General features: G+C 42.8%; 4 protein-coding genes across 13 annotated transcripts; 2 read left to right on the top strand and 2 right to left on the bottom strand.

Annotated features, from left to right (window-relative positions):
* Nucleotides 1-18,345: 18,345 nt before the first annotated feature.
* DCUN1D4 (defective in cullin neddylation 1 domain containing 4) lies at nucleotides 18,346-88,564 on the top strand. Of its 6 annotated transcripts, none has more exons than XM_070396804.1 (11): nucleotides 18,346-18,437; nucleotides 43,408-43,478; nucleotides 43,652-43,691; nucleotides 51,520-51,634; nucleotides 54,703-54,794; nucleotides 60,303-60,373; nucleotides 63,591-63,682; nucleotides 70,124-70,232; nucleotides 82,847-82,951; nucleotides 85,016-85,118; nucleotides 85,210-88,564. In XM_070396804.1, exons 4-11 carry the CDS (start codon nucleotides 51,564-51,566, stop codon nucleotides 85,263-85,265), a joined length of 699 nt encoding a protein of 232 aa, XP_070252905.1. In that variant the 5' UTR covers nucleotides 18,346-18,437; nucleotides 43,408-43,478; nucleotides 43,652-43,691; nucleotides 51,520-51,563; the 3' UTR covers nucleotides 85,266-88,564. The 6 variants fall into 6 exon arrangements, with proteins under 6 accessions (XP_070252905.1, XP_070252887.1, XP_070252912.1 ...); XM_070396786.1 differs by having other exon boundaries at nucleotides 18,346-18,441; XM_070396811.1 differs by lacking the exon at nucleotides 18,346-18,437 and adding an exon at nucleotides 18,738-18,789.
* Nucleotides 88,565-112,869: 24,305 nt separating this feature from the next.
* On the bottom strand, nucleotides 112,870-133,761 carry LRRC66 (leucine rich repeat containing 66). 3 transcript variants are annotated; one of them, XM_070396764.1, is made up of 6 exons: nucleotides 133,722-133,736; nucleotides 130,040-130,126; nucleotides 129,262-129,762; nucleotides 120,835-121,004; nucleotides 117,613-117,802; nucleotides 112,870-115,550 (listed from the first exon to the last, which is right to left on the bottom strand). In XM_070396764.1, exons 3-6 carry the CDS (start codon nucleotides 129,755-129,757, stop codon nucleotides 113,299-113,301), a joined length of 3,108 nt encoding a protein of 1,035 aa, XP_070252865.1. In that variant the 5' UTR covers nucleotides 129,758-129,762; nucleotides 130,040-130,126; nucleotides 133,722-133,736; the 3' UTR covers nucleotides 112,870-113,298. The 3 variants fall into 3 exon arrangements, with proteins under 3 accessions (XP_070252865.1, XP_070252859.1, XP_070252874.1); XM_070396758.1 differs by having other exon boundaries at nucleotides 130,040-130,129; nucleotides 133,722-133,734; XM_070396773.1 differs by lacking the exon at nucleotides 130,040-130,126 and having other exon boundaries at nucleotides 133,722-133,761.
* Nucleotides 133,762-134,109: 348 nt separating this feature from the next.
* Nucleotides 134,110-154,427, bottom strand: SGCB (sarcoglycan beta). Its single transcript, XM_070396746.1, has 6 exons — nucleotides 154,373-154,427; nucleotides 148,014-148,223; nucleotides 143,275-143,460; nucleotides 141,167-141,358; nucleotides 140,455-140,586; nucleotides 134,110-137,178 (listed from the first exon to the last, which is right to left on the bottom strand). The coding sequence occupies exons 1-6, from the start codon at nucleotides 154,403-154,405 to the stop codon at nucleotides 136,975-136,977; spliced, it is 957 nt and encodes a 318-aa protein (XP_070252847.1). The 5' UTR covers nucleotides 154,406-154,427; the 3' UTR covers nucleotides 134,110-136,974.
* An 11,839-nt stretch (nucleotides 154,428-166,266) lies between these two features.
* On the top strand, nucleotides 166,267-199,363 carry SPATA18 (spermatogenesis associated 18). 3 transcript variants are annotated; one of them, XM_070396724.1, is made up of 13 exons: nucleotides 166,269-166,686; nucleotides 172,518-172,623; nucleotides 172,736-172,851; nucleotides 174,243-174,349; nucleotides 179,007-179,102; nucleotides 180,723-181,049; nucleotides 182,589-182,994; nucleotides 184,609-184,767; nucleotides 186,117-186,292; nucleotides 191,532-191,655; nucleotides 193,648-193,731; nucleotides 196,382-196,427; nucleotides 196,997-199,363. In XM_070396724.1, the coding sequence occupies exons 1-13, from the start codon at nucleotides 166,600-166,602 to the stop codon at nucleotides 197,002-197,004; spliced, it is 1,842 nt and encodes a 613-aa protein (XP_070252825.1). In that variant the 5' UTR covers nucleotides 166,269-166,599; the 3' UTR covers nucleotides 197,005-199,363. The 3 variants fall into 3 exon arrangements, 2 of the variants coding, with proteins under 2 accessions (XP_070252837.1, XP_070252825.1); XR_011468697.1 differs by lacking the exon at nucleotides 196,997-199,363 and having other exon boundaries at nucleotides 166,267-166,686; nucleotides 191,532-191,705; nucleotides 196,382-196,426; XM_070396736.1 differs by lacking the exon at nucleotides 179,007-179,102 and having other exon boundaries at nucleotides 166,268-166,686.
* The last annotated feature ends 54,993 nt before the right edge of the window (nucleotides 199,364-254,356 follow it).

Here is a 254,356-nt window from a genome sequence, read left to right as displayed (position 1 = left end):
TACAGTTTTTCTTTTCTCTCTTTCTTTTTCCACATTCCTTTTAAATTTAAGAGGAGTTGTTTGTTGAGCATGCTCAGGGGGACAGGTATGATGGACTGAGTCTGTGTACCTCCTCAAAGCCATATGTTGAAATCTTAACAAGTAATGTAGGAGCAGATGGAGCCTTTGAGAGGGGTGATCAGGTCACGAGGATGGGGCTGCCATGAACAGGATTAGCGGCCTCATAAGAAGAGATGCAAGAACTTTCTCTCTGTTTCTGCTCTCCATCACGTGCAGATACAAGGAAGACAGCCATCTGCAAACCAGACACTGGATCTCTTGGCACCTTGATGTTGCACGCCCAGTCTCCAGAACTGTGAGAACGGTCTGTTGGGTAAGCCCCCGTCTATGGTGATTTGTTATAGCAGCCCGACTGACTAAGTGAACTGGGTTACTAAGATAACCCAGTGACTCCAAACTTGGTGGGTGGGGTGGTCTGTGAATTGGGGAAGACAGAGTCCTGGGGGTAAATGGAAACATCCAAATCTCTCCCCCTGCTTTACAGTGGACAAACTCTTAGCAGAGAGTATTATTTCAAAATACTCTAAGGTGAATATGGTCATAGGGGGAAAAAAAGAAACCATGGCTCCAAATTCCTTAAGGAAATAAAGGCCGATGGCATATTCTTTTCTCAGCTGTTGTTTGTGCTGTATCCCTGACTCACAAAGCGCTGGCTCTCATCAAAGGCCAGGAAGTCATTTGTATTTCTTTTCATCTCCACTGTTGTCACCTGATGGCAATTGACTTTGCTTCCCTAAACAGGAATAGCAAATATCACAAAAGTTAATAATTGTAAACTGTGGTCAGAGCCTATATTCCTTCCTTTATATAACATGGCCAAAACATGCTGCTTTGTAGTCTACAAATTATTTTCCACCTATAATTTCTTTTTGATTCTCACAATTACTTTTTATCTAATGTTCTGATGATCTATTATCTATCCTATAAATTAAGAGAGGGATATGCTAATTAGCCACACCTGGATATGCTAATCAGTCATCACTAGTATACAAATTGACCATCACTCCAACGCACAAGATGGCCGCCCCCATGTGGCCACAAGATGGCAGGAGATGGTAGTTGGGAGGGACCAGGCCTGCAGGTGAGGGTAGTTAGGGGTGACTGGGCTGGAAGAGGAGGGCAGTTTGGGGGGGACCAGGCCTGCAAGGGAGGGCAGTTTGGGGGCAACCAGGCTGGCAGGGGAGGGCAGTTGGGGGCGACTGGACCGGCAGGAGAGGGCCGTTGGGGGAAATTAGACTGGCAGGGGAGCAGTTAGGCGTCGATCTGTCTGAGAGGGGAGCGGTTAGGGGGTGATCAGGCTGGCAGGCAGAAGCGGTTAGGGGAAATCAGGTAGGCAGGCAGGCAAGCGGTTGGGAGACAGCAGTCCTGGATTGTGAGATGCTCGAGGGGTCCCAGATTGGAGAGGGTGCAGGCTGGGCTGAGGAACACCCCCCTCCCCCCCAGTGAACGAATTTTGTGCACCAGGCCTCTAGTCTATACTAATAAAAGGGTAATATGCAAAGTGTCTGGCCATCCAACCAGTAGCTATGACACACACTGACCACCAGGGGGCAGATGCTGAACACAGGAGCTGCTAAGCTGCAGTGACTTGGCAGCAGTGGTTCTCGGGTGATGCACCCCGAAACCAGAGAGGAAGGAGCCTGATTCCTCGTGGGGCCATGTGATTCCATCTTCAGCCATGGGTTATGTTGTTGCTGGGGCACTGTCACACCGAATTTGGTTTACTGCACACTTGCATTTACGTTCCATGCCCTGTATGACAGCAATTTTGCAGAGTGCCCTCTTGCACTCTGGGGCCCCTCGGGGGATGTTGGAGAGCCGTTTTTGGCCCGATCCCCAAAGGCCAGGCCGAGGGATCCCACCTGCTGGAGGGACCCTGCTCCGAGCCATGGTGCTACCCAGGTGTGGCCGACTGGGGAAGGACCACAGGAGGTTGGCTCCAGGGCGTGTCCAGCCATCTCGCCCAGTCCCACCCCACTGGCCACCTTCTAATTAATTTCCTTTCGATGTGCACGAATCCATGCACCGGGTCACTAGAAGTGTAATAAACAATGTATTAGGGTTAGAAGTTTGGGCAGAGCTTGGCTGGGCATCCTTCTGTCCCAAGTGGCATTGACTGGGGTCATTTGCTGGGATGTGGATGGTGGCTGAACTGGACCAGAGAGTCCAAACTGGCTTTACTCTCGTGACAATGTCAAAAAGTATATGGCCATCTTTAATCTGCCACAGCTAGATTTCAGGAGGTGTTATTTGCATTGTCTAGATGAGGAAAGGAATACTCAGACTAGTAGGGGGCTTGCCCAGAGTAGCACATCTAGTAAGCAGGGAAGGCGGGCACTGCCCAGGGCTCTTATTCTAAGGTGCTGGACACCTTGTTGGACTCAAATATTTTCTGAAGAACAATATGCTAATGCTGTTTCTTTTTTGCTCCTTCTCTCTCTCTTTTTAATTTTAGGTTAACTCTTATTTTCTTATTCATTTTTATTTATTTTTTTAAAGATTTTTCTATTGATTTCAGAGAGGAAGGGAGAGGGTGAGATAGAAACATTAATGATGAGAGAGAATCATTGATTGGCTGTCTCCTGCACTTGCTGCCCCTGGAACCTGGACACGTGCCCTTGACCAGAATTGAACCCGGGGCCCTTCAGTCCACAGGCCAATGCTCTATCCACTGAGCCAAACCAGCGAGGGCGCTCCTCCTCTTTTAAAAGTTACTGGGAGAGACAAGGACATTTGAGGGCCCAGATGGGCCCTTTACTGTCTGTGTTTCTGATCGTACATGGTTCCAGCGCCTGTCTTTTCCCATTTGACCCATTTCCTCCCCTAAGCAGATATGAGGTTGGGGGTGAGCAGGAAAGGGTGGAAGTCTTTCTCTAAGAATTGGGGGTCAGGATGACTGTAGTGGCACCAGCTCCCCGCTTAGTGGATGCTGCTGGGTTAACATTGAGTTCTGAGCAAGCAAAGGGCTGAACCCATGGAAGAAGCACATTTATTTGAGATTCATGGGGATGGGAAACTAGTCAGGAAATAAATAGCTATGGGCTGAAGCAATAAGTCCAAGCCATTCGTTGACCAATATGAATCAGCCCTTTGGAATCTGGTTTTAAGCCGAGGCATCACTCAACAAAAGCCAGAGCGTGTTTCGAAGCCGTTGTTCTGTACAGCACAAATGGCTTTTTGAAAAGCACCTCCCAGGACACGACCTTTGCTCTATTGCTCAGATTTGGTCACAGGAAATCCTGGGGTTATGTCTGACACTTGGTCTTTACCAATAAACTATGCTTCCACTTTCCTTTATCTCAAAATTTCAGAAGATGCCTCTTTTCTAGCGAAGCAATGGCTATACTAAACCTTTCCTTTTTTTTTTATTATGGTGGAGCCTATTGCTACATTATATAATATCATTTTATATTATAACTAGAGGCCTGATGCACAAAATTTATGCAAGGGGCTCCGCCCTCACAGCTGCGTTGGCTGCCTCAGCCCTCACAGTCCCGGTTTCGTTGGGAAGGTCATCCGGAAGGACATCTGGTCTAATTAGAATATTATGCTTTTATTATTATAGATTATTAATGATAGATTATGTTATTTATGTTATTATTGTATTGCCATAATGGCCTGTTGCTATAGTATCCTTTAGATTTAAATTTATGTGCCAAGTCTTTGCAAACACTTTGTCTCTGCCCTTTCCAAATTCCGGGATTGGTTTTATTTACTGCATTTAAATCTGCCTCATGTTTCACCAAATAGCAAAAGCACCTTGGAAATCGACATCATATGTGAGCAGGGAAAATCCCCTTCCAGGTGCTTCTGAATGTCACCGTGCTGCATGGCACATCCCTTACCCCAAGTCGGGACTTCAAAGTCACAGCAGAATTGAAGTTCAATCAAAGCGTCGTTCACTCGGAACATTTTTGCTTTGCAGATATCAAGTAGCACGTGTACTTGCAGTGGCTAGGATTTCCACAAAAGGAACAACAGGAGTGCTCGATTGCAATACCTACCAGTGATGAGAGCTGTTATCACCAGGGGAAAGAAATGAAAGCAGAGGAAAGATGTTAGGAACAGAGTTAGCCGCAAATGAAAGGCCAAAGTGCTTGAGCACTATGGGGGAAGATTAGCGGACCGTGAGCGGTGCCCATCAGATGTGTCCCTTTATCATCTCCTTTATTCGCAATGTTGAAAGCTCGGGAAATTTCTGTGATTTGTGAAGTGCCTGCCACCGAGCTTGCCTCTCCAGCAGAGAAAGCCAGTGTGGCTCAGGGTAGTGCAGTGGTTCCCAAAATGGGGTCTTGGACTCCTGAAGCTGCTCAAGACCATTATCTGGGGTCCAGGAAAAGTATTAATTAGGATTACTATTTTACTCCACATTATGTCCTTGTTGTAAATTGTTGTTTTGGGGTTACGTGTACATAGCAATGAAAGTGATGAAAGTGAGTTCCATCCCAGGCGGCATTGGGATCACCTGGGAACTGATTAGCAGTGCACATTCTTGGGGCCCATCTCAAACCTAATGAATCTCTGATGCTCTAGGGGTGGGCCCAATAGCCTGTGCCTGGGCAAGCTCTCCGGGTGATTCTGATACCCAGTAAGATTTGAAGAGCAAACCGGTTTCTAATGTATATCATATGCTTATAAATAAATTCACACATGTGGGCAATGCACTCAGAAGTCTTTACTGATGAGATGCTCAAACAAAAGCTGATGCTGTGGTGGAAACTTGCTGACTCAAGCAGCACATATTTCTTCTTCCCTTTTTGTCTATTTTGCTAACTAACTCTGGGGTGGGGCAGTCATTTAGCCTCTTCTTCTTTCTGGGTGCGAGTAAGCAAGTCCCTTAATCACTCTGGAAAATGAGAATAAAGTGAGATGTTACTATCTTACAGGACTGTGATGAGAGTTAAATGAGCTCACGTATACCAGCAGCACGTAGTGAGCTCTGAGCCAAAATAGATGTTCTTTTCCCCTTGCAGCTTTAGACCCCACAGCATCAGCAGGTGAAGTAAGTTCCACCTGCTAGGCCAGATCCGTTGGTCCTCAAACACATCAGTATGTTGCATGTATGAAAGCCCCCAAAATCTCTTCTAGTCTACAGGCTGTACCCTGGTCTATTACACTTTGTGAAGCCTTGACAATAATGACAGATGGAGAGGGCAGTGAATGGGTTTATTCAACATCGTTTCCCTTTCCATGAGTTGCATGTAATTTTTCATTGAAATTCCAGGCTGCAAAGAACAGCAGAGCCCGTGATGCTGTAGATTGGAGCAGTTCAGTATCACAGTGTCGGGAGGAACAGCTCGGAAAAGCGATGTCTGCTTGTCCTGACAGAGCAAGTAGCCTCTGATTCCAGCTGAGTTAGCTCATGGGAGCCGGCGGAAAGTGTTGGCCAACGCTCTCCCCTAAGAGCCCTGGGAAGCACTCCCAGTTAGTGTTCATAGAACTCTCTGGAGAGCGTGTGAAATGGGCACATTTCTGGGCCCAGTGGCACTCAGCATTGCGAGACAGAATAGAAGCCACTGACTCTCCCTTATGATATCAACCCCACTAGCTCTCCACAGCCTAATTCTAGACGCATCCAGCCATCTATTAACATAAGGATAAGCTGGAGACTGCGTCTGTGCAAGACCAGTAGAAACCTAGATGAACTTGGAGGGTGAGGGAAGTGCAGGAAAGCCCCTTTGTCCTCTGATACTTCACTTCTTTTAGTCGTGGTGGATGAAAAGCAGAGAATTAATCAACTCTCGATGCATGAAAGGTGAATTGAGCTTGGGTTATGTGCTAGATCATCAAAGACAGAGCTCTTGCTCTGAAGGTTTCTAACAGGGAAGGATGCGGCCTGGCAGAGTGGGGAGGCCCACTGGATGCAGGACAAGAAGAGCTGTACCGCCCTAGATGGTTTGGCTCAGTGGATAGAGCGTTGGCCCTTGGACTGAAGTGCCAGGTTCAATTCCTGTCAAGGGCACCTACCTTGGTTGCAGGTGCCCAGACCCTGGTTGGGGTGGGTGCAGGAGGCAACCAATCAATGTGTCTCTCTCACATCGATGTTTCTCTCTGTCTCTCCCTCTCCTTTCCATTCTCTCTAAAAAAATCAAAGGGAAAATATCCTGGGGGTGAGGATTAACAAAAACACAAAAACAAAAAAAGAGCTGCACCCAACCTTGCTTTATGAGCTAGGACTCTCCTGGTTGCAAGTGACTGAAATGTAATATGAATTACAAAGAGGAAATGTATTGTCATGAAACCAATCCCCTGGAAAGGGAGGGGATCAGCGAGGCCACAGAGTCACTGGAACCAAGGACTAGATAGCCATCAAGACAAGGTCACTGCCCGGGCTGTTCCTTGGGTCTGGAAAGTTTTTCCCTTCCTCTTATTATACCTACTACTCATTATTCATGGGCCTCCAGTCACCTTCTCTGGGGGCGGGGGGCTCCTCTCCCCCAATCCTCTGCCTGACTGTATGACACAGAGTCCTGGCTGAACTGTTCAAGACTTTGGGGCCAATTGGAAAAAAGGTGACCCTTTTGGGTAGACAGCACCAGCGTGTGAAGAAAAAGGGGCCCTTCCCCTGGGCCCGGGGCCTGGTGAGAGGGCGGGGAGTGGGATTTCCGCTCACTTGCCCTCTCGGCTCTGCTTGTTTGTGCAGAGCACACACTGTTCAGCTGTCCAGGTAGCTGAGTCAGATCCCCTGTTGTATGCTCTCGGAAGATTATATACCTGTTCTCCTTACTATTTGTCAAAATAGCAGTTTTATTTTGCTTGCATGATTGTTTAAGGAATGTCTCCTCTGCAAGCTTTTAAGTCCCACGAGGGCAGCAATTGGTTTTGTTTTTGCTCAACATGTTATTCCTAGAGCCCAGCAGTATCTGGCACAGGGAAGGCCCTTGACAAATAATGTTTCATGAATAAATGAATGAGCAAGCAAATGAGTGCTTGTTTCTTTATTTCCCTTGGACTGGCTTTTTCTCTGAGGTGGGAGCCACCGTTGCTTGCAGCGTATGAGTTCACAGACAGATTTTAATTCTGATTTTGAAAATGCCAGGCAAGGATGCTAATTGGCCCAGCTGGAACCTATGCTTACTGGGAGTGCGAGGCACCCTGATTGGCACCCCATATCAAAGCTCTGTTTAATAAATGGTGGGGTGAGCAGTTCTTTTAAAGAAGAGAGGGCTCTTCCTAGCGAAAGAGGGGAGGGCTGGGCAGAAACAACTCCAGATGTCCCCACACTGCCATTGACCTGCCATGGGGGAATGTGCTGAGCTCACCTCTGAGATCATCCAGCCCAATGTTCTGTTCCCCTTTGTTCTGGTTCTGTTCTTCCTGCCAGATTCTGTTCTAGTGCTGCCGGGGTCAGTGGAAAAAGACATGACTGTGGGCAGCCTCAGTCTAGGGAGTCTTCATGGAGGTGAGCTTTAAGATGAGTTGGAAAGGCTGACGCGTTGTTGGATAGAGAGAGAGGAAGAAGGAGAGAGACTTTTCAGGGGGAGGGGCTGGCTGGGGCAAGTATGCTAGGTGTTGGCGTGCCATTTGTTTGTTGGGATTTTTTGAATGCAAATATCTTTGTAAGGGGTGCCCTGCTAACTCATCTGCATTTCCCCCTGAACTAGCTTATCCCAGAACAGCAAGCTGGTCATCCACAAGGATCTGAGGGAATGAGACATTGGACAGGTAACTTTTGATCATCAAAATAGGTCCTGAGTACAAGCATCTCTAGGGTGTACCCTTCAGTGGATCAGCCTGGCGTCTATGTACATTTTGCATGTGTGCTGGGGAAAGAGGGGAGGTAAGGAGGAGAGAGATTTGCTCCAATGCAGGAGAGTGGCTCAGGGAGGCATGGAAGAAAGAAGGGTCCCTCATCCCTTACACCACTGGCCCTAAACCCTCCCCATGGTTGTTAAGTATTATAACCTCTCGGTACCTGCCCCCTTTCCAGTTCTTCAGGTGACCCCTTTGTGGCTTACCTCAGGATGTTTTTTAAGCTCGGTTCAATACTCTTCAGTCTTGTTCCTACTGGGGAACAGTGAGGTTTGCCTTCATGTGCCAAGGAAGGGCCTCATCCTGAAAAGGGAAGTGGTCTGTCCAGGAGGGCTACCCACCAGGCACTGCTTCGGTAGCCTGGGCACCTGGAAGGGGAGCTGGAAGAGGGAGAGAAGGCTCACCAAGGGGAAGTGGGAGCAGGGGGCCAGTGGTACAGCTTAGACCACCTGCAATGGCTATCCTTAAAGCTCAATTGCCTGCAACCGCACTCTGCTACTGTGGGGCCTAGCGTACATATCCCAACATGTACTCCTATTGCTGGATCCTTGAATCTGTTTAACAAGGAAGAGAATAGAGCTCCATATTCTGGAACTGGGGAAACTGTGCTTCATGCTGCTGTAATGGTGGGCAGAGAGAACGCTGGGCATTTGCCCTGGGCCTTAGAACTATGCTCGGGGTGACTGCCCGCGGGTGCTAGGACAATCAATGCGTGCAGTCTCCGCAGTGATGGGCTTGGAGTGTGTACTGGGGGAATGTTTGAGCACGCAGCCCTCTGTAAAATGCCAAACAACACAGCACTATAGCACAGTGATAAAAAAAGACCGATCCGAAGCTAGTCGGCTTGGCTTTAATTCTCCCGGTGCTGCCACTTACTCGCTGTGTGACTTCAGGCAGGTTACTTTACCCACTTGTGCCTCAGTCTCCTCACCTGTAAAATGAGTTTAACAACAATTCCTACCTCTTGGGACTGTTGGGAGGGTTAAATGAATCAATTTGAGCACTAGAGCGGTATCTGGTGCCAAGTGATGGGACTTAAGTGTTTGCCAATATTTATATTCCCCAATGTATTGTTTGTGGATTTGAAATGTTTCCCAAAGCTAAAGTTATAGAAAATTTGCACAGAGGCTTAGAACAGACTAAGGTTGTAGTGAGAGAACTTCAAAGCCAGAAAAAGCAATTGTCAGATGGAGGCATGAAAGATAAAATGGGAGCAGTTGTAGGGACTTAAGGTTGGACTTTCAAATTGACCAGTCCCTGGGGGTAGGGGCAGGATGGCTGGGGAGCGGGGAGGGGGAGACTAGAGTGCAGTGGGGCTTGGGGTCAGGGGATGAGGGGATGAAACAATAAGATGAGAGAGAAAGCAAAGGGCAACTGTGGGCAGAGTAGGACCGAGAGTCAGGGTGTGGGAGACTGCAGAAAAAGCAGTTAGACTGTAACTCAGTTTGGAATGAAAGATGAGCAAAATGTGGAAAGAGATGAAGTTTAAATTTGGCATCTCTTCTCCAGAGAGCACTTCTCTCTTGCTCTATATCCAATACTTCCATTCTGCCTTCAAAATGCTACTCCCAGAGCCAAGCCTTGCTCCTCTGCCACTCACTGTCCACAGCCTGAAACGGTCCCCCTACCCCCTCAGTGCCCTAACAAAATTCCCATTATTTGAGTGCAGGCTCAGATGTTAGCCTGACTTGGGAGCAAAACTAACAGAGTGGAACTCATCTGTCACTAACCAAATTACCGATAGCCACGGACTAGTCCCTAAAGTGCCTGGATTATAAAAAGAATTTACTTGTGAAGGCAAATGAATATCTAATTTAGGAATTATTAATTTATGGGGTGGGAATAGGCAGGTTTCAGGCCTTTGACAGAGTCATCATTTTCAATGCTTTATAAAGGGCCTGTAACTCAGAATTTTAAGGGCACTTGCTTAAATCTATTTTGGCTAAGGCAGTGTAACAAAGTAAGTTGTAGGCATTTAGCATAGTTGGAAGAAAATACTTTTCGATTCTGTTAGTGATTTGTGTATGTGTTTGTGCGGGTCCAAATTCTTTTCTTTTTTTTTATTTTGGAACCACAGATTTTTTTTCTCAGATGCTTGGATCCATTGTTTTTCTCCCACCCACATGGCTCCTGTGGTTGCTTCAATTAGGAGTTTAGGTGTGAGTGTCAGGAGGCATGGGGCAGCTGAGGCAGGTAAAGGTTTACTTGTAGAATCTGCTTAGTGACATCCTACATCCTCTTCCTTCTAAAACAGGAAGTTCTTAGTTCCATAATATGGTGTCATCACTAAGGAAGTGAGCATATATTTTCCCCAGCTCCCATCCGCTACCCTCCCCCATTTCCAATTGCTGTCTGCGGCTCCATCCACTCTCCCAGAATGCTTCACTTTGCCATAATGAGATGCTCAGCCGCTGTGCAGCACCAATGTCTGGAGATGGATGGGGCCTCCTGTACTGCCCTGAGAGGGATGTCAAAAGACATTGTATTCATGGATGCAGCCTAGAAAAGGCAAGGAGGAATGAAAAGCCTGACAACACACAGAAGCCATTGTCCAAGTAAAATGGTTATTCTTTTTGTCCATTCCCTGCTAGATGGAGTAACTGGAGAGATGCTATGCTCCTGAAAGTCACTATAAAGGTCATGCATTGTTTAGATTCAATTGGAAAATTATACCTTCTGAGATCGATTTAATGCGACACCGTTAGGACTTGATTAGCTCAGTGCGAATAAGGTGAAAATACCCAATGCAAGGAAGAACATGTGGTAATGAATAAATACATTTTTGTTTGAATACGCTGTTAAATCTGTAGGCAGGTGTGATTCTTGTAAAATAAAAAAGCCCTGGGGGAAAAAAATAAATGTCAGTTCAAGTATTCTACAGTTGGGCTGGAGAAAAAGATTAGCAAAAAGAAAAAAAGGCTTATTAATGCTGCCCTAATAGTCGCGTGTCAAGAAATGTTGGAAGTTAGAAATAGTTTTAAAAATAAATTAAATTTTCTCTATATCTAGGGGAGGCAAAAATTCATTGCTAAATGAAATGGAAGCACTCATATAAAATAACAGTGGAATGGACAATTCTTAGTTTTTCTGAGAGATCCTTAAAATGGCTGCTTTAGAAAGAAAAAAAACAAGATTTTCTAGATATTTTAAAATACAGATTCCTTTTTATTGAAATAGTCCCAAGCATAAAAATTAGACAACTGCACTGCACAAGATACCATTAGGTTCACAAAGAAATATGTGCATCACATAATTGGTGCTCATGCATTCATTCCTGCTTCCCTCTCTTACTTTTATAAATGCTTTTACATATTTTATCTACTTAATCTTTATTTATTCCTTGAAGGTAGAGCTCACATTTTTATAGATGAAGGAACTGAAGCTCCAGACAAGTTTAATGCCTGCTCAGGGGTTTAAGTGGTAGGGTTTTGAGTCTTAATTCAGCCTGGTGCAAGGTATTATTTAAAGACATTTTGCCTTTGCCTCTGGTATAGTAGGTTAAAAATCTTTATACCAGTAACTGTGGCTCTCAGGGAAGGGTAACATTATTTCAAAGTACCAAGAAGAGAAATTATTCATTCTGGGAGCACAGTATTTGTCTCTATTCATGTAGAATCTCCTGCAATTTATTACAATCTGTTTACTTGTTTAGGATGCCATCTTTCTATAGCCACAGGAACTTCCTATATCCATTTGAACTTCTAGTACAAATAAATCCTTATTCAGTTCATTTTCAAAGAGTTTGAACGACACAGCATTGATAGTGGTTACTCATTTTTTCCTTTATGTGTAAAGTCTCACATTTCAATTCCAAACCAGGCTAATTTCCCATTGGTGGCATGTCCTGGGGAAGGATGCTTTCGTAAGCTTCAGAGAAAGTGGCAAAAGGACACCCAGGGCTAAAATGCCCAGTGTGAATTGGTTCTGGAAGGTTCCATCTGTTGAATTTTTTTTATATTGGGGGACATGCCATAGCCCCAAAGGAGGAGGATGAAAAAATGGAAGTCTCTTGAATGTGCCCACATGACAGGAATATAACAATTCTACGAAGTAACTTGTAGTGATTATAGTAAAGAGGTTGCTGTGTTTGTCAGGGTCTGACCTCTGGTGTAAGATAGGTAGGGGAAAAGGAAGCTGATAAAAGAGAAAGTGTAGTAAAGCAAGATGGCAGGCAAATGATGCCATCTTTACAGGTTGTCAATCACTACCAGTTTTGAGGAGAGGCTGTCCTCACTGGTGACATGGAGGTAAATGCCTACTTCTGTGCTTTTCCCGTTAATCTGATAGTTAAGACCTGATTGTATGCAGGTATTGAAAAATTAAACCAACATTTTTATAACCCTAGTAGCATCTGGCAAGTGGCTATTAGCAGAACTGTTCTATGTATGTATGTGAAAAGCAACATATGTTACAGTGACAGCCATATGTAATTGAAAGCTTGAGAGCTGAAACTGGTTCCCATTGACACGGGCCTCAGTGGTTAAGAGGTGAATTCCAGTAGGCTGAAGAGGCTGTCCCCTCTCTCTGATTTTTTTCAGAGTACTTATTTGAGTATTTTTCAGAGTATTCAGCAGAACCCTATTAGAGACTCTGGATAAATAATCTTATTCATAATATACCATGAAGTAGATAGTTACTGTTGAAACAAGGTCAAAAGGATAAAATAGACAAGAACGATATAGTAACCTGGAAATAATCTGACTGATATTTTTCCTAATATATGTCTACAAAGACAGCCTGAGTGGTTAGATATTCAACTCAAGAAAGAGGTCAGATGTCACTATCTTTTAAAAGCAGGTTTGCAGGGACATATATAATACTTTCAACAAAAAAGATTAAGAACAATAAAAGCAGATTCACATCCATATTATTGTAAATCAATCTCTCAGGGCATCTCTACTAATAAAAGGACAATATGCTAATTGGACAGGGTCAATCCCACATCTTCCGGACGTGCGACTTGCTCCTGGACAAAGCCATGGTGGCAGGGGCTGAGGCAGAGGCGGTTAGGGGTGATCAGGCTAGCAGGGGAGCAAGAAGTTAGGGGTGATCAGGCCAGAGGGGGAGCAAGCAGTTAGGGGGCGATCAGGCTGTCAGGGGAGGGCAGTTAGGGGCACGATCAGGCTGGTGCGGGGGAGCAAGCAGTTAGGGGCGAGATCAGGCTGGCAGGGGAGGGCAGTTGGGGACAATTAGATCGGCAAAAAGAGGTGGTTAGGGGCGATCAGGCCGTCAGAAAGAGGTGGTTAGGGGCGATCAGGCAGGCAGGCAAGTGGTTAGGAGCCAGTGGTCCTGGATTGGGAGAGGGATGTCCGACTGACAGTTTAGGCAGTCAGACATCCCCCGAGGGGTCCCGGATTGGAGAGGGTGCAGGCTGGGCTAAGGGACACCGCCCCCCCCCTCCCCCACCGTGCACAAATTTCGTGTACCAGGGGCCTCTAGTATATTAATAAAAAGAGAGGGAACTGAAGCCCAGCATGGGAACATTATAACATAGGGAGTTTGGCTACTTAGGGACACTGTTACCTATTAGCTGAGTGACAATTTGCTGAAGCTCCCTAAGCCTGTTAACTTACTTATAAATTGGAGATAATATTAGTACCCCATTGGAGTGGTAGAGTAATTTACAATCAAAGCACTATAAGGGTAGTGCCCGTAACCTTGGAAACATTAAAAAAAGTTATCATTATTTGGGTTGGCAAACTGTCAGTTGGTTATGAGTTTGGAGAAGTAAACTATGCTGACTTCTATGGATATACAGTTGATCCTCGAACAACACAGATTTTGAACTGTATGGGTCCACTTATACATGGACTTTTTTTTCAATAAATACTGTAAATGTGTTTTCCTTATGACTTTCTTAATATTTTCTTTTCTCTAGTTTTATTGTAGTTTAATCCTATCTAATAAAGAGGTAATATGCAAACTTACCATCACTACAACACACAAGATGGCTGCCCCCATGTGGTCAAAGATGGCCACCGCAAGATGGGCAGCAGGGGAGGGCAGTTGGGGGCGACCAGGCCAGCAGGAGAGGGCAGTTGGGGGGCAACCAGGCCTGCAGGGGAGGGCAGTTGGGGGCAATCGGGCCGGCAGGTGAGCAGTTAGGCGTTGATCAGGCTGGCAGGGGAGTGGTTAGGGGGTGATCAGGCTGGCAGGGGAGAGGTTAGGGAGTGATCAGGCTGGCAGGCAGAAGCGGTTAGGGGCAATCAGGCAGGCAGGCAGGTGAGTGGTTTGGAGCCAGCAGTCCTGGATTGTGACCACCGGGATCGGGTCTAAAAGGGCAGTCAGACATCCCTCGAGGGGTCCCAGATTGGAGAGGGTGCAGGCTGGGCTGAGGGACACAAACCTCCCCCCTCCCCACCAGTACACGAATTTCATAATATATATAATGTACAAAATATGTATTGTCTGTTTATGTTATCGCTAAGGCTATTAATAGTTCAGTTTTTGGAGAATCAAAAGTTATATGTGAATTTTCGATTGTGAGTGGGGTCAGCACCCCTCAATCCTGTGTTGTTCAAGGGTCAACTGTATTTACTTCCTCCTTGGCTTATGTTCTTTCTCAGTCTCTTCAAATCTTACCAGGGGCACATTTACTTATTTGTCTGAGCAGGCCCAACGTTATTTCAATCTTGAGGACTATGCCATTCTTCATTCTATATCTCCACGCCTAACACCTGCAGGAAAACCATGCTATTGTGGAATTTGTAGAATTTGGGGAAAAGTTTTAAAATTTTATTTAGACTTCTTTTGTTCTTTATCTCACTAGACGTTTCCATATACAAATTTAATTTAGGCTTAGGGTATTTAAAAATATACTAGTATCTGATTAAAATTAATATTGTACAACAAATAAAATAGAAAAATCCAATTAAATTGTGTATCAGTTGACACAGGGTAACTTGGTTAAAATTACCTTAAAGCAGGTGAAGCAAAATGGCAGAGAGACTGCATCCCCAAATATCTCTACTCATCACAGTCCCAAGACAATTATTAATTTTTTTCTCCAAGGATTTGAATATAAACACACAGAAGTGGAACTCTTATTTTGGTAAACATCCCTACAGGGATCAATTTATTTGGGAATGCTACCAATGAGGAAAAAAATGGAAATATATTATATATTGAAAAAAATTCTTACTGAAATTTCTAGCTCTGAAAATTTGTATTAGATTGATATAACTTTCAAATGGGAAGGGAGAGTAATTTACCCATCTTTGGAATTTGAAGCTTTGCTACTGATTGGACAGTGTGGTGCAGGGGAAAAATGAACTTAATTAATGCTTCATTATTAACTAGCTGAGTGGCTTGGATTAAACATTTAACTCTTTTGGACCTCAAGTCTCATACAGTGGGGCCTTGACTTAACCAGTTTAATTCGTTCCGAGACCGAGCTCGTTAAGGAGCTCGTTGACTCAAATTACTCTATCAACTCAATGCAAAAAATCCGCGAGAGACAGCTGGTATCTCAAAAAACTCGTTAGTCAGGACACTCGTAAGTCAAGGCCCGACTGTAGTTTCCAAGGTTCCTTCCAGATCTAAAATTTCACAGTAGTCAACATTCAGTTCACTTTAAGGAACAGTTAACTAGTACCTACTATTTGAAAGCACTGTACTAGGTACTAGGGATATAAAACTAAATGTAATAACTTTTCTGCCCTCAAAGGTTTATAATCTTATGGATTATTAAAATGATGGGATAATATTTACAGGATATTATGTAGTCATTTATATCTGCTTTATTATTAAAAAACATGGGGTCAGAGAGGTTTAGCTGACCAATAATGAGCTTTGCCACTCAATCTTGAGGCTACAGTCGACCCACTACAAAGATCTGTGTAAATTACTATCTGTTTTTTTTTTTTATTTGAAAATAATCATAAGGATTTAACTGAAAAAAACAACAACACAAAACCAAAAACCAGAGGCTGTGCATTCTATCCTTTCTTAGGGACACTCTGTGCCAGAAGAGTGCTGGATGTTAGGGGCCAAGTAGCAGGCAGGTCCCTCATGTAGCTTAATTGTTGTCTACATACATTATCAAAAAGTTTGCTGCAAATAAATCCGTATAGCAAATGGCTACCTAAGACAAATTAATTGTGGGCTTATTTGAATTTTCGCAAAATAACATGTGTCTCAGCCCTTGAAGTATGATGATGATGAGTAAAATACCATACAAATATTACATATACAAAATATTATGAACTTGTATAAATTATATCTAATTTATTATTTCCTAGATGTAGAACAGGTTGAAAACATAAATGGGATAAAGAATGCAGGAGCAGCTTTTCTGCTGAGAGTAAGGACAGAGACTTTGCAATTAATCTGTGGGACCAGGATGGCCTATCTCAGAGTCCAGAGGTACCTACCTGTCTCTGTAGGGCCCAGCTGACGCTCTGTCAGGTTAAAGGTCACCAAGAAGGATGATATTCGTGTGTTGAGAAGGAACCTGAGGTGGATAAGTTCAGGTTTAATTATGAGGTTCTATGATTAGATGTTCTTAGATTTTTAAGTGTTTGAATGATAGAAATACCATAGATTATCCTATATAATAAAGCGGTAATATGCTAATTGACCATCACTCCAACACACAAGATGGCCACACCCATGTGGTCAAAGAGACTCGCAGAGGAGAGCAGTTGTGGGTAACCAGGCCTGCAGGGGAGGGAAGTTGTGGGGAAGGCCAGGCCTGCAGGTGAGGGCAGTTAGGGGGACAAGACCTGCAGGGGAGGCACTTAGGGGCAATCGGGCCAGCAGGAGAGCAGTTAGGCGTCAATCAGGCTGGCAGGGGAGTGGTTAGGGGGTGATCAGGCTGGCAGGTAGAAGGAGTTAGGGTCAATCAGGCAGGCAGGCAGGCAGGCGAGTGGTTGGGAGCCAGCAGTCCCGGATTGTGAGAAGGATCCTAGATTGGAGAGGGTGCAGGCTGGGCTGAGGGACACACACATGCCCACGCACCTGCATGAATTTTGTGCACTGGGCCTCTAGTATTTTATAAATTACTAGAGGCCCAATGCACGGAATTCATACAAGGGGTTTCGCCCGAAAGGTCGTCTGGAAGGTCATTCGGCTGTCTGGTCTAATTAGCATATTACCTTTTTATTATTATAGATAAGGCTGTAATTTATTGAGACATTAGGGTATTATGAAGCCAGTGGTGTGGAACAGGGGAACTGGTTGGATTCCGTTCTTCAAATATCTTGTGTTTGGTGTAACATGACGCCCTGATTTGAAACCTAAATTTCAGAACTCCCGAAACTCTGAAGGCTTGGCTGTAGAAACCTCGCAACTAAACGACTTTTGTTCTGTTGGGGCAGGATCAGTAGGACGCTCCGGTGCCAGCTGGGGGGGCAGGGCCTCGGGGAACCGGGAGGCGGTGTACAGTGTGCAGTGATTCCGGGAGGAGATCACTGAATCCTCCATGAATACCTCAAAACAACATTTCTCACGACAATAGTGTGAGTGCGGTGAGCTGGTTTGAAAGCACTGGAAAAACTGGTCGGCACTCACGAAGGTGGTGCAAATTCTTGACTTTAGAAAACTCACTGGTGAGAAGTCACCTCCATGTAACGTCTCGCTCTGCCAAGGAGCAGCCAGCCTGCCTTCGCCCGGCGCAGTGACTCCGGCTGTCTCAGCGGACGCGACCTGCCGAGGGCGGCCGGTGTTCTGCATTTCCTCCACGGCTGTGCGGTCTGGAGCCTGCAGCTGGGTGTGTGGATGGCGGACGATGCCCGCAACCCCGAAGCCTTCGGAACAGCCCGCCAGGGACGCAGGGGGAAGAAGTGCGTTAACTCCGGAAAAGCAGTGCACTCGGAAGGAAACGGCGAGAGGCTGCCGTGCAAGAAATGGGAATGTGTTCCTCACCGGAGCGTTTGCCGGAAAGGAAGACGCGGCAATGCTTTATCCAGTGTCCAGCTGCAGGAAACAGCCAGCAAGAGAAGTGCAAGTTCGGCGCGGACTGGGCTCCTGCAGAGGAGCCGCTCCGAGGCGTGCGTGGCAGGCGGGAGACCCGGACGCGACGCGCCCGGCACGAAGGACGGGCTGCCTCCCCTACTTCGGGCAGCGAGACCCAAACTGCCCAGACTGCGCCTGCCCTTCTAGGCTTTTCTGGGAACACTTCGCGTGCTTTGTTTCAGACGCCGACCCATCTTTCTTGGTTGGTCTGCAGCTCCACCAATCCCGCCCGCGACGAGGCGGAGCTTCACAGGGTCAAGGTGGACCCAGGCCCCAGCCTCGCCCCTCCACGCGCTTTCAGACCCCCGGGGTTGAGTGACAGCAGCCAAGACCAACCTGATTCTCCAGAGCGTGGTCTCCGCCAGGGGCGTTACGGGGACGAGGCGCCCGGACCAATCGCATTGGACTCCAGGGGGCGGGGCCTCTTGGACCGCTCCAGAACGGCGCGCTCTACACGCCTTTCGTCAAATGAGAGACGCGGAGGGGCGGTTCCTCAGCCGAGATTCATCCAATGGAGGAGGCGAGGTGGGCGGGGCCCGAGTGCCTGGCGGCGGGTCCTCAGCTCCCAGCCGAGGTGCGGCGAGCCGGTGGGGATACCGCGAGGCGAGCGCGGGATCCGGGGCGGCCAGCGGGGTGTGAGCTGTCCGAAAATGCACTCGGATGCTGCCGCTGTCAGTGAGTAACAGCGTGGGAGCGAGCGGGTCGGGGCCGGGGGGCTGCCCACACTCTCCACTCGGGTCTTGCAGTGCCTGCGCCTCCTGTCCTGAAGCGCGCGGGGAGCCCCTGCCCGAGAGCCACCCCTACCCCTCCCGGGGCCGGGCGGGCGGTGCCGCCTTGGGCAGCGCGGGGCGGGGGCGGGCGTGGGGGGGAAGGGGCCGGCCTGCTAGGGGAGGGCGGAGGTGAGGGGGGTGGGGACTGGCTCTATTTCAGTGTTGGGGGAAGGGGGGGCGGGACGTGAGATGAAGGGCCGGGACCCGAGTGTCTGGGGTGAATGGAGCTGGAAGCGGTGGCGGGCGCTAGCAGGCAGGCCTGGGGGTGGCACGGGAGGGGGAGTGAGGGAGCGAGCGAGCGGGGCGCCGGGGTGAGGGTTTCCTCGGGGCTGAGCCGAGCGGTGCGGGCGGTTCGGGGAGAAAGGCGGGTGAGTGCTCGGGGGAGCGCGGGGGCGGGGACAATGGGAAGAAGGGCTGCTTGGCGGGGGTGGGGGGGAACAATGGGGTGGGGGAATGGGGGCAGCGGCCCAGCGGGGCCGGAGGGCGGGCGCCGAGATGAGGGCTGATGTAACGGGAGAGCGAGATGGTGGGAGGGATTGGGGCGTGATGGGATAGTTGGGGAGTCCGGCGGGCGGAGGGGCATTGGAAGACTGGCGGGGTAACTGGGAGTGGCACCTGGGGGTAATAGGATGGAGCAGGTGCTGGGAAGGCAGAGGCATTGTGAGTAAGAGGAGAGGACAGAGCGGAGGGTTTGGGGTACAGGATGGGGGCCGGGGTAAAAGAGGTGCGGTGTGGGTGAAGAGCTAGTGGGGAGGCCATGGGGGTGGGGAGGGGCAGGAGGTGGGCTGTCATGTCTAGATTCCGTCGGTGCAGAGCTTGGGGGTGGGGGGGTGGGTCAGGTGAGTTTTGGGGAGATGTTTCCCCCTTCCCCCATCAAGGGTCTCTGGAGTGAGCTTCGGGGGGTGGAGAGCGAAGGGGGCGGGGTGAGGAGGAGGGGGCGGGGGAAGTGCCCCGAGGTTGGCGCTGGCCGCGATTCCTCCGGAGCGGCGGGTAGCGAGGTCAGCGCTGGCGCGGGCTCCGGCTGTCGGACTGGGAGGTGGGGTAGGGGCGCGGGGGGGAGCCGGCGAGGTCGGGCCCTGGAGGCCCGGTGGAGGGTGGTCTGCGCAGGGGAGGTGTCGAGGTCCCCGGCAGTCCCTGGATTTGGCAGGCTGTGACGCAGTTTTCTAATATTTGGTCGCCAGGTGCCTCGGGACCCGCGTCCTGCAAGGGAGCTCAGAGTCTGAGACCCCGCGTAGCGCCTGGAGGCCGGACCTTCCCCTGTGCGTTAGGGGTTTCCTTTAGGGTCTGGCTCCGGTTGCCGGGTGTGAAGGGGAAAGGCGGTCCTATGGAATTCTGGGACTTGTAGTCCTAGTCGCGGTTGGATTGGGTGCACGTGGGTAACTGTGGAAACGAGTCCCAGAATGCAGCGCGCCCCTCGGAGCCTCCCTTCTCTGCTAACTCGTGCTTGATTCCCCGCGGACCCCAGGGTGCTCTGCGGAGGCTCTTCTGTCCCCCGGGATTAGACAAGGTTCACTAGACCGTCTCCCTTTGTCAGTGGGAGGGGTAGACCCAAGCAAGTGAAGTGCTTTCACACTTGGGTTCTTGATCCCGGACACTTGGTTATTTTCCCCCTGCATGTGGTGGCCTTATTTGTAGAGTAAATGCTTAGTCTTGAACCATCCCACATAGGTTGTGGGAAAAACATTCCAGAAACACCGAAATATAAAGCAGCATTTAGGATGGTTTTGTGTAAACACTAGGTTAAAAGGTATAAAAGGTATGCCTTCTATAAATGTGGGGATGCAGTGGAGACAAGTGTGACCCTTGTGATGGTTATATATATTATGTGTTTGTGTTTCTTGGGTTGTTTTGATTGTCCACGGATGAAGAGGCTTTTTGAAAAAAGATGAACTTGAATTGAGTGATGGAGGTGGCTTAATGGAATTGAGTGGTCCCATTCATAAAGCCAACATGAAAATATGAAGATAAATAAAGGCAATATGTCTTCACTTTTCAAAGAAGCTGAAGCAAATAGACTAGTAGAGGAAGGTAAACTCAGTGGAGGACCTTTAGAGGTTTTCATGGTGTTTGATTTTTGTTGTTTTTTTGCTGTGGCCTGTAATTTCTTTTACCTGCCTTTATAATATGAGACCATATTAGTCTGTAGATGCCCCAGACATTACATCCTTTGCAGGTTCCATTTACCATTTATATGCAATGACTTAAAAAATCTGTAATATAGAGGCCCATCAGATTAGCTCAGAGATGATAGATCATTTTTATGTGATGTATCTTTTTGGTTAATCCTCACCCGAGGATATTTTTTCCATTGATTTCTTTTTAGAGATTGTGGGAGGGAGGGAGGGGGAGAGAGAGAGAAACGCGTGAGAAGGACACATTGATTGGTAGCCTCCCCGACACATCTGGACCTGAACCCAGTATGTGTCCTTGACCAGGAATCCATCCCATGAGCCTAAAAAACGGTCCATGGGGCTAAACTCTAACCATTGAGCCACACTGACTAGGGCTTATGTGATATTTTTGAAACTATTGGTAACATAGTCACTAGAAGAATATTATAATGACCCTAATGATAAAAATTTTACCAAAAAGTCCCAAGATTTGGAAACCTTTTAGCATGGTTACAAATACACGGGACTTGAGTACTTGATTTAATGATGGATCTTTTCATAATGGCTGAAAAATTGGTCAATGTGTGTTTTTTTGGGAGAAATGATTTGTGTCTTTGTGGTAAAATATCCAGGAAATCCTTTGTGATATGTAAATATGTAATATGGATATGTTTTTTAAAATGTACATTTAATCCTGGAAATAGCTCTCATAAAGGGTAAAGTATAAGAGGTTGAAAATAATAGTTGTAATTGTCTTCAAGATGATGTTTTTTAAAGAAAATATTAGGTTAGTCATTTCCTTCCTCTTTTCTTTTTCTATTACATTCCAAAGGGCACAGGTATCCTTTACACACATACAACCCACCCCCTACCCTAGCCCTCCAAACTCTAGGTTTCTGTACATTAGCAGTTTACACTTTCTGCTCTGGTTTTTAGGTTCCTTGATTTTTGGCCATTTGAGAGGTCCTTTATTTTCTTGTGAACTTAGCTATGCATTTAAACAGATGTTTCTTACACTTTACCCAGACTTTTTGGACTCTCATATTGGGAAGGATTTTTGGGTTACCTTGTCTATAACATTGCCAAAAAGGAAGTCTCCCTAATTTTCTCCACCTTAGAGTACTTCTGTACAGTTATGCTTTTCTTCCTCTGTTCCTGCCTCTAAGAAGTGCCCTTACTAACATGTGATGACATTTTTAAAGTGTTATTAATAATTTTCTGTTTTTATCTTTAACTGCTCCCAGAAGCTTTTATTAGCTTATTGCTTTCTTCTTGACCATACTAGTAGTATGTTTGGGTTATTCTCATCTCAATAATAATAATATTGTTAACTCAGCAGTTAAAAATCAACCTGTCAGAAATTGTCCTTGTGATAACCTCTTTTTCAATTAGGATGCCTTTGGCAAGTAACACAACTCAATTTAAAATGGCTTAAATAATAGAGCTTATTTTCCAGTAGCAAGAAGTCTAGCAATAGACTTCTTGTCTAGATTCTAAGGCTGGTGCAGCATCTTAATGATAACTTAAGAATCTATACTCTTTGCATCCTTTTCTTCTTCTATATTTAGTATTTTGGCTTATCAAAAGTCCCAGGCTCATTGCCTCATGTTTGCAAAGTGGTTGCTGCAGCACCAGACAGCATGCCTATATAAGATAGGTAGGGAAGGAGTTTATTTACTTACAACTTCATCTAAACAGAGAGGAGTCCTCTCCAGAAGGTCACCTTGGAGACTTCTTCAGTTTCATTAATTAGAACGGATTTCATGCCACTGCTACTTGTGAGGGAGGTTGAGAAAGTGAAATCTGGCATTTTCAGCTTCTGTCATGGGATATGGCCTTTGGTAGGGTGGAAAAGAAGGGTGAGGAGAATGCCCTGGGTTGGCAGCCTGAAGGTTATATCCCTGAACCAGCTACTTTGTCTAACTGTCCGTGGCTTGGTCTCAGTCTTTTTATCTGTTAATTTATTTTCTGCCTCATTCTAAAATAATTAGACGTGACCTATGAAATACAGATTAAAATCCTGTTAAAAGAAAATAAACTGTAGATTTACAGGCTGCACATGAATGCTTGCCATATATTAGAAATAGGCCATGTATTTGGCTTTGAGCTTCTTAGTAGGCAAAACAGAGGAAAACAAAGCCAATTAATTTTATTCATTTGGGTAATGTAACCACAATTCATTTAATAACAAAGCTAGAAGCTTAGACATTTCTCATTCTCTTTCCCTGGTCAGTATTGGAAAGGAGGTTGCATATCTTCCCATGCCTGTTCCCTCTGGTATCTATCTTGTCATCACCTTAGATCTGATCCATCTTTTCTTATATTATAACTAGAGGCCTGGTGCATGAAATTCATGCATGTGGGTTGGGGGGAGTCCCTCAGCCCGGCCTGTGCCCTCTCAGTCTGGGAGCCCTTGAGGGATGTCTGCTTGACAGCTTAGGCCCGGTCAATTGGACATCCTTAGTGCTGCGGAGGCGGGAGAGGCTCCCACCACTGCCACTGCACTTGCCAGCTGTGAGCCTAGCTTCTGGCTGAGTGGCGCTTCCCCTGTGGGAGCATACTGACCATCAGGGGGCAGCTCCTGCATTGAGCGTCTGCCCCTTGGTGGTTAGTGTGCTTCATATTGACTGGTCAGTCAATTTGCATATTAGCCCTTTATTATATAGGATATAGGATAACCAGTAATCCTTTTCCCTTGCTCAGCTCCTGTAAATTTATCTTTTCTATCAGCAGTTGAATCATTGTCCTTTCCATTCCCCTACCTAGAAAACTTGAGGGCTTCCAGTTGCTTACTGAAATACATACTCATCAGAACCTGGGTTTGAACCAGTTTCTGTAGTTTAAGCTATTTCTTCCCCCTGGATTTCTGCTGCCTACTGTCCTCAGTGCTACTTTTTATGGAACTTTTCTTTATTGTATTTCTTGTTCCCTTATCTAGTAAGACTCTCTCCCTCCACTGAATCTCCAGAGTACTGTTTACTTCTCTTCTCCACTTTATCTTACATAACAATAGCTGCTTGTTTACTTTTTGTTCCCCTCCCCAATTAGATTATTACCCCCTTGAAATCTGGGACTATGTCTTACTTAGTAACCACTTTATTGTCCAGCGTGATGTCTTCCTTGGGTCATTATATATATATGTATATATGTATTGAATGAATTTAGCTGGTTAACTCTTGAATAGTTTGTGAATTATCTGGAAAATTGTAATTCTTCCTTCTGTTATCCAGTCTGCTTCTAGTTGTCTTTCATTATCTTCAGATTTTTTTCTTCAGGGAATGCTAACTTTCATTTATCTGTGCCTTTTTTGACAAAGTCAGCCATATGCAAACCGGTTTAAATGATACTTCTTTTAAAATGCATGCATATATCAGTTTTGAGGAATGTCAATGGCATGGAGAAATTCTTAAAGAGAGAATAAAATGCTAATGTACTGAGGAACTAGGAGTCTGCATGGGGAAAGTACATGTGTGCATTTCAGATCTGGCATCGAACGGTCCTGTGTGGAGGAGGCTCAGGCAGGCTTAACAGGGCTGATATTAGGGGCCTAGAGTGTTTCTGAATTTTCCCTCTTTTTGTTTTAAGGTTTTATTTCTGGTCTTAAGGTTTTATTTCTGAATATTAACAATACATTCAGTCAGTGAAAGGCTTTCTTCATTTAGAAAGTAAACTTTCTTAGTTGGAAGTGAATTTTCTGAGAATCTGACATTAATGCTGATGTCTTTTTATAGTTGATCAGCTTGAATTAGTGTTAATAGCTTTTCATAGCTTGTTCTTTTTTCTTATTCTGAGATTCAGGTTAGAAGTACCTCTTGAGAATTAGTCTTTTAAGCAAAACATTTAAAAATATTTGTGGCTATAAAAGAGGTTATAATTTGTGGCTTATGTTTTAAGTAGAAGGTATCAAAACACTACATTTTGTTTACTTATTTTTACTTTATTTTTAATCCTCACCTGAGGATATTTTGTTTTTTAGAGAGAGTGGACGGGAAGGAGGCGGAGGAAGAGAGAGAGAGAGAGAAAGAAAATCAATGTAAAAGAGACACATCGATGGGTTGCCTCCCAGCAAGTACCCCAACTGGGGCCAGGAACAAGCCTGCAACCCAGGTACATGCCCTTGACTGGAATTGAACCATTGACCCTTCGGTCTGAGGCCCAGTGCTCTAACCACTGAGCACCGGCCAGGGCTTATTGTTGAGACTATTACAGATGTCCCCATTCTTCCCCTCCCCCCACCTCTATCCAGTCCCACCCCCCTTCCCTCTCTAGTAGAAGGTGTTGAAATACTACATTTTAAATAGGATCATGTATTTTAGCAATTATTGCATGACTATTTCAGCTCTAAGGATATTTTTCATATCATTTCAGTATTTAAACAAACTATCTGCTACTTCAGGTTTGAATTTTTTCTTTTAATTAGAAAACGTTAATGAGTTATATTCAAACTAGAAGGTAAGCTTGTAGTTTTTGAGACTAATTACTATACTGAGTAAAACACTAAATAGTATGAAAAAGACCCCACCCTTCCCAAATAGCATTACCTCTGGGTATGATTCTTATTAGTTCTGTCTTTGAGTATTTTTTTTCTTGTGAATATTTTTTTTTTTGGAGAACCGTTCATTACTGATCTATATCAGCAGTTTTCAGAGAGATGGTGTGTCATCCATTTGTGTCTGTGGTGGGCCCTGGACCTGGCTCTTCCTCTGATTGGGGAATTTTTACCTTTTCCAGCAGAGCTGTACAGACACACCCACCCCAGAGTGTGACTCTGAAGCTGGAGGCTCGTGATAGGAAGAAGCAGGGAGTACCTACAGGCCATTTGGAGAGGATGATGGACAGTGGTGGCAGCTGTGCTACTGCTATTTCTATTTCTAGAGTCTTTGGAGACTGTGGTCCCAGGGGCCAGGCTGGCCCTGGCTGGGTAGATGGTGCACTCTGCTGTGTGCCCTTAGGCATTGTTTTGGTTGTGTAGCTGATGCAGTTGGTTGTCTGGATTTCCTCAGAAATTCTGTGAACTGTCCAATAACCTTTGAAAAACAAATCACTTTTCAGTTTAAATTAGCTAATTGATTTCTTTTTTTTTTTTATTGCTTAAAGCATTACAAAGGGTATTACATATGTGTCCTTTTTTTTTTTTTTCCCCCCCGCCCTTGACAATACCCAGGCTTCCCCTACCCCCCAGTGTCTTATGTCCATTGGTTATGCTCATATGCATGCATACAAAGCCTTCAGTTGATCTCTTAACCCACTCCCTCCTGCCCCCCAACCCTCCCCGGCCTTCCCGCTGCAGTTTGACAATCTGTGTGAGGCAAAAATTAGCTAATTGATTTCTGATGCTCACAACTGAGACTTCTGACAAATTCAACATCCAGACCTGTCATGGGTCAATTCTGGGTAGAGGCCCTTGTGGAGAGCAGTGATCTGCCTGGTTGGTTCACTGTAAGCGTCCTGGCCCCAGGTGACTTAGGACTGAAGGAGCACAAAGCGATGTCACTTGTGGGGCTGCCTTTGCTGGTGGTGATCAGGCAGGACTCAGAGACACACATCAGTGTCCCCACTGGATGTCATCATATGGAACTCTTTATTGCTGTCTTTCCCTAATCACCTCTTTGTCTGATCCTCCTCCCTCCCCTGTCCCCCCCCCCCCCCCCCCCCCCCGGCAAAAAAAAAGAGATGTTGTGTTGCATTACTTCTTGTGCATCTTTTCGGATCTGACTTGAGAATATTAGCTGTGGGAATAACATTTGTGGCTATTTTTGGAGAAATATTTGTTTAGCCAAAATTCCTATCTGATAGTTCTAGTAGCTTTTTAATCAACTTTATCGAGCATAGTTTACATGTTATAAAATTGGATGTATATTAAATATACAGTTTGATAAATTTTGAAAATCTGTACTGGTGTTGTCGTTTTAATAGCATGGTCAGGGAAGGCCTGACTGAAGGTTTTAAGATAAGACCTGAATTATTGCATGACTATTTCAGCTCATTTTAGTATTTAAACAAACTATCTGCTACTTCAGGTTTGAATTTTTTCTTTTAATTAGAAAACGTGGCTTATGTTTTGACCTCTCTCCTAAACGTGCCCCTCAGGTGAGGGGCATTCCAGGCAGAGGGAACACACATGCTGAGGCTCTAAGAGGGGAGCAGGCCTGTACGGAGGAACAGCAAAGCAGCTGGTGTGCTGAGAGTGGAGTTGGGGTTGGACTGAGGAGAAAGGAGGAGGAGGAAAGATCAAAAGTGATCTGAAGGCTTAAAGGAGGTAAAACTCAAAAGTGTTTAGAGAAGTGCTTGGCACTTTTCTGTTTTTGTTGCTAATGATCCCTGGGTAATGACAGTCTCCTTTTAGGCTTTAAAAGGAGAGCCTGGAGAGGAAAAGAGATGTTAGAACCACCAAGTGAGTGAGGCATTTCCTCACTCAGCTATTCACCAAACATTGAGGTTTTTCTTGTTGCCAGGCACTGCTGTAACAAACATGACTGAGTTGGGTGGTCCCTGTGTTTAAGGAGCTTCCTTCTAGGAGGTTAAGTGGTAGAGGCAGAGAAGTAATGGACCGTGGAAGTATGGGGCGATGGCTGCTGGGTTAGATGAGTGCCAGGGTGCACTGGGAATAAATATGGCGTCATTAAAATCAGACTTCAGAGAAGGGTTAGCAGCTGTCATGTGGGTATAGTTTTTGAAGTTTTATTATATGAAGAAAAGGATCTGTGTGCAGCTGGGGGGTGAGGTGGGAGGGTTGCTCTCCAAGTAGAGGGAGCAACATGGGTGAGAGTACCTAGGATTGTGGCTGCGGGATGGGAGTTTGGGAGGCTGAGTGAAGGGGAGAGGAGATGGAAGGGTGGGCTGGAGCTAAATGGGAGAGGGTTGAAAAGGCACCAGGAAGTGAGAGAAGGGAAGAGAGAGGTCAGAAGGTGGGTGTAGGGAGAGAGGAGGAACAAAGGGGAATGGGCACTGGTGATTATTCTTGGGCTGGCTCAACTGCTTTGCAGCAACCCTCTGAAGTCAGTTGTGTACCATTATTATCCCCATTTTACAGATGAGGAAGCTGAGGTGCAGAAAGGTTAATTAACCTTCTCAGGTTAACTCTTTACAGTTTGTAAATGGTGGGTTGAGATTCTTACTCAGGCATTCCGACTCCAGGGTCTAGATGTCCCACCACTTCCAGTGAAGTAATACTCAGCATTTTATTTGTGCTTTTGGTGTAATCCTTGTGGTAAACCTGCAGGTATATTGGAATTCCATATTTTCTCACTGGCCTGTGAATGATGACAGCAAAGCCAGTTGATATGATTATCTACATTTGGCTTTTGGATCTGTTCTTCTTGGAATGGGTCCCAACAGGATCAGGGTCTAGGATGAATTCCTTCTTCCCCCCCCTCTTCATTTTCTCATTCCAGGCATCTTACTTGCCATGACAATAGGCATTTAAAAGTGGATTCTAATTGTGGAAAAAATATTTCCATACTTTTTCTTTTTTTAAAAAAAATACAGTTTTTTATTGATTTCAGAGAAGAAGGGAGAGGGAGATTGAAACATTAATGATGAGAGAGAATCATTGATTGGCTGCCTCCTGTATGCCCCAAACTGGGGATCGAGCCACAACCTGGGCATGTGTCCTTGACTGGAATCGAACCCAGGACCCTTCAGTCCGTAGGCCGACACTTTATCCACTGAGCCAAACTCTATCCACTGAGCCAGGCTAGGGCTTCATACTTTTTCTTAACTCACTTGTAGCCTTAGATTTATTTTAGAGATATTGAACAATATTTCAGAGAAACCAGAAAATGTAAAACTTACCTTTTAGTAGAGCTACTAATGTAGTTTTTGTGTAACATTTTTGACATTTTTTTCTTTTTCTGTTGAGGGTGAATTTAAATCTTTTTTCCCTTTAAGATTTTCTACAGCCCTGACTGGTTTGGCTCAGTAGATAGAGCGTCGGCTTGCGGACTGAGGGGTCTCAGGTTCGATTCCAGTCAAGGGCATGTACCTTGGTTGCGGGCACATCCCCAGTGGGAGGTGTGCAGGAGGCAGCTGATCGATATTTCTCTTTCATCGATGTTTCTAGCTCTCTATCCCTCTCTCTTCCTCTCAGTAAAAAATCAATAAAATATTTAAAAAAAAAAGATTTTCTACAAATGCCATTCCCAAAATTAGATTATTTGTTCTTCATTAAACAGAAAGCTGAGGATAGTTGTATATTCAAGTCCCGGCTATTGAAGTCAGTGGTTTTAAGACCAGTGTTTTTAAGGCCTTATTACCTTATCTCTTCTGCCCTGTCTTTACTTCCTTTCTTTTTTTTTTTTAAATAGATTTCAGAGAGGAAGGGAGAGGGAGAGAGATAGAAACATCAATGATGAGAGAGAATCATCAATTGGCTGCCTCCTGCCTGCCCCCTACTGGGGATTAAGCCTGCAACCTGGGCATGTGCCCTTGACTGGAATCGAACCCGGGACCCTTCAGTCTGCAGGCTAACACTCTATCCACTGAGCCAAACCAGCTAGGGCACTTTTTTTTTTTTTTAAGAGAGAGAGTGGGAGGGAGGGAGGGAAGAGAGAAAACATCAATGTGAGAGAGACATTGATTGTTTGCCTTCTGCATGTGCACCGACCAAGATTGAACATATAATCCAGGCAGGTGTCCTTGACCAGGAATTGAACCTGAGACTCTTTGGTGTGTGGAGGAACGCTCTAACCACTGCGCACACCAGCCACTGTCTTTACTTTTTGATCTTCTAGATTCAGTCTGTTTTAGGCTCTTTCACGTTCCAATAATAATAGGGATTAAAATAATGAACCTTTATATTTGCCTAGGAATGGACCAGTACTGTGCTAAATGCTTGGCATGCATGGTCTAATTTAATCCTCACAATAGCCTTGTGAAGAGGGTCCTGTTATTTCAGCTGAACAGATGAGCACACTGAGACACAGTGAGGTTGGGTAGGAGAAGGGTCACTCAACTGGGATGCCCCAGAACTGGGACTCTAACCCAGGGCTTTCTGATGCCAAAGCTGCACTCTTTAACCTAAATCTGGGCTCTTGTAACATTAGTGAGGTTAAAGGATGATTTTTTTACTCTGAACTATGGAGTGGATCTGTGTTCTTCAGTGGGAGAGTGGGGCGAAGGGAATGAATCTAGGGCCTTTTGTGCCTTGTCACATTTGGAGTGCAGCCAGACTGGGTGTCCTGAAGTGGCCGACTCCTTGGAGATGGCGGCTGCAGGCACAGGCTGTGAGGTGGGAGATAGGGTGCGATGGTTTCTCCTCCCAGCGTGTTTTATGGGTCCTGTGAGAGAGTTAGGAAAAAGCCAGCAGTGGTGTGCTTGGATGGCTTTAACTTTGGATCTTGTGTTCAGGGAAAATGCTGAGTCACCTAAGATGACCTGCTTCCCACTCTAGTGATTTTCCCCTTTCCAGTACCTTTTTGGCTTTGTGCCTTGTAAATAGCAAATATTTATTGATGACAATGAGGTGATGTTAACACCTTCATCACTGCTACTTTGTTACTTTTCATTTTTGCCTGGCTTTTCAGCTTTGTAATCTTTCCCTAAGTCTTGATCTCTCACCCTCCCCCCCCCCCCCAACACACACACACACACACACACACATACTCGTGAATGAGTTGGATTCCTGTCTGCTTTGTGCTGAGGTTGTTCCAGGAATAGATTGGCTGCCAGCAGTTTGTGGATTGAGTCAAGGGTGGGAACAGAACTCAACTCTCTGGTTGCACATTAGAATTACTTGGGCTGCTTGAGAAAAGATCAGTGTGTGTGTCCCTCCTCCCCCTCCCCACCCCATTTTTATTTTATTGATCTGGATTAGGGCCCTGGCACTGGCATTTTTTTCTAGCTCCCAGGGTGATTCTGATGTGCAGTCACTGGATTGGTCTTAAGTAGCTTAATTAGTAAGTTGGGTTTGGTTTAAACTGGGGAGAGGGCTCAAAGCTTCAGCAGCTCTTCCTGGGCCCTGCACTGGGCGGGGAGTGCAGACCATTCCTGTTCACCATGTGACATCATAGCCAGCACACAGGTAGCTCTCACCTGGTGCCAGGCACTGTTCTAAGCACATTGCAGCACATTTAACCCTTATGAGGATGGCAATATTATCATCCATTTTATAAAGAGACTAGAGGCCTGGTGCACGAAATTTGTGCACTGGGGGGTGGCTGTCCCTCAGCCCAGCCTGCAACCTCTCCAATCTGGGACCCTTTGGGGGATGTCTGACTGCCCATTTAGGCCCGACAATCCAGGACTGCTGGCTCCCAACCACTCGCCTGCCTTCCTGCCTGATTGCCCCAAACTGCTTCTGCAGTTTGATCACTAATTGCCAGCTTGATCACCCCCTAACCACTCCCCTGCCAGCCTGATCAACGCCTAACTGCTCCCCTGCCAGTCCGATTGCCCCCAACTGCCCTCTGCTGCAGGCCTGGTCGCCCCCAACTGCCCTCTGCTGCAGGCCTGGTCGCCCCCAACTGCCCTCCCCTGCAGGCGTGGTCGCCCCCAACTGCCCTGCCCTGCTGGCCTGATCACCCACAACTGCCCTCCCCTGCCGGCCATCTTGTGACCACATGGGGGCAGCCATCTTGTGTGAGGGTGTGGTGGTCAATTTGCATATCACCACTTTATTATATAGGATTCCCACATTCAAGGGTTGAGTGAAGCTGACCCACAAACTTAGCTTTTGGGTTTTCCTATTTTTGCAATATGGAAAACATTTCACAGCTTTGTAATTTAATAATTTGTTCTCAAATAGGAATACATTTGTTTCTACAAATGAGATGTATACCTGTTCCATCTTATATAGCTAAATGACTATCAATCAGTATGCAAAGATGTAAATTGGTATTGTGGATCATTTAAAACACTACTTTTTATAGTGTCAAAAAATAAAACACTAGGCTTCACTTTATGGTAGATTTTATATTCCAAGTCATTTTGAGGTAGAACTCAATTTTAATGATCTTTATTACTTGAAATTGTATTTTGTGCTTTTCTTTTAAAATCACACGTTTGAGCTCATATGCAGATCTGGACTGACTTGTGATCTGATCTGCTTTTTACACTCTGGCTTCCAGGATACTGAGCAACTTCCAGAAGGTTGCAAATCTAATACCAGCATTTTAAACATGTTCTAGTCTCTACGTCATAAAACCCAAATCTGCACTCTCTCCCATGTGCATTTCTAGTTTTCCTTTCACAGTAACACTTCTGGAATAGGATTTTTATGTTTCACGTATTCTCCCCCCCCCCCCCCCCCCCCCACTAAATCCTCAGCCCACTTCATTCTGGCCTCAGTTCTGGTTTCAAAATCTTCACCAAGATTACAGAGTAACTTCCACTTGCTAAGTCCAGTGACTGAATACTTTTAAAGCATTCATCCCCCTGCTTATTGGTACCTGTCATGTGCTAGGCTTTTGCTGTTCTATGTATTGGGATACAGTAGAGAACAAAGCAAAAGAAAGCCCCTGTCCTCATGGAGCTTGAGCTCTAGGGAGAATGACAAAGCTTAAATATATAAATACTAGAGGCCTGGTGCACGAAATTTGTGCACGGGGTGGGGGTTGTCCTTCAGCCCGGCCTGCACCCTCTCCAATCCAGGAACCCTCGGACATCCCTCTCGCAATTCAGGACCACTGGCTCCTAATCACTCACCTGTCTGCCTACCTAATGCCCCCAACTGCCCTCCCCTGCAGGCCTGTTCTCCCCCCAACCGCCCTCCCCTGCTGGCCTGGTCACCCCCAACTTCCCTCCCCTGCTGGCCTCATCACCCCTAACTCCCTGCCAGCCTGATCTCGCCCCTAACTGCCTCTGCCTCAGCCCCCACCTCCATGGCTTTGGAAGGAAGTCAGACATCTGGAAGATGGCTGGTCTAATTAGCATATTACCTTTTTATTAGTATAGATACATAAAACAATAATGTCAAGGTCACAGAAGACCTCAAACTGTATGATTCCATTGATATAGAATGTCCAGAATAGGCAGATCTATAGAGACAGAAAGTGGATTCATGGTGGCCTAGGGCTCAAGGAGTGGAGAGGAGAAATAGGGAGTGGCTACTAATGGGGTGATAAAAATGTTTTAAAATTAGATTGTGGTGACGGTTGCACAACTCTGAATACACTGAAAACTTGACTTAAGTACTTTAAAAAAAGAGTGAGTTGTGTGGTTTGTGAACTATCTATAATAATAAAAGTGTAATGTGTTAATTAGACTTTAGGTCCTTCCGGATGTCCTTCCAGATGAAGCCCGGGCTGCGAGGGAAGTCTGGGTCCCAGGTGCCATAGGGAAGCTGGTGTGGGCAGCCGGGGGAAGGAAGGCCTACTCTTGAACAAAGTTTGTACATCAGGCCTCTAGTATCTCAATAAAACTGTTAAAAAGCATCAGAAAGTGGTGAGTGCTATGTAATAATCTAAATCTGGTGGAGGGTGGAGGTGCTGGTTTGGATAGGGAGGTCAGAGGAGACCTCTCTGACCAGGTGATATTTGAGTAGATATTTCAACCAAGTAACCTGTCAGGTCTGGTGAGCATCAGAGGTTTTGGAGAGAGAAGGCACTTTAAATGCAAAGGCCCTGAGGTAGGAATTCACTTGAGTATTCAAGGAGGAGTGTGGCTGGAATGGAGTGAGAGTGGAGTGAGATGACTTAGGTCAGATAATGTAGGTTATGTGGGGCTTTGTAAGGGCTTGCTGAAGACTTGGGTTCTTTTTCTTTTATTATGCAGCAACAAATCCAAAATCTCTGACTGAAATCAAAGGTCCTTTGCATGTGGGCGGGGTTCTCCACTTGACATCACTGACATTCTCATCCTCTGTTTATCTGAAGCCCATAGGAAAGAAGGCTACTGTTCTCTGGAAGGAAGGAGATAGAGCAAACCTAAACAGTGGCTCTCAACTGCACTACACCCTTGGCTTTAACAACAAAATTATTTTCCTTTTTTGTATCGCTGAGTAAAATTGCATTTCAGGAGGATGGGCCATGTCACCCAGGGCTTAGAGAATCCCTAAGCATTCCATATTAAATCCCATCCAGTAAGAGAGCCCTACTACACTAGATCATGTCTTGTTCTGTTTCAAAAACATTTAGAATTGGGTACTGATTTTGATCATCTTTAATTTTGTCCAGTTCTATTTCACTTTTTTGGCAATAATGTGGTCATTATTCTGTCATTATCTCAGTGTCCAGGGGCTTCCTCACCCCAAGCCTTTACTGATTTGATCATTTTTATTGTCATCAAAAAGCAGTTATTAAGTACATATCTGTGCATATTGCTTCATTAAAAACTTTTATACCTGAGAGCATTGCTTACTGATTGGTCAACTGGAGTTTAGCTAATAATAAAATACTTTCATCAATCTTTAGAGACCAGAAGAAAGAAGTGCACTTTGAATAGAAATAACATTGGTGTTACTGATGATATCTCTTTTTTTTTAAAAAAAAAAAGATGGTAGGTTGTTTTTAGATTTTGCCTGTTGTAACTTAAAAAAATATATTACCCTAAGTTTGTGTGCTTGTTTATTAACATCTTTGGGTGGGAAATGCTGTTGCTTTTTTTCCTTTATGGAGCATGAAAACAGATCAATGTTTGCTCTGATTAGAAATAAGCTAGCGTGGAGGAGTGGACTTTGGATTGGCAATTAGAAGATGTGACTTACTCCCAGCTTGGCCATACCTAGCTGTTTGACCTACTTGAGCTAATAAAATGAGAAGTGGACAAAAGGATATGCAACACAGCTCCTCTCTCTCATCTCCTGAATGCAGTCTTAGTGGTTCCCTTACAGTGCAATCACATTTTGCATTCAAGTTAGTTGTAAAGCCTGTATGTCAGGTGAAAATCACCCGTATTAGAAATATCCCTGGAAATACTTTCAGAAGGAGCCCCGTTGGAGGTTGTCTCGGATAAACCCAGCAGTCAGTTCTTTCCTCCAGCATTGGAATAGATTGCTGGCTCTTCAGTGGAGCACCAGTTGAAGCAGCTGGTTTGTGTTTAGGGACCACATTTTATGAAAAATACATCTTTAGGTACTAAACTCATATAATGTGAGATGCACAAAATGTGATTGGCACATGGAAACCCAGCAGCTATGGGATTCATGTTGTCTGTCTCTCTCCCTCCTTTTTGTTGCCAAGTGAACAAAGTTGAATTTGTATGAGTTAAATGTAGATATTCTGTAGTTTCACTGTACTTAGGATTTCTCCTCTCCACTTTTACTGCCACTGTCTAACTTAAGGCCCTAATTATTTCCCACCTCAATCACTTCCAGTAGTATTCATGAAAGGTCATTCTAAATCCAGGCCAACTATCATTTATGCCACACATTTGTCATAAAATGATCTTCCTAAAATGCTCTTGATTTAAACAATATGCAAGGCACTCAGACCTAGAGCAGTGCTTCTCAAACTTCTTCACCAGCCTTCTGCTATGGCAGAGGTTCTGTGGATTAAGTACCCTCAGGGTCCTGGGAGGCTAGCTCAATGTGGTGAAATTTCTTCAAAGTCTTGTGCCATAATTAATTCTGTTTTCGTATTTACGGAAAACTCTTGTAGATGAATTACCATTGAGTAGAATTGCTGCTTTTTGAATGTGACATGTTTATCTGTTACATTTGCATATCCTGTGGTGGTCTGTAGGAGATTAAATCTAATCTCTGAAGCAGGATTCAGTGTCTTTTTTTCCCCTTACCTTCGCCTTCCTTTTGAGTCTCTATCACCATGCTGCTTCTCACATTTGAAGTTCTAATGGTGTGGATGCACTGAAATGTTATAAACATACTGAATTTAGGTCTTGGTGTCTTTGTGTCTGCATTCAGTTATTCATTGAGTATTCCTTGAGCACCTAATATGTGCCAAGTATTGTTCTAGGTACTAGGGATACAGTAGTCCTTCATGAAGCTTGCATTCTATTGGTAGAGGAAGATGACAGATCTATGACATAATATATGAGTTGGTACTAATGCCATAAAGAGAAGTAAAGCATGGTAAAGTGATAAAGAGTGAAGGAGGATTCCTGTTTGTTGGGTGTGACAATAATTTGTAAGAAGGTGCTATTTAAATGGCAGTCTGATGAAGTAGGAGAACAAGCCCTATTATTATTAGAGGGAACAGGGCTCAAGGCAAAGAGAACAGCATGTTCAAGCTCCTGAGGGAGGAGTATGCTTGGAGTGTTCACAGCAGCAGGAAGCTCACTGTGACTGAGAGGAGAGAGCCAGGGGAAAAGAGTAGGAGTTGAGATTGGATAGATGGGGTAGAGGCAGAGTGTGTAGAGCCCTGAGTCCATGATAAGGACTTTTCTTTTGCCTTGAATGCCTTCCCCTTCCATCAGTAACTTTTGGGTGAAATTGGAATTAACTTTAATTTGTTCACATGCTAGCTAGTTGCCCCTGTATTTACTGACTAATTATCTCTTCCCCATTGATTTCAAATGCAATTTTATCATATATTGATTGTGTGCTTCTACATACATACATACATGTTTACCAACACTCTTCCATTGGTTTATCTTCTTGCACACATACCATACATTTTAGTTACTATACAGCAGTGATGGCGAACCTTTTGAGCTCGGCGTGTCAGCATTTTGAAAAAACGCTAACTTAACACTTGGAGTGGGGGAAACGAGTTAAGTCGGCTCGCGTGAATTGCGCGTACTCCGCGGGAGCCGTCTTAACTCGGTTCATATAGATTTGCGGTGGAGTGCGGGAAACGTGTAAACTCGGGCCGATTGTAACTGCGTATTACCAAATATTTGTTTGTTTGCCGTTCACAAAGATACCTACCTGCGTATGCGAACCGTTTCATACCCATTGGGGTAATAGGTATCATAAAAATCCCTGATTTTGCGCGGGAAACCTAAATAATTGCCCGCGCCATCTTATATTTTGGCGGGAAATTCACCCCACACCGGAGTGTTAACTCTGGTGCCGTGTCACATATAGAAAATTTTTGACATTTGCAACCATAGTAAAACAAAGATTTATATTTTTGATATTTATTTTATGTATTTAAATGCCATTTAACAGAAAAATCAACCAAAAAAATGAGTTAGCGTGTCACTTCTGACACACGTGTCATAGGTTCGCCATCACTGCTACAGTATTCCCCTGTTATCCATGGGGGATAATTTCCAAGACCCTCAGTGGATGCCTGAAACTGCAGATAATACCGAACCCTATAAAGGCTATGTTTTATCTTAGGCATACATGCCCTTACAGCTCCTCTTTGGCATATCTGAATTTCTAGCATCACTGATCTTGAGCTTTGGGGCCATTATTAAGTAAAATAAGTATTACTTAAACACTAGTACTGTGATACAGGACAGTTGATCTGATAACCAAGATGGTGGCTATTACGTGACTAACGGGTCATGAGCTTATACAGTGTGAATACACACTAGACAAAGGAATGGTTCACATCCTAGGCAGCCATGAGATTTCATCACACTACTACTTGGAATGGCACACAACTTAAAACTTATAAGTTGTTTTATTTTTGGAGTTTTCCATTTAATATTTTTGGACTGTGGTTGACTGGTCAACTGAAACCACAGAAAGCAAAACCATGGTTAAGGGGGGACTACTGTGCCTTTATATCAGGCAGTGGCAAACTACAGCCCTTGGGCCAAATCTGGCTCACCACCTAGTTTTTTGATTTTTTAAAAATATATTTTATTGGTTTTTTTACAGAGAGGAAGGGAGAGGCATAGAGAGTTAGAAACATCGATGACAGAGAAACATCAATGAGCTGCCTCCTGCACACCCCCTATTGGGGATGTGCCTGCAACCAAGTTACATGCCCTTGACCGGAATTGAACTTGGGACCCTTCAGTCCGCAGGCTGACGCTCTATCCACTGAGCCAAACTGGTTAGGGCGTCCATCTAGTTTTTTTATAAAGTTTTATTGGAAAACAGCCATACTCATTTGTTTGTGTATTGTTTATGGTTGCTTTTGATCTACAATGGCAAAGTAGTTGCAACCGAGAGCATATAGCCCAGAAAGTCCAAAATATTAATGATCTGACCCTCTATAGAGGGTTTACCAACCTCTGCTTTACCCTATATATTGATATCTGATAGGGCAAGTTCTTCCTCATTCTTTTTCAACAATTTCTTGGCAAGTCTAGCATGATTGTTCTTTCAGATGAACTTTAGAACCAATCTGCCAAGCTTGTCTGACTCCCTCCCTTTTCCCACCTCTTTCTTGGGGTGAGGAACTGGGAGGCACAAAGCATAGGAATTTGATTGCATTTAATGTGTAGTTTAGTAAAGGGAGATATGTTTGATTTACAATACTGGGTCATTCCATTTCAAGAATATAATATCGCTACATTTATGTATTTTAGTAAACTTCCATTGTTTCTTCATTTGACTTTATATATTTAAGTTTATTCCTACGTGTATTATTGCTTTTTGTTGCTGTTATAATTGAGATCACCTCCCAGCTGTATCTTACAAGTGACTATGGTATAAAGGAAAGGTTTTGTTTTTTTTAAAATATGTTTTATTGATTTCCTACAGAGAGGAAGGGAGAGGGATAGAGAGCTAGAAACATCAATGAGAGAGAAACACTGATCAGCTGCCTCCTGCACACTCCCCACTGGGGATGTGCCCGCAGCCAAGGCACATGCCCTCGACCGGAATCGAACCTGGGACCCTTAAGTCCGCAGGCTGATGCTCTATCCATTGAGCCAAACTGGCCAGGGCTAACGGAAAGGTTTTGATTTTATATGCATTCAAATTGTTTCTGACCCTCTTATGGAAGTAAACTTCTATTAGGAGTGTTAATTTTTAAATTTGATGTTTTTTTGGTTGACAGTCATTGTCTGAACTTATCCATAATTGGTTCATTTTGAATATATCTCCGTCTATATTGTGGGTAGTGTGGGGGAATGGACTTTGACCTCTCAGTGGCATTCATTTTTTTCTTTTATATTATACTAGTGGCCCAGTGCACAAATTCGTGTACTTTGAAAGAAAAATAATTAGAAGAAATATTTTAATATTGCTGTTCACCCTTTCTCTATAATAGAAGTATCAACAAAATTCACTATTGACAATGACAGATGGAAACACATGTGTGCGATTGGTGCCAGCAAGAGCTTTATATGTATCGCACATGCGCGAGTCAACTTAGCCTTTTATAGATATAGAATAAACTTGCTTAATTAGATCTGCTTTCTGATTTAGCTAAATTTTTTTCCAGCCCAGTGAAGCACCCCAGCTTCTCGTACAGGTAATTGTCAGCAACACAGCAGTAAATATCAATATGAAGCAGTTTATTATTATAGATCATGCAGGGAGAATAAAGGATAAAATATTTAACTGCAGCAGTGTTTGACTATATTCTGTGCAGTGAGAAAAACCTGAAGTCATTTTCAAGGTCCACCATTTCTTCTTTTCAGTTGGGTCAATTTTCTAAGCTTTCTAAATCTCCATTTTCCAGCTAATAATAATAAAAAAAGGATTCCACTGAGTCTCCTATCTACCTACTCCAGGACTTCTGAGAGGATCAAATGAGATGAGGCACTGGAAAATGCTTCACAGACATTTGGTTAAAGTGTAATTGTTTCCACCTGGCTATAAAGCAAGCCGGGTTCCTGGGCTGAAGAAACTGCAAGGAGGCTAGTTGCTAGGGAGAGGAAGCCGGGCGTTGCTATGTGATGTCATTATCCGGCACCCACAGCGACCGTTTCTGGGCTGGGCTGTGGGCTGCGTTTTGCACCATGGGGTCTCGGCAGTGTCGGCTGCGATTTGGTGGGCTGTCACTCCAGGGTGGTGGCAGGGCCTGTGTCCCACTTGGGGCAAGCCAAGTGTTGTTTTGTGGGTGCCAGCTCCGCAGTGCCGTTTCTCTGTGCGCATCTTGGCAGCTCCTGCATTGAGCGTCTGCCCCCTGTTGGTCATTGTGTGTCATAGCGACTGGCTGGAAGGTGGGAAGGACACTTAGCATATTAGCCTTTTATATAGCTAGACTAGAGGCCTGGTGCATGAATTTGTGCAACAGTGGGGTCCCTCGGCCTTGCCTGTGGGATCGGGCCGAAACCGGCTCTCCGACATCCCCTGAGGGGTCCCAGATTGCGAGAGGGTGCAGGCTAGGCTGAGGGACCCCACTGGTGCATGTTCGGGGCCTGGGAGGGACACAGGAGGTTGGCCAGCCGGGGAGAGACCGTGGGAGGGCTCCAGGGTGTGTCCGGCGGGTCTCTCTCAGTCCTGATCGGCCGGACCCCAGCAGCAAGCTAAGGCCTACCGGTTGGAGTGTCTGCCCCCTGGTGGTTAGTGCACATCATAGCGACTGGTCGACTGTTTGCCCACTGGTGGTCAGTGCACATCATAGCGAGCAGTTGAGGGGCCTTAGCATATCATTAGCATATTATGATTTGATTGGTTGAATGGCTGACCAGACGCTTAGCATATTAGGCTTTTATTATATAGGATAGATCACAGCAAACGGTAATAAAAATAAGCTAACAAACAAGCACTAGAAACTTTATGCCCAGTCAGCCTTTGTTGGATATTTAAAAAATACCCAGAAAATAATTTAGGCAAGCTATTTATCAAGCAGACTGTGCCTTTTTACAGAGTCATTTGTTGCTTTTAATACAGAATATAGAGTTTGCTTATCACACAGGAGAGTCAAGCCCAGTCGCTGCTTTCCTGTGGAGAGCCATTTGATCATGGAATAAAGTTGGCTTAGCCTAGCATTATCTTTCGGAATAGAAATATGAGCCAGAGATTTTTATGAATCAGTTAGTGCTTTCCTAAGTATGTTCTCTGTAAAGCATTTGCTCTTTACCTTTAACATCTATTCTTTGAGGATGTGAAATCTGTTTTAGATTTTAAGGTCTATTTACTTGCCCTGAGCACTGAACAGATGACCCATAAATTTGATATGTGTTAACTTTTGTGGATTTATTTTTTAAGACCATTTTTGTCTTTTTTCCTTGAATTTGTGTCTCCTCCTACTTCATGAAACTAAAGGAAATTTTTTTATGTTGCTAGTTCCTTTTGTGTGTGTGTGTGTGTGTGAAGTGATGACGAGATGTTGATGGTAGTTGACATCTGATAGGGAAGTGGAGAATTGCTGAAATATATTTTGTGATTTGTGAAATGAACCTTGTTTCTCTCCTTGCCTGTAAAGTGAAACTTCATGTACAGAACCTGGCCTTAAACGCTCCTGTATATTTTGTTGTGGAAATTATCATTATGAACATCATGGTATATGAATATGGCTATGCCACCAGAGGCCCTGGAGATGTACGAGGCCATGTGCAGAGGAGAGAGTGCCAACTTTGAGTTTCTGAGATTGGGCTTTATTGGACCTATGGAAATTAGACCATTTTAGATAGATAGCTGTGTGGTGTGGAAAATGGTATAAACAAATATAGCGGTAATTGATATCTTTTATTGAGCACTTAGTATGGTCCAGGCATTGTAATGAATGTCTGTCACACCTAAGCTTTGTAACCTCATTTTACAGACGAGGACGTCAAAATTTAGGTTAAATAACTGGTAGACCTAAGATTCAAATGAGTTGTCAGAGTCCAAAGAGAGGTACTAAAGCACAGTAGTATTTGGGTAGGAACTGTGTGTGTGTGTGTGTGTGTGTGTGTTTACATGGATGTGTGTGTATGTGTAGAAGGATTTAGCGATTTTGTTTAGATTCTCTTATGTGAATTTTGACAGTTGAGTTAACATCAGTGGCGAAAAAATTATAGCATGGAGCGGGGCAGGGCCTGGAAGCCACATTGCTCTATGATCTTTGGCAAGCCCCTTTCTCTTCCCTCCTGTGAGGCCTCAGTTAAAAAAAAGAATTCAGATCCTTGAGTTTTCTGTCTTTGTTTTTGTTCTTTTTTTGGGGGGCGGGGGGCAAGAATTTAACTCAGGATTTAAGTTCAAGATGATAATAGAATGTATCATTTGTCTTCCTGTCTTTAAATTGGGAGTATAAAAAGGGGAGTTTGGCTCAGTAGTAGATGCAGGGGGAGGAGTTGGTGTATGATTAAGCTCCCCATTGCCTCTTGCAGGCCAGGAGAGAGATGTTGCTTCTAGCTTTAGAGATCTCTATCCATGCTTATTAAATGTAAACATAAGTAAGTGAATACCCACATGTACATATACATACACCCACACACCCCTAATACTTTAAAACTTCTCTGTGCAATGCACTAATTAAGATGGAGAAGGTTCTCTGCCACATTATGTCACCATTTACTTTAAATATGGCGAAGCTATTTAGATGCCAAACAATTAACACTTGTCTATATTGAGACCCATTTAGAGCCTGGGGCCCTACTCTGCTTGTCTCTCAGCCAAAAACACTCATGGAGCATTCTCATTGGCTGTGACTGTGCTGTTAGGTGTTTGACTGTGGCCAGGTGGGCCAGAGCAGTACATGTGTAGCATCCATGTATGGCCGGCTGCTCCTGACAATGGAGTGTGAATGTCAGGGCTCTGCTGCCTGTTGGCCCCTCTGCCCTGTTAGGCCAGCCAAGACCTGGATTCCTGCCATGATTTAGAAAAGAAAGTAAAGCTTTCTAAATACTGGCAGGAAAATCAGCTTGCTTTCCAGATTCAAAGCAGCTGCCCAGAGTCCAGTCCCCCTGCACAGACAACTTGTATTGTAGTCTTCTCTTGGGTTTGTTCTTGGCATCCGATACATGTCCCAAGTAAAATCTGGTTGATAAAAAATTTAGGTTACAAATATTAAGGGTGATATTTTTTTCTTTTTTATCAGAATGGCATAATTTGGAGAGTTGCAGTATTTTTTCAAGGTTACTTTCAAGACTAACCTTTATGATAGTAAAGACAAGCAACTAATGTAAATCTTGATATTTTGTAAAAATACATCTGTTGATGCTGATGAAATTATTTATAGACTTGTAACTCACTTTTACATAGCTTAATATGTATGCAAGCATAATTTATAAAAGTCATTTGACATTAGAAATTCAAAAGCCTAACGGTTTAACTGAAAGTTTTATATTGTGCAGGATTCTAAGATGGAGCAACTTAATTCTTCTCGTATGTCTGACTTAGAGTGTAATTTTGCAACTGTAGGAGATGATTCAATAGCTGATGCATTCTTTGCTTTGGCTATGTTTCTCTGAGTGTGATTTCTGCTTCTGTGTTTCTGTCTCTGTGGCACAAGTAAGCATAGATTCCATCACAGGGCTCAGCCTACCACACTCAGAGTTTGCAGGATAATTCTTTGGTTTGTCTGTGTTTCACTAAGAGGGGGAGGGGCTTAGATTCCTTTTTTTTTTTTTTTGCTTTCTCTGTTGTATTAGAGCCAAATAAATAAATATACTGTAAGAACTCTTGAATAGTTGAGATGCTTTTCTATTATTTTCTTGTTGGGAGCTTGATGTTTTGCTAGTAACTCTGGGAAGAGAAAAGGAAAGAGAAAGCTGACACGTTTCATTTGAGATCTGTCTTCTATTTCTATAACTTGTTTAATTTGCTAACATTGTTGATATTTTTCTATTAAGTTTAGGTTCATTGCTGGTAGGATTTTATCACTATTGAAGTATTTTGTTTTACCTTACAATTCACATGAAAATTTCATGAACATTTGGTTGGGAACTTAACTTTATTGTCAGACTATTTCTAGGAGATAGGTCAGTAGTTGCATGTTGTATTTTACTTAATAAGTATCAAGTTAATGGAGATTCAGTTGTATCAAAACATTTATTTATCATTACATCTGAGCTTTCTTCTTTTTATAGTCTTTGCAGTTTGGGAAATAAATGACACTGAATTTTCCTCTTTTTCTTTTTTAAAGACTTTCAGCTGAATTCTCATCTCTCAACACTGGCAAATATTCATAAGATCTACCACACCCTTAATAAGCTAGTAAGTCAATCTTTCAATGACAAAACTACCAGCTGTTTAAATAGTTGTTTTAAATGTAGTTGATAAAAAAAATTAGGTTACGGATATTAAGATATCAGCTATTTATGAAAATATTGAATTTTAAAACTTGTGATGGTGTGATTTCTTGGTAATAGTGAACATATTTCTTGCAGAATCTAACCGAAGACGTTGGTCAAGACGATCACCAAACAGGTATTTGTAAATGCTAATACTACTTAATTTTAAATAACCTTCCTAATTTAAAGTTACAAAGGAGAAATACTAGCTGGGAATGCTCAACATGGTAATACATTCCATTAACAAGTTGCTACTTGGTTGAGGATTTTTCCAGTTGTGTGAGGCAGCCATTTACGGTTCCTTCTCAGTGGGAAATCTGTTCTGGGACTTGGCTATGACAGACTACTTCCAGCCCTTTAAAGGGGACGAGGGCCGAAGCCGGTTTGGCTCAGTGGATAGAGCGTCGGCCTGCGGACTCAAGGGTCCCAGGTTCGATTCCGGTCAAGGGCATGTACCTGGGTTGCGGGCGCATCCCCAGTGCGAGATGTGCAGGAGGCAGCTGATCGATGTTTCTCTCTCATCGATGTTTCTAACTCTCTATCTCTCTCCCTTCCTCTCTGTAAAAAATCAATAAAATATATTAAAAAAAAAAAAAAAAAAGGGACGAGGCTTCTCCCTAGTGGTTTCAAGTTGTCATTTCTCTACTGAAGTATTTTAGTTCATACTAAAAAGTCACTACAGTAATACAGTTTGAAAGGTATTCCATAAATGTTTGTTGAATTGAGATAAAATGATTTGATAGCTAGGTAGGGAGTATGTGTGTGTTGTATAGGTCCTGAGGATTTATGAATGGGAAAATTGAAACTTGACTATTATAAATGATTCTCTAGCCCTGTTAGCATTCTAATCACTCGGGGTGGGCTTGTTAAAACAGATTGCTGGGTTCCACCCCTACTGTTTCTAATCCTGTAGATTGAGGTGGGGCCTCAGTTTGCATATCCGACAGGCTCCCAGAGATGCTGATGCAGGAGAACACACTTTAAAAACCACTTCTCTAAACTGTTGATAATCATAAAGTTTAGAACTTGCACTTGATCTAAAACTTCCAGCACAAATGTAAGTATATTTAAAATTGTTTGAGAATTACCACAATAATATATGACTATATGCTTGTTGGTGAATTTTGAATAGCCTAAAAGTAAATTTAGAAGTAAAAAGTGACAGTCTTCTCACATCTCCCAATCCAACCTTCCCCCAGTTTAATGTTTGTTCTTTCAGACATTTTTATACATGCATATATTTTTATAGTAGTGGTTTTTTTTATTTGGCATCAATGAGGTCATACTGTACATACTATACAGTACAGTATCATTCTTTTTTCATTTAATAGTGTATCTTGGATGTTGTTGGGATTTAGAACTCCCCATCCTCCCCTCCAAATTGGTTCAGAATTAATTGAAAATGAGGTGCAAGATGGAGATTGAAGTAACAAGTTTGTTGGAAAACACAGCTTAGTTGTGCAGCAAAAATGCAGAGGCTTTTCAGTATTTATATACCTGAATTACTATACTAGTCTTACATCAATCACTGCCACAATGAGATAAGCACAGGCCAGCATTCCCTCTGTTTCCTCTCTAAACCCCACTGTGACAGTGGAAGGAAGGGGCTGGACTTCTGTTGGGAAGCCCATCTGAAAGGGGCTCAGAAGGGCTGGGCCCCTCTGGTCAGTTCCTCATCCCTGGACCACCAGTGAGATCACAAACTCCTCCTTCCCGGGAAGGAGTGAGACAAAGGGCAGAGACTGCCAGGAGTGTTCTAGAAGGCAGGCCAGAGTGTCCCTTTATTTCAATAAATACAAGTCAATTCAAAGACAGTCAAAAGCAGTTTTCTTAATAATTGAAAAGCAATGTATGCACATGGTTTTAAAAAAAATGTCGAAAAGATATAAAACAAAAAAATGAAGGTTTCTGTCCCATTTCATTACCCCATTTCCCATCCCCACTATTACTACACACTTTACTCTCTAGAGGTAACTTTTACATTCTTATATTTGTTTCCTAGATGGTGATGATGATGATGATGATGATATTGATATTTTTTACCCCAAATAACAAGTGTATATCTGCATGTGCCTCTTGTTTTTTGTCACTCAGTATATCTTGGAGATATACTGTAGCGCATTTATAGAGTTTTTGCTTTATTTTTTAATAAATGCATAGTTTTCTAATTCATGGATATATCATGATATGTTTCTATTGATACACATTTAATTGTGTTCAACTTTTAGCTAGGACCAGTAATGCTGAAATAAAATTTTCAGGGCCAGTTTTAATACTTAAGAGAAAAAGCACACTTCTCTCCTATTTTGGGTCAGTAGATTGGTAGGCTTTGGGGATATTGTTAAACTTAAGAGTTAGTGTAGTTTTGATTTTTAAAACTGAATTTTGTCTTTGTAAAGCCTTTAGGTTGTCCCCCCTTTGCTAAGGTAATAAAACCTCTAAATTCTGAATCTTGTACATTATTTAGTTAACTTTGAACTTTGGATTAAAGTGAGTGAGGTTACTATAGTAATTTCACATTTACATATTTAATTTGAATATGACAGTTTAATAACAGTAAGTTAAAATTAAGGAAAATGAAAGTGGACAATGTATTTAGCCGCATGCCTCCTCTCTTGCCCAGTGGGCATAGTGGATATGTCTGATGTTTGCTGTATGACATGCTGTTGCAGTGCCTGGTACCTCATAAGTGCCTGTCAATGTCAGTTAGTGTTAGTAATTTCTTAGAGTTGCCAATTTCATTAACATTTCTCCATCTGGTTATAGCATCACTTGTGATTACCATACCTATAATGACTGTACTTTAAAAAAGAAACAACATAAAATCTATACTGTTTGGAAATCTGAGAAAGTTAATTACTGTAATGTCTGTTTGAATCTCTTGGCCCAACAATAGTCTGAGCAGTAGCTATAACAACTGTACGTGGAAGAGCCAAACTCTAAGTGCAAAAGAGGCTACCATCTTCCTGCTCTGTCTCCTCTATCACTTTTCCTTGGTGCTTTCAATCTTCCTCCCATCAAAGAAATAAAAGTCAGACAGACAGACAGACAGACAGAGTTAATGTTGGAGAAGTAGCCCAAAATACTGGGAATGAGGAAAAAAACCAGAGAGGACAAAAAATGATGAAGGGAGAGGATACCTGTCAGAATCAATATTATTTAGAGAGAAAGGGATTTTTTTGCCTTAAATAGTGGGATAAAAATTGCTCACTTAGACACTAATAGTTTTAAGCAAGCAAGTAGTTCAACGATCTGTTCAAGAAAATGAAATAAAATATTAGGTACTGGTAAGGTGTCTAAAAATGCAATCTGTTTATCAACTCAAATTACTATATCTGTGACATTGTTAAGTCAAAAGTGAGGTTGAAATAGCTATCTAAAAAGTATTGAAGTGGCACAATGAGCCATGTAAAATGTTATTATGTGAAAAAGGCTGTATGATACAACAAAGTCACTAAAATGAAAAATTAAACAGTAAGATTTTTATATGGAAACATGAATTTATACAGTTTGGGAAATTCAGAAAAATTGTCTAATTTTATAGACCTTTTATTTGGAGATGACTAGAAATTGGGCACATAATTTTATGTGTTTTACTGGCAATGAATTCTAAACAGGACTTTTTTTTATTTGAGGCCCACAAGTGAAAAGATTTTTTTAAAAAAGAGAGACAGTGGAGTAACTACTTAGCATTTATTGAGAATAGCATGTTTAGTTAAACCATTATCATAACAACAAGCTTGGTAGTAGACACTAAAGGGCCTTAGGTTTGAGGCAGGTAAACTCAAGTAGCTCTTTAAAATTATTTTCTGGGACCAAATATTAGGATAGATCTGTTGGAAAAAATTGGCAGTATTTCTAATTGTTTAATGTGGAAAGAATGGCTATATTCATTCAGTTCCTGATATATTTGAAATAAAGTTGGTTGATAGAAGAATTTATTTGTTCTCTTTGAACACTGAACCAAAACGAAATAAACTTGAACTCAAATTATAACCTTTGGGTGAAAAATATAAACAATTTATATTGCCTTCCTAAGGATCATATAAATAGGAAAGCATGAAGAAAGAGCTTCTAATGATGGGAGAGTTGGGAGGGTTTTCACTCTTCATCTAATATAGAAATAGTTAGACCAGAATATCAATCAAGATAGTAATATTAAGGGGCCTGAATCATAGTTTGGGATTAGTAGTTGGGATTATTCTTCTCATCTTCCTCGTTCTTTATTATTACAAAAAGGTTTTCTTCTTTCATATGTTTCTGCCAAACATTTCTTACCAGCTTTAAGGTAGCTCCCTAAAATCTTTTTATTACTGCGTTTCCTTAGTGATTGTCAGAGAATGAAAATTTGTAGCTCTGATAATTTCAAATGAATTTCTGGGTTTCTTAAAGTTTGTTAGTAAATTGCTTTTATTTGAAATGTCAGCCTTAATATTTTGCCTCTGCCTGTAATGTCAGATTGTTTGTACTCAAGTAGATACTTTAAAGGGTTAAAATAGCTCATTCTGTAAAGAAGATAAGCATTCCATAGCATTCTTTATTTGTTTACTAAACTTTTTAAAGTTTAAAGACAGTTTAATTGAAGTAGATTGTGATGCAAGTTCTGATACAATAAAGTCTAAATTTAACTATAAAAATAAATACAAATTTGTAAAACATTTACTTAGATTTAAGTATTTTTATTATAAAAAGACATCACAGAGTTATTTTAAGATGCAAACATTCTAGAATATATGTTTTAAAACATCCTACCTGCCAAGAAACTTAAAGTCAAGTGCTTGTTTTGATGAGAAATGGAAAAAAATCTGAAATTATGGTGTATAATCTATTCATAAGTGTTTTATTTCTCTGGAAATGTACTGTGTTTTTTGTTTGTTTTTAGCAGAATTTGATTTACACATGTTTTAGGAATATTCAACAAACACTGAGAGTTTGCTGTAGGACTCTCAGTACATGTATCTCATTATTACTACAGTAAGATACTTATCAGCTGCTGTGTGTGCACCGGTGACCCAAACCGGGACCCTGCAAACCAAGGTGTACCTTTGTACACGCAAGCAAGATCCTTACATATATGTGTTGCCCAGTACCTGGCACTGGGCAGGCACCCCATTCAGGCTGGAGTCTTGTTTTATAACGGAGTAGTGCTTTTGGCTGGTATTTTCTTGAAGCATATTATCCGGGTAACTTCGCACAATTGTGGAAGCCCAAGTATAAACTGGGATTTAGGTTCTAGTCCTGACCACAGGGTTGTGACTGTTAGTTACTGACATGCTCTCCCTGCCTTTCGAGTAGCTTTCTAGAAAGAGTTGTCCACATTCAGTAAGTTTACTCCCTCACCTCACATCCTTCCCCAGCCCACTGCAATTTAGCCTCCACCATCACCAACCCATTACTACTGGACTTCATTGCTGAGTGCAGTGGGTGCCTTCACTGCTTCCTGAGCTGACTTCGGTGTGCAGTTCACCACTCTCTTTTCCTATGGCTTCTAGACATTATCCTCTCCTAGGTTTTTCTCTGCTTAGGTTTTTACTTTCTTTCCCACCCCTTGGCTTTCCATACTCCCCAGGGCTCTGTCCTTGGTTCTCTCTGCCTCTCAGCCTCTGTTCTTCAGGTTAGTGGAGGTGGTCGCAAGTGGTGGCGGAGAACCCTGGGCTTCGCTGCTGAGAGATGGGGTTTGACCTCTGACTTCACCTGCTGCTTTCCGTCTGTCATCTGATCTCTGTGGTTCGGGTTCTTCATTGTAAAAATGGGCATGCTAACAAATTCCTACATTGTAGGGTTATGAGGATCCACTGAGCACTGAGGTCCAGCCTGAGGCCACGGGCATACCTCCATTATGTCACTTGGAACATGTTTCTTTATATCCCTACCATCTGTCTACACACAATGTTTGAAACCTATTGAATGGATGTGTACCACAGTTCTCATTCTTTTTTATATATGTGTGTGTGTGTGTGTGTGTGTATGTGTGTTGATTTCAGAAAGAAAGGGAGAGAGAGAGAGAGAAACATCCACAATGAGAGAGAATCTTGGGTCGGCTGTCTCCTACACGCCCCATACTGGGGATGGAGCCTGCAACTCGGGCATGTGCCCTTGACCAGAATCGAAACTGGAACCCTTCAGTCCACAGGCTGATGCTCTATCCACTGGGCCAAACCAACTAGGGCCACAGTTCTCATTCTTCAAATGAGACCCAGAGACCCAGACTCGGTCAATGATTGACTGAGCCACATAGGTAGGTGAAGAGTGGGAGCTCATTCATTAACTGTGAATCATTCAAACCAGCACCTTTTGGCTCTTGTCCTCTTGGGTCACTGAGAGCCCAGGGCCTCTACCAGTGGGCCAGTGGAATGAGTAAGATTTGTGGTCCAGAATTGACACGTAGCACTTCTGAGACCGTGACAAGTACTTGGATGCCTGAGTCTTAGTTTTTCCATCTGTAAAGTAGAGATAATTACCTCTGCCCTGCTGTCATTCAGTGTTATTGACATAGTATATCTGCTAGTACTTGTGCCAAGATGGAGTATTTTAATTTATATATATAAAAGCCTAAGTCAGTGGTCAGCAAACTCATTAGTCAACAGAGCCAAATATCAACAGTACAACGATTGAAATTTCTTTTTGAGAGCCAAATTTTTTCAACTTAAACTATATAGGTAGGTACATTGTTATTAACTTAATTAGGGTACTCCTAAGGCTTAGGAAGAGCCACACTCAAGGGGCCAAAGAGCCGCATGTGGCTCGCGAGCCACAGTTTGCCGACCCATGGGCCTAAGCGACCAACCAACCAAATGACTTGTTGACCAGTCACTATGATGTGCACTGACCACCAGGGGGCAGACGCTCAACACAGGAGCTGCCCCCTGGTGGTTAGTGCACTCCCACAGCAAACCTCCCGTGTTCCCTCCCCCTGTTCGGCCAACCTCTTGCGGTCCCGCCCCCCAGGCCAGCTGAACCTCCCGCAGCCCCTACCCCCTGCCGGCCAACCTCCTGTGGCCCCTCCTCCCAGCCAACCTCCCCCAGCCCCATTGGGCCCTGGTCGCCAGCCAGGCCAAGGGACCCCACCCGTGCACGAATTTGTGTACTGGGCCTCTAGTTATCTTATAATTGTCTCATAATTTTTAATGTTTAAGACAGTCTGAAACGAGACTGTCAGGGTTTGAATCCCACCTAACTCTCTCTGCCTTCATTTTCTCATCTGCATTGGCAATATTGATGGTTCTTTTTTTATATGCTTGTTATGAGGTTAAGAGTTTGAGTTAATACATGTAAGTGTTAACAGTAGGACCTGGCTCACAGTAAGGTCTTTATAAGTGTTCCATGTTGTTATTGTCTGTTATTACATTTAAATATGTTTTACAGAGTGAAGGGTATGCTTCTGAAAACCCTGAGTGAAAGGGCAAATTCTTTTTTAGGTGGCAGAAACGAACTAAACATTAATATGGAAATTTTTGCTCAAGATTATGTCAGGCTTCTTCCCCAAAAATCCAAATCCTGTTTTTTTAAAGCCCCAAACCCAGATGCCTCTTGAAGCTTAAGAATGTCGGGACTGCTACCCCTGTGTGTGTTTTGAATCAAGGTGACTGGCTGGCCTGGCCTTGCCGAGTGAAGTGCTTGCAAGAGATAGCAGTGCAGTTCCTTTCGAAAGAACACTGACATGCAGGAGGAGCTGAAAGCCTAGATGATTTATATTATTAGTGCTTTGGGGGAGTAAATTGAAGTTGTGATAACTTCTATTTCTGGTGTGGTTGGGGGGGAAATATTAACTTATTTGTGTGACTATAACATTTTCTCAAAGAGAAACTAAAAACGTTTGTTTTTTTTCTATCTCATAGCATTTACAAATAACATTTAAACCATTTACAATACCAGCCATGAAAACTTCTAGTTCGGGGGTATTATTTTGGAAGTGTTGGGCTGTGGCATACCTTAATCTCGTGCCCTTTGACTCTGTTTTGTAGGAAGCCTGCGGTCTTGTAGTTCTTCGGACTGCTTCAGTAAAGTGATGCCGCCAAGGAAAAAGAGAAGACCTGCCTCTGGAGATGATTTATCTGCCAAGAAAAGTAGACATGACAGGTATGGCACAGACAGTAGGTCAGAATTGATGACACTGGTGTCATAGAAGCAAGATGCTGCCTCATCCATGTGGGTCTCTAAATGGACAAATGCCAGCTGGAACATTGTTTTGGTTCTGCATGGCAAACTTTCAAGGTGTAGTTATTTCATGTCACTTACTTTATGCCTGGGTTTATTAAAAAAAAACCACATTAGGTAATTTGACTTATTAGAAATTACAGTTTGATCTTAATCCACTGATCCACCAAAACTGGTGTTGACTTCCTTTCCTTTTACGGGCTTGCTGTGTGTGCCTGCAGAGGACCTCAGCATTGGTATGTTTCACTAAACACCACCCCAGGAATCCCGTAATTGCCTTTGCAGGGGACCGGGGCCGAGTGGCCGGAAAGCGGCCTGCACTGACCGCTCTGAGCCTGCCGGGAGTATTGGCTGTCCTGAGGTTTATTCTCAGAAGAGTGAGGATTTGTTAGAAACAGATTTGGTAGATAATTTTTTTCAACCACTTCTCTTTCAAACAAGTGAACTGTTAATTTTGGTAACTCCAAAGGTCTGTTAGACTTGTTTATTTTAGGCATCATTTTTCTCCTCTTTTTTTAAAACGGTGAACAAACATCAGTTTTAATCCTTTCTGCCTTTTTTCAGCTTCCTTTATTCTAGCTCTGTAGGTCATTTCACCAAAGGGCCTGAATTCACATCTATAAATCAAGGAGATTTGATGAGACTTTTCTGTTTCTTTTTTGCTGTGATACTTAATATGCTATACCTCAGTTGGAGGGATAGGGAGATGGACTCTGAAAATGTGAAAATAATGTCCCTGTTTATATCCCAAATGAGTAGAAAATATTATCTAAAAGAAGATTAGTAGTTAGTAGTGAGTTAGAAGATAATCACCAACAATGTGTAGACCAATGCTTTTCAGCATTACGAAGCCAGGTTACTTTATACTTCTGAGTGGTGTAAATGTGATTATCAAGGCATTGCCAAATTCTAATAATCACATTGCATTTTGGGACTATCTATGGTGTTTATTTATTTATTTTTTATATATACATATTTTATTGATTTTTTCACAGAGAGGAAGGGAGAGGGATAGAGAGTTAGAAACATTGATGAGAGAGAAAGATCAGTCAACTGCCTCCTGCACACTCCCCACAGGGGATGTGCCCACAACCAAGGTACATGCCCTTGACCGGAATCAAACCTGGGACCCCTTGGTCTGCAGGCCGACCACTGAGCCAAACCGGTTAGGGCTGGTGTTTATTTTTTCATCACGGCCTAATAAGATTTAGGATGATAAAGCCATTTAAAAACTGCTAGTGGAATTGCAGAAAGGTGTGGGAGACTTATTGACAGTGTTGCCATGGTCACTCAAGGGAGAGGGGGCTATAGCATTATCTGAGTTTCATCCTTGTTATTTTTTTTTTCATAACATTTTTTACATACTATAATGTTCATCCATTTTAAGTGTACAAATTCAGTGATTTTTACTAAATTGTTAGAGTTATGCAGCCATCACTACAAACCAGTTTTAGAAGATTTCCATCACCTCAGTTAGATCCTCAGTGTCCATTCACACTCACTCCGTTTCCATTCCCCCACCCCAGGCAATCATGAATCTACTTTACAGCTCTACAGATTTGCCTTTTCTAGTCATTTTATATAACTGGTCGTTTGTGTGTTGCTTCTTTCACTTAGCTTAATGTTTTTTGAGGTTCATCTATGTTATAGCATTTATCTTTTTTTAAATTTTATTAGCTGAGTGGTATTCCATTACTCTTTTTTATGTAGAGTATATTTAAGCAATTTAAACATTGTCATATATAGATCTCTAGACTATTGACCAATTAAAGACTTTTGAGTTGAGAGAGGAATGTTCAGGACTAGGATAGGAGCATATCTATTTGAACCTTTGGACAGTGTCCATCTTTGTTTCCAGGTATTATGGCTACCTTTTATTGAAGAAAACAAAACTGGTGGTATGCAGTTTAAATATCTTCCCACCCCATAACCATGTCTTTTTTGGTATTGAAACTCAGAATCTCTAATCAGAGGTATATACATATATTCTGGTGAATGTGTGGGTCATGAATAAATGCTCATTTAAAAAGAATTATATGATTTTTATATACTATGTAAATGAAAATTATATTCATAAATATTTATATATACCTATTTAGGCAATTTATATATAAATGAAGGGTAAGAAAAGTATATACTCACAATTTTTCTATCCACATCACTATTTGTAAAGATACTGCCTCCTCTCCCCTCCCAAAGTAGGGAATATTTCAGTCCTTAGCCCCAGGTCATTATGAAATAAGAACTTCTTGCCGAAGGTCACAGGGTTGGAGGAGGAGGCTGCTGTGCTTTCGGGTTCGGTTTTTCAGCTTATGCTGGCTGTTTCCACAATAGTAGGGAATGATGAGAGAATGGCAGAAGCCAGGGCTTCTCTAAACTTCTTAAGGTTATCCTAATGAAGAAACTATTCAAGAGACTTTGTGTGATCAACTATACACCTTATTATTTTTTTTTCCTGGAGGCTTGGACATAGTTTGATGTTTCTTTTTATTTTCTTATGTTCCCTCGAGGTCTCTAATATTGACAGGTTCTTTCTTACACTGTGCTCTTTGCCCAGCCTAACTCATAAGGCACAGAAGTCAGGAGAACCTAGTGTGAGACAGGAGTGAGTCGTAGGGTCATCAAATGTCTACGGTGTTAGACATTCCTTGCAGTATCTCACTATCTTTCTGTACTTAGTAGTTCTAGTAGTGAGGTAGAAGGGGATCTATAAAATACCTGTTCTATTCAGTTCTTACTGATGATTTGTTAATCAGAGAAAAACCTGTGTTAAGTATTTACCATTTAATTTTGTATTGGGTGGGACTGTGTTTAAAACTAGTTATAAAAGCTTAAGCTTCTAAATTCAGGAAGTAAAATATTTAAAATATACTTGAAATACTGATTAAATAGATGTGTGGTTTGGATAAGTGAATAAAATCTATCTGCTACTTAAAAAGAACTCAGAATCTTTACTTTAACTAACTTAAAACTGCCTTCTCAATTTCTAGCATGTATAGAAAATATGATTCAACTAGAATAAAGACTGAAGAAGAAGCTTTTTCAAGTAAGAGGTGCTTAGAGTGGTTCTATGAATATGCAGGTAAGTAATCACTTATATCATCTTAGACTGATCCTCCTGAAAGTAGGGACTACCATAGAGGAGATTAGGAAATTAAGAAATATGTACTTTTCGAATTTGGAGTGTGTGTGTGTGTGTGTGTGTGTGTGTGTGTGTGTGTGTCCCTGTTTGAGGGAGAGAACATCATTGAAACAAATCATCAAATGTCCTATTTATAGCCAGCAGCTAAGCCAAAGAACTCAGAACACTAGAAGCGAACTGAAAAGATGAAATGCACTTGGGAGAAGTACTTTGGATTGCTAGGAAACCTATTCAAATGCTGGAAATGGGTGATTATTTGGTTTACACATTGAAGTTAAAAGAAGCTTTGCTGCTTTGAACCATTATGCAATGCAACAGAATTTCTTATATTAAGTGTTTCTATTTTGAAAGATCTTTTGGCAGAAAATGTTTGTTTTGTCATTTAAATGTGTTAAATTCAGTCCCAGTTTTGCAACTTATTATAATTGGTTGGCTGGTGTAATACTGAAATCTAAGGTTTGGTTGTTTTTGTGGCTGTGTGTGGTGTAAAAGAGAGAAAGAAAAATTTTCATACAAGTTTGAACTAGAGGTTCTTTTTCTCATTCCTAGTTCTAACTTCCTATCAACTTTACTATCCCAGCATTCTTCAAAGCAACGTTCCTGTCATCAGTCCACCCTGCCCCGCCCCACCTCACAAATCCCTGCTGCCTACGGGATAAAAGAACTAGTTCCCTGCCAGCCCTTTGTCTGGAGTGCTTTTCTCCATTTTTCTATCTAACAAGATGCTCTGTACCTATAAAGCCCCCTAATTAGCCTAATAGCCCTTGTACTTCTCCAGGACATTGTTCATCACTAGTTCTGATACCATTTTACTGGGTATCAAAGTGAGGATTCCTCCTATGGCCTGATCTTGCCACCCTCCCTCACCCTACCCCTTTTCTGGTAAGAGCCTTGCCCCTTTTGGCCACAGAAATTGTTCCAGGGGCTGACAGATAATCCAGGCCTGGCCAATCAGGCAAAATTTTTTGGGATTATCAGGAAGCTGAGAGAAGAATCTTTCTCTTCTGGTGTGGACCTGAAAGGATGCGATCCTGATTCCTGTGGTTCATTGGAATTTCGTGAGCTACCCCAATGTCTTTCTAGTGAATTCGCCTTCATTACTTGAACTAGTTTCAGCTAGATTTTGTTTGTAGGGCATAGACACTAGTACAAAAACTAACTTAATGTTAGACTTTATCTGTTTTCACATTTATGACAAAAGAACACGAATCTCTTGAAGACATTTGTCTTCCTAGTAAAAGTGTTTGAGCCCTGGGCTCAGTGGATAGAGTGGCAGCCCACACACCAAAGGGTCTCGGATTCGATTCCTGGTCAAGGGCACATACCTGGCTTTGCAGATTTGATCCTGCACTGGTTGGGCTGTGTTCGGGAGGCAACCAATCAATGTGTCTCACATCTCTCTCTTCCCTTCCTCTTCCCCCTCCCTCCCTTTTACTCTCTGTAAAAATCAGTGGAAAAAATATCCTCTGATGAGGATTTAAAAAAATAAAAAAGGCACTTTTCTAGGTGTTTGGTACATGGATGCTGAATGAATGAAGAATTTTCTGATATTTGTATCATTTTGCTTTCTTCTTGGCTCACAATTATAAAAAGAATATTTTAAACATAAAAAGAACACTTAATCCCACCGTCATAGCACAGCTATTTTGATTTTTTTGTGTGTCTTCCTTTACAAGTAAGCATAAATTTTTCCATAGTATAAGCCACACTTCTGTTTTCTTTTAAAAGAGAGCAAGCAGTCTACAATTTTCCTTCTTGTTTGCTTTTCTCTGGCCCAGAAAGATGACATTTGGGATAAAGCTTAAGCCACATTCTTTAGGTTCCCTGAGGTCCTGGTTGGTTGGTTCCTGGTAGTCCATTCTCAAAAGGAGTTTCTGGGGGTGTGGCTAGCTCTATTTTTACACCTGCCTCCTTTCCTTCTTCTGTATCTTATCAGTAGGGAAAGTGGTTTGAAATTGGGAATACTTAAAAGTTCAAATGGTATCTTTTTCACTTTTAAAATCCCAACTACATGAGTGAAAACTATAGGTCAGTATTATTCAAGGATGACTTACAGGTTGTGCTGCAGAGTGAGTCTGTGGGAGCCCGTCTGTGAGGCCACAGCTCCCTGGAATGAGGAGGGCTTCACCACCCCTTGTGTGTGCACTTTCACTAGGAGCCAGCCAGCTGGTTTGGGCTGACTCCTGTACTTTAATCTGGAGAGGAGTGGAGGGGTAGCAGGGGCCTTGGTATGTAGTTGTTTCACATGGATGGACCTTCAGTTCTTTGCTGAGCTGCCCGTTTCACTCCTCACCTTGCTGACTGCTGTCCATGGCTTCTGCAGCCTGAGCCCTGCTCTCCAGCTCCTGCCTGGCCAGTTAACCCCAGCACGTTCTATGATGTGGACAAAATCACTTTAAAGTGGGAGGGTAAGTGGGAGGACCACTTTTTTCTAGGTTATTGTCAGTATGTCTGCCTTCTAAATGTATCTCCAGTATCTGTCACCTGGGCATTCCATAGCTTACTTTAGATACAATGGTCTTTTAAACCATCTTCCTCAAACCCCACTTCTAACCTACTTTGTGTTAGTCAGTGGCATATTTGTTAGAATACGATTGCTCAATTCTACAAGGGAATTGATAAATTCAGTATAAATATTACAATAATCCCAATGAACAATGTGATTACAGATAGATCTAAATAAGTTCATGAGAAAGATTAATGAGATGAAAGAAGAAGTTGTTTTAAATAGGATTATGGGTAGCTTTTTAATAATGTTAATTGACAAGCTATATTTTAGGTTTTTTAGGATAAAATAATTACTTTTGGCAAGACATACCATTGCAAATCCTACTGTTGAAAACTTCTTGCTCTTTCAAAACACACAGGGAAAATGCATACAATTAATACGACAATGGCATTGCATAAAATGTGGAAAAAAGGAAGAGCATGGATAATTAACATTCCTGCACAGTGTACATCAGCAGACCCTTCTTTGAGGGCTTGCCATGTGCTAGGCTCGGGGGTGCAGTGAACAGAAGCACTGTGCTCATTTTCTAGTGTGACAAATGGACAAACTGAGAAGCATCATCTTTGTAATGAGTATTGACAGAGCAGGGAGACAGTAACCAGGAGGGAGGGAGCAAAAGGCGGAGAGCAGCCTGGAGACTCCCAGGCCTGGTGCACAGGCACGGGAAATGCAGGTGGCTGGCCAGGCTCAAGAATAGGTTACAGTGAAAGAGCTTTTATAAAATCAGCCAAAATGGAAGCCAAAGAGATTAAAAAGTAACTTTTTATTTTCAGCTCTATGCAGCCACCTTCCGTGAGTCCTATTGGTAAATAACAAAAAGGCATCTTTTCCTAAAGACAAAACCTCTTAGTGAAATAAAGACGGATGGCTATTTCCTTGTGAGAATAATTATTCTTTAATCTTACAGCCTAAGTATTTTATAGTAGTAGAATGATGAACATACACACACACACACACACACACACACATTACATACAGTGGATTAATGGAAACTGTGTCTGCTAACAAGAACAAAGTAGATGCAGAGGTATTCTCACAGGAAGATTATCAGACATACTTAATGAAAAGAGCAAGATGTAGAATTTATAGATATAGCATGAACCCATGTGTATAGATAAATTTAAAACTGCATTTTATTGTGTATTTGCACATACATGAATACATAACAGAAAGGTCTGGGAGAATATACACCTAATTTAATAAGGAAAAGGAGAAAGCAGGCTTTCTCTTTTTTACTGTATTTTACTCAGTCTTTCTTTCTCTATTTGAACATTTTACCGCGTGAATGTATTAATGTCTTCTTGGTGTAACATATACATGAATGTGTGCATGTGGGTATATGGGCTCTCAAACCTAAAGCTAGCAAGGTATCAAATGATAAAAATGCTAATTGGATTCACATTTGAATCAAGAATGAGATAAGAAATTTTATTTGCCATTGTTTTGTAAGTTATTACATAGTGTTGTTAGATAAGAGAAAGAAAGAAGGGGCATAAATATTGAAAAGGAGGAGACAAAAATCATCATTTGTTGGAGATGAAATTATTAAATTATAGTACACCTGGAAAGCCAAAGAGAATTGCCTGGACAAATTTAGAAACAGCAAATAAATATGTATGTAGAAACTTGGTTTGGGAAGGGTACTTAAAGGGATTCTTTAATAAATGGTTGTCTCTGGAGAGTACGGAGGGATTAGAGGGGAAACTTTTGCTTTTTAAATGTTTTAATTTTTCGCTTTCACTTTTAAATGAGATTTTTGTCTCGTGTTTATATGTTAATGTAGCAAAAAAGTAACTAAATTAAAAATTAAGTAAACTTTTATTGATGCGATAACTTTTCCTCTAATAATCAAATTAAGAAAGTTGGGAATACATAGAAAAATATGTAAAATAAAAGGAGAAAAATAATTACTAGAAAAAGGTCAGAGGGGGACAAGGCTCTGGAATTAGGGTGATCCTGAAGAGACTGCTGGGGTAACCACAGTGAAAGGAGAGAGCCTGAATAGGACAGTGCAGGATAGGTCCAATTAAGACATATTTGGAAGGAAAGAGTTTGAATATTGATTGGATGCGGAAAGTGGATAAGGGAAGAATCCAGGATGACTCCTAGGTTTCTATTTCTGGTGGTGCCACCAGTTGAGACAGAATACAGGAGGATAAGCAGGTTTGGCATGGAGAGATGATGGGCTCAGTGAGGTGATAGTAGAAAATGTGAAATGCAGGAGTAGTGGTTCGGGGCAGAAGATGAGATTAGTTGTGTTAGTTAAAGAGGAGGTGATGTAGACAGTCCAAAAGTCAGGGGGAAAGTGTGGGCTAGAAAAAGATCTGGGTAGTAGTACCTGAAACCTCAGATATGGTTGAAATTTCCTAGGGAGAGTGTATAGAACGGATTAGGAGAGGTTTAAGGATGGAACTCTGCACATCACATTTTACAAGTTGGGAGAAGCAAAGGACCCAACCCATAAAAAAGCCAAGGAGGAGAGGTGGCAAAACCAGATGACAGAGGGCACTTCCAGAAGTCATGGGAGGAGACAAGTTTTGTGAAGCGAGAACTTCTAATGGTCAGGTATCACAGAAAAATCCAGTAACATAAAGATGGACTGTTACATCTATTACTTTTGACAATTAGGGGGTTATTAGTGATTTTGCAGGTGACCTTATCTTTAGACATAAATTACTTCTATCATATGTCCATAGGTTGAGGGACATGGCAATGATTTGACTTAAATGATTGTGCAGAGTAGAATCCTTTAAAGATATGCCAGAATATTTTTCAGTTTGTACTTGATGATTTCTTTCTTCAGAAAGGAGTTCTAGTCCTTAATTGTTATTTGATTTTAGTTTACTTGGATAGTAAATATTTTGACAATATAGTCCTGTCACAGTGGTAATAGTGCACATGGTTAGATTTAATTTATATAAGATTGCATTTCACCACAGGTACTGATGATGTTGTAGGTCCCGAAGGCATGGAGAAATTTTGTGAAGACATTGGTGTTGAACCAGAAAATGTAAGTCTAACTTATTAAGTCGAGTCAATCAGTTGATTGTTTTTCTTAAGTCTTTTGTCCCTTGACAAATAAAGCAACAATAAAAAAAGTAATGGTGTGTTTTTATGAAGCAATCTAAGAAATAGGTTTCAATTCTAATTTGATTTGTAAGTGAAATTTTTTGTTGGTATGGTGTACAGTCATTTTTCTCTCATGTTTAATTTCTTGTATCTAAATGGTACAGTAGTAAGGTCGTTAAACTAGATTTTTAAAAAGTGGTGTGTGCATGTGTATCTACAGTGACAGATCAGCTCGGGGACCGGGCACAGCATGTGTCCCTTTGTTTCCCTCCGTATTTGCCTCAGCCTCATGTAGTTTATCTAGGACTTTGAATAAGGGTTTTGCGGAGGTTGTAATTATCAAGAATTTTTCATGGCTCTTTCACTTCCATTTTAATTTACCTCAGAAAGTGATTGTTTTTTTGGTGTAAAGGCCCTAAGTACTTCACTTAAAAAGTTTAATTAGAATTTATTTTATATGCTTAATTACTTTTGCCTAATTCTTATCACCATGTTATTGTTGAATATTTTTTCCTGTTCCCACATCTACTCTCTTATACTAAAATGAAAAATTTTGCTCATACAAATGCCCTGGATCATTAACTGTGCAGTTGAATATTACATTAGCCTTCAATTTTAACAAATACGCCTTAGATCCTAAATGAATTTATGACCTGGGAGTGATCTCGAGATCATCCCCTTCATTCAGACTATTTGCAGGATATCTGGTGCCCATGCATATATGTCATGCTCTTAAAGAAAACTAGGAATTGAGACTTCACACTTTTTTATTAAAACTTTTCTTTTTTTATCCTTACCATTTCTGTGCCTCTGTTCTCCTCCACGTCCCCCTAATAACATTTTCAGTATCCTAAAGAGCCTTTGGAATGTTGTTAACTTTATTACATGGATTTTTGTCTTGTATTTTAAAAATTAATGTGATCTAGTTCAGGTATCTAGATAAATTATTCAGCTTGGCGTAAAGGTTTAGGGACAACTGGGTCAGTAGCATTTTACCTGATCTGGTCCATAGACACTCATAGACATAGAAAGTAACATTCCTAATGAGAGCTGCGTTGAGGGGGCAAGGTGTTTTTTTGAACAGTATGAGTGAGCTGGGCTTGAGAGAGGCTACAGAGATTCCACCAGAGAACATCTGTCCACGTCTGATCAGAGGGATGGGCAGCAAGGCCAGCGGTGAGGAGGTTAGGAGGCTGGGGTCAGGCTGCTTGTGTAAAAGGGATTGTGTGAGCAATTATACTCAGAGGTGGAAAGGCCTGTTGGTGTGAGGGAGTGCTGATGCTGGTTCTAACTGAAAAAGGGGGTCCTCAGCTCTCCAAAGTTCCTCACCTCCAAATAGCAGTACTCAGTAAAAGAGAGCTGAGTAATGAGTCCTTTGGGGGCAGTAATGAGTCCTTTAGCTCTCTTTCTGTAAAAATAGTCTTGAAATGTTGAATCATGTACATTGAAGACTCAAAGACCGAATTTAGAATATTTTAAAGTATTTATTACTGTACTTCAATTCTAAGATGCCACTAATAGAAGTTATATAAGTTGTATCATCACTAAGAAAGAAAAAATGTTGCCAAATAAACTCAGATATGCCATTAATTGGGGATACATTACAATTTCAGAAATGTTAACATTTGAAAAAGCAGCAAAAATAGTTTTTAAAAGGCCATTTGCATCAATGAGTAAGCACCTTAAAGTATTTAAAACTCTCACCTTGCCTGATATTTATAGCTTATAGAGTTGAAGCAGGTTGTAAAATTCAAGTCTACTTTCATTTACTAAGGTAACAGCAAGATCCTTTATTTAAGTAGTTAGCTTTCTTATTAGCCATTAAAAGAAAAGGTCTGTTTTGTGTAAAGAAATCCTCATGGCGAACGTCTGGTTTGGCAGTTTAGACACATTTCATGTGCACTATCTGTGTTCTTGTGTCTTCACCATTTTTTTAAACATGTTTATGTGGAATGTAAAAAATCTTTCTAATAGATGGTTGAATGTAGATATTGAGAACATACCAAGTTTGAATTTAAAAATGATGGTTAGTTCAAGAGATGAGGAGAGAATCCTCTAATGTGTAAATATTTTGAAGAACATATAACCTCTTCTTTTGGGGAAATTCTTCTAAATAGCCCATCGGTCTCTTAAGTTACCATTTTTAACCTATTTACCAATCATTTTGTGACGATGTACGTAACAATGTAAAAGCATTGACTTACTAATCAATCCTCATAATCTACATAGTAATCTAGATTTTTGAAATCTAAAACACCTAGTGACTTTAAAAATTGATATGTACTGATTTAATTAATATTTGATGAAAGGAAATTTTAAACAGAAAAAGTACACTTAATCCTGCCATCATACTACAGGTGTTCGATATGTTTATATGGTGCCTCACAGGAAAGATTGGGCCCTGCTGCTCCTCCTGGGCTCAGTCCGGGCATAGTGCTATTTATGTGGGCCATTGGGCTACTTTACAATAATTCCCCCAGTCTACACAGTTGAATTTACAAACATTAATGTATTTATGATACAACTCCACTGTATGTGTCTCAAGTGTGTATCTCACCACCCACCTTTTAATTTTTCAACTCTGTCCTGCACCTTGCTCTTTTCATTTAATAAATCTTAGAGATTGTTCCCTATTTGTACCCATAGGTCTACTTTGTCATAATGGGGGCATAGTATTCCTTCATGTGGAATGTATTTAGCAAAGAAGTATGCAATAACTAGTCCCTTATTTATAAATGTTTGTTTCCAATCTTCTGCTTCTACAAATAGTACTGTGGTCAGCATTGTTGAATATACACGTTAATGTATATGTGCAGGTATATCTATAAGATAACTTTCCGTAGGTGGAATTGCTGAGTCAATTACTGGTTTTAGTTTTGATAGGCACTGCAAAATTGCCCTCTGGGAAGGTTAATCTCTTTACACTTTCACCAGCACGCATCATAAGAGTTTGTGTTTCTCCAAACCCTTGTCAGCAGACTAAATTATCAAACTTATAGATGATTGCCAATCTAGAACTCATTTTTTAAGTTACTCTGTTCATATTTCAGTGACTAAACTACCATGAACAGAAGCATCTGGTGAGATGTTAATGTATTTAATTGCTGAGGTCTGTTGTTCTGATTTGATTGGGCTTTCTTTTTTTTTTTTTTAAACAGGTAGTTATGCTTGTCCTAGCTTGGAAATTGGATGCACAAAATATGGGTTATTTTACTCTACAGGAATGGTTAAAAGGAATGACTTCTCTACAGTAAGTCCTAAGACTGTACTGGGGGGTCACTACTCTCCCAAGCCGGTAGCCTCTTCCCTGGGATCTCAGGGAGCCTGGGTTGGGTGACTGGATGAAGGCCAGCTGATCTGGGCAGACTTCTACTAGGACCATGTGTCATTTTTATATGATGAGAAGGGCTTTATGGTTGAATTTTAGCAATTAAAGTTTTTATGTGAGTGTATATTATTTATTTTCGTATTCTAGAGCAGCTCTACCCAGTAGGAAATAGACTAGCCTTTTCTTGTATATGTGAACTACATAGGTAATTAAAAATTTTCCAATAGCCACATTTAAAAAGTGTAAAAAGAAACAGGTAAAATTAATTTTAATATATTTTATTTAACCCAAATTATCATTCCAGCATGTAATAAATAGTTTAAAAGTCAATGAACTATTTTGAATTAGCTGCATTTCAAGTGCTCAGTAGCCACATGTGTCTAGTGGCTACTGGATTGAACAGCCCAGGGGTAGAGCTTAAACAGCAAAGGCTTACTAGAATCTGGTTTATAGCTAGTGAGAAAAAATTGAGAAAAGTGTAACTTATAAGTGAAAATGTTTGATATCTTCTATTTTATATATTCTATATTAGCTTAGGGCAAAATTGGAACTTCATTACTCTAGTGATTAAAAAATAGTGATAATAAAGATTCTGTTTGTGTTACCTGGCCCAGAATAAGAAAAAAGTCAGTGGTTTTATGTGTTCCCTTTGTGCTTATGTGTATGTGTGTGTGGTGTGTCTGTGGGTGTATGTGTGTGTGTTTGCTGAGAGTTTCATTCAAGAAAATATAAATTGTTATTCTATGTTATGCAATGAAGGATACAGTTGAGGTGGATGACTAAACATTTCAAACGGCTGGAAGATATATAGCTGTGATCTAGAGTACTTGGAATAACTTCTCTTTTCCTTTTCACTTTAACTGGGAATAAGATTTCAATTTTTATTAGATTAAAATTGGAGTTGAAGTGGTTTTATTTAAATAATTTTGGAATTTTTGTCAACTTTTAGTATCATTGTCCATTTGTTATTGATAATAATGCTTATTTGTTTTGCACTTTAGTAGTTTATGAAGCCTTATCACTGTTTTCCCATGGCTATGGGGACAGTTCAGGCTTGAGCCTTGTGCACTACAAATAAGGAAACTGAGGCTCAGAGGGAATACGTGATTTGTGAAAGTAAGTGGCAGAGATGGGAAGAAAACCCAATACTTCTGATTCTGAAGTCACATTCTTCTTCTAACAACTGTTGGCTGATGGCAAATGAATTTTAGGTAAAAGCCAAATCACACTTTCCTATCAGCATATTCTAGAATTTTAGGGTTAAGCCTCTGAAATCTCTAAAATTGTGTTGTCATGTTGGCAAACTACTTATGATTTTAAGCCTTCAACTCTTTCATTGTTTTCCTCGCTGCCTTTCTTCGTGGCTTTCTGAATAGAGTACGTGGTGGCTGCTCATTTGTCCTTTTTTTATTTTTTTGAAATATATTTTTATTGATTTCGGAGAGGAAAGGAGAGGGAGAGATAGAAACACCAGTAATGACAGAGAATGATTGATCAGCTGCCTTCTGCACTGGGGTTCGAGCCCACAACCCGGGCATGTGCCCTGATTGGGAGTCGAACCGTGACCTCCTGGTTCATAGGTTGATGCTCGACCACTGAGCCACTCGGCCAGTTTCATTTCTTTTAAGAGAGTATAATATTTATTTTTTTATGTAGCTTTAGATTCTTTTTTACATTTGCCTTTACAAAAGAATATTGCACGATGCCAGCCAGGCCTTGCCCATGTGTTTTGAAGGCCTCACCACCTGGGAAGTGAAATATGCAGTTCCTGGAAGAGGCCTACATGTATGTTGGGGGTGGGGAGCACTTCACAGGCTTTTTGTTGAGGACTCTGCTTGGTGGCCGGTGGGTTCCTATAAAATGCAGGGTGTCGTTTCAAGCCTGATCCTCTAAGGGTGCTGAGGAATCTGCTTTCTTTTTGTGATAATGAAATTCTTGAGACTGGTTTTCTCATCAGTGAGGTGGAGATAATTACTCAGAATAATCTGTAAGGTTCTTTGTAGTTCAAAAATAGACCAGTTTCATGTTTTAAGAACCCCTCTCCCTGCTCCTTCCAGCCTCCCTAGATTTATTATTTGTTCAGCAAATATTTGAATGATAGTGATGTGCCAAGCACAGTATTCTAGGTTCTGGGGAAACAAAACCCATGAACAAGACAAAGCCCATTCAGGGTTGGGGCTTAGAAGCAGTGTTCAGGCAAAAGTAATAAGGTTAGTTCTCTTTATGCTACTTGAATTAACTAAATAAGTTCTGTATTTGTAAGGTGTGCACACTCAGTAAATAAAAAAACTCAAGCCAACCAGTTATATGCTCTAAATGGAAACTTTTGGATTCAAACTGGATTTAAAGTATGTATATGATAAAATATATAGTCACATATATAGTATATATATATATGTGTATGTGTGTGTATATATATATATATATATATATATATAGTGTCTATATACTAGTATAATTTGATATAAATGCTTTTTTAAAAAAATTGTTGCTGTACAATGGAAGTGTGCTAGAAATAACCCATGGGTTTTGGAACCAGATAGTTTTGAATCAGTTCGGCTACTTCCTGGGTGTCTGGTAGCGTTTCTAAAACCAGGAAAGTGAAGTGATGAAATGTGGCATACACTTGGGCACTCAGAAACTAGCCTTGACACTGTGTAGACAGAGTTGTGGGTGTGGCCTCTCTGGTTGGGAAGAAGTGTCCCCACGCTCCCTAGGCCATTCTCAGTCAGGGAAGACACAGCTCTTGTTTTAATTGATGGTTTATTTATTGCCTTGTTCCAACATGCATTAAGGCTACTGCTGATGAATTAAGCTTTATAGTACTGATTTTCAACTGGTGTGCCACAAGAATTTTGAAAACATGCAATATCTGACTATTTAGTCAGAGGCACTGACCTCTTTTCCCTTTGATTATCAAATTTAAAAATGACAACAACCAACAACAATAGCTGCCCATTGTGAATGAATCAAAATTATACCTAATTTTTTTGTCAGATTAGGAAAATATATAGTTTTTGGCGTGCCACAGAATTTTAGTCATTAGTATACATGTGCTGTGAGATGCGAAAGGTTGAAAATTGCTGTTTTGTAAGAATGTTTAAGCTAAAAACGAAGTGTGTTAGCGTGGTAGCTAACTGCATAGACCTGATGGTGGGTTGGGAAAATATCTTTGGGTTGACTGAGTAAAGGGGTGAAGGCCTTTTCCACGAAATGGGGGAGAACTTCCTTTGATTTTATAACTTTTGAGGATTATTGTTTTGATTTATGTTTACTCCTAATGTGTTTGTGGCAGTGAAACTCAAGAAATGATCCCACAGTATGTGTATATTTTGTTTGGTAGCAGTGTGGCACTGTCACTCTGCAGCATCTGTGTTTTCTTGTGCGTGGTTCACAGAAAGGGATTGAAGATGTGGCTGCTTCCTGAAAAAGCTCTGCTGGTTGCTTACTTTCTAAGCCTGTTTCTTCACAGGCCCTTTCTAAGAGCTGACACTTCTGCTAATGATCTTGTTGAGTGGCCACTAGATGGCAACCTCTGGTGACTCAGTGGCCTGGTGACTCAGTGGCCTGCTTCCCAAGTGGTTGGTCCAGAGGGTCTGCCTGACAAAGTCCTTTTTAAAGCAGATTATTCTTTGTTGACAATATCATCTCTAACCCAGGTAACTATCCTTTATAGATATATAAAATTGAAATGTTACTTTGGGCATTTTGTGCTGTACAGTCCAGACAAGATCTCTGGTCTTTGAAACACAGGGACATCTTTTGCCAGAGTGCTGGACTCACGCCCAGGCATGCTGCCGAACTTGACATTTTGCCTTGCAGCTCTATCCAAAGACTCGGAGTTCTTTATTTCCTTTTAACTGTGTAGCAGTTATCTAAATGAGTGCTTCCTGTCCTTGAATCTGTTGAAACAAACAACTGCTCCTCTTCCCATTGAGCAGGACTGAACTAAATCACCCATCAAAATCTGGCCAATTTCCTGTGGCTTTGATACTTAACTTCCCTTTCCACTGAAGAGTAGGGACCTCACTCGACCTTATATGTTTTGGAGTTAGCATTGACCCTTCCCATATCATTAATATTATTTATTTATATACATGGTAATAAATAAAACCATACTGTAGAGTGCCCAATGCAAAGTGAGCTCTGCTCCCACTTACTGCTTTCTTGTGTATCCTGTCCTTTTATCCTCTATTGTCTCTCAGTTGGGTTCTGGCCCTACATCTCAAATTAGGCTATCAGTTCTCCCCTTTTCTTCCAGAGTGAGCCTTTCAAAATGCAAGCCTGATCCTGGTCTCTCCCATGGCAGGAGGTGGCTTCCATTGGCTCTAGGACTCAATTAAAAAATAAACACTGTAGGCCACAGAAACTCTTTATGGTCTGGTCCCATCTCCCTTTCAGCCTCATCTTGTACCACTTCCCCTCTTACTCTACCTAGTCTACTTAACAATGGTTTTCTTTTCGTCTTTGGACTTTCTGCACTCCCTTCTACCACTAGGCCTTTGCACATGCTGTTCTTTTTATCTGGAAAGCCATTCTCTCCAAAAACATTGAGTTTCTTCTTTTAGCTCTCAATTTACATGTTAGTTCCTTAAAGAAGCCATTTCTGACTTCTAATATATATATATATATATATATGTATATATATATATGTATATGTATATATATATGTATATATATTTAGTTTTCAAACATTAGCAAGAAATAAAGAACATTCTGTTTTGTTGTAGACTCACAAATGAAATATTTACTTTCATTTTTGGCTTTTAGATATTTTGTCTCAGTAGATCATGAGGACTTTTTTTATATTTAGCTTTCACAAATGTATTGCTAAAAATAGATCAGTGTGTTCTATTATGAACTATATTTTCATTTATAAAGTATTTACAATATTTCATTGATAATACTTGTCATATGTATGGTCTATACTTAGTAGTAGATAAAAGCTCTACAGAGAAACAGGGAAATGCAGCATTGAAAAGCTTGAATATTGCCAGTGAAAGTAGGGACTTTTTGGTTCTCATTTTTTAAGAGCTAGATATTATAAACAGAAAATCAGTTTGTAAAAATAACCAATTAGTGTACTTCCTTAGAAAAAGTAAACAGTGTGTCACTTTCCTGTAAAAATAGGTTATCACCACCAGGGCTTTCTGGAGAAATAGCTGATTTCAAGTCTAAGGTAGAGAAAGTACAAAGTGAGCTGAATATCTTGTGCCAGAAAGTGAGGATGTGCTGACAGACTGATGGGGCATGTCAGAAGGACACTGGAGCAGCTTGAAGGGGCCATAGCTCAAATGAGAACAGTTTGTTCATCAAAAAGGATAAAGACAGTAATAGCTTATAACACTGAATGAAAAGCAAAAATTCCTTAACTCACAAAAAATAAGAAAGGTGTTGAGTAGAGCTCTTCTTTTGAGAAGAATTCCAGCCATAAGTATATAAGCATGATAGAGGTGGAAAAATCACCAATTTGGACCTTCAAATGTAGAATCAATTCAACCAGCTATCATCAATGGATGGCAAAACCACCAAGTGAAGGTTTTTGAGGAACAGGATTCAGAGTCTTAAGATATCCCACAAACTGTGTACTATTTCAGAGGGAAAAGTGTCTTTACCTGAGGAATCTAGTGGACACCACTTTATCCAAATGAATCAGCTCAGTGTCACCAGTGATGGGACAGAGTGACATGTCAGCCTCCTCCTGGGCTGCACCAGGGAGGTCATCATGTGTAGTGTTCTTATCATACATGCTTGACCTAAATACAACTATAGGGAAATTACCTGACAAATTGAGATTCTATAAAACAACTAGTCTGATCTCTTCAAAATGACATTTTCAAGAACGACAGCAAAAAGGCAGGACACCCTTCCATAGACTAAGGAGATATGACAACTAAAAGCAATGCATGAGTCTTAATTGGATCCTGATTGAAAGAAAGCCACGGCTATAAAGAAAATTGGGGGAACAATTGGGAAATTGACAATGTGGGTTGTATATTAGCTAAGAAAGTTAACATTGATAGGATATTAAGTGTGATGATGGTATTTAAGTGTTTAGGGTGTCATTTTGTTGACAACTTGCTTTCAAATGGTTCAGAAAAAGTGTGTGTATGTGAGAGAGAGCACAAGTGGGAGTGTTTATTGTGAACCGGGGGGATGGGTATATGGGTGCTTATTAACTGTTCTTTCATCTTTCCTGTACAGTTGAAATTTTTAAAAATAAAAAGTGTAGGAAAAATAGGTCATTGTGGATGTGTCCCAACTCCAGAGTTTTTATTCTGTCTTTTGGTATTGTGTTTTTATATTACTGCCCCAATTAAGAAAAAACTCAGGTTATAATTTGCCTTTATTCTGTTTTTCTAGATGTGATACAACAGAAAAACTCAGAAATACTTTGGATTACTTAAGATCATTATTAAATGATTCTACAAACTTTAAACTTATTTACAGATATGCGTTTGACTTTGCACGGGTGAGTTCTCTGGAGCCCATCCAGATGTTTCCCTCTCCTCCCTCCCCCTTCTGATTGCCTTTTGAGGATTGTTTTACATACTACATCTAAGAAGTTAAGTATATTACTCCCAGGACGCTAGTTACAGTTTCTTTCTACATGTACACTTTCTATACTAACTGATTCTGAGCAAAAATATAGTATGTTAGCACAAAGCTGTAGTGGCAGACCTTGAATGGCTCTTTCCATTGTCTTAGGCGTAATTTGTAAATGGGCATGTAATAGATAATAGACACAGTTCTAAGTATCTCTTAGTAAGCTTGGAAAAGCTCTTCTCATGAAACAACAAACCTTCACCCATTGAGTTTATTGGAATGAGCTAATTAGATCTAATCTATTTTTACTTTGGGTGCTATATTGTTTTAGAAATTACTTGACTTTTTTAAAAAAAATTTAAACCTAACCTAATTTCAATGAACATTATTCAAACGTAATTTCTAATCATTTTGAAAAGTGATCATATTGTTACATAGTCCATCAGATTCAAGTATGTGACAGTGGTTCTATTGGTATGAAATAAGGTTTTATTTTTCAGCCTGATAACCTTTGGTAGAATTCTGGGTCACTAGTTAGCATTCTGTTCATTCACACACAATTCACAGCTCATACAACTATACTTTATTTAAGGATGGTGTTTTCTGTTATGTTTTTATGTTCAGTGGATTCAGGTGACTAGGCTTTCTTGATTGATTACTTTTTTGTTGTGTTTTTTTTTTGTATTTGTAGTTAATCCTCATCTGAGGATATTTTTCCCATTGTTTTTCTTTTTTTTTAGAGAGGGGGGAGAAGGGGGAGAAAATAAGAGAAACATTGATGTGAGACACATTGATTGGTTGTCTCTCACAGGCACCCCAACTGGGGCCAGGGATCAAACCTGCAATCCAGGTACGTGCCCTTGACTAGGAATCAAACCCCCACCTTTAATTGCAGAACCTGTGCTCTAACCACTGAGCACATGGGCCAGGGCTGATTACATTTTTAAATGAATTTTTTATTAAAGCAGAAAACTCAGTTTAAAAAAATGATTTTTCCCCCTACCGCTATGCTGATTTTTTCACATTTTACCTGCTTTGACATTGCTGATTCAACACAAAAGATTTATTCGGTGGTGAATTCTGGTACATCTACAATAATACTTTAGTAGTTTCCTGTGGTGTCTTCACTTGTGAATTTTTGCATTTATTGCAACTTTCAAATAAAATGACTATGCATAAAAATTCTTGTCAGAAATTATATGGTAAAAGTCAGCTATAATGTTTTACTGAATAGCATTTGTATATAGAAGTGGCTTGCCACCAGACACTTTTAGAATAGATGCATAGTTTCTAGGATTAAATTTTTTTTACATGAGATTTTATTTTCCTTCCATAGTCAGCTGTTTCTTATTGTATAGGTCAAAATTTGTTTAGAAGCTTTACACCTAGAATATAGGGCTTATTTTCTAACTTCCCTGTTTGGGGGTCAAATTCTTCCACATGTCCACTGCTTTAGACCCACGTTCCACTTTATTCCTCCCTGGCTTCCCATCCCATCCTCAATCAGTCTCTGGGCCCATCTCCTGAGGGCTCCTTTGGTTGCCTCTTCCTTGGTGCTTCTCCTACAGCCTCGCTGGTTGAGGCCCTTGTTACTCCTTGCCTGCACTGCTACGCTAGCCTTATTTCACGTTCTCATCCAGCATTCACATCAGGAGGGTGTCATTCATCTTCCTTCAGCCCAGCGTTTCTCGGCCACCCTCCAGCTCACAGAAGCCTTCAGTACCTTCCCTCTGCCTTTGTGTCGCCTAGTGCTTCACCATGGGGTGGTGCAGTTGCTCCCACAGCACTCTGAGTGATAGACAGGGATTCTCTCAGTCTACTTCACAGAGGAGGAAAGTGGGCTTCAGAGAATGGAGAGGTGGGACTATGGTCCCATTATTAATCAACAGTAGACCCAGGACTCACACCTAAGGTCTGGCTTCAAGTCCAGTCTGCAGGTCACTCCAGGCCCTTAACAGTCCAGTCCCAAGCTTCCTCTCTTAGGCGATGCCTGCGTTGTAGTGAAGTTGAATTAGCTGCTTGTTCGCTGAACCTGCCACCTGCCTTTTGGCCTTTCTGCTTTCTGTTTTTTGTCCCACTGCACCTCTGGCTAGAGCCCTATTTGTACTCATTCAGCCCTCTGTATTGTGAGGCTTCTAAGCCCAAGCCACATGCTTCCCCCCTCACACAGCCTTGCCTGCTTCACCTTGCACTGGAGGGATCGGTGCATTCACTTATGTGGCATTTCTGTCTCCTCTGTCTAGCTTGGCTTTGGAGTTTAGGTAAAGGCCTTAATTTTAATTTTTTCTGCCAAATTAAGGGACTATCCCCAGGAACAGCCAGCAAGATTCTTTGCTTTTAAGGAGAGGATCAGTAAATATCAGTGAATTAAGCTGCTTTATGTAATGATGAATAACAGCCACTGTTCAGCTAAATTATGCTATGAGATAAATTTGTTACTGAATCCCTTTTTTGATTTGTTTTGTTTAGCTCTAGCTCGCATGTTTGGAAACACTGTATTTTCATTTGCATTCGGTTAAAATAGTTTCCCCTGTGATTTTTTTTTTTTTACTCTGGTTATTTCGAAGCATGTTGTTTATGTTCTTTTCCAAGTTTTTAGGATTTTCCAAGTAATCTTTTTTATTATTGATATCTAGTTTAATTCTATTGTGGTAAGAAAGCATGCCCTGTATAATTTAAGTCCACTTAAGTGTATGGAGGCTTGATTTATAGTCCAGAATGTGGTCTGCTGTGGTGAATGTTTAATGTGGACCAGACAAGAAGGAATAGTCTCTGCTGCTCGGCAGAGCGTGTCATAGACATCAGTTAGGTCAGGTTGGTGGGTAGTGTTGCGCAGTCTTCTATATCCTTATTGATTTCTGCCTACTCGTTCTATCAATTACTGAGAGGGGAATGTTGAACTCTCCAACTATAATATTTCTCCTGTCACTTATACCATTATTTTTTGTTTCACATATTTTGAAGCTCAGATATTAGGTAGAGATACACTTAGTATTATTGTGTCTTCTTGAAGAATTGGCCTATTATGAAATGTCTCTATCTCTGGTATTATCTGTTCTGAAGTCTATAGCCACTCCAGCATTCTTTTGTTTAAGCTTGCAAGATATGTCTTTTTTCATCCTTTTACTTCTAACCTGTTTGTGTCTTTATATTTAAAGTGGACTTCTTATAGATAGCATACAGTTGGGTTTGTCTGACAATATCTGTCTCGGGATGCTTAAACCATTTACATTTAATGTGATTTATGGTATGGTTAAGTTTATATCTCCTATCTTGCTATTTCTACTCCCCCCCCCCCCACACACACACACATTTATCCCATATGGTTTTTGTTCCTTTTTTCCTCTTCTCATGATTCTTTTGGATTGAGGTTTTTTGTTTTTTTTTATGATTTCCTTTTATTTCCACTATTGCCTTGTTAGCTATATATTTTTCTGTTTCATTTTTCTTGTGGCTGCTATAGGCTTTACAGTATGTATCTTTAAATTTTCAGAAGTTTTCTGCAAATAATCATTTACCACCTCATGTATAATGCAAGAACCTTTGCAGCAGTATGCTTTCATTTTGCTCTCCCATATTTTTGCTGTTATTGTCATACATTTTACTTATACCTATGCTATAAATCTGACAATATATTATATTAGTCTATTTAGGCTATCCTAACAAATACCAGGGAGTGAGTAGTTTATAAACAACAGAAATTTATTTCTCACAGTTCTTGGAGGCTGGGAAGTCTAAGACAAAGGTACCGACTGGTCAGACAGATTAGATGTCTGGTGAGAGCCAGCTGGCTGTAACCTTACAATATTGCAAGGGAGGACGGATCTCTCCCGGGTCTCTTTTATAAGAGCACTAATCACATTCATGAGGGTGGAGCCTAATTAGCTCCCCAAGGCCTCACCTAATACTATCAATTGCGGGGGTTAGGGTTTTAACATGAATTTCTTTTTTAAAAAAATATATTTTTATTGATTTCAGAGAGGAAGGGGGAAGTAGAGAGAGATAGAAGCATCAATGATGAGAGAGAATCATTGATTGGCTGCCTTTTGCATGCCCCCTACTGGGGATTGAGCCTGCAACCTGGGCATGTGCAATTGACCAGAATCGAACCCGGGACCCTTCAGTCCACAGACCGACACTCTATCCACTGAATCAAACCAGTTAGGGCTTAACATGAATTTCTTACACATAGCATATAATTAAGTCTGTCTGACAATATCTGTCTTGGGATGCTTAAACCATTTACATTTAATGTAATTTATGGTATGGTTAAGTTTATATATCCTATCTTGCTACCCCCTTCCCCATTGGTCCCAAACATTTAGACCATAGCATATATTGTATTATCATTTTGGTAAAAATGTCTTTTATATTTACCCAAATATATATCAGTCTGTGCTCTCCATTTCTTTTGTAGAGATAATAGATTTCTATCTGATATCATTTGCCTTCTGCCTAAAAAATTTTCCTTAACATTTCTCATAGTACAGATCTGATGATGAATTCTCTAAGCTTTTATTTTTCCCTTCAATTTAGAAAAGTACTTCTCTGGATTAAAGATTCTAGGTTGATGGACTATTTTTTCAGTACCTTAATGATATTGCTCTATTGTCTTCTGTCTTGGGTCGCTTCTGATGATAAGCCTAGTGTTGTTCATTATTCCTTTGAACAGAACGTCTTGTTTTCTGACTGCTTTTATTCTCTTCACTGCTTTTCCCAAGCTGATTACAATGTGCGTTGGCATAATTTTCTTTATGTTTATTCTGGTTAAGGCTTGTTGAGGGTTTTTTTAATCTGTGGGCTTGTAGTTTGTATTAAATTGGGAAATTTTTCAGCTGTTATTTCTTTTCTTTTTAAAAGATATTTTTTATTGATTTCAGAGATAGAAACATCAATGATGAGAAAATCATTGATTGTCTACCTCCTGCCACGCCCCCTACTGGGGAATCTAGCCCACAACACAGGCATGTGCCCTTGACCGGAATCAAACCTGGGACCCTTCAGTCCACATGCCGAAGCTCTGTATCCACTGAGCCAAACCAGCCAGTTGTTACTTCTTTCAATATATTTTGTGTTCTTGCTCTGCTCTAGTTATACCTATGTTAGATGCTCGATATTGTCCCACAGGCCTCTGATGCCATGTTCAGTTTTTTTTCAGGTTTTTCTCCCTTTTTGTTTCTTTAGTGGTTTTGATTACCATGTTTTCTAATATTTTAAAAAAATCTTTACATGCCTTCTAATATTAATATTTTCTTCTGTAGTGTCTAACCTGCTGTTAATCCTAACCAGTATATTTTTCATTTCAGATACTGTTATTTTTCATCTCTAGAAGTTCCATTTCGGTCTCTTTTTGTATGTTCCATTTCTCTCTTCATCATGATAATATTTTCTTCCTCCTGGAACATCCAGAACATATTTATTACAAGTGTATTAACAACTTTGTCTTCAGATTCCATCATCCCTGCCATTTCTAGGTCTCTTTCTATTGGTTAATTTTTATCTTGGACATGAGTCATATTTTATATCTTCTTTGCTTTCCTAGAGGTTTTTTATTTTGATTGGATGTTGGATATGATAAATGATTTGTCTTTTTTCATTCTTTTAAATAGCGTTGGATTTAACTTTTTTTCTGGTATATAGTTAAGTTACATGGAATCTGTTTGTTTCTTTGAAAGGGCTGGTTAAGGAAGATTGAGCCCCACTCGGAAAGCAGTGCCCTTTTGAGGATAATGCTGCTCAAGGCCCTGGATTAGGAGATTTTTCCACTCTGGCTCATGGAAATACAGACTGTCTGCAGCCCTGTGGGAGCTCTGGGAAATCTTGCTCACTCTTTTGCAGTGGTCTTTCCCCAGACCCAGATTGGGGAGACACTGCAGAGCTCCGGGTTTCTCTCTGTGCAGCTCCCACTTGGCTGGTATTTTGAACCACGGATTGTAATCACCTTTGTCCCCTCAGACTCTGTCTTTTCCAACTCAGCAAGGTTGCCGGGCTGGGTTTGGGTTCCCCCTTCATGTCTGTGGCCTGGAGACCACCTCCACACAGTAAGCTGGTATCACTGTAGGGCTTACCTTATCTTTCCTTTTTCTCGGGGGTCACAGTCCTGTGCTGCCTGTTGTCCACTGTGTGAAGTGAAAAGGGAAGTCTAGTTCCTCTAACTCCATCTTGGTTAGAAGCAGAACTCAGCTTTTTATCCCTCCAATCTCTTTTCTACAAAAATGAGTCCTAAAGGTGGTAACTAATAACATAACAGATCTTTGAAAATCAAACTTGTAATGGAAATGAAACTTTCTGATAGTTCACTATCCTAAATATTGTCTATTGGAAATAACAATGGCATATGTTAAATATTACGCTTTAATATACCAGGAAAGAAACTATAGTACAATACCAGAATATGATAAAATGACCCCTTTAACATCTCCACCCAGATTGTAGTTCTAAGGGCGTGATCATTTTTTTTTCTTCGCTTTCAAATTTTATAGCCAATTAAAAATAGTATTTGGCTATCAAGTTATATTCTTTTTCTCCTAATATATTTTGACTTGCATTTATTTATAGTGTTATGGATATCATAGACTCTTGAAACTTTGCAGCTAACAGAAACCATAAGAAGTCATCTGGTCTAGTCTTGTCATTATGCAGATGAATAAACAGAGCCAGAGTGGAGGGGACAACATGGCCCGAGCTCTGTCCTTGAGGTGCAGGCCAGTGTCCTCTGCACAGAACCCACCTCACCTTCCCTGACTCACAGCTGTCCCCATCCTATGGGATCTTGTTAAGAGGAAGATGGTGGGATATAAATTCCAGGGCTGAAATGATGGCCAGTTCTCTCATTCAAGTAGAATTTTGTCTCAGTATATTCATGCATAGGGTTTTTCCTCCCAATATAATTTTTATTTATTATGTAAATAAATATTGTTGTATGAATTCATCTAACTAAAACAGCCATTTTTTTCTTGATTCTCCTTTTTGAAAGAACCTGGAGAGTTTTAAGAATGGGCAAAGAGAATGATATAAAAGACTAAATACAGTGTTTTTTTGTTGATCTGGGATAATTGTTAAATATCAGTTAAATTTGATTTGTTTACATTCTCTGTGTTAGAGGCAGGGTACTATGCTGAAGTCCCGGAGAGACTTGAGACTTGGAATTTTGAGAAGGATAAATGCTGGGCTGATAGCAGCAGCATCTTGGCCCGGCCAAGAGTAGACACCATGAATTTATAGTGATGCTGCTCTTGGATTCTGTTCTAATGGTGTGGTCCAGCTTGATGCAGACAGGAGAGGATAATGGGATGGGCTGAGAGGGAGAAGTGTGTGGGCGAGTTGAGAGGAGCCCTCCTAGAGTGATTGAGAGGGGTCCAGATGAAACGAGGAAGTGACGTTAGGAGAAGCTGAGAGGTGGAGAGAAAGGAGGACTTCAAGGTGAGCAAGAGGAGAATGGGAGACTTCTGTGGTTGCAGAGAGTCTGCTTTCTCCTTGAAAGCAAAGCTTTAGGAAGAAGCTGTAAACAGGGCTTTCTGGAGGCAGAACTCGGCCATCCCTTGGTGCACTCACTTCTCTAGCACTAGGTACTAGTGCTGCTTCTGTTTCCTGTCTCTGAGGAGGTGTTTCTGGAAGATGGAAGAGCTCACTCATACTAAAGTTAATGAATTTTCTTTCTCTAAGTAAAACAATAGCTTAGTCATTTCAATTTAAGCTAAAGTGATCGTGGCTGTTACTCATATAATTTGCTAAGGAAAATCTGCTGGGTCTTCTGTTCATCAGAGAATTCTGCCTGACTCTAACCTCAGTCTGTTATGACTATTTTGATTCACATCCTCTTCTAATTTGAGTCAGTTTCTCACTTCTTCACTACACCACACACACAGCTCTCTACTTTTTTCTCATATTTTTAGTTGGAAATTACAAAGGAAAGAAAAAGTAGGTTAGGTGAAGACAAGAGTAGGGAGAATATGGTCATCTGATCCCAGGTCTGTTACCCTAAAAACCTTGGCAGTTTTATCTTTAAGATTATTCTTTGTTTATAATAAATGTAAAGGTTGAGTCACTATGTTGTACAACTGAAACTAATACAATATTGTGTGTCAGTTATACCTCAATTAAAAAATTACTCTTAGTTATTACAGACACAGATTTGCTCAGCAATTACTTATAAAGCTAATTGGACTATGTGTGTTTATATTTAAATCTCTTTTTCCTCATCACTTCTCAGGGAAGCAAGGTGGTCCACAATGAAGGTTTGGAATGAGACTTCCAGGTTCAAGTCCCAGCTCTACCACTTACTGTCATTTTAACCCCCTTGCCTCAGTTTTCTTATTTATAAATCGGGGCTAATAATAATGCCTATCCTAAAAGGGTTGTTGTATTAAATGAATTTAAGTATAAGGCACTTGGAACAATTTCTGGCTCAGATTAAATTCTCAATAAAAGTTAACCATAGAATTAGAAATAGTTGTTCAAATTATTACTCACTAACATTACTTAGGTGCCTGCACAAAACCTCATTATTTTCCAAGAGTAATGCTTAGTAATAGAATCTTTACCAAATAAAATCATGAGGAAAGACTGTGCCCATTGGCAGATTTTTTTTTTCTTGTTAAGGAAATAGTTAAGCTTAATTAATTACCTTGCAAACAGTGTATCTGTAAATAATGCTGGGTACGTTCTAAGAGCGTAATTATTTAGATTCATTTTTCCCAGTGGGATGATACTCTTTGTTTTTATGACTTGTGTGGTTTTTTAAAATGTATATTAAAAAGGAAGAAACCCAGCTCTCATTAAAAAAACTGATTTAGCTGTAGCCGGTTTGGCTCCGTCGATAGAGCATCAGCCTGTGGACTGAAGGGTCCAGGGTTCGATTCTGGTCAAGGACACATGCCTGGGTTGTGGGCTTGATCCCCAGTGTGGGGTGTACAGGAGGCAGCCAATCAATAGTTGTCTCTCATCATTGATATTTCTCTCTCTCCCTCTCCCTTCCACTCTGAAGTCAATAAAAAATATATTTTAAAAAAATTTAAAAAACTGATTTACTAAATTTTCCATTTTATAAACTGAATCACATTATTTAAGATTCAAGATAGAGCTCTCTATTTTTACCTGTGTTTGTTGACTTAGGGAGCTGTGTTTAAGGAGAACTGGATTTTCGATACTTTTTGTAATCCCTGTGGTCTCAGATGGAATTCTGTGATGTATGTCATAGGTCTTCATTTTAGTCCTTTTGATTTCACATATCAGTTTCTTACTTCGTTGCCACTGTTTGTCAATCATGGTCACTTATATGTTTTTTGGAGTTTTTTTTTAGTACAACTAATTCTTGAAAATCTTAGGAATGTTTTTCCTGTTGAAGATTTTTTTTTCCTAATGATTTTAATCATTAAATGTCCCCCTTTTCACATACAGGTCTTAAGTTATCAAAGCTTTGTGAAAATTAAAAATAGGTCATCTGAAATAGTTGGGGGCCTCTGAATAGCATATCTGGATACCTAGATGGTTAGAGGTTCATTTTTATAATATTTACATTTGCATACATACAGTTACCTATTTGTTCATTTATTGTTTCTTAAGTCATTTGCACCATTTAAAGAAAAAATGCTTAGTTTTCACATATCATAGGAAGACTTATACTGGAATAGCCTTACATAAACAAAGGCAGTAATTTTTTTTTTCATATTAGAACTACAAATCAGACCTTAGTAGAACGTCATTATTCTGTACACTAGCTATTACTAGTCTTTAGCTGGCAGAGTGCATTTATTCCATATACAACACATAACTTCTTAGAATATTCAGAGTAGGATCCTTTGGTTTTATAGCTGTACCACTGAGAGGCCTGATCTCATATGTAAATTAAAATTTATGAAATACATACCAGCACATCTGAAGTCAAGAGATGGACAGGGAGAAAAGTTCCATTTCCTCTTTGACCTTGATGGGCTTGCTGGGGATGCTGATTGACTCTTGACAGCCTGTCTCAAGGTTCTTTCTGCTTAGACTGACCTGGGAGTAGGCGCCTGCCCGCAGGGTCAGTGTTGCAGTACACTGCTGCGATTTCTTGTGAGGAGCTTCTAGATGGCTTTGCTGTACTCTTTGAATGAGTTATGGTGATTATCATTTTTTAAATGCCCTGCTTCATAGCATTGTGGGAGATTCATGTAACTTTTCATTGGGTACTCCTTGGCAGAGAATGCCAGTAGGGTCATTGCTGTCAGAGAACCCCCGGGCGTGTCTCCATGTTGATGTTCAGTAGCTTTTTGTTGTGGGGTCTCTCAACTATGTTGTTCCTAGGAATTTTGAGTGTTTCCAATTACGGACTTTTGCAGGTAGCCTCCAATCTACCCACCGGCAACGTTGGTTACCAGCGAGTTGCCACTGTTCAGATCTTGAGTGCATCCATAATATCTCTCTCTTATTTGCTAGGCAGAAGATGGTGGTAGTGATTGAGAGCTGCTGGCTGGCACCCTTGCAGAGCAGGAGTGAGTGAGTGCTGTTCAGCTTCCGGTCCTGTGAGTCTGATGCCTTTCTCCCTGTCTGGGCATCACTGCCAACCAAACATACATCGAAGTCCTTCATGATCATCAGTTTGTCAGATGATTATATTGTTGCAGAGTCTTGTCCAGGTCTTTTGTATCTTTTTTTTCTTTTTGTCATCTTGGTGTATGTCCATTGTGATGGGGACATAGGCGTTGATGATGTGGGGGAAAAGGCACAATATGTGTCATGGCAAGACCAGTGATTTTAGATTTAGTGAATGATCACAAACTTTTCCAAGGGAAAACTTTTCCCAAGCACCAGTGCTGTCAGCCCGGTGCTGCATGTGCTGTTGTTGAACAGGTGAACTTCGGCCCAGTCCTGTGGTGCCACGTGTGTTTTCAGCAGTGCACTCATTTTTCATGCGGATTGCTTCACAGTATGGTGTGCCGTTGCCATCTGCTACACCTGTGTTACAGGGTAAGAGGAAGTTTGCATTTCTTGCACAGTGTGTCACAGAAGTAGAAGCCTTTGCAGTGCAATAAACCAATGAGGCTTGATTGGCAAAAGGTGGACAGCCTCTAGAGCACCTTTTCTCTTGTCCTCCTCTCCATCAGGACTAAGTACTATGGTCCTGAGCAGGATGCTGTGCATGGCCAAAGGACAGGCAGAGAACGCTGTGGAAAGGACGCCCCACCTGTTTGCATTGAACTGTGGAATTGGGGCACCCCCACTGTCACCAGACCTAAGTTGTGTGCCTGGAACAGAGAAGGGTGATGTGGAGCCATCTTTCCTGGTCTGTTGGTGAGGGGCATTATGTTGTATGCCTGGGACCAAAGGACAGACCTATCGCACATCTTCCCGTATCTTCATCTATCGTGTTTGCTGTTGTTGAATGAGGCCTTACATTTGCTGTATTGTTTAAGTCCTTCACTTTTAAATTCAGTGTCAAGGCCAGAAATTCTCTATGTACTAAAGAGTACTTCACTGCTAGAGTCCTTGAATTAGTGCTGTATTCTATCGGGAGATGTGTGTGGCTGCACATGTTGCTGACAGTGATGGTCACTGTGTCAGCCCTTAATTTGGTGTGAACATTTAGGTGGGATAGCCAGGAGCTTTCTCCCGTTTTAGAAAAGTACTTTTGCAAATTTCCACTGAAGTGAGACACGGCCTGGAAGCTAGCTTTGGATACATGTAAGGCTTATGGCCCCAGGTCCTCTGTCCATTTACATAGAAATGCCCCACCTGTAGTGCTGTAATGAAAATTTGTAAGAAAGTGGAGAATGAGAAATTAGGATCCTTAATGGCAAGTATAAGTGGAATGAGCTTCACGTGCCCATTTCAGGTTTATGTACTACTTTTTTTCTGGTTTCTTTATGAAATGTTGTCTTTCCCTTGGTTGCTAGTTAGGGGTATTCTGCTAGGAGAGTTCACGTCCAACAAATCCAAGGTAAGAAGGACTGTAGTAGACAATTTTCTCCCAGAGTGAGTGGATGAATACACCCCCTTAGTTGGAGGGAAGCTCCACAGCCCCAACCTTTATTGTGAGCTGCATTTAATTCCAATGCTTTTTAGGTACAAGGAAAACATTTACCAACAAAATAAATTATTGGAAAAATGTTATTAAGGAAACCTGATTCCTAAGCATGGAAGTTTAAACCTTTAGTTAAATTAAACATTTAGTTAAATTATGGGCTTTGTTTGAGGTGAGCAATTATGATTTTGGTAATTATCGTAAATGTCAAACAGCAAGTGATTATAGATTTTTATTTATCCTATGAAATAATTGTAGATACTGTTACTACCTAACTAATTGATTTTTGCATTAGAGTGATCATTTCAGTTGACATGAGTCTTTTCACAGTATGTTTCTATAGTACCAGAGTGAGCAAGCCTTCCATTGTTTGATGCCTCCCCTCCCGCACCTCAGTCGTGACCCAGGGATTCTATGGTGTATGATAAATGGTCAATGAGCTGTTCACTAATGTCTTGTTGACGTGAAATAGAAATTTGGATTATTGGAATTTATTATTTGGGGCATCTGGCTCATCCTTGTTTTTGTTTGTTAAACAGGAAAAGGACCAGCGCAGCCTAGACATTAACACTGCCAAGTGCATGTTGGGACTGTTATTAGGAAAAATCTGGCCCCTTTTTCCAGTTTTTCACCAATTCTTAGAGGTACCAAATTGTTATTTTATGGAATGTATTTTTGCTTGCTTAGAATTACCAAGTGTACTTTATTTAACCATTTTATGTAATTTTCTTGTTTGTTATACTTTCTGCCTATAGGAATTATGGTGACATAACTGCTGTCAATCAGCAACGACCTGTTCTCTCTGCGGGTGTCTGTGTGAATTTTTTGTGTTGCATCGCTCCCGGTACAGATGCATCAGAAACAGCTACTGCTCTGTCCTTTGCTCCTCTCTTGTCCCCATTTTAAAAGCTTTACGTTTGTTTAGATTTCCTGCTCTTTATAACAACAGTAAAACAAGATTTACTTTCCTTTGTGGCTTTAGGTGAATTTCCACTTTTATTAAGCAAAGATTAAAAAATAAGCATCAGCCTTTTTGTTAAAGGAAGTGTGTAATGTAGTCGTCTTTACTCTTATCTCCAAGTAACTTGGGGACCAGGAATTAGTTTGAGTGTTAGGCAAACTGACAAAATCTCCTTCAGTTTAAGTTTTCTTCACATTTGTATTAGAAATGATCCAGCACTGTACCCCATCATTGTTCAGTTGCTTTAAGAGTGAATAATAAATACCTTTGAGCTGCTGGTTATGAGGAGCTGGTTTGGATGTAATGTAATACGGTAGGAGTTTGAAGTACATGAGATGGAGGTTTGAGTTACTAGGGATGTCATATAGATAGCATCCTTCTTGTCCTCCAGCCCCGAACCCCTTTTTAAAATGTCCTCTGCTTGAAAGGATGAAGGTGTTGAGTCTTTGAGGAAATCCTGGGTCTTATCCTGACTCTGGCTTCACTCTTGAAATAATCTTTCTTACAACTTACTTTATGTAATTGTCTGGAAAAACTTCCAACTGATACGATTCTTTGAGGACTGTTATTTAAAAATCGCTTGTAACATTACTAACTGGAACTCCTCAAGAAAGGTATAAAAACTAGTTTTAATGTAAGAAGTATTTGTTTACATGACAGTTCACACTACAAGTGATCTGTTCTAATTTCTCTGCCAATCCCGTGAAGTGTTAGCTTTATTTGGAAAATGAGTAGAAACAGGTTCTTGCTCTCAGAGAGTTTAGCGGAATTAGCCTGAGTGCCTGAGTGGGAGGGGTCCTTTAGCCCTAGGACCTTGCCTGAAGCCAGTTTGACTTTGCAGTTCCAGGAGCTCCACCAGCTGGTTCTTGCTTTTAGGTGCCTAGAAAGTGAAACTTGTAGTCTGCTTTGTTCTCTTATTAGTTTGCATTTTTCTTTTAAAAGGAGACAGTAATCCTTTCATTTTCAGCTGTTCTTGTGTTTGCATCCTCAAAACTATTGGATCAACTCTTTGCGTTTTGTCTGCTTGTATTGTTTTCCAGTGTTTCTGATATTAGTGGTTAAGATTAAAAAATTATTGGATCTAGCTTTTATTTTCAAATGTTTACACATGAACGCTATATTTTAAAATACACATGGCATATTTCTTGTCTAAGAGGAATAGGAATCTACTCCATGGCTATTCTGATTACTTTTATGACCAGATTGAAGTTTTGACTTCTTAGAACAGTCATTTCTTCAGTGGCTAGAGCACCTAGTCTGAGACCTCCTCATCAACTGTTGTGTGTACTTGAGCTCAGAGCTTGACACAGTGCATCCTTGTCATATCAGGGCTCATTCATGGAGCTACGCTTTATTTAGCACTTCCTGGGTGCCAAGTATGAATGAAGGGCTTTACGTAAGTTACCTAAATTGTCTCTTAATCTTTGCAACACCTCTATGAAGGAAGTGTTACTCCCATTTTATGTAAAAGGGCCTTTGCAGTCTAGAAATTTCACTTCTAGGTTTATAAAATTGTGTTTCTTTGATGTGCTTGTCATTTGTGTTGGGTCCCATAATATTTTTGTAATGAAAGTTGTCATCTTAAATTCTACTCCTGCTCTCTCTCACCGTCCTCCTAGACTGGTACTTACAACCCAGTGGAAAAAGAGTTAACCTTTATGAACTGTATCAAGTTGATTCATCAGCAATTGACACCGTCCCGTTTGTTAATTATGTCAGTAATTCCTATTACTTTTCCCTCCATCAGCAATCAAAATATAAAGTTATTAACAAAGACCAGTGGTGCAATGTGCTAGAGTTTAGCAGAACAATTAACCTTGACCTCAGCAACTACGATGAAGATGGCGCATGTAAGTACCAGCACTGGGTGTCCTCTCACTCTTCACATTGTGGCACATTCGCGCGTCCTTCTCAGCTATCTTGTTTTCTCTTTTTCTCCAGGGCCAGTTTTGTTGGACGAGTTTGTGGAGTGGTATAAAGACAAGCAGATGTCCTAGGACTTTATGCATAGCAGCACGAGAGTCACTGTTACCACAGTTATGTCAACCATTAGCCATAAATTGCTGTTTGTATCAAAGCGCATGCTGCTTTTCTTGCACTGTCTCCCTTTTGCAGGGACGTTTTGGTGTTTGCTATTGAATGGGCCAGCTCTGCCTGCTGTGTAGCATTATTCTCTTGGAAGGCTGCTTTTGCAGTTTGTATTTACACTACAGATTGGTGAATTTGCCAACGTCCTCACTGTGATGATGTGTATATTGCTGTTTAAATTTTGTATATGTGTATAAAAAGAAAAAGCTTCACCTAGAGATTATTTCTGCAAAAATGTATTGTAAAAATAATTTTTGTGGCATATTTCTAGTCCCTTTTTTCAAATGAACCAGTTATACTTTACTTGGTCTCAAATGTAGCATTTCAAAAAACAGAAGAATTTTACCATAAGTAAATGTTGCCAGAATTCACCTTATTGTTCAAGAGGCCAACTTTTGGAAGGAGGTGGGAGTTCTAACTTTGCAGAGGCATATGCCAAATGTAATTGGTTTACCTGGATATTAGCATTTTTAAATGATGAAACTATAATTATTTGAACATACAGACATGTACCAACCATGTCACCAATCATTTCCACCATGCAAGGTATAGGTTTTTCTTTTCTAATGTTAAAAAGCTGTAGTACTTTGAATATAGGTACAAATGAATAAATTAACAGTGCACCTTTTTTTTTTTTTTTAAATAGAATAGTTCTGAACTCTTGTAAACTTGCTTTAGCAGATTTTTCTTTCTCTTTTGCATTCTTCTTGGCAGTGTTTGGTCTGCTGATGCTTTCTATGCCATTCTAAGTGAAGTTGGTTTTGCCTCCTCCATGGAAACCCAGTGGTTTACTGGCATTTGATAATTGCAGAGCAGTTTTAGTTGTGGCTTGAATTTTTAGTTAAGCTCTCATGGTGTCTAATTTTCTAGTTTTTTTTGAAAAAGAACTCTATTATAAGTGAGAGGGGTTTTGTTTTCCTCTTTGTTTCTTTCATGCTAGGCTTTTCCTGGCAGAATGTCCATTGCAGGCAGTGGATAGGAAACCACCAGCATTGCGCTAACTGTTACACGGTAGGACCTTCCCCGGAGAGGCCGCTCATCGTTCCCTGGGTCATTTGTACAGAAAGGTGATAGCCATTATTTATGTGGGTGAGGAACTTGTAAACAGGATGGAACTTTTAGGTTTGTGTTTTATGTTTTTTATTTCCCTCCCCTTGCCTTACCCTTTAGGAACTGTGTAGATAATATGTTTTCCCCTCAACTATCTGGTGCTATTGAATGACTAATTTAGTCCCTAAAGTTTTGTGAAAACAAAAAAAGTCTAATGATTTAAACCAAGTAAAAAGCTAATGGTGCATTTGAACCAGTGAATGCTACTGTGTGAGCAAGATTCATGATTGAACATGTCATGATTAGAAGAGGCTTGGATTATTTCAAAATCTGGCTGAAAAATCTTTTGGATTAAATGTGAACCTTTAAATGGCATTCAATGAGAGAAGCACACAGACAATGCTACTCTTAACCACTATTTCACAGTTTCTTTGCAAACAGTGTTCAGACTTTCATATTATTTTTTTTCTCTAACTGAACCACCAAAGACAGAAATTTGTATGTATATACAGTGTGTGCACATACACAAAATCATGATCTGGTAGAATTCTTTTTTCTACCTATTAGAAAGGTTTCGTTTGCTGTGAAATAAACCAGAAGTTTGAAAATCCCTGTAGTGATTAAGCATACTTAATCATTCCTTGTTTAGGAATTGTGGAGTCACTTCTACCTTATAAATTCATACCAGTTTGCACAAATTAATACCTGGAAAGAATTGGAGATGTTGATGGCAAGCACAGCTCATGAGACCAATGTGTTGAAAGGGGCTCCGTTCCGATGGTGTCATTCCAGTGGCAATTGGCCGTAGGTTCAGTTCTGTGGAGAACTTGATTCATTTTCAGAGGTATCCCATGGATTAAAAAAACAACAAAAACACTGTAAAGTCAACAGTTCTTAAATTTGGTCAGTAAATCAGAAATGTACATATAAATATAAATCACAGATGAGAGTATTTTAAAAGTTATTGTTAGAGAGTAGAGACTTTAAAACAGCGGTCGCCAACCGATGGCCGCAGACCACTGGTGGTCCGTGAGGTCCGAAAGGTAGGCGACTGCTGTTTTAAAGCACTAAGCACAGTCAATCCTAAAGTAAGTACAGGACTGTTACAGGGCAGGTGTTACATTTCATCCACAAGAACGTTTTGATGATGGGGGAAATCCCAGCTAGAAACTTTCATGATGTATAATATGAAAGTATTCTAAAGAGATAATCTTGCATATGTAGACAATTCCAAATCTTTAAACTTCCTTGAAAAATAAATCTCTTTGGCCCTTGGTTTCCTTGGCTTTATGCAGTTATTTTAAGGGGAGGAAAAAGGGTCAGCTAGTATAATAAGGTACCTTTTCTTAAAAGCATCCCTAAGTTACATAAAATTCAGCAGTCATCAAACACTTACTTACTGGCTAATGTTAAATAAATTAGGGTGCCTTCTGGTTTTTCTTTATCACCCAGTCCACATCCTTTCTCTCTCTCCACTGTTTTGACCTCCACCTTGCAATAGTCTGTTGTAACGGACACTACAGATTCTAGATGTTTACTGTTGCACTAGATCAGAAAGCTTATTTGATTTGCCATAAACACTCACTGTAAAGTTCCCTGCAGCTCTTTTGAAGCATGAACTCTGAATTAAGTTTTTTCTAAATCCGACTAGATAAACCTTCTGGTTTAGCAACAGGTTTCTGTTGCCTCTCAGTCTCCTTTTAATAGTGCTTTTGAGGTTTATACGGAAAGCTTTAAAAGTTTGTTTGTGCCCTTGGTTTTTAATCTTACAACTGCTAAAATACCTCTGTAAGCCTTATCTTTTATTCTTTCATATGTTATGTTGTATAATAAATGTATAGAATTCATTGACCAACTAAAATGTTGGGTGTCTGTAAATGAGACCAAAACGTGGGTTGCTTTTTTTCATGAAATAATTTCTATAATTTCTCTTGGGGGCTACTGTCAAATGAACAGCAGCTAACCTATAACTGTGAATGCTTCATGTCGTCAGTATTTGCATTACATTCATAAACGTGTGCAAGTCCTGTGACTCCCAGCTTAACTCAGATACTGTTATGCCACCTAACTTGAGTACAGCAAACTGGTTTTAGGTTTTAATGGAATTGATGTAAAATGATATCTCAGAAATAAAAAGTATTTGTGTTTGGTTTCAGAACTGAGTGTGAATTATTCTTCTCTGGCTTTTCTTCTAACACTGCTTACGGTAGATTTAAAGTGTTCTGTTTTTTATTTATTTTCTTTTTCCAACTTTTTGTATTGAAAAATTTCAAAGCATAGGATAATATAATTCAAGGATAATATAATGAACACCCATCCATATACCTATCCCCTAGTTTTCCTGTTTTTAACCTTTTGCTATCATTCTCTGCCACTCTGAGTGTATTTCTCTCTATAAATAAGATATACTTTTTTTCTGAACCACCTGAGAGTACATTACATTCTCACACCTTATACTTAATATTTCCAAACCAAGGGCATTCTTATAACCACAATACAATGATCACATTCAAGAAATTTAACATTGATCCAATCTTATTACCCAACACACAGTCTAGATTAACATCTCCCACTTTGTACCTATGTGCTAGCTATTTTATTTTTAATCCAGGGGTAAGCACTGCACTAGGGGTCATGCCTCTTTAGTCTCTTTCATCTAGACCCGTTCCAGATACAGTGCAAATACTCCTCTGCCAAATAGTGATTTAAAAAATATACTAGCACACGCTGTGTATTTCTAAACATTGAGCTGAGAGCTGAGTGCTTACTAGGTGCCAGGAGCCATGCAGAAATGACCATTTTTACCACCTCCACACCACCACCTGTTAGGGTCGCCGAAGGAGGAACGCACAAGGCCAAAGTAATGAGGGATTGTGAATTTATTAGAGGCCCAGTGCACTAAATTCATGCACGGGTGGGGTCCCTAGGCCTGGCTGGCGATCAGGGCCAGGGTATGGGAGGTTGGCCACCAGCCCTGAGGAGGGAGTTGCCCCTTGGCCCCCCTGGAAAAGGGGCCGCATCCACCATCACCCACCCCCAGTTCCCTGTCCCAGCCCAGGGGCCAGGGGGAGAGGTTGGCTGTGGGAGCACACTGACCACCAGGGGGCAGCTCCTGCATTGAGCATCTGCCCCCTGGTGGTCAGTGCACGTCATAGCAACTGGTCGTTCTGGTTGCTTAGGCATTATACATATATATATATTTAGAGGCCCGATGCATGAAATTCGTGCAAGGGGCTCGGCCGTCGCAGCCGCCGCGGCTTGCAGCCCCAGCTTTGTCTGGAAGGTTGTTCAGCTGTCCTGTCTAATTGGCATATTATGCTTTTATTATTATAGACTAGGGCACGGATTTGTGCACCTTGAAAGGAACTGTGGGCCGTGAGGTGGATCTCGGCCCATTCTTTGTGCCCCTGCCCAGCTCCTCCTGCCGTGACCCCCGGTCCTCTGTCTGCCGGCAGCCCTGCTCCTGCCGCCACCGCTCCCACACGCTGATGGGATCAGAGCCAGGCACCTGCAGCAGGTGTGAGTGGCGGCTCTGGTGCAGGCTGCAGGTGCGAGCGGGGCCAGTGCCAGCAGCGGGTGTGAGTGGCAGCTGCTGCCCCGATCACCCCTCAGGAGCAGGGGGAGGTGGAGAAACCCTGAGGGGCAATTGGGGCCGGTAGCCGCCGCTTGCACCCGCTGATGGTGCCAAGCGATCGGGACTGGCGCTGAGCACCAGCAGTGGGTGCGAGTGGCAGCTCTGGTGCCAGCTTACGGGTGCAAGCGGGGCTGGCGCCAGCAGCAGGTGCAAGCGCCAGGCAGGACCGCAGTGTGCAGGAGCAAAGAATTTTCAGTAATCACCAGAGGCTCGCCTCAGTGACAGTGGCTGTTGCCCCGCCTTGGTCTGGCGCCCCCACTCATCTGCTCTACCATCCCGCTGTGGCCAGTGGCCGCCATCTTCTGCGCATGCCATAGCAACCGGTTCGGTTGTTTGCATATTAGCCTTTTATTATACAGGATAGATTAGGTCATCTGGATACCTAATGGTGCCAGCACCCAAAGAGGGGGAATCAGGTTTTTAAAGGACTCTAGGTGGGCTTTTTCTGGTTGGAGAATTCTCTGTGCAAGTCCAGATCCTGAGAAGGTCCGGAGGGGAAGGATAATGGTCTTAGCAAGTGGAATGTGGTCTAAGTGAAAGGGAATGTCTGTTGTGACGTGGCCTAAAGGCCAGCTCCTGAGGGGAGGTGGTATCGATTCAATTATTTGACCAGACCGAACACCACCCACTTAGTCTGTAAATGTATTATCCCTGCTGCCCACTCCCTCAAGTTGGTCTGTGCTGGAACGTTGGCCCCTGCCGACAGGACCTCTGGCACAGCGGGGATGCCCAGCACATGTACATGGAAGAAAGCAGGTAACAGAGTTCACAGGTGGCAAGGAATTGTCAGTACCTGAAAACCTCATGTAAAGATGAGTGAACCCAGGAAGGACCGATTTTTAGAAAGAAGGTAAAAACAAGATTCCTGAAAAACAGAATCCGGAATCCAGGTACTCTCCGTTTACATTGGTGGTTCTTTCAACTCTAATTTGAGCCAAAAGCTAATAATCAAGCCAGGAAAGTAGTCTTTCAGACACCCACGAAGAGAGGAGGTGGGTGGTGGGTGGAGATACAGGAAAAGGCTTAATCCTAACTTGACAGAAAAGAGAGGGAAGTGACAGATTCTTATAGATGGGATTCTGAGCCTGGGCTACAGCGAAGCAGAAAGTCGCAAGGCACTGTTGTTATTGTGTGTTTCTATTACTCAGTAATAGAAAATAGGAACAAGAGATGTATTCTCGGGGCAGTACTTAGAGTTCACATAAAAATTAACAAGAGTTGAAGTTCCCCAGCGATGTAATTGGACCTGGGAGAGAACAAATCACCTGTGTCCACGCAAGACAAAAATCCCTGCCGAGGTGCAGGGTGTCAGTTACAGGAAGGCTGCGCTAAAGGAAGGGCATTTTTGAAGATAATGTCCTGAAATAATGGGATGAAGAGGAAAGTGAACTGAGAAATGAAAAACATTACCCACAGGAAAGGAAGATCCTTGGTCAGCCCTGGGCTGCAGGACTGAGGACAGATAACCAGCTACTTTTTTCTAGACAGCCACTTTCTAGATTGGCTTGAACCTACAGAAGTAGGACGTGTTCTCCACGGTGCTGTAATGCCTTGCATTGTATGTAGCTGACTCATTTGAATGTTATCCCCAAATCCTGATGTGAAGAATAATTTTTATGCAGAAGATCAGAGTAGAGCTTTTATGATTCCTTTAAAAAGAGTTGCCTTTGGAACTTTGTTATGGCTGGAAAGAAAAAAGAAAAAACTCACATGAGGAAATAATAGAAATAATACATCTAGTTCTCCTGCCCTATCTACTTATCTAAGCCTGTAGGGCAGAAAATAATCCAAAACAGGGCAGCTGACCACTTTTGATAGGCTTAGCAGAGACTATTTTCCCCCCCACTGAATGTGTTCCTGGCATATATATTCAATTGCCTTAACAAAAAACAAAATCCCATGTATATAGAAGTACTTACTTAGAAATTAAGGTAAGTAAGTAGGCCATGCTGAGAATAGTAATTGGGAACAAACATAAAAGTTGACTGTAGTAATTAAGTGGAAATTTTTTAAAAAAACGTCATTTAAAATGTAAATCCCCTCTCCTGATGAAATGTATTCAGTTCTTTGAAAGAGATTTTTTTGCAGTCACTGAGGAATGCAGATCTCCATGAGCCCTGGCAGGGAGGAAGGGAGCTGGCAAGGGTTGTTCTTCCCTCTGGCACTTTGCAGCAGGGCAGCTCAGAATTGCCTGAATTTGAGTAGCTGAAATTCAAACTGGTGTTCTCTAGAGATCTTTCCCTAAATGAGGATAAAGAGCTGCAGCTGTACTCTACCAACGAACTAAGTCGCTAAAAAGTTTTGGGCCTGTTATTGGTGGTACATATATTGAAAGCCACTGTACTAGTATTTTGTCTCTACTTGCTTATTATTATTACTAGAGGCCCGGTGCACAAAAATTTGTGCACTCGGGGGGAAAGGGGGTCCCTCAGCCCATCCTGTGCTCTCTCCCAGTCTGGGACCCCTCGGGAGATAATGACCTGCTGGCTTAGGCCTGCTTCCGGGTGGCAGAGGGCAGGCCCAATCCCTAGGTGCAGCCCCTGGTCAGGCTCAGAGCAGGGCCGATTGGGGAGTTGGGGCGCCGCCCCCTGTCATGCACAGAGCAGGGCGGATTGGGAGGTTGCAATGCCACCCTCAGTCACGCTCAGGGTAGGGCCGATTGGGGGGTTGGGGCACCGCCCTCTGTCACACTCAAGGCAGGGTCGATAGGGAAGTTGCGGCACCACCCCCTGCCACGCACAGAGCAGGGCCAATCAGGGGGTTGGGGCGCTGCCCCCTGTCACACACAGAGCAGGGACCATCAGGGGGGTTGGGGCTCTGTACCCTGTCACACACACAGCAGGGCCGATCAGGGGGTTGGGGCGCTGCCCCCTGTCACACACAGAGCAGGGACCATCAGGGGTTTCGGGAGCTCCCCCTTGTCATGCACAGAGCAGGGTCAATCAGGGGTTTTGGGAGCTCCCCCGTGTCATGCACAGAGCAGGGCCGATCAGGGGGTTGGGGAGCTGCCCCCTGTCACACACAGAGCAGGGCCAATCAGGGGGTTGAGGAGCTCCCCCCTGTCACGCACAGAGTAGGGCCAATAGGGGAGCTGGGGCACCGCCCCCTGTCACATACAGAGCAGGGCCCGTGGCGGGGAGGGCGGGTAGTTGAGGCACCACACCCTGTCACACTCAGGGCAGGGCCGATGGGGAGGTATGGCTCTACCCCGTCTCACATAGAGCAGGGCCCGTGGGGGGGGTTGGGGTGCCACCACTGTCACACACAGAGCCGCAGGGCAATCAGGGGGTTGGGACGCCGCCCTCTATCACCAACAGAGCATGGCCGATCAGGGGGTTGGGGCGCTGCCCCCTGTCACACACAGAGCCGCAGGGCAATCAGGGGGTTTGGGCGTTGCCCCCTGTCACACTGATCCCGGTGCCGGGAGGCCTCGCGGCTCCGCTGATCCCGCCCGGCAGGGTCACAGATCCGGGTCCCAGACCGCAGACAGCCTTGCCTGCTGCCGCCTGCCTTCAGTATGCAAATTAGCCGCCATCTTGTTGCTTCAGGGTGGGGGTCCCCACTGGGGTGCCTGGCCAGTCTGGGTGAGGGGCTGAGGGCCGTTTTCAGGCTGGCGGGTGACTGAAGCTCCAAACCTCTCCTTTTTTTCTTTTTTTTTTTATTCTGGCATTTATTTACCTTCTATGGCTGTCACTGGAGCTGAGAGCCGGCTTTCTCTCTGAGGCTCGGCTGAAAGCAGGTTTCTGGCCTTTGTTTTCTGTATTCGAAACAATGTTGTGACTCCAGCTCTGAGATCCCAGCTGACTGACAGGAGGTTTCTGGAGTTTTGTTTATCTTTTATAAATGTTACTATGTTTCCAACTGAAGCTCAGAGGCCGGCGGGGAACGTTGGAGTCCACAGCAAGCAAGCCTCCTGTTCGCTTCCAGCTGCCTGGCTGCCGGCCGCCATCTTGGCTGACAGTTAATTTGCATAAGGATACGCTGATTAGCCAATGGGAAGGGTAGCGGTCGTACGCCAATTACCATGTTTCTCTTTTATTAGTGTAGATTATTACTAGAAGCCTGTTGCACAAAGATTCGCACAATAGGCCTTCCTTCCCTTGGCTGCCAGCACCAGTTTTCCTCCGGCACCTGGGACCCAGGCCTTTGGTCCGGCCGCAGCAGAGAAGCCAAGCCTCTTCAGTCTTCAGTCTTCACTCTGGCCGGAGCCTTCAGTCTTCGCTCCGCACCTGCATACGCAAATTAACCGCCATCTTTGTTGGGTTAATTTGCATACCCATCCTGATTGGCTGGTGGGCGTAGTGGAATGACACCAATTTGCATGTTTCTCTTTTATTAGTGTAGATGATGATGATGATGATGATGATGATGATGATGATTTGGTTTCATGACCTGTGGTGGCTCCTAAATACTCACATCTTGAGAGTAGGACTTGGACAAGGGTTATCATCCTATCACAGATATACCCCCAAATCATTGAGTAATATATGAGATGCCTTATAGCAACCTATTCGGCATGTTTGGTGCTCATAAATCCTTCAAGCACTGGTCCTCCTACAGCAGGGTTGGTTTTCAGATTCTCCGCGTAACCATTGTATCAGCAAACTTTAATTGTGTGTTAGGCAGAATTCTTGTGTGAAATTGGAAACATGGGCATTAAGGATGATAAACTTGCAGAGAGGGGGCTGGAGTGGCTAGAAAACAGCCTGAGGAATTAAGAAGGGCCTCTGATGGGAGGTCTGGTGCCTGTCAGGTGTGCGTGGCATTAGCCACTTATAGATAGTGGACCAGAAAGGAGCTGAGAGTTCCTTTTGGAGAAAAGGGCATCACGGGGTAGCCGGGGACTCCGTGTAAGACTCCTAGAGAGTGCACGCAGACAGCGACAGAGGCAGCAGCGAGTTTGGGCTTTTGAGGACAGAAGAGTGTCTGGTCGTCTCCAAGAGATGGCAGTACAGTTGATGAAAGGATAACACGGGACTCTAATGAGCAAGGATGTGGAATGTACTGAGGCAGCTGCATAAAGCCACTGAGAAGGCATGTTCCCTGGTGGACGAACGGGGTTCCCTGACCCCCGGGTTCCCTATGGGAGCGTCCAGCTGCAGCTGAAACCCCACCCTCACAAAGCAAGGATTCTTCCAGGCAGGAGATGCTCACTGTGCCCTTCTCACAAGGGGTTAACCTCTGCTGCCCTCAGAAGACTTGGCCCCAAGCCTGCCCACTCACCAGCAGAGCACCCAGCTCCTTCCCCGCAGGAAGGGGGACGAAGGTCAGTGTTCTAGGAGCACCCTCCCCAGGCCCAGCCTTTTGGTGTTTTGGTAAAGGGGAGCTCACCCACAGGAGGAAGACCCCAAAGATTCTGGAAGGGGAGTGGGAACTGTAGGTGCTGGGAGGTGAGAAGGCCAGGCGTGTGGGGCAGGGAGATTCAGTGGAGGGGAACCACAGTGGGGAGAGACCAGTGAGCTGGGCTGAGGTGTACATGAGAGGACTTAGCTGGGAGGACAGAGAGAACAGGAAATTCACCTGCTAACGAGAATGTTTACGGATTGAAAGCTCATGTGTTTGCATCAAATCTCCCATCCAAGGGGCAGTGGCTGCCAGCATTCAGTTCCTGGGAGAGCTTGCAGGCTGGTGGAGACCTGTGCTCTCTCCTCTCATCAGAATTGACACCATTTTCATGCAGCGTTTGTTTTTCTGTGCAGTTACACCGTCAAAACCTGTGCAGCTAAGCATTTTCATTGCTTATGTCTCCCTCTATCCTCCCCTCCCCCCACTCTCTACTGAAAGCTGCCTGGAGCCATCACCCGCTTCCTCGTAGACACTTGGAGTTAAGGGAGCGGACTTTAGTGGGTCTTTTTAGGCAAGGTGCTTTTTGAAATCTGATTACTATGAGATGACATTGCAGGTGACAGACTCAGGGTACTGAACAAGAAAAAATTAGACGTCGTTCTTTCTGGTTCCACACGGTCATCTTCACACTTCAGCACATGGATGTCACGTGCATACCCATGGATTTGTTTTGAGAGCCGGTTGCTGGAAAGCTGTAATGGGTCCTGGGGATGCAGTCAAGGAGGTCAGTTAGTGGCATATTGGCATCTTGTGGCTCCTTTCAGAAGAGAAGACAGCCAGCCAGCAGGACACGTGCTTGATCCTGATCACCTTGAATGGCGTTCAGCAATCATGGGAAGGACATGGAGGAGACTGAGGTGCCGAATGTTTAAGTCACATAGCTGGACGATGGAAGAGCTGAGGTTTAAGCTCAGGTGATGTCTCCACCCCTCCAGGTTACTGGGGAGCCAATCATGTGGGGACAAGTTGGCCAGGAGAGGGTTGAGGCATGTAAGCCCAAGAGTGCTGCTTGGTTCTCTGGTGGATTTTCCTGGGTCGCTCTCCTGCTAATTTTATAGTTTTGGGGAAACGCAGAGTTCAGGGATTGGCTGGTTTTCAGAAGTGGGAATATTTAGGGATTGGTTAAGCTGCAGCCAGGGAATGAGGTCCCTGGAGTGAGGCTCTTGCTGATTGGCCAACTTTCGGAAGTGGGGCGATACTCTGATGCCCTGTGTGCTTTCCAGCAGCACCACACAATTAACTCAGCTCTGACACTGCCTGGAGAGAGCATCCGACCCCAAGGTTAAGGCCTCAGTCCCACAGACTGTGCCCCCTCCCTCCAGATGCCGTGCAAGTTGATTGTTGCCTGTGCCTCTCACCAACTGGCTATAAATTGGAGGTTCCCACACCCCTTCTGGGGTTCAATCAATTTGCTAGAGCGGCTCACAGAATTCAGAGAAACATTCTGCTTCCTAGATCACCAGTGTATCATAAAAGGAGATAATACGGGAACAGCCAGATGGAAGAGATGCATAGAACAAGGCACGGGGCGAGTTTCAAAGGAGGCTCAGTCAATCAACACCCCGCGGGACCTCTCAGATGTTCCTCCTCCACTGACCGGTAGAGGGCGCCTCACGGATCACAAACAACTGCGACATGGAAAGTTCGAAAATAATCGTAGGTAAGATCTGCTCAGTGCTTTCCACGAGCAGGCCCATCCTAAGCTCTTTGCAGACAACTTACTTAGTCCTCACTATAACCTTGTTATTCTCATTACACAGGTGAAAATACCAGAGGCACAGACTGGTTAGGCATTTCTCCCAAGGTCACACAGTTAAAAAGTGAAGAGGCAAGATCTGAACCCAGGCCATTTGGCCACAGAGCCCATACTCTCCACCCCCCCCCCCCCCGCCCCTTTTTTAAAACAGAAAATCAAGTTTTAATACGTGCTCACAGGGAATTAACGGGCATGAAATTTCCCAGCTTCTTCACTTCTGTCCACACAGCTCTGAGGCTAATTAGCAGCCTTCCAAACGGCTCCGGCACATATGGCTCAATAATGGCACAGAAGATACTATTCTGTATGCTCAGGAGGAATGTTCTTCCCACCCAAAGAAAATACAAGTTTTGGCTCCGCTGGCTGTGGTCAGAAACGCTCTGTGTGCGGAAAGGCCTTGCTTTGGCAGCTTTGCCAAAGAGAACTCCTCCTAGTCCTGGGGCAGCGTGGAGTGAGGGAGGCTGCTGACAAGGAGAAGATGCTCCTGAGCTTGGGAGGCTTGGCGGAGGCAGCGAGGGGCTCCCCATTTTTGGAAGCAGAAGGAGTCCTCTCTCTGCAAAGCCCTGTTCTGCTCAACACCCTGCCGGGTTCCAACACGAATTCCCCAGGAAGAAGGAAGATTATAGACTGGCGTATCATACTATAATAGCAAGTTCTTTTCTCTGGGACCCCATTCAGTATTGGGGGGGGGGGTGTCTGAGCTTCTTGGTTTTTATTTATCTGTTGATTTGAAGGTACATGAACATATATGAATTTATTATTTGTTTCTCTGATGAGCAACTGGGCCCATGTGGGAACCAGCCACACAGATTTTGACACCTCCCCCTCCCTCCTTTAAGCGGTTGAGAACACAAACTTTCCATTTCTGCTTGACCCGACTTCATCTTATGGTAAGCGGAAGCCAGTTACTTCTTCAAATTGGGTTCTAAGCCACTAAATGGAAGGGGCCCAAGGAATTCACTAGCAGCTAAAACACGACACATCATTTCCCATGACTCATTTCTTTTCCGTAAATGTGATTCTGGAAGTCCTTAGTCAAAGCAAGAGCTTCAGGAGAAGACAAGTAGGAGAACCCTGCCTGGGCTCAGCTTGTGTCGGGGTGCCAGGCTGTCTGGGAACGCTGTGGTTCCAACCCAGGCAACTGTGGGTGCCAGCAGATGGCAGCGGGCGTGTTCGCTGGAATGGAGCTCAGCTGAAGCCAAGTCGAACTGCAGTGTTTCGGCTTGTCTGGGCAGCGGTCTCACACGTGAGGCCTGCTCTGCCCGGCTCCTCGCGTGCAGTTTGATTATCTGACACTAATTTTAAGGACACTCTTGGATGCCGACGTGGTGCTGCAAGCAACTCAATTTTTTTTCAGTCACCGAAGAAGTTAAGACGAGCCATAGAAACGCCAACTTTACCGAGAGCCAGTGCTTCCCGAACTTTAGTCTCTGTTTCTTGGAGACGAGCTGATTCAGATTCTCTCAGTGGGTTTTGATGTGTCCCCAAACTGGAGCAACAACCCACCACATACAATTGGGATGCTTCGCTTACTGCTCACGACTTAGTGGTCAATAAGATTGTGTAGCTTTAAACCAGTGGTTCCCAAACTTATTTGGCCTACCGCCCCCTTCCCAAAAAAAATATTACTCAGCGCCCCCTGGAAATTAATTTTTTTAAAATTTTAATAGCAATTAAACAGAAAGATATATGTATTAATGTTTCTACCTTTTTCGTAAAATATAGTAAAGAAAGGTGTAAATTAGAAACATTGAAGTTTGAAATTATGAAACTATTTATTGAACTCAGAATAGAAAGGTAATACAAAAAAAGTTAAAACAAATGCACCTGTGGCCATCACCGCCCCCCTGGATCGCTGCAGCGCCCACCAGGGGGCGGTAGCGCCCACTTTGGGAATCACTGCTTTAAACTCTTTTTTCTCAAGGCCGTGGCTGTGAACTGCTTAACTCAGAGAGGATTCTGATGAAGATCAGCAGTCACCTGCAGTGCTCTGTCCCAGCTCAGTGCACGCCTTATCGTGTTTTTAATGTCCAAGAGTTTTCTCTTGTTATTGGATGGTTGGTTCTCCGGCTTATCTGTTTACTCCCGAGTCATTGTCTTCAGTCAGTTCATCATTTTACCCCTCAATCAAGTGATAATCTGCCAAAATAGCCGCAAATTCCCAACTTTTCTTAAACCCATCAGAGAGCTGAGATTGCATGTAACCCACCAACTCCAAGTCCAAGGAAGCCAGGAACATCCAAGGAGGAATGGGCCGTGAGCGCTCACTTGCTTGGCCAGGGCAGATGCCTCTACATGCCCTACAGGCTGGTAAGAAGAATCCAACCAAGATGTTTAATGAGTTGCTGAAGGCTGAGTGTGACTAACGTAAGAGTACAGAACCCCATGGAGCCCCACGATTTGCTCCCTTTGTAGGTTCTTCCCCGGGCCTCCCGGGTGCTCACAGGAAACACTGGGGAAGGCGAGGATGCTGGGTCATGGCCAAGGGGCACTGCGTTTAGGGACTCAAAACCTCTTGCACAGCAAGCCTGCTCTTTGGGGAAGGTGTTACCTCACCCGTCAGTCTGCTCCCTACAGACACAACCCTGACAAGTGGCCAGGAAAAGGGGCGAGAGCCTTTGTGGTTGGCACACCCAGTAGGAACTTGCAGGGACCCACATCCCCTCTCCAACACGGTCAAGAACCAGGCTCTGAGGACCCAGCCCAGGGGTTCTTCACTGAATAGGGAAGCCCCCTTTCTGCCCATGGACTTGAGGACTGGCGGCTGTGAAATGGTGGAAGGGAAAGGTAGGACCCTGCCCCTCCTGGTCGTGAGGGATTGTAGGAGGTGCCAGGAGGAAGCAGGGAGGGAGGAGTACCCGGGGGTCCATGTGACCGGGAGCACACTGAGAGCATCAGGGACTCTGGGAGGGGATCACCTGAGATGCTCCCCCTGTTCACTGCCCTGGGGCCCCCAGAGCCAAGCAGACTCAGCGGTGTGGCCCGGTTAGGAGGTGGGACTGGAAGGTGGTTTCCAGAGCTGCTCTTTGCACCCCTGGGGAGTGGCTCAGACCCAGGCAACCCGGCAGTGACTCAGAGGGGGTGAACTGGCCCTCATTTATCTGCCTCTGCAGATTCCTTTGGCCACGTGCTCCTGGGCCCGGTGATGGGGTTGCTGCCAGCCACACTGGGCCTTCCACCCTCGGCTGCTCTTGACTCCCTGTAGGCACCTGGGACAATAACAGTGATGACTTGGCGGCCTGCAGCATGCCCCTCGCCCAGGCTGTGCTGGTGACCTCACCCTCTACCTGTCCGCAGTGTGGCCCTAAGGGAACCATTGCCGCGGAAGCCAGAGCCCTGGGATTTTCAGATGCAGGCCCATGGGATGGATTGGGCTTCTCCCAGTGACACCGGGAAGGACAGGGAACATGGCCAGAAGTACAGAAGAGTTGGGGTGACGTTTGAACAGAGAAAGACAGGAACCAGGAGAAGCGAGCAGAGACATTTCTTACCCCTCCTCCCCTTCCCCCGACCCCACCTCCCGCCTCCTGACTCTTCTAAGGCTCAGTGGTTCCACGCAGCCTCTCAGGGGTGTCCCTGTGCCTGAGCCACCAGTCATTCCCCTGTGTGTCCTCGTGTACCTCGTGTATTTGCCTTCCCCCATCCCCTACTGCAGTTACCTTTACCTCTGACTCCCCTGGAATTGCTCCTCCCCATCCCTCTACCCATCATGCACTGGTTTTCCCTTTTACTGCAGACTGTCTTCCTAGGGACCCAGGCTCAGGCAGCAGGTATGGAGTTAGTTGAAGGCTTGCCTGGGGCCCTTGTCAAAGAGGATCACAGAGAGGGGACAGGGCGGCCTTGAGCAGGGCGACAGGGATGGGTGTGCAGGGGCGTCAGTCAGACCCCAGTGCTGTGAGAGCTCAGGTAGGGTGGGTCAGTTCGGGCAGGTCATCCAGACAAGTCACAGCCGGACAATGACAATGGGCAGCCCCTGGGCAGCCCAGGAGCACCTCCTGCAAAGCCTGATTTGAGGACCCTTTCTCCCCAAAGCCTCGAAGACAGAGTGTGGCCCTCATACACCCAGGCACCTACCGAGGAAAAGAATGGAGATGAGGCCAGAATCAGAGATGTGAAGTCATTCCATGAAAACTCTTTAAACCAGTCCTGGTAGAATTCAGCTAATTTTCAACAGACTAAAACCCTAAACAGCAAGAAGAGCCCCAGATTGGAAGAGATATAAATATTTTTCTGCTCTCCTGGGAAGGATATCAATTATAGTTGAAAGAAAGAAATTCCATTTGCTCTGCAAGGCTGCGTGCCTTGTGAGTGACTCTCACTGGTGTGAGGGGGAGAGCCTTTGCCAAGATGATAGGGACAGTCCAAGGAGCACTAGGAATGGCCCTGGACGGACAGACAGCCGGGAAGCACTACTGTGGCTCAGGTGGGAACTGTGTCCAATTGGAGACTGTTTGCCCCTAGTCAGGGCAGCCACGGCTCAGCTGCCGCAGAGGAGAGGGTGCAGTGTTCCCAGATGAGACAAACCCATTATTTCCTTTCAGGCTCCCAATAACCTATGCTGGAGGGACTGTCGCATCCCCATGTTTCAGATGAGGAAAATGACTTGAGTTGCTCTGAGTGCTAAGGCACTGAGGTCAATAAATTGAAGGTCAAACAAGAGAGTGGGCGAGCGGGGCTCAGACTCAGGCAATCTGGCTGCGGAGCATGCCCGAGAATGACAGCACAATTCTGCTGATTGTTCATATTAGTCAGAAATTGAGATTTAAAAATATTTAAATCTCCCAATTTTTTTTTTTTTAACTTAAAAAACAGAAATTTATTTTCTCACAGTTCTGGAGGCTAGAAGTCTAAGGTCAAAGTTTCTGGTGAGATTGCTCTTCCTGAATGACCATCTTCTTGCTATATCCTCACATGGCCTTTCCTTGGAGCATGGCAAGTAAGAAAGAGAAAGAGAGGGAGAAGGAGAAATAAATCTCCCAATTTAAATATTCAGAGTAAGTTTTGTTGTCAATCCTCACCTGAGGATATATTTTCCATTGATTTTTAGAGAGAGTGAAAGGGAGGAAGGGAGGAAAGGGTGAGAGAGACAGAGACAGACAGACACACACAGAAAGAGAGAGAGAGAGAGAAAGAGAGAGAGAGAGAGAGAGAGAGAGAGAAACATCAATGTGAAAGAGACATATCAACTGGTTGCCTCCCATACGTGCCCCAACTGGGGCAAGGGATCAAACCTGCAACCCAGGTATGTGTCCGGACAGGGAATCAAACTTGCAACCCTTTGGTTTGCAGGCCGAAGCTCCAACCACTGAGCACACCTGCCAGTGCAATGTTCAGAGTATTAAAAAAAAAAAAAAAAGACTCTGCAAGGCGGAGAGAACCAAAGTGTGGTCCAAGACATGGCCTGCGAGTGACTAGCTTGTGTTGGGCATCCCAAGGGAATGAGGTTTTTGCCTCTGTTTTGTTTTCCCCAAATTATTCACAGCAGAATTTAAACTCACAGGTTCTCCTTCAGAAGAGTCAAGTTGGACACCTCACACTTTTGCCATTGCTCAAATATTTCCGGAATTCCTCTTTTGGAATTGCCTTCAGAGAGGTTTACACATCGGCTCTATTATTTTGTAGCCGTATGTCTTTTTGTTGATGGCAAAAGCATTTCTCCGCGTGATGCCAATCATCTTCACCAGATGCGGCTCTGAATCACTTCTAGTTATTTCCAGGAATCACGTCCATTCTGGATGCATGGCGATTACTGCCTGGGGAATCATTCAAAAGAATGTGTTCAAAAATCATTAAAATACATATATGGCTTTCAAGGTAATGGCATTTAAAAGGACACGCCAATTCATCTTTTCACATTTAATATAGTAGTTTAAAAGCCAGCCTCTAATATAAGGCTTCATATCATTTATTTTATCTGGGTTGGATATTTTGATCCGTGCTGGGATATAATTCCTTGTAAATTCTGCCATAGAAAAGCAGCCCTCACCCCCCTCCCCAGAATAGGGTGGGTGAGGCAGGTGCTACTCTGCAGCTTCCGATATCCATCTGCTGTCCCACTTAGATTAGAGCTTGTGGCACTGGCTTTGAGCTGGGCGATGTTATTCTGTCTCTGTTGCACCTGTGATAAGATCAATTTATTTATTTCTTTTTGTTTTTTAAACACATTCTCTTCTTACCCCAAGGAGGTATTGGTGCTTTTGCTGCTCTTTCCTGCCCAATAGGTTTCTAGACTTGGATTGCACGGTCTGAACATTTCCTTTTCATTGCAGGGACTGACACAGCGATGTCAACTTCTCATTTTTTCACGTAAAGAATATTTAAAATAAAGGAAGCCTCTGTGATGGCCATCACTTGATGAAAGAAAGTAGATTTTAACCTTTGAGAAAGAATGAAAAACATAATCCTATAGTAAAGGACAATGGAATAGATTTATCTTTTTCTCACCATACATGATCACACCCACTAGAAGAGCTGCTATGAAAAAAAGAGAAAATAACAAGCATTGATGAGGCTGTGGAGGTATTGGAAACCTTGTGCACTGTTGGTGCGAAACAATAGAATGGTTCCTCAACAAGTTAAAAACAGAACTACCTTATGATCCAGCTTTTCTACTCCTGGATATATACCCAGAAGAATGGAAAGCAAGGTGTGAAGAGATATTTGTACACCCATATTCCTAGCAGCATTATTTACAATAGCCAAACAGTGGCAGCAGGCTAAATGCCCATTGACAGATAAGTGGATAAACAAAAGATGGTACATATTATACCACACTAGAGGTATCTGAAATTTGTGCATGGGGGCGGGAAGGGTGTCCCTCAGCCCGCCTTCACCCAGGCATGTGCCCTGACCAGGAATTGAACCAGAAACCTTTCAGTGCCCGGGGCAATGCCCAACTAACGGAGCCTCCTCCAGGAGCACTTACAGAATTTTTAAATGTGCCACTGAGTTAACGGAAAGTAACGCACTCCAGGCTGCGGAGTCGGCCAAAGTAAAGCTGGTGCAGGTCGGCGCCCTGAGGTCGGGCCTGGGCGGAGTGTGCGTGTGAGTGGGGTGGTCGCTTGCAGAGCGGAAGGCCCTCAGGACCCTCTCCTTGTAACGACAAGCTTCAGGTCACCCACTCTCCCTACGACGAACTGCTTCCCTGCGCAACCACTTTCGCAGCTACTGGTATTTGGTTTGGTCGCAGTTTATTTTGTTCCTTCCTTGGCAACTGCAGGCAGGACTCGCTGTTCTGGGTGTTCTTGCCCCTGGATTTGGGTGCGAGTGAATTTCCATGTTTACTGCTCTGTAACTCATTGCCCAGGCTCGGAGGGAGGCACTTGTGCAGGCAGGTGGCACGTGCTTAGTGCCTGATGCAGACCATGCCAGCCATCTAATCACTTCTCTGCTGCAGCAAAGGGAGCTCAGCCATGTTTGCTCCAATGGCAGGCCCTTCCAGTCCCTTGTGTGGAAGATTTTCCAGTTCATTTTAGTGTTTGAACACTAACATGGGGTTGCCAGGTAACATCCTGTCACCCTGTTAAAACTGAGTTTCAGAAAAACAACAAATAGCATTTTACTATAAATAACCCCCAGTATTGCCGGGGCATACTTACATAGTAAGAAAGTACTTGTTTACCTGCAAGGCACACTCAACTGGGCGTACTGTGGTTTTATTGGTGAAATCTGGCAGGCCTGGCTGAACTCACAGTGCCAGCCAGCACTGCCAGCTGACACACTCCCTCTGTAAATGGGGAGACGATGAGTGAACATCTCTCTTTTCTTCAAGGTCTTGGGCTGTGCCCAGTTGGCCTCCCCCCCCACCCCGCCATTCCCCTCCCAGGGGGAGTGAGGTCCGCAACCTGCAGCCCTGTATGGTGCTGGGAGGAGGCTGGTCTTAGAGTGAACTGGGGCTGCGCCTGCTGGGACAGGAATGTCCACAGCTGAACAGGTCCAGAACGAACGACACCCCAGCTGCTGAAATGTGGAAAATAATCTACACTAATAAAAGACAAAGATGCTAATTGACCGTACCTTCACCACACCCTAATCCATGCCCACCAGCCAATCAGAGTGACTATATGCAAATTAACCCATCCAAGATGGTGGCCGGCAGCCACAGAGCTGGAGCAAGCAGGAGGCTTGGTTGCCTGGGCAATGGAGGAAGCCAAGCTTCCCAACTTCCCTGAGCTGGCTGTGGCCTCCACTCATGGCAACAAAGTTTCAATTATAAAAGAAAAACAAACCCCAGATACCTGCTTCCAGGCAGCCTCCACTGGGAGCTTGGGTGGCTGGGGGCTGTGGCCAGCCTGCAAACAGACATCAGCCCCTCACCCAGGCTGGCCACACCCTCATGGGGTGAGGGTCCCCGCTGGGGGGCTTAGCCAGCCTGAAAACGGCCCTCAGCCCCTCACCCAGGCTGGCCAGGCACCCCAGGGGGAACCCCCACCCTGAAGGGGCTGTGGCCAGCCTGCAAACAGCCATCAGCCCCTCACACAGGCTGGCCAGGCACTCCTATATAATAAAAGGGTAATATTCAAATTGACCCTAACAGCAGAATGACTGGGAATGACTGGTCACTATGACACACACTGACCACCAGGGGGCAGATGCTCAATGCAGGAGCTGCCCTCTGGTGGTCAGTGTGCTCCCACATGGGGGAGCTCTGCTCAGCCACGAGCCAGGCTGACGGCAGCCAGTACAGTGGTGGTGGTGGTGGTGGGAGCCTCTCCCGCCTCCTCAGCAGTGCTAAGGATGTCCAACTGCAGCTTAGGCCTGCTCCCCGCTGGCAAGTGGACATCCCCTGAGGGCTCCCGGGCTGCCAGAGGGATGTCTGACTGCCAGCTTAAGCCCAATCCCCCAGAAAGCGGGCCTAAGCCAGCAGGTGGTCATCCCCCGAGGGGTCCCAGACTTCGAGAGGGCACAGGCTGGGCTGAGGGACCCCCTCGAGTGCACAAATTTTTGTGCACTGGGCTTCTAGTAATAATAAAAAAACAATACCCTGACTGGTTTGGCTCAGTAGAGAGAGCGTCAGCCTGTGGACTGAAAGGTCCCAGGTTGGATTCCAGTCAAGGGCATGTACCTTGGTTGCAGGCACATCCCCAGTTGGGGGTGTGCAGGAGGCAGCTGATCGATGTCTCTCTCTCATCGATGTTTCTAATTATCCCTCTCCCTTCCTCTCTGTAAAAAATCAATAAAATATCTTAAAAAAGACAAAAATATTTTTAAAAAATAATAAAACAATAAAATAATAAATAAAATAATAAATGAAGTAGGAGAAGGAATTGAGTTCCGTTTGAGCTGTTACCTCTCTAGTGGCCATAGATGTCCCAGCTGCCTGGCAGCAGGCACCAAGGCGACCTTAGGGGGCAGGTTTTGGGGGAGGGGGAGGTTGGGAGAGGGAAGGGGAGGTTGGGAGAGGGCTCCCCTTGGTTGGAGGGAGGGAGGGAAAGTGAGAGGGTGGAAACCCTGCCCCTCGAAGCTGGCACCTGGAGCCCATCACAGATGGCAAGAATGGGAAGTTCAGGCTGGTACGGTGGGAAGCACAGGGCCCCATTCAGCCAGCGGTACCGCCCTGTCCGGAGCAGTGAGGACCACTGTTGCCTGCAGGCGGCCTGTTTTCTTGGGAAGGAGTGTCTGAAGTTGCTGTGATGTCCTGGAAAGAATGTTTCCTAAGTCTCCTGGGTGGCAGGGCCTCCTCATCAGACCAGCCAGCCAGCCAGAGGGAGGCCAGCAGCAGGCTCTTCCTCACTGAGGGGGGCTGTGGGATGCATTCTGGTCGGGAACAAGGAGCCGGGTGACCCCGGGCACATCAATGCACTAATCTGTGCTTCAGCCTCCCAGGTACAGACCAAGGCTGGAATAGATGGTGGGCCTCCCAGCTCGGGTCTCATTGCTCTGGAAACGGCTCCCGGCTGCAACAATGCTTCCCTGAAGTCACTCTGTTACCTGTATGTCTGAGAGAGAGAGAGAGAGAGAGAGCGCAGAATGACAAGTTTGGGGGGGGGGGGGGCAGATTTGTTATTACCTGCATCATTACCAGCATTATTTCTCAGCATCCCGCCTCCGAGGGGCGTTCTTCTTACTGATGTGTGTGTGGATGGCATTCAGGGAATGTGATAAACATTCGTAAATTGATGCTGAAGTAAAACATAGACGTATCAATAGTGATATCAACAAGGTGCCCATAAAGTCTGAAAACAGATAACACTGTTTGCTTTTTCTCAGGTTGAAGATATTTGTAACAACATTATGTATATTCACCTATGTTTCTGGATTTTATGGACACCTTGTATAGTTACCTGATTTTTTACATATAAAATTATTACATATCAGGTAAAACATTGTACACACTGTATACATATATACTCTATATATGCATACAGGGGTGGGCAAAAGTAGTTTTACAACTGTTCGTATGGAACAAAATTAATAAATACAATACAAGAACAAACTGTGTTTTTTGTACTTGCAACGGTAAACCTACTTTTGCACACCCCTGTAGCTGTACATACATACACACATGTATATATGTTTATATAGAGGGAGTGCCAAAAAGCAAATATGGCAATAACGTTAATTAGTGAATCTAAAAATAGTCAAAGAAAGTGTATGAAACTCCAGGAGTTATCTAAGTCTCAGTAACTGCTATTTAAGTGGCCTGCTATTTAAGCATGGCATTTGAATGGAAAGTGAGCTTTTAAGTCAATGAGATACAGTGGGGCCTTGGCTTACGAGTTTAATTCGTTCCGAGATCGAGCTCGTTAAGGAGCTCGTTAACTCAAATTACTCTATCAACTCAATGCAAAAAATCGGCCGAGAGACAGCTGGTATCTCATAAAACTTGTTAGTCGGGACACTCGTAAGTCAAGGCCCCACTGTATAAGAAATGAGTGCAATATTTATACTAGTTATTAAGGGCATTGGGTATAGAGAAAGACTTGATTTTTACATGAATGCCACAGAGGGATTACTTTCAGTTTTGTTCATTTTAGAACTTTACATTTAATTTGAAAAGCATGTCTGCCTTGGCCAGGTGGCTCAGTTGATTGGAGCATTGTTCCATATACCAAAAGATTGCAGGTTCAATTCCCGGTTAGGGGCGCCTACAGGAGGCAACCAATTGCTGCTTCTCTCTCTCTCTCTCTCTTTCTCAAATCTATAAATACATATCCTCAGGTGAGGATTAAAAAAACCATTTCTAATTTCTACAGCAGATTCTAGGTAACACTTGCAGGAGTGGGTCCCTCCTTGCAGCTACACCTGTACTGAATGGGTTACAAAGCTCCATGCAGAACTGGCTCTGCCAATTCTCCTTGTTTGTTAGCTACATGCAGCTAATTTTTAAATTAAAACTGAGGAGTCAACTCTGTTTATTTTATTTTGATAAAATAATTCTCCACATCAGGATTATTTGAAATGTGGCTTTTCCTTAAGTAAGTTATGTTCAATATTTGGAACTGGAATGTAGGGGTGGGGAGTATGTCAAAACATGACCCTGGCTCTCAATGAGCTCACAGATCGCATTAGTCTAAGGACGGACTTTCTCGTTCTGAGGATAAAATGAGAAGCAGGTTTTCTTGTTTGTTGTTTTTTCTGTGAAGTGCAGATCCTTATGCTGCCCCACGAGGTATGGGCAAGGTGAGCGCTGATGCCTCTCCAGCTCTGGGTGTGCACAGAGTGTGTCGGAGAAGAGCAGGGAGGAGGAGTTCTGGCAGCCAGGAGTCTCCTATGGTACCAGTGTCGCCCTGTTGCCTGGGCTCCCCTGTGGAGAAAGCCAGAGGGCCCTCCTTGTACATAGGGTCAGTGGTGTCGTCCTGACCCATATCAAGAAAGGCCAGCTTCAAGGGCCTGGGCTGCCCTGGTACAATCGCCACCCCCCACCCCCACCCCCAATCCTATTCAAAAGCTATGGCAAAATGTCAGTCCCCTGTGTACATTTCAAACATAATTTTGGGGCCTAAATGTAAGCTTCTAGTTAATAACCAGGTTTCACCAGTCAGCTGTTTGTCTCAAGACGTCTGAGGAATCTGATGCCTAAAGAAAGCCAGTGTAAAGGAGACATATGTAATACTTTTTGTAATACTTTAAGCAATAAAACAATAAAAAAAAAAAAGAAAAAGAAAGAAAGCGTAAGTCTTGGTGTTTTAGGGGAGGAGCAGGCTCCTGAAGGAAAACCATCCGGGACCTCTGCCAAGACGCAGCTATGCCAAACAACGATGTGGTTCAAAGCCGAATGAAGTAAAGGCCAAATAGAAGTCCACGGTGTGCATTTGGGGAGCACAGAGAGAGGAAGTTGGTGGCAGCTTCTGAGCCTGGGCCCGGAGGCGGGTGGATATTCCCAGGCACGTGATGGGGAGACAGGATTCCTGGACACAGGAACAGCACGACTTCCAAATGCCAGATGGAGTAAAAATGACACTGGGAGGAAGCAAGCTGCCAGGTCCAGGGTGTAAGCCTCTGCAGGACAAGTACCCTGTTCCCTGGGTAGGAGGCCCGCTCGGTTGAGGGCATGCATGGGACTGGACAAAAAAGGGCTCCGTGGACAACAGCCCACAGACAAAGACGACAAGCTATGTGGTGAGGGCTCAGGGGTGACAAGACACTTTTTATTTTGTCCTCATGGTGCTTATAGTATAAAAAGGGGACAGAATTTAACAAAAATTCACACACATCATTGTTTAATTTTCCCCGTGCAAGCTCTCCTCTGGGAAGGAGAGTGCTTGTGTTGTGAGAGGGTTTGTAATGGGGAACTCTAACACAGTCTGGAGGCCAAGGAAGTTCCCGGAGGAAGTGGGGATTAACCTGAGAACTAAGTGGGAGCTGAAGGAGGGCTTGTGAGGCGGAGGGCTGTTGAGAGGGTTGGAAAGAACATTTCGGGCCAGTGCCATTTGGACAAAGGTTATACACAGCTTTAGAGAAACAGAGAAGCCTGTAGCCTATGGGTGGGCTCTAACTGGGGTGCCACACGATCATATTTGCATTTCAGATCTCCCCACCCCCCTCCCCGCTCCCACTGTCGTGTGGGAATCATACAGGCACATAGGATGGAGGTAAAGAGCCAGTTGGTGTGCTGTTACCATAGGTCTGGTGGGAGTGCCAAGGTGAGCACTGTAGCTGTGACAGTGGCTAGAGAGGAGGGAACAGGTTTGACAGCTATTTGGGGGCTAGAATGCGCTGTGCTTAAGGACCAGAATTAGATGTGGGAAGTGAGGAGAGGGGAGTTAAAAGGATGATTCCCGGGTTCCTGGATGGAGCAATGGGTGCGTAGTGGACTGGGATGCAGAGGCTCAGATTTGGCGGGTGGGGAGGGCTAGGGGGAGCAATGAGTTTCTTTTGGACTCACTGAACTTGAAGTGCCTGTGGAGATACCCAGCAGGCAGCTGGATGGGAGGAGAATGTGCCAGAAAGATTTCAAAGCTGGAGTTACAGACACGGAAAATATCAGCTTTCAGGTGGAGGTGGAAGCTTGACAATTGATGGCTCACACAGGGAATGCGAACTGAGTAAAAAGGCAAGAGGTTCCTGGACCAAGCCCTGGGAAACACAGGTATTTAAGACGCGGACATAGAAAGAAATGGTAGAAAAGGAGCCCGAGGAAGGATGACCAGAGAAGCAGAAGAATCAAAAGAAAGCATGTGCTGCATGGGCTCTATTTGCCCCTCCAAGTCTACTTTCCACCCTTCTCCGCCCAGGTCTGTGGCTTGGAGGCTGACCTCTGTGGACTTCCCCTCTGGCTTCCAGGGCTCGGCCACTGGGGGGCGCTGTAGAAAGACTGGAGGGCGAGAGGAAGAGAGGCCGGTGATTATTCTCTGGGCTTCCTGCTGCTGGGCTGCAGATCTTCCGTGGCTACATTCTTCTACCAAAGACCACAGTTTCTGCTGTGCACCCATAGCTGCAATTTCTTTTGTCTTTTTGGGCCTAAGGATGGGAAAGGCTTTCGCTGTTGCTAGCCCTTCGGTCCTTCCCCTTCCCTTGCTAGTTTCCCTTAATCCTGCCCAGATCTTCCCAAGTGGTTCCTTCATTCAACTCTCTCTAGCCAACCCCGGCCCTGCTGGGATCCTCACCTTTATAGTCATATCACAAAACCACAGGAACAGGGTGTCAAGTGGGAGTGATCCACCGTGACAAATGCGGCAAAGGTTACCTTGAAGTCCACAGTGTGTGGCAAGTAGGGATTGTTGGTGATGCCTCCTGGCACAGGAGAGTTGAGCTGAAGCCTGGCCACAGTGCCCCGAAGACCCAATGAGTCACTGGACATTCCCGTGAGGTGCTAGCTATGAAGCGAGAAGAAGGTGGTATTTTGAGGGAGCTACAGGGTGGTTTTCTTTCATTTTAATATTGAAGGGACTTGAGCCTGCTTTAGCCTGTGGGAAGGAGCCATTAGATAGGGAAGGCTTGGAAGTGCGGGAATGGGAAACATGAATAGATCCATGCCCAGGACTGCACCGAGAGCAGACGGGAGGGACCAACCTTGACCACATAACCCTGACTTCTTCTTAGACTGGAGGGAAGGAGTGAGTATAGGTATGACTAGGAAAACGTGTGCTGCTATGGGGTAGGCAGTGGGGGAGTTTCTTTCTGATAGTCTAAATTTTCTCAGTGAAATTTCAAGGACAGGAAATCTCAAAATAGCAATTTTGAATGGAGTGGGGAATTGATCAGGGACCAGTGAAGGCCTCAAAATCTTGCTGAAATAAGTGAAATAAATGATTGACATAAATGATGTAAATCCGAATAAAAATGTGTGGTGAAGTGATAATGTCATAAGATAAAGTTGGAAAGGTAGGAAGTGTCTACGGAATTTGGTCTGTATATAGGGGATGGGGAACCACCAAAGGTTTCTGAGTTGTGGAGAGATGAATAGGACATAAGATTGAGTGAGGGCGAGGAGAGGACTAAAGGTCACAAAGAGCCCTTAAAATAATCCAGATGTTAGATGAGGAATGTGCCCTATTTGGGGTGAAGAGTAGGCTTACTGAGGAGCTAGATCTATAAGACCAGTGGTGATGCCAACAGTTGGACTGGGGGATCCTTAGGGCCTTTCCCACAAACTCAGTCACTTTCTATCTTAATCTACCCTAAATGTACACTTGAAGTAAAAGCAAGCTGCTATCTATGCAAACACTGGTCCGACATAAACTGGCTGGCCCCTTCCAGGTTGCCATACTAAATGTCCCCTTGTATCCGACATACAGAACTTCCACTGCATAGAACTTAGAGGCTGCTCAGATATAGGATAGAAAAGAGGAGTCAGAGATAAGTCAAAAATTTGAACCGGTCCTGCTGCATGGATGTCATGACATTACTGACCAATAGAAAGAATATGGGACATCATGATTGTGAAGGAAAATGATGGATTTTAGGTTCCAGGAGGATCTATGTGAATTTGGGCATTTGGATTGAGAATGTGAGTCTGGAAGTTGGGAGGGAGGTTGGGCCTAGTGGTGCAGACCTGGGCGTCACCTGTATAGAGCTGGTCGTGAAGCAGCAGGGTCCAAGGAGAGGGGCAAAGGGGAGATGCAGGGAGACTTGAAACAGACCCCTGAGGAATGCTGTTTAAGAGGACAAGCCGAGGAGGAGTGCCAGGAAAGCAAAGGGGAAAATGTCAGAGAAGCAGGAGGATAAACAGAAGATCACAGGTCATGAGAGCTCTGATTGGCAAGTAAGGCCAGAGAAGGTGAAGCAGGGATAATGGTGGAGACTCTTTTTCTTTTGCAAAAACCATCACTTCTCTTCTTGAAAATTGATTTTTAATTTATTCTTTGTTCTATAAAATGTTCTAACTTTTTAAAAAAAGATTTTAAAATTGATTTTTAGAGAAAGAGGAAGGGAGAAAAAAACATCAATGTGAGAGCAAAACATCAAGTGGCTGCCTCCTGCACGCCCCCTAGTGGAGATCGAGCCTGAAACCCCAGTATGTGCCCTGACCTGGAATGAACCAGCAACCTTTCTGTGCACAAGACAACCACCAACCGACTGAGCCATACCAGCCATGGCTAAATGGTCCAACTTTTAACACAACTTATTACAAATATTTAGAAATTCTCTGAATCCCTCCAGTTTTGTAGGCTCGTGATCAACCTCCCAAAAGCTGTGCTGTTCTTTGTGCAGAATTTGTTAAAATCTGTTCAGCCGTTCCACCTCAGTGCTCCAATCTGTACTAAGAATGTTACTAGCATTGCCTTTGATTTTCACGTTGAACATCCTCGTCTTTGTTATAGGAGAGCCGGTCCTCACCTAGATGGGCAACCCCCATCAGGTTGCTGTGGGTCTGCATTTGAGTACAGAAGTCAGAATCATCTTTTTCTAGTTGCAACAGATTCTCCTCTGAATATTTACCCCCGTCTCCACCACCGAGGGGCTCCCGTGTTCTTAACGGACTGGTTTTATTGGGAAGCGCTTGTAATAATGGTACCTGGCTCTTGGAACCCTCTTCAAAATAGTCCCCTCCTCCTCTTTCACCCTGAGGAGCTGGTTCGTCACCAGAGAACTGTAACAGTTGTGTCGGGCTCCTAGCCTCTCTGGACTCATGGGCCTCAGGGGCACCTGTGTCCATCGGGCTGGAATGCGTGCTGCCCCCTTCAGAATCGTGTTGTGAGGGACGACTGCTTTCATCCGGGTCTGATCCCTGAGTGAGAGGTTCATATGTACACATGTCTGCATCTCTCTCACCACAGGCAGTCTTATCAGGACCCGGGGGAACTTCAGCAGGACACGGTGGTGTTTCCACAGTGGAAAATTCTAGGTCTCTGAGGGAGCAATGCCACCCTGCTGCCTCAGACCCAGGAGCCGTGACGCAGTCATCAGTGAACACGCCCGGGGTCGTGTCACGGGCAGCACTGTCACCCAGTGACCCGGGCAAGGTCACTGGGTTCTCACATGTGTGGGTGTTAGAGGCACTTTCCCGATGACTCTTGGACAAACCAGAGTCTGAACCGGAAATGAGAGGTTTTTCAAAGTGATCCTCCTGATTCTCACATTTCCCCTGAGCCTTCCGGGAGGTGATGTCCTCGAGACTCTCGGATGATGTCACGGTGTCCCTCCTCACCCCTGGGTCCCCGTCCTCCGGGAGCTCACTGGTTCCAGGACTCTCCTCCCCATCTGCCTCTTCTCCACTCACATTTCGCGCACCCTCTGAACTCTCGGAGCTTAGAGTAAATAAAGAGCCTTCATCGGAATCGGAGTTGGTGTCCAGCTCGTCCCGCGTGTCAGGAGGAGCGTGTCTCTGGGCTGGGTCCTCGTGAGCAGGAGTGACATGTAGGTCCCTGCCCGGTCCTGGGGGAAAGGCCTTTGGGGATGGGCCCACATGTCCTAGGTCACCGAGTTGGGCTGAACCGTAGTAGGTGGGATGTTCCTCCTCAGCACTGGCTCCCTGTGCGTCCAGCAAACTGGGAGTGCGCACCTGCACTTCCTTAGGGAACTCCCGCGGTGCCCACTCCGCGCCCTCTCTGTCCCCGTGCCCTCCCGTCCTCTGTGCTTTTGTACATATTTGCGTTTGAGAGAGAGCAGCCGTCATCTCTCTTGACAGTGGTGGGTCTAATGCATTCGAATCCTTATGAATGGAGCCAGAGCCTGTTCGTAATCTGCCAGCAATCGCAGGGATGCCCACTGAGTGCTCACTGCGCGAATCTTCCGTTTCAGAACCGGCTACTCCATAGAGACGATGCCTGAAGACGCGGTCCTGTCTTGCTGACGCGCGGGGGTTACTGTCAGCACCGGGCCGTCCGTGGATAATGGAACCGGAACCGGAACCGGCTGCTCGGCCATTGGGAAGCAGGTGATCCTTCCTCCTCCCTGCCCCAGTGTCGCCCCCGCGCGGTCCCCTGCTCTGCCCGCCGCCAGGCTCCTTTCTGCTGATGCCCAGACTTCTGCCAGCAACGACAGCAGCTTGTGGGCTGGCCTGTGTCCCCGAGAAAAGGTCTTGGGGCGCACAGAGGCTTAGGCCACGGTGAGCTTGGTGCAGATCCACCCTTGGCTGCTGGACGTCCCCCGAAGCTTCCGTTTCATCGTAGAAGCCCTGGTTGGAATACCCGAGGGCAGGACCGGGTCTTTTCTTTCTGCACCTCTGTTGCCACAGTCTGTCAATATAAGGCCTTGTCAGAGCCCCCAGGCAGAAAGCCACGAAGAACGTGATGAACACCGCTAGGCACACGGCCAGGGCGAGGTCCTGGGACGCGGCATCCGTCCTGCCAGCCGCTTGCACATCCTGGGTGCTCCTCACCCGTCTCGGCGGCCGTCTGTGCTGCTCATCAGAGCCTGCGCGGTCCTTCTTCCCCGGCGTGGATGAGCCCACATGCATCCCTGCCTGGGGCCTCTCAGCTTTGCTCCTTAGGAGGCTTTTCCTGTGACTCAGATTCGTGTGAGGACGGTGGGCCTCCCTGGGAATTCTGCTTCGGGGTGTCCACCCGGATGCCTCCTCGTGCCCTGAAAGTGGGGGTAAAACACATGGAAATTAGAACCCATGGGTTATATGTAAAGTGCATATTGCATGATGATAAGCAGCGCTCCTGATTGACGGAGTGACGTCTAAGGCCAGCAGTACGGCTCCGTGTGCATTCACACGTGGCTGTGGGCTCAGGGCTGCTGCTCACCAGCCCAGGAGTGGTGTGTTTCTCAGGCTTCTTGTCTGATGGCTACCTGTGGGAGGGAGAGAAGCCAGACTGGAGGGGTAACCTCATTACGTCTCCTTCCAGACCCTTATCTACTGCACGTCCGGCGAAGTCTGCCTCAGCCCTACCCATGTTCGCAGCATCATTTCCTCAGCGTGCCCAGTGCTGGCGAGCACAGCACTGCCCAGGGTTCTCTAGTGGATCCTGGTGTTCTGCCCTCCACACTCAGAAGCCAGGGCAGCTTTGAGAGAGGACGGGACACGTGTGGCTGACAACACTGGCCTCCCTCCGATTGTCGTGGTTTTCTTCTAAACGTGGGAAGCATGGCCGTGTTCCTACTTTAATGTCAGTCCTGAACAGAACAGAATCCAGGACTACTCAAAAAAAAAAAAAAAAATCTGCCTTTCTTCCCCACTCCCCAGTTAGAAGTTTAAGCCAACACAATAGTGGAAACTGCCCTAACCGGTTTGGCTCAGTGGATAGAGCGTCAGCCTGTGGACTCAAGGGTCCCAGGTTCGATTCCGGTCAAGGGCATGTACCTTGGTTGCGGGCACATCCCCGGTAGGGAGTGTGCAGGAGGCAGCTGATCGATGTTTCTCTCTCATCGATGTTTCTAACTATCCTGTGCTGGGCTGCATATCTGGCGCTTCGGCCAGGCGGGGCACACTGTCCTAAAACACATAGATAGGAAGGTACTGACATCAGGCCAGGCCTTGAGATATGGTCTCATGGCCCCATCCCAGCACACAGGCCTTCTTTCTCAGAAGGCCCAGAAGTCTCATTCCAAATTTGGGAGACAAAGGACTGGAAAGAGTATAAAGAGAGTTTCCTCCATATTGGGGGGCCCAGAATTTGAAAGACACATTTTTCTCTGGGCCTCCACAGAATTTAATAATAAAATGTAACTCCTGTAGTCGGCCCTGCAGTTCAGCCTCTGCTTCGGCAGGGTGCTGTAACTGTAGTCGCTGGCCAGCTTAATAAAGGTTCCCAAATTTTGATCTGAGTCCCTGGTGGTTGTCTCCACGGGTCACCCCATTACATATCCCTCTCCCTTCCTCTCTGTAAAAAATCAATAAAATATATTTTCAAAAAAATAGTGGAAACCACTTTCCAGAATGTTCAACTCCAATAACATATTTTAGCACGTTGGGAGAGTGGCAGGGAACAAAGAAAAGAAAAATCTACTTTTGAAATGTGTGTTTGTGTCTGTGTAGGATTATATTTTTAGGATGTTGGCAAACATTTAAACTAATCATGTTTCAAGTTTTAAAAGTTCTTTCTTTGATTATTTGTTAAGAATTGGGATTAAAAAATATGACACTTGCCCTAGCTGGTTTGGCTCAGTAGATAGAGTGTTGGCCTGTGGACTGAAGGGTCCCAGGTTCAATTCCAGCCAAGGGCACATGCTTAGGTTGCAGGCTCGATCCCTAGTAGGGGGTGTGCAGGAGGCAGCTTATCAATAATTCTCTCTCATCATTGATGTTTCTCTCTCTCTCTCTCTCTCTTTCTCTCTCTCCCCCTCCCCTCTCGCTTCCTCTCTGAAATCAATAAAGAAATATATTTTATAAAAAAATAAAAATATGACACTTGTGGGGTCTTCAGGGCAAAATTCTCTCCTTATGAAGTTTCTGAGACGGTGGAACTAGGTTTCTTTGCCCACGTAAAGAAAATCACTCATGACTGAGGAAAACAGTTAGAAACCAATGACTGCTCTATGACACAGCCCGAGGCTGCCCAAGGCCATGGATCACCACTCTTGCTGTCATTGTTTCCAATGAGACTCAATTAGTCCTGTTTTTTGTTTGTTTGTTTGTTTATTTATTTATTTTTCAGTTCAGCTGGAACCCTTTCAGAGAGAAGCGGTACTACTGACATACCTATAGACTTGTTGCAAATTACATCCCACTTTCTCCTCCAGGATTCAGAAATGACATTTTGGAAGATGGTCACACTGTCATCACACTGCCATTGGTTATGGGCCAAGTCAGCCTCCAGGTGGGGAAGCTCTAGAGCAATGGTCATCATGGGCAGGATGGCGGTCAGAGCATTGCTGCTGAGGTCCACAACCTGCTCGAGAAGAAGCACATTTGGGCCAGTCTGTGAATAAAGACACTTAGAGGCAATAGACGAGTTCCAGATATTGTTTATGTCTTTATGGAGGCAATGAGAAGTCAGACTGATTTGAGAGTCAGAGGAACCTTGGAGTAAATCTCTGCTCTGTCTCTAATGGTTCTGTGAGCCTAAGCAAACTGTTTACTTTCCATGAGCCTACCTGCCAAAATTGTTGTTAGGATGAAATACATGCAAAAGCTTTAAGTATGGTGCCTACATTAGATGATTAATCATTTTCCCTTCCTTTTTTCCTATGAGCTGTGATTTGTACTGTTAGATAAAACCTGAACTCCTCGTTGTTATCAAGGTCTAGATCAAGGTCTAGAATTAGATAGCAGAACTAAAATGTCTAGAAGCACAGTGTTATTGAAAGTGGCAGAAGATACTGAATGATGAGCCCATACAACACAAAACTGCGGCTGACCAGTAGCGAAGAGAGATCTTTTGCTTCAAGGGTAGTAGTACATTTCTCTGCATCTGCACTACTTAGTATGCACAAGATGACCAATTTTTCTAGTCTAATCAGAAATGAAGGGGAAACCAGGGAACAAAAAGGACTCAGTGACACTAGAAACACAGAGAAGGACCCATTGAAGATGGATGTGGCCGTGGCATGATGCAGCAGGGAAAGCAGTTAGGTACAGCTCTAACTACCATTCGCAGAGCACTGCTGTGTACCAGGCACCTCACTGGGTGCTTTACATATATTATCTCTAAACCTCCCAACAAATTCCTCATTCCACCCCCTCCCCTCCGTTTTTTTTTTACAGAGGAGGAAACTGGGCTAGGGCACACAGTTTATTCCACAAGCCCCTAGTACATAGCAGCTGCTCCTTAAATAGTGGAGAAAAGAATGAATGAATGAAATGGCAGAGGTGAAATCTGATCTGGCTTCCCTGGGTGCCTTCTATTCCACAACACACCCTCCTGGAGCCTGAGCTCTCACCAAACTGGAGTGAAGGGCTGGGTGGAGGAGGCCTGGAGCATGAGGCACCAGAGTGGGGTCTTGGGGCCTGGGGAGGGGGAGATGGTTATCAGAAGGGAAAATCATAAAAGTCTTGTTGAAAAATAAAAAGAGGGCTATGGGTGAAAATTAGAGAGGCTGGATGTTATCTAGGTCAAATGTTTTATCAACATCATGGGAAAAGCAGCGTTGATATCCTGAGTTAAATAAACCCCTAAGAGCTGATTCAAACAATTAATCCAATGGCACCATCACCAAGACCACTACATGCTGAGTCAGAATTCTCCCTGGACATGAGCAATGAGGCTGACCTTTCCCATGTTGAGTAACCAAGCAGTCTTGACTCCCCAAGGAAGGTTGCCAAAAATAGGAAGTAGGAGACTGGGATTGGGAAGGAAAAAAACAAAACTTTTCTTTGGCCTGGTCTTGCCAAGGATCAATAATTTTCTTACGTAACCCTCCTCAACAACTGAGTGAAATATTCTACAGTTTTTCAGGTAGTTATTTTCTTTTTAGTGCACGTCTGGCTTTTTTTTTTTCCTAGTCTAGCAACTATGATATGACAAATCATTGAATTGAAAGCAAAACTGGAGTGAGGCCAGAAAACTAATAAGATGATTCAGGAGAAATAATTTCTGAGAAAAGATTAAAACAGAATAGTTCAATGTGGCTAAAGAAACAGCCATCCACCATCAGTGGCAGGAGTGTACATTAGAGAAAGCCTGGGAGAAGCATACGTTGCTACACAAATCACTGAATCTAAGAAGAATGGAGTAAAGTAAGAAAAAGGATGCTAATTTGAAATGCTAATGCAAATGTATTCTATCTAAACATGATGATGAATTCATGATATGAAAACTCTATCTGGCTTCTGAGAAGATTCTGACATGGGAAGACATATTGCACTGTGTAAATGTTAAATGCATCTCCTGAAAAAACAACAACCCACATACCATCTATTTTAATATGCAGCTTTCTGATACCAAATATGTTCATCCTGTTCCAAAACCAGTTTTTAAGTTATTACCAAACATGTAGAAGGAATATTAGAGAAGGAGAAATTGTATAATTCTGGGCAGTTCAGGTGAATTGAGAATTACAGATGATTTAAATCATTCTTGGGATTGTTTTTTAGTTTGCCTGTAGCATCTATAACCTGTGAGCTGCAGAAGACTTACAAAGTACAATAAAAATGCATAGGAAATAAAACAGACACAGGGCAATCACACACACATATACTTACAATCAGTAGACAATATACTAAATGAGGTCCCCAGGCAATCTGACTACCTATTTGTGGTGAATTGGGGAGCACTGTCAACTTCAGTGGGCTTTCTCATCTGCTCTTATAATTTGGCAGATTCTGAAAGAGTCCCCAGTGATTCTGTCTCCTGGTATTCATGGCCTTGAGAAATCTCCTCCCCTTGAGTGTAGGCGGGGCCTGTGACTTGATTCTAACCATCAGAGTACGGCAAAAGCAATGGGACATCACTTCGATGGAGCACATATTCTTTGTTCTAGCAGGCTCTCTCCTTTGGGCTGTGGTGCAAGCTGCCATGCGGTGAGCTGCCCTATGCAGAGGCTGACATGGCACAGAACGGAGGGCAGGCTCAGGCTGACAGCTAGCAAGGAACGGAGCCCTCAGTCAATGCCCACAAGGAACTGAATGAAAGTTTCCCCTTCATTTCCCCGTGAGCTTCACCTAGGCCTTCAGGTGAGAATCCAGTCTTGACCAACACCTTGATTGAAGCCTGAGACAAGTTTAATTTGATTTAGAAAAAAAATAATGTGCCAATTGTTGCTGCTGAGTATTATGTTCAAGCAAAATTCATGTCCATTACTGAGACCACTGATTTTTAAGGCAAGAAAGAGACTTAGCGATTTTAAAGGAATCTTAAAATAGACTTACATGTTTTGATTAATGGTCAGTACTACTGGACATGAAGACACTCTTCAAACATTCTTCTAATGTCATTGCTCATATGGCTGTGTATTTGAAATATTATAAAAATTATTTTATAACCTGTAACTTTTTGAGGTCCTTGAAGGCTTCCGGATGAATTCTGAATATCTTGTTGCTCCTTAAATAGAGGTTCTCCAATTGCAGGCAGTTATGAAAATCAAACATACCAATTTGCAATATCCCATTGAATGACAGATCCAAACTCTGTAATGACTTCAGTTTCCACAATCCTATTAAAATTAAAAAGCAAGTTAAAATATTGCCCTGGCTAGTGTGGCTCAGTTGGTTGGATATCGTCCTGTGCACAGAAAGGTTGCTGGTTCAATTCCTGGTTGAGACACATGCCCTGTCTGGGTTTTGGGCTTGGTCCCATTAGGGGGCATGCAGGAGGCAGCCGATTTCACATCGATGTTTCTCTTTTTCTCCTTTCCTTCCTCTCTCTCTAAAATATCAATGGAAATGTAGAAAAAATAAATAAAATTAAAATATAAACTGGTCATATTGACTGCAGCATTGTTTGTAAGGGTGAAAGATTAGAGACAACTTAAATGGTTTTCAATAGAGAAGTGGTTAGACAAAGCATGGTATGTCAATACTATAAAATACTATGGAACCAAATACTATAAAAGAGAATGGGGTAGAGCAACAAGAGTGCATGAGAAGGAAAATATTAAGTTGCTGAACAGTATCAAGTATAATTCCAGTGTTCTTGAAAAAAGGAGCCATTTGTACCCATATACATATATCATATATTTTGAGTGAGCAGGAAAAAAAGGCCTGGAAGAGGTAAACTAAGCTATTAGTAGTACTTACACTTAGAAGGAGAGGTGGGGTTAGAGGAGGGAGGAAGCTTTATTTTAGACATCATTGAACTCTTTTTTTCAATGAGCATGTGCTAATCTATACTAATAAAAGGGTAATATGCTAATTAGACTGGACGTCCTTCTGGGCAAAGCCATGGTGGTGGGGCCAAGGCAGAGGTGGTTAGGGTGATCAGGCTGGCAGGGGAGAGCAGTTAGGGGGATCAGGCTGGCAGGGGAGAGCAGTTAGGGGCTATCAGGCTGGCAGGGGAGAGCAGTTAGGGAGATCAGCCTGGCAGGGGAGAGCAGTTAGGGGGGTCAGGCCAGCAGGGGAGAGCAGTTAGGGCGATCAGGCTGGCAGGCAGGCAAGCGGTTAGAAGCTAGTGGTCCTGGATTGCAAGAGGGATGTCCGAGGGGTCCCAGATTGGAGAGGGTGCAGGCCAGGCTGAGGGACACCCTCGTGCACGAATTTTGTGCACCGGGCCTCTAGTTTTATAATAAAAGCATTAATTAAAAAGTCTAACTTTGAAGAATAAGTAAATATTTATTTGATTGAACTATGGATAAAACTGAATAGTTGTTTGATGATTTATTTATATGGGTGAACTGAGAGTTTTCAAATGTTCATGACTCATTTTGTAGCTATATCCTTTCTTTTATGTACTTATTGTTAATATTATAACTATTTTCTAGGCATTCTTGTATGTTTTGAAGGTAGTAAATTCTAGCTAGATTTTGTGTTCTGGCAAAATAATCTAATTGCCTTTGTATTTCACCTGATGCCAGAGTCACCAGGAGGTGCATTTGGCACTGAAAAGAAAGCTTGAGAAGGAGGTGCCAGTCACAGCATCTCCCAAATTTGATTTACCATCTGAGTCCCGCAAGGAAGCCCTGCATTTTTACATTTCCTTCTGCTCTGCTCTCATGTGTAGTCTGTGTCTTTAACCAACTACCACAAAACAGATCAAGTTGGTTCAATTCCAGAAGGATTTATTCCTTATGTACTGTCTTTGGTGCTGAGGACAAATATAGCATAGAATCCTTGTGTCTGGTTGAATGATAAAACCTAGAAAAAGTTGCTAGTTATACAAAGCACTTATACCCCTCCATCCAACTGTCCATAAGATGATTCAGGTCAGAGTTCATGTCTTTGTGAACTCCTCCAATGCACGCAATAAATTAGAGGTCACAGTGTTTGGCCTTCACAGAGATTTAAAAATCAATGAGCTGACAATAAGGATTCAATACAAAAATGTTGCATATCTAGCTTCGCTTGAATTATTGGAAGTTTCAACTGGCACAAGACGTTTGGCTGGAGCTGAATGAGGGCGCCTGTCTTAGATGGGCATGGACTTACAGACAAATGTGATTTCTTTCTACTCATGTCTCTGTCAAAAGTAGGAAGACAAAGGATAGGCCAAGAAACCTGCATGTTTAAAAAAAATGGGAGAGAACCAGGGCTGATGTTCAGCTGGCATATGCTGGTGGGAAATACTTCGATATTGGTTGGTTAATTTGCCGTTCCTGACTGAGTGCCCCAGCATCTGTGAGCTGCTCTGCTCTCCTAGGCACTTCAATATTTCCCCTCCTGCTCCTGGAGAAAATGTTTTTTTGTGGAGAATATTCCTACATATTTTAATATGCAAACATATGGGTTTGTGAGGGGGGAAAAAGTGAAACACAAGACTCGAATATGAAAGGAGCTATAGTTTCCTTGACATTTTTGATACCTGCCTGCCCTATGCAGGGATGAGAATTTATGGTTCCTGCAATTTCTCAGTACTTAATTGAATTGAATATGTAGGCCAGGAGATCAGCGGAAGGGAGATCATGTCTAGCTTTGAGTGGAAGGAAGAAGTTATTTTTAAACCTCTGTTTAATTGTGTACTCTTTCTGTGCTCTGAGCATTTCACTAACATCTCCTTTTAATCCTCACAAAGCCCTGTGGGTTATTACCATTTTACAAATTGCAAAACTTAGGTGCAGCAAGAATTTGCCCCACGTCATGGTGGGTGGAGGTGGGATTGAAATTCAGATCTTTTAACCATTCATTACCATTTAGCCACACACACACACACACACACACACACACACAAAGGACATGGTCAAGGTCCTGAGAGATAACTTGAGTTTTGAAAAGGAAAAAGAAGGCAGGGAGTAGGGCTGGGCTGTCTACGAAAGAGAATGGTATGGGCCATGGAATACATAAAATGCCAAATGCATTGGGATTGTTTAGTGATTCTACTTGTATCATATAGCAAATATATGTATCATATATCCAGCTCTGTTTGTCACTTTTGATGTGAATCAGAAAGTATCACTTAAGGTCTCCATGCCTCAGTTTCCTCCCTTAAAAATTGTTTCTTGCAGGTGAAATTGAATCTATCTTTGATTACTATGGTCAGGTATTTTGAGCGCAGTGGAAGCCAGGTGTAACAGTTTAGATCATCATTCAGCAAATATTCACTTTACTTCTTTGTCCCATTGAGTTGAGGTTGGTCATGTGACTTGCTTTGGGCAATGAGACGTTAGCAGACATGATGTGAGCCAAGATTTGAAATGTGATGGGGATTGCTCCCTTGGATTTTGCCAAAGAACAGTTATGAAAACAACATGTTCTGATTAGCCTGCTGATCCAAAGATAATGAGAGATATGACCTTATTCATTTAGGGTCTCTCAAAAACAGACGAGGAATTTGAGAACTCTTCCATGATACTTGGCTGACACTCTCAATGGGGGAAAATATGTTCTTTTAAAAATTTTGCATGGTGAATCAATGTTGAGGGGGTGCGCATTCAGGTGACTAAAAGAGGTTAGGAAGTGCATTAGCTGAGTTTGGATGTCAGAGGGTAGATTCTGTTTCAAGAGAGGAGAGTCAAATGTTGGGAAGAAAATAGGGAGGCACTTTTTTTTTTTATTGAATTGCTTTCTGATGATCGTATAAGCTAGGGAAAGCAGGAATTTGATTAGCCTTTGCGTTTAAGAGGCCAGAGGCAGTTTTATTACTTCTAAGAAATTATCTCAGTGTTTATTGGGAAAAAGGCCACAGAAGGTATGCCCAGACATTACACCACCTTAAAAATATTCCTTTGGACTATGAACTTCCTAAATGTTCTCCCAAGTATGATACCTAATAACACAGAACAATAATGTTCAAGGGTCATGGCTTCAAGTTCAAAGAGTACTAAGAATTAGAATAGAGTCTGGAATGGTCCTAGATAAGAATTATTGATAAGGCTAGCCATTAAAGTAGTCAAATTTAAACTAGTAGAGGTGAGCCAAAGACCTTGCCCTCTTAGCTTAATGACATACATTTTGTTACTCCTTTACAACCTGAACTTCGAAAAAAAATTTTTTTTTTATTGATTCAAAGAGGAAGAGAGAGGGGGAGAGAGAAATGTCAATGATAACAGAGAGTCATTGATTGGCTGCCTCCTACTGGGGATCAAGCTTGCAACTTAGGCATGTGCCCTTGGCCAGAATTGAACCTGGGACCCTTCAGTCTGCAGGCTGATGCTCTATCCACTGAGTTAAACCAGCAATGGCCAACCTGAACTTTTTGAAAAAATTGGTTATTGGTATTCCCATAATCATAGCAATCAAGATGAAATGCTTAATTTCCTACAAATGAAAAGAATACAATGTGCTTTTGTTTTTATATGATTAGTAATACATGATTTTGTGGTTGTATTTTTTTTTTTAAATTCTACCAGTTTCTAAGTCAGGTATTATTTCATCTCATTTCATCTCTTGGGTTCTGAAACTTCGTTGTTAAATGATGTCAGGCTATCACATCTGGACTGTCAACCTAACTGGAATCCCAGGAACATGTTGGTCCTGAGAGATGTCTAGGCACTCTGTGGGCATTCCGGAAATACTGCCTGATGAAGGTGGGATAGTTTAACTGGAGACCTGCCCCATTGTTTTAAAATTTTAAACCTGATTTTCCATTATTAACACTATATTCCAAATATATGGGAGGAAGGTAGAATGATCATTAAGGTTGAATTCATGGCTGGCTTCTATCTTGTAAACACATCGGCTGGCACCTCCTCTGGTGTTGTCCCAACATGAAGCTTTTTGGTGACTTCACAGCTGCCTCTGAAGACAGGCTGGGCTGATACTGGGTGAGTCGCCCTGATAGTTCACCCTCACAGAAGTGGGCTTTCCTGGGTGAAAGCAACTCTTTGTTGGCTCTATAAACTCACTGCTTTAAGACCCATGGGACATGAGTTATACAGGTACACGTGTGCTGGCAGGCCAGTTGTTGATCCCTGCTTTCCAAGATACGTATCTCTAAGGTATTATTTCAGATAAGACCAAACACCTATATAAATAGTTAGACACAAATGATTCTTGGCTCATGAATTACAGTGGACTAGGAGTCCCATCTATTGCAAAGTTATTTAACTTACTTTGTTGTTGTTAATCCTCACCCGAGGATATTTTTTCTATTGGTTTTTAGAGAGTGGAAGGGAGGGAGGGAGGGGTAGAGAGAGAAATAGGAAAGAGGGAGAAAGAGAGAGAGAAACGTCCATGTGAGAGAGACACATTGATTGGTTACCTCCCACATGTTCCCTGATGGGGGGGGCAGGGGATGGAACCTGCAGCCCAGGTATGTGCCCTGGACCAGGAATTGAACCTGAGACCCTTTGGTGTGAGGGCTGAGGCTCTAACCACTGAGCAACTGGCCAGGGCTATTTAGCATTTTAAAAGATAACTTGAGATTCTGACAAAAACAGACTTATTATTTGTTTCTGAATAGACTATTATTCTCAGTTTGTGCCAAGAGAATAATAATAACTAATATTTGCATACTGCTTTACAAGGTTACAAAGTACTTTTCACGTATTTTAATAATATCATTATTATGCCAAAATACTATGTTAAATTAGGTTCTTGAAAGACATATTTTTCTTTACACCTCACAGCAATTCTATGAGTAAATTCCACATTATCCAGATGTTACCTTTAAAAAGGCTTACAGTGGTTCTCAACCTGTGGGTCGCGACCCCTTTGGGGGTCAAACGACCCTTTCACAGGGGTCGCCTAAGACCATCGGAAAACACATATATAATTGCATATTGTTTTTGTGATTAATCACTATGCTTTAATTATGTTCAATTTGTAACAATGAAATTGGGGGTCACCACAACATGAGGAACTGTATTAAAGGGTCGCGGCATTAGGAAGGTTGAGAACCTTAGAATAAAGGAATCGAAAAAGCACCAAGGAAATGTCAGAAACAGCGTGGCAGGCAGCCCCTCTCTTACCAGCTTTTCCCTCCAAAATGGGGTTTTAAAGCCAGAGTCATCCAGCCACAGTCACAGAATCATAAAATGGGAAGGGATGTCAGAGGGGACTCAATCCAGTAAAAACGGAAAATGCATGTTGATTTTGGAAAAAAAATTCATATCACAAAATGCTATGGGTGAAAGAACTCTGAATTATATCCAATTAGAGTCTGGGCTTACACTGGACTCCATCACCCAGCTGTTTCATTCATCTCTCTGTGGTTTCATTTGCTAGAATTCTAATAGAATATCAGGAACAGGATTTGTCATTTCCCTTCTTTTTTCCCCTTTGCGAGTTAACATTTCCCCTGATACTTTGGGAGGCCAAGTTTAACTCAGAAAAGGAAGATAGGGGCTGCATCTGCATTTTATAGGGATATTTGGTCCTTAAATGGAATTGTATTTGCCCTAACCTCCGATGAGCTCCAGGAAATTCATCTGCCTTCAGGAGACACATTCGGTATTTCTCTATTTACTCTTGTGGTGGATAATATTTGACATATTAATCTTTTACCTCTGTTTTCCCCCTTTCCTTTCTCTCCGTTCAAGCAGAAAGCTCTGTCTGTGTTAATTGCCCCGGGGGAGGCACATTTCGAGGCGCAAAGCAGAGGAGTCCACAAGTCTTTCTGGCTTTTGTTTTCCACAGGCCTAAAGTTTTAAAGGAAAGGAATTTCTAGAACTAGACAGAAGGTTTTGAAGAAACAAAAAGGGGATTTTTTCCAAACCGAAAAGACTGAAAGAAATGTTCTTTGGCTAATGGGGTTAAGGGACAGATGGACACACACACACACACACACACACACACACACACACACACTTTGATGCCTTGTCAGGGTATAAGATTCTAGAGCTGCGGTACAAGTCTGAGAAAAGGCAGAGGAAAGCTCACAAAAGACTGAGGTTAAGTACAAGTACCCTATACCCCACCCACAACCTATCCTAGTAGAATAGTAGAATTTGGGCTCAGAATCAGAAACTACGCTGAATTATAGACAATAAAAGCTTATATCTCTAGTACACTTGAATTTGTGGGTTGAGATTCACATCTACCATACTAGTTAAAAATTATTATATCATTATATCATCACATATGTTATACCATTATATCTAATTGCTTGATTAGGTAAAAATATTCAAACAATTTGGTGGTATGAAAATATAAGTTATGAAATATTATGGAAAGTATATTCCAATTTGAAATAAAAATATGTACGTAAACCTAAAGAATAAACTTAAATACTATACACTACATGAAGGACTTCAATTTTACCCTTAAAATTTTTCTTCAAATCCTAATGTCCCACAAATAACAAGTATTCCTTTTACAATAAGAACAATACAATAAAAATTGTAAAATAAGATGAAATTAGTTTACACTGAAAATACTGCACACTGCTTTTATGGAAAAGGTCAGGGAGAGAAGACTCCTGCCATTCTCACACAATTCTGCTGATATGATGGCTGGAATAGTAATTCCGTCACCCCTTCAGGCTATTGTTGTCAAAATGGTGCTTAAAATCAGGCCAGATGTGGAGAAAGCAAAAAATAAATAAATGAAAGAAGTGAAAAATGAGAAAAACTAAATATGCATCATTTGGGACGGAGAAAAATGACAATATCCTCCCATTTCTTTTTATAGTATAGTGTCTTGTGTAAAGTAAGTACTTGGCAAAGAATGCCCAACACCAAAAACAAACAGGGAAAGGAAATGGCCCAGCACTCCTGACTATAGAATGCACAAAGGAAGCTCTGGTTAATGAACCTGACACATTTTCTAAATGAAACGTTGGTGGATTAGCTGAGGAACGCCAACATGTAGGTTAGTGAGTGTCAGAATGGATTAGAATTTATTATAATAGGAGGATATGTAGAGTATCCCGTTAGAAACCAGGATAAAGAATTCTGATTTTGACTTAGTAAGAAAGTTTACATCTTAATACATAAAATGAGCATTTTTCTAGTCTACACTTGGAGGGCTACTGGATAAGTAGAAAGAAAAGGTATTCTAAGAAAAATTTACAAATATGGCAATAAATTTGAATTGTGTTACATATTAAAAGTATTTGAACTAGTTATTTCTAAGGTAAAATTTAAAATCCTGCATTACTATTTAGCACTTAATACTTCCTAGTGTCTCTTGGCAAATCCATATAACATGAATATAAATTATAGTGACGGAAGATGAAAAAGCATTGATTGTAAGTTCCACATATTTTAACTTCAAATTCCACAAAGAAACCCCTTTTATTATATTCGCTTGGATCAAATTGCTTTACTTTAAGCCACTTCCTCAAAACTGAAAGCAAACATGGAATTCTCATTGGCATAAAACATGAACTCTCCACGCACTCAGGATTTCTCGGTCTAGTTCACCTCTTAAGATTGTACTTACCCTTGGGAATGTCACTGAGTTTATTTCTTTGAAGAATTAGCAGCTTTAGATGCGGAAGCCCACTTCTCAAGCTGCTGCTGTGGCGTTTCGCCCATGAGCACTTAGGACCGGGGCGATCCAGTGAGATGGAGTGGATGGCATTGTTGCTGAGGTTTAGGGTTTCCAGACCAGGTAAATGTGCAAGAGGGCTTAAGGTTATTTTCAACATGAGATTGTTACTGAGGTCCAGATGTTTTATATTCAGTTTTTCTTCTTTTGTGGGAGATTGTAAGAGGACCCTAAAGAAAATGGAACCTGCATCCACGGTGGCTGCTGTCTGTGATACGTCCACAGGTATATCCTGCTTTCCAGTAAAGGAACGATTTGTCAGACGATATCCATCCCATTGGCACTCAGAATCGAAAAAAATACTGCTTTTCCTTGCTGGGTTTGTCATGGCTCCAGTAAAATAAAGACCCAGAGCCATGGCAATGGCTCTGAAACAAAGGTTTTTCATAATGCCTGGAGAAAGGAAAATGAATTGACTTATTCATTATAACGCGTAAAAACTAACAGCAAATAAGCAGAAAATTTACTTTTCAAGATTGAGGAAAATTATCTTGCTGTGATTGCCAATTTAAGTGAATGTTTGATTTCTTAGAAATTTCTTAGAAATAAAGGCATTAAAGTGTAGCTTCCAAAATTGGTATAATTATGGTATAAAATTACATTTATGTCACATTCTACAGAAAGAACTCCCCCGATTTTTCAGAAAAACACGTATGCACTTGGGCCTCACCTCTGTGCCTGCTTTTCCAGGACCATTCACGCTGCAGGCTGCTTCGGAGTGAGGGAAACCTGCCAAGATCAAAGGCTTCTCTGCTTCCTGCTGGTCATTAGAACAGAGCAAAGTCTAGTATCTACAACACTATAGTCAGCCACGTGACTTACTGTGGAGTGGCAGGCCATCCAGGTACACTGAACTGTGGAGCTGTTTGGGTGGAAGGTTCAACTCGCAAACGAGATCCTTGATGTTATATATATATTTTTTTAATGACTAGAAGAACTGCAAGCTTTGTCTGACTTCAAATCCTTTTGAAACCATTTAGATATATTCAACATAAATAAAATGGGTTATAAAAAGGGTGCTCTGCCTCCGAACATGAAGATGTATCCTATATAATAAAAGTCTAATATGCTAAGTGTCCGGTCATCCGGTCGTCTGTTCAACCAATCAAAGTATAATATGCTAACGATATGCTAAGGCTGCTCAACCACACGCCATGACATACACTGACCACCAGGGGCAGACAGTCGACTGGTCAACCAGTCACTATGATGTGCACTGAACACCAGGGGCAGACGCTCCAACTGGTAGGTTAGCTTGCTGCTGGGGTCCAGCTGATCAGGACTGAGCGAGATGGACCAGACATGCCCTGGAGCCCTCCCAGGGTCGCTCCCTGGCTGGCCCACCTCCTGAGTCCCTTCCTGGCCCCAATTGTGGTTGGGTGGGTGGGAGGTAATCAACCAAAGACCATCCTATATAATAAAAGGCTAATACAGGCAGTCCTTGGGTTACATTGGACTTGATGTATGTCATTTTGTGGTTATGACGCCATCTCCCATTTACAGTATTTATAAAAAAAAAGTTCTGTCATTTCGATGTATGTACATATGTGCTTTATGTTTTTTTATTATTTATTTACTACAAGTAAAGGTCAAGAATTGTTATCTTTTAAATTTTTTTTACTGTTTCACTTCATTACTGTTGTGTATGTGTTCCATGTGACATAGGTGCTTATGCAGGTGGGTTCTGACTTACGGGGATAATCGCGTTATGTCGTGCTGTAGGAACGGATCTCTGACATAACCTGAGGACCTACTGTATGCAAATTGACCGAATTGGAATGACAGGTCGCTATGACACACACTGACCACCAGAGGGCAGACACTCAATGCAGGAGCTGTCCTCTGGTGGTCAGTGCACTCCCACAGGGGGAGCGCCACTCAGCAAGAAGCCCAGCTCACAGCTGGCAAGTGCAGCCATAGTGGCGGGAGCCTCTCCCACCTCTGCGGACATCCCCCGAGGGCTCCTGGACTGCAAGAAGGCGCAGTCTGGGCTGAGGGGACCCCCCCCCCCCCGTGCACTAATTTCATGCACTGGGCCTCTAGTCCTATCTAATAATAGACAAACATGGTAATTGACCATACCTTCGCTACGCCTCCCATTGGTTAATCAGTGCGACCTGCAAATTAACTGCCAACAAAGATGGCAGCTAATTTGCATACTGAAGGCAGGGCGGGACAGCACCATCCTGCCTGCCCCACTGCCATCTGGGCCTGCTATCTGCGACCCAGGGCAGCGGGCGTCCGTGTGCAACCCGACCCGGGGCGGCCGGGTTGTGCAGCAGCGATCGGCCAGCCTGCCCAGCCTCCATCCAGGCATCCTGTGTGCGACCCAACCTGGGGTGGCCGGGCGGTGCAGCAGCGATCGGCCAACCCGCCTGGTCGTCCTGTGTGTGACCTGCCTGGGGCATTCCGTGTGTGACCTGACCCGGGGTGGCACCCCAACCCCCGGATTGGCCCTGCTGTGTGCGCAACCCGGGGAGGCGGGGCAGGCACCAAGGGATTGGGCCTGCCATCTGCCACCCGGGGAGCGGGACTAAGCCAGCAGGTGGTTATCTCCCAAAGGGTCCTAGACTGTGAGAGGGCACAAGTGGGGCTGAGGGACACCCCCCCACCCACCCCCTGCCAGTGCACAAATTTTTGTGCACCGGGCCTCTAGTTAAGATATAAACATCAAGGATCTTTTCACCAAAGATTTCTAAGAAGCAATGAAAAGTTTTAAAACAAGTATTTACACATTTCAGTGGCTAAATATATACACAAAATGTTTGTAAAAGTAAATGGATAATTTTGGTTTTAATGACACCAAATTCCATGAATAACTACATTATTCAGTATGTAGGCTTGCAACAAACTGTCCCTTTCTGCTCTAATGGCACCATTTAGTTCATCACTCGTCCTAAATACTAGAATGGCTTAACTGTTTCTCCTGCCACGGCCTCTTGATTTTCCTTCTTGGCCCATCCTATTCCAATGGGCTATTGCCCCGTAACACTGTTTTCCTCCTATCGTCCCCTCATTCAAAAGCCTCAAAGAGCTCCTGAGTGCCTGTAGTCCAGTCCCTCAGGTCGGCAGGCAGGGCCAGCTAATCTACGGACCACTCAGTACACATGGAGCCATTACAAGACGCGGTTGTGCTCAGCACTGGGCTAGTATATGGACGTCTCATGCTGAAACGAGCTTTTGTAACTCCCAGCTCCAAGCTCAACGCCTTTTCCTCTCCTCATTCCAAATCCTACATATGGCCTGGAGACCCCTTTCCCAGCTTTAGCCTATTTTATCTTTTCAGAAATCTTTCTGTAAATATTTACTGAATTTACACATTAGTAACATTCAGTGTGACAGAATACCAATATTATCCCGCATTCCCATTTCTTTGTTTTGTGTCTGTTTTAAACTCCCTGGAAGGCAGTAAGTCCCGTAAGGGCCATGTTTTCCACGTGGTGTGCTGCATATGTAAATTTCTTCCTCGTTTTACATTTTTAATAGTTTGCAGTCTGTTGCAGGGCTATGTTCTGTTTGGATGAATGCACACAGCGAATGAAATGTACCAGGCAACTTTTAAACTTTGTTCACACAAGGTCAATTCTCCATGTTTTGAAGGGCATCTAAATTCAGAGACACGAGGCCATGAACTGCAAAGGTGCCCTGCAGCATGGAGAAGTGACTTATTTTTATAGTGTGGCTCTTAGGCAATACCAGAAATTGAATTAATTTCTAGTTGGAAAGATATTTGTTTCTACAATGAAAGCTGCAATTGTTATATATACAACTGTATACCAAACTAATGCAGTATCAGCAACAAAAAATATAGTAATTCGCAGGCATGCTACTTTCCAATATTGAACAGAAACATGTGGTTAAAAAATACTTATTCTTAAGGGGAGATAAAGATTTTTATGGATCTGGTTCTTTCTAATTTAAAGAGATCTATACATTATCTAACAGACTTGAGTTCAAAACAGCTAGGTAATGGTAATCTTATATCCTAAAGTAAAAGTTATTAATATGTAAAGAAAAATGACATGTACTACATATAAGCTTATACATATTAGGTAAGGAACCCCTGAGAACTCTAGAAAAATTTCCTGAGGAAATGAAAAACAACTTGGTAAAATGTAAATCTTTAAATGGACACATTCAAGCGGAAGTTGAGGAAGCAGAACTACTGGGTGTGTACGGGTGTCAGAGAGTGAGAGAGATAAGGGAGGGCAGTAAAAAAACAAAGTAGAAAGGAGAGTTCATTCTTATATAAAAGGAAGAGAAGTTAAAGAAATGAGAAGAAAAAAATCAGAAGAGGCTATTTCTGATAAGATGTAGAAAGAACACAACAGCAGCGCTGTTCTAAGCCATACCTTATGATCTTTAGGTAGTTTCCAAATGGGTCTCTACCTGGATCCAGCCAGGTGGGAATTTTAGACCCGAGCCTCTGAGGCTCCACCCATCTGCCCGTGGAGCCTGCCTGTGGCAAACCTTCACCCTTTCGTCACAAGGCCCTGGCCTCCTGCCACAGTGACAGCGTGCACGTGTCCCTGGGACTCTGAGGGAACGCGCAAAGGGAGGAGGGACTATCCAAGTTCTACAGCTTCTACTTTTGAGCTCGAGGATCAGAGAGATCACACAGATACGGATGGTGCTCCATTCTCACGGTGCTCCATTCTCAAGCTATATTTAAGCTCATCATGCTTGTATGATTATGTGGAAACCTGATAATATTTTAACCATTAAAAAATGAACAGCAAGCAGTTGACAGAATCTTTATTGTAAACAGAGGTCATTAATAGTTGTTACAAACTGAACTGAAACTCAAAGTTAGCAATCTGAATCAGATTTATAGGTTTCCTTTTGTTTGGCATAACTTGTCATCTTTGCACCTGCAGCACTTTTAAAAAGATTGCTAAAATTATCAGCATATCAATGGTCTCCTTTATGTCAAGTTTAGAACCAGAACATTCTTACCCTCTTAGGAAAACTCATTCAAAACTAGGTAGAACTTCCACCTTTTATCATCAAAGCTATTACACAATTTTTTTTTACAATGCAAAAGAATACAAATAAGTATATTTTAAATATTACAGACCATATATGGGCAGTCCCCACCTTGTGTCGTTTTGCATTTTCCTACCTGCTGTAAAGTATCTTTCTTTTATTTCATGTGTCCCCCTGACCACTACAATCCACTCTGAAGTACTGCATTAGCCACCGCCCCCAGCCTGCTGCTAGTCACAGCAGTGCTCAGCGTAGGGGAGGAACAGCTGGTAGAAAGAGGAACGTTAACATTTCAGTTTATAGAAAAATACCATCTGGTGGTGAGAATGAGTAGCTAAAGCTTTACTGTTATGCAAAATAGGTCACAGGTAAAAAGGATGGTTTGTTCTTGATCTGCTCTCCAGTGAATTTTCCACTCTACAGTTTAGTGAAAAGGCAAGGACCACCTTCAAAGTGTCCTCAAATACTATACCTGTTACCTTAACAATCAGTTCTATAAAACATCAAAATATCCTCTAATGTCAAAAGCACTAATGGAGATGTATCAAAAACAGAAGTATGTCTCAACGAGGAGCAAAAATAGATATTTCATGAATTATATTCAATAAATAAAACATTGTTAAGATAGTGTTTTGTAGTTTTTGTAAAAATATTTAAAGAAATATTCAAAACAAATCTAAATAGAGCAGACAAGTGATGGATGTAAAATTTAAAAATATACTGAGCATCTGAATGGACATTTCAATGATTTTTTCTTGAATATCACTCAGATGTTAATTGGTACTGAATATATTAAAATAGGTTCTGAATATCACTGCAACTATAATACTCAGAGGTCATAAATTTCATTCTCTTTTTTATTCATTTAAAAACTGCACTCAGTACTGTATAGCAAGTCAGTTTCTATTTTAGTATACTTTAGTACACTATTCATAATCTCTAAGGCATTTGGTTGTTCTATCAGAGAGAACTGTAACATGCTGAATGCAAATTGTTTTTGTATTGATTTTCCTATCCACACAGCTCAAAGTGCCCATCCCAGAATGTAGGCCGGGGCCTACGATTTATCACTACTGCCTCCTGACAGCACACTACTTCAAAGTCTCTGTCCCTGATACTGTGCATGTCTTAACAATACCAGAGAGTGCCTTTCAAGTTGAATAGAAAATACATTAAAAATCACTGACTTGAGGGTTGAAAATCATTCCAGTGGGATGGTGATGTTATAACAGAGATCAATTCTCATACTTAAAACTGACTTGTATTATTTTCTGCATTGCACCCTTAGTCCAGTGCTTCCCAACTTATTTCAAGGCTTGGCGCACATTAAAAGGGGTAGTAACTATATGGTGCACACTGGGGTGAACCCACCAGCCATTCTGGACAGCGGGACTTGCCACTTCTTACTGTGCTGCACTGAGGGCTGAGGTTGTAAGTGTTTGGCAACCCTTTTCCCCAATTCAGGTACTCCAGTGCGCCATGGCCCACCAGTCAGGAAACTGGGTAACCCATTACCAGGCCAATTTGACATTTTGGAACTAGCTTAGGAGAGTTTAAAATCTGAAGGGATTGACTTTTTTTTTTTTTAAACATGAGGCTGATTGGTTTATTTTTTAACCGAAGTAAGTATACCTGCTTGATTTCTTTTTTAAAATTTATTGTCTAAAGTTGATTTGATTCTTATCTGTAAGTCTGAATTAGTCTTTGTTGGTCTTTGTAGAGTTTTAAATAATTGAAACCAATGCATTAAGTGAAAATAACAAGGTATTTGGAAGCAAGTGTATCTAGGTTTGAATCCCAACTCTGCTATTTTCTACGTGAGATCAGGCAAGCATCTTAAGTTTCTGATCCTCAATTTCTTAATGGTAAAAACTGGGACAGTAACGTCTACTTACAGAGCTCGAGTGAGAATTAGAGAGAGAACACATGCAACGCCTAGACAGTGCCTAGGATGTATAAGAAGCTTAATAAATGACAACTGTCATCATTATCTAAAAGTAAAGCTAGGATGGTATTTTAATTTCTACCACATGGTGAACAGTTAATATTTATTAATATTTAACAAGTAAACATTCTATTACAGAGTATTCTTCCTAGTGCAAAACTAAGGAACCACACACAGTCTTTTACTACCTCACACATGTGCAGTGAGAATGTGGCTGAAAGTTAACGCACTAGAAACCTGTCTTGCCTCGTAGAAGCGAAGAGAGAGCATGTAACATTTATTGACAGTGTACCTTTCAACCATCTCGAGGGGGTCTATGCCCAGTAGTTACCAAAAGCTTACTTACAGTGAATCTAACAGTTGCTTCAGCCCTTTATCTTTTAGACAAGGAATAGTGGAGTTTTAAAAACACTTTTAAAAAATTTGGATTTTATTCACATCTGATAATTATTTTAGAAAACGTTAACTTGAAGATCAGTGCAACTTAATGAAAGGTCTATTAGAATTTAGGCTCTCTGAGATTGTTTTAAATATGGAGATTATAATAGATACAGTAGTGCTCTGCAGATAAAATAATTACCAGTATCACAAACTCTGTAAAAACATAATTGCATGCATACTCTTAAAAAAAAGTCAAGTCAAGATATGAACATATTGAAGACTCTTGGGTTGTTCTAATGAGTGTTCCCACAGGGGTGGTCTGAGACCTGGCAGCCCATGTTCTGGCCTGTCACCTGCACCTTGAAGAGAGTCCCGTCGGCACACATGCAGAGCTTGTAGCGCACCCACTCCCCAGCACCAAGCTGGTCCCCACCGGAGGAACTAGGCAGGCGAGTGGTGCTAACCATCACGGTTCCATTTAGGATGATGCTGTTTTCCTAGGAGGAGAATAATAAGACCTATTTACCTCCACAAATGGGGATACAACAAGTTTAATAAACAGAACTTACTGGAATATTAACAACTAAAGAAGGCAGTAAGCGAGAGTGAAGTCGTGACCAAAACGACAACACAGAAACCAAAACTAATGTCAAGATTCAACCAGTGACCTTTTAGTAATAGTTTACAACATACACCAATACACTTGTTACACAATTTACTTCTCACTAGTAACAATTACAGCAGAATTCCTAAGTGCATAATGAGGCTGATGTTGACAAGGTCTCAGACCACTTTATTTACTTCCTGAGAGAGTTTTCACAGTTACTGCTTGGTAAGTTTCTGATGATGCTAAGAAAAAGAATTTTTCCCTAGAGAAAATTCACTTTAATTCTCACTGTTTCTGCATCACACAGATGCAGATTCAAGCGTATACTTTTGAAGACCAGGGACTCCAAGGAACTGCTTGGAGGGTCTCTTCTTCAGTTCCAGGAACTTTCTTGTATTACAGGCCCTTCCTATCTCCCTTCTTTGCTGTTTCCTTTTCTTCTTTTCATTCATTCAACAAATAATTATTTAAATGTCTACTCTGTGTTGGACACTATTCTAGGTGCTGGGGATACAGCAGTCAACAGACAGGCAAAGTCCAAGTTCTCCTGCAGCTGGCATTTAAATGGGGAGGGGCAGACAATAAACACACCAACAGGGAAAACTAACAGGACATCATCTGAGAAGAGTCAGCCAGGGTACGTAGAGAGAGTGACCAGGCAGGGTTCCACTTTACACAGGTGGTTGGGGAAGGCCTCTCTGATGAGGTCAAAGTCCAGAGGAAACTGGGTCATGTGAAGGAGTGAGCCATGTGGGTTAATGGGAAGGAAACCATACACCAAAGGCTCCAAGGGGAAGATGTGCCTGGGGTTCAGGAACAAGTAGGAGGCCAGTGTGGCTGAAGCAGAGAGACTGAGGGAGTAGATTGGTAAGAGATGAGTCAAAGAAATAACTAGGGGCCACATGTAAGGCCGGGGAATGGACTTTGGATCTTACTCTGAACTAGATGGGAAGCCATTTGTAGGGTTCTGAATAGGGAAGTGATATGAGCTTTTGAAAAGGATCACTCTGGCTGCTGTATAGAGAACTGTCTACAGGGCGAAAGGGGAGTCAGGGACCCTTAGGAGGCTGTTCAACAGTGCGGCAGGAAATGGTGGTGGCGATGGCGGTGGCAGAGCCTGAAGGCTTTGCTGATGGACTGTTGTGTTTGAAATGCCTATTAGATAGTAAAGTACAGTAAGTAGTTGGATATGTGAATCTTAGTTCAAAGGAAAGATATAGCAGGAATTTGAGAATCATCAACTTATAGAGGGTATTTAAAGCAATGAGAGAAAGTTGGTTATGAAGTAATGAAAATGGCTCATTGATCAGGAAGTGAAAGTATATTGGACTAAATATAGTCCAATTTTGTTCCAATGCTGCCATCATGTGGTCATTTAATTTTATTTTCTTTATATTGCTAGTGCAGTTATTTTTAAAAGCAGTTTTATAAAATTCTAATTATTAGCTATACACTTAAAACTAACCACTAATATTAACTAAATTACAAAGCTAATTATCTTTTCAATATTGGCCTTTATTTCTTTAACTGTGGAAAAATGGATATGGTGTATGTATATTACAAATTATTTTAATAATCGTCATATTAACAACAGGTAGAATTTCCAGGTAGAAAAAAGTAAAAGACTTAGGTCACTTGCTAATGGCTAGGTACAAATCTATCACAACTATTGCTTCTTTGAGTTTCTAGTGCAGAGAACAATGCCCCCACTGTGACCATTCTTCAACACTATTTGTTTAGAGGAATGTAAAAAATACCCTGCATTGTTAGTGAATTTTTGGCAAGAATCACATTTTATGTCCATCTTTTTTATTCAGAGATTGGAATATGTGCTTTAGGGGGGGAAAAGCTGTTTATGAAAGTGAAAGAACTTAGTTTTTTAAAGTTTATTTTTTCTAAGAACTATGAGATTAAATTTAAATAAAGAATTATTTTATAAGTCCTTAGGTTTAAGTTAACTTTTGTCACTTAGTGCTTGGTAAAAAAAAGTTAATTAGCTTGAATTAATTAACATATAGCAGGTGCCCAAAGACATCCTATATAATAAAAGCCTAATATGCTAAGTGTCCGGTCATCCGTTCAACCAATCAAAGCGTAATATGCTAATGATATGCTAAAGCAGCTCAATCGCTCACTATGATGTAAACTGACCACCAGGGGGCAGATGCCCCAACTGGTAGGTTAGCTTGCTGCTGGGGTCCGGCCAATTGGGACTAAGCGAGATGAGCTGGACAAGCCCTGGAACCCTCCCTTGATCCCTCCCCGGCTGGCCAACCTCCCACGTCTCTCCCCAGCCCCAGTCGTGCACCGGTGGGGTCCCTTGGCCTGGCCTGTGCCATCTCACAATCCAGGACCCCTCGGGGGATGTCGGAGAGCTGGTTTCGGCCCAATTCTGCAGGCCAGGCCAAGGAACCCCACTGGTGCATGAATTTTTGCACCAGGCCTCTAGTTTTGAATAAATATGCTTTAACCAGAATTATGAGCAGGTAAAACATTTTCAGACTTATTGCTCCCTTATGAAATATTTACCTATTAAAATTCAGATATAATCTGTAAAGCACAAAGAGAATCTCACATTTCCACAGCTAGAATAAAGGGAAACCTTTTCCCCTTAGAATTAACAATGGACGTATAAATAAAAAAACATTTTATATGTTTGCTAATTGATTTTCATGACACTGGATATAAAACCCGGGAAGGAATATGAAAAGTCTTTAACTGAAAAGAAACATAACTTCAGAGAATAGATACTTAATTTGATCTTTCAGAATTCTCTTTTGTAAGTTTTTGTTGTTGGTGTTGTTTGGTTTTGGTTTTTGTCTTTTAAAATAATACAGGTATCATCATATACATTTTTTAAAAAAAAATGACAGACAAGCAGAAATAAAATAAAAATAAAAGTCATCTATGATCCTGCTACTCATAGCTAACTATTGTGACATTTGGTGTTTCCTTGCAGATTTTATAATTACACATGTTTTGAAATGTAAAAATGAGGTATTTCACAAATTATTCTATAACTTTCACTTCAAAATCCATTTTGAACATCTATGTCAAAAAATATACAACTACATTACCATTTTTAATAATTGTACACTACTCCACATACAGATTTATATATACCCAAAAATCTTATAATTCTCTTAAATTCTTAAAAAATACTCACTGCTTTTAACTCCATATTACCACCCATGTGAAATTCAATGGTTTTGCCCATAATGAACACTCCTTCATTTCCACGCACTATAGCACGTCCATCAACTTTTATATTTAAATCACTAGTGGCATTGCTGGTAATCTGAATATTAAAAAAAAAGCAGTGAAAAGAGTTACAAAGTTAAAGTGAATATTATTATCAGAGACAGAGGAATAGGAGTTTTACCATGAATATGAAAGGCAAGTGTTTTCATTCATGTTTTACAGATGTTGAGGTAAAGCGATGACTTGATAATGATCACATAAGCTAGGTAATGACAAATCTAGAATTTGTCTTTTTCATTGTTCTGGAATTTCTTTCATGCCACATAAAACAGTAAAACTCCCCTCCCAATTTGTACCTTTAGAGCAGCGATTTTCAACTAGTGTGCTGCACGAATCTTTAAAACATTCAATACCCAACTATTTAGCCAGGGGCACTAACCTCTTTTCCCTTAGACTGTCAAATAAAGAAAATGACACTAGCCAACACAATAAAGCTGTCTGATGGGAATGAATCAAAATTATATCTATTTTTTGGTCAAATCAGCAAAAAATATATTTTTTGGTGTGCTGCAGAATTTTAGTAATTAGTTTGTGTGTCATGAGATGAAAAGGGTTGAAAATCGCTGCTTTGGACAGTAACTCTCTTCCATTAATAAAGCAAAGAAAATAAATCATACCCTTTCAGTAGATGCTTTTTGAACATTCAAACTTTTCACTCCACTTGGCAAATGAAACTCATGAGTTTCATAGTCTGTGCTGAATAAAATATTTTGAGTCCTTGGGTCGAAAAACTGCATACCAATGTCACTTGTAATAGAAGTTTTGTTCTTTTCTACACTGAGTTTTGTTGTCCCTTGCTGAAAAACAATCTTCAGAAAAATACTTTATCATGAATATGTTTTCAAAGAAGACTGCATCCAAAATTCATCAAGAACATTATCAAAACACTCTATAACAACAGACTAATTTCAAATATTTTAACTGTCCATCTGTGCCCCCTCCACCCACTTGAGATAAAAATTCTTTAAAACAAGGCTCACTGGGGTGGTGAGCACACAATACAATGCACGTAGGACGCGTTGTGGAACTGCCCACCTGAAACCTGCCTAATAAATTCAATTAAAAGAAAAAAATAAATTGAAATAATTTAGAAAAAGTACAATCTCATCCCCCCCAAAACACACAATAAAACACAAAAACAGGGGCTTATGCACTTATTTGCTTACTAGAGGCCCAGTGCACGATTAAATCGTGCAGGTTGGGTCCCTAGGCCTAGCCTCCTGCGATCAGGGTCATCTTCTGCCCGTTCACCAGTCCCCAGGCTGAACGCCGCATCTGCCACCGGGCTGTCAGGCCGTTGGGATCACCAGCTCATCCCCCGCTGCTCCAGGGCTCAGGCCTGCGGGAAAGCGGGTGCCGGAGACTTCACCTCCATGCGCGTGCACTGGGCCAGCCACTGATGGAACGTGCTGCCTGCTCTGACTGCTCACGCCGCTGCTGCCACTGCTGCTGGGGCTTGAGGCGCTGACAGAGGCTGCGGGGCGCACCCGTGATCTACCCGCCCGGCATGAGCGGCCCCAAGCGGGCAGCGCGTTCCATCAGTGGTGGCCCGTTCCATCAGTGGTGGCGGCACAAGCGCATGGAGGCGAAGTGCAGGTGCCCGCTTTCTCGCAGGCCTGAGCCCCCAGCAGCAGGGGATGAGCTGGTGATCCCAACAGCCTGACAGCAACCTGGACCTCCTGCCACCCACCCTGATTGCCCTTTCACCATGGCTGATCCATCCGAGCCTGTGGGCAGGGGGCAGGGACCAAGAGGCCAGTCGCCAGTCCCGCCCCGCCCCCGCTAACAGGGGGTGTGGTTGGGGGGGGAGAGACCGAGAAGTGGTCAATGCGACCTCATGGCCACTGGTCGTTTGGTCGTTCTGGTCGTTTGGTTGTTCCGGTCATTAGGGACACTGGCTTTTTATATGTTAAGATATTGCTCTGCACAAATACATGGGTCTAGGCCTGTGATGGGCATGGAAGGTAAGGGTACATTGAGGTTCTATGCGGTTAAAAACCTTTGCTATAGCAGCCCCTTGGCATGGGCTACCACTGACTAGATGGGCATATTCTCTTCTAAACTCCCAGAAAGTAGAGTATTCTAACCAGGAAAGGTACTTTTTTTAAAAAAAGTTATTTTATTGATTTCAGAGAGAGGAAGGAAGAGGGAGAGAGGGACAGAAACATCAATGGTGAGACAGAATCATTGATTGGCTGCCTCCTGCATGCCCCCTACTGGGGATTGAGCCCACAATCTGGGCATGTGCCCTGCCAGGGAATCAATCCGTGACCTCCTAGTTCTGTGGTCGGCAAACCGCGTGCACATACAGTGCAATTGAAACTTCGTGGCCCATGCGCAGAAGTTGGTATTTTGTGGAAGAGCCGGTATTTTGTGGAAGAGCCACACTCAAGGGGCCTAAGAGCCGCATGTGGCTCATGAGCCGCGGTTTGCCGAGCCGCAGTTTGCCGACCACTGTCCTAGTTCATGGGTTGATACTCAATCACTGAGCCACACTGGCTGAGCAGGAAAGGTACTTTTTAAAAAATGGTTTTCTTGTCTGGAGAAGACAGGAGTAAACTATGTATTCTTATAGAAATTATGTCTATCACAGAACGTGCTACAATGGAACAAAATCTGGAATATTAAGAAAGCATTTAACATTAACAGATTAAAGACCAATAATATTATTAAACATATTTATGAATTTTTCTCTAATGTCCCTCAGTTAAGTCTGATAACTTACAGGCTGGTTGTTGCCAGTGATGACCAAATTTTCATTTCGCCTTCCTCCTACTGTGCTCTTATAAAGAGGGTGGATAACGCCCATGTCAGATACTTGCTTAAAACGAAGCAGGCCACTTTCGTGAAACTCCATGCTGTCACAGCCATTTGGTCCAATGCGAATCACAGACCAGATAACAAGTGTTATCTAAAAAAGAAAAAGGCCGGCTGTTAACAGGCAGTGAACATTTAACATACTTGGGAAACAAACAGAAGCGATCACTGCCAAAGGATAAAACTTCTTAAAGTGTGTCTTCAGTGAGATGAACATATCAGTTGGTTTTCCACTTATAAAAAACACACATTTAATTTCTATCATGATATTATATGCAAATAGCTGATGGTCAAAAGGTGCTAAAAGGTCTATAATAGAAACAGAGCAGTTTATTTCTTCTACCCCTTCCATATCTCATCCATATGACAACCACTTTCAACAATTTTATCTATTTTGTCTAGAATTTACCTTCACATTTAAACATAATATTTGTGCATTATTTCTTCTCTCATCAAGTTTAGGTTTTATCTATTGATATTCTATTTCAATAGGTGAGAATTTTAGCTCATTTATATTTCTTCTCCTCCAACTTCAATCTCAAGTTTTGGTTAAATCCATGTTTAGCATTTTCAGTAATATGACCATATAAATATTACTCACTGCTAAGTCAAATACTATATATGGTAGCAGTTCCTTTCTCATACTTTGTGTCTCTCAGAGTTTAATGTCTTCCCTTTTTTTGCTTAGTTTCTTTGAAAATCTGACCAAATCTTTCCAAACCCTCGAGTATTTGTCAAATGTCTCTCAATATAATGTTCTAGGAGGCCAAGCCTCCCAGATAACTTATAAGTTCTATTTTTCTCTCAGAAAATCTTTCTGGAACCCCTGTCTTCTTGCTCCAGTCTGGACGTCACCTCTGGGCCTGCTGCACAGCTGTCATCATGAACTTGTCCTTCACGTTCATGCTGGAACTCCCTTTTGTCTTCCTCCCTGTGGATACCCAGTTTCCTGTATCAGTGTCTTCAACTTTCATGCTTTAGTACCTCCTTCTGGTACAGCACATCCTCCCGTGGCTTCCTCAGCATGTATGTGAAGTGAAATTTTTTGAGTGTGCATCGCTAAAAATATGTGCATAATCCCTCACACTTGACTGATGGTCTAGCTTGGTAGATGTTTCCACATTTGACACTGTTTTGTTCCTGAATTTTGAAGGCCCTTGCTTACTTGCCTTTTAGCTTCCGGTGCTACTTTTGAGAGGTCTGATGCCACTCTGATTTTTATTCCTTACATTCATAACCTGTCCCTTTTTCCTCTGGAAGATTTCATCATCTCCTCTTTATTCCTGGTTTTCTTCAGTTTCAAAGTGATGGCTTGGTGTGAGTCTTTTCTATGTATTATGCTGGACCCAGAATGGTACTTTTCAATCTGTTCTAGAAACTTTTCTTGGTTTATTTACTTGAGAACATTCTCCCCAGTATGCTTCCTATTCTTTTTCTGAAGATACTAACTCCTATTAACAGAATGTTACAGTTCCTGGGTTAATTCTTTAATTTTGTTGAACTTTCTGGAAGAGTTCCTTTTCTTTATCTTCCAATATCTGTCTATCTATCTGTCTATCTATCTATCTATCTATCTATCCATCCATACATCTGACCCACCCACCCATCCTCCCATGTGTGTATGTCTATGAGTTGTCCTTATTCTTTAATGGCTCCTTTTTAATGGCATGTTATCCTTGTTCCATTGATGCAATATCCTCTCATTTCTCTGCAGATATTTTAGTTTTTCCTTTTTATTTAAGTTTTCTGTCATTCATTGCACTTTCACCATCTCCTTGAATTCCTCCTTTCCCCATGGTGTGGATAGTTTTGGTCTCTATCAGTTTTCAATTCTGGAAGCTTAAAAAAAATATTGATCCCTGGAGGTTCAGTGTTCATATTTAACAGTGAGGTTGCAAAAAGTCCATAAAAAGTTTTCTGTGTGGGGTGCAGCTTGTGACTGTCAGGCTTCCTGTAGCCTTTTCACTGGGACCTGCCAACTGTCAGCATCTTTAGGTCTTTTCTCAAGGTGCTTCAGTTTCTCCAAAGAAGACCATTTTATGTCTTGCCTTGGGCATGTAAGCCTGGTGCCAGGAAGCTGGAGGTGGAGGATGAGGATAAGGGAGCCTCGGAAAGGAACTCTTGGTACTCAGGGTTCAGACTTCCTGCCTTCAGTATAGAAACCCATCCTTACCCGCTCTGTGCAGTAGCCTCAGGTAGTGAGATTCTCTCTGGTTCAGGGTATTCTTCTGTGGGGTTAGGAGGGGTTGTTGTCTAACTGCTGGCTGGAAGGGAGAGGAAGGCTAGGGATCTCATGCCTTCTATAGATTTTTCAAACAAGCTCCGTTTTCAGTTCTCGCCTCACTCTTGCTTGTACTTCTTAGTCCTGAAGCTTTTCAGGATTCCGCAAGGCACTTCATCAAGACACCCTGGAACCCCTCCCCAACACACACAGCAGTTTCTTTTCTCAGGTAAGTTATTTGCCATGCCTCCTCCTCCTTTTTGTCTTCATATATGATTAAGGATTTCAGTTGCCTCCCACTTTCTTCCAAGATATTGACATTTTCACTTTGGAATGAGCTTTTTAGAGAGAAAGAGGATGAAAATATCTTTAGCTGCCATCTTAATCACAAATTTCCAATAAAATAAATTAACAAATGGAAATAAATTGGGAGTATGTGCTCCCAGTAAAGCTATTTATAGTACTAGCTCTTTCTTTCTTTCTTTTTTTTTTTTTGGTTAACCCTTACCCAAGGATATTTTTTCCACTGATTTTCAGAGAGAGTGGAAGGGAGGGAAGTAGGGAAGAGAGAGAGAGAGAGAGAGAGAGAGAGAGAGAGAGAGAGAGAGAAGGAAAGAAAGAAAGAAGCATTGATGTAAGAGAGACACATTGACTGGTTGCTTCCCTCCCCCAACCGGACTTGAGATTGAACCTGCAACCCAGGTATGTGTCTTGAGGTTAACTGAATCCGATACCCTTTGATGCTGGGCTAATGCTCTAACCACTGAGCAATGCTGGCCAAGGCTAACTCTTTACTTAAATCAAAAAGAGCTTGTGTGGCTAATGGCTAGAGCACTAGCCTGCACACTGAAGGGTTGTGGGTTCAGTTCCTCAAGGCATGTACCTGGGTTGCAGGTTTGATCCCAGCCCAGTTTGAGGCAGGTGCAGGAGGCAACTGATCAATGAGTCTCTCTCATATCAATGTTTCGCTCTCTTTTTCTCTCCTCCCCTTTTTCCTTCCACTTTCTCTGAAAATCAATGGGAAAAATATCCTCGAGTGAGGATTAACAAAAAGAAAAAAAAGAAGAAGAATTAGACACAAAATATTTTAGGTGTACATAAATACAAAGGAAATATTAGAAGTAAAAAATAAATGGAATCTCTTTAGAACTGCCAAAGTTCATGTTCATGATTGGTCTTAGGTATACCAATAATCACTCTCTGAAATTTTTTAAAAAAATATATTTTATTGATTTTTTACAGAGAGGAAGGGAGAGAGATAGAGAGTTAGAAACATCGATGAGAGAGAAACATTGATCAGCTGCCTCCTGCACACCTCTCACCGGGGATGTGCCCGCAACCCAGGTACATGCCCTTGACCGGAATTGAACCTGGGACCTTTCAGTCCGCAGGCCGATGCTCTATCCACTGAGCCAAACCGGTTTTGGCACTCTCTGAAAATTTAACGCTCACATAGTTACAACCTTGGATTAAAAGTCTTCTCCCTTAAAAAAGGAACATCTTTGTAAAAGGCAACAAACCGTGTCCTCAGTGTACACTAGCTTACCAGATCCTTTCATTCTCTGACAACAGAGATTTAAGACTATCCTATATAATAAAGATGTAATATGCAAATGATCATTACACCGTGAAGTGTAATGACCAACCATAACGACTGGATCACAGATCAGCAGGAGGGTGGGGCAGCGAGCTGCAAGCAGGCAGAGGTGGAGAGCTACAGGAGGGGACAGGGCAGCAAGCTATGAGGGGGAGCGGGGTGGGGGGGGGGGGCAGAGGGAGCTACAGGAGGGCAGCAGCAAGCTACTGGCTACAAGTGGGTGAGGGAGAGCTACAGGAGGGGACAGGGCAGCAAGCTATGAGGGGAGGCAGGGAGTTGGGAGGAGCCACTGGAAGGTGGCAGCAAGCTACTGGCACACAGATTCTAGTGCACAGGGCTACTAGTAAAATATAATCTTTTACTGCTATCCAAGGGTTTATAATTTTAAAAATCTAGCTGAGGAGACAATACTAAATGCAGAAAAAGTTGAATGAAAGTAGAAAAGATTATATTTTTTAGGAGAGGTGAAAGCAATAAAATCATCCTGGCAAAGGTCTCTTCTATTGAATTGATTCTACCCTTTTAAAAGTTAAATCTTTAAAGGGAAGAATCCATGAACATCATTTTTTCTTTTCTTTTCTTTTTTTATTAAAGAAAATGAATACATGGCAATGTCAGCACACTGAATTTTATATATGTGTATGTGTGTATATATATATATATATATATATATATTCACTAAAACTCAATAAGAGATAAAATATGTGTAGGAGAACAGAAAGTAAGAGGATCCTGAAAGAACTTATAGAACAAATTCCATTATTTCACTGAAAAACAGAGCAAAATTCCCATGATAATGAAAAAAGGATATTCAGTACTGCATACTCACAATTAAGTTGATGACAGCCAGGATAAACAAGAGGATAATCACACAGATGGCCAAGTTGCCCTTTCTCCCTCTCAAGCCCGTTTTATGGAGGCGATCTTCGTCGATTGGAATATATCCGGCTTTGAAGTTGCTGTTGTGCTCTTTATTGACATTCCTTCTCTCAACAGCCTTCTCACGCATGGACTTCTTTACAGGACCATTGGAACTTTGCTAAAACAAAGTACAACACATTGGGACAGCTTTTGATGCATTTATTTGTTAAGTGCATATTCATAACCAAAGAAAGCTAAATTGGTCAGTGATATATTTTCCCCTAATAAACTTCAAATCATATTGAGTTTCAGGCTCCAAGAAAGGACATTAATTACTATGCTTAAAGGGGTGGCAGGAAGAACTTTCAGTGTGACTATTTGGTAACAGATTTCTACTCTCTGCTTTGAATAGTCCTACTTCTAGTGAAGCTCATTTGGGGCAAGAGTTGATATATATACATTCTACAGTGGGTAATCTTTTAATTAATGATTCATAATTATTTTAAATTATATATGTTTTCATTTATATGAAAAGAATTTGGGGAGGCTGACAGATTTTGTTCTTTATCAAAGCCAAAAATGGGCTAAAGCTAACATTATCCTAGACCAGCAGTTTTCAAAGTATGAGCTATGGAGTCCTGGAGGGGTCTGGAGGGTGAAAACCATTTTCAAAATAACACTAAGATGTTATTTTTCCTTTTTTACTCTCCTCTTGTGAATGTACAGAGGAATTTTCCATAGGCCCCATGACTATATGGGATGACATCATTGCTCTAACAGCTAATGAAATTGTGCACTGTGTATTCCTGTGTTGAAAAATTTTTCCAGTTTTTCTAATACAGTAAATATCAACGGATATAACACATGTGGACAAAAGCTCCTTGGGATCCTCAGTGATTTTTAAGAGTATAAAGAGTACCCGAGACCAAAATCAATAGTATAGACCAGTGGTCGGCAAACTGTGGCTCGAGAGCCACATGCGGCTCTTTGGCCCCTTGACTGTGGTTCTTCCTAAGCCTTAGGAGTACCTTAATCTACACTAATAAAAGAGAAAGATGGTAATTAGCGTACGACCGCTACCCTTTTCATTGGCTAATCAGTGAGTATATGCAAATTAACTGTCAGCCAAGATGGCGGCCGGCAGCCAGGCAGCTGGAAGCGAACATGAGGCTTGCTTGCTGCTGACTCCAACGTTCCCCACCTCACTTGCCGGCCTCTGAGCTACAACTCTAAGCAACTATGTACTATGTTGCAAATAAGATAAACAAAACTCCAGAAACCAGCTGGACTGAAAGCCAGGCGGACCGAAACTTTGTATCGATGTTTTCAGCAGCGAGGCCTCAGAGCTAAAGCTGGGCCAGAATTAAAAAAAAAAAAAAAGAAAACAAGGAGCGGTTGGAAGCTTCAGTCACTCGCTTCAGGAAAACAGCCCTCAGCCCCTCACCCAGACTGGCCAGGCACTCCAGTGGGGACCCCCACCCTGATCCAGGACATCCTTCAGGGCAAACCAGCCAGCCCCCACCCATGCACAAGGCCTCTATTCTATATAGTAAAAGGGTAATATGCCTCCCAGCACCGGGATCAGCGGAGCAGTGAGGCCTCCTGGCACTGGGATCAGCGTGACAGGGGGCAGCGACCAAACCCCCTGATCACCCTGCGGCTCTGTGTGTGACAGGGGGCGGGGCCACAACCTCCCTATCTGCCCTGCTCTGTTCGTGACAGGGGAAGGCACCCCAACCCCCTGATCAGCCCTGCTCTGTGCCTGATAGGGGGGAGCTCCCCAATCCCGTGATTGCCCTGGGGCTCTGTGTTTGACAGGGTGTGGCGCCCCAACCCCCCCCCCCCCCCCCCACGGGCCCTGCTGTGTGTGTGACAGGGTAGAGCCATAACCTCTCCATCGGCCTTGCCCTGAGTGTGACAGGGTGCGGCGCCCCAACCCCCCTCCACGGGCCTTGCTCTGTGTGTGACAGGGTAGAGCCATAACCTCCCCATTGGCCCTGCCCTGAGTGTGACAGGGTGCAGTGCCCCAACTCCCCTATCAGCCCTACTCTGTGAGTGACATCGGGGAGCTCCTCAACCCCCTGATCGGCCCTGCTCTGTGTGTGACAGGGGGCAGCGCCCCAACCCCCTGATCGGCCCTGCTCTGTGCGTGGCAGGGGGTGGCGCCGTAACCTCCCCATCGACCCTGCCTTGAGTGTGACAGGGGGCGGTGCCCCAACCCCCCAATTGGCCCTACCCTGAGTGTGACTGAGGGTGGCATCGCAACCTCCCGATCTGCCCTGCTCTGTGCATGACGGGGTGGCGCCCCAACTCCCCAATCGGCCCTGCTCTGAGCCTGACCAGGAGCTGCACCTAGGGATTGGGCCTGCCCTCTGCCACCCGGAAGCAGGCCTAAGCCAGCAGGTCGTTATCTCCCAAGGGGTCCCAGACTGCGAGAGGGCACAGGCCGGGCTGCCCCCCCCCCCCCCCCAGTGCACAAATTTTTGTGCACCGGGTCTCTAGTTAAGTTAATAACAATGTACCTACCTATATAGTTTAAGTTTAAAAAATTTGGCTCTCAAAAGAAATTTCAATCGTTGTACTGTCGATATTTGGCTCTGCTGACTGATGAGTTTGCCGACCACTGGATAGACAATACATGCTGTGGAGTGTAATGGGAGGAGACACAGGATGGCTTGGAGTTGCCAGGGAAACCAGATGGAGTGGGTGGGTCAGATCTGGCAATTCAGGGAGAATAAAGTAGGAAAAGTAGGGCATGTTGTGAAAGTTATTGGACTGCTGGGTACAAACTCTAGCCTTTATGCTGTTTAACTGGGAGTTATTAGAAGTTTTTGAACATGAATGACATGTTTCAGGATGCTCAATGTGTAGGTGTTTGTAGGAGAGTTAGTAAATACAACTACCAGGAAGTAGGCTGTTGGGAGATGTTGCAGGAATAGAGGTTTGTGGTAATGAAGGCCTAAACTAAAGTGGAATGAAAAAGGAAAAAGAAATATAGTTCCAATAGAAAAGTTAACTGAATTTGTAGCCAGGTTCAAAAAGAATCTCATGTTTACTAAATGGTGACTAGTTAAATATGTAGAATGAAGGAGGGAACGTTGCATTTGAACTCAATGAGAACCACATGCCTCAAGTGCAATGGGATGGGATATTAAGTCGTTAGGACTAGCGATACAGATTTGAGAGTTCTCAGCCTCCAGGTAAGTTAAATCTGAGATCACATCAGTTCATTGTGAAAAAATAGTATAAAAAAAAGAGAACAAAGAGCTAAGGAGATAGTACTGGGAGACTTTAAGTGTGTAGGAACAATGGAAAATAAGAAATACAATAACTGTCAAGAAAATCCAGGATGTGCAGTTGCTGAACTTGATTTGTCAGGAAGTGCCTCCACAGCCTTAAAGATGAACTCTGTATAGCAAATTGATAAGTAGGGAATAGTGAAAAGCCAGCATGTATTCATCTATTTCCAAATCCAGAAGGAGAGGAAAGAAAAATTATATCTAAAGAGTTATGTATTGTCAGAGGAAAATTGTGTTTCTTCTGTTGTTTTTGTTATAGCTTCCCCCTTCCCAATTTGGGGGAGCACTTGTATATCTGATGGCAGAGGGAAAGATGTCAAGAGAGGCAGGTGTCTGAGTAGGGCAGGGTAATGTGGGAAACAAGATCCCGTGGAGGCAGGAAAGAAAGGGATTCTGAGCCCTAACCGGTTTGGCTCAGTGGATAGAGCGTCGGCCTGCGGACTGAAGGGTCCCAGGTTCGATTCCGGTCAAGGGCATGTACCTTGGCTGCGGGCACATCCCCAGTAGGGAGTGTGCAGGAGGCAGCTGATTGATGTTTCTCTCTCATCGATGTTTCTAACTCTCTATCCCTCTCCCTTCCTCTCTGTAAAAAAAACCAATAAAATATATTTTTTTTAAAAAAGAAAAAAGAAAGGGATACTGAGTACAGGAGAAAAGAACAGTCTTAAAGGGTGGATTTGGACTTCATTGAAATGGTCACACCACTAAGGGAAACCATTCTTTTTCCTAGGGATGTTCCAGGCAGGGCCATCTGGAATCTTATCATGTGCCAGGACTAGCAGCAGGCTGGTTGGGGGCTTACGCAAAAAGAGAGGAATAAGCACTGTGAGTAATGTGGCAGATAAAAATTTTTAAATTCCACAAAGCAAGTAGGAAGGCTCGATAGAATTTAATTCAATCTACTTAACAGATTTTATCACAAAACAGAATGCTGATATAGTTGTGTAGGTTGTATATCTGCATGCGGTGCACCACCTATGAGGTGCACAGCAGGCATTTTAGCCTTGAATATGCATGTTGGTGGTTTTCCCTGAAGGGAGGTGTGCTTTCTTCTCATTTTCACAGACACTTGTGACAGTGCTGATAGGTGGGCAATTTCAGTCCTAGTCAGAGTTTGAATGTCCGTTTACATAAGACAGGCGGGGCAAAATTTATCCCTGCTGGGATGCATTCTTTAGTCTTCTCTGCTACTTCACATACCGCATGCATTTAACATTTACTGAAGAGTGACTGTATGCCAGATGCTCAAACCAGCAAGATGAGCAAGACATAGCACCTACCCTCAATGAACTTACAAGCAAGTGGGGTAGATAGTCAAGGTCACTAACAACTGCAGTTCAACCAGGCAAGGGCCACGGTGGAGCATGCGCAGGGCACTACAGGGTACACCAGAGGGATGACATTCTACTTAGCTAGCAGGGGCATCAGTTGAAGGTTTTTAAAGACACTTGAGGTTTCAGTTGAATCTTGAAGGATAAACAGGAGTTTGCCAGGCAAAAGTGCAGAGAAAGGCGTGCAGGCAGCAGGAACACCATGGAGATTCTGAGTTCAGGTCATCTCTGAGCAAAGTAATTTTGGTAGCTTTAAGTGGGTGATGAGGAGGATAAGTACAGAAACGGGGCAAAGAAAGAGGTGAGAGAGGTGGTTAGAGGCCAATAAATGAATAGACATAAGTACCATGTCAAGAACGATGGACTTTATCCGTAAGGTGATGGGGAACTACCAAAAATTTAAAATAGGTTAGTGATAAATCAGATTTGCATTAAAGCAAAATCAACCCCAAAAGGACTGAGCTGGACTAGAAGATACCAACAGCAGGTTTCTCTAACAGCCCCAAGTGAGGGCTGGACTGGGCTGCAGCACTGGAGGTGAAGGAGCCTGGGCAGAGGAGGTACAAGGCAGAACGGACGGGACCTGGTGAACGACTGGATGTGAACGGGACAGAGTGGGACCTACGATGACTCCCCCGTAGGACCTGCCTATGGTTTTAGTTGGTGGTTCTGCACCGATTAGGCGACTTGACTTTAAGCTCCGAGAAGGCAGATTTCACGTCTTCCGTATTTTATATCCCTCAGAACGCCTCTCCCAGTGACATATACCTATGAGGTCCCCCCAAGCAGTTAATCACCTATGAAAACCTTTCCAGAAAAAAAAGATTTTCTGGAAACAGAATGCTGGTTGACTCGTATTTATTTTTTAAACACGGTTTAAGAATGGGACTTAAAAAACACCCTATCACATAGTTTTTTTTTTTTCTAAAAGGAGATAACAGTTAAAGAAAAGAAAAAGTGACCATGAAAGTGACTTTGTTGTAAGAAATCACCCTATATAAAGGTTGTCCCCCCCAAAATGTATACACACTTAACAGCTGACAGCTCAATTAATGTTTCTCTCTTTCAGCTTTAACCCATTGGAATTAATAATTATCCAATGTGTGTATACGTATTTTTTGGACACCCTGTATAATTCACACACACATTTTCACATGTATATCTTGCTTTGGGGGGAAAACAGCCCTCAAAGCTATTCTAAGTTCCAAGTTTACCATGCAGATCAGGACATACTTGATAAAGCTTTTTTTTTTTTTTTAAACAACCGGCCAGGGGACAGTTTTAAGCTCCCAGAACCAGGGCGGAGGCGCACCCGGCGCCCGCAGGTCCGCATGGGCGCAGCTGCCCTCCTGGCCGCGCCGGGCAGCCTGGCGCCGCGCGGAGGCTATTTTTACCCGCATCTTCGCTGGCGGCTGAGATGGCCCGTTCCGGCCGGGCTCCCGGCGGCCGCGGCCGCCTCCGGCCTCTCCCCGCGGCCGAGGGACAGCCCCGCCAGGCCGCGGGCAGCTGGCTCGCCCTCGCGGCTCGGGAGCCCCGGGGTCCCGCCGGCCTCCGCCAGCAGCGCGGGCTGCGGACAGCTCCTCCCGCCCCGCCCCGGCCCGCCCGCCAGCCCCGCACCAGCCCCGCACCAGCCCCACCCGCCAGCACCCGGGCGTCCCTGCCCCTCCAGCCCTCCGGCCGCGGCGGGGGTCTCAGACCTGCTCGGCCGCCGCCGCCGCCGCTGCCGCCATCTTCCCGCCGCCGCCCCCCCCCCCCCCCGGCCCGCTCCGGAGCCTGCGCATGCGCCCTGGAGGCAGGGGGGGGGGGGAGAGGGGGGGAGAGCCCGCGGGGCTGTCAGCGCTCCGCCGCCCCTGCACCCGGCCGCGCGTGGGGATCCCCGCGAGCGGGGCGGCCTCTGGATTGTCCCGGAAGGGCCCGCCGCCTCCCCCCGCCCCCTCGGTCCCCGTGGCGCGGGGCGGGTGCCGTCCCGGGGGGGCGGGTGCCATCCCGGGGGGACCTTCTCCTCGCGCATCACCGCCGGGTCTCCCAGGCTGGGCTGGAAAGGGGCGTTTTGGAAAGGACACGTGGGCGGAGACGGAGTGGGGACCGGAGGTCACAAATCGCCAGTGAGCCACTAAAATCTTGAAAACGGGGAGCCCTCGAGGAAGGCAGTCACTCCGGGGACGCTGCTGAACGTTGGGGGCTTGTAAAGTCTGATGCTTCCATTCGGAACTGGAGGTGGTGCGGGGGGGAGGGGGGGGGTGCATAATGTAACGGGTAAGACTGCCCATCAGGAGGCACCCAAACGTACAAGTCACCTGAGTGCACGTTCCTTGTTCCCAGTCCTCAGTATGATCCCCAAAACCCTCTTACTGGTTTTTTTTTGTTTTTTTTTTGATGGTTTGGGGTTTCTTTTGTTTTTAATACAGTGAGGGCAGTAGCAACCAAGGTGCAAAAGCTGGCCCTCAGGTCGCTGAAGCCATTCTCAGAAGCCACTTTGGGCGCGAGGGCTGCCTGGCCAGCAGGAAGCACAGAGGCTCGCTGGCAACACCTGTATTTCTCTAGGAACTACATCAGTGTTGCTTTCTGATGTCTGGAGCCGCTGTTTCACTGCTCTGCCTACGTCACATCATAGGATTGCTGGGAAGTTTAAATGGATCATCTGTTGCACAGGGAACCCCTAATAAACTCTTCCCCTCTCCCCCAATTTTGGCTAATGTGGTCATTTCATAATGTATTATTTTCAAGCTTTAAAAAAATATATATTTAGAGACTGCTGTGTACCTGGTAATTCCTTTTTAATTCTCCCAACAATCTACTGCAATAGATCATATTTCCCCCATTTTACAAATGAAGAATTCAAGACTCATAGAGGTTAATCAGCGAACCAGGTTTTCAATGAGTAAGGAGCCAGGATTGAACCTGGGTCCACCTGACTAAAGTCTTGGCTCTTCCTACCATGTAAGAGTCTTTCATTCTGCATTTCCCTTTGCCTGTTGCATATTATCAGCACTTAGAAGTGCAAACCAAGGTGACAGTACTAGTCAGGTTATGAAGACAGTTATCCCTTCATTCACTTTATAGTGCAGTGATGGCGAACCTTTTGAGCTCGGCGTGTCAGCATTTTGAAAAACCCTAACTTATCTCTGGTGCCGTGTCACATATAGAAAGTTTTTGATATTTGCAACCATAGTAAAACAAAGACTTATATTTTTGATATTTATTTTATATATTTAAATGCCATTTAACAAAGAAAAATCAACCAAAAAAATGAGTTCGCATGTCACCTCTGACACGCGTGTCATAGGTTCGCCATCACTGTTATAGTGGGTAGAATAATATTCCCCCCAAAGATATATACAAGTCAGAATTCCTGGTAGGGTGAATGGGATGTTATTTGGAAATAGAGTCTTTGCATATTTAATTAAGTCAAGGATCTCAAGATAAGATCGCTGTGGATTTTGGTGGGTCCTAAATCTAATGACTAGTGTCCTTAAAATAAGAGGAGGGGACAGAGACACATTCAGAGGCGAGGATGATGTGGAGACAGGCAGAGGTTGGGGTGATGTGTCTACAAGGCCTGGGATGGGAAGACTGTCATCAGAAGCTGGGGGAGAGGCACAGAGCAGATTCTCCCTCAGAACTTCGGAGGAACTTACTCTGCTGATTCTAGCTTCCAGAACTGTGAGAGAATATATGTGTTGTCTGAAGCCATCACGTTGGTGGTAACTTGTTACAGCAGCCCTTAAGAAACTAATTCACACTTCAAGCGCAACACATCTACAAATTGAACTCAAAATCTCTCCCCTGCCCACCCCCATCTGCTCTTTGTGAATTCCTTAGGGAATGGCACCACCATCCAGTCAGAACCTCAGTCATTCTATACTATTTCTGCTGTGATATTCCTAAAATACAAAGCAGATCATGTCACTCCTCACCCCGAAGCTTTGGAACCCTCCAGGACCGTTCACGATAAAAATGACTCCCCTTAGATTAGCACATAAGGTCCTGTACACTGGTTTCCATATGCCACTTCTTGGCCTCCTTTCCTGCCCCTTCCACAACTCATTCTTTACTCCAGCCACGTGCAGTATTTGCCGTTCCCATTTATTTGCCTGGACACACCAAGTCGTTAATGTCTCTGTGCCGTTGCAAATGTGGGTATTTCTCTTTTTTTATCTAGCCATCCTCTTACTTGTCCACTAAGACTCAGCTCAAGGAATATGTCTTCTGGAAAGCTTTCCTTCAACTGTCTCCTCATCACATATTTTGGATTCCTGTGCCCCTCTCTGTGATCCCCAAGCATGTTTCTGTTGCCACATTTATCCTACTATGCTGACATTTATTTACTCGCCCGTCTGTCTTGTCTTTGAATTTATCCTTCCCCAAATTTCATTCATCTTTAAGAACTAACCTCACCTGTTCCACCTCCTCCTGACAGTAACAGCCAATCATTATTGCTCTCTCTTTTCAACTGCTTGTGACTCCCATTTGATACTTAATAAAACACTATCTGATGTTATTTTACCTTTCACACCTACATGTATGGTTTGCTCCCAAGGGAACTGTACACTCATTACAAAGCAGGGGCAATGTGTTACTATTTCTGTTGCTCCAAATCCTGAACACATTAGGAGACATGCGTATACTAGTAACTAGAGGCCTGGTGTACAAAAATTCGTGCACTGGGGGGTCCCTCAGCCCAGCCTGCACCCTCTCGCAGTCTGGGACCCCTCAGGGGATGTCCACCTGCTGGCTTAGGCCTGCTCCCTGCCTAAGCTGCAGTCAGACATCCTTAGTGCTGCCAGGAGGCAGGAGAGGTTTGTGGCTGAGCAGAGCTTCCCCTATGGCAGTGGTCAGCAAACTGCGGCTTGGCAAACCACGGCTCTCGAGCCACATGTGGCTCTTTGGCCCCTTAAGTGTGGCTCTTCCACAAAATACTGACTTCTGTGCATGGGCCATGAAGTTTCAATCGCACTGTACGTGCACACCCACATGTGGTATTTTGTGGAAGAGCCACACTCAAGGGGCTAAAGAGCCGCATGTGGCTCACGAGCCGCAGTTTGCCAACCACGGCCCTATGGGACCACACTGACCACCAGGGGGCAGCTCCTGAATTGAGCACCTGCCCCAGGTGGTCAGTGTGTGTCATAGCAACCGGTCATTCCCAGTCATTCTGCTGTTAGGGTCAATTTGCATATTACCCTTTTATTATATAGGATATATACTTACTAACTTTGATGGATGAATATTGGGCTGATTTTCTCCTATTATGTAAAGAATATTACTAATACCTAAGTGTTTCCGACATGTGTCCACTCTAATGCTCACCAGGCATTACCCCAGAGAAGAACCTCATTCACTCTCTCTCGGTGTCTCCTAAGTGTGCTTTCTGGGTCCAGTCCTGCCCCCTCCAAAGTTAGCCCCTAGCACCTCCAATGGGATATAATAGAGATACCAGAACATACTGTTTATCTATTTACAGTCCTTTGCTGCTTCCCCATTGCCTACAAAATAAATCTCTCTCTTTAAAAAAAATTTTTTTATTGACTTCAGAGAGGAAGGGAGAGGGAGAGAGAAACATCAATGATGAGAGAGAATCATTGATTGGCTGTCTCCTGCACACCCTACACTGGGGATTGAGCCCGCAACCTGACCATGACCTCCCCGTTCATAGGCCGATGCTCAACCACTGAGCCATGCCAGCCAGGCTAGTTATCACTTTGTTAGCCTGTTATATAAGACTCATCATAGCTGAACTCAGAACTGTCTTTCCAGTCTTTTCTCTGATTCTGTTATCCCACTGAACTAGTGTTCATCATTCCCTGCCTCTCCATGCAATTTCATGTCTCTTTGCTGCTGTCCATCCTGTTCCATTTTCTCTTCTCTTCCTGGTGAACTCCTCTCCATCCTTCCAGAGCTGGCTCTCTATGTCACTTTCTTCTGTAACTTTCCCTGATCCTTTCTCCAGGGGGATGGAGGAGGAGGTAAGGGGAGAGTCCTGTGTTGCCATGGAACTAAATATTTACTTCATGTAATTTGTTGCATTCAGCTATGGTGTGTATCTGTCTCTTGCACAGATTGTGAGACCTAGGAAGTAGGGACTGAGTCTGATTTTGCTTTCTGATGAAGGCAGATGTTTCTGCCACACGAGAAATTTAGTAAATGTTTTATCAAATGTGCTGAAAAGATATATTTCAACATCCTTCATCCAAGGACTGCCTCATGCCGTCCCATGTCCCTCTCCTGGGGTGTGTAAGGGTATCTTACAATGTAGATCATGCCAACTGCACCTTTGCAATAGCTTAATGTGTCCTAAGCTCACCCCTTCAATGAATGCTTCACAGAGCCATGTATTTAGCTAGCAGAGCTGAAAAACTGAGGGCAAGAATGCCTTCTTTTTTGAACTAACTGTAATGATGGAAACCTGGGTTGAACTAGGAGGGCTATCTCGTGGCCCCAAAATACCTCACTAAATCCATTTTTTCCTTCTATACCATGTTTGTTACAAACGTCCTATGGTTTACTTAGATGCTAAAGTGATACAGTGGTGATATATTAAAAATTTCCTCTTGTTTTTGTGGTTTACTCAATAGTGGGTATATTTTTTTCAGAAAAATTCTGAACTGTTGCTTTGAGCAGGGAATGCTTATTGTTGTAACTGCTGTCTCGTGGGAGGGCCTGCCTTCAGCTCAGATCCCTACCAATTCCAGTTGGCCCTTGAACATGGATTTGAACTGTGCAGGGCCACTTAATGCAGATTTTTTTCAATAAATACATACAGTACTGTAAATGCATTTTCTCTTCCTTATGATTTTAACACTTTCTTTTCTCTAGCTTACTTTATTGTAAGAATACAATATGTAACACATATAACACACACAATGTGCTGATCAACTGTTTACTAGTATGTTATCGGTAAGGCACTGATCAATGGTAGGCTACTAGTTAAGTTTTTTGGGGAGTCAAAAGTTATACACAAATTTTCCGTTTTGCAGGGGTCAGCACCCTTAATCCCCATTTTGCTCCAGGGTTAACTGTAGTTCTTTCTCCAGTGGGTGGGTTTTTAAAAACATTTTCCCCTTCCAGTGTGGCAGAGAACAAGGACCAAAGGAAGCTGGTAAATTGGGGACCACAAGCTGTCAGGCTACAGAACACTGAATGGACACATTAGAGTTTTGCCACCTACAAGGAGATCAAGTGCCTTAGCAGTACCACCAGTAAAAACGGACTCTACAGGAAACGTCATGCACGCAGGGCCCTGACCCAGAGGAGTAAGCTCCTGATGCAGGCAGCTGTGGGCCAGAGTGGCATGGCACACACAGAGGAGGATCAGGGGCGCCTGAAAAAGCATCGGACCAGAGCAGAACAGGTTATTCGTTAGCCACACTGTCCTGAGTGGGGAAGGACGGGACATCTGATAAGGATCCCATCATCTGTCTTTGGAGCTTACTGCCTATATTCATGTTTGGTGGAGCATGAAACCACACACCCAGCTCTCACTTCATTGAGTGTTTCTGTTCATCTTTCATTGGCTTCTTCAAATCCGAAATTAAAAATCTCTCCCGCTGACCAATGTAGGTAAAATTCAGAGTGGACAAAAACTAAGGACATTCAGAAGCTTATTCCTTCCAGATGTTCAACACATTACATTCTCTAGAACAAATGGTTTCTGGCTGGGTGAGAGAATTATGATGCCATAGAACACCAACTGGCTATTACATTTGCTTTCTTTAAACTCGAAGGGATTATGACATCAGATACAAAAGAGCCAATCATCGCCCTCCTTCCTTCCTCTCTTCCCCCCGCTTTTTTAAATTTAGCAAACTATGCAGAGGGTCTAGAACAGGGGTGGGCAAACTTTTTGACTCGAGGGCCACAATGGGTTCTTAAACTGGACCGGAGGGCCGGAACAAAAGCATGGATGGAGTGTTTGTGTGAACTAATATAAATTCAAAGTAAACATCATTACATAAAAGGGTACGGTCTTTTTTTTTTTTTTTTTTTTTTTTTTTTAGTTTTATTCATTTCAAACGGGCCAGGCCCGCGGGCCGTAGTTTGCCCACGGCTCTGCTGAAGTAATAAAGCTAAACAAGCCTCTTCCTTTTTGTCAAGAAGCTCACAAGCTGATATCGGAGGCAGACAAATGAGTACAATATCCTGTGATAATTGCAACAGTATTAGCATATCTGAAAGTTAAAGGCAGACAACGTCTTTGGGGGATTTAGGAAGATTTTTGTCAGTTTGAGCTGGGTGTAAATTGATTTAAAGTGCAGCTATGGAAAAATACCGTGTTTATTTCTTAGAGGTTAGGTGTGTTACCTTATTTCTTAGAGGTTAGGTTATTCCAGAGAATAAATTGTACTCAAGAAAGATGCTCAACTTTTGATGATTAGCTAATGCTCTCAAAATCAAGGCTTGACTCGAACTCAACTGTGAACCAAAAATTGAAACAAAGGGCAAGATTTGCTCAATCTGAACCTTAGCCAGTATGTTTAAAAACAACTACACTAGCATTAAAGAATGTCACAACTACAAGAGATCTTAGAACTCATTCAGTCCATTTTTTTATTACACAGATACAGAAAAATGAGGCTCCGAGTGATTAAAGTGTTGTGTGAAGTCATGAAAACACGATAGGCAGAGTGTGAGATAAAGCAAGAGTCCACGTTCCAAGTTAGCTGTTCTTTCACCTTCTCCAAGACCCTAAAAGTGTATCGCAAAAGAAAGGTTTGCTTTGTATTCTTTCTTTCCAAGTAATTGCCTAGTTGATAATATCCTAAAATAACCAAATTGGGATAAAATTAGAATGTCAAAATATTCTCCAAATAGAACTTTATTTCACTGACATTTTCTTCCATATATAGACAAGAGTAGGCTTACCAACTTTTTGAACAGAACTTCTACCCTATTGACAGCATGCTTGGAATTTGAAGCATATGGATTCTTCTTTAATTGGAAAGACTATTTGCACTCCAGGCTCTAGCTCTTTCTTTAATTGATTGCTATGCCACACTCAAAGCTCTGAGGAGGGGATCGTGATTTAGGGCACTTATGAGGATGACCACTTGTTCCTACAGGTATGGAATTTCTAAGTGTGTAGCAAGTAGCATCAGCAGCGCTAAGAGATGGGTGTCAGTTGTTTGTCCCTCTCTTTGATGACATGTGTTCCAGTGTTACCCCTTTGGCATTGATGGAAGGTGACTGCAAGAAACAGTTACATGAAGATTGTCCCTGTATTTTCTTCTAAGATAGGGGGTTGTTAAAAACACCCTCATCTCTGTTGCTCTATACTCTTTGAAAAAGAATAAGCGTGCTTTAGAATTAGTACCAGGAAAATACATTTACATTCAAAGAACTGATATCTATATTTTAAAAATCACTATTCATAACCCTCATTTTCTTTTCTGTGTTGGCTTCCACAGAGCTCAGAAAGAAATGGAAAATATGGCTCAATCTTACTACATAGTCTTAAATTTGGGGTATATTTGCTTTTTAAAAAAAATATTTTTATTGATTTCAGAGAGGAAAGGAGAGGGAGAGATAGAAACATCAATGATGAGAGAGAATCATTGATCAGCTGCCTCCTGCATGACCCCTACTGGGGATCGAGCCCGAAACCCCGGCATGTGCCCCTGACCTGGTCTCGAACCATGACATCCTGGCTCATAGGTCAACGCTCAATTTTGCTTTTCCATTAAAAAATAGCAATGATATTTTCTACAAGTCTTTTACTGTAAACCATTTCAGATCCTGTTTTGGAAGTAGTGAGGGTAAATTATGAATATTAAAACATTTCCTTTGTTTTGACTCATTGAGTGCTATGCTTCTTTGTTACATTTTTAAAGAATTGAGTTTTTAAAAATATATTTTTATTGATTTCAGAGAGGAAGGGTGAGGGAGAGATAGAAGCATCAATGATGAGAGAGAGCAATTGATCTGCTGCCTCCTGCATGCCCCACACTGGGGATCAAGCCTGCAACCTGGGCATGTGCTCTGACCAGGAATCAAACCATGACCTCCTGGTTCATAGGTTTAACTTCAATTACTGAGCCACGCCAGCTGGGCTATGCTTTTTTGTTATTAATAAAAAGTTTCTACTATGCACCACCACACTCCAGAGTTCTAAGGAAACCAAGAAGTACAAAATGACTACAGACCTTAAGGGTCTTGAATCTAGTTGTGTGGCTAGAGCACTGTAGAGATAAGTAATATCAGGTAGCATATTCTTAAGGGATTTCAAAGATGCGTTCTAGTTCTATCCTAGGACTCTATAATATAGTTTAATTATTAACTTAGTAATATGGACATTTGCTCAAAGCATATTCTGTTTTGATTCAGATTAAATATTGATATTTTGGCTAACATTTTTCTGAGGGTGGTTAAAGTTCTTGGGTAACTTTGTTTCTGAATAAGTTTTCATAAAAGCAATTTATATTCCTGGTAGAAATTTGGAAAATCAGGAAGGTATAAAGGAGCAAATTAAAGTCTCCATAATCATACCTGGTGTTCATATTGCATAATATTACACAATATAAATGACATTTGATATCCTGCTTTTCTACTTTGCATTATATTGTAAGAATTCTTAGATACTAGATATTCTTTGGTCATAAGATTTTTATTTTGCAACATTTCATTGAATGATTATTGAAGACAATCACTCAATGATTATTGCAAAATAATCATTGTTGAATCCTATTGTTGAAGATTTAGATTATATCCAACCTAACTATCCCCATCTATACTAATAATAGGGTAATATGCTAATTAGAATGGATGTCTTACAGACAACCATCTGGACGTCCTTCCTGACAAAGCCGGGCCTGGGCAAAGCCACCTGCCTGTGGCCCCCGGGCGTTAGTGGCTGCGGCTGTGGCCTGGGAGAGGAAGAAGTCACCCGACCCTCGGTCCTGGGTGCTAGCTGCTGTGGCCCGGGCAAAGCCGCCCACCCACAGTCCCCTGCGGCTGCTGCTGACCCGGTCCCAGGTGCCTGCGGCTTGGCCAGAGGGAGGGAAGCCCGGGTCCTGGGTGCCTGCAGCTGGCTGGAGGAGGGAATCCTGGGTCCTGGGTGTGGAGCTGAGGCAGAGGCGTTTAGGGGCGATCAGGCCAGCAGGGGAGCAGTTAGGGGTGATCACGCCAGCAGGGGAGCAGTTAGCGGCGATCAGGCAGGCAGGTAGAGGTGGTTAGGGGCGATCAGGCAGGCAAGCAGGCGAGCAGTTAGGAGCCAGCAGTCCCAGATAGAGAGATAAGGATCGGGCCTAAACCAGCAGTCGGACATCCCCTGTGGGGTCCCAGATTGGAGAGGGTGCAGGCTGGGCTAAGGGCCCTCCCCCTGCCCCTTAACTAGGGCCTCTAGTTAAATGTAATACCATGGCCCTAGCTGGTTTGGCTCAGTGGATAGAGTGTCAGCCTGCAGACTGAAGGGTCCCAGGCTGGGACCCTTCTGGTCAAGGGCATATGCCCAGGTTGTGAGCTCGATCCTCAGAAGGGGGTGTGCAGGAGGCAGCCAATCAATGATTCCCTGTCATCACTGATGTTTCTATCTCTCTCTCCCTTCCTATCTGAAATCAATAAAAAAATATATACAAAATATAATACTGTCATCTACATTTGTAATGGTAGTGAGCACAGCATTTATGAAGCACTAACAGTACTAGTATATGCCAAGCACTGTGCTCTGAGTACTTGACATGAATTATTTAGTCTCATATAATTCCTTGAAGTAAGAACTATCACCCCTCCTTAAAGATGATGAAACCGCCAAAACCGGTTTGGCTCAGTGGATGGAGCGTCGGCCTGTGGACTCAGGGGTCCCGGGTTCGATTCCGGTCAGGGGCATGTGCCTGGGTTGCGGGCACATCCCCGGTGGGGGATGTGCAGGAGGCAGCTGATCGATGTTTCTGACTCTCTATCTCTCTCCCTTCCTCTCTGTGGAAAATCAATAAAATATATTAAAAAAAAAAAAAAAAAAGATGATGAAACCAAGAATTAGCAGTTGAAGTGCCCACAGCAAGGAAGAGGATTTAATCCCTGATCTGACATAATATTTCAACTTGTTTTTTATGAATATGTAAATAGGACTGTTCAAGATTCCAGTTGCCTATTAAAATATGAAATAATTGGTTCCAAATTAAGAAATTTGTAAAGTTTTTCTCCATCCCCTTTGTCCTCCTTTATATTCTTTTCAAGGAAGAGAGCATCTAATAAATATTTAATGGGATGTTTGTGATTTTTTTCTTTAGTAATTATTCTACAGTGATAAAATAATATGGGCTATGTACCCTTAGAGCCCTTATTTTTGGGTTCTACAGAAAATAGTGGGAACACTGGTCCCAGAAGTTAGCCTCTCATCTTTTACTAGAGAACAATAAAACCACTGTAATGAAGAGAAATAAAAATAAGAGGTGATAAAAATTCTGAATTTTATGGTACTTGGACACATACAATGCTATATAATAAAATGCTAATATGCAAATTGTCCTCTCGGGAGTTCAACTGCTCGTTATGACATGTGCTGACCACCAGGGGGCGGCATGGAATGAAGGAAGGCTCCCGCTGGCAGCTGGTAGCTGGGGGAAGGAAGGCCCCATTTGGCCCTGATCGGGACCAGGCCTAGGGAACCTACCTGGACACGAATTTTGTGCACCAGGTCTCTAGTGTTCATATAATTTCAAGTATCTGAGGAAATGGAACTGAATGAAAGTATTTAGCAATACTGGATGTATTTAGCAATACTGGAAAGTATTTAGCCCTGCCTCACTCCCACTGTTTTAATGAGTAGATAAGGATGATTTGCAATCAATACATCATCTGATGGCATGTAAAATAAGAGCTTCTAAAGTGCTTAACGAAGGTTGAAATGGTTTCATTTCTTAAGTAGTTCAAACTATCCACTGTGGCTCACTACATCCTTTTGAAACAGTGTCAAACCAGGTCTGAACTTTCACAGAGTCTCAACTGGAGAATTCAGAATTCAATGAAACTTTAAAGTGCCCAACGAGTCTAAAAATACACTACCAAATCTGGTCCAATCCTGAGGGATTGAATTGTGAACATCCTGGAACTAAAATCTAATGACTTGGGCACCCACCCAGTGGGCCATTGAAGAGGGAAGAATTGAAAGTTTAGTTAAAGCAAGTTTCTTCCAGGTAAGCCCTAGGGCCTAGGTGTTACAGACGAAGAATTAAAAGCCTGAGAAGTGAAAGAATAAAGGAGGAGCCAAACGTGCTTTCCTGACCGAAAAGTTCTATGGGGAAGGAACCTTTGCTTTTTCTAGACAAGAGGCCTTCAGCTGGCCCCCAGCCCTCCACCCCGCACTGCGGGCCTGTCCCGCGCCGCTGCCATCCGGATGTCTTCTTGGCGTCCTTCAGCCCCAGGCCCCACCTGGAGTCTCAGCGGCACGAGCGCCACTCGCCTTCTACCAGCAGCAACAGCAGCAGCAGCAGCAGGAGGAGGAAGAGCAACAGGATCAGCAACATTGCGCGCCTTTGGTGGTGGTGGGGGGGATGGGAGGGGGCGGAGGAAAGCAGGAGGGCTGCGGGGCGGAGGTGAAGGGAGGGCGCAGTGGGGGCTGGGCGGTGGCACCGGCGTTGCCTCGGTGCCCGGGGCGCGCGTCCCTAGCAGCCGCCGCCCACGTCAAGGTTTGTTTAATAATCGCCCGGGGATTTAAGGCCTGGGCTCGCGGCGGGCCGCGGGGGAGCCAGGAGACCGCGCCGGGCAGCGGATGAGCCGCGGAGCCTGTGGCCCAGGGCACCTCCCCCCGGCTTCCCCAAACCCTGCCCGGTCAGACCCGAGGGGGAGGATGGAAACATCGGCCGAACTCTGAGCCCCTCAGGAAGATAACACCCTTCCCGCCCAGTCGCCCTGCGGTCCAGCGGAGGCCACCGACTCGTTCCCTCCAAGTCTCCATCTCCCCGAGCCGGACCGAGCGGAAAAACCAGCGATGGCGGACACCCTGAGGAAACTGGTCTCCAACGATTTTTTACGAACGATGTACGAGAACCTGGAACTCTGGCAGAGGGATTACAACGTGAGTCGGCGTGGGAGAGCCTGGGCTGGCTTTCCCTCCTTACACAGCCCTCCGCGGGGGTTTTTTAGGCCTGGCATCGGGGTGCCGCTTTGCAAAGCCCCCGGGATTGTGATTGCGGGAAAGGAAGGACCGGCACGTGTCTGCTGGCGGCGCCGTTTTCTTCCCGCAACGCGAGGCGGCGCTGGGGATGCGCTCCGACCCGAGTGGAGCTGTAGAGAGCGCAGCCGCTTTAGTGGTAACCAAGGACGCTGGCGGCCCTAGCAACGGGAAAGGCCTGCGATCTGCCAGGGGTCTGCAGGTCAAGCCCTTCACGCTCCCTCCAGTCGCTTCCGCCAGCAATCCACCTCCCTATCGTCATTCATCTAGAATGTTTTTTGTTTGTTTGTTTGTGGGGTTTTTTTGTTTGTTTTTTACTACACTCCAACCCCTGCTTCTCAGCAAGTCTCTCACTAGGAAGATACCAGGGGTTGCATCAGAATAGATTTTTAAAAGAACACACCCAGTATTTATTATCCGGAAGTGAGTGAAACGGTCACTTCTCAACATTGTGGGTTTCACTGGTGTGCTGGTCCGCATGGCCCGTAGGCGCAGCTTCAACACCAAGGCCTGTTGCCAGGGCGTCTGTAAGAGGCCAATACTCTGTCATCCGACCCAGAGCGCTCTTATAGTCTCTAACCTCCTCCCCACGCGGAGAAGATAGAACTCCAGTGCTAAATTTACTTTATATTTGGTCTGTCCGTTTTAAATAAGACAGTTCCACTCTTAATAGCAAGTAGAACTAACTGCGAGGCAGACAGAGCTGGGGACCTGGAATCAACACCCCTAGGTTCTGGGTCTGGTTCTGCTTGGTACTGGCTGAATGAACCCGGCTGTTTATTTAACCTCGCTGGGTCCCAGTGAAAGGGGAGAGACTGGACTAGATCACACATAAAGTTCCTTTCAGATCTCAGTTTGTTGAGTCTACATCCCCTTGTTTCTAAAATCCCACAGGAAAAATGCAACTGGCTGCCGTCCTGCGTCCCTTAGACTCTCCCACTCACCCTTTAACCAGAGCTCCCTGGGTGGGTGGGTAATCCAAGAACAACTATAGCTTTCTCCTGGGCCTTCCTTCCTAGTGTTAGTGTTTATACCCTTTGTCCTCTTTTAAAGAACCCACACTGACGATTCCTTCTCCAAGATTGCAGGAAATTAAGGTTTACCCCTTTATCACAAAGGCCTTAGGTCTGCTCCCCGCCTCCCACCTTTAAAAGTGCCTACTTGCTGCAAAGTCTCAGAATAATTGTTAGGCCCTATGACTGGACATCTCCATCCGAAGGTCCTGCAGACCCCTAACCTGTCCCCAAAACAGCATCATTCCTGTACCTCTCACTTGTTTCCAAACCTCCCAACTTCCTCCTCCGGTAATGCCAGCATCAGAGGGACCTTAGTAGATCCAGATGTGATATGGGGCTCAGAAGGGCCTTTAGTGGACCCTTGGCATCTCCACCGCCCTCAACATCTATCAGCCAGATGTTAAAACTGCCTCCTGCCCTGCCAGGCAGACTCTCTAATCCAAACTCTATAGAGTCTGCTTCTGCCAGATTGATTTTTGTAAAATGCAAAGCAAATCTGACCATGTCATACCCACGCTCCTTCACTCGCCCTGTTAAATCTTTCAGGGATGGGGTGAAGCCCAGAGGCCATGTGACGAATAAAGCCTTTGCTATTTGGTCCCTGGACCCTGTATTCCACTTTCCCCTATAATGTACCTTGTTTCTTGCCCTGTTACCTGCTGTTTCTCCCCTTGAAATGCCCTAACCTCTTACCCCTCACCCATCACCAGTGTGAATTTTGCCCCTTCAGCAGCTCACTATCCACCCAGAACCCTTAATCAACTGTAAGGTAATGATCTAACCCAGCCAGGTGTGTTTCCCATTCTCCTGCTTCTCCAGCCAGGGAGCTCATTGACAGCAGGCAACATTTCTAAATTTTTATTTATTTTTAATATGGTGTTGTGTCCTGAGCTGCCAGCCCAAGTCCTTACATATAATAGAAACTCAATGATTTATGAATGAAGGAATTTTGAGAGTCTGTGCTTTGGAATTAGGAGATAGTATAATTAGTTCATACCTGTGTTTTATTTACCTGTGTGAGTACATGTTTGGTAATGTGACCCTATTGAAACTTGAGTATCTTGGGCAATGCTTTGTGTTAGAAGTTGCAGCGTGTTGTGACATGTCTTGGGAACAGGAACTGACAGTATATTCTCTTCTGTTATTTAAGTTGTGCAGACAAACATTTGGCAAACATTCCGTTGAGCACGTACTTATACCAGACATTGGGCAAGGCAAAGGAGCATCTATAATAATAAAAGTGTATATGCTAATTAGACCGGACGTCCTTCCAGACGATCTTCCTGACAAAGCCGGAGCTGTGAGGGAAGCCCAGGTCCTGAGTGTCTGTTGGCGGCTGGAAGGAAGCCCGGGTCCCAGGTGCTGGAGGGAAGTCTGTGCCAGCAGCTGGGGGAAGGAAGGCTTACTCTTGCATGAATTTTGTGCATTGGACCTCTAGTATAGTAACAATACCCTAATAATACTTTTAATTATTGTGTATCTCCTCTATTCTGCACCTAAGTTAGCTCATGAGATCAACCACCTCCTAAATACAAGCAACGGCGGCTCATATTTGAAATTTATTTTCTAGGGGAATGTGACTAATAAGTGGAGAACCAGATTTGAACCAATGTCTGCCTTATTCCTAAATCCACTGCTCCTTTCAATACCGAATGCCACTTCAAGGCACCAATTGTTGAACACTTCTGTCTCTGAGATGCTGAATATGCATTATTTTGATTTAATTCTCTTAACATTCTGCAAGGCATTATCTATCCTTATTTCTGGAGAGGAGATGGGCTCAGAGAGGCAACCTGTGCCGCATCACATAGAACTTGTGACAAGTGGCAAAGCTGAGACACTGCTTCAGGTCGGCATGACCCCTGGTACGTGGCATGGTCTAGCCAGGGGGAAGAAGGCTGAAAGGGGAATTGAAGGTCAGTGTTACAAGTGCAGGAGCTAAACAGCAAGGGCAGGGAGCTGCTGTGTAAGCTGTGTGCTCCAAATGTTCTAATCAAATTCAGTATTGGGCTAAGTCACTCATTCATTTATTCACTCATCCATCAAATATTGTTGGGCCTTTCGATTTGCTATGGATACGAGTGGCAATTGATACAAACATGAGATGCAAAGTCATTTTAAAAAAACACATAGTCTTCTTAGGAGAAAGGGAGAGAGGATAAGACAGAGAAACAAATGGCTAAAACAGAAATAAATGCTACCCAGCATGGAAAAGAAGCCAGCAGCTCCCCTAGTAATGATGAGTCCATTCTATCCAAACTCCTTGGAAGGCCCGCTGACCTCTCTGACCTCCTGCGGTCACCTTGAGAATCTACTTTTGGTTCTCAAGGTCACCAAACTCCTTTTTGTCATATGGCCTTTGCCCCTGCTGTTCCCACAACCCAACAAACTCCCTCTCTAGCCTCTGCATTCAGGACTTAACTCAGGGTCTCCTCATCAGAGAGGCCTTCCCTAACCACCCTTCTCATTCCCTCTTTGCCACATCATCTAGTCCTCCCTCTACTCCCAGCAATAATCACCATCTAAAAGTCAGTATCTAGGGTTGGGGGGCAGGGTGAGAGCATGAGTGGGGGTGGGGGTTGGGGAGCAATGGGGGAATAAGGACACATATGTTATACCTTAATCAACAAAGAAAAAAACATATAAAAACAATAAAAAATAAAAAAACATAAAAAATAAAAGTCAGTATCATTTAGTGGTTAAGAGCATGGGATCTGGAACTAGGCAGCTAAGGTTCTGACCTCAGTTCTGACATTTTATTAGCTAAGTAATCTTGGGCAAGTTATTTAACTTCTATGCATCTCAGTTTTCTCATCTGAAGATGGGAATCATAACAATGGTACTTCTATCTCTTAGCGTACTATTGCGGGGCTTAACTGAGCTTATATATACAAGCATGAATAATGCCTGGCACTTAGGAGGGATGTAATAAATCCAAAATGAGTGAATTGTCTATGTTCACTCATCCATCTAGTTACTTACTGTGTTTGCATATATAGAGACTCTAGAATGCAGGGCTCGAAATACAACAGTGAATGATCAAGGCAGGCACAGCCTCTGTCCACAGGGCACTTCCCTTGTGATACCAATATGCATTTTTCTTGTCAACTTTTGGCTAGAAGTCATCTAAACTTTTCTTATCTATTCTAGTTTCTATCCTCCTTGTAAGGCCCACTACTAGTGCCTTATAATGGCTTGAGATGACATATCAGTCTATGCCAGGGGTGGGCAAACTTTTTGACTCGAGGGCCACAATGGGTTCTTAAACTGGACCGGAGGGCCGGAACAAAAGTATGGATGGAGTGTTTGTGTGAACTAATATAAATTCAAAGTAAACATCATTACATAAAAGGGTACGGTCTTTTTTGTTTTTTAGTTTTATTCATTTCAAACGGGCCGGATCCAGCCCGCGGGCCGTAGTTTGCCCACAGCTGGTCTATGCATTTTTACTCCCACATTATTTGTTGGTTGCTTACAGTTATGTCCCTTCCTTTAGTATTAGACTCAATGAGAGGTTTAGCTAATCAGAAAGAGTAGCAGTTCACCAAGGAGATGACAAAAGCAGGATAATAGCGAAAAGACCTACCTCTTGGCTTCTTCATGTTCTGCTCTTAATGCTTATATCAGGGGTCCTCAAACTACAGCCCTCGGGCCACACGCAAATACAAATATTGTATTTGTTTCTGTTTTGTTTTTTTACTTCAAAATAAGATATGTGCAGTGTGCATAGGAATTTGTTCATAGTTTTTTTTTAGACTATAGTCGGGCCCTCCAACGGTCTGAGGGACAGTGAACTGGCCCCCTGTTTAAAAAGTTTGAGGACCCCTGGCTTAGATGTTCCACAGCCACTTGAACCAACCCTTTCCCCTAGTCCGCCTATTTCTTCTCACCTAGATTTCACTTCCTCTTGGAAAGAAGTCTTCTCTGACTTTCGAAGACAATGGGCTCTTGAGTAGACCTGTGTTCACCCCCATGGTAAGACTGACTATCCCACTGCAGGATAACTGTCTATCTCTTGTCTCCCCCACTCATCTTCTAGTGCCATATGGCCTGGCCCATCTTTTTTGTCTTATTCTCCATTATCCTCAACCCAGCAATACCTGCTTACTGTTAAGAAGTAGTGTTCTTTATGTACATATGGAACTTAGGTAGAGGACAAGAACCAAGACAGCAGGTAAGTTAGGGAGCAATGATTTGTACTGTTACAAAAGGCTTACTCACTTTATGAAAGGACTTGTTGCAGGATTCTGTTGAGTAATGAGTCAGGGTTAATGAAATTAAAATGACTCCCAAACCTCAGTGGTTTAAGACCCACAAGTACACTTTCTCAATTATGTAACAGTCATTGTAAGTGTTCAATTAGCAGCTTCCCAAATCTCGTGGCTTTATCACCCGCTAAGCCTTTGGGGTCCTCTGCAATTGGCTGGCAGATGGGGCAAGCAAAAAAGAAGAGAATCCCTCAAGAGTTTTCTTCGGGGTCACACCCCAAAGTGGCACACATCAACTTCCTTCCCATGGACCTGAGCTCAGTTCCATGGCCCCACAAACAAGCTGGGGAAAACGCTCTAGCTGTGTGCCCAGGAGGCAAGGTAACCGTGCTTTGGTGAATGCACAGCAGTGTTTGTCTCTGGGAGCATACCTGAGCCAGGCAGCCCTGGTATAAAGTGAGGCCCTTGTCAGTGAAGAATTACACTGATGTCTACTGTTTTGCCTTTGCAGACCAACTCATGTGATCAGAATCTAAGTTTTTGCCTGGAATTCATTGAACAAGTTGCCAAGATGCAGGGACAACTCTTTGGAATCCTCACTACAACAGCTCAAGAAGGTGAGAATGGCCTGTACTTTCCCATCCGGCCCCCACCCCTTTTCTGTGTGCACTCTGACTGAGTTGGTGTGCTTGGGTTTCTCTCGCTGACCTGATTTGTGGATTCTTCTAGGAGGACGTTATGATGGTGTGGAAGTAATCAAATCACGCCTTTTGCCTTGGCTGGAGACTGCCTTTACTGCTGCTTCCCTGGGAAAACCTATTGACAGCAAGGTCCCCTCTCTGCAGGTAAGGATGATAAAGGATTCCCCTTGATTTTCAGCACCATGGTCAGGCTCTGTGAACTCAAACATTCATACCATATGGTTTTGACCTAGAGAGGGACTCAACTCTACTTGGGGAATTGGGACACAGGCATAAAAGGTGAGTTCCTGTTTACAGTACTTTGGGGCATATTGGATTGAATTTTCTCTTAAGACAAGCCTGGATTCAAATCTCAGCTTAGCCTACTCACTAGTGGTACAACCAGGCAAATCAATGAGCCTCAGCCTCCTCAGCTACAAAAAGGGCCTGGGGAGGATCTACATCTGAGACATTGCTTGGCCCACACGAGGCATTAAATAGTAACTTTTAAATGACAAATTAGTCCTCCAGACAGGGTACCAAGGGGTTCAGGAGAAAAAGAGATTATCAGATGGGGAAAGCTCAGTATTTGGAAAGAGTGAAATACAATTAATTGGAAAATTCCAAGATAAGAAGAAAGCTCAGTTCTGTTAGACTCACATAGGTCTCATATTTCGTGGTTGATCTTGGTGGTTTCCATGGACAGTGTCAGTGTCTTAACAAGGGAAGGTCAGACTGGAGACAGAACGTATACCTTGCTTAAGGCATTGGCATTACTATATTGGGGTGAGCAAAACATTAGTGACCTTGATTTTAAATGCTTACATGGATCTCCATAAAATTCTTTCCAAAATTAAAGCATGTCGAGCAGGCTGTTCTAAGCATCAGGGCCTTATGAGGTAGTGGCTGAAGGATTCTTCTTTGGAGGTCACTGGACAGAATTCTTGTCCCTCTTCTATAGTCCGGGGGAGGTTGTCTAACCTTTATTTTTTAGTGTCCACATCTGCTCAATGTGGACAATGCTTTTGCTGGCCTAATAGAGTCATTGTGAGAATTAAACGTGATAAGCATGAGAAGCAACAGATATGTGGTAAGTACAATAGTCATCAGTTGTCTTAAAGCAATTCTTCCCCCCGCCCCCCCCCCCCCCCCCCGGGGATTTTCATATGCTTTTGAAATTTTTACCCCCTATGCATATTATCCTGGGTATAGACATATAGGATGATATTTAAATGTCTGTTTTTAAAATCGAGGTATAACTTACCTACAGTGGCATCCATAGGTTGATGAATTGTGACAAATGCACATGTCCAGGTAACTCGCACTCCTATCAAGATCTAAAACATTTCCATCACTTCCCAAGCATGCCCCTCTGCCCCCAGGGCAACCACTCCTTTGACTTTTATCGTTCCAGGTTAATTTTGTCTGCCAGTGAACGGAACACACATTATACGCTCGTTTGTGCTTGACTTCCTTGGTTCAGCACAATACTTGTGCAACCTGTCTCTGCTATTTCATGTACTCAGACTATTTTTTTGACTTGTGTATCTTTCTAGGACACGTTTGAAAGGGAGAGACAGAAAGAGGCTCGAGATCGGGAGATGAAACAATTAGAAGTGGAGCTGAGCTCAACTCATAATCAAATCAACCAGATTCAAGACGAGTAAGAGGAATGCAAGTTATCTTTTCCCCAAAAGAGTTGCTTGTTCTTCATTTAATTTTTAAGTGTGAAAGGAGACTCATGTAAAATGTAGGCATTTGCTAATAAGTAATAAGTAATATGGGGTGTGTGTGTGTGTGTGTGTGTGTGTGTGTTGGGAGTCAGTGTCTTTGAGTTTGGGGCCAGGATTTCCATATGATCCCTAAAGCCCTGGTCCCTTTGGCTCCATTCCTAGAGCCCCCTCTTTTCCATAGGCCTGTTGTCAGCCCATATTTATAAACAGAGGAAGATTGTTCTATGAAAATCTATTTTCAGGGAGGGAAATGAGAAAAGATGCAGAAGGAAAGGGTTAAGGAGGGTAAATAGAAAAATTAAGAGAAAGAGAGCAAAGGCAAGATGAAAGCAGGCTGCATGTATTTGTTTGTTGTACTTACTTGGGAGGTGGGACTGAGAGATCAGACTTTTTAAATGATGAATAATTCAAGATTCTGGAATAACTACTTGATATAAAAAAAGTATTTTAAAAACGTAAGCAGTGTCAGGCAGCATATCAGATGCCTGGTATGTACAAAACCAGGGTAGCAAGCTCAAGGAATCACTGCAAAGAAAATCGCAAACTTTGGGTCATACTTGAGTGTATGAAACTGCACTCAACACACCTAACACGAGCCCATCAAGCAATAAGGTATTTCTCCTCCCACAGCATCGTTCCATTGCTGACATGTATGGGGAAGCAGGGGATTCTGTTTCTAAGTAGTTCAGGCTAATGATGGAATAGGGTATGGCACTCTGCCTTGTTCTCTGATGAGCTTTCCTCATGGAAAACATCTCTACTGACTTAGACAATTGCCTGATTAGAAAATACAAGTTTCTTTCTCAAAATGCCTACAATAAATAAGAGTATAAAGATGAAAATCAAAAGAAAAAAAAAGGTGAAAATCACCTGTTATCTCATCCCTGTTAATATTTTGGTATATTTTTTCTTTGTGTGTGCTTGCATGCATCTCCACACCCCACCTCCCCCCATCCGTTTTTTCTAATTGGAGCCATCATCAATGAGCAGTTTCATAGCTGCAACAAAGTTTACAACTGTAAGGTACAAAAAGGATAATTCCTCTGAATTTCTACAACTCATTTCAACTAATGTCAGCTGATCTGGACTGGGGAGAGGAGGATCCTTAAATGTGCCACTTCTTTTCTGGTTTATTGTAGTTCTTTTTGTGTAAATATTCAGTTAATTCCAAGTTCAGACTTTCCTTAGGGGCTGTGTTTGCTCTCTCAAGGGTCTAATTGCCCTCCTGCTTCCTTAGACTGACATCTAGGGGTGAGGGATGCTTGCATGCCCTCCTGGGGCCGGAGGAGAGGGGCTTTGGTCGTGTTCTGCCTGCTGGGTTCTTGCCTCAGTTCCTCCTGGACACTGATGTCTTGTGCCGCTGGAGGCTGAGTTGTGGCTTGTCTGGTTAGGTCACCTGGGCCATTTACTGGCCTCTGCTGCTGATGACCAGGTCTCTCCATTTGCCTATGGTCGCTTGGGAGCTTGCTGATTCTCTCTTTTATCAGTAGCAATAGGAGTCAGGTTCCCACCTCTCTCTTGTCACTATGGCTCAGTAGTTAGCTATAAGGGGCACCACGGACTGAGAAAAAAGGACTGTATGCATTTTTAAAACTTTTTATTTGGAAGTAATTTCAAATACAGAAAATTTGAAAGAATAGCACTAGGAACACCCATATACCCTTTCACATACCTTTTCCCCTATTTGGTTGATCATGTGTGTGTTTCTCTTTATCTATGTACACGGCCCCTATCCCCCACCGTCCATTTGAAAGTTGCACACTGGAAGGTGCTTGTTGCTTTTCTCTGAACTTCCTAGTTTTGTTTTTGTTATGGACGCAGATGTGGCTCATATTCTATTTTTATTGAAGGCATTACACATGATGGAGGCTGTTCCCCACCTTCTGTGGTAGTCAGCTCTCTCCTCCCTCTCTTACTCTGCCTACCTCTGTCTCAAAAGCCAGGGTGTTACCTGTGGTGGAATGAGTGACCCACCCAAGGAGGTTCCCATGTCTGTCCTCAAGGAGACCAGTTTGGTTGTGATTCAGTTCCAAAGGTGCAGATTCCAATAGAGTGCTGAGTGCGGACAGGTCTGCCCAGGCTTGATGAACCCTAGACGCGGAAAGACTGCAATATACTAATTGATTTTCTGCCTGGACTCTGGTTAGGAGTCTTGCTTTTCTGCATTTCCTATACCCAGTCTATTAGAATAGAGTTGAATCTGCCTCCTAAGCATCCCACACACTTGTCCCTTTCTTACTATTGCACTGCCATTGCCCTGGTTCAAGCTTCTGATACCTCTTGCCTCAACTCATTGCCTTCCAACTGGTTTCCCTGTTCCCATTCTTGCTCTATTACAAACCATTTCTCACATAGAACATAGATGTGTTTTTACTTTATTAAGTCATCACTCTGCTTACACGCTGTGAGCAGCCTTCCCAGGGCCCTGCACGATCTGACCCCACCTCTCGCTTCACCCTCATCTCATGTCAGACTCCCCTCACCTAGTCTACTGTCCATTTCTTCTTCACTGTGAGGCCTCTGCCTGTGCTCCTTCAGAACAATGGCAGTCTTCCACGGGATCTTTGCAAGGCTGCCTCTTGAGTATCTTCAGGTCTCAATTTAAATGTGACTTTCTCAGAGTCTGCTCGTGACCACTATACAGCAAAGAGTCTTTCTTCTTCCCCTCCTTAAGTTCCCTTTCACGATGACCTAACAATAGCACTTTCCACAATTTGGAACATTTAAACACTTGTTTGCATATTTGTGATCTGATAAACTGCATATTTGTGTTGATGTTTTGACACTGTTGTATCTTTAGCAGCCAGCATTGTGCCTGGCACATAGTAAATTCTCAGTGATTTGATCAATGAATGAATAAGTCCATAATAAAAAATTTAAAAAGCTGTTCATCCGCTTAAAACAATTCTTGGCACACGAATGTTCCTCTTTTCTCTCAGTACGTCAGCCAATGGTACCAAATTAACATGTATGTTTGCTTATATGTATATGTACTCACACATATATGCCATGTTTTGAGAGGGAAGAAAACCTACTTTATTCCTGTTCATACTCTTTCATTTCTTAGTCTATCTTGTCCTTTTAATTTTCTACAGTTTTCTCTTAATAAAATGTTTATTTTCCTCATATATACTTTTAAGAAACTATAACATATTCACATTTGAATTAGATCACAACAATTTCCTTTCAACCTCTAGTAGGCCTGGAGTCATTGCAATTATGGCTTTGTTTTAGACTTTAGACATTTTGTTCATTAATTTTCAGGGTTGTTTTTTTTTTTTGTGTGTGTGTGTGTGTTTTAAAAAATCTACATTGTGACAGGCACTGTTTTAGGTGCTCGGGATAAAGATATGAATAAAATAAAATCTTTGCCCTCAAGTAGTTCACAGTGTGTTTGTAATGAGGTTGTAAGTGTGAGCTGAGTGTGAAAGGAGCCCCAGAGAAGGGGAGACAAACTTTTCTTGAGAGAGTTAAGGGTGGTAGAGAGTAGCACTTGAAGGATGAGGACAACGGTGAGTTTAGATACCATTCGCTCTCTCTTAGCCGCAGGACTACTGTGGTGAAAGCGATGTTCTAGGGAGGAAGGGTCAGCTAAGTCAAGAAACCTTTGCCAACCCATGTCTCTCACTGCACTGGGGCAACTTAATTGAGGACCATTGGTCTTCATCCATTGCCATCCAGTACATTCCCATTTCCTTTTAAATTTAGACAGACGTAAAGAAATAGTATAATTTATTATGACATCTACAATGGAGGGAGTCATTAAAACTAACAGTGACTGAGCTATGCAGGAAACTCGTGCTTAGTAAGTGATGGAAGTCAGAGGCAGGCAGACATGAAATAGTTGCTAGTCAAGTATAATTGTGGAGGGCTTTATAGGTGGGCAAATATTTTTTTTATATTTAGGAAGTCGAAAAATTAAGTCAAATTCAGCTTTATAGTGCAAATTAATCAGAATAGGTATTAGTATATTACAGAAAAATGAAGATTTTATAGAGTAAGACAATGTAGGAACTTGGTATAATTAGAGCAGTGGTCGGCAAACTGCGGCTTGCGAGCCACATGCGGCTCTTTGGCCCCATGAGTGTGGCTCTTCCACAAAATACCGACTTCTGCGCATGGGCCACGAAGTTTCAATCGCACTGTACGTGCGTGCCCGCACGTGGCATTTTGTGGAAGAGCCACACTCAAGGGGCCAAAGAGCCACATGTGCCTCGTGAGCCGCAGTTTGCCGACCACTGAATTAGAGCAAATGAATTAGGAGGGTGAGAAGGAGGAATTGAACAAGTATTTTTGTCCTTTACATTTTAATATGAATAATTATTACATAGTCTTTTAGGGGGTAGTAGATTTATAATTTCTTTGGGTTTGACATTGAAGAAGGATGTTAGAATGCTTTTGCATGTAATTGCATTATAATATTTGTAATATCATCTGATTGAATGCAGATGTCTTATAATTTGATCTTGTTTATGTCAAATTTATATCATATGCCAAAAGTTCCCAAGAGAGAAGGAACCTATGCCTTGATTTAGAAAGTCTGCCAATTTTGAAAAATCTGTCTTTAGTTACTGATTTCTCTTACAGTCTGCCTGACTCTCCAAAGACTCTTGAAGCAACCAAGAACAGATCGGCCATATCCCTTTTGGCTGCAGAGGAGGAAATAAATCAGCTAAAAAAGCAGTAAGGAAAAAAATAAAAAAGACAGGAGTATTGCAGCTGCTGATTAATCTTTGCATTTCGCTTTTTTGGTGTTCCATTATAATACGAAAGAATCTGTTCACAATCAAAGAGGAAAGGGAACAATATATTAGTGTTTTATATATTTTTTCAAAAACATTACCTATCTACTGGAGAGAATTTCAAAGCACAGTGTAGTATAAAGGAAACTAAAGACCCTCTCATAATTCCAGAACCAGTTACTGTTACCATCTGACATTTCTTCCAATTCATACATTAGAAATAGAGTTAAGGCTACAAAATAAGTGTAAGTTTATAACTTTGGACCCCAATTGTTCAGTTAACATTGTTTTTCCCTTTTACTAAACAAACAAACAAACAAACCTTCTGCAGAACTTACTTCTGAATAGGTGCATCATGTTCCATCATTTGGGTGTTTCTTTAATATCAACTATTTACTTTGATACCAATTTTCAGCATTGGAAATAACGTTGTGATGATTTCTGTAGCAAATCTTAGTTAAAATTTCTGGGTATTCTCTAAAGATAAATTTCTAGAAGGGGAAAACAAACACTGATCATTTAAGGTTATATACCTTCCTTGATTTTCATTTTGATTTTCCCTCCATCCCAAAGAGCAAGTAAACATTGTACTGTATTAAAAATATATATTATATATATTATATAATATATATATTTTTAATACATGAATTCATATATATATATATGAATACTGTTCTGTTGCTTCACACACGTTCCAATTGTTCTGATTTCTTCAGGAATACCCCTAAATTTTAGCTTGGAGTACTCTTCTATTTTCCACTTAAATCTCCCCTTTCATCACTTTAATCTCTTATTCCTATTTGATATACCTTCTCAAATGCATTGATCAGATCATTCAGTGACTCTGTTCTTTACTGCTTCTAGCACAGCTTTGAATTCTGCTGTTGCATTTTTAGCTTCTCTACATCCTTCTCAATCTTACCCCTTACACTTCCGTCTCACACCATTGTCATTTTCATCACAGCATGTCCTCTTCGTGTGGCTTTTGCTCCCGTTTTACGATGGCCATGCCTCTTTGTCTCTTTATGAGGATGCCAATATTATTTCTGAAACTCCGTTTGTTTCTGTAATACATTATTTTCGTAGGTCCACACTTCTACCTAGTCTTGTAGATGTTGTTCAATTTCCGTTGTAGTTTCTCCCCATAGTTCATAATATCTTCGCCCAGCTTCTGGACTAGGTTTTGGAGGTCAAATGCTTCTAGAATTTTGTGCGGTTCATATCAGCCCAATCTAGAACAATATGACTACAGGCCCACTCTGCTTTTGCTGGAGGGTCTGCATAGCTTTCTTTTCTTCGGAAGTATTTTCCAATGCAAGCTGCAGAGGTGGAGTGGCCCCCTGACCCACAATCTACTCTTTGCCAATCTGTGTGTGCTCCTATGTATTTCCTTTAGAGTTGTCCAATGCAATCATGGCACACGAAGTAGAGTAGCCTCTGTTTTAAGTATGCTAACTGTTGCTTATTACCTTTCCTCCCTCCCTCCCTCCCTCCCTCCCTCCCTCCCTCCCTCCCTCCCTTCTTTCTTGACTTAAAAAATAATTTTTTTTTCTCTGTTCAGGCTTAAATCTCTTCAATCCCAGGAGGATTCCCGCCTCAGAGGCTCAGCGCTTAGAGCGACTGTGCAAAAGAGCTCAGAGCGAGGTGTGGAGCCCAGAGGTGTGGAGTCCAGAGGTCCGGAGAAGAGGACCTCGGAGTTGAGGCGGTCAGAGTATCGCAGCTCAGAAAAGCGCAGCGGCTTGGACAAGCGCATCTCTGGCTTGGACAAGCGTGACCGTGACCGTGACCGGTGTGACCCCGAAGTGATATCCGATTATGAGAAGCAGGTCCGCTCGCTGAAGGACGAGATCGCTGCTCTGACGGCCGAAAAGTCTGCCCTCCAAGAAAGGTCCGACACATTCTCACACAGCTTCTCTCTTAAGGGCTTTGTGCTAGTGAAGCAACAAAGTCACTATTACTGTGGTTGGGAAACCAAGCAAAGTGACTCCCTTGAACCCAGACCCCAATAATACGGGAAGCTTTGAATGGTAAATTGTCTTCTCTATCTGACCCTTCAGAGAGAGAAACTACCTCCTGGATGGCCAAATCCAGGCACTCATGGGTGTGGGGCTGACGCGGAAGCGTAAGGCATGAGGCTGAGCAATGTGAGAAAGGGAAGTTTTTCGGATTGAAACTAGAGCTGAGCGGGCCCATAAGGCAAGAGGTGGTACCCACACTGCAAGAATGTTCCAGGATACGAGGGGCCGTTCTCTTAAGGCCCGAGAGTGCTCCCCGGGGAGGTCCAGCTGTCGTTTTACTGCAGGGTGGTTCCCTTTGATGAAGGTGTAGGTACCTGCTCCTGTGGAATCCCTTTCTACCAATGGACAGACACTAAGGCAGGCCGTTCAAACAGTGTTGAGTGAGGACAAAGCAGGGTGTTTCTCTCTGTAGTCGTTGCAATGTTCCTTGTGCTGGCTACCCCCCTCCCCTTCCCAGCCTGATAACATGCCCCGATTCAGATTACTAAAGTCGCTCCCATGCCCGGTCCCCATGTCCCTAAATGTCACCTTAGTCTTTCATGGTGGGGAAATCACTCCTTCAGTGTTGAGCTGCTGCTGGCTCATGTTGGCTCCTAAGAATATACTCTGTGCATTTCTGCCTCACTCTGAGTTTAGTGACATCACACACCTTGCCCTATAGTTTCTTCTACAAAACTTCCTTTTGGGGGGGCCCATTACCTTTGGGCTAGCTAGTCTGGTAATTTCTATTGTACTGGGTGGCCATAAACGTTTTACTGATATGGCGCTTTCCAATTCGCCAAGTACTTCCACGTGTATCAGCTCACCTGCTCTTCCCACCCGCCTCCTCCACCCCAGCCTGCCACAGTAGGTGGAAGCTCTGCAGGGGAGAAAGGATTTCAGTCGCTCCTGCTGCTGTGACGCGGTGGGGCCCGAACTACAGCACAGATCTTTCTCATTGCTCAGTGTGCACCTCATTTTATACCATAAGCTCGCCAAGGCCAGGGCTCGAAGCAAAGACAACTGGCTTCTCCTTTACCTCTGGCTTCCTGGCTGTGTGACTCCAAGGCCCCCACTAACTTTCCTGAGCTTCCAGTTCCTCATCTGTAACGTGGCCAACCATCAATGCTGGGCTCACGGGCTGCGGCAGGCTAAACAGGTGCTCAGAAGCGAGCGTGCTTTACCGCTTTACCGAGCGGCCTGCGCCCTGCTAACGCGTCTTGTTTCACGGCTGTGGTCCCATCTGAGGCCGCGTGGAGACGGCGCCTCGGTCAGGCACAGTGGGAAGGCCCTGGAGGCAGCGGCTCTCGGGCCTGCAGGGGCCCGCGGCTCCTGAGCATCCTTTGCAGTTGCTGTGGGGAGAAGCAGAATCCAGGAGGGACAGAAACGTGAATCCGAGTGTTTCCCCGCTGATTCTCGCTTCCCAACAGGTCCGCCCGGAGCCAGTCTCCCAGCCCGGTCGCTCGCAGCCGCAGCCCAGGCGCTCGCAGCCCCAGCCTCAGCCGCAGCCGCAGTCGCAGCCGAAGTCACAGTCGCAGAGGCAGCCGCAGCGAAAGCCGCAGCCGCAGTCACAGCCGCAGTCGCAGTCGCAGAGGCAGCCGCAGCCGCAGCCCCAGCGGCAGCCGCAGCCGGTCCGGCAGCCCCTCCAACGCGATGGTGAAGATCAGGACGCCGTCCCCGAACCGCTCCAAGCTGTCCAGTGCGGCGCGCAAGGCCGCGCTCCTGTCCCGGTTCAGCGACGCCTACTCCCAGGCCCGCCTGGACGCGCAGTGCCTGCTGCGGCAATGCATCGACAACGCCGAGACCGTGCAGCGCATCATCTACATCGCCACCGTGGTGGGTGCGGGGGACCCCTGGGCGCGCGCGGGACAGCGGTTCGGTAAACTGAACAGCACAGCTGAAAAGGACTTAAGTCCTGAGGTCCCTGCAAGAGGGTGGGATTTCCATGCGTTCCCGCCTCCCTTTTCTCCCTCCCTTCCTTCCTTCCTTCCTTCCTTCCTTCCTTCCTTCCTTCCTTCCTTCCTTCCTTCCTTCCTTCCTCCCTCCCTCCCTCCCTCCCTCCTTCCTTCCTTCTTTCCTTCTTTCCTTCCTTCCTTCCTTCCTTCCTCCCTCCCTCCCTCCCTCCCTCCCTCCCTCCCTCCCTTCTTCCTTCCTTCCTTCCTTCCTTCCTTCCTTCCTTCCTTCCTTCCTTCCTTCCTTCCTTCCCTGCTTCCATTGCAAGTATTTGGGATGAATCATTTTTTCACAATCAGTAACTATTCATATGTATTAATATATTGATATTGACCAGACATTTGTTGAAGGGTTTATAATTATAGGATAATCTGGAATGGTTATATACCTTAGTCGATGTGCATGGACTCTTCAAAATGGGCATGGATATACCAGTGTGTATATGATTGCTAATGGCTATCATTTGATTGACTTCCTTCTGTTCTTAGAAAGATCAGAAGAGTAGTTACCCACACTGGGAACATAGCTAGTTGAATATGGCGGATTACAAAGTGCTCATCTGTAATTCTTAATTCCCAAAGCAAGTAAGGGTTGTTCCTTTGGTACCATATTGAGATACTGAGTTCAACATGGGAACAATTAAATATTAAATAAAACAGGACATTGGTATGAGAGCAGAATGATCAGAATCTACTGACCTTTATCCTGTATTTATGAATTTATGTCACGAGTCAGCTAACTAGGACCTGCGGGCCATATCTGACAGTGACCTAAATTTCTAAGAAAAATACCACCCAAGAGCTAAGACTATAAGAATAGTTTTACGTTTTTAAAGGGTTGTTAAAAAAAATGCGACAGACACAGTATGTGACCAGCAAAGCCTAAAATACGTACCTGGCTCTTTCCAGAAACAAGTTTGCCAGTGCCTGGGTTGAGAATCTCTTACGGGGTTGGTTAAAGTTCTGTGAGCATAGAGGCCATGTCTTGCATGTATAACTAGGTTTTCTCAGTGCTGACTACATAACAGGCATTTAATAAGTGTTCGTTGAATTAATATATGTCAAGAAACATGCCCAACACCTGCTCTGTGTCTATGTATAGTAAACACTCAATTGATAATTTTTCTCTTATTTCTTGACAAGTAATATGGTGTTACTGTGGGATCATAGATAGCATCAGCTAGCATCTTCCAAGTATTTAGTAACCACAGGTGATTGACTTCCTTGAACTTCTGTACTGTCCTGCACTCCGTGTTACCAAAACAACGGTCCGCTGTCTTAAAATGAGTGAACGTGAATGGTCTTATTTGTATTTATGTCCTTTTCAAAACTGAGAGATATATTTTCTCCCAGATTAAGAATAGTTTTGACCATTTGTGTTTAGCTGTCAGAAAACCGATATGATGTTTAATTTTTGATGAATTTCTTCATTCCTTGCTTTGAACTTCTTTGCTCCTCTCGTCTCACCAAATAAATTTGCTGCAATTTTTATGTGCAGGAGGCATTCCATGTAGCTAAAATGGCGTTCAGACATTTCAAGATCCGCGTAAGGAAATCTTTGACACCGTCTTATATGGGGGCGAATGACTTTGAGGATGCCGTCACGGATTATATAATTTGTCACCTTGATCTATACGATTCCCAAAACAGTGTCAATGTAAGTGTTGGGTCTCTTCTTGGGGCTAGTTTGCTGCTAATGATATTTACACAGCATTCCAATAACTCAGGAACCCATTCAGTGCTTCTTTAGGTAATGGAAAAGCAGAAACGAGCAGCATGCAAGTTACTTTGTAGAACCAGCCAATAATGGCTTTCTTTCTTTCTTAGACATTGTATGAAGGAAATATTTTGAGCTTGCCAGTTCTAGTCTTTAAATCAGTGATTTCCAACCAGTGTGCCGCGACACACTGATGGCTGCATGGATTTTTAAAACATGAAATACCTGACTAGTTAGGGGCACTGACCTCTTTTCCCTTAGCTGGTCAAGTAAAAAAGATGACAACAGTCAACACAATAGCTGTCCACTGTGAATGAATCAAAATTATACATATATATTTTTAAAAATATATTTTATTGATTTTTTGCAGAGAGGAAGGGAGAGGAATAGAGAGTCAGAAACATCAATGAGAGAGAAACATCAATCAGCTGCCTCCTGCACACCCCCATGGGGATGTACCCGCAACCAAGGCACATGCCCCTGACCAGAATCGAACCCGGGACCCTTGAGTCCGCAGGCCGACACTCTATCCACTGAGCCAAACTGGTCAGGGCATACCTATATTTTTTTTGTCAGATTGGCAAAAAATAAATTTTTTTGGTGTGCCGCAGAATTTTAGTAATTAGTTTGTGTGTCATGAGATGAAAAAAGATGAAAATTACTTCTTTAGTTGGGCCCTTAAAATCGGAAGATAGAACATCATTGTTCCTAAGATTTTGGGAAAGATAGGTGTGGATTTGCATCTGGCTCTGCCACTTACTAGCTGTGTGACCTTGCACATTTACTTAACCTCTCTGTTCTTTAGTTTTCTAATCTTTAAATGGGAACGGCAATAGTCACAATCCCATCGAGTTCTTGAGGGGCTTAAATGAAAGAAAGCAGGTCATTTGCTTAGCACAAGACCTGGCATATAGTGAACTCTCAATAAACGCAAGCTATTATAATTGTTATTACTATAGATTATGAACAAGTCAGAGTTCTGTGTGGGCATTATCATACAACTTGCCCAGAATTTAAAAAAAGGGGAAAGAATAAATAAAAGCTACTAAGGGGTTTTTCTCTAGTTTTTTTGAGACTCTCCTGGCTGTTAATATGTCATTCGTATTCTGCCATCTTCCCCACTTCCGATTCATAAGGCGTCCTCCTTTTAGCACATGCACTCCTCTCGTCTTTAACTTACTTTCACTCACACTTTCTTTCCCCACCTCCATCGGTTATAATGTCCTTGGGGTTGTCAGAGTTTCTGCCACAGGATGGTAACAAGGGGATGCCATCTTTTTGTTTTTCAGGACGTGATTCGAGCCATGAATGTCAATCCCAAGATTTCATTCCCTCCGGAAGTTGATTTTTGTCTCCTCAGTAACTTCATCCAGGAGATATGTTGCATTGCCTTTGCGATGCAGACTTTAGAGCCACCCCTAGATATTGCATTTGGGGCCGATGGAGAAATGTTTAATGATTGCAAGTAAGAGAAATAGGAGCAGAAGCTAAGGAATAGAAATAAGTGATCTGGTCTCTATTTTCTGGGAACAATTTAGGGAAAAGAACACTGGGTGGGGAAATCACCAGATACTACCTGATTTCCAGGCCCGGCCATATACTTCTCTGTTACTACCGGACAGGGCCCTCTCCTGGGGTCACTTTCCTTCTCAGTCAAGTGGGCTTCAGAGGGGACGATATGATTTTCATTGATCATATTGGTCTTGGGGAGAATTAATAAGTACCTTGAGCCTGTCTGGAACATTTTAAAAGAAAGGTACTATATAAATACAAGCATGTATTACTTTTTATTGTTTAAAACTTTTTATTGAGGTATAATTAACATATAACTCTATATTAGTTTCAGATGTACAACATAATGATGTGATTTTTTTGTATTGCAACATCTGTCACCATACATGGTTACACAATTTTTTTCTTGGGCTGAAAACGTTTAAGATTTACTCTTTTGGCAACTTTCAAATATGCAATACAGTATTATTAACTATAGTCATCACGGTGTACATTACATCTCTTGACTTATTTATTTTATACCTGAAAGTTTGAATCTTTTGACCCCCTTAACTCATTTTGCCCACCTCCCATGCCTCTGGCAACAACCACCCTGCTTTTAGGTTTTATATAAGGAATATAAGTGAGATCATATGGTTTTGTCTTTTTCTGTCTGTCTTATATCTCTTAGCATAATGCCCTTAAGGTCCATTCATGTTGTTGCTAATGGCAAGCTTTCATTCTTTTTATGGCTGAATAATATTCCACTGTATATATGTGTCACATCTTCTTTATCTATTCATCCATCAGTAGACACTTATGTTGTTTCCATTTCTTTGCTATTGTAAATAATGCTGCAGTGTACATGGGGGTGCATATATCTTTTCGAATTTGTGTTTTTGTTTTCTTCAGATAATACCCAGAAATGGAATTGCTGGATTTTATGGTAGTTCTATTTTGAATTTTTTTGAAGAACCTCCATACTATTTTCCATAGTGGCTGCACCAATTTATGTGCCCCCCCCCCCGCACCCCGACACACATTGCACAAGAGTTCCCTTTTCTCCACATCCTCGCCAACACTTATTTCTTGTCTTTTTGATAATAGCCATCCTAACAGGTGTGAGGTGATAGCTCCTTGTGGTTTTGATTTACATTTCACTGATGATTAATGATGTGAGCACCTTTTCATGTACCTGTTGGCCATCTGTATATCTTCTTTGGAAAAATGTTCATTCAGATTATTGGCCCATTTTAAAATCAGATTGTTGTTTTCTTCTACTGGTTTTTATTGCATTATTTAGACCAGGTTTCTCAAAGTATGGTGCATAGATCACCTGCATTGGAATTGCTCAAGATATTTGTTAAAAATGTAGATTCCTGGATCGCATGCTGTGATATTTTATGCAGTAGGTCTGGAGTGGGGCTTGGGAATCTGTAATTTAGCAGGCACCCAAGTATTCTCTATGCACACTAACATTTGACAATGATGCTCTTGACTCTTTTATCTAAGACCATTAGGTTTCTACCAGGTGTTTCATGGTAAATATTTCCTTGATAAATGAGAAGAAATTAAGTTAATTTGGAACATTTTACTGGGATTTTATGAGATCTTATGATACACCTAGAGATGATCTGGGAGGAGGCCAGATGTCAAGCTACCTGGGCTCCAGTCCCAGCTCCACCACTAACTAGCTGTACAATCTGGGCATATCACCTAATTTTTCTGTTCCTTATTTCTTCTCTGTCAAATGGGGGAAATACCAATCCCTACTTCCTAGGGCTGTAGAAGATTCATTGAAATCACTCAGATAAAGTACTTACGGACACTGCCCAGCACACTGTGTACACACAGGAGACATTAGCTCTTGGCCTTCATTCAGGCTGCAGAGGGATGGGTTGGTGCAGCCCCCGGCCCATTGAGGCATAATTAACATACCTTTTGCTTATGAAAATCACAGCAGTGGTGTTTCTAAGTGCCTTACAGCCTGTCATATTTTCTTGCCATTGCCTTGTTTCTTTCAGATGACTGCTCCTGGCCTCCTCCACTCAAGGAAGAGCTGAATTACACTGCAGTTGGGTCTTTCTGATTTTCTTAGAGAACATATTTGCATCTCTCTTTTAAAAAATTCCTTCTTCTTTTAGAGAAAGCCTGTTCCCACTTAGAAATATTCATCCCCTTGCCCTGGCCAAGTGGCTCAGTTGGTTCAAGCATCTTCCCGTACACCAAAAGGTTGCGGGTTTGATTCCCAGGTTGAGAACAGGTATGGGACTCAACTGATAGATGTTTCTCTCACCTCGATATTTCTCTCTCTTTCTCCCTTCCTTTATCTAAACACTAGGGGCCCGGTGCATGAAATTCGTGCACTTGGGTGGGGGGGGGTGTCCCTTAGCCCAGCCTGCCCCCTCTCACATACTGTGAACCCTCAGGGGATGTCCTACTGATGGCTTAGGCCCACTCCTTGCTCCCCTTGTGGAGCAGGCCTAAGCCGCAGTCTGGCCTCCCTTTGTGGGAGGCGACCAGGCTGATCAGGGGAAGGCACCAGCCTCATCACCCTGCTGCTGCAGCCACTGCCAGTCACCGCAGCGACCAAGGTGTTTTCATCAACATGGACTCCAGTCCCTTCACCATGAAAAAATGACAACTTTCTTTAGGCATTTTCAAGATGTATCTTTCATAGGATATGACATTTCTTTATTGTTTTTTTTTATCCTCACCTGAGAATATGTTTCCGTTGATTTTTAGAGAATGTGGAAGAGAAAGGGAAAGACAGAGAGAAACATCAAAGTGAGAGGAACACTTTGATTGGTTGCCTCCTGCATGAGCACTGACCTGAGCCCCAGCCAGGGAGGAGCCTGCAACCTAGGTACATGCCCTTGGTCAGAATTGAACCCAGACCCTGTGGTAGGCAGGCCGAGGCATTATTTACTGAGCCAAACTGGCTAGGGCAGGATATGATATTTCTTAGCCCCTCCAGCAGCAGACCTTCGTTTTTTTTCTCCAGGAGTGAGGGGGGAAAAACCCTACATCACCTTCTTGGATTCTATTACCCAAGTTACTAAGAATATTACCAGTGGCATACAGGGAGCTTAGCCAATGAGCGGTCAGAAAAGGTGTTTCCTCTGTAGTTCACACCGATCCCTGGCTCGGCCCCTGCCTAAGCCTAAGGCCTTAGGCTGGCGTTAGGCCTGGGCAGGGGACCCCAGCTCCGTGCGATTGCTGGCTCCGCTTCTGCCCAGGCCTCAGGCCTCTGGCTGGGGCCTTAGGCCAGGGTAGGAGACCCCCAGCCTGCTCCGATCACAGGCGCTGCCCCTACCAGGCCTCAGGCCTCTGGCCAGGGCATTAGGCCTGGGCAGGGGACCCCCAGCCCCAGATGATTGCCGGCTCCACCCCTGCCCAGGCCTCAGGCTTCTGGCCAGGGCGATCGCCAGCTCCGCCTCCCTGGGTGGCATCTGGTGCTGCCCGCCCTACCTCCCCGGTCCCCGATCTCCGGCCCAGATCCCACGGGCAGCGTCTGGCGCTGCCCGCCCCACCTGCAGTATGCAAATTTAACAGCCATCTTTGTTGAGTTAATTTGCATACTCTTCTGATTGGCTGGTGGGCATAGCGAAGGTACGGTCAATTAGCATCTTTGTCTTTTATTTGTGTAGATATCCTGTATGGGGATTAAGAAAGAAAGAAAAGAAAGAAAGAAATAACCATTTTGGTTTATGAGGTCCACACATTTCCTAAACCTCTGGCGGGCCTCCTGCTTGCACGCCTTCATCAGTGGGAGCAGGCAGCGTCTTGGAGCATCCTGTGGACTGTCCTCCTGGTTGGCTGTGGAGTGGAAACTGGAGTTCCTAGTAATGATTGGATTTGGTTCTCCCTCTAGGACTTCACAGCACAAGCATAATTCTTAAAAAAAATTTTTTAAAAAAAACTCTGGCAGCCTTTCACACATTTAAAAGCAATTACTCAAATTCTCCTCCTCCTGGCCTCATGCCTTCAGGTTTTTTCCATATGTAGGGGCTGGGGGCTGAGACTTCTTGACAAATATATCTGTTTCCTTGGCCTGTGCTCCATGCTCTGCTGAGCATCCCTTGTTAACTGAGTGTCCACACTGAATGCAGTCCCCTGGTTTGACTGGCCAGTCTGGAAGGACCGACACTCTTTCCATTCTTATTCTCTATTAATTCAGCTAACTTTTAAAGTTTTTTTCTCCGTCCCCTCGTCTCCCCCCCCCCCCCCACCCAGCCATATAACACTGTTCACTCATTTTGAGTTCAACTGAAATCTGTTATTATATTTTTACTTGAGCTATGTAAGCCATTCATTACCTCTAACTTTGTAGTTAAGTTTTTTTAGATTTAATTGCAGAACCCCATAGGTATCCAAATTACATGCTGTCTTATTAGATTCAGCTTATTTTTTCCAGCCAATTGAGCAATTTCGTAAAAAAAATATTTTATTGATTTCAGAGAGGAAGGGAGAATGGAGAGAGGGAAAAAAACATCAGTGATTAGAGAGAACCATTGATCAGTTGCTTCCTGTACACCCCACACTGGGGCTCAAGCCTGCAACCTGGGCATGTGCCCTGACCAGTAATCAAACCATGACCTTTTGGTTCATAGGTCACTGAACCAAACTGGTCAGGCGAGCTATTTTTTGATACTGTGATCTGTGTTGTTGTTTTTTTGACCCACTCCCCACCTTTGAATGATTTTTTATGCAAATCATTGATGACAATATTGGTTTATCATGGGATTGAGAGAGAGCCCTTTGCACCTTCACTCACATTCTCATGGATTCATTAATTACCTCTCCTTGGATCTGATCCTTGAACCAGTTTCCAACCCACCTACTTGAGTTAATCATCCACTTATATTTCTCCTGTTTTGTCCACAAAGGTAGCATGAGAAATCTTGTAGGAAACCTATGGGACTTCACATGGTCTCTAGCATTTCCCTGAATTGCAACTCTTATAATCTGGAGAAGAGACGGGCACGATCAGCCTGACATGACTTGTTCTTAGTCAGTCCATGTGGATCCTCCTTATCACTGGTTCCTATTCTAAGGGCCTGCAACCATCTCTTTAATAACAGAATCAGGATCTGTGTTTATCTAGATCTAAGCATAATCAAAATGGAAATTTACACGGCTGGTTCCCCCTCCCAGTTGTGCTACCTAATTGCTTCACTTCTCTTTCTCCTTCTTTTGTGTGTTTCAAATAGGTATCGTCGCAGCTATGACTCGGATTTCACGGCGCCCTTGGTCTTCTATCACGTGTGGCCTGCCCTCATGGAGAATGACACCGTTGTTATGAAGGGGGAAGCTGTCACCAAGAGAGGGGCTTTTGTACGGTGGCCTTGCGTTGTGACAATTCGTCCCAAGTGTTTGATTCACAAGTTCGAGAACATTTATACACCCAGACATTCTATAAAAGAAGCTCATAAAGAGTTGCTTGATAAGATTTCATACAAAGGAGAGGAAAGGGATTGGTGGGGAGAGAGCAGATTCTTTTCTTTGATTCGTCCACAATTCTTCATAATTTCTTGGCAGTAATTTCTTTGCCTGTTGCTTTATTTATAAGATAGAACTAGTCCTACCTGCCTCCCCTATCTTAGAAATATTAAGCCATTACAAAGGCAAAACCTTTTAAGCTCACCTTATGGGAGGCCCTCTGTAACGCTAAGCATTTAAAAGGGATAAACTTTCAAGAAAGAGTTTGCCAAATTTTTACTGATGAGTCGCCATTTTGGGAAATGATGAATGTGCCATTTTTCTCTCCTTGGTATGATGTGTGGAGAGGGGAGGGATGGAGAAAAAGTGGGCAGAGGAGGTGGGAAGAGAAGGTCCAATCAGTTTTGGAAGTTTGCTTCCTGTGTACGGTGGCTATAGAATGTTTTGAGCATGTTAAATAATTGGGCAGACTTCAAAATAGAGTCTTAGTGTGACTTGGTATTGGAACTAGTGCCCACAAGTGCTGGACACGATGTGAACATGATGGAGTTTGGACCCTGCCCTTCCTAGAAAGAGTTAAGCAAAATTTGAAGGGAAGCTCCTCAGTCCAGATCAAAGCCACCATCCGGGTGACTTCTGTTCTGCACTCTTTGAGCTGGAGAACAGGGGATGTGCTTCATGGCAGCTTTCACCCACAGGCGGGAGAAGGGAAGTCGTGCATTGTAACAGAACTCAAGACAAGGGTTTTCGCAGCGGAAGCAGCCCACTTCAGCTAACTGTATCTCAATAAAACACTTTGTGCAATGAAAGTTGAGCCCATAGAAGTTGGGTTGTGTTGTGTTGACAACCGCATGTGCTGTGCAGTGAAGGAGCTCATAAACCATGCTTCTTGCCCCTATGATAATCACCCCCTGTTAAAAGACTCTTATTGTAGACTGTCTGCAGTCCAGCTTAGAAGGGAAGGAGAAGAAATAGCCACTATTAGCACTTGCCTTTTAGTTGCCTTTGCTCTCATCAAGCATGGCACCAACATTTGCCCAAGCTTAAACTCCTCATACAAAATGAGAATACCCTAAAACAGTGGTTCTCAACCTTCTGGACCTTTAAATACAGTTCCTCATGTTGTGACCCAACCATAAAAGCATTTTCGTTGCTGCTTCATAACTGTAATGTTGCTACTGTTATGAATCGTCATGTAAATATCTGATATGCAGGATGGTCTTAGGTGACCCCTGTGAAAGGGTCGTTCGACCGCAAAAGGGGTCGTGACCCACATGTTGAGAACCGATGCCCTAAAAGGAAGAACTTGGAGAAGGAAAGGGTTGAATGAAGGGAAATTTTTAAGAAGGCTTTTTATTAGTGGGATCTCACTATAGTGAATATATATATATATATATATATATATATATATATATTCTTACTGATTAATTTAGTTGAAGAGTAGGTGGACAGCAATGGTGATTTACTTAGTCACTCAATTCATTTCATTCAACAATAGTTGCTCTGTAGTCATCTATAACACAGGTGCTGGGGTTCAGCAGTGAACAAAACAGACTCAGACCCCTCCCACAGGGAGCTTACATTCTCCAACACTTGCAAACTTAATGCACTTTGCAACTTATTCATCAAAACAGAATTCTACTAGCACCAAGAGTTTGAATATCCCAAAGTTCATTGTAATGGGATTTTATTTGAGAAATACCCTAAAGTTATTGTCAAATATTGGGCAGCTATAGTAAACAAAAGGAGTACGTATACCTAATGCTGATGACAGTAATGGGCAAATGTAATCATATCAGCAAAACCTCTCTACCGGTGGGATATGCATATTGTCATAAGCCCTGTGAGCATTTATGAACAATTGACTATATTTCTCTCTCTTTCTAGTGGAATTCTGTGAGACCGCTAAGCCGAAGTCGAAGCAGAAGTTTAAGTCCCATCTGCCCCCGTAGCCGTATTGGTATGAGCCTGGTAGGTATCTAATCATTTTACACAAAATCATCCTATGATTGACATTTTAAAATTCAACAGTAGCCTATCAAAGAGGTGATTATAAGTCTGTAGGTAGAAAGAGAACCTGTTGCAATAACCCCAAACTGATTTTTATGCTACTTTGGACTAAGGAATTGATCACCTAGAACAGTGGTTCTCAACCTGTGGGTCCCGACCCCTTTAGGGGTCGAATGACCCTTTTACAGGGGTTGCCTAAGACCATCGGAAAACACATATATAATTACATATTGTTTTTGTGATTAATCACTATGCTTTAATTATGTTCAATCTGTAACAATGAAAATACATCCTGCATATCAGATATTTACGTTACGATTCATAACAGTAGCAAAATTACAGTTATGGAGTAGCAACAAAAATAATTTTATGGTTGGGGGTCACCACAACATGAAGATCTGTATTAAAGGGTCGCGGCATTAAGAAGGTTGAGATCCACTGACCTAGAAAGAAGTAGAGGTAGTTTTTTTGTTTCTTTGTTTTAAGGAAAATGGGCTATTAGATGTCAGTTATAGAGAATGGAACACCTTAGTCAACTGATCCCAGCACAGGCCCCTGCTCCCTCTGGAACTTACTCTGTGATTTGGAGAAATTGACCCAATGGTCTGGATTTCAGTACTGTATAGAGGGCACTGCAGGTATTAATTTCCCTCCCAATTTAAAAGTAGGAAAAATAAGATTAGTTTCCTTTTATATTAGTTCTTGAGAGAATGACTAATACTTCTGTCAAAGGGAAGAAGATAGCAATAACACCTCTGAAAATGAAAAAGGTTAGTATGATTCATCATAAATAAGTATGTTTATTTATTCAACAAATAATATTTAGTCCATGCCTTTTGAATACAGGGCTGGGCCAAGACATGTGGACACCAGGCAGGCTAACAAGGTCCTGTCTCTTCAAATAAAAAAAATTAAAATGTGTGCTTCAACCTTGTTTTAGAGAGGGTGGTGGGAAAGGAGAACCACACCCACTTCTCTGAAGTTATCTCTAGCAATGCAGCTCTAGCCCCAAACTTCTAACCCTACCCCCCCCCCCCCCCCCCGCCCCCGGCAAAATAGAAACAAACCCCCTGCAGTGATAAGACCCACCTGAGTAGCAGAGTTTAGTGAGCATCTGTTGTTACTCCACCACTCCATTATGTTTGACATTGTCTTCACCGACATTGTCTTCCTTCCGTATCGGATGGATGCTAGATTTTGGGATGGGGGAACGGGACACAAAAATAACTGAAACATGGTCTTTCCCATGGATGGGCTTCAATATTTTGTAAATAAAGTAATTGAATGGGGTATGTGTTTTGGTTCACAAAGAAGCAGGAAGTGCTAGAGTTATTAGGAGAGGTAAGATGCCTTCTGGGTTTGGTGGTGAGGAAGGGGTGCATGGGGGAGTTTATATTGGATTTTGCAGAATTTCAGTGAGCTGGGGAATTGAGGAGAAAAAATTCTGATGAAGGAAGTGGCCTGAGAATGGAAAAGGCATGATTCTGACACAGTTCTTTTGCTCTTGGAGATTTTAATATCACTTAATGGTCCTCATCCAGGAATAAGTTTTACAGTAAGTAAAAGCAAAAGGATAGTGCATTTAGTAAACTGATAAATAAAAAGATAATCTTGAGGGTTTTATCCTGGAAGATGGCAATTCTCCCCAATCTAAGAGGAAATGGCATGTCAGAAGAGAGCAAATCAGATATCTATGTGCTGACATCCCTGGCAAATGTTCCCTCCGACACGCCCCAGGGATGATGGGCACCGTCCCTCTGTAATAAGCCCTTCTATGGTTCGACCTGCCTTCTCCTCCCCATTGTGTGCACAGGGAGAACAAAGTAATTTAAACTTTAGGTGAGAATAAACTATATTCTCAAAGGCGAAACTGCTGCCAAAATTCCGTCCCTCTCCAGCACCCTCTCCTTATAGCCAGTCTGGTACAACTGCAAAATGAAATGCAAATGTTTTTGGTTGATCTGGTGCTGGCTTATTTGAGGTCTTGTGTGCAGAACAGCTTCCATCTTCGCGAGTGCCTCTCTGAAGGGTTTGAGAGCTCAGAGCAAGAGTGACGCTTGTAGACGGTTATTTCTGAGCTGTAGCAGGTTTGAAGGCACAGGCGGTGGCTTTTGCTTAGTGAAAGCAAAGGTGAGATTTGAAAAATGAATGTTTTTTTTTCTGACTTGCCCAGTGACTTCTCTTGATAGGGCAGTGCTTGGGACACAGGGGGCAATTCATAGGAAGGATCTGCCAGACAGTATCTGACCGTTGGCGCTTTAATTCGCTAATAAGAATGTTCTGGGAAGCTTTGAATTCATTTTGGCCACTGAGCATTCAATCTCAAAGTCTTTAGCAACCATTTAAACAGCAACAACAAAAAGCAACAAAAAAACCCCGAAGACACCGGGCCCAGGTTTTAATTAATAGTATAATTAAAACTAAATCGAGTGCCCATTTATTTCAGGAAGTAAAAAAGGAAATGCGGTGCCCAACCTGAACGGGGAAATCACATTCTGAAGTGTCTCAGAGCAACTAGCTAGCTGAAGGTTCAGGGAAAAAAAAGTCAAAGGGAATCATTCATCGGGCTCCACCTACTGTGTAATCCACTTTCCACTTGTATATTTTCCAGATATCTCGAAGCCGGAGTCCTTCTCCAATAAGATGTGCACTGCCAAGTAAGTGGGCTGGTTTAGATGTTAGATAGAACAGTCTCCTGTTTTTTAATGCTCCTTTTAATACTCAGCCTTGTGCAGCAAAAGGAATGTTTTGCTTCACAGGGAACATCTTTTACCGCCACCTGACACCTTGTATTTCTGGATGGGTGGCCTTTGAGCAGGTCCCATGTGGGGGGGACATAGACGGAGTCTCCAATTGAGAGACTTGATGGACATAAACCTAGATCAGTGATGACGAACCTATGACACGCGTGTCAGAGGTGACACGCGTGTCAGAGGTGACACACGAACTCATTTTTTTGGTTGATTTTTCTTTGTTAAATGGCATTTAAATATATAAAATAAATATCAAAAATATAAATCTTTGTTTTACTATGGTTGCAAATATCAAAAAATTTCTATATGTGACACGAAACCAGAGTTAAGTTAGGGTTTTTCAAATTGCTGACACGCCGAGCTCAAAAGGTTCGCCATCACTGACCTAGATCAAGCTCCCTGCTTCATTTAGGTCCTACCAGAAAGAACCCTTCAGGAAGGGGCCACAATGAACTTATTTTTCCCCTCCCTAGGGTATTAAACCACCAGGCGTGTTCCTCTGCCACAGTACATCACCTGCACCAGCGCATCTGCACCAGCCCGCCTCCCTGACGCCCACCAGCCTCCCCGGCGCCCGCCCGCCTGCTGTGCCCGCCGCACTCCTCACTTAAGATAATGTGAAAGGGCAATTCTGTGTATCACTCCACACAGAGACTTAAATGTTTTGGCTTGACGCATTTGTAACTGCAGATATATTGCATTTTATTTTATTTGATAGGTACCAACCCCATGACTTTGATAAAAACGATTGCATGGGTGTTTAGGATCACATTCATTTGAAGCAGTCCATTGCCCAGGTTCAGGATTCTCACGGCAGCTGGGTGAACACCCTGGGAAAACCTTTACCATACCGAGTCCAAACGACAGAGGAGAGGTCGTAGTTTACAATTTGATCATCAGCATTATAATTAATAGGATTAGCTCTAACTTGAAAACAAAATTGGGTGTTTTACTTTGCTTTTGAGGTTTGGAAGCCAGCCCTAAGCTCAGGTTGGGGAACTTGTAGCAGGAATGGTGACGTTAGGCTGCATACAGAGGATGGTGAGTGAGCAGGCTGTAGGTCATTCACTGGCTTGCTTCTGCTTTCTTACTTTGGGTGCCCAGTTTGGTTGAGCTGAGTACTGTACGTTGAAGCTACTGAGTTGAGAGTTTTCTCGCTTCATAAGTGCGGAGCAATGATTTGGACAGAAGGCAGCATTGAGATAAATGTTTATTACCTTATGTTTATCTCCTGGGAATGTTTCATACAGCTTTAATGTATGTGTTAAATATAAAAGCTACCTGGGCCATGCCCTTTCCCTATTCCACCTACTTGGTCACAAATTCAGACCTCCTATGAACTCTGTCTGACCCCAAATACCTAAACTCAAGGCCTAAAACGAGGAACATCATTTACTGATTTTATTCCTCAGTTTCTTCACTGTGAAGTTCTGTTGTAAGTTCAAGATAAAAATGGAATGTGGCTTTTCAAGATAAGCAATAGTCTTTTTAGGCTTTTTGTTTATTTTATATTTTTACTTTAACACCGGCCTTGTACACAAGCCTGACAAATGACTGCTTTCGCCAAGTGCCTTTTAGAGAGAAACTCTGAATTGGCCACAGCTCAGCTTGCATCAGCTCAGTGCCAAACCCAGCACCTGAAGCTTTTCAGGTGGAACCGCTCCCCCGCCCCTCCCCACTCAGAATTTATCTAAAACATCTGTCCCTAGAGAGGAGGGAGAGATCGCCCAGTGCTGCCCTTGGGTGTAATGTCACCAGCACACCCTGCAGGGTGAGTTGGTTTTCCCCACGCGGAGTATTGTGTAGTTCTCTCTTCGGTGACATGCAGGGTGCTAGAAGGAGAACCTGGTGTCGGGTAACTCCAGTTCCGTTTGGTCATTAGCTGGCTTTGTGGCCTTGAGCAAGTTACTTCACCTCTCTGAGCCTTTGTCTCCTGTGGAGTGAGAGGCTGGATGAGATTAGTGGTTCTCTGCACCCTCCCAGGGTCAGTGCCCCCTTTTTCAAACAAATATTTTTTTTTTCTGGCAATTCTGAAGTGAAATTCAAAGTGAATGGGATCAACATGACATATATTTTTAAACAATGAATATAATACCCTAACTGTAATAGGATGCAGTAAAAAGGAAAGGCACTTTTTAAGAGAATAAAATGTATTTAATAGCAAAGCTTGGGTGTGACCATCTGGAAGACAGAATGGAGTCATCAGATGCTTTCACCGTGTGTAGCATCACAAGCTCCCAGGGCAGACCAGCGTGTGTTGTACTGGCAATATTCCACACAGGGTTGTCACTGGGTATGATTCTCTGAAGTGGTAGACAGCTCTCGGAAAGTTTTAAACAAAAATCTTAGAGTTGTGCCTTGTACATGCATTCCTGGAATAGTTGCTGGATAGTAAAACCATGCAACAATTACCTTTAGCTATATGTCGAAAGGTCATTTCTAACATCTCACTAAGTAAAGAGAATGCTTACACACCAGAGTTTTCTTTGTGGAGTTGGATGTGGAAGTTCATGCCCTGATTTGGAAAAAGGACACCTGTATTCTGTGTATTTGCTCCGTACCCTGTCTGGCCACGTGCCATTTCTCAGGTCTCCAGTTTGAACTATAACCACAACAGGGAATGAGGGGTAGTCTAGAGTAATTTTTGGAAAAAAATCCACAAAACCAAAGGAGGCCGACCTGTGCTCCTTCCATCTGGGTATGCACCTTAACCTCAGTGACTTTGAAAAATGAAAAGCTCTTACTTCATAATCTGGGTAAATATTAGCTTCTGTATTATTGGCTTAATATCGAATAATAAAATTGAGGAAAAAAACTGCTTCTGTAACTGTAGGTTCTTTGCTATAAAATGCTTTCCTTCCAGATTCCCAAGGTCAGCAATGCCTTTCACCCACCCCTATTCTGTGGGGCCTGGAGCAGGGCGGAGTTCGTTCAGTGAATAATACCAGCTGTGCCCTGTCTGGTTAATGCTGTGATTGCTGCAATCCCATGCTGTAGCTCAATTGCTAGCTTTAGTTCATGTTGTTCACAATTCATTGTCATCATATTCAAGACGCCCTCTCTGAGTAGTACTTTACCATTCTCATGCAGTGTTCACTTAGTTATTTCAGTTGCTGCCCCCCCAAAAATGCAGATGTCTTCAGCCTTATAGATCAGGAACCTGTTCAATGTACCACACAGTCTTCTTCCAAGGCCTTTTATTTTGGAATAATATTCTATCCTGTTTTCTTTTGTTCCTCCATGGCCTGTAGCATCAGTTCTTTTATTTACTGGTTCATTCATTCATTCATTCATTCATTCATATAGTCACCAATACTCATTTGGTGAGTACTTCCTGTGCGCCAGATACAACACATACTCTAGGGATATGGTTGTGGACAGGGTTCCAGCTCCAATGATCTTAATGTCATGTCCAGTTGTATTCCTTGGTGATTTCCCTGTCATAGAGAGCAGATATGATGGTGGAAAGAAAAAATGGAGTCCTACAGTAAATTTAAAAGAGAAAATGCCACATATTAACTGAAGAGATTAAATATGTTATTTTTTGGGGCGGGGGCTGGGGAGAATACCTGCATATAGAGAGCTATGCCAGGCAATGATAGAAGTGTGGTGAGCTGCACAAGAGAATGCAACTCAGTCATGTCATCCATGGTGAGTTACTCAGTCTTTTAACAAATACCTACTGAACCTATGACCCCCAGGATCATTAATAATAAAATGAGTCTGGAGAGGAGAAACTCATAAGATCAATTCCAACACTTCTCATTACCACAGCTGCCATATTCCTAAGTAACAGGGCAATTTGCAGACCATTATAGTTCACTCTGAGGCACCCCACAAACCTTCATGGGGCAGATGCTGCCAATAACGTTCTATGAAGTTTTGAGTGGAAGATTTCTTAATAGTATGACTTTGAATAGTATCATATCTATAATTAAGGGGAAAGTGAAGCAGAGCGTTGAAGAAACTAGTATTACAAACTGCATTAGGTCACTGAAATGTGAGCCCAGGAACCATATGGGTGACATTTCGGTATTTGCCATTTGAATACCAAAGCAGTGAATTTTGTTGGCCTTCGTACAGTAGTGAACAGGGACCTTGAAAATGAAGCTGGAACTAATTTTTAAAATTTAAAGATGGGACAATTTCACACTTGAAAAAAATTGCCCACTGGGTGCCAGCATGAATATCATACTTTCCATAGTATCACTGGCAATTATATATCAAAACTGGGCAGCTAGCTCTCTTTTCTATTGGGTGAAAAACAAAAGAATATGATAAATGAGTATGTTACAGCTTAATTTTAGTGATACAACCAAAATAATATCTTGAAATGTGATGTGAAATATGTTTCAGAAAAGGTTTTTAGTCACTGGACAATTATCAGAAGGCCTTGAGCGCCGTTGATGAGTGGGACCCATTTGCAATCGATTTCTGGTGCTGCAATGCTGGGGATGACACATTACACTTTTCTCTGTTGTCTTAGACCAGAGAACAAGTTTCAGAGCCGTTGCTACAGAGCAACAGACTTCAGGATTGGCCTCGCTCTGTGGGCCACAGGTTGAAGTGAGAATGGAAAAAGTTATCGGTTCATTCATCATTTACTCATTTAAGAAGCATTTGCTTCCCAGTTGGCATGACTCAGTGGATGAGTGTCAACTTATGAACCAGGAGGTCAGGGTTCAATTCTGGTCTGGGCACATGCCCGGATTGCAGACTCGATCCTGAGTAGGGGGCATGCAGGAGGCAGCTGATCAATGATTCTCTCTCAACATTGATCCATCTCTTTCTCCCTCTCCTTCCTCTCTGAAACCAATAAAAAAAAATCCTATATAATAAGAGAGGGATATGCTAATTAGCTCAGATATGCTAATTAATCATGGCCAGACAGGCTAATTATCCATGGCCAGTATGCAAATTGACCATCACTCCAACACAAATTAATAAGAGAGGGATATGCTAATTAGCCCTGATATGCTAATTAGTCACAACCAGTATGCAAATTGATCATCACTCCAACACAAGATGGCCACCCCCATGTGGCCACAAGATGGACTGCAGGGAAGGGCATTGGGAGTGACTGGGCCAGCAGGGGAGGGCAGTTGGGGACAATCAGGCTGGCAGGGGAGCAGTTAGGCATTGATCAGGCTGACAGGGGAGTGGTTAGGGGGTGATCAGGCTGGCAGGCATGGCAAGCGATTGGGAGCCAGCAGTACAGGATTGTGAAAGGGATGTCCGACTGCCCATTTAGGCCTGATCCCTGTGGAATCGGGCCTAAATGGGTAGTCAAACATCCCTTGAGGGGTCCCAGATTGGAGAGGGTGCAGGCTGGGCTGAGGGACACCCCCCCCCCCCACAGTGCATGAATTTCGTGCACGGGGCCTCTAGTAAAAATAAATTTAAAAAAGGAAGCATTTGCCGAAACCGGTTTGGCTCAGTGGATGGAGCGTCGGCCTGCAGACTGGAGGGTCCCGGGTTCGATTCCGGTTAAGGGCATGTACGTTGGTTGCGGGCACACCCCCAGTGGGAGATGTGCAGGAGGCAGCTGGTCGATGTTTCTCTCTCATCGATGTTTCTAACTCTCTATCCCTCTCTCTTCCTCTCTGTAAAAAATCAATAAAATATATTTAAAAAAAAAAAAAAAAAAAAGGAAGCATTTGCTGATGCTTGTTAATGGAAGTCCCAGGCACTGTATTAGGCCCTGGTGATACATCAGTGACCAAGACTTTCAGTTGTGGAGAGAAGGTGCTGACACTCGAGGGCAGTGTATGCCAAAGGGGTGGGTCTGTGCTCCCTCTGAAAGACAGGGCAATGACCGGTAGTGAGCTCTTGTTTGGGAGATAAGCTGAAGTCAATTATACGTGGGTAGTAGGTTGAATCAGTCTGCCATGGCACTGCCTCCTGGAAGCCCAGACTTAGCACCAGGTGATATCTCATCAGGGAGGTTACCCAGCTTAAAGTAATATATGATGAGAATGATTAGAGAAAATACAGATGCAGCTTAAATAATGGGCTAGAAATGGCAAGGGGGCGCATAAAGGACTTTGTACTTACCCGTGGAAAAGACCCATTAATACAGCAAGAGAAGACACACGGTCGAGTTCGGAGAACCTACTTTCCACAGAAGTAAATTTAGGAGCCCTCTCAGGAAGGCCCCCCGCCCCCCACTCACAGTTTCTTAACAAGCTCTTGACATTTCACTTTTCGAGCTATGCTCAGATTTAAGATTTTGAAGGATGTTAGAGCGCAAACGTAAATGCCTTGGAGCAGTAACCCCGTAGTAGGAATTAGGTTTTAGATTCTTTTCTGAAAGTCTTATGGATAAAAGGAGAGATGAGGAACTATTAGGGTCCTTAGAACATGATTAGAGCTGGCAGGGTATGTAATGGAAAGGTTTTTCCCTATGAATGAGATGGTCCAGGGCATGAGAACCAGGTTTCACCCCTTCTGCTGCTGTATTTGGTGTGAGCACAGTCTTACCGGCCAGAGAAAGTTCTGTCTCCCCAAAGGCAGCTTCATCTTGGAAATGGTTGCTATGGACTAGCTGCTAGTATTTGTGTCCCCCACACATTTATATGTTGCAACCTAATTCCATTGTGATGGTACTGGGAGGTGGAGCTTTTGGGGGGTGACTAGGTCCTGAGGGTGGAGCCCTCATGAATGAGATTAGTGCCCCTATAAAAGGACCCCCGGAGAGCGCCCTCACCTCTTCCGCCATCAAGGAGACAGCAGAAGACAGTCTTCTATGAGGGAGGAAGTGGGTCCTCAGCAGATACCAAATCAGCTGGCACTTGATCTTGGACTTCCCAGCCTCCAGAACTGCGAGAAATACATGTCTCTTGCCTAAGCCACCCAGTCTATGCCGTTCTTGTTACAGCAGCTCGAACAGACTAAGACAATGGTTATCTTTGATCCAAGACCCATTGGTATTCTTGTATATCCAGTGCCTGATGTGACACTTATTTGCTGGCCATGACATGATGTGACTGACTTCTAACCTTTCTTGGTTTGATTTGAAATGGCTTAACTGAAAGGAAGAGGGTAGGTGTTTGTTTTTTTTAAATTAGAAAAATATTTTTTTCTGGGTGTTATAAATGATTGACATAATTTAATACATATACTTAATATTGATAATCTGATGGAAAGTTTAAAATAACCTTAAATTTCCCAGAATATCATCTGTAAAATACAAATAACTAGTACTTAACCTAACATTTACTGTATGCCAGATGTTGTGTTAAGCACTTTTTATTATTATTATTATTTTAAATATATTTTACTGATTTTTTACAGAGAGGAAGGGAGAGGAATAGAGAGTTAGAAACATCAATGAGAGAAAAACATCAACTAGCTGTCTCCTGCACACTCCCCACAGGGTACGTGCCTGCAACCAAGGTACATGCCCTTGACTGGATTCGAACCTTGAGTCCCGCAGGCTGACGCTCTATCCACTGAGCCAAACTGGTTAGGGCAAGTACTTTATATTATTAAAACCCATTTTATAGATGGAGGAACTAAGGCTCCAGGTCATTATTAAGTAAGCTATCCTAGTAAATGTTGGAGCAAAAGTTCAAAGCCAGGTTTTCTTATGTTGAACTCATACTCTTTTCACTGATTCTACAGGATAATAAGATGTGGAGTGAAAAAAAAGTATTCTGTGGTCATGTAGATTTGAAAAATAAGTTTAAAAAAAGGCTTGCCCAGGGTGAGAATGACTGGGGGGAAGGGAGGAGTCAATTGGGGAAAAAGGAGACATATGTAAAACTTTAGAGAATAAGAAAAAGTGAGTTGAACAAATCTTCTCTGCAGAACTCTGCAGAGCCTCACTGTTCTCCTGTTCGTGGGCAACTTCAAGGTCAACATCACGTGCAGGATTCTAATGTATCCCACCATGGAACCCTTTTCTTTGCATGCAGCTCTTGTAGAGGTACTGTGCTAGAAGACCTGTTTCAGGAAATGCTTCCTTAGGGCCTATTTAATTTTTGAGAATTGCCGATGCTGCTGACCATTGGGAGTTAGGTTTTATCCATTTTTACACGTGAAGGAAGAATCCTGACTCTTATCACCTGACAAGACTTTCATACAATAAATTAGTTAATGAAAGGCCAAAGCAAGAAATGTCTTGTTTATCCCCGTTCCTTATACTTCTGCTGGTCTTTTCCTTTCATCTTCTTTTCTTCACCCTTCTATCATTTGTATCATGAAATAAAATTCCCTTTAGCCCAATAGTTGTCATTGTTGTTTTTCCAGCATTCGTGTTTTTCCTTAAATCCCTCACCTTTGCATCCTCACTTCTGATTTATACAATGCATCAGTTTTATGAAAATTTCAAATAGTTATTTTCTAAATTTTTGAATGCTTGGATTATTAAAGTGACAGTCGATCCTTGAATGATAAACTTCTAGTAAGTCAGAGCTATGCTTTTATTTACATCTTATGTCGCTTCAATATACATGTTGACTTGTATTTCCCAAATTTGTTTGGTGACGAAACTCACTTGGCATGCTTATCAGAGATACATTACTGAATTCCACTCCAAGTACACTGCATCAGACTCCCCTGGAGCATCTGTTAATATCAGTGAATGAGTTTGTGAAACACTCATCTAGATCTGGCTTTAATGACCCACAAACAAGATATTGCATAAATACTTTATTGCATATGTTATATGTTATTTAAAAGCCTCTGAGAATATTATTTGCTACACTCCAGTAATAGGCAAATTACTAAAGATGTAATACATATATTCTTTATCTGCATACATACACATAAAAACATGGCCAATCATGGACTATGCAATTAGATTTTCAATAAAAGAAAGGGATGAAAAAGAATAGCAATTTTAATTTTCTTCCCTAAAGGTTAGAATTTTCCTCTCATGTTTTGTATTTGGACAGCTTCTTTGTTGAGCTGACACAAAATATATTTCATACTAAACTCATAAGTCATTCCCTTCCACCTTGTAGACCTGTGTTCACTGTGTATAACTGAGAGTTAGAGTCATGGTTGGAATAATGAGACCCCATCGGCCATGTTCTGCCTACTCGTGGTTGTCTGCCAGATGGAGCTAGTCACCTGGATGACTCAGAGTTAGGAACATCTTTATGAATATTCATATGAGTCTCTAGAGAAAAATCTAAAGTAGAGTGAAACTGACATCCAAATATTAGACCTCACAAGTGGCCCATCTCAACTGGAATTATCCCAAACATTGAATAGAGGAGAGAAGTTTGGCCTTTTCTGTTTACTTTGCAAAGTACTAAATGTCCCAAAGAGAAGATTGGAAATGAACCTGTTCCAATACCTATTGGTGAAAACTGAAGCACTTCTTTTCTTTTCAGACCCCAGTAGAGTCTCTCGTCACTACAGTGCTAAATTGAAAAGCAGGTTTGGAAAAGTTCCAGGAAGGAAATATTGATACAGAGGGCCAAACAGAACGTCAGTTCTGAATATGCCAGGATTTGAAATACATGCGCTAATAGTTCTAATAGAGAGTTGGGTGGAAATAACGATAGACTTTTTTTTAAATGTTCTCCTTGTCTGAATTCAGCTTTTCTTCATTGAATAGCCAAAGGTGGAAGTGTAAAACAAAACAACATTTAGTATTGGAAACGAAAGTTGTGAAATGTCTTAGTATGACCTCTCCCTTTCTAAGTAAGATCCGCAATTGGAGGAAATTCTAGGAACATAAATAAATTCCAATCTTTGGTGCTGTGGGGGTCTCTTTAAGCCCGTTTCCCTGGGAAATGTATGGACTTAGCCACCAGATGGCAATGTTGCTTAAGAAATGAGAGAATGCTAGTAGTAACAAGACAAACAGAAATAAATAGTAATGCCTCAGATACAATCTATAACTTAGTTTTATTGCTCTCCACAAATTTGGAGAATGACTGAAATTAATGGAGGGTGTACAGGCATAAAATACAGAGTACAGTAGAAAATGTAGTGTTAAATAACTATATTATTATACCTAATAAGGGATTTATGCATTTGATCTCCAAGGTTCAGAAAGCAATTCCTCTGCTAGAATAAAAAATTTTTTCTTTAATCCTCAACCAAAGATATGTTTATTTATATTAGAGAGGAACGAAGAGAGAGAGAGAGAGAAACATCGATGTATGAGGACCAAACCCACAGCCTAGGTATGTGCCCTGACGGGGAATCAAACTTGTAACCTTTTAGTGTACGGGACGATGATCCAATCAACTGAGCCAAAGAGAAGATGGGAAATGAACCTGTTTGAATGAACTGGCCATGGTAAACAAAGATTTTATGTGTGTGTTCATTTTAAAATTTGTTTATGAAACCTAACACCACCATCTTGTTAACTTAGAGTTCTTATTGAGACACAATTCAGTTTGTTAGTAAATGTTTTGAACATAGCTCTTTGCTCTTAAACATAGAAGAGGAGAAATGGGTGGTTTCTTTAATGATCCTCTAAGATTTCCAAGATTTTTCAAATTGTTAGTGTTTGACGCAGCCCAAACTCCCCAGTTCCTGGGCTGGGAACTCAGTTTCAGAAACCCGTGGGCTTATTTCAAGCAAATATTTCAGTTTTCATCTGGAAGATGGAATAATATTTCTAAGAAACTCTCTAAGAAATTGCAGGAATTCAGCAGAATAATATTGTAAGAGTGTTTGAAAAAGCCACAATTCAGTATAAAAGGGGGGGAAAAAGCTTCTGGCATTAATAAAACTATTTTCTTTCTTTAAAAGATTGTTTCCACAGAAACAGGGATTTTTCCTGCTGAACATGTAGATTTCTATTTGGTTTCCCTAAGCCTGCTCTCCCACCACCCTATTTTATTTTTTAACAAGATAATTTTTCAGAGAACGTCTATCTTAAAATTGATGACTTTCCAATGAATTGATCAGTTACATATGCCTCCCAGCAATGACTACGTACCAAAGTTTAAGTTAAAAATCTCCGAGCAAAACTTTACGATGGTCTTTCTATTCCCCCATCCCACCCAGCCTCCACCCCAGCTCTTCAGGGTCCACGCCATGGAGGTCAGACTTTTGTGGAAGGGGCTCCGCTTTGCTGGCATTCTTAGAGATCCCGAGGTTCTAGGATGTTGCCGCTGATGGCCGAAGGCAAGGACACTTCTTTGGTGTGGGCTTATTATCAACAAGGAAGCTGCTGCTTCGTATCATAGGCACTCAGCCGGCTGGGAGCCTCTCCCTTATTTGTATTGAATTTTAACAGCTAGACGTTGTGCGTGACATCAGGGGTCCAGAAGTCATCCTGGGTCAGGTCTCTTGTAGCCAGAATAGTGTGCTAGAACCTTTGCCTCAGGGCCAACCCAGGAAACAGAAAGGAAAAGTTTCACATGTTAAAAATGCAAACGAACAAAAAAACTCAAACTGCACCCAACAGCATGTGTAGGGACACAGCTGATGTAAATTCTGACACAAGCTTCTTTTTAATGGTGAACCTATAGCCAACAGCTTGTGGACTGGCAGTAGCACCCAGTAGCTCCGAATAGACCAGCGGTTTTCAACCTGTGGGTCGTGGCCCCTTTGGCGGTCGAACGACCCTTTCACAGGGGTCGCCTAAGACCATCCTGCATATCAGATATTTACATTACGATTCATAACAGTAGCAACATTACAGTTATGAAGTAGCAACGAAAATAATTTTATGGTTGGGTCACAACACGAGGAACTGTATTTAAAGGGCCAGAAGGTTGAGAACCACTGGCATAGACTGCGTGATAATGTGCAGGGGACCGGCGTAAGAGGAGGAGGCTTCAGTATTGGTTTGATGGCATCTTCAAAGTCCTTAGAAAGCCTCATGTAAGAAGAGAGGATCATTTTGGCGATTTGCCTGATGAGGGATTGAAACCATATTCTTCAAACAAGGCTTCTGCCTTTCTTCCGAGGTTCTTTAGGAAAAGTATGGACCAGAATCTGGACAAGGGTGAAGCAAGCAATGCAGTTGCACTGGATACAAAACACTCAGTAATAAATAATACTTTAATGCAATATATATATATTTTAAAAAAATCAAAATTAATGAAAAAACCCTTGGTGACCAAAGTGTCAGCATTTTAAATGAAGACAGAATGATACTGATAACACATTTTCCCAGGTTTTGAATGGCTGCTCCGAATCATCTGCAGAGTAGCTCAGTATTGCCAGTATCCCTGGGCTCTGACGAGAGCTGCTTTGTGCTCTGTATCTTTTCAGTAAATCAGATCGGAAACAAAAACAACCCCAAGGTAGCAGTTTCTGGCATCAGTGAAATTGCATTTATCAGCAACTTTTCTCAGAAGCCACACAATGCAAAGTGCTAGATCTAAGAAATAATGAGAACTTGCCCACTTCCAGTTTCTGTTCACATGAACTGTATTACATTGATCTGATTAATACGCTTCCTTTCTATTCCTAGGCGTGCGTCAGGCCAGCGTGGAGATAGGATGGAATTGTCAGGACATTAGTTCAGGTGGACCTAACAGCCATCCCTAATCAAGGGTGCAGTGGATAAAAATGTAAAGAGATCCAACAACACAGGAACTGTTTTATTTGAGTAAAATACAGTCTGTGACGTTTGCGCTGAAAGAGAGCATCTCCTGTCAGTGAGGCAGGCGTTTCCTGGGAAGCCGGAGATAATGGGAGCTTGTTTGTTCATCACTGGATGCGATTCCGTCGTGCTTTCCTTGAGGGAGCTTTCTGAAAAACGTGTCTTGTGTGGCTCTAGTCTCTGTACACTGGACAGTTGCCTTAGAAAGAGTTAATTTAGTCACTGCAGGATGCAATGACTGACCTTGGCTTTGAAGAACAATGAGAATTTTATAAAGCAACTTCGGAGAGATAGTCCATTGGAGACAATCCCGATGTCCCACTAAGCCTCCTCTCATTGAACAGCCCCTTCCCAAGAGCTGTCGATATATTTAGATGATGTTCTGAATTTCTAAATATTCTTAATTGTGATAACAGAATTCTGAAAACAAAATAAAGATTGTCTACCTTTTCCCCATGAAGCTGCAGATGTGTGTACACTTCCAACCAGTAGTGACACTCTGTTTTGACTTTTAAAGTTGGAAAAAGAGGACCAGGACCAATCCTGGCTGCGGCTAGTCAGATTTAGCACGAACCAGGGGATCCACAAAGCAAGGTCGCCTCCAAAAATCAAACAATTTAGTGTCTGTTATTTAAGCAAAAGTACTGTAAGTAGCTCTACAAAAAAAAAAAAATCAGGATTTTGTTGGACCTCCTTATCTTTGAATTTAGATGGTAAAAAATGCAATGAGGGGATGGTGCGCCATAATTTCTTCAAGGTTCAAGGTCATTGAAGGCAAAATAACACCCACAAGCGACAAAACATGAAGCTAGTCTGTCTACAGAAGGCTTTGGAGAAAATGGTCAGCGGGCTTGGTCCCCAGAGCCTCTTGTGATGTCTCCCATCAGGATTCCCTGGGTGACGGGCCTGCCTGTTATGACCAGGAACCCAGACTGGAAAAGAGGTTCTGAGTGTCTTGAGGAGTCCCGTTGTCCCTGCTCCTTATGGCCCACGTGTAGCAAAGACCCCGGGTGACCTGGGAGGCCCTCTGCTCAGTACCCTGCAGGGTCCCAGGCAGACGGTCCTAACCTCAGTCCGGCCCCACCGAGGCAGCTTTGTGCATGGTGTCTCAGAGCCACGAGGGGGCCACACCAAAGACTGTGGAAGCAGGAACTGGTGTGGATCTGTCTTCCTAAATAGAAGACTTCTCTAGGTTTTATTGAGAGAAGAGAGCTGGGTTCTCTACTTGATCACGTTCCGTTGGCTAAGCTTTGAGAGCAGTGGACTATTCTGTGCAAAATAAGGGCCAGAGTTAAGGAGAGAGGTTGGGAGGTGGGGAGGTGGGGAGGTTGGAGGTACGGTTTCCACGAGGACACTGCTTTCTTGTTGGGCAGCACACTCTGCTAGTGAAGGAGACCCCAGTGGTCAGGTGACCAGGTCAAACCTGGTTTTCCCACTGGCTGCAGTGGAAACACACCTTTCTAATTCTTTAGAAAGAATTAATATTTTTGAAATGTAGCTGTAAAAACTGTGCATAAAATAAAGAACCGAATAGCATGCTGTTTTAACAGGAAAGGGAGCAGACATCTTAAAACACAGGAGCACCCTGCTTGCAATGCTGTTGTTCTATTTTGAAATATTCTACACCAGTGCTTTTCAACCACTGAGCCACAAGAAATTTTAAAACAGGCAATACCTGACTATTTAGTCAGGGACACTGACCTCTTTTGACCCCTTAGATCAGTGGTTTTCAACCTTCCTAATGCTGCGACCCTTTAATACAGTTCCTCATGTTGTGGTGACCCCCAATTTCATTGTTACAAATTGAACATAATTAAAGCATAGTGATTAATCACAAAACAATATGTAATTATATATGTGTTTTCCGATGGTCTTAGGCGACCCCTGTGAAAGGGTCGTTCGACCCCCAAAGGGGTCGCGACCCACAGGTTGAGAACCACTGCCTTAGATTGTCAGATAAAGAAATGACAACAGCCAACATAACAATAACCATCTGGTGTGAATGCCCCAATAGGTCATATAATAAAGTGGCATTTTATTGGTCATGTAGTATAATAAGGTTGCGCCTGATTGGTTAATTTTTGGTACTAGAAATCCTTATATATAAGTATAGGCACCTGTTTTGTTTTGTTTTTAAGTCACTTTGGAGCAAAAAGGGGAGGTAATCACTATTATTATTATTTTTGTAAACCAATCAAGATCATACCTATTTTTTTTGCCAGATTAGCAAAAAATGTATTTTTTTGGTGTGCCACAGAATGTTGTACTGTCATTAGTTTATGTGTGCCATGTGATGTAAAAGGTTGAAAATCGCTGTTCTGCACTGTTCTATTAAAAAAGTACCATTTATGAGGCCGGGGAACTTAACTGTCTCTAAAGCTCTTTTCCCACAGCATGAAGAACTCCTGAGCACTGAAGGCCAAACCCATCGCCCAGTCCTTCTGCACTGAGACCTCTGTGCAGAGACGCTCCCCTGCGGTGTCGTGGTGTGATTTCTGGCCGGTCTGGCCTGGGGCTTTGATGACAGGAAGAGAGCCTCCCTTTCCTCTGCATATGGCCCATTCTTGCAGCCAATGGAAGCGTTTCCTAGGAGAAGTGTTTTGTCTCGTCCTAACGGAATTAAAAAGCTGCAGGCATTATCTCGTCCTCTCTGCAGATGCAAAAGCTTAGTAAAATGTGCATGGTCTCAGCTTCAGCCCTGCTTTTCCATGAAAATATATGACAGCCAAGCGTCTCCACACGCAATGTGTTCGGGGGACTTTGGAGGACGTTGGCCTCAATGATGTGTTATTTTAATACTTAGTTCACGAAATCCCTTGCCTGGCTTTCCTCGCCTTTAATAATTAAAATCTCAATTAACTCAAATACGTACACACGGGGAATGTGCAAGCTCGTGTTTCATTTGGAGCCCAGCTTCAATGGATGGCAGACAGTTTATGGGCTCTTACTTTCTTTAGCGTGAGCCTGCAGGGGCTTATTACCCGGCCTCGGCCTCTCTGACGGCCATATGCTTTCCTCACTGCAACTTTAATCAAGACCAGACTTAGCTTGATGTGAAATAAGATCCAAAGGCCCCGAGAAGTCATCCTCATGAAACCCGAGCAGCTGGAACCCACAGATGGAGAGAATCTGATTTAGAAACATCATTTCGATGCTAGATTTCCAGTCCATCTTAAAGGGAACACAGCTCAGATCCCTGGACCCTGAGAAGTTGCATGAGATCTTGGGGCTTCCCGGGAACCTGAACCTGGGTATGTAACTAGTTTAAGAAGTGAGGAATAATTGGCCATCCTAGGGTTGGGTCTATGTATAGTTTTCCAGTAAATTAGGAAAGAAGAACAATGGACATGGTAAGTCCTGTATGTGAGTTTTTTCAAGACTTGATTTTAATGAAATCAGATCAATAGAGCTATAGTGAGGATTTGTGGAAGTTGGTAAAGCTGTAAATAAGTTGTCCCTGGCATAAAGTGAAATGAGAAAGGGGGTCGGAGCTTTCACAGGTTTCGTGGATGCTTGGGGAGAACAGAACAGAGGCCGAGGGCAGCCGGGTCGTTTCTCCCAGACCTTGATGTGTGGGACCTTCTCTGTCCAAAGCTGGAGTGAGAAATGTCAGTGTGTCTAGGGAGCAGTCCATTGTCCTGGAAAAGCTGGGCTTCCAGGCTTTGGTGGCAAATCTGGAGCCCTTCACATCCATCTGCTCCGGGGAAAGAACTGGCTGGAGAAATCGGATCCTTCCCTCCAGCCCTGCCTCTTCCTAGTTTATGACCCACATCCTTTAACTCTGGTTATTTGTGCAATGAAGGTAGTCATGTCTCCGGAGCCACCTCAAGTGAGACTCGCATGGGACAGTAGTTAAGGAAGGAAGCAGAACATTTCGACCCTTGGGTTATTAAAAAGTTTAGCAGTTCTGTTGAAGTCACACATGGCCTCTCCGTAATCTCATATGCAAAGAAAGCTTCTGTAGTTATACACGACTGATAAACTCTGCCTCAGGAACTCCTCTCATCCTCAGGTCCTTTGGGAAGTGGGAAGGGGGTGGGTGAACTCATTTAGCCAATCCAATTTAAAGCTTGGCCTGATTTCATGATGTGAAGTTATTCATGTTTTAGTCCAGTGTCCCAGGGAATAATTTCTTGGTGCTTCAGATCTCTTTCTTCTCTCCCCTACTCTTCTCCAAGATGGTCCCCATGGGCTCCCACAACCTCATGGTCTTGTTGGGCAGGGAACTTTTGACCTTGTATTGGACTTCTGGGGTGCAGAACTTGTGCCCCTGAGGTGTGGCTGGCCTGGTCCTGTCTTTGGATGTCCTGGCATCGCTGCATCTTTGTGGGTTTTACCTGTGTGGTCTAGTCTTTCTCAGACCGATCAGAGTCGGGAAGCCCTTCGCTGCTCTCCCCCATCCTTTCTTTTGGAGTCCCTGGCATGTGTCCATCCAGTTTCTGGCCTAGGCTGTCTAGCCTGCAGTAGGGGCTGTGGGTGTACTTGTTTCTCCCAAGAAGGTGGGTACCATGCAGACCAGCTAGTTTCAAGCCAGCATTCATGAAACTGAATCCTCTATGTTGCCTTTCAGGTAGCAAAAGTACAGGATTACCTTGTACAGTGGTCTCCAGCTAGTCTCAAACAGCCCACAAGGCAAGAGGTCCTCCTAACTGAGCCACTGCACCTTCTACCCAATCAGGAGGAGGGAGATGGGGCACATTTCTGACCTCTTGTCTCCCCAACCACTAGCTCACCTGCCTCACCTCAAAATCCTTGGAGGCGGATGGAGCAGGTTGTTCTTTTGTTTGCCCTTCTGTCTACTTGGGCTGCCTTGTGTTAAACTGGTTTTGTGGGTTTCTCTTGCAGTCTTCTCCTCTATGCTTTTCTAAGGTTCTCTTTTACCAAATTATTCTCTATTTTCCCCTGGACTAGCTAAGAAATAAATATAATAGACATTAAGCTTTTTATGGAAGGACACACAAGAAATGTCTAATAGTCGTAACCTCTGAGGAAAGCAATAGAGGTGAGGATGTTTATTTTCATTTTATAGACACTGGGCTGTTTGAATTCCCAAGTCATGAGAAATATTCTTTTTACTCTTTCTGAAATATTAATTGGGGTAGAATAAAATTTTTGAGATAACTAAAAAGTGCAATATTAATCAAAGAATTGATGTGGTGCAGTTAGATTTAAGGTTGCCTTCCATACCCTCTTTCCCAACTTTCTCAATGGAACCTCGGGTAAAGCATCCTAGTGAAAACTACATTTCCCAGTGTTCCTTGCTTTCAAGGGTAACCATATATCTGTGATCTGGCCAATGAGGTGTCACTACAGGTAATGGGGGAGGATTTCTGAAGGGGCTCATTGAGAAGAGGAAACAAGCTCTTCATCTTCCTTCCCTTTTCCTCCTGTCGTTGCTGGGTTTCCAGTAGCTTCAGACAAAAATGGGACCTCAAAGGCAGAAGCCACAGGCTGAAGATGGAGCAGTAGGATGATGGGAGAGGCATGGATCCTGATGACCACATAGAATCACAATATCATTCCTGGAGCACCCATCTTCAGACTTCTTTTACATGAGAGAATAAACTCTACTGTGATCAATATACTATTTTTTTCATGTCTCAGTTTATTCAGAGCTGAATATAATTCCTAACTGGTATACTGGCTTAATTAAGTTTGTACTGAAAAATGATATAGGAAATTTATCAGTATTGATACCGTACTGATTAAAATGTAGAGCGAAATAGTTCTTAGTGTCAAGAGCTTGAGATCAAACTTTCCACCAGGTCAAAAATGGCAAAATGTCATATACTCTGAAGACATACTTTTAAAAGTAAAAATTTCAATGCAAGTTAAAGATTTAGGTATCCGTACCTCATCTAGAAACCTCAAACAGATTTCATTTTCTCTTAAACAACTACTTATGCCAATCTTGAATTACAACTTCTTTAATTGCAGAGGCTGCTGGGAAAATACACACATCACAGCCCACATATTCACTCTGTCTGGACACCTTCTCCCACCATGGAGGTTGAATACCTGTGGTTTGCATTTGCCTGAGGCAGGAAGAATGGAACCAGATGGGAGACTTCAATGAAAAATTCTTGATGAAATACAATGGTTGTATAACTTGGGCATCATCTGGGGTTTCCTGGACCCTTTCAATCTAGGTAAGTGTGGCCTAGGCCCCCAAATAAAGACATCAATATTAACTTCAAGGTCTAACCAAGATTCTGAAATTCATTGCCACCTCAGGTTCTGATTTCCTGAGTCCTCTGAAGTCTTGTTTTATGTTTTGTATCTTAGTGCTGTTTCTATTTTCTCTGCTCCATATTGCTCCAGAATTAGGGTCTCCTTCTCGATCTTTCTCCCCAAACAATGGTAAATATACAGCTGTGGATGCGAAAGGTCTGTGCATCAGTATGAAGGAGCTTCATACCACGACACTGCACAGCAATCAGTGTAAAACTATATATTAAGTTTTATTCTTTTAAAGGTTTTATTGAGGTATAATTGAGATATAAAAATTGCACACATTTAATATATACATCTGAATGGATTTGGACGTATGCACACACCGGTGATATCATCACCATGGCCAAAGTACTAAACATACATACCTGTCATCTCCAAGACTTTCCTTATGTTCTTTTATGGATTTTTGGTTTTCTTTTTTTTTTGGTAAGAACACTTAACATGAGTTCTGTCTCATATTGTATAATGCCATATTGTTAACTATAGGTACTATGTTTTACAGCAGATCTCTACAACTTATTAATCTTGCATAACAGAAACTTTGTACCCATTGAAAAATGTCTTCATTTCTCCCTTTCAACTACCATTCTATTTGATGGTTCTATGAGTCTGACTATTTTTAGATACTTCACATAAGTCATATCACACAGTATTGGTTCTTCTGTGACTGGCTTATTTCACTTAGCATAATGTGCTCCAGGCTCACCCATCTTGCTGCAAATGTGGGATTTCCTCCCTACCCCACACATACACAGCCTCCCCATCATCAATATCGCTCACCAGAATGGTACATTAAAACAAATTTTTTTTTTTTACCAAGGATGAAACCCCAATGACACATCATAAGCCCCTAAAGTCCATAGTTTACCTTAGGGCTCACTCTTGATGTATATTCTATAAGTTTGGAGAAATGTATGATGATATATGGTCATCATCATCATAATGTTATACAGAGTATTTCACTGTGATCTCCCCACCCCCCACCCTTAGTAACCACTGATATTTTTACTGTCTCCATAGTTTTGTCTTTTCCAGAAAGTCATATAGTTGGAATCATATGGTAGGTAGCCTTTTCAGATTGCTCCTTTTACTTAGTAATATGCATTTAAAGTTACTCCATGTATTTTCATAGCTCGATAGCTCACTTCTTTTTTTAAAATATATTTTTATTGATTTCAGAAATGGAGAGAAAGAAAGAGAGGTAGAAACATCAAGGATGAGAGAGAATCACTGATCGGCTGCCTCCTACATGCCCCACACTGGGGATTGAGCCCAAAACCCAGGCATGTGCCCTAACTGGGAATCGAACCTGGACCCCCTGGTTCATAGCTCAACACTCAACCACTGAGCCACGTCGGCTGGGCTTAAAGTTTTCTTCTTATCCACCCCTGTTAGCTCACCCCTCATCCATGCCCCTAGGCTTTTTTTTTTTTTTTACTAGATTTGCTTGACAAATTTGCTAGCACATTAAAAAAAAAGCAGACTAGTTGGAGATTTCAATTGGAAAGTTTAACTTGACAAGAGACTTGTATTTTAATCCAGAGAGACCATCAGAATAAAAAGTCAGCTAGGCTGGTGTGGCTCAGTGGTTGAACATCGACCTATGAAACAGGAGGTCATGGTTCGATTCCTGGTCAGAGAACATGCCTGGTTTGCGGGCTCAATCCCTGGTGTGGGGCATGCAGGAGACAGCTGATCAATGATTCTCTATCATCATTGATATTTCTATCTCTCCCTCCCTCTCCCTTCCTCTCTGAAATCAATAAAAATACTTCCAAAAAAAAAAAAAAAAAGAAAAAGAAAAAGAAAAATCACTTAAACCAACACTCAGGTCTGCACTGGACAAACTTGGACCTTACATGGGAAATCTTATGAAAGGACCTATAAACCTGTCATATGCCCAGTGAGCCCATGTCAACAACTCTACTTTTGTATTATCAAGAGCAATGGTTTTTGTTGCTCAGTTACATTGGAAAAAAGAATATTGACTCCATTTACCACAATTTACGAAGCTGCAAGACACCCAACTATGATGCATACATAACCTTTGCTGGTGGGAATAAGAGTAAGCGTTGCCCTGGGAATGAATATGGCACACACGCTTAACTTGGCTGCAGAAGTTCAGTGACATTTCAGGGAGAAATGTTCTCACAGCTCACTCTCCAAGGGCCCTGATTTCCACCATCTGCCCTTGGGCTGCTGTTTACTTCTGTGGACAAGCCGTGTGTAATTTCCTGGAAAAGTATTTTGAAAAACCCTAAACACCCACATTTTGGAGAAATAGGGTTGAAAATTTCCCAATTTTCTAGTTGAATTTAGTCTTAGCCCTAAGAAAATATTTAGTCATCTTCATTGACTCAGTACTTTAAATGTTCCCAGGGCAGAACCCTAAACACCATTAGCAGCTGAAGGCAAGTGTTGAGTGGGCCTGGCCCCTGCGTGCAGCTGACGTCACGTGTTGTGTGTCCTCTCTTAGCCCCAGACTGTGGGAGACCCTCCGAGTGAGGTGAAGCTCTTTTTATCTCATAAGGCAGCAATTTTTGACCGGTGCACTGCAAGAATTTTTAAAACATGCAATACCTGACTATTTAAAAAAATAACAATAGCCGTCTGGTGTGAATGTCATGTCTAAAACCATAAATATATATGCCATATAATAGAGTTGCATCTTTTTTTTTTTAAGGGCAGCACTGGTCCAGTTGTGTGGGACAAGACTCCAGACTTTAAAAATATATATATTTATTGATATCAGAGAGGAAGGGAGAGGGAGAGAGAGATAGAAACATCAATGATGAGAGAGAATCCTGCATGCCCCCTACTAGGGATCAAGCCTGCAACCAGGCACATGCCCTGACCTGGAATTGAACCAATGCCTCCTGATTCATAGGTCTATGCTCAACCACTGAGCCACACCGGCCAGGCTGAGTTGCATCTTATTGGTCACATGGCATAATATGGTTGCATCTGATTGGTTGATTCTTGGTAACAGAAATCCTTATATACAAGTATAGGCACCTGATATTTTAAAAAGTCACATTGGAGAGAAAGGGTAGGTAATTACTATTGTTATTTTTTGGGGTGTGGGGGGGTGCAACATATTGAGTCCTCAACAGCCACTTATGGTCCTGTCTCACGGAGATTTGAGCATTCTCTTTTCTCTCACAAAAGTGCTTTCAGAGGATAATGCCTCATTTCAGGCAAGAGTCTCCAGGGCCAATGATTATTTGCTATGAATGATGGTAACATGCCTTGGTTAAAACACACACACACACACACACACACACACACTCACCATTGAAACTGATTCTCTCAAGGGTACATGTTCTCATTAAGCACCTGGGACTTCAGCACAGGTGCTTACATCATCTTAGTCAGAAAAAACCAACTCACCATACTAATTTTTGTATATTTAACACCTAGTGCAGTGCCTGCCAGAGAAGGACTATTTGTTGAGTGACTGAATTAGATCAGTGTTTTCCAAAAAAAGTTACATGAGGTGGTTTGGCATAGATGCAAAATTTTTTATTTGATAATTTTGTATTTAAGGTGTATCAGTAAAAAGACATACTTTCTCATGATTTAATGGATATTATTGCTTAGGGCGTGGCTAACATTAAAACTTGAGCTGATATAAAGAGTAACATTAAGTAAACGAAAGAGCCATCGGTATGTTGATATAATGAAAGTCATAAAAATGGCATACGAATGACTGGAGTCTCGGGAAACACTCGGGTTATCATCCTTCCTGAATCTAGGCTCCGAAGGGGGGTAGACCATGGGAGAGAGCAGGAAAGGGCTGGCTGCTCCCTGCAGGAAAGAAGGGCCAAATTGGAGGCGCTGGGGGTTTTGTGCCACAGTTTCCGAGTGTCCTCTTCTGAAAGGACCACATCTACTGTCCCCTAATGCTGGAAAGTTATACACCACCTGAAACAAATGGTCAGAGAGCAATACTTTCTTAAGCAATACTTTCACTCCGTTGGCTAATTAGCCATAATGCTGGTGGCAGCCGAGTAAAGGAGCCTGGAGATGCCTGCCCAGCCTCTGGAGCAGGGCTGGCTCAGGGTCCCTGTGTTAGGTGCTTGCTGGCTTCAGGTCAGGGTGGGCGGGACTGAGTTGGGGCATGATGTCATTTTGGTAATAGTCAACAAAATAAGAGAGTTGGAGCAGATCGGCTACTTCCAAACTTCTTTGTAGAACCTTTTCCTTAACTGAAATCTTACTTGGAAATACTAGTCAAATAGAAAAAAAAAAAGATCAAAGGGGGAATAGCTCTGTCTCCCCCACATCCTATTGTTGTGGTTGATGAGGGGAATGGGCAATGGTGGTGGCAGAAGCAATGATGTGAAGGAGACAGAGCTAATCCCCCTTGGCCTCACCTCACCTCTGCCATGGCCCCTGAGACCCTCAGGTGAGGTGGCTTCTAAGGGTTCCTGTAGATTGAAAATTCTAATATTTAACCTCTTTGGTGTTGTGCGAATCAGCAACACCCAGAGTGCACAAGTGTTTTCCTCATATTGTTCATGGAAACATCCAATAATAGAAGAGAATTAACATGCAGCCCTACCATGTCATGCCTGCTCAGTATGGAAAGTTAGCCGAAAATATACTTTTACAAGCAAGGAACTCTGAGAGTTCCAGCTTTATCTTAAAAGCCCCAAATCATCAAGTCCTACTTGTTCTTCTGGTCACTGGATAAAATAGATTATGTAAATTTTGGGAACCGGATTCAATGGCAGAGAACCAACATTGCACATTAGGTCAGCATTGGGTCCTTTGCCTACTCTCTTTTTTTAACTTTATTTTATTGCTGACACTATTACAGATGCACTGATTTCCCCACCTTTGCCCACCTCCACCCAGCTCCCACCCCAACTTCCCTCTGGCGATCACCACACTGTTGTCTGTAACTATTTGTCATGAATATATGTTCTTTAGCTAATCCCTGCATCTTCTTTCATCCAGTATTCCCCTACCCCCCCAGCTGTCAGTCTGTTTCATTTTTTCTACTGCCTTGATGCCAGATTTTGATAATCCAGATTCATATGAATAAGAATATAAAAATGCCAAATATATGTTTTCCTCTCAGATCTCTGAGCAAATTGATGCTTCAGCGCGATTTCTATTGAGACTTCATGTGCTCGTTGTACCTTGGATTCTTGGGGTGTATGCATTTACCTGATACTGGGTAGCATATGTACAGTTGTTGAGGGTCACTGCATATATGGGAAGTTTTGAGGCATTGTTCAGAGGGATGCATGTTTTCACAATGTGCCATCATTTTTAGCTTGGATTCTCAGTGGAGAGGGACTCTTGCCAACAAAGGAATTTAAATGCACCTTCCCATTTCTACAGGTTGCTGGAGGTACTCCATTGCAGAGGGAATCCAGACATGATAACACAGGTCAGAAGCACACGGAATTGCAGCATCATAAAGACATAATTGCCCTAACTGGTTTGGCTCAGTGGATAGAGTGTTGGCCTGCGGATCAAAGGGTCCTGGGTTTGATTTTGGTCAAGGGCGTATATCTCAGTTGCAGGCTCCTTTCTGGCCCAGGCCCTGGTTGGGGCATGTGTGGGAGGCAACCAATTGATGTGTTTCTCTCACATCAATATTTCTCTCTGTCTTTGCCTCTCTCTACTACTCTCTCTAAAAATCAATTGAAAAATGTCCTCAGGTGAGGATTACAAAATAAATAAGTATACCCCATATAATAAAAGCCTAATATGCTAAGTGTCCAGTTGTCCGGTCGCCCATTCAACCAATCAAAACATAATATGCTAATGATATGCTAAGGCCGCTTAACTGCTCATTATGATGTGCACTGACCACCAGGGGGCAGACAGTCGACCGGTAGGTTAGCTTGCTGCTGGGGTCCGGCCGATCAGGACTGAGCAAGATGGGCTGGACATGCCCTGGAGCCCTCCTGCAGCCACTCCCCCCAGCCAGCCCCACCCCCGATGGGCCCCCATCAGGGCGGGCTGGCCGGACCCCACCCGTGCACAAATTCATGCACTGGGCCTCTAGTGTGTGTGTGTGTGTGTGTGTGTGTGTGTGTATCATAGTCAATACTGTACACAGCCCAGTGGAAAGAAGCAAATACTTCCTTCTTGAGGAGCACTAAGCAGAGAGTGAACTCTATTTGTCACTGCAAGTAAGAACTCAGAAACCAGGCACTCATGGCTCAGTACTGATAGTTTTGTTAGCACTTGGTTAAGAATTATAATCAGCTCCTCAGAGAAGGAGAATATAGAGTGCTGCAGGAACTCACTGTATGTCTTCTACAATGTTCTATATATTTGTAACTCTATTATCTCATTAGACCACAAGTGCCTCGAAGGTGGACACCCTGTTGGCTTTTTTTCAGACACTTCTATGTATCCAGAACTTAGCAAAAACACTTGGCACATAGTAGGTGTTCATTTTCCATATGAGAAACCTTTGCCTAAAATTTCAGTAAGTGGTAAAGTCAGGATTTAAAGCCAGGTCTTTGAGCAATAGAGCTCATAGCCACCAGGCTAAACTCTTCTCACTGTCTTTACTGGGCATATGTTGGCAAGGCTTTCTAGCACCTTCAGCCATGTTTCCTTCAATGAGGTATTTATGCTACACCTTCTTTTATATGTTTAAAATACTTTTAAACAAATCACTTACCACATAGACATTTTGGCCTTGCGTTATTACCATGTCTCACAAAATGGGAATTCCTTTCTGCTTTCTTTGTTTTTATTCATACATGCTGACTGCCAGATTTTACTACTTTCCCTGCCTGAAAATATTAGTGTCCAGAAGCTGGTTTCCCCATTGCTGACAGAAGGCAAACTAATTAGAAGTCTGCTGGAGCAACTTTTATGGGGCAAAATGCATTATTAGTTCAGCCAAGGAATTGAGCCACCTTAAATATGAAGTAAAAAGGAAGAGTCTCCTGAGTTAGCAAATAAATGAATTAGGAAATAAATCTTAACTCCCCCTTGATGTACTGAAGCAATGTGGATGCTCCCAGAGGAATTAAAATGTGATCCTTTGGTCCATAGATACACTTTATGGAGCAAAGAAATGGGAGCATTCTATAAATTCTGCTAAATAAAACATTCACAGCATACCTGTTACCCAGATAATGACTGAAAGTGTGTGTGGGGGGGAATAGAGGCACACAACAAGATTGGATGCATGAGCTTCTGGGGGTGGAGGCTCTGTTATGGAAGCCATGTGATTCTGAAGTTTTCTTTAACTGCTCTCATGACTTTTAACGTAGCAGGCTCTGGAGTCAGGCTGTCTGGGATCTAATTCTGGCCCCTCAATTAACTGAGTGATTAATTTCATTAACCTCCGTGTTTCAATTTTCCCATCTGTAAAATGAGGCAAATAATAACACTTACCTGTGGTAGTTTTCTCAAGGCTCAAATGAGTTAATTCCAATAAAGTTCTCAGAACAGCACATAATGCTTAACAAATGTTCTCTATTATTGTTATACCCCAAAGGTCCATTATAATCTTTCACTTGAACTTTGATGGTCAATCACATAAACTGAGCAGGACCTGCTACATAATTGGGGGGGGGGGGGAGTATAAATTAAACATGTGGGGTTCCTTGTTTAATAATTATTAAGAGTTTCAAATGGTGACAGCAGAGTGTTAAACCTAGCATGGGGCCCTTCTGAGGGGAGATACCCAGTGAGACGCATGGATCACACCCACATGAAGCCAGCTTTTGAAGGAATTTATACTAATAATAGAGGAATATGCTAATTGTCCAAGGTGCCATCACAGTAACAGTAACGACTGAACAGCAGGCTGCGTGGGGCAACCAGGCTAACAGGGGGTTTAATGAGGATGACCAAATGACTGAACAGCAGGCTGTGTGGGGGCAACCAGGCCAGCAGTGGGGAGGCAGTTGGTGGTGACCAGACCAACACGAGGTGCAGTTGGGGGTGACCAGGCCAGCAGAGTGGGGCAGTTTGGGGCAACCAGGCTGGCAAAGGGGGGCACTAAGGGGCGAACAGGCCAGTGGGAGGAGGGCAGTAAAGGGCAACCAGGCTGGGAGGGGGGCAGTTAGGGGCCACTAGGCCAGCAGGAGGGGAAAGTTAGGGGCGATCAGGTAGGCAGGCAGGTGAGCAGTTAGGAGCCAGCGGTCCTGGATTGTGAGAGGGATGTCTGACTGCCGGTTTATCAGGCAGTCAATACTGTACTTGAAGGAATCTATACTAATAATAGAGGAATATGCAAATTATCCAGGATGCCATCACAGTAACAGTAACAAGATCGGGCATAAACCAGCAGTCGGACATCCCCTGAGGGGTCCCCGGATTGGAGAGGGTGCAGGCTGGGCTGAGGGGACCGCCCCTCCCGTGCATGAATTTTGTGTACCAGGCCTCTAGTCTATATATAAAAGCGTAATATGCAAATTGCCCCCTCAGGAGTTCGACTGGGAGACTAGGAGTTTGATCACTTGCTATGACGTGTGCTGATCACCAGGGGGGTGACACAGAACGAAGGAAGGCCCTGGTCCACAGCTGGCAGCCATGGAAGGAAGGCGCTGGCCAGCAGCTGGCAGCCGGGGAAGGGAGGCCCTGGCTGGCAGCCAGAAGGCCCTGATTGGCCCTGATCACCTGCCAGGCCTAGGGACCCTACCTGTGCACGAAATTCGTGCACTGGGCCTCTAGTTAAGTTATAAAACCAGAAAGTTTTAGGAAGAATCCATGTACAAGACAAATTGATACCTTATTTTTTTTTTTAACATATGAAAAAAGTCAATGAAATTTGTTGTGTTTTTTTTTAAGAAAAAGGGGGAATATTTATGAAGAATTAATCCATTTAAGAAAATAAATTCAGTATTGTCCTTTTATATTGGTCATCTCAGCAGAAATGTAGCAGAAATTTTTACTCACTTGATTTGCAGAGAAAATAAAAATGTGTCAATAGGAAATGATTCATCCAGGGTCCACTTTAAAATTTTCTATTACAAATGAAGTGAGACTGAAAAATGGTCTTTCTCCCAAATGCTCTTTAAGGCACCAACAACTGACAAATTTAGTAATCACATTTGGTCACTGATTGCCAGGAGATAATCCTGCCTTAAATTTTTCTGCATCATGCATGTCTTTTTAGTAAAACAGATTGTGAGCCAGAAGAATAAAGAACCGAACAAACAGCACATAATAACCTTGATGAGTGGATGAAGAGAAAATCAAAGTTCTATTTAGTTCTTGCCAAATCCATTCAGTGTGGGGATATGATGAAGGTCATAATTACTTGAAACTTATTAGACAGATCAAGGCAATCAAGAGGAAATTGAATCCCAGATTTAAAAAAAAATGGATCTATGCCACTTGACTATTGGATAACTTGTAAATATACGTGTGTGTGTGTGTAGTGTATGTGTGTGTGTGTGTGTGTGTATGGTATGTATATATATATACTATTTAGAAAGCTCTTCACCCACTGTTGGTCTAAAATTTGTTAAAGGCACCAACATCTGCTCATAGTGAGGTAGTCATTTATAGTAAATGTTTTTCAGTTGCATTGTGTAGATTTCATTGTACTATAAATGAAATTTAACAATTCTTTTGTGTGTGTGTGATGCTTTCAATATCCTTTCTTTTTTCACTTAATAAGATCAAGCCCAGTTAACCACTTATTTTCATATGGATTCTGAAACAAACAATTGCTGTTTGAAAAAATAGCAATTTTTATTTCCTTATTGCCTTCCAGTGACTTTTGACATACACTGTTTAGTATTAGGCCTAAAGAAAGGATACAAACTGGGAACAGGAAGAGAAGAAGAGAAAGAGAAGAACATATAAATGGCTTGAATAGTTTATCGTTATCTGTTAGGAACACACCAATAAAAAGCCTTTTAATACACACTGTAAACTTATTAAGTTTTAACCTATATTATGAAGGTATTACCTGACTAAAAATTCTGCAGTATACATTGGAAAACTGGAACTGAAATAAGCTTTGTGTAATTTAGCAAGAGGTCTAACAAACTAGAAGGAAAAGTCTCCAAAACAAGAATCTTTGAAGTTTAGTTATTTTACTTACTTTTCTGCTCTTGGTTGGGGGAGCTGGGAGGTCTTAGTTCTAGATTCCTGAACACCTTTTTAGAGATATCAGCAGTAATGCACCTAGGCAGATTTTTCACTAAAGATAATTTTTTTCTTCTTCTCTCTCTCTCTTTCTCTCTCTCTCTCTTTCTCCCTTCCTTCCTTCCTTCCTTCCTTCCTTCCTTCCTTCCTTCCTTCCTTCCTTCCTTCCTTCCTTCCTTCCTCCCTCCCTCCCTCCCTTCCTTCCTTCCTTCCTTCCTCCCTCTCTCCCTTCCTTCCTTCCTTCCTTCCTTCCTTCCTTCCTTCCTTCCTTCCTTCCTTCCTCCACCCTCTCTCCCTTCCTTCCTTCCTTCCTTCTCTCTCTCTCTCTCTTTTCTTCTTTCTTTTCTTTCTTCTTTTCTTTCTTTCTTTCTTCTTTCTTCTCTTTCTTTCTTTCTTCTTTCATTCTTTCTTTCTTTCTTTCTTTCTTTCTTTCTTTCTTTCTTTCTTTCTTTCTTTCTTTCTTTCTTTCTTTCTTCTTTCTTTCTTTCTTTTTTCCTTCCTTCCTTCCTTCCTTCCTTCCTTCCTTCCTTCCTTCCGTCCTCTCTCTCTCTCTCTCTCTTTCTCTCTCTCTCTCTCTCTCTCTCTCTCTCTCTCTCTTCCTTCCTTCCTTCCTTCCCTTCCTTCCTTCCTTCCTTCCTTCCTTCCTTCCTTCCTTCCTTCCTTTCTTTTCTTTCTTTCTTTCTTTCTTTCTTTCTCTTTCTTTCTTTCTTTCTTTCTTTCTTCTTCTTTCTTCCTTTCTTTCTCTTTCTTTCTTTTTCCTTTTTCTTTCTTTTTCTTCCTTCCATTCATCTACCCTCTTTGATATATAGTTTGTTCAGAATTTTTACTCACTTTTGATAAATGGTGATGGAAAAAATAAATAAAGGAAAAACTTTTTACTCACTTTTAATTTAATTATTTGTTTTCTTCTTACTATTTAGTTTTGAGGATTCTTAATAAATTTTGGGTGCAAGCTCTTTAACAGATATATCATTTGCAAATATTTTCTCTCAATCTATGAATTTTATTTTTATTCTCTTAACAGTGTCTTTCAAAGGACAGAGATTCTTAATTTTGATGTAGACCCAGGTATACATTTTTAGTCTTTTAAGGCTCATGCTTTTGATGTTATCTAAGAAATCTTTGCCTAACCCATGGCCTTGAATATTTTCTTCTCTATATTCTTCTAGAAATTTTACTGTTTTACATTTAGGTCTATAATCTATTTTGAGTTAATTTTTTGTATTTGGTGTGAGGTGTGGAATTAAGTTAGGGGCTTTTGTTTGTTTCTGCATATGGATATTAATTTATCCAAAAAACTCTGTTGAAAATACTATCCTTTCCTGACTGAATTGCCTTTGCACATTTGTCAAAAATCAGTATATCATACATGTGTGGGTCTATTTCTGTACTTTCTGTTTTGTTCCATTGATCTTTGATTGCTTGGACAACCAATAACATACTGTTTTAATAATTGTAGCTTTTTAATAAGTCTTGAAGTCAGGTAGTATAAGTCTTTCAATTTTTTCCAAGTTGTTTTCATATACATTTTAGAATTAGCTTGTTAATTTTTGCAAAAAAACGCTAGTTGGGATTTGATTGGACTTAGGTTGGTTAACATTCTTAATAATGGAGAATTAACATCTTAAAAATGTTGTGCCTGGTTCATAAAGATAATCTCTCTCTCTGTTTACTCGGATCTTCTTTAAATTTTTCTCAGCAATGTTACATAATTCCCAGTGCACTGATTTTACATATATTTTTCAGAATTATCACTCGGATTTTGTCATTGATACTATTGTAAATGCTACTTTAAAAATGTCAATTTTTAGCCGAAACCGGTTTGGCTCAGTGGATAGAGCGTCGGCCCTGCTGACTGAAAGGTCCCAGGTTCGATTCCGGTCAAGGGGCATGTACCTGGGTTGCGGGCACATCCCCAGTGGGAGGTGTGCAGGAGGCAGCTGATCAATGTTTCTCTCTCATCGATGTTTCTGACTCTCTATCTCTCTTCCTTCCTCTCTGTAAAAAATCAATAAAATATATTTTTAAAAAAATGTCAATTTTTAAATGTTTCTTACTGTATATGAAAATAAAATTTATTTATTTTAATTTTTTGTTAATCCTCACCCAAGGATATTTTCCATTGACTTTTTTTTTTTCGGAGAGAGTGAAAGGGAGGGGGGGAGACACAGAGATGAGAGAGAGAGAAACATCAATATGAGAACACATCAATTGGTTGCCTCCCACACACACCCCTGTCTTGGGCCAGGGATGGAGCCTCCACCAAGGTACATGCTTGAGACCCTTCAGTCCACAGGCCGATACTCTAATCCCAGGGGTGGGCAAACTTTTTGACTCGAGGGCCACAATGGGTTCTTAAACTGGACTGGAGGGCCGGAACAAAAGCATGGATGGAGTGTTTGTGTGAACTAATATAAATTCAAAGTAAACATCATTACATAAAAGGGTACGGTCTTTTTTTTTTTTTAGTTTTATTCATTTCAAATGGGCCGGATCCGGGCCCGCGGGCCGTAGTTTGCCCACGGCTGCTTATCCACTGAGCCAAACTGGCTAGGGCAGAAATAAAATTTATTTATTTATTTTATTTATTTTTTTAAAATATATTTTATTGATTTTTTACAGAGAGGAAGGGAGAGAGATAGAGAGTTAGAAACATCGATGAGAGAGAAACATCGATCAACCGCCTCCTGCACATCTCCCACCGGGGGATGTGCCCACAACCCAGGTACATGCCCTTGACCGGAAATCGAACCTGGGACCCTTCAGTCCGCAGGCCGACTGCTCTATCCACTGAGCCAAACCGGTTTCGGCATAAAATTTATTTTTGAATATTTACTTTGAGTCCTACAACCATGCAAAATCTACTTATTATTTCTAGAACTTTTTTGGGGTATATTTTATAGCATTTTTTTCCAGAGATAATCATAATCATGTCCTCTGTAAGTAAAAACAATTTTCTGTCTTCATTTTCTATCTGGATAATTGTTTATTTCTTTTTTCTTGCTTAATTGCTTTGGCTAGAACTTCCAGTATAACTGTTGAATAAACGCTGTAAAAGTGGACTTCTTTATCTTGTTCCTGATGAATAAAAGTTGTGAGAATGGACATCTTTATCTTGTTCTTGATCTTGGAGGGAAAGCAATCAGTATTTTACCATTTCATATGATATTAGCTGTAGATTTTTATAAATGCCCCTTTTAGGTTGAGGAAATTCCCTTGTATTTCTAGTTTGCTGAAAGTTGTTTTTTTTTAAATCAAGAATGCATGTTGGATTTCACCAAATGCTTTTTCTTCATTATTGAAATAGTTTATGCCTTTTCATTTTTAGTTTGTAATAACAGTGGATTATATATATATACAGCAATATACAATGATTGGTGACTGATTTTGGAATGTCAAAACAATCTTTACTCCTGGGATAAATCCCACTTGGTTATTATATATTATTCTCTTTACATATTTTTAGTTTAGATTTCTTGAAATAGTACATTTATGTTCTTGAAGGATATTTGTCTGTGGTTTTATTTTTTTCTTATCCTATCTTTAGTTTTGGTAATAAAATGCTGGCCTTATAAAATGAGTTGGGAAGTATTTTCTCCAATTCCATTTTTGGAAAAAGTTTGTGTATAATTGGAATTATTTACTCCTTAATTGTTCGGTAGAATTCTTCAGTGAAGACATCTGGCCCTAGAGTTTTCTTCATGAGAAGATTTTTTAAACTAAAAATTTCATTTTTAAAAATAGATATAATGGTTTTCAGGTTATCGGTTTCTTCTTGGGGAACATTAGTAGTTTGTTTCAAGGAATTTGTCCATTACATCTATGTTGTTTAATTTGTTGGCATAGTGTAGTGTATAATATTCCCTTATTATTTTCTGAATAGCTATAGAATCTTTAGTGATGTCGCCTCTCTCATTTTTCAGAATAGAAATCTGCCTTCTCTTTTATTTTCCTGGTCAGTCTGCCTATAAGTTTATCATGTCATTAGGTCCCTCAAGCCAACTTATGGAGAGGTTCATGTAGTGAGAAACAGAATCTTCTTGCTAACTGTCAGCAAGGAATCAAGGCCTCTAGATCAGCGGTTCTCAACCTGTGGGTTGCGACCCCTTTGGGGGTCGAATGACCCTTTCACAGGGGTCGTCTAAGACCATCAGAAAACACATGTATACTTACATATTGTTTTTGTGATTAATCACTATGCTTTAATTATGTTCAATTTGTAACAATGAAATTGGGGGTCACCACAACATGAGGAACTGTATTAAAGGATCGCAGCATTAGGAAGGTTGAGAACCACTGCTCTAGATAATGGGCATGTAAGTGGGTCATCTTGGAGGTGGACCCTTCATGTCTAGTCAGGCCTTCTGCTCCTGCAGCCCCAGCTGACAGCTTGAGTACCGCCTCTTGAGCAACCCTGAGCCAGAACCACCCAGCAAAGCTGCTCCTGGACTCCTGACTTACAGAAACTGTGCCAGAGAGTAATGATAGTTTGTGTTTTAAGCCACGAAGTTTTGGGGTAGTTTTTAATGCAGCAGCAGAAAGCTAATATATTCATTAACTTACTTGGTAAACAGTTTGATCCTCCTGGGGCTTGCTTTTAAGCTTTGTTTGGTGATACCCACGCAGCATTTAGTGTAGGGCTGATTTTCTCACATTATTGAGGCAAAACCCTTCAGTGTACTCTACTTAATGCCCATGAATTATGAGGTTTTTCCACTCTGGTTGGTAGGAACAAGAGTTATTCCTGGCCAGGTGTGAGTTTTGGGGTCTGTTCGCTCTCATCCTTCCAAGGTGGTTCTTTTCCGGGCTTTGGGTAACTTCCTTACATTCAGGTGCTGATCAATATTCACCCTAACGTGCTGGGTGCTGCCCACCCTGGGAAGCTTCCCCCCACTTACAGTGCCCAAGTCCCCTAAAATCCCTGAGGCTCAGTCTTCTCACCTGCAAAAAAGGGGGGAGGGATGGGAGGCGGAGTCCTGAAGGTACCTGGGTCTCTGGACCAAGATGGCCAAGGCCTGGGGCAGTGCTGGAGCTCAGGGATCATGTTTGTTGTCATTATACTGTAAATGATAAGAGGCCAAAAGAAGGGATGAGAGAGGGGAAAAGACCCAGAGAAGCTTTGAAGCTTTTGTAGCCCTTGGGCTGCCTGGGCCTGAACCTGACAGGTGGGTAGGGAGCCTTCTGATCCCAGGGGCCAAACTCCCAGACATGTGAGGTTTCCTCTGACCCGCATCCAGGGGGCGGGGCTGTCTGTGCCTTCCCCAGGCAGACAGGCCAGGCTGGACTCAGAGCTGAGGGAGGAGGGGGCTGGGGCTGGACTCCAGGGACCTTGGGGAGGAAGGGGTTGGGGGCCTGAACTCCTGGGTCCCTGGTGAGGATGAGCCAAGGGACTGATTCCTGGGTTCCTTGGGAAGGAGGAGGCCGGGGCGGGGGGGGGGGGGGGGGGGGGCAGATTCCTGGGTCCTGGCACCAAAATATATATTCACGCTAACCATCTACAGACAGACCTCTAGGGTTCTCACTCTGTATTGTTCTCTCTTTAGTCCTTTGCCCTGAAACTTTACACTCTTGGGCCTTCCCGGACTCTCATCTCTGTCTTTTCAATACAGAGAGATGGCCAGGTTGTACCTGGGTTCCCAGTCCTTGCTCTGTGGTCTGGAAACTCTTCTTAGGTAATAAGTTGGGAAAATTAAAGGGCTCAGTTCATTTTTTTCCATCAATTAGGGACCATTGTCCTTCATTGCCTAATGTTCAATACCTTGAAGTTTGCTTTATGTTCTTTGTCTGTTTTTTAAGTTGTCCAGGCAGGAGGGTAAATCTGGTTCCTGTTACTTCATGTTGGCTGGAAGTATTCCCCAGATAGACTTTGAAAGGTAGTGTGTATTGAGAACTATGTTCTGGACATGATGCTTGGTACTTTACATGCTATATATTAGTTAATCTTCAAAAATAAAACAGAATAACAATGTAAAAGCAAACGAAAAAGGAACTAGGAAATAGTTATTGTAAGAATTTCTTTTCCATAGATGAGAAAGCCAGGACATAGAGAGACTCAGTCGTTTCTTCAAGATCGTCAGGCTAATCATGGTGCGATTGTGGTCGGCATCCAAATACGTCTGGTTGCCAAAGGCGAGCTCTTAACCAGTCTCTTCCTATACCTCCTATTTCTAGCTCTTGCTGCTTAAACAAAACTGTAAAAAAGACTTGCCTTGTCTGATGCCCACCTTCTGCAGATACTTATTCTTCTGGACTTTTCATTCTCCCTCTAATGAGTACCACATGGAAAACTCAAGAGGCTCCATAATATTAGAGAGTGATTTGAGATGTTCCTTTTGTACAGAATGCCAGTTTACTGGGATCCTGAATTTTTGTCCTTGCATACAATGAGGCAAATTTAGGTTGAGAATTTATAAAATAATACATTTTCATCATAAACACAAGAGCTTTGGTCAAAGATTACAGTCTTTGAATTAAGAAGGAAAAAAGAAAAGAAAAAAGAGCTCTCATTGTGAGGATGGCCCTAAAGTTTGAATGGAAGAAAAAATGAGGTCCAAATTTCAAGTCAGCTTCCAACCTTTACGGTGAGAAATGGCAAGAAGACCTCTCCGTTGGAAGATATACTGATGTGTGTTTATAGTGGTTCCAGGAATCCTCAATGAAACTCCACAGAATGGAAAGACACTCAGGCCAACACAATTCACAAAAAAATAGAGACAAGCTTATTAAATATTCTTTTGGAAGGACTACTAACACATCATTAAGGGGGTGATTCCAGGGCAACTTTGAGTCTGTTGTAACTCTGAAGTTCTCAACAAATAAAACTAATAAGATTTTGGCTGAGTTTATCAGTAGTGGAGACTCATGAGCCTTGATCTTGTACTTGGTATAAACTTAAACTCTCAGTTTTAGGATTTGAACTGTTTTCCCCAGTTGATCTTTTTTCTTTTTCGTGCTTGTTGGATTTTAATTACACAATGAAATCTGCTTATGGTTGAAAAAGTAGGAAATATAAATAAATAGAAAAAAATCATCTGTAATCTTACCACCAATCAATAATCACAATAAACACATGGGCGACTATCCTGGTGGTTTTTGCATTCTGCTATAAAATGTGTGTGTATGTTTGTGTGTATATGATGTGGTGTGCGAATGTGCAACGTATAATTATAGAATAGTTTATAATGCCACAAGACAGAGATCCCTAACACATTTGGAATCATGGCACAAGATGTGGAACGCCTAATATTTTAGTTTAAATCTGGGTTGGAGGTGCCCCTTGCCAAGACATGGTATGCTCTTAGAAATTATTTTTTTTCTTTAAACCTAAGTTTTTCCAACTTTTCACCTTTGAGACATCCTCAGAGGTGAGATGCCTGGACCTATGATTGGAGAGTGATCCTTTGCATAATAGTCCCAAAGGTGACTCAGGATTAAGGCCTGGGTAGGAAACAGTCAGAACAATATTTCCCAGACCCACAGCTGCACGGCTCACAGTCCCCAGAGGCCCTCTAACTATGGCTGTGATTATAGAGAACAGCTCACTCTTCCCAGGCCACATGAGTGCTAGAAAGGCTAGAGTTTTATAAATGAGAATAAGGATGCTAGACCCAGGCAGCCAGCAGCAAGGAGCGTTTTCTTTAGATGGTTCTATGCTTTTCAGTGAACTCACAGGCCATTGAAGTGTCTTTTTTTTTTCCCATTTGATGCACTTAGTTGCATTCAAGAGAAATTGACTATGCCCTCTTTAAGAAAAAAATAAAATAAAAGAGTATTACTAAAAGGCAATTACTGCCATGGAGAGGTAGGCAGGAGAGGAATTTGATAGGCAGGGAGTGTAAGAAAGCCATGCCCCAGGAACCATCTGGTGAGCACTCGCCTGCCAATTGCCTCTGGCACCAAAGACCAAGCCTTTTATTACCAATTGCAGGACCAGGGGCTAGAGTGGAGGCTCGGTACCATATGTCTAAATATTTAGAAATTAAAGGTAACTTATAAATCAAATGAAGAGTCTATTAAATAAAATTTGTTAAATCCACCTTCCTTGACAAATACACTTTTATAATTAGCTGAAAGATCAAATTCAAATTTAGAATCTTTGACTCCTTAGAATTTCATGGGGTGAAATCCAGCCCTTGGCTCCTCTCTTCCAACATCCATTTCCTCTTCCTTTGTTCCACAACTTCTGTTCTTCTGGTAATAGCTTCCAGTTGGTTTGGGTGTCATTGACCAATCCCAGGTCCCAGGGGTAGGCATGTGAACCGTTAGTCTGACCAATCAGAAAATCACACACTCCTAGCCACAGTAATTGTTTTCCAGATGTTGGAGTATCTTCCAGAGAGAGAGAAACATCAATGATGAGAATCATTGATCAGCTGCCTCCTGCACGCTCCTGACTGGGGATCGAGCCTGCAACCTGGGCATGTGCCCTGACCAGGAATGAATCATGATTTCCTGGTTCATAGGTCAATGCTCAACCACTGAGCCACACCGGCCAGGTGGTCCCCAACACTTGCAACAAACATGGGCTTGATATGCAGAAAGCATAAAATGACACTGAAAAGTAACTGGTCTGCTCCCACCGGCTACACATGGAAGTCTTCCTCTGCTTTATAGTTGCACCCTGTATGCACCTTGCAGAGTTCATTGTGCATGGTGTGTGCTCAGAAAATAGTTAATGTTTGTTAATTTCTTTTGTTGACCTTAGTCATTTGATTCAATTAAATTCACACAACAAGTATGAGCTCTTGTGCTTGGTACAGCAAGGCATATGCCATCACACCCTTTGCCCTGTAAAATGTGCTAGAATGAGGGCAGCGATCCTGAGTGAACTAAGGCAGTACTGCTACCCCCACCTTCTCATTAGGGAAAATAGATATGCTTGCTTGTGTGGATTTATTTTAATGGGAGTCTATAATCCTCCCTGTTTTCCCCTTGGCCAGGATCCAGATTGCTTCTGATGACAGCCCCACTGAGAATTTTTCTTTGATTTGTGAGTGAGCAGTGCTCTTGGTTTGACCCATTTTACATCCCAGCTGGGATCTGCCTGGGGTTCATGTTCCCCTCTGCTCCTAAATCTCCTCCCGTGCAGTCTTCGGCGGCTCTCCTGGACCCCCAGGGGTCCTCACATCTGCCCTCTTGGCAGGCAGCGAGGCTGCAAAGGGACACCAAGTAAGTCTCAAAGCCCACCGGTTGCGTTTAGCCCTGTTTCCTCCTTCCTTTGATTTCTTTCCACTTAGGAAAGTCAGGCCTTCCCCAGGGATGCAGATTTTATGGGCTAAGTAAAGGAAAAGCAGGTTTATTTTATTTATTTATTTATTTATTTTTAAAAATATATTTTATTAATTTTTTACAGAGAGGAAAGGAGAGAGATAGAGAGTTAGAAACATCGATGAGAGAGAAACATCGATCAGCCGCCTCCTGCACATCTCCTACGGGGGATGTGCCCGCAACCAAGGTACATGCCCTTGACCGGAATCGAACCTGGGACCTTTCAGTCCACAGGCCGACGCTCTATCCACTGAGCCAAACCGGTTTTGGCAAGCAGGTTTATTTTAAAGGCTGGTACCAGTATCCTCCAATCTGAGGAAAACCCAACGTGAAGGAAAAGGAAGAGCCACAGAAGGCCCTCCCAGGAGTAAAAGCCACATGACTCCCGTTTACATAAATTGGAAAGGATGCCTCGCTTTCCCTCGACATGGTGTCCTCTGTGCACCTGAATAATAACACAGCCAAGGGATAGAAGGATCATTGATAAAGATAAGAATGTAACTTTCTATGGACAACAAAATGTTAAAGGCTGACCAAATATATCATTAATTAAGTTTTAGAAATGTACTATGTTTACCCTATATTGTTAAGCGAAAACATAAATTACATATGTACCTTATGTTGTTAAAAATGCTTGTTAAAAATAAAGAATCTTTTTGTAATCATAGAGAGTTTATAGGTGGTTTTATATGTGCCATGTTACTTATTTCTTCAACAAATCTGTAATTTAGTAGGAACAAATCTTATTATTATTTATATTTTATACCTAGGGAAAGAGGACTTCAAAGCTTGTTGGTGGGTACACACCTAATGAATAGCAGAACTAGAACACAGACCCAGGTCTTTTGACTACAAATCTCTTATTATACTACCCTGTTAACACAAAACCAAAAATTATGTTTTTGGATGAACCACATGTGCCACTATTTCCACATAAATTTAATGACTATCCTAATATATAAAGAGCCAGGGTCCATCATGACCGGACGGACTACTGAACAGTGAGCCCCGAGCCACTGGGGCGTGGCAGTGGGAGGGATCTGTGGGCCCCAGGCCGGCTGTGTAGGTCCCTTCGCAGGTGGCTTCGAAGGGCCGAGGCGCATCTGCAAAGGACCCAGGCTCAGGCCGGCAGTGGCAGCAGCAGTGGGGTAATGGGGGCGGCGCCTTCCTCTGATCCACTAGGTTGTCTCCTGCAGAGGGAGGCCAGACTGTGGCTTATGCCAGGGGTCAAGGCAGAGGCAGTTAGGGGTGATCAGGCCAGCAGGGGAGCAAGTTAGGGGCAATCAGGCTGGCAGGGGAGCAAGTTAAGAGTGATCAGGCCAGGAGGGGGACAAGGTAGGGGCAATCAGGTTGGCAGAGGTGCAAAGTAGGGGTGATCAGTCTGGCAGAGGGGCAAGATAGGGGCGATCAGGCCAGCAGGCAGAAGCAGTTAGGGGCGATCAGGCAGTCAGGCAGAGGGGTTAGGGGTGATCAGGCAGGCAGGCAGGTGAGCGGTTAGGAGCCAGATTGTGAGAGGGATGTCTGACTGCCGGTTCAGGCCCGATCAGACATCCCCTGAGGGGTCCCAGATTAGAGAGGGTGCAGGCTGGGCTGAGGGACACCCCCCTCCATGCACAAATTTTGTGCACTGGGCCTCTAGTGTATTATAAAATTATCATACCTGCAATAAGCACATAACACCAATATTAGTCCCATCACACCTTCAGCCCCTCTCATACCATCATGCATATTTCCACTGTGCCCATTACTGGTGCCACGTTACATTATTTCATGAAATAGTTTGATGCATGTGCTCCTCTTGCACAACACTATAAGCTCCATGAGGAAAGGGAGCATATCTGATTTTGTATGTATTAAACTTCCAATAGTGTTTTTGACTCATAGTAAATGAGCAATAAATATTTGTTGAAGGAATGAATGAATGAATGAATGAATGAAAAATCAAGATGAAGAAGCCAGTGCTTGAATTTGGAGGTTTACCCTCAACCAGAAATCAGTGGTGTCTATGAGAGACTGAAGGCCAAGGGAAAATATTCCTAAAAGTGTTTATTGGTTGTTCTTAGATACTGTGGTGAACCAGATGGGAAAGCAAGGCATCTTTCCAACTCACATAAACGGGAGTGTGTGTGGCTTTTACTCCTGCAAAAGGGCCTTCTGTGGCTCTTTCTTTCCCTTCACGTTGGCTGGAGGTCAAGGAAGGACAGCAGGGCAGGATAGAAGGGCAGCGTGGCTTAGGAGGAGAGACCTGGCAGTGTTGCCTCTTTCTGGGTCTGGTGGAGGTGCTTGCAAGCAGAGAATGTGGTCTCTATTCTGGTGACCAAAGTCCTGACACCAAGTCCAGGCCAAAGTCAATTCATCTTGGGCATGAAGAGAGGTTTGTATTATTGTACCTGAGACTTTGGGGGCATCTGCTATCTACTTTTTCTTTTCTTTCTTTTTTTCTTTTTTTTGGCATCACCAGAAGAAAAGAAAACTTTCCACTCCAGCTACTGCCCAACCCAGTTATCTTTCTTAAAGGGGAAAGGAAGAAAACTCTTCTGTGCCTTGAGGGGACTTGCAACAAATCAATAGGGAAACACATTACACTCTGTCTCAGGTCCGTGGTTACGATTCTTGCCACTGGTTCCTCAGAGTGATTTCCACAAACTGCAAATGAAAAATATATGATCTAAAAAGCAACCAGTATGGAGTTTCCTCAAAAAACTAAAAATGGAACTCCCATTTGACCCAGTGATCCCACTTCTAAGAATATATTCCAAGAAACTAGAAACACCAATCAGAAAGGATATATGCACCCCTATGTTCATAGCAGCACAATTTACCATAGCTAAGATTTGGAAACAGCCTAAGTGCCCATCAGCAGATGAGTGGATTAAAAAACTATGGTACATCTACACACTGGAATACTATGCTGTGGTAAAAAAGAATGAATTCTTACCATTTGCAACAGCATGGATGGAACTGGAGAGAATTATGCTAAGTGAAATAAGCCAGTTAGAGAAAGATAAATATCACATGATCTCACTCATTTGTGGCATATAATGAACAACATAAACTGATGAACAAAAGCAGATCCAGAGACAGAGAAGCATCTATCAGACCATCAAACCTCAGAAGGAAGGTAGGGGAGGAAGGGGAGAGATCAACCAAAGGGCTTGTATGCATGCATATAAGCCTAACCAATGGACACAGACACCAGGGGGGTGATGGCATGAGTGGGGGGGGTGGCAATGGGGAGCTTAGGACACATATGTAATACCGTAATCAATAAAGAAAAAAAGAAAGAAAGGAAGGAAGGAAGAAACTAGAGTGAAACAGAGGACAGCAAATGAAAAAGCATCATGTCCAATAACTCATTTTTAAGCCTCAAAATGTTCCAACAACTGTTTGGGAGAATAAAGTTAATTAGACTTTTTTGTACTTGCATTTGAATTAAAACATCAATATTAGTAAAAATAAATAAATAAAAAGCAACCAAAGCATTCATGTACCTGAGTACAATCCAGAATCTAGTATTATGACAAAATATCAACCTAAGGTCAGCCCACATCAAAGACTTGCTATTTATTGAGCATGTACCCATCTATGCTTATTCAGAATGACCTACACAGGATGCTCTGCTCAGCGTGTTTAGTTTACTTAAAGGTCTCTCAGAAGCTTGGCTAATGTCATCCATGCTCTCTGGTTCCTGTCACATGGGGGCACAAGAAGAATCACCTTTGTGATCCTGCCAGGCTGAGAGCTGGACTCCTTTGGGGTGCTGTCCGAAGGGCCAGGACCTGCGTTTAAGAACTTTACTATGATGCGTCTTAGTATAGTTTTTCCTTCCTTGTGCTTCAGGTTCATTGAGCTTTGGAGTGGTGGTTTTATAGTTTTAATTTTGGATAGTGTCTTCACGGTTACTAATATTCTCTTCTGCAACGTCTAATCTGCCATGAATCCCATCCCGTGTATTTTCCATCTCAGACATTTTCGTTTTCATCTCTACAATTTTGTTTTTTTTTAAATTATCTTCCATGTCTCCACATACATATTTTGTCCTTCCTCTGGCCTTTGGAACATACGGAATACAGTTATAACTGTGTTAAAGTTTCTGTGTGCCAATTCATTTGTCTTAGTCTCTTCTGAGTCAGTTTTGATTTTTTTTCTCACCGTGAGTTATATTTCTCTGCCTTTTTTTTTTCATACCAAGTAATTCTATTAAATGCCAGACATTTTGAATTTTACCTTGCTGGATGCTGAATATTTTTATATTTTTTATGGATATTATTGAGCTTTGTTTTGAGATTCAGTTAACTGAAAACAGTTTGATCTTTTTGGTCTTGCTTTAAGATTTGTCAGGAGGGACCAGAGTATCACTTTCTTCACGGCTCATTGTTTCTCACCAGTGAGGCAAGACCTTTCAGAGAACTCTACTCAGATCCACGAAGGATGATGGTTTTCAATCTAGCTGCCGAGAAAGGGCACGACTGTCGCTATGAGCTCTGGGTACTGTTCCCTCCAATCTTTTGGGTAGTTCTTTCTCCAGCCTCAGGTAGTTTCTTCAAACACATACACTAATCCGTGCTCTGCTGAATACACGAGGGGGATCATCTACACATCTCTGGACTTCTCTGGGTGCCTCCACCTCCCTTTTCTCGGGCCCTCTGCTCTGTCAACTCCAGCTTCCTTGGTCTCCCTGCTCTCTCACTGCTGTCTCCTTAACCCAGGGAATCTTCCATGCTCCACTTGGTCCTCCCACTGTGCCCTGAAACTCTATCAAGAGAGTAATCTGGGGCAATTTTAAGGCTAACCTTCTTTGTTTCTTGTCTCCTAGGGACCACAGTCCTTTGTCACATGATGTCTTGAAAGCTGTTGTTTCATATATCTGTCTAGGTTTTTGGTTGTTTCACGTAGGAGAGTAAGTCTAATCCTTGTTACTCTTTCAGTTAAAAGTGGAGGTGTCATCACCAGTTTTTAAGGGCTGTTTAAATATTACAAGCAGTAACCCTTTTTTTCCAACCTACATGTTGTATTTTTCCTCTGAATTTTTATTTTGTTTTATTTATGATATTTTGTGTACAGAAATTTTGCAATAAAAATTTTATATCATTAAATCTAGCAATACTCATTTTTTTGTCATTGATGTCATACTTAAAAGTATTTCTCCAACCCAAGATTATAATTTCAGCTGCCCTTTTATTTTTATCATATACTAAACTCTTGTATACTCTTTACCTTTATATTTTGAACTATTTATCTGTTATTTTATTCTAGAGTAGGTCTGAGCATATTTTAATAATTGTAGTTGTTTAATATATGGGAGACAAATGATGTGATAGGCATTGCTAGTAGTCATTCAGAATCCATTCTTACCTTCTTTTATGTTAATAAGCCCTCAGTTTTAGGTGAACACCTGCTGCCATGAATGATGACTTTCAAGTACAGTTCCACATCTCCCTGGAAGTTAAATATGATTACATGATTGTTATCTGGCCAATGGATTTTAAGTAGAAGGGGTGTGTTCAACTTCTGGAAAGAGTTCTTTAAGGACAGGAACGTGTCCTTTTCCCTTCCTCTCCCCTTTCCTCCCGCAGACACCATTGTTGGAACCTGAGCAGCCATTGGAGGTGGAGGCCACGTGCTGGGAGTGGCACAGGGACAAGAGGAAAGAGCCACGTTCCCAGATGCAAGAAGGATTACTCCAACCGGCTACCACGAATCTCTGGGCTAGGTTTACTAAAGAGAAATAGGCTTTTACCCACTGTTATTTTGGATTTCCTATTGCTAAAACTCAACTTAATTCTGAATGATGTAAACTTGAGAACTAAAAAGCAAAACAAAATCCTATTGAAATTTCAATGGAAAGCCCATTAAATTTATATAGTAATTTAACCGAATTGACTGTGTAACACTATTGTCCTCCTATCCAGGTACATGCTCCATGCTTGCGTTTATTCATGCCTACTTTAATGTTATTAGAGCATTAAAATAAACCCCAAAGACTATTTTCTTTGCTTTCCATGTCATGTGTTTCAAGCATGTGTGACTCTTTGAATTATAAAATAAGAAGTAAAACCAAATAAATTGAAGTATTACATAATTATGCAGAAATGTAAACACAGGGTACACCTAAATAAGGGAAAAGTATCCCTGTTTAAGTTTAAGGTTTTTGTTTATTTGAAAATGTCATGGGATTTCCCCCTCTACATGTGATTTCCAGAAAGCAAGGTGGTGGCAGTTGAACACTCCAGTGTTCCTCAAAGCAGACCCTTTAATCATAGTTGCTTACCAGAATCACTTAGAAATTTATTTGTACTGCATGCTTCTATTCGGGTGTCCTATTTCTTAATAAAATCTCCTCTGGTTACCTAAGAGTGGTGTGTGATTTTTCTGAGCCTGTGGGCTGTGGGGCTGTGGGTGGAATGCATTAGTTTTCTCCAGATATCAGGTTTCACCTCTAAGAAGTCAGCTTGGTATTTGTGATCAGAGGAGCTGGGTTGGAGACATGGGGTGAGTCACTTACCATCATGGAGTCCTGGTTTCCTCATCTATAACTTGGGAATAATAGACTTATTAGCTTAAACATAGTTATAACTTTGATATGAAAGCAATGAGACAATGGATGTGAAGATGCTGTAAAAATGACGAAACCTATATAAATATTAACCATAGATTGGTATCTGTACTCATAAGATAGCTTATTTCTCATTGTCTGTAGCTACACTTTTTAATTCTTTCAAGTACAACAATCCCTTTTTAAGATTAAAAAAAATGTTCATGAATTCTCTACCCTTGGTGATATTTTTATTTTTTGACTAATGATATAAATGGGATATTCTAATACTTTAGTAACAGTTGTGAATGAATATTTTTCAATCACAACAGGACTAGAAATAATAGAAATTATATGAGTAATTAATATTACCTATCCAGGCTATAGATAATACTGTTAAGGATGCTTTTTGCTGCAAGTAACAGCAAACTAAAAGTGTACCGGCCTAAAAGTAAGGAAATCCAGTAGCATCTACAGAAGTAAGACAGGATTTAGGCTTGGTTGATTCCTGTGCTCAGTGACGTCAGGATACAGGCTCTTTACATCTCTCCTCAATGCTGGCTTGGTCCTCGGGTAGCAAGACAACTGCAGCAGCTCCACCACTTACCTCCATACATGTCAATTTTGCAGGAAAAAAGAGCCAATATATTTTTAACTATCTGTTTTAGAAGAAAAAAAACCTTTCCCAGAATCATCCTTCTGTCCTGATGACCTCTGACTCAACTTTATCGGCCAGAGTTAAGTTTCATGCCCATTTCTGAAATCACTGTGCCTGAAATGAGATTATTTTGAATCCACCTACGCATCCTTGGGGCTGAAGGTGACTCATTCCTTGAACAATAGTTGTTTGGGGAAAAGTGGATATCTGGACAAAATCGGAGTTGTTCAGTGTAGCAGAGATTATTGGTCCCTGCCTTCGTCTTCTTGCTAGGCACTATTTCTGATGCACAATGACAGCTTCCTAGTGCAAGTCTGTTTCTCTCTCGGAGGGATTTCTCTGGAATATCCTTCCTCTGGGGATTTCACAGTACTTTCCTTGGCTTGCCTCTGGGGCAGACTGAAAAGTGCTAAGGAACTGATACTCTCCAAAGCAGCTCCCCCTCAATGATGGATAAAAATTGAGGCTGCCCCTTGGTGGGAAAACTGTAAGAAATGCTCCCTTCCCCCTCAATCTCATTTAGGTCCCCAGTGGTATTGAGCTCCAGTTGCCCACAGTGATAATTGGCTCATTAATACAGTCCGTGTAGACTTCCTTCTCTTCCTGTGTCACTTCCTCCTTCCAAAGTTTCTGGGTATTGCCCCTCAAACAAACTACTTGCCCCCAAATCCTTGCCTTGGCATCTGCTACTGGAGGAGCTCAGGCTAAGTTAGTAGGAAGGAAGGAGGAAAAGGTTCTGTGTAGGAAATGAAGTGCCCACTAAAGCAGAGATTCTATCTAGAGCCACTGTAAAGCCCTCAAGGTCTGTATTTATTGGTCTTCCAGTTTGGTCTCCCCCAAACACTCTCAAACTAAAACCGAGTCTCAGTATTCCCAAGAATACAGTTGAAACTGAAAACTTTCAAGCAAAATTGTAGACTTTCTGGAAACTTGATGGCTCCTGTGATGTAAAGATAGAAAGTCTCCTGAATAAATTTCTGAGGCTTTATTAAGCTAGAAAGCTTTCAGATTAAACATTTTTGAATGTAGAGTTTCTTTCTGATATATCTGTCTCTCCCACCTGGGAAAAAAGGTGTTTATTTCTTGAGACTTCGGGCTATTTGAAATTTTAATTCTTTTACTAAATCTGTTTCATAGGGATTTGAGGGATTGCTATTATGCGTGAAATATTTTTTAAAATATGTTTATTTTTTTCAAATAGTCTTGGCTCATTGGTTTATAATATTCCTGGAGTTGTTGCTTTAAAAATGATGTTCAAAAGGAATATGGTCATTAGATGGATAGGAAAAACTGAAAGCTTGATTTTCCTCAACTGAAGTTGGAAGACGAACTTTATCTCTCCTATTTTCTCAGATGCCATGTGGTTGGAACCTTGGACACTGAGGATGTGGGTGGCTCAGCCTTTTTCAGCTTCTTACTGGAAACTGAGGCGTTTTCCTGACAGCAGTAATAAATCAAACTTCCACAGGAAGCAAGAGCTCATTGAAATGAAACATAAGCTGTGACATGTCCTCCCTGAGATTATTAAGGCCCTTCCTCAGTGGTTTCTCTCTCTGCGCCTGCTAACGACATGAGTCTTCAGGAGGATGCATTAATGGGAGAGGTCAAAGTTACTTGCTTTTCTGGAAAGTTTCACTTGTTCACAGTGTACTCAGGGTGAAATTAACGTAAAGAGCACACTCCACAAACCCTCGCTAGCCTAATTTGTCTTAGGCTATTACAACTCTGGCATTTTTGACTTTCTGAATTTAAATTTTCCACCTGCTTTAATGTAAATGTTATTCAACAGGTAAAGTATGCCTTCTAAAGAAACTTACTGCAGTGCTTAAAGCATAAATGAATATTCTGAGAATTTTTTCCTGACAAGCTGAATGACGTATTGAAAGCTAGATATACTAGTAGCTCTTAAACCATGATCCTTCAATTGGAGGATTCTGAGATTGCTATTTTCAGTGGCATTGCATTCATAACCAATTTCTGTTCAATTGAAGGCTTCTGATGTATTTTAATCTGATCTTGTTGCTAACAGTAAAACATTGAGTTGGCCACATTTGGAGTAAAATATGATTAAATTGTATTTTAAAATAAAGTTAATTTAGAAATATCTTATGACTTTCCACCCAATTTAGAAGCACTATCTCATTAAAAGGGAAAATTGTCTGCACTGACATAAGATTCTTTAGTTTTATTCAAGGGAGATTTTAAAAAATGGTTCATCTTTCTTTTCCAAGATGAAAGGAGTAGCTATTGTTTCTTCCTTCCTTGTTCTCAGAGCAGTCTCAAGCAGAATGAATTGAAGAGGCTGGTATGTCCATAAAATGGTAGCTGCATAACCAATAAAAACAAAATACTTTAAAAAATCAAATGGGTAGAACGATTCTCTTGCTTGTGGCACATTTAAGCATGATCTAATGAGAAAATAGGTTAGAATGTAGTTTTGAAAAACTATAAATTCATTATTGTTCACACAATTCATATATTCACAATTCATTATTGTTACTATCATTGTGCCCCTCCATATTGAATTAAACTAAATATTGTTTCTCAAGTTTGAGGCATAAACATTATTCCACTTGTTTTGGATTCAGTGGTTTGGAGGTTGTTTTAAACCACTTAGAGTTTCCTTAATATTTTTTACATAATTCATTGCTATTGTTAAATGAAATATCCTTTAATTGCACAGCTGTATGTTCCTACACTATTTCCGGACCTGTTCCAGCCAAGAAGAGTATTTTATTATTCACACACTCCTGCCTCACTTATAGAGATCTCTGAGCATAAAATCTAGGGGATGCTACTGGTTGCCTATCTAGTATCCATCCTATTGCTTTCTCTCCTATAGACCTGTGATTTTTATTAGGCATCTCCCTTCTCCTCTCGCAGTTCAGAAAGCAGACCACATTCCTCCCTTCAATGGTATAGCCTGATTATTTTAAGACAACTCTAGTAATCCCATTTCATGTCTGTGATTGTATTAGAAACTGACAATCAATGTCTGTCTTTACCATTATTGATAACTGGGTGTGCAGCTAACTTAAATTGGTGCCATTAGATTGTAGGAAGCAATTTTTCTTCTGTGGTTGGAGAATATGTTTTCTCTCCCACTTGCTGGACAAAAGGGGAAAGTATGTTTTCTAATTGCTCTTGACCAATGGCTTGTAACTGTGAGGGAAGTGAACCCAGGGACAAATAGACACAAGGGAAGAGTCAAGGGAACTCTAGGGTAAAGGAAGCCTGATTGCTCTACATCCGGGTCCTGTCCAATCTCTGGAGTTAGAGATGGGGCTTCTATACTTGTAGCCCACAGCACCTAACTTATAAAAGGATGTAATCACCCAAAGAGATATACAGAATCAAGGAAATCCTTTTCAAAATCCCAATGATGTTTTTTTGCAGAAATAGAAAAAATGATCCTTAAATTCCTATGGAATCTTAAGGGACCCCCCCCCCCAAATAGCCAAAACAATCTTGAAACACTAGAACAAAGTTGAAGGCCTCACACTTCCTGATTTCAAAACTTACTACAAAGCTACAGTAATAAAAACAGTGTGGTACTGCCATAAAGACAGATGTACAAACCAATGGAATAAAATAGGGAGCTCAGAAATAAACCCTCTCATATATGCCAAATGATTTTCAACAAGGTTGTCAAGATCATTCAAGGGGACAAGGCAGGCTTTTCAACAAATGGTACTGGGTTTCCATGTGCAAAAGAATGAAGATAAACCCTTACCTAACACCATACATAAAAATTAACTCAAAATGAATCAAATACTTAAACATAAGAGCTAAATCTATAAAACTCTTAGAAGAGAACATAGGGGGAACTCTTCATGATATTGAATATGGTAATGATTTCTGGATATGACACCAAGAGCACAGATGACAAAAGAACAAATAGATAAGTTGAACTCCATCAAAATCAAAAAAATTTCTACATGAAATGACACTATCAAGAGAGTAAAGAGACAACAGACAGACTGGAAGGAAAATGCTTGTAAATCATGTATATGATAAAGGTTAATAGCCAGAATACATAAAAACTCATACAAACCACCGTCAATAAAAACCAGACAATCGATTTAAAAATGAGCAAAGGACTTGAGCAGATATTTTTCCAAACAAGATATACAAATGGCCAATAGATTATGAAAAAGATGCTTCACATTACTAATAATCAGGGAAATTCAAATCAAAACCACAATAAGATATCACTTCACACACATAAAGATGGATATTGCAAAAAATAAAAATAGCAGGTGATAAAGAGGCTGTGGAGGAATTGGAACCCTTGTGCACTGCTGGTGGGAATGTAAAATGGTGCAACTGCTGTGGAAGACAGTATGGTGGTTCCTCACAAAACTAAGTACCATCATCCAATAATCCCACTTTTGGATATGTGCCTGAAAGAACTGAAAGCAGGGACTTGAACAGATATTTTTATCCAAAATTTCAGAGCAGCATTATGCACAATAGCCAAAATGTGGAAACAACCCGGATGTCTGTTGACAGATAAATGGATAAACAAAATAGTGTATAAACATACAATAGAATATTATTCAACCTTAAAAAGGAATGAAATTCTGATCCATGCTGCAACTTGGATGAAACTTGAAGGCATGCTAAGTGAATAAAACCAGACACAAAAAAAAAAACATTGTGTAATTCTACTTAGAGTCAACATCACAGAGACAGAAAGATATAGGTTCCCAGGGGTTGGAGGTTGGAGGTGGGGAATGGGGAGTTATTGTTTAAAGGAGTTTCCGTCTGGGAGGACAGAAATGTTCTGGAGATGAATAGTAGTTATGGTTGCACAATGTGAATGTGTACTTAACGTCATTGAACCGTGCAATTAAAAATGGTTCGCCTGGCTGGTGTCACTCAGTGGTTGAGCGTCAACTCATGAACCAGGAGGTCATAGTTCAATTCCAGGTCAGGGCACATGCTTGGGTTGCAGGCTTGATCCCCAGTAGGAGGAGTGCAAGAGGCAGCTAATCAATAATTCTCTCTCATCATTGATGTTTCTATTTCTCTCTCCCTCTCCCTTTCTCTCTGAAATCAATAAAAACATGTTTTTAAAAATGGTTCAAATGGTGAATTTTACATATGTTATGTATAGGTTAACGCACACACCACACACACACACACACACACACACACACACACACAGAATATGACCATGATAATGGAAATCCTGGAATTTGGAAGCGTCTGTGAGGGTTTTCTGCAGTAAAAAAAGGTGATTCTTTGTTTAGCAGAGCATACTAGATTGAGGGGGTATTAGGAAATGCAAAATTAGACCAAGAGAATAGTGTGTGTGTGTGCGTGTGTGTGTGTGGGTGTGTGTGCACTCAGTAGTAGATAAGTATGACTTTATATAAGAAAGTAAACACTGTTTTGGAGGTTTTGAAGCTGGGAGCAAGAGTTGAGAGAACGGTTTCATGGGGGCAGAGGAAGCCAAGAAATTGGTGACAAGCTGCAATCTAAGGGAGAGAACATGACCAGAGGAAAAGAATTCCCTAGCCAGGGGATGACTAAGGGATGTGTAATACACACTTTTAACTGTTGCCTTTTACCATGCTGTGTTGTAACCCCCCCTTCCATTTCCCCAACTTTTAGTCAAACCATGTGATGCACAATAACTCTGGGTTAGTGATTCTTTGGGGGCGGGGGGGGGGGGGCGGGGGAGGGGATTTGGAAGTGCTCCACATGGCATAAAAATAGGCCACTAGAGAGGGTGACAGCTGTGGACTTGAATGTGAAGGTCAGAAAGACGGCTGCAGCTGGACTGGTCAAGAGAAGGAGACTCGGTCCGGCTCCCTAGTAATCCCTGGCAGGGATACCGGGAGACTTCCCACAGCTCATAGGATGGGGTTCTAGCCATTTCATTTAGATGTTAAAGCGCAACACCAGAAACCTAGGGGATGTGGGGACGTCAAGCTTACAAATGGAAACAAGTTCATCATAATATGTAAATCCAAACATATGTTTGTGGCTTTGCTGGAGTAATCCTTGTTTTTGTCTCAGTCCTTTGACCTTTTCTTCCCCAGAAGATACACTTTTGTGGAAAAGATATGCAAATTGATAATTTGCTGCAGTCACCAGCTAAGGTTGCTGCCATATGTTGCTTATCATAGAAACACAAACGATCAAAGTCAAACAGAACATTTTTGTATTTAGCATGTTCCACAGAACAGTCTTGCTACAACTTTTTTTTTTCATTAACAATGGAGAGGAAAATACACGGATGTCAGCTGCGGACATTGCCAAAGCAGACAATTGCTTTTTGTTAGCTTCGGTCCTCCTCTCCTGGGCTTACCACATCTCCTGAGGGCTCCCAGGGCTAGCTCTGTTTTATGTAGGGCTCCCAGAGATAAGGATGGGGGCCGCTCCTGTTCCCACCTCAGCGGTCCCATCCGAGATCTCTCTCCTCTTCTTGTGGAACATCTGAAAGTCTCCAGCAGAGGTCCTTGAGCCTGTCCCCTCCTGAGATACACATTTCAGGCATGGCCGTGTAGCTCACATTTGCAATACCAGCAGGGCTTGGCTTATAGCATCTTCATTTTGGAAGAAGCAATTGTTGTGTTCATCTCCAGACATGGCCCATCTGTGCTCCTGAAAGGAAGCAGTGCCCCTCAGTGAAGACAAGTGGAGAAGGGATGTGCAGCTTACGGCCTGTTCACTTTCATGGAGCTGTGAATGGTCTAAGGCAGTGGTCGGCAAACTGCGGCTCGCAAGCCATATGCGGCTCTTTGGCCCCTTCAGTGTGGCTCTTCCTAAGCCTTAGGAGTACCCTAATTAAGTTAATAACAATGTACCTACCTATATAGTTGAAGTTTAAAAAATTTGGTTTCAAAAGAAATTTCTATCGTTGTACTGTTGATATTTGGCTCTGTTGACTAATGAGTTTGCCGACCACTGGTCTAAGGAGACCTCCTGGGGTCATCTTAAGACAGTGTCACAAATGTCTGATCAAAGTGGGATCCTGGCAGTTCCTTTAACGCAGACTTTGAGGAGAAGAGAGTGGAATTTAGTCTGGGTAGGGAGAGAGAGAGGTCTTAAGATGGTTATAATATTTTTAAGGATCTGAGAGATCAATAGCCCTCTGGTACAGAAAGGAGTAGCTGCAGAACGAAGGGAAAACTCTTGCTTCCCAAGGCCAAACATGATGTGGGCCAAATCAAACTTTATTTTATTTTTTAATTGATTTTTTTTTTAAAGAGAGGAAGGGAGGTGATAGAGAGATAGAAACATCAACGAGAGAGAAACATCAATTGGCTGCCTCTGCACGCACCCTGTTGGGGATAGTGCCTGCAACCAGGCATGTGCCCTGACTAGGAATGGAACCGGTGACCTCCTAGTTCATAGGTCAACCACTGAGCCACACTAGTCAGGCTACATCAAACTTTTACATCCTTCTAGTCCAAAGTCCATAATGTTTCCTTTCCCAAATTTTTGTCATCGTCTTTTTGTTTTTGGATAAGCCTCATCTGGGAGTCACCGAAGACCCAAGACAAACAGCAAGAAGTGTTTCTCAAACTCTCCGTAATTCTGAAAACAACTCTGAGCAATTATAGTGGAGATATTTTTGAATGTAACTTCTTAGGATTGGTTAAAAATTTTCGCTGTCTTAGATAAATGAATGGTTGATATTACATGATTAGATATTATAGAAAGCATCTCAACCCTAGCTATGGAGAGTTATGTGCAACTTGTTAGAAGTTCAAGGGCTTAAGGGTTTGCTTTCTGATGTGAAGATTGAAAAGGCGCTGTACATAAGATGCCCGTGTGTGTCTGTGTCTGTGTCTGTGGTATTTCCCTTGCTGAGTCTGGCTAAAGAAAGGGTACAGAATCCCACCCTTTCTCATGGCTGCAAGTGCCACTGGATTTGCAGATTCATTTCCTATGCGGATCATGGAAACAGCACAGAGCCTCCAGTCAAAAGGCCTGGCTCAGGATCCTGGCTCTGCCACTTGCAACCGAATGACCCTGGAAAACACTTACACATCCCTGGTCTCTCTTCCTCATCTGTAAGAAGGGCATCTGTGCATTTGTTTTAGGCAAGGCTTTGGCATATCTACAGGCAACAACTGGTTTTAGAGACCCAGTTTATCAGCAGCATCTGCATAATTTATCACGTCCTTAGGTCCCTGTATTTCTCAGATGCTCACTCTTCTGTGGAATCCACAGTGCTTCCCAGAAGCATGGGTGGGCAGAGGAGGAAAGGCGTCTAGTCTGGTTAAAACACTGAAAGTGAGAACTGGTGGTATGAGACATCTATATTGGTTTTGGAAAGTTTCCTCTATGCTTGGCCACAGAAGAGACCACTCTCCTGCCTTTTTGCTGGCCCGTATTTTAGACACATAGATCCAGGGTGAAGCCATAAAAGGAACACGTGGTTATTTTTGGTTTCACACTGGCTGAGGGGGGCGAACAGCGGCTCCTTCACAACATTATTTCCTTTCACCTTCCAGCTACTGAAACGGAGACCACAAACCAAAAGGCCGTCTTGGAAACTGGAGTTGACAGAACCTCGAAAGGAAATCCAAAGGGCAGTCAACGTGGAGGATGGCAAAGGTCCATCCCTGAGCCGGAGTCATCAAGGGGACCAGGAGCATCTGTGACAACACCAGGCACAAAAGAAACAATTGTTCCAGATCGCCGAGGTCACAGACACGTGGCTCCCTCCCCAGAAGTCCGGCCCTTCCTTAAGCAGAGGCTAGGAAGAGAGAACGCTTGCTAAGTGATGGCTGCCTTCCCAGGACAACAGTGCAACTCTGTAGAGGGGAGAGATGTTTTCCTTTTCTGAATACCTGCTGGGATCGTCTGTGGTCCATCCAAGCCTGTGGGGTCCTCTTGCCCTTCCTGTGTTGCCTGTATTGCCCGTATCTTTCTTCCTGCATCCTCCCTCAGGTTGGCTCTGGGACAGCACTTGACTTTTACAACTGGAGAGCAGAATCACTCCATTTCCTCCCTCTCAGGGGACAACACTCACTGAGGTGCCTTTGTGAAGTTAAAGGCCACACGAGGTCGAATGCTCTGGTTTCTGGAGGCAGCTTTTCCTGTGCTTTCTCAGTGGAAGCTTCTCTGGACAGCCTGTCTGAAGGGTGTCTCTGGGAGGGCGTAGCTTTGTGAAATGTTTGAGACCAGCTTGGTATTTGCAGAGATGAGGATTTTGTTTGTTTTGTTTTCTGTAAGTTGTTAGTGTGCCTTATAGCTTGTGGCTCTCCTATAGTCAATTTTTTTACTCTAATAAGAATTTTATTGTTGCTAAATAAATACCATTTTCTTATTCAATGCTTAGAACAGATAACTTAAGAACATTGACATTTGAAGCAGAAATATTTAATTAAACTAATGTTTAATAAGGGTTTGTGTGTGTGTGCCAAATTAGACATTTCTTACTACTACTTCAAGTAGAGGCCTGGTGCACGGATTCGTGCGCTGGTGGGGTCTCTTGGCCTGGCCTGCACCCTCTCACAATCCAGGACCCCTCGGGGAATGTCAGGCTGCTGGTTTTGGCCTGATCCCTGTAGGCCAGGCAGAAAGACCCACTAGTATGCATATAAGATCTTTGGTTAATCTCTTCCCACCTGAGATTCATCAGTCTGTTCCATGTTTCCATGCCTGTGCTTTGAGCGTCTGCCCCCTGGTGGTCAGTGCATGTCATAGCTACCAGTCGAATGGTTGAATGGTTGCTTAGGCATATATATATATATATATATATATATATATATATATACACACACACACACACACACACACACACACACACTTATGTCTGGAATCCTTCAAGCTTTTCCTAGGATGTACACATTTTTGGAGAACTTTGTCCATTCATGGGTTTATGCTTAGGTAAAATCTAAGCAGTGTTTTATTAATGTGATATTATTTTGGGAGTTTTAGCCCAGGTTTTCATGAATAAGCTTTTGAGCACTCAGGAAGCTTTGATAAATCAGCATTTTTAGGAGTAAAATCTATAATAATAAAAGTATAATAAGCTAGTTGACCGGACAGCTGAATGACCTTCTGGACATCCTTCCAGATGACCTTCCAAACAAAGCTGGGGCTACGAGGTCTGAGGCAAGCTGCCACAGCTGCAAGGGCTGAGATGAGCTGCCGCTGCTGCGAGGGCCAAGTCCCTTGCATGAATTTCGTGCATCAGGCCTCTAGTAGAATATAAAGATACAACTTGTTTGAAAAAAAGTCTTCACGGCAGATTCACCATAAATAAAGCCAGAAGAACAAAGAAAAACTATATTCACAACTCATGTCACAGAGGCCTTATTTTCTTGATATAGGTTCCTACAAACCATACAAGGAAGATATAGCACCCAGTAGAAAATGGGCAGGCATGTTAACAGATGACTCAGAAAAAAAAAATTCATCACAAAAGAAATACCACTTACAACTAAAATGAGATATATCTTTCAACAATCAGATTGATAAAGATAAAATTTTTGATAACACACTTGTGTTAGTGTAGGGTAACAGAGCATTTGATTTTGGGAGAATAAATTGATATAATCTCTGACAAAATTAAATTGGCTATATTTATAAATAACATACAAATCCTTTGACTCCACAATTTCATTTTCCAGGAATTTATCCTAGATATAGTCACACATAATGTATGTGCAAGTATGTTCATTGCAGCACAATTTTAATCGTTAAAGATTGGCAACAATATAACTGGACAGGTAAAAAATTATTGTAATTTCATTTATACAATTGACTATATTATGTAGCCATTAAAAAGAATGAGGGAGGCATGTTTGTACTGAAATGGAGATGTTTCAAGATACACTGTGAAGTATAAAAGCAAAGAACAGAAGAATATGAACAGCATATATATATATATATATATATATATAAATTGTATATAAAAAATACATCCTATATAATAAAACCCTAATATGCAAATCGACCGAACAGCAGAACGACTGGTCATTATGACATTCACTGACCACCAGGGGGCAGATGCTTAATGCAGGAGCTGCCCCCTGATGGTCAGTGTGCTCCCACAAGGGGAGCACCGCTCAGCCAGAAGCCGGGCTCATGGCTGGTGAGTGCAGCAGCGGTGGCAGGAGCTCTCCCGCCTCTGCTGCAGGTGGGTGGTAAGAAGCGAGGGGTCCTGGGCTGCAAGAGCCCAGGACTGCGAGAGGGATGTCTGACTGCTGGCTTAGGCCGGATCCCAGAGGGAGCGGGCCTAAGCCAGCAGGCGGACATCCCTTGAGGGGTCCCGGACTGTGAGAGGGTGCAGGTTGGGCTGAGGGACCCCCCAACCCCGCCAGTGCATGATTTTTGTGCACCGGGCCTCTAATATTATATAATTGTATATAAACATATATAATATTCTATTTGACCTGTATTCTATAGATGAACACTTATGTGTGCATGTGCATATATATGTGTGTGTATGTTTGCATAGGTATAGACTATCTCTGAATGAATACACAAGAAATGTGTGATGGAGAAAAGAAAAAAATAGGGGAAAAAAGAACTGCTTTCATTGCATATATTTTGTGTATCTTAAACTTCGCACCATAAGCAATTGTTACCATTTAAAACTATAAATAAAATTAGTTCTAAAATTAATTTTTAAAAGTATAAAATATTACTTTCTCTTTCAATAATCTGAAGTTCTTACATTTATCTTGTGGCATCTAGAAGCAGGTGCCACATCTCTTAAGCACAGTTACTCAACAAACTTGAAGAAGTCTTTATCCAATTTCTGTCACTACTCCTCTATTTTTCCTTCTTAAAATGAAAGTCTCTTCAAAGTTTATTTAGCCAAGACCCCAGAGCCCTTTCTTCACTATCTGTGCCCAATTTTTTTATTCCAAGTTTTCTTCTAGATAACTAAGTTTCTCTTTCCTTCGGGCAAAAATTAAGATCTCCTAGATTTCTCTCCTTTTCTCAATTGAATAATTCTCCCGTGCTTGATACTGCACAAATCTCTTTACTTAAATTAATCATCACAACAATCCCATTATAGCCTCATTTTAAAGAGGAGGAAATAGAGTCCAAAGAATTGAAGTTATTTACTCAAAATTGCCCAACTACGTGGTATTTTATTATGTGGGGTCTGGGAATAGTTAACTTTCTTCACTTAGAATGAAACGTAGAATGTTTAATATAAGTTGTCAGCTTGGATGTGTTTGAGAAATTGCTTAGAGATGACTGGGCTCTAGTGTTTTTATTTCTCCTGGCAAGAAAAATGATTATAAAATGATTTGCTGAAAACAATCTGGGTGGAAAACTAATGTGACCTGAAAACATTAAGTTCTATGTCTTGGGGAGGATCTGGAACTCTCCTACAGTGAACTGAATCAGTCTGGTTCAATCAGAGAAGCATATATACTAGTATATACATATATGCATATGTGTGAGTGTGTGTGTGTGTGTGTGAGTGTGAACATAGGTGTGTGTGTTGTTTGTACTAGTATATCATAGATAGCTCATATCTTATGTGTGAGATATAGCTTTGTGTCTGATGCTTGCACTGTTTTTGTGTCTGATCATGAGCT

Source organism: Myotis yumanensis, unplaced genomic scaffold, assembly GCF_028538775.1.
Source record: "Myotis yumanensis isolate MYYU_CA2020_CCGP unplaced genomic scaffold, mMyoYum1.0.hap1 SCAF_1, whole genome shotgun sequence".
Taxonomy (NCBI): Eukaryota; Metazoa; Chordata; class Mammalia; order Chiroptera; family Vespertilionidae; genus Myotis; species Myotis yumanensis.
Note: the sequence above shows the minus strand (reverse complement) of the source record. Positions and strands in the feature narration are given on the sequence as shown.

Coding starts and splice junctions, on each gene's coding strand:
- SPATA18 (XM_070396724.1), top strand. CDS start 166,600: ATGGCGGACACCCTGAGGAAACTGGTCTCCAACGATTTTTTACGAACG. Junction 166,687..172,517: donor TCTGGCAGAGGGATTACAAC/GTGAGTCGGCGT, acceptor TTGCCTTTGCAG/ACCAACTCATGTGATCAGAA. Junction 191,656..193,647: donor TCACCAAGAGAGGGGCTTTT/GTACGGTGGCCT, acceptor CTCTCTTTCTAG/TGGAATTCTGTGAGACCGCT.
- DCUN1D4 (XM_070396786.1), top strand. CDS start 18,417: ATGCACTCGGATGCTGCCGCTGTCA. Junction 43,479..43,651: donor ACCACACCCTTAATAAGCTA/GTAAGTCAATCT, acceptor TATTTCTTGCAG/AATCTAACCGAAGACGTTGG. Junction 85,119..85,209: donor CTACGATGAAGATGGCGCAT/GTAAGTACCAGC, acceptor CTTTTTCTCCAG/GGCCAGTTTTGTTGGACGAG.
- SGCB (XM_070396746.1), bottom strand. CDS start 154,405: ATGGCGGCAGCGGCGGCGGCGGCGGCCGAGCAG. Junction 148,224..154,372: donor CGGCGGCGGCGGCCGAGCAG/GTCTGAGACCCC, acceptor ACTTTGTTTTAG/CAAAGTTCCAATGGTCCTGT. Junction 141,359..143,274: donor TCACTGGCAACAACCAGCCT/GTAAGTTATCAG, acceptor ATTTTTCTGAAG/ATTGTTTTTCAGCAAGGGAC.
- LRRC66 (XM_070396773.1), bottom strand. CDS start 129,757: ATGAAAAACCTTTGTTTCAGAGCCATTGCCATGGCTCTGGGTCTTTAT. Junction 117,803..120,834: donor AGGACCTCAAAAAGTTACAG/GTTATAAAATAA, acceptor CTTCTCGAGCAG/GTTGTGGACCTCAGCAGCAA. Junction 115,551..117,612: donor AATTTGCAACAAGTCTATAG/GTATGTCAGTAG, acceptor CCCCACTTTCAG/GGCACGAGGAGGCATCCGGG.